This window comes from Balaenoptera ricei, chromosome 2, assembly GCF_028023285.1.
Source record: "Balaenoptera ricei isolate mBalRic1 chromosome 2, mBalRic1.hap2, whole genome shotgun sequence".
Lineage (NCBI taxonomy): Eukaryota > Metazoa > Chordata > Mammalia > Artiodactyla > Balaenopteridae > Balaenoptera > Balaenoptera ricei.
In genome coordinates this window covers 56,605,013-56,856,374 of record NC_082640.1, presented here as the reverse complement: position 1 = coordinate 56,856,374, position 251,362 = coordinate 56,605,013, and the positions used below count along the sequence as shown (strand labels likewise).

Sequence of the window (251,362 nt, the reverse complement as noted above, 5' to 3'; positions counted from 1 at the left end):
ATGCAGTTTCATCGAAATTCCAAAATTATGGGTTTTTTTTCACAATTTGTAAGTACTTATGGGTCATCTTAGGAATTTTTATATCTTTAATTAAGGATTTTTCACCAAATTTGGTGACAGGTTTAATAAAACGTCTCGTGTTTTACAGTTGATCATATTTGCCATTATAATTATTGATTAGGCTAAAAATTGAATTTTTCTAAAAATGAACATTTTACATCCAGTGAATATGTGAACTAAATTTTGTTCATTTTTCTATTATATTCTCCCCTATTATAGTCATTATAGTTTTAATTGCACTTTCTGGAAAGATAATCCTAAACAAAGAGCTTTATTTTGTTCTGTTTTTGTTGGAATTTTATATTTGGTTTATTGGCTCTATCAAAACTGTTTTGAGTATTTTTTTTCATGAAGTAGACTGAAAACAAGAACTACTAGCATTATTTTATTTTTAATTCTATTTTGATATAACCTTATACCTACAAAAATGTAGCAAAAGTAGTACATAGGTTTCTTTTGTTGTTGTTCATCTGGGTTTTTAATATTTCCCAGCTTCTTATGTTAACATCTTACCTATGCAGGATACAATTATCTAAAACAGGAGACTTCTATTGATGTACTACTATTAACTGATTGTTTTATACATCCAAAGTGAGATCCAACATTACATATAGTTGTCAAAGTCTCCTTTTCATGATTTTGACACTCGAAGAATCTGCAAATATCTTAACCATGAATGTCTCTCAGTATAGGTTTGTTTGATTTTTTTCTTTGAGTTTGAGGTTATATACTTTTGGCAAGAATACTACAGAAATGTTGTAGTTCTCAGTTCATCACTAGGGATCACATAATGTTGATAGTACCTTATGACTAGCAATGTTACTTTGCTTACTTAGTGTTCTAATTAATAAATATCTTTTGGGAAAGATACCGCAAGTACTGTTTCTTATGATACTTGCATATGCTAATTTTAGCATTTATTGAGGTTTCCTGTCAAATCATGATTTTAAAAAAATTCTGTCAATCCTACATTTTATTAATTGGAGTTGTCCAATTATTTGGAGCTGTCCATTCTTCTCCATTCAGTTTTTCAGTTATTCATTTCAATGTAGACTCATGGATATTTTCTTTATCCTATGCATAAAGATGGATATCTACTACATTACTCAGTTTTTTAAAAAAATGTTTAAGTTATCCCACATTTGGCCTCTGTGTCTTTTTAAAGTGTCCCTATCCTTTCTCAAGCACTTACTTTCTGGCCATGTAACTGTCCAGGTTCATTTTGTTCTTATCTTGCTCTAGCCATTTCTCCTAGGATCCCTGGTTCCTTATGGGAAATAGTATTTGGAAAGCAAGATATGTATCAAAAGTTCAGTTTTCTCTTTATGGCTGAATAATATTCTATTCTATGTATATACCACATTTTATATGTTGATGAACACTTGGGTGTTTCCAGTTTTTGACTTTGAATAATATGGCTAGTGGCTACCCACATTGAACAGTGACACTATGAACATTGGTGTACAAATGTTTGAGTCTCTATTTTTATATGCTTTGGGTATATACTTAGGAGTAAAATTGCTAGGAGTGATGGTAATTCCATGTTTAGCTTTTTGAGGAACTATCTTAGTTTTTGTTATGAAAAGTTTCAAAGACAAATGAGAGCATAATAAACTTTCATGTATATAGGAACTGGATATTTTGCCATATTTTGAAAATTAGAAATACAGTAATATTTCAGTCCTGAATTTGTACATGTACAGATCACATTTTTAAATAACTACAGTGTTATATCCCTAGTTTTATTAACTAGAATCCCTTAATATGTTTTAAAATAAATCCTTATGTAAATTTGTTAGTCATTCCAAAGATATCTATGATAGTTGAAAGAAATCTGAATCCAAGCTGGGACCATACATTTTTATCTAGGCCACTTTTATCTTAGTTTTATCAAATTTATTAATTTATTATCAATATTCAACCTCATTATTTTAATATAGGACATTTCCCTTGCTTTTTTATGTGTGTGTTAAAAACTTCAGATTTGATCTTTTGTAATTTATTTCATTTGGGAGGAATTTAATTTTCATGTTTGTTATATTCTTAATGATTTTATCCACTATATTTTAGTGTATTGAATGCATTTTGATGAGCTAATTGGTTTAGGTTATTTCTACCTTGAGATTTTCTCTGTCTCTATCTGTCTCTGTCTCTATCTCATATATTCTCTTTCCCACATACATATACTTGTATGTATTTATAGACTATGTAAATACCTTTATAAATTATATATATATGCATTTATATTTATATAGATCATAACAGAAGTACAGCCCATATTTGTAGCTGTGTTAAGGGTGCTAGGAAAGATGCATATTCTCCAGTGTAGAGTTCTATAAGTGATTGTTAGCATGGTTAACTGTAAACTTGTTAGAGATCTGTGTCTCTATCATTCTATTCTGTATCTCTGTCATTCTATTAGAGATCATTTTAGTCTTACTAAATTGACTTGCTATTGATTTCCTGACCTTAATTTTCTTTTTGTTTCCTTTCATGTAGAATATTTGATCATGCTTTCAATCTTCCATGAGCTCTTAGCTCATGGAATGTCTTAAAATATGTCCCAAATAGAATCTGATAATGCATCTTCCATTTTCCCATCTTCTCATTCAAGAAATAACAACTAAGATCTAGTTTTCTTTTATTTCTTCTGAATGTATTTTGTTACCTCAAGATTTGGGGACACCAGTCTTTTTAAGACATACCATCATGCTGCCTCTTGAAAAATATAAAATATAATCATTCCATATACTATATCATAGCAGGATACCTAGTCCCACCTATGAAATATTTCTTGATAAAAATTCTCATTTAAACTTCTGTATGTGTTTTTAAAATAGTTGTAGTGTTCAACTCAGCAGTTGAAGAATTACACATTCCGTCTCCTTTGGTTTGTTAATCTATGGTTCTGCAGCATCCCTTGGTTTTTAATTTTTTTCATGTCATTTCCCTTTGGAGGAAATCAGGCTATTTTCCTTTTAAACTTTTGCATTTCTATATTCTGGACATGGTAGATGGCATGCTACCTATGGTGGTATTTGATATTTTCCTCAATTTTCTATGGTATTTAGATTTTAAATGCCTTATCAGACTGGTTTTATTCATTCTTTAATCATTTATTTTAGGACTGTTTCCAATTGCATCACATCATAATTCATTATAAGGACATTATCACATCATAATGTTTGTATATCTTTCTACGATGTCAAGAATCATTCCGTATTTAATTTTAGCATCAGCTTTTCACTTAAAAAATCATGGCCTTTATTCATTATTTCATTAATACATATTTGCTCTAAATAAGTGATAAGAAATTTCTTAATTTAAATAGGAATTTTCTAAAACTGTTAAGTTCTTAATTCAAATGGAAACACAGGATGAATCCTTGATTCTTTCCATTTAATTATCAGTTATAGGATAATGAATTTGATGTCCTATCAGTCTCCAAAGATGATTAGTATAAATTCATGTACTGTAGTCTACAGACAGAACTGCATAAACTTGAGTATTTAACAGTTGTATTGCTAATATAATAATGTTAGTATGGCAGTTAGGAAACCCATGTGTACATACAGACAAAGGATAATTCTAACTATTCAAATTCGTATTCAATTTTTAGAATTCACTTGTACAGCTTGTAGTTAGGATATTTTTTCTCAGCCTTTATAAAATTCATTTTTATTCTATTCATATATGTATAGCAAATAATGGTTGGTTTTTACTTACCTTTTAAATGCTTTTTATTTACCTTTTTGTGTTCCTTTCTCTATTTTACAAAATGTTTCATTATGTTTCCATTTGGTTACCTTTACTTATTTTCACTATCTCATTTTGGAAAGATGCACAATGTTTTTTTCTTCATCTAGCTCATATACTTTAAAATAGTCTTAAATATATATTTAGCTTTCAAAGAATTTGTGAATGTGTTATTTTTGACATTTTTTGGCTTGAAGGTTGAAGACAGTAACATGTTCTGTCTTACTGTTCATGGGGATAAGGAGGTGATTTGCACTAATCCTGTATACAGACAGAAATGTGAGGTCTCCATGTGTGCCAGAGATACATGAACTTAAAAAAGTTATCAGTAACTCACTTCCAAGTGTATAGTTACGGAGCAAGGACACGCAACTGCAATAAAAACTACATAATGTAAGGTGTTGAATGTAAGATACATAGTAATCACTGTTCCTTAGAAATTTACAAATTGCACTGGGAAGATACTGTGAGCACCCTTGGTCTTGGGAGTGGAGAATATTTAAGTAAGTCTTGAGAGATACTCACTTGTCCTTTGTTCTTCCTGACCCTATCTAGGCCTCTGACACATTGTTCCACTCCTGTTATCCTGCTTAATTATTTCTAAGATAGGCTATGTGAGAAATACCCTCCAGGGCTGCTGCACAGCTTTCTCTACTCTGAGAGAGAAAGCATAACTCACTCTAAAATGTAGCATAAAAAAAAAAAATTAAAATGTAGCATGCCAGTGTTGTTTATGTTCCAAGTGTTTAGATACTTTCCTTGTGTCTTCCTTGATTTCTCATTTGAATCCATTGTCAGAGAACACACTCCGTTTGATTTCAATTATTTTAAATTTGGTTAGATTTGCTTGTTTTGTGGCTTGAGCTGTGGTCTGTCTTGGCAGATGTTCCTTGGGAACATCTGCCACGGTTTCATGGAGCACACTATGGATGTCTACTAGATCCTGTTGGTTGATTATGTTGTTCAGCTTTGTATATCCTTGCTGATTTTCAGGATAGTAGCCTATCAGTTGCTCAGAGTGGGCTGTGGAAGTCTCCAACTATAATTGTGGGTATATACTAGCATTTCTGTACTTGTTTGTAACAAGAATCGGTTCATATTACACACATGCTACATCATGCTCTTCTCACCCAACAATGCCTTGTGAAAATCTCTTCCAGTCAACCATAATAAAACTAATTCACTGTTTAAAAAAATGTAGCATGCCTGAAATGTGTCATGGGCAGAAGACTTTAATAGGTTGCATATGATTCTCCTTCATTTCTTACCTGTGTTGATCATAGAATCAAGTGTTGAAGCAGAGGTGCCACAAAAGCAGAATATCTTGGAACAATAAGCTGTAACATGGAGTAGAGGTCTTTTCATGCATGAAAAGTAATTGTTTTGTTGAGCCAGTGAGACTTTGAAGTTGCTTTGGCTTTGACTAATATAGATGGATAAAATGCAGAGCAGACAAGAATTCAAGGATTGGTGGATGAATGCATAGAATGGAGAGTTGGATTGATGGTTTAAAACTTGGTTGTAGGAGTGGATAGATGGAAGGAAGGATGTAATAAGGAGATTTTCTACATAATCAAGCTTATGTGGATTTAAGAATTAGTGGGTGAAATAATGCAAGGTTGGATATTTGGAAAGAAAGAAGGCTGGGAGAGGTGAATGCTTTACGGAATTTAGGGTACAGTAATGCATGAAAGAATGCAAAATTGGCTGAATGTAAGACCAAATGGAAACTAGAATATATATGAGTGGATCGCTGGATGCAAGAATCAATTAATATTTTGGAAACCACCAGTTGTGAATATGGATTGAGGGACTCAATATTCAGTGAAGGTGTAGATAGATAGATAACCTAGACATCAGAATTTGAGTGGATTCCAGAATGGAATGTTAGATGCATGGATCATATGCGTGTTTAGATTGTCAGATACAAGTATGTCTGGCTAGAATAATGGATGAATGTAGGGATCAATGCATATAGATAGATTGATTGCATGAGTGGATAGAGGTATCATTGATGGTTTCAGGGTGGCCTGCTAAGTGAATTAATGCGTGGATGGATTGATTCAAGTAAGGATGGTACAATAATTTCATCATTGGGAAAACAGACATACAATAATAAAATCACATATTTAAAGTTGAATGAATAGATGGATGTACTGTTGAGGAATATAGGCTAATTTATTGTTACTTTTAATTTAATTTAATTTAATATATTTTTGGCTGCGTTGGGTCTTTGTTGCTGCACGCGGGCTTTTCTTTGGTTGCGGTGAGGCGGTGAGTGGGGGCTACTTTTCGTTGCGGTGCGCGGGCTTCTCATTGTGGTGGCTTCACTTGTTCCGGAGCGTGGGCTCTAGGCACAGGCTTCATTAGTTGTGGCGCACAGGCTTAGTTCCACAGCATGTGGGATCTTCCTGGACCAGGGCTCGAACTCATGTCCCCTGCTTAACCACTGAGCTACCAGGGAAGCCCTGTTATTTTTAAAATTAGAAAAGTTTAGTGATTGTATTCAAACAGTTGTGATAGTGAATAAGAAAAAAAAAAAGAAACCAAAATCCAACTGTAGTGAGTTCACAAGAGTATTTTTATCTAATGATGATTTTTTATATTTTAGTAAGTTGGATACTTTTAGGTAGTTGATCAAAGAGCCAACTTTACCTTCTGTATATTATGTTGGTCATGGTATGTGTCACAATTTTCCCATATTTCCCACCGTTTTAACTGAGGTGTTATCAATTTAAAAAGTGAGACCTTTTCATGGGTCACTACCTGACATTTCTATAATTGATCCAAATATTTGTACTTGTTTATCATTTCTATGGATTTTATTCTTCAAAAGTGCTGGTAAGAATTGGTAATGCCAGTGTACTCTTTGTTCCTTTTTTGATCAGTTTAACGTGAAATCCAATTTATGAATGAATTCCATAAAACATATAATGTTGTCAAATTGTGATGTGATTGCCAATTGGATGCAATAGAAGAGATAAAAAGGCTCTTAAATTTTGATATAGTATTGGTACATAGATCATATAGATTTTGATTTACTACTCTTATCTCCTCTCACCATAGAATTTGATATTATCTAGACAGAGGCTATAATCTCTGTCTGTACATTCAGTAAGTTTTACTTTTATTTAAGTATTAAATGTTTTGGAATAAATGCATTAATGGTAGGTGGATAGAGGGAGACAAGGAAGGACATCAGGCAGGTAGGAAAATGTGAAAGGGGTATAAAAAGACATCAGAAAGCAAAACGATTAGAAAGTAGAATTTTCTGCAGATAATGTGGGTCTTAATGACAGCAAGAGGTTGAATTTTATTCCCAGATGTATGAATTGTGGTATTACTAACATTGTCAATGGGTAGGTAAGGTGGGTGTACAGGAGGAGTTAAGGAATATTCCAATATTAGTGTGATGGAAGGAGGTTCTTAACACCCTTTCACTTGATGAGTGAATGAAGATTCTTCAAATATTTTTAAGCTTTTCTTTTCCCTCTCCCTCCTTTAATCCCTCCCTCCCTTCTTTTCTTTCTTTCTTTTTTTTTTTAAACGGCCAGTAGATGTGTCCATTCACAGGGCAGTTATTTTTTATTTATTTATTTTTAATTAATTAATTAATTAATTTATGGCTGTGTTGTGTCTTCGTTTCCGTGCGAGGGCTTTCTCTAGTTGTGGCAAGCAGGGGCCACGCTTCATCGCGGTGCGCGGGCCTTTTCACTATCGTGGCCTCTCTTGTTGCGGAGCACAGGCTCCAGACGCGCAGGCTCAGTAATTGAGGCTCACGGGCCCAGTTGCTCCGCGGCATGTGGAATCTTACCAGACCAGGGCTCGAACCCGTGTCCCCTGCATTGGCAGGCAGATTCTCAACCACTGCGCCACCAGGGAAGCCCCTTCCTTCTTTTCTTTCCTTCTTCCTTCCCTTTTTTTCTTTCTTTCATAAGCATCTTTCATACGCAAGGGACCAAAGAGATTTGGGCTCTAGGTAAGAGCATTAAGGCCTATATTCTTATGTTTAAGATAGCCTTTTAGTTGTATTGATGATGGATTGATTCTTGTTTGAGTTACTTGACACTATATTTCTTTTTCATCAAATCTGTTATGTGCCCTATCTGATTCTTTGAGTTTAACCCCAGATTTTTGAGTTGTCTCTTGTTAGTGAAAAACACTTAATGAAGTCACGAGTTGAAATACAAAGAGTTTTCATCCAGTTATGACCATCAGAAATTGCACAAGCAGGGAGAATGCGGATATTGTGATAACGGGTTTTGATTTTGGAAAGATTTCCATGAAATTCTATGGAATTTACAGACCACATTATTACCTTCTGCTTGTGCCGTTGTCTTTTTATTTTATTTTTAATCCTGAACTGGTCTATAAATTAGCACTAAAAAGTTACTTAGGAAATGGTGTTTCAAAGAATACGTGTGGTTGAATGGCATGGAAATAATTTTGAATAGAAGATGGGTACTGAGATCACAGTAAATGGGCTGAGGAAGGAAAATTATGGTTTCATCATTTTCGTACATAAACCTGGTTTTCGTAGCCTGGAGATATTTAGCGTCAGGGTCATGGGAGTTGTTTTCTATCGAGTACCAGTAAAATCTTGACTCAAAGATGATATCCATCTGTCACGAGGCATAGCTATGTGATAACCTGTTGTTTATTTTCATTTGCAGTCTCTCCCTCTGTACTCTTCCAGGTGGTGAACATGTGGACAAGAGGATCATAGATATCTTCTGCAGTGGTTCCATCCACAGCATCACCCAAATGCTGTCATTATTTCCCCCTTTCGGAAGCTTATTGCATCTTTGTATCCCAAAGGGCACAACTTTTATATGTGTCCTCAGGAATAGAAGTGACATGCTTTTGAAAAGTAATTGCCTGGAATATTGTTCGTATTTCTCTGTGCTCTGAGTATATCTTGTGTTTTTCTTTATTGTTGTATTTACCTCATTACATTTTTTTATCCATGTTTTACTTTACAAATGTGAGATTTGTGTCTGATAAATGTAATTAATGCAACTCCATGGACACCTTGGTCGTGCCCCAGATAATAATCAGGCTTTCTCACGAGCCCAGTGCCTCCCATGTGCCAGTTCTGGTATCAATTGTAAGATACTTTGTTCCTCATTTGAATCATGAGCCCACAGTTTTTAGAGTGGTTCCAAACAAGATCCTCATAAAACATTTGCAATACCTGCAACAGGCCATCTCCAATTTTCCTTTTTATTGAACCTACTAGTTCTCATTCTAGAACAGGATCTGAGTCTGACTGTAGTTGTCATCTTCCCCATACACGAATTTAAGATCTGGATGCCATCAGAACTCTGGTTGTGTAAAGGAGAGCCAGACCCTTGCATTGACATTTTGAGCCATAATGATGCAATCTTGTAGAAAAATGTTTCCATAATTTTCTTGGCTACACTGGCATTTTCTTCTTTGGGATTGGAGTAAAAAGCTCATGAGGTTTTCCTTTAATCCACATTACTCTGATTTTCACTTGTTTTCTGTTTAACCTAAGTGGGCTTAATATAGATGGCTGTGTTTACTGGAAGTTTTGTCTACTTCTGGAATGTCAGATGCACTGTCATCAGGGAACTACTAACTGCATTGCCCAGCCTGTCTCACTAGACAAGCCTGACACCTAGTGCATTGAAATGGGGCCACCAAGAATGAAGGGTTATTAAACAACCTAAAGCAAATTGTAGTCATTCATCCTTCATCTTCCATTCCTACTTTCTAGGGTTGACAAGAGTTAACTATTTGTGGTATAGTGGTCAATAATTTGTCTAAGCTTATATAAGTTTATGTTGAATTTATTTTACAAATATGCCATCATTATGGTATTTGTTGTTTAGCAACTTTATTTTTTTCTTTAATATTTTGCAGACATTTTCCAAACCAATAAATATAGCTTATCTGCAGACTTTCCATTGGCTGTATAAGTCCATATTACAATGGGTTTATCCATTTCTCTGTTTGGAAATACAGGTTAACTATTTGTTTATGTTGCTGCATATAATACTATAATGTATGTAATTTTATATATATAAAATTGGTCTCCTAATTCTATGATAGATTTTTAGATGTGGCATTGTTGGATCATCAATTCTGCATACTTTAATTTTAGTAGATATTGTGAAATTGCTCCTGAAATGTTTTCTAGGCCAGCACACGTATATGGAGTAATAGCAGTGCTAATTTTCATAAAAACTTGTACATGATGGATGTTATCAGTCCTTTAAGATTTTAGCCAATCTAATAGGTGAAAATGGTATTTTTAACTTAAGTATAAACAGTCAGTGGCCATGGATAAAAAGGCCAAATAGTGATGGATTATTTATTTTTAAAAAAAGCAATAATCCGTGTTTCCTCTAATCACAAGAATTGTCAGAGGTAGAAACCATAGACCTCTTCTAAATGCAGTGCTTCTTGGGGGTTCACAAACTTCCTCAGTATATCTTATACCAGTGTTTATTATTTTTGACTGTTTATTTTTGAAATAATTTTAGATTAAGAGTTGCAAGGATCATATAGAGAACCCCTGTATACTCTTCACCCAGATATTTCTACATTCCTGTGTTCTTTCTCTTACTTTTCCTCCCTTCCTCCCCCGTCTCTCCCTCCCTCTTTCTTTCATTCTCTCCCTGCCCAATTATTGTTCTTATTTGAAGAATTAATTGTAACTTCCAGATATGTGTCTATAAACCAAAATACTTCAGCGTTCACTTTCTAAGAGCCTGAGCATCCTTTTAAATTAACCTTGTTACAGTTCTCAAAATTATGAAATTTATCAATAGTACAAATATATTACACTAATATACAGTCCATAGATGTCACCAGTTCTAGTAATGTTCTTTCTGTAATTTCTCCCCCTTTCGGACCCAGAAAAGGATCCTGTGTTGCATTCAAGTGTCACAATTCTTCAGTCCCATTTAATGTGGAACAGTTTCTCATTCATCTTTTGTCTTTGATGACTTTGGTATTCTTGAAAAATAATATCTCATAGTTTAAAAGATTCCTCAAATTCTTAATTTTCTCTTATTTCCTCATACGTAGGTTTAAGTTAATGTATTTTTGGCAAGAATACTTCAGATTGATGTGTCTCTACCTCAGTGATTCACATCATATGGCAAGTGATATCACTTTGTCCTATTATTGGTGACATAACTGTGATTGCTTGGTTCAATTGGTATTCACTTGGTTTCTCCATTTTAAAGTTAACATTCCTTTGTAATTAATAAATATTCTGTAGGGAAATCATTTGAAAGTATGTAAATACCCTATTTGTCAACAGACTTTTACACCATAGTTTTAGCAGCCACAGGTGATTTTTAGCAGAATCAATGGTGATTTTTCAAAATCTCTGTTACTGGTTTATGTAATGTATATTAGTTGGTGTTCTGCTTTAAGGAGGAGTTTGTATATCATGGCTTGTGAGAAATGGTCAACAAAATATTTTCTAACTGAAAATACTGTGTGAAAGAATGAGATGGTGACCCACAGTTCAAAAAAGGGAAAGGGTTATCTAAAAGGTTTAATGAAGTTTATGCCTAAACTAGGGAGTGGAATGTGAGTGGCATGTAGAACTCTTTAAGAGGTAGTTGGTAGAGGGAGAAGGGTGTGTTTTTGGTAGTAAGTCCCAACTAGGGAATGCAACAATACCATCATTACTGGCAAGATGTTCAACAGTTTTCTTGAACTGTTATTATTTTGTTATTGCTTTATTAGGTTTTCATAATCCTTTATAGTGTCTGAGATTGATGGTGAATGAACTCCAGCCCTCTGTGGTGCTGCGTATAGATGATACAGACTGCTACAGTGGTTATGTTGCCTAAAATCTGTATGTCCCTAAATTTTGTTCTGTGTTCTCTGTAACCAGGGAAACTTAAGCAATCTATAATCATAATCCCAAATTTTATTCTACTTAAATAAGATTTCCAGAATAAAGATATGCTGAGTTTTGAAAAAGTGACCTGGTTGAATTGATGAAGTGTTCTTAATCATCCTGAATATGATGAGTTTCAAATCTGGCTCATTGTTGCTGAGGTGCAGTCTAGGAATGGAAATGTCATATGAGAGTATAAATTATAAACCAATGCAGTATATTTACAGAGGCATGGGGATGACCTCAGGCTTTGGGTCAAAACAGTGATATGAGTATTTCCTGCTCCCTGTTTCTAACTTTGTACTTAGTCTCTGACAGGCTTGTAGTGGAGGCTCAGTAAATATTGTCCTTACGTGCTTGAAGAGGAAAATGGAAGTGAAACCAGAATTACTGATTATAAACAAATGAAGTATGAACTAAATGAACGTGCAAATAAACAGGCAAACGAATTTCCAGTAAAGAAACTTGTCATCTAAAGAAGGCGAAACAATTGAAGACAGTCAGGGACAAAGGGAAGTTTGTCATCATTTTAATATAAATATGGTGCTTTCACATATAATAAGGGTATCTTGGAAAATTTGAAATCAGTCTGGCTAAAACACATCCTCCTCTCTTCCATGAGGCCATATATATATATATATATATAGATAGATTATTGTTTTGGTGTTGATGTTAAGACTTTTTTTTAAACCATATTTGTAGATTCAGCCTCAATCTAGCAAACCCTTAAAATTTCCATGGTATGAAGGAAGTCTTTAAAAAATAAATAGGAAATCACAACAGAAAAGCATGTTACTGTTTAATTATTCTCTGGAATGATAATAAAACTGTGCTGCCAAACACTTTTTAATACAGGAGGAAATGTAGAGTAGTCCCAAAGAGAATTCAATCTCTCTAATTTAAAAATAAATGGAATGCCCTTACCTTGGAGAAAAGGGCAAGAGGACAGCATGGCTGGGTCTTTTTCATGAAGAAAGGTACTTTCAAGGCAGCATCCATGAACATGAAATGAAGATACAAAGGAGAGTAAACACATGGATGACCACAGAACACAGTGACTCCTCATTAAAAAAGAAACCCAGCATTTACTTGGAATCTCTCCAATCAGAATGGAGCCTCTTCCTCCCATATGGAGCAGAATGAGTTAGACCAATGAAAAGTTTAAGGAGAAGATTTTAGCCCTTATTTCTCCCCATATCTCTTGAGTTTTACTACTCTCTGATAAATCATTTGTGCAAAAATCCAGGACTGTGACTTTTCTGGTATTTGGTTTAACTAAGACAGGACACTAAGTTAATTCCAAGGCAAAACTACGCAGTTGGTTAAAAACACTGTCTCCACATTTATTTGAGCAATTTAAATATTCTCTGCTATATTCCACCTAGTTCATCATATGGAATTATAAAACAAATCCTGTTATCTTTATTTTAATTTTTCCATAAAATAAATTCTAAAATTGATGTTTATTTTCAAGGATTATAGACCCTAAAAATGTCTTCCTTCCCATAATGCCTCATTCAGTAGGACTCTGGTGCCTAGAGGGGAAATTGGGGATTGAGGTATTACTTTGGAAAAATCAATAGAAGACTTACTTATGGCCATGGGGAAGGATGAGATGTAGACATGGAATATATGTAGGAATAGGAATATATTCACCTGAAGACAGTGCCTTTTATGTTCTAGCATTTAGATACTGAGTTAATAAGGAGGATCCAATAAAGGAGATTGTCAACAGTGGCTAGAGTCATTGACTGAAAACCAAAAGATTGTGTTGTCCATGGAGAGAAATGAAGACTGAATTTCAAAATGGAATACCAGGGATAGCAGATGGCTTTTGCATGGCACTGAAAGGCACAATTAAGTTTGGAAATGAAGAAAGAGAAGACCATTGATTTTTAGTAAAAGTGGTATATGGAAAGGGATGGTTAAGTAGTACTTTTAATATTGGCAAGGCCAATTCAAAGGATCCTTCTGAGTCAACAGTTTGCCCTGTAATACTGTTACCAGTGTCAGTCTGGTACAGACACATGCTGATAGCTTGTGAATTGATTGCTTGAATCATGAAAAAATGAAGATGCATCTCAGTTGTACAGGTTGAGATCTACTTCAGAATTCCACATTGTATGCATCCTGGGTAGAACTGATTGTCTTTATTACAAGTCATCAGTATTGCCCTGATAACTTTCATGAAACTTTATCTTTTCAGTTCCCATTTATGTCTATCTGTTCCTGCGTCCATTGGCCATGGTAAAATATCTCATTAAGGCAAGATTGCACAATAGTTCCAGAGATTTTGGCTTTTGTGAGATATTAAGCAAAGACTGTTGAAAAAAGGAATGGGTGAGGAGCCAAGTGAAAGAAAAAGTAACAACCTAATCATGAAGAAGTGAAAAAGGATGGTGCTAGGAATCAAGGGAGCAAAGTCAGATGGAATGTACAGTAGGTAGAGTTTTGAAGGAAAAAGCTGCAAGGGCAAGGCCAAGGTGTGCTGAACCTACATTTTAGATAGTAGTTCTAGAGGATAGTAAATGTCAATAACATCACTAATTCAAGGAGAATAGAGGACTGTGGAAAATGATCTTTCCCAATTGAGTCTGGAATATTGCCAGAAATTTATTGTATAACTAGTGGTTTGGAAATGAGCCTGAATTTTTTTTGGTCCAAACTGTCTAAATTGCTACCATTTAATACACAACACGCATTATGTCTCTAACATTTCAGTGGCTAAATTTTGTTTTATTTTTGTGTCTGTTTAAATAGACTAGAAATAATGAGCTCCTTTTTTTGTGTGTCTGTTTAAATAAACTAGAAATAATGAGCTCCTTTTGACAGGGATATTTTCCTATGCATATTTAACTTTCCATTCATTATCTTATAGAGCCTACCATGTAGCAGATGTATAATTTTAACTGTATTGATTAAACTCCTTGTTCAGTGTTTGGATGAGTGAAAGTTTGATGATTTAGCCAATCACTTAAAGGGCAAGGAAAGTAAGAGTTTATAGAGCCCCTGCCTGTGGCAGTTCTTTGAGGATGTTTTTGGGAGTGTTCTGGCCATGAATGAGGAAATTATAGATTTTATGGCTTAAGCTGAGTTGGAATGTGCAAATATAGATTTAGTACTGGGGAATCGAGCATCTGCTGGATTAGACTTTTTATGATGAAAATTACAGGTTGAGTTATAAATCCCTATTAATAGTTGTGGAGTAGTATAATGCAACCCTTCTTTTCTTTCCTGCTTGTAATAGCATATGCCAGAGGTGGCTTTTTTTTTTTTTTCCTGCCATTTTCTTTTAAACAAAACAATCCAGAGAGGAAGGTTTATAGATAGTAGACTTTTTCCTCTGGATCAAATCAACATATTTTACAGTATTGTCCTTTTTATGTACCGTATGTCCCTAAAAATATTCATCTTTTCTGTAATATAAACTTTTCTATTTTTAAAGCTACTTTGAAAGTGAAAAGCTGATTTTGAGGAGAGACTGTGTACATATCAATAATAAGACATTAAATTGTAGAATACAGTCCATTATTAATTGTTTTCAGTCATAAGAAGGAAAAACATAGTACAGTCTGTATGGCTGATTTCAGTGAGAACTTTAAGTGTCCCCATAATACTGTATTTACATGTCTTCGAACTTCCTAACTTTAAAAAATTCTTCCCTTGTGTATCTGTATGCCATCAAGTATTATGGGTTTTTCTTCCAAGTATGATAGTTATATTCACCTTTGTGACCCAGTTCACTTGTTTAGTGTTGAAATTCGAGGAATGCTGAAGAAATGTATACTGTTGATAGGTGGGGAAGGATCTGTGTCTCAAATGGGAGACCAAGAAAGACAATAAGGAAAAGAAGGAGGGGGTTGTATGTGAGCCTTTCACCACATTACTCTTAGGTTCACAAAGTCCAAAAGAGTAGGAATACTCACTTTTATGGAGATTGTGAAGAGGGGGAAAATGTCCTATCAGCAGCAACCTGACCAAGTAGTCAGAGAGTGTTGATTTCTAGAAGGACATTGAAACACTAGGTGAATAGGAGAGGTACCTCCTCCTCTTGCTTTCCTTTTGGCTTTTAATCAGCTATTCTGAGTAAGTTTAAGAATTCTTCTGAGTTTCTTAACTTGAGAAAAAGTACTGCTGTTGATTCACATTGGAGTAGTGATAGTAGTGATAGCTTCAACCAAAACCCCATTAAATTGTCTAGTTGATTCATGGTTATCAACATTCATAATATGAATTCATAATTCATAATTCCCATCCACATCCCCTTCTCTTAGTGGAGAAAATGCTGGTTTGGAGAGAGTATCTGAAAGGATCATGATAAAATGGTAAATTTGGGATGAGAGCATTGTTGAATGGCACTCAGATCTGAAGTATCTCAGGATTGTTCAATATGCCTTAATGTAAATAGCTGTAAGTATTGAGTCCTATTTGCTTTCGCTCCCTACTTTACCCTTAAATGTTGTATTTATATCCTTATCAATACGTGTACCAATTTTGATTTATTTTATGTCTTGTCTCCTTTTCCTAAAATGTATATAATGAGCTCCTACTTGACAGGGATTTTTTTTCTATTGTCTTATGCTGCAATTCCAGAAAATAAGAATTTCGTTGAAGTTTGTTAAATAAACATATTTATGAAGGAGTGAGCGAGAGAGAGGTTATAAATAATGAGAGACTATAACAATAAAGGAACGATAGTGTTATTCAGATAGACATGTGATGTTATTTGAGTAATTTGGGAATCTCTTGTGTTTGACAATGTTGAAAGAAAAGAACAGAATTTAGTGATTTTTTTCTGAGATGGAGGCATGTAGATGTTAACTCTTGGGTTTATTTTAATATAAGTAATAGCAAAAACCATTAAACTATCTGCATTTGGGAAATCAGAAAAGGATCACTCTCTGGGGCCTCCCTCCTATGTTGGTTCCATGTAAATTTATAAATCTCAGTTTGTCATGGCTCCCACTTTGCTAACTCTTTTGAATTTGTCTAGGAAAGGAGAGAAGGGCACCACTGATAGTACTATGAGTCTGTCTTCAGATTTACTGGTGTGCAGGGAAATGAACTCAGTGGATTAGGAAGTGCTCTCTTTTGCCTGTAGAACCACAAGGCTTAGTTGTTGTGGTAGTTGCTACTACTTTGTTTGATACTGTTTAAGAAATCTATATTCCTAAAGTTTTTTTCCCCTCACACTATATTATCCCACCTTCTATGTTTTCTTCTAGGAGTATTATGATTTCAGATATTACATTCAGGTCTTTAATCCATATGGAGTTGATTTTTGTATATGGTGTAAGATAGGAGTCCAAGTTTTATTCTTTCACCTGTGACTGTCCAGTGTTTCCAACACCATTTACTGACACAGCTATCCTTTACACATTGTGTATTCTTGGCTTCTTTGTTGAAAATTAGTTGACCATATGTGCATGAGCTTATTTCTGGTCTCTCTATGATGTTCCACTGATCTACATGTCTGTTTTTATGCCAAAACCATACTGTTTTTATTACTATAGCTTTATAATATAGTTTGAAATCAGGACGTGTGATACCTCTGGCTTTGTTCTTCTTAAGGTGGCTTTGGCTATTGGGTCTTTTTTGGTCCCATACAAATTTCAGTATTGTTTTTTTTTTCTATTTCTGTGAAAAATGCCATTTGAATTTCTATACAGATTGCATTGAATCTGAAGACTGCTTTGGGTAGTATGGACATTTTAACACTATTAATTCTTCCAATCCATGAACACAGCAGAATATCTTTCCATTTATTTGTGTCCTTTTCTATTTATTTTATCAATGTATTATCATTTTCAAAGTATAGATCTTTCACCTCCTTGGTTAAATTTATTCCGAAGTATTTTATTTTTTTCAATGCTATTATAAATGGAATTGTTTACTTAATTTGTCTTTCTGATAGTTTGTTGTTGGTATATAGAAAGAGAATTGACTTTTTGTATTCTGCAACTTGACTGAACTTGTGTATTAGTTCTAACAGTTTCTTGGTGGAGTCTTTGGAGTTTTCTATATGTAATATCATGTCATCTTCAAGTCATGACAGTTTTACTTCTTTTCCATATTGGATTTCTTTTATTTCTTTTTCTGGCCTACATTGGCTAGGGCTTCCAATACCAGGTTGAATAAAAGTGTCAACAGTGGGCATCCTTGTCTTATTCCTCATCTTAGAGGAAAAACTTTTAGCATTTCTCTGTTGAGTATGATGTTTGCTGTGGACTTGTCATTTATGCCCTTTATTATGTTGAGTTATATTCTTTGTGTACCTTGAGGTGTAATGTTAGTTTGTTTGAGATTTTTTTTTCTTAATGTGTTTATCACAATAAATGTCCTTCTTAAAACTGCTTTTGCTATATTCCATATGCTTTGGTATGTTATGTTTCCTTTTTTGTTTATCTCAAGATATTTTTTTGATTTCTCTTTTGATGTCTTTATTGGTTGTTCAGGAGCACATTGTTTCATCTACATATATTTTTGAATTTTTCAGTTTTCTTCTTCAGATTTCTAGTTTAATATCACTGGGGTCAGAAAAGATGCTTGATATGATTTCAGTTTTAGTTTATTAAGACTTATTTTGTGGCCTAACATGATCTATCCTAGATAATGTTCTATGGATTCTTGAAAAGAATGTTTATTCTGGTACTGTTGAATGGAATGTTCTATAAATATCTATTAAGTCCATCTGCTCTAATGTGTAGTATAAGTCTAATGGTTTTTCTTAGTGATTATTTCTGTCTGGATGATCTATACATTGTTGAGAGTGGGGTATTGAAGTTCCTTACTATTACTGTATTGCTGTGTAATTTTCCCTTCAGATTTGTTAGTATTTGCTTTATATACTTAGGTACTCCTATGTTGGGGGTCTAAGTATTTACAATTGTTATATCCTCTTGATGAGTTGATATTGTATATAGTGACCTTGTTTTTCTCTTCTTACAGCCTTTGGCTTAAAGTCTATTTAGTATGATAGGAGAATAGCTATTCTTGCTTTGTTTTGGTTTTTATTTGCATGGAATATCTTTTTCCATCCCTTTGCTTTCATTCTATGGGTGTTCTTAAAGCTTAGGTGAGTCTCATAGGCAATATGTAGTTGAGTCTCTTTTTTTTAATCCATCTAGCCAGTTTTTATGGCAGCCACCTGAGGGACAGGCCCCAATATCACCTAGCTTTTTTTTTTTTTTTTTTTTTTTGGCCAGGCCACGTGGCTTGTAGGATCTTTGTTCCCCAGCCAGGGATCAAACCCATGCCTCCTGCATTGGAAGTGTGGCGTCTTAACCACTGGACAGCCAGGGAAGTCTGCTCACCTAGCTTCTGATTGGAGAATTTAGTCCATTTACATTAAAGTAATTATTGATAAGTATGGACTTATTATTGCCATTTTGTTAATTGTTTTCTGGCTGTTTTGTAATTCCTTTTTTCCTTTCCTCCTCTCTTGCTCTGTTTCTTTGTGATTTGATGATTTTTTGGAGTAGTAGTATGCTTTGATTCCTTTCTCTTTATCTTTTGTGTATTTAGTATAGGCTTTTGCTATGTGGTTACCATGAAGCTTACATAAAACATCTTTTATGTACAGCAGTCTATTTTAAGCTGATAATAACAAATGCATACCAATGCTCCCCCACCCCTACATACTATGTTTTTGATGTCACAATTTGCATCTTTTTACATTGTGTATACAATAACAAATTATTGTTGTTGTAGTTATTTTAATATTTTTGTCTTTTAATCTTTATTCTAGAGTTATAAGTGATTTACCCATCACCATTACAACATTAGAGTATTGTGAATTTAACTGTATATTTACATTTATTGGTGAATTTTTTACTTTCATATGTTTTTCTTCTAATTAACATCCTTTCATTACAGCTTGAAGAACACCCTTTAACATTTCTTAAAAGATTGGTCTAGTAATGATGAACTCTTTTAGCTTTGTTTTCCTGGAAAACTCCTTATTTCTCATTTAATTCTGAGAAACCAGTTTGCTGGGTAGAGTATTCTTGGTGTTTTTTTTATTTCAGCACTTTGAATACATCATTGCACACCCTTCTGGTCTCCAAGGTTTCTGCTGAAATATTTGCTGATAGTGTTATGGGGTTTCCCTTGTACATAACTTGCTTTCTCACGCTGCTTTTAAGATTCTCTCCTAGTCTTTAGCATTTGACAGTTTAATTATAATGTATCTTGGTGTGGGTCTCTTTGGATTCTTTTTTTTTTTTTTTTTTGATATTTTCTGAGATTCCTGGATCTGGATGTGTCTTTTTTTCCCTACATTAGGGAAATTTTCAGCCATTATTTCTTTGAATAAGCCTTCTGCTCCTTTCTCTCGATATTCTATTTCTGGGACCACTATAACACATATATTGGTTTGTTTGCTAGTATCCCATAAGTTCTGAAAGCTATTTGCACTTTTTAATTCTTTCTTTTGACTTACCTGAGAGGATGACTTCCACTGCACTGTGTTCAATTTTGCTGATTCTTTCTTTCACTTGATCTAGTCTACTGTTGAACCCCTCTACTGAATTTTTTAGTTTGGCTATATTCTTTAGCTCTGTGATTTCTGTTTGGTACTTGTAAAATTTTTCCTGTGTCTTGGTTAAAATTCTCATTTTGTTCCTACATTTCTCTCTTGTCTTTGATGAGCATCTTTATGACCATTATTTTGAACACTCTTTCAGGGAAATCACTTATCTTCATTTTAATAAGATCTGTTTCTGGTTGTTTGTTTTGTTGTTTTATTTCAAATATTTTCTTGTGTTTCTTCATTTTTCTTGACTCTCTGTGTTGTTTCTGTGCATTAGGCAAAAGAGCAACCTCTCCCAGTCTTGACAGAATTGTCTCATGTAGGAGATGAACCTTGTTGATCAGCCCAGCCCAAGCTCCCATTTGTCAATCCAGCCTTTGTGATTGTCCACGCCTCCTTTGTTCTTAGTGGCTCCCAGTAGTTTTGGATGTGCCAAGACCTATTTGTGTCCCAAAGGGAGTTCACAGTTAGCACCTAGATGCTGACTGAATAGAAGCTTGTCCCTCAGGCAGCAGCTGGGAAAGTGTGTAATTGACTGTCTTTCAGGAATAAACTGGGAGGTGGACATTTTTGACTACTCTCTCTGTTGTGGACCTGGGTGTATAAACATGAAGTGGGGGTGCTCCTGCATCCATTAAGAACTATTTTTGTGTTTGCTAAAGTCATGTGGGACTTGTGAATGCAAGTCCCCTTCGGTGGTAGAGCTAGGTGATATTGGGGCCTGTCCCTCAGGTGGCTGCCGTAAAAGCTGGGGCACTAGATGTGGGTAGAAGATGCTTCCTGGGCTATTGGAGTGGGCTAGAGGGAGAAGGCAGAGTGTCAGTGTTTTTTTTAAATTGAAGTGAAGTTGAGGTACAATATTATGTACAATATTACAAAAATTACAGGTGTACAATATGGTGATACACAATTTTTAAAGGTTATACTCTATTTATAATGATTATAAAATACTGGCTATATCCCCTTTGTTGTACAATATATCCTTGTAGCTTATTTTATACACAATAGTGTGTATCTCTTAATCCCTTACCTCTCTATTGCCCCTCCCCAGTTTCTTCTCCTCACTGGTAACCACTAGTTTGTTCTTTATATCTGTGAGTCTGCTTCTTTTTTGTTATATTCACTAGTTTGTTGTATTTTTAGATCTTACATATAAGTGATATCATTACAGTATTTGTCTTTCTCTGGCTGACTTATTTCACTTAGCACAATAGCCTCCAAATCCATTGATGTTGTTGCAAATGGCAAAATTTCCTTCTTTTGTACGGCTGAGAAATATTCCACTGTATGTGTATGTGTATGTATATATGTATATACACACCTCTCTATCTATCTCCCTATCTCTCTCTCTATCTATCTATGTATCTCACATCTTCTTTATCCATTCATCTGTTGATGGACATTTAGGTTGCTTTTGTATCTTAACAATTGTAAATAATGCTGCTATGAACATTGGGGTGCATGTATCTTTTTGAATTAGGGTTTTCGGTTTTTTGGATATATACCCAGGAGTGGGATTGCTCGGTTAGATGGTAGTTCTATTGTTAGTGTTTTGAGAAATCTCCATACTGTTTTTCACAGTGGTTGTGCCAAGTTACATTCCCACCAACAGTGTACAAGAGTTCACTTTTCTGCACATCCTCGCCAACATTCGTTATTTGTGTAATTTTTGATGATAGCCATTCTGAAGGTGTGAGGTGATATATCATTGTGGTTTTGATTTACAGTTCCCTGATGATTAGTGTTGTTGAGCATCTTTTAATGTGCCTGTTGGCCATCTGCATGTCCTCTTTGGAAAAATGTCTATTCAGGTCTTCTGACCATTTACTGTTGTTGTTTGCTGTTTAGATGTTGAGTGGTATAAACTGTTCATGTACGTTGGATATTAACCCCTTATTGGTCATATCATTTGCAAATATTTTCTCCCATTATGTAGGTTGTCTTTTCGTTTTGTTAATGGTTTACTTTGCTATGCAAAAGCTTTTAAGTTTGATTAGGTTTCATTTGTTTATTTTTGCTTTTATTTCTTTTGCTTTAGGAGACAGATCCTAAAAATATTGCCCCGATTTATGTCAAAGAGTGTTCTGCCTATGTTTTCCTCTAGTAATTTTGTGGTTGCCAGTCTTACATTTAGGTCTTTAATACATTTTGAGTTTATTTTTGTATATGATGTTAGAGAATGTTTTAATATCATTCTTTTACATGTAGCTGTCCTGTTTTCCCAATACCACTTATTGAAGAGACTGTCATTTCTCCACTGTGTATTCTTGCCTCCTTTGTCATAGATTAATTGACTATAAGTTTTTGGTTTCTTTCTGGGCTCTGTTCTGTTCCATTGATCTATGTGTTTGTTTTTGTGCCAGTACCATGCTGGTTTTTTTTTAATTTTTTTAAATTTATATTTATTTTTGGCTGTGTTGGGTCTTCGTTTCTGTGCGAGGGCTTTCTCTAGTTGCGGCGAGCTGGGGCCACTCTTCATCACGGTGCGCGGGCCTCTCACTGTTGCGTCCTCTCTTGTTGCGGAGCACAAGCTCCAGACACGCAGGCTCAGTAGTTGTGGCTCACAGGCCTAGTTGCTCCATGGCATGTGAGATCTTCCCAGACCAGGGCTCGAACCCGTGTCCCCTGCATTGGCAGGCAGATTCTCAACCACTGCACCACCAGGGAAGCCCTGTTTTGATTATTGTAACTTTGTAGTATAGTCTGAAGTCAGGGAGCATGATTCCTCCAGCTCTGTTCTTCTTCTCCAGATTGTTTCAGCTATTTGGGTTTGTTTGTTTTTCCATGCAAATTTAAAAATTATTTGTTCTAGTTCTGTGAAAAATGCCATTGGTAGTTTGATAGGGATTGCATTGTATCTGCAGATTGCCTTGGGTATTATGGTCATTTTAACAATATTAATTCTTCCAATCCAAGAATAAAGTATATCTTTCCATCTTTTACAGTATACAGGTAAACCTCTTTCAGGGAACGATTGGGAGATGGGTAATTTTGCTTTCTCCTTCTCACTGAGCCTAGGGGATAGCCAGCTAGGAATTGCTCCTTTGTTTTCTATGGTCCTGTGGAACTTGTGAATGGAACCCCCTTTAACTATAAGACTGATGGTCTGGTGACCCATTTCTCAAGCAGAAGCTATAAAATCTTGGGTGTAGGCATGTGTACAAGGCTATTCCAGGGAGATACTAGGAAATTAGAGCCATCTGGAGTGGGGAGGAGTTGCGTCCACTTCCCCGTTCTCTGGGGAGGATCACAGCCAGCCCCTAGTGCCTGCTAAGTTAGAAGACTGGCCTTTAGGTGGCAGCTTTTAAAGTACGCAGATACTCTTTCAGGGGAAAACTGTGAGGTGCACAATTTTGCCTGTTCCCTCTATGCTGATTGCTGGAATGATAGCCTTGGTGAGTGCTTGCATGCTTATTAAGAATTGTTTCTTTTTTTGCTATACTGTTATAAGTCTTGTGGACACAAGCTCCATTGGTTTTTAGAGCAAGGGATTTTGTGAGCTTTTCCCTCTGGTGGGTCTTAGCAGTTGGTGTGCTAGATATGGAGTCCAAGCCCTTTGGTTTTCAGGGAGAAGCTAGAAGTTGGGGCTTCTCTCCTGATTGTAAGGCACTGTGCTGAGGGTGGAGTTGATGCCAAGAGTGTGGAAGGAACAGCCTTTCCTACCTGTTTTGATGTGCTTATTTTCTCATTTGTCCTACTTGTAGGAGTTGCTCAGCTAGTTTCTGGGTCCCTTTCAGAGTAAATTGCTCCATGTGTAGCTGTACATTTGGTGTGTCTGTATGAGGAGGGGAGCTCCTTCGTCACCATCTTGTTGACTCCCAATTCCTAAAGTTTTGTATCTTGTTTTTCAGTCAGAATTTTTCCCTTTCCTCTAATATTGTTTTTTGAAACTTGAAGTACTTTCTTTAATAAGAATTTAATCTTCCAAATTTTCTTAGATTTGGGTAGGGTGCCCCATGTTAATGACAGTAAAAATATATTTTTCTGTCAAACCTCTTCCTGAGGTGTGGGAACAATATTCTAGGGTTGCATTTCAATCTTGTGCTGACTTACTCTTGCAAGTAAGGATTGCTTAACTCTAAAGCTGAACTAAGTTAAGATCATACAATTATGAAAAATCAGAGAAACTTTTATTAGCTACACGAATTTCATTAGCTATACAAATATGTAAGTCCTTCACTGTTTCCTTTTATTCTTCAAAGACATTTTATTGTATGGATTTCTAATTTTCATTATGATCAGTGAATATATTCTACATTAGTTGAGGGATTTTAAAAATTTTAAAGATTTTGGCCTGGTATATGGTTTATCTTGGTGAATATGCCATAGACACTTAAAAAAGTGCGTTCGTTCTAAAGCTGTTTGCTATAGTGTTTTATAAATGTCCATTAGGTTTAAATGGTTGATATATATTGTTCATATCTTCTATGACTGATATTGTGTTTTGGTCTATAAATTACTGAAAGAGTAGAGTTTAAAGTCACCAACTATGATTGTGGATTTGTCTGTTACTCCCCTTATTTCTGTCAGTTTCATTTCATGTAATCTGAAACTTTGTTATTAGTCATACAAATTTTCATGATTATTATGTCTCCCTTATAAATTGACCCTCTTATATTATGAAATGTCTCTATCTTTGGTAATACATTAACTTGAAGTTCACTGTATCAGAAATTAATATAACTACTCTAGGTTTCATATGCTTGCTGTTAGTATGGTGTATCTTTTCATCTTTTCTTCCTTTTAACCTGTATCTTTATGTATAAAATATTGTCATTATTAGATGGCATATAGTTGGGTTATGTTTTAACTGTTAACAGTTGGAGTGTTTATTCAATGTTCACTTAATATAATTATTGAAAAAGTGGATTTAAGTCCACCTCTTTTATTGTTTTTTTCTATGTAAGTGTGTACTCCTTATCAGTGTCTATCTTCTGTTTTTTTGTTCTTCCTTCCCTTCTTCTCTGTCTTGCTTTTGATTGTTTATTTATTTATTTATTTTTAACATCTTTATTGGAGTATAATTGCTTTACAATGGTGTGTTAGTTTCTGCTTTATAACAAAGTGAATCAGTTATACATATACATATGTTCCCATATCTCTTCCCTCTTGCATCTCCCTCCCTCCCGCCCTCCCTACCCCACACCTCTAGGTGGTCACAAAGCACAGAGCTGATCTCCCTGTGCTATGCGGTTGCTTCCCACTAGCTATCTATTTTACGTTTGGTGGTGTATATATGTCCATGCCACTCTCTCTCTTTGTCACATCTTACCCTTCCCCCTCCCCATATCCTCAAGTCCATTCTCTAGTAGGTCTGTGTCTTTATTCCTGTCTTGCCACTAGGTTCTTCATGACCTTTTTTTCCCTTAGATTCCATATATATGTGTTAGCATACTGTATTTGTTTTTCTCTTTCTGACTTACTTCACTCTGTATGACAGACTCTAACTCCATCCACCTCACTACGAATAACTCCATTTCGTTTCTTTTTATGGCTGAGGAATATTCCACTGTATATATGTACCACATCTTCTTTATCCATTCATCCAATGATGAACACTTAGGTTGCTTCCATGTCCTGGCTATTGTAAATAGAGCTGCAATGAACATTTTGGTGCATGACTCTTTTTGAATTATGGTTTTCTCAGAGTATATGCCCAGTAGTGGGATTGCTGGGTCGTATGGTAGTTCTATTTTTAGTTTTTTAAGGAACCTCCATACTGTTCTCCATAGTGGCTGTATCAATTTACATTCCCACCAGATTGTTTAATTTTTTTTTCAGAATTCCATTTTCCTTAACCTTTTTAACTCTGCCTTTTTGTAGTTTTTTAGTGGTTTTCTAGTGATTTCAATATACATGTTTAGTTATTTCAGTGTTTAAGACCATTAAATCACTTCACATAAACAGAAGAATCTTGGAAACATACATACCTATTTACTTGGTCTCTGCCACTTGTTATGCTAGAGATGTCATATATATTATATCTATATCTACTCTAAACCATATAACCAATGGAATAATTGTTTTAAATAGGTATATTTATTTTTAAGAATTTAAGAGGGAAAACATTTCATAATTACCCACATATTAACCAGTTTTAAAGCTTTTCATTCTATCCGGAAGATCCATGTTTCCTTCTGTTATCATTATTAATCTTCCCAAAGAGCTTTCTTTAGCACCAGTAGTGCTGGTGATAATTTTTCTTAGTTTTCTTTTATCTGATAGTGTCTTTTTTTTAAGTCCTCTTTATTGAGGAATATAGTTACTGAATATAGAATTATGATTTAACTTTTTCCCCTAGTACTTTAAAGGTAATATTCCATGGTTTTCTCTGCTTCATTGAAATAAAATCCATTTTTGGGGTAGTTGGTATAGAAAATAGTTGAAGCAAAAGTTTTGGCTAGCAAAGCAGGATGTGATAGATGCTTTAACAAACGGTTGTTATGAAGAGTTCTTAACTAAACAGTTTGTTTTTATGTGTTGCTCTCTGTGTCTCTTGACAGTTTTGAAAAATGAGCTCCCCTTGACAGGGAGTTGGTTTTATTTATATTCTTGTCTTACCCAGAAAATCATACAGAAAATAATCATTCCATATTTTTAAATGGCTAGTTTTGCTTTCATGGTATTTACAATAAAATAATAAGTTAGTTAGAGAGTAAATGGATGACTCTGTTAAAGAGAAAAAGCAAGGTAAAAAGATTGGAGTGAATTGATGTTAGAAATATTTCATTTAATTAATTGATAATATTACCATTTGGTCAAGGCATAGAAATACGGAATATTTTGTGAATTGTGCTGTGATGTAAACATTTGGTATGAGTTCTCTTAACACAGAATTGATCCATCTCTTGAAATAATATCCCTTTATTGAAGATAAGTGGGAAATGGGTACCTCACAACCTCTGAATTTAGGGAGGATGAAACTAACCTTTGAATTGTATGTGTTTGATTTGAATGGCATATTTTTTTGCTTTCACATGATTCCCACATGTGAACTCCTATGACAATCATACAGGAAAGAGGAAGCTGTTGTAGTTTTTGCAATGTACATTGTCACCAAAACATACTACCATCCTTGATCTTATGAGAAATTTAGAAATAACATTCCAATGGACATGTAAGATAAATAAGTTTCTGTGGAAGCAGAAGTGCTCAGTTTTGAGAAGCACTTTGGTGTTGTAATGTCTTATGTTAATGATTCTCACATTCTGCCCCATTCTACTTTATCATCTATCTGTCTGTCTATCTATCACTTTATCTTCTGTATTTATCTGTATATCTCTACCTATCATCTGCCTATTAACTTATTAATAGATAAGTTATCATTCAAGTTCAATCATCCATCTTATAAACGATCTTTTGTGTATCATCGATTTATCTATCTCTCCATCCATGCCTTTATTAGGTATAATAGGCAGAAGAGTATGGCAATAGGAAAACAAGGGGGTTACCTCCCATGTGAAAGGACAGTGATGACAGTGGTCTCTGAAGTGATGATGTATAAGGAGAAAACAAGAAGAGAACATGAGGACTGTGGACCAGTAACTCAGGGACCCATCTAGCAGGAACTCTGGACTTACCACTATGCTCACATTTGAAAAATCAAAATAGAGTTGCCTATATTCTGTGTCAGCTTACGTGAGAAAATTTCGTCTAAATATGAGAGCTCTGCCTTTTCAGTCCACCTATGCTTCCATATTTTAAAACTCAGTTTTAATTACATGGAGTTATCACCTCAGTTTACTTTAGACCATGGATTGGTAAACCTTTTCTGTAAAAGGCCAAATAACAAATGATTTCAGCTTTTTAGGATTTATGAACTCTGTTGCAGCTAATCTACTCTTCTATTGTAGCGTGAAAGCAGCTAAACACAATGTGTAATTGAATGAGTGTGGCTGTGTTCCAGTAATACTTTATTTACAACAGCAGGCTGTGGGCTTGAGTACCACATGCTGAACTAGAGCATTGGTTAAATCAGAACCTGGAAAATAATCGGATTAACCCCACTACATGGTAAAAATATCTGAAAATTATTTCCCTATTTTATTTTCATGAAAATTATTTTAGTTCCTCTGCTAAATCTCACTCATAAGAGAGTGCTATAAATGAATACTACATGCCATCATAACCTAAACAATGTAAAACTGTGTAAATGACTGGAGTGATATGAACCCCTTTCCAGTTGTAACCAATAAATTATATTTTTAAGTTGAGCATATTTCTCCCACATTCCATTTATAAAGTCCGCAAGGATTGTGTCCAAAATCTTGCCTGCCTTCCTTTCTCCTTCAGCACATTTCAAGTCAAAATGTTATCTATCAGTTTCCTTGGTGGTATCCAGTCTCCTTAGGCATTGACATCAGTCTATTTTGACATCATTTGAACAGTTTTTGTAATTGTTTCAACATCTCAGAATAGGATTTGTATCTTCCAAGGCTATTATGTAACCTAGTTTGTAAAAATGTGAAAGATTCAACAGTATAAATAGCTAATGGATACAATCTTTAATACAGTTAAACTGTGTTTTCCAAGTTTTCTTCATGTTATCTGCATTGGAGGGTTTAGAGGAGAGAAAAAGTATCTAAAACGTGCTAACTTAAAATTAAATTTGGGCTATTGCTTATTCTGCAGTCAATTGAAAATGTACCTGTATATTTACATATATGACCAGTTTAGTGTTAATATTCTATGAAAGGCTCACCCAAATCAATTAGAAAAAGACAAGCATTCCAGTACAAAAGTGGGAAAACACATAGATGAGCAATTCATAAAAGGTAAGTATTGTGAATGGCCAAGAACACATAAAAATATACTCAACCATATCTATCTTTATAATGAAATATTAAATATATATTAAATAATTATCAATCATTATACATATATAATGAAATAAATATATGTATGTGTGTTTAAACACAGACAGAAACACGCATATTAAAATAAATCAACAGTTACTTTTTCACCTATTAGATTAACAGGCACATTTGTTAACAAAGTGTGGAGAATTTGGGACTCCTTGTGTGTTACAGTCTTTTCAATAGACAGTGGAAAAATATGTATTAGATGGAAATTAGCACATTTTGACTAACAATTTTATTTTTAGAAATTTACCTATAAGATATAATAAGGAGTGTTCAAATGTGTATATAAACTCAAGGGTACTCAGGAGAGCCTTAGTTATACTTGTAAAATTATAAGTAATCTGTTTATCAAGTCATAATGTTAGGTAAATTAATGATGATTCATTTATCTAACTGAATTGTATTCAGTTATATATGGTAATGTATACTGAAATTAATTGATATGAAAATCCAGGTTTTTCAAAAGTTCATTTGTCCATCAGTTACTGAGTATCAACTATGTTTGAGGCATTAATATTGTATTTCATTCACATAAAATGATATATGTATGTGATTGTTTGGATATGGTCAATAAACGAATTTTACAGGAAGAATGTTCAAAAACTGTTGATGGTGAGTTTGGGTCATTATTTTACTATTATCTGTGTGTGTGTGTGTGTGTGTGTGTGTGTGTGTGTGTGTGGTGTAGTTTCAAATATATATATTTCAATTATATATAGCAATTATTGAATTCTTAGTATGTGTACTACCACATGCTGAGATAAATACTTTTTCATGGATTATCTCATTTAATGCTAATAATAACCATAATAACAGATTAGAATATTCATTCCTTTTTATAAGATAAGAAGATAGAGACTGAGTTTGAAACTAAATTTGATTGTGCAATTCATTCTGTTATTCACAACTTAAAAAAACCCACACACTCAGTGTCACAGCCTTTGGTAGATGATAATTAAAAATACTTATATTTTGCTAAATCTCCCCATGTTTGGGGAAAAGACACACATTTCTGAGGTCATATTTGTTTTCTCTGTGTTGTTAAGGTCAGAGCCATGAGAATTCTCAAGTTTAGTTCTTTAGGCTAAAAAGTGTATGTGTTGAGATATTGCCGGAACAGGAGAAAAAGATGAATAGGACATTGGTTTGTGGGAAATTCTGTGGTATAAATCTACACAGAATGACCTCTAGAAATATGGGGCACCAGTGCTTGGGTGATGGGACAGTGTTCTTCGGCAGAAACCATTTCATAGATAGAGAATGGGGCACAGATCAAAGTCCAAAGAGAAATGGCCAGTAAGAGGAGTATCAGTAAATGGAAGAAATCAACTTTGGATCAGACTTGGTGATAGGCAATAACAAGACAAATACTGTAGATATCAGGGAAAGGACCAATGAGGATCTTGGAGTGAAGAAATAATCCCCAACCGATATGGATTCAAATGCCATAATCTCCTATTGGAATATTTTTCAAATTGTACTTTATGACCATATGGTCTGGATTATAAACTATCTACCTCATATGAATATGTGTTCTATAATCAATTCACTTTTCTCCAGTTATCTGTATCCATTCTAACACTTTTCTAAAGACAACACTGTGTCTTACAAGTGTGGTTCATTAGTAATTCTCAGCTAGTAACTAAAATGTTGGCCAGAATGATAAGCAGAGTGAATTGTGACATAAGTTTTGCCTGACTGTGCCATAACAGTGGCTAAGGTATGTTTAAAAATTTGGGTGGTTTATAGCAAGGTATGTGCTATGCTATTCTAACTTTGCCTTTTTATCTTCTGGTATCTTGAGGGGAAATGGACCTACATAAGATACTCACAGTTGGGGCTCTGTAACGTTGAGAATACTGAAGGAGGAAGATAAGTACAGAAGGAAAAACCAGTCATATATGGGTAAGGCTGCATCTGTCAAAGAGGACTGCTGGACACTGAGCTGTTCAGCCTCTGGTTTTGACTGGTACAATTTGGGGATGTTTGGAGCTGGTAAATCTCTTTAAGGATGATAAAACTGATTAATGATGTTAAGATGTTTATAATATTATTAAACTAATATGTGAATGAATGAATGAATGAATAGGGTAGAAAGTAAAGTTCTTTACTACAAAAGCTGCAAGGAACATTATAGGAATGACAGGATATAAGAACTCAACATTTGGCAATAATCATAATATTCAAAAATTGTTTCAACCAGGAACATCAAAGGATGCTAGAACTTATTGGAGAAAATTTGAAGAGAAACAGGATACTTTTAAAAATATTCTTTTTAAAACATTTATTTAAGTATAGTTGATTTACAGCTATAAGACTTTAAGTCTGAAATTAGGTCAAAATGATAGTATAAAATAATATGTAAAAAGAAGAATATCTTGAAGCGTATGGCTTCAGGTGTACATACATGCTCAGGAAATATGAAAGTGTGGAGTAAGTGTATGAATACTATGATACCAGTGAGTCTTATCTGTATCTGCATTTGAACCATTTCCAATAGAACAAGTCTTTTTACCCACAATTCACTTAGCATAATATTTTCAAGGTTCAGCCACTTTATGACGTGTATCAGAACTCCATTTATTTTTATGGATGAGTAATATTCCATTTATAGATATATCACATTTTGCTTATTCATTCATCAGTTAGTGGCTATTTGGGTTATTTCTACTCTTTGGCTGTTTTGAATAATCTTGCTATAAATACCTGTGTAGAGATTTACTTCTTTTAGGGATGAGAATATGGTAACTCTATGTTTAACATTTTGAGGAGCTGTCTGACCAGGACTTTAAGATCATACTTGTTTCATTTGAAGGTGTACAACTCTGTGCACAGTGAATATCTTGTTGAATATTGGTGGAAAGTCTTACTGTAGAAATAATTAAGTAAATTGAAAAACCAAGATAAACACAGTTGAAGCCCATTGCCTCATACCTGGTTGATTCAATGGGTATATATACTTTTTATTATTGTGCATTTTTGCTTTTATATTTTTTGTTTTAAATGTTATGGAATCAATGTTGGTTTACATACAAAGCATTTCCTTATCTTACAACATTAATTATGATGGAGAAAGGGTCTCGAATAAGTGAATTAAATATTATTCAAGGACAGTAGGATCATTCGGATCAGTAGAATTTTGCCACAGAAATATATTGATTTTACTCATAATGTTCATGAAGAACTGAAATGAAAAACTTTCTCTCATTAGTTTAATAGCTGGTGTAGCCTCCCTTATTCATTGTCATCTTCAATTTTCACGTGTAAATCAAGTGGTTTAGTATGTTTCCAGGGTTATGAATGACTGTTATTTCTTGGGTGTCTTCAGGGTCTATCCTTTCTCACAGGCAGCCAGCAAAATGTGCCCTTTTGTATGAATGTGTCTGGATCATATATTCATACATTGTGACAAATCTGAAGAAAATGAGAGACAAAATCACTGTTGTTGAACAGTACTGTATTTCTATTCTAAGCAAGTGAGGGAAGATGTTAGCTAACTCATTTTAGTGTTAGCTCACAGTTTGGGTAGCTTTGAGTGCTACAAGTTTTGCATGTATTCAACATTTGATATCTGAGTATCTGGTTCCTTATTAAATGGTATTCCTTTGAGTGTGTGCCTGCTAACAAATATATAGGCTCAATACATGAGAGTGTGGAGTGGGTACATGAATACTAGGCCCAGTGTTCAGTCCAGCCTTTCTTCTTTTTTAAAAAAATATTTTTAAATTAATTAATTAATTTGACTGCATCAGGTCTTAGTTGCGGCATGTGGGATCTTTGCTGAGGCACGCGGGATCTTTTGTTGCAATGCGTGGGCTCTTCATTGCAGCGTGCGGGCTTCTCTCTAATCGTGGCGTGCTGGTTTTCTCTTCTCTAGGTGTGGCGTGCGGACTCCAGAGCGTGTGGGCTCTGTAGTTGTGGTGCCCGGGCTCCAGAGAGCATGGGCTCTGTAGTTTGCGGCACGCGGGCTCTCTATTCAAGGCGCGTGAGCTCAGTAGTTGTGGTGCACGAGCTTATTTGCCCCACTGTATGTGGGATCTTAGTTCCCCGACCAGGGCTTGAACCCGTGTCCCCTGCATTGGAAGGTGGATCCTTTACCACTGGACCACCAGGGAAGTCCCTGTCCCAGCCTTTTTTCAATTTTGTATTTGTACCTCTTATATACTTTTTATTTTATGTACAGTAAAACACACCCTTTGTCGTGTACAGTTCTGTGGGTTTTGACAAAGGTATATAATAGTATATCTAGCACCACAATCATGATGTGGAGTGTTTCCATTACCCCTAAAATCCCCTTGTGTTTCTCCTCCTTCTACTCCACAATTTCTTGCAATCACTGTTTCTATAGTTTTGCCTTTTACAAAATGTCATTTAAATGGAATCAAACATTACTTAGCGTCTAGGGTCTAGTTCCTTTTACTTAGCACTCTGAGTTCCCCAGTTTACTTGCAGGCCTTTATCCTTCAGAGACCTCTGTTAGGTTGTAGATGTACTACTCCTAGGATTCTTAATTGCATTTTGTGTGGAGAAAAGACAAGCCAATCTTACTCTATCTTAATTCCACTTATGTCTTACCTCTCTCTAATGTCTTTTTTCATTTGGTTCTTTTTTTATAATTTCCATTTATCTTTTGAACTGTCTCATCTATCGATATTTTTCTGTTCTTGCCATTGCTCCATTCATTTCTATATGTTGCTTGTAATAGATTTTCAGAGTTCTTATCTTACTTCCAGAATATAGGTCTCACAACGCCTTTATCATGTGCTTTTCATTTGACCCATCACAAAGCATTTTCACAAAATCTTTATTTGGTGGAATACAACTTTAGAATTTCTCACTTAAAAAGAAAACTGTTATGCCACTAATTTGCATAGCATTGTAGACAGGATTACTGACTATTTGCAGAGTGAAGAATTCAGAGAGGAAATAAGTGAAGAAATGAAATGACAAAGGTGATAAAGGACCAAGGAACTATGATTTGTGTGACGAGGACTAGACATGTGGGGATGCCTGTACAATAACTAATTACATAGAACCAATTGTTGTACTTGATTTTTAAATGAATTTCATGTATTTTCTAATCTGATTTATATTCTTTGTGATGTTCTGCTGCAGGTCAAAGGCTAGAAAGTTATCATACTTCAGGGAGGAAAGGTGAGCAGCTACTCGGGTGCTATTGAAAGTTTTGGTCTGTGTTCTGGCCAGTGATGTGAGAAATTCAAGTCCTGTCAGCTCATTCTTTCAGGCGCTCAGAGAGCATGCTTTTATGATAGATTTTTCCCTATAGGTATGCCTACTTTGTTAATGGAATCTTCATTATTGTTTCTTTCCTTTATTAAATAAAAATCTCTCTTTGAAGTAAGTTGGTTAACATTTAAGAACCATTGATAGATTTCCTTTTTATACCATTTTATTATGTATGAAAATAATCTTTTAGTGAAATTTAAATGTGCCAAAATATTTATCTTTTTATTACTAGCATTTCAGAACTTAGATTTTTTACTCATATTTCTACGATAATCAAACCTTATTTGCTACCTCATTTACAAATATTACCCCACTACTCCTTGAAATTTTAGTTGACTTAATTTTTTTGTATTTTCTCAATAGATTTTATTTTATTTTATTCGAAAAATCCATGGTTATGTGCCTACTGTGCTGTGTAGTTGAGGGTTCCATTGTTCAACTACTAAACAAAATGTCTACTGTATATGTGCTGTTTTTTATTCATAATGCAGTAGTTAAGCCTGAAGAAAATAAGCCTGGCTATGGAAATGCTTATTTGTTGGGAGGGTGCTTGTCTGGATCGATGATGAGAAAAATTGTCTGAGGATGCTGAGGGACTCATTCCAGATGTCAATCTGAGGTCCAGATGAATGCCCCTCTAATAGGACAAATAAGACCCTCATAGCCTGGCTTTATTTGGTGATCCCTCATTGACGACATAATACTACTGCAAGCATGCCTTTTCTTTCTCCAGGGCAAGGCATTATTAGCATCCTATCTTATGAGGCAATATTCACTGTATATATGCTAAGTGATCCAAGACTTGCTTCATTTTGCTCACTTTGAACAGAGATGTAGATAGAACTTGTTTAAAGGAAATGTTCTTGAGTAATAAATGAGGAAACAAAAGAAATGTTGCATTAATAAGGGGTCAAGCAATTGTGATGGGTACTGAAAGCCTCATTAGTGTTGGGCTAAAAGAAGGGAACCATGCATGCCTATAATAAATATTGACCATGGAGTCAGTATTAGTGCTTTGTTATTTTTAGTGTTGAGTATTTTTTGAGACTATATCTTTCTTTTGTTGTTGTTGTTGTTGTTTATTTATGGTTTTCTGAGGAAGAAGGGCTGAAATGAGGACCTCCACTTCAGAGAATAGGGGTGAGTAACTATACCTGAGTCCTTTAAAATTCATATGTCATGTTCTCTGTGCCACACCCTGAAGTCTCTGTGTTCATCTGTTCAATGGCTTACTCAATTATATCTTCATGATATGTTCTTTTCTTTGGTTATTGCCTCTACCTTCATTTCCAAATTTTAAATTTTATTTTATCAGAGTTTTGGGTGGACTGACAAATGGAGAATCTTGGAAAATTGTTGGTTTCTTAATACATTTTCGTATTGCAGTGAAATATCCTTTGGTGAAATTAAGCTGTGCTTGGGAGTTTCCGTAACAAATTATGGTTTCAGAATGTTGACCCCATGATTGAGATCATCAGAGTTAGAGCATTTTGGTCAGATCCATAAGATCATTATGGGTCATTATTGCTACTCTTCTCAGTGTTGAATTTGACTTTAATTAGGCATTTCTCATTTTTTGATGTGAAAAATTATATATTAAACTTTCTGAGATCTTTCTAAGGCCATGAAGATTTTAAATGATACAAAAGCTGGAAGTACTTCATTTTCCTGAAACACAAAAAAATTCAATTTTCCACAGTACATTAATCTCACAAAAGATATCGGGTTGGGTTAATCAAGTGTAGAGATAGTGAAATTTCATATATTAAATAATTAATCATTATTTGTTGTTAAAATTGAAACATCCATCAATAAGGAAAATGGTCTGTATATTCCTTGGCATGATTACACAGGTTTTATGTTACCTAGGGCCTGGTGTTTAATACTTTAGAAATGGGTAAACTCTGTTTTTCTCTTGACAAAGTTATGGTCGCAAATTCTTTGAAGTAATAATTGTTTTTGTTATTTTTATACTTATTTATTTATTTATGTATAGTAATATATATTTTCACTTCTCCAGAACCTAGCAAAGTAATTCAAATTAATTCAATAATAACTAATAGCCATGAACATTAATAATTGTAATATTAGGGAGGAAAAGAGACCTACCAGATACTGACATGAACTGTAGAAACTCATATCATTAAAAAACATTTGAGTATAATTATGAATGACAGGAACACTAGAACATATTTTGGTCTAATAAATATGATCCTAAAATTACATAATTGTTTATTCATCCATGTTAGTATATAAGTAGATTTGTAGTGCATGTTTGCTGTCTTAATGTGTAGAATTAAATTCATACATAGTATTAATGCTGTAAATGGCAAGTATTAAAAATGTACAACCCAGGGTGTTTTAAAAAGGAAGTACTTTTTCCTAGGATTGGGAACAAGATGCTGTCCTGTCTCATCACTTCTTTTTTTTTTAATTGAAGTATAGTTGAGGTACAATATTACATAAGTTATAGGTATAAATATAGTGATTCACAATTTTCTTGTTTTTTGTTTTTTAAACATCTTTATCGGAGTATAATTGCTTTACAATGGTGTGTTAGTTTCTACTTTATAACAAAGTGAATCAGTTATACATATACATATGTTCCCATATCTCTTCCCTCTTGCATCTCCCTCCCTCCCACCCTCCCTATCCCACCCCTCTAGGTGGTCACAAAGCACCGAGCTAATCTCCCTGTGCTATGCGGTTGCTTCCCACTAGATATCTATTTTATGTTTGGTAGTGTATGTATGTCCATGCCACTCTCTCACTTTGTCCCAGCTTACCCTTCCCCCTCCCCATAGCCTCAAGTCCATTCTCTACTAGGTCTGTGTCTTTATTCCCGTCTTGCCACTAGGTTCTTCATGACCTTTTTTTTTTTTTTCTCCTTAGATTCCATATATGTGTGTTAGCATACTATATTTGTTTTTCTCTTTCTGACTTACATCACTCTGTATGACAGACTCTAGCTCCATCCACCTCACTACAAATAACTCCATTTCGTTTCTTTTTATGGCTGAGTAATATTCCATTGTATATATGTGCCACATCTTCTTTATCCATTCATCCGATGAGGGACAGTTAGGTTGCTTCCATGTCCTGGCTATTGTAAATAGAGCTGCAATGAACATTTTGGTACATGACTCTTTTTGAATTATGGTTTTCTCAGGGTATATGCTCAGTAGTGGGATTGCTGGGTCGTATGGCAGTTCTATTTTTAATTTTTTAAGGAACCTCCATACTGTTCTCCATAGTGGCTGTATCAATTTACATTCCCACCAACAGTGCAAGAGTGTTCCCTTTTCTCCACACCCTCACCAGCATTTAATGTTTCTAGACTTTTTGATGATGGCCATTCTGACCAGTGTGAGATGATATCTCAGTGTAGTTTTGATTTGCATTTCCCTAATGATTAATGATGTTGAGCATCCTTTCATGTGTTTGTTGGCAATCTGTATATCTTCTTTGGAGAAATGTCTAATTATGTCTTCTGCCCATTTTTGGATTGGGTTTTTTGTTTTTTTGTTGTTGAGCTGCATGAGCTGCTTGTAAATTTTGGAGATTAATCCTTTGTCAGCTGCTTCATTTGCAAATATTTTATCCCACTCTGAGGGTTGTCTTTTGGTCTTGTTTATGGTTTCCTTTGCTGTGCAAAAGCTTTTAAGTTTCATTAGGTCCCATTTGTTAATTTGTGTTTTTATTTCCATTTCTCTAGGAGCTGGGTCAAAGAGGATCTTGCTGTGATTTATGTCATAGAGTGTTCTTCCTATGTTTTCCTCTAAGAGTTTGATAGTGTCTGGCCTTACATGTAGGTCTTTAATCCATTTTGAATTTATTTTTATGTATGGTGTTAGGGACTTTTCTAATTTCATACTTTTACATGTACCTGTCCAGTTTTCCCAGCACCACTTATTGAAGAGGCTGTCTTTTCTCCACTGTATACTCTTGCCTCCTTTATCAAAGATAAGGTGACCATATGTGCGTGGGTTTACTTCTGGGCTTTCTATCCTGTTCCTTTGATCCATATTTCTGTTTTTGTGCCAGTACCATACTGTCTTGATTACTGTAGCTTTGTAGTATAGTCTGAAGTCAGGGAGCCTGATTCCTCCAGCTACATTTTTGGTTCTCAAGATTGCTTTGGCTATTCGGGGTCTTTTGTGTTTCCATACAAATTGTGAAAGTTTTTGTTTTAGTTTTGTGAAAAATGCCAGTGGTAGTTTGATAGAGATTGCATTGAATCTGTAGATTGCTTTGGGTAGTAGAGTCATTTTCACAATGTTGATTCTTCCAATCCAAGAACATGGTATATCTCTCCATCTATTTGTATCATCTTTAATTTCTTTCATCAGTGTCTTTTAATTCTCTGCATACAGGTCTTTTGTCTCCTTAGGTAGGTTTATTCCTAGATATTTTATTCTTTTGGTTGTAATGGTAAATGGGAGTGTTTTCTTAATTTCACTTTCATATTTTTCATCATTAGTATATAGGAATGCAAGAGATTTCTGTGCATTAATTTTGTATCCTGCTACTTTACCAAATTCATTGATTAGCTCTAGTAGTTTTCTGGTAACATCTTTAGGATTCTCTATGTATAGTATCATGTCATCTGCGAACAGTGACAGCTTTACTTCTTCTTTTCCAATTTGGATTCCTTTTATTTCTTTTTCTTCTCTGATTGCTGTGGCTAACACTTCCAAAACTATGTTGAATACTAGTGGTGAGAGTGGGCAACCTTGTCTTTTTCCTGATCTTAGTGGAAATGGTGTCAGTTTTTCACCATTGAGGACGATGTTCGCTGTGGGTTTGTCATATATGGCCTTTATTATGTTGAGGAAAGTTCCCTCTATGCCTACTTTCTGCAGGGCTTTTATCATAAATGGGTGTTGAATTTTGTCAAAAGCTTTCTCTGCATCGATTGAGATGATCATATGGTTTTTCTCCTTCAATTTGTTAATATGGTGTATCACGTTGATTGATTTGCATATATTAAAGAATCCTTGCATTCCTGGAATAAACCACACTTAATCATAGCGTATGATCCTTTTAATGTGCTGTTGGATTCTGTTTGCTAGTATTTTGTTGAGGATTTTTGCATCTATGTTCATCAGTGATATTGGCCTGTAGTTTTCTTTCTTTGTGACATCTTTGTCTGGTTTTGGTATCAGGGTGATGGTGGCCTCGTAGAATGAGTTTGGGAGTGTTTCTCTCTCAGCTATATTTTGGAAGAGTTTGAGAAGGATGGGTGTTAGCTCTTCTCCAAATGTTTGATAGAATTCGCCTGTGAAGCCATCTGGTCCTGGGCTTTTGTTTGTTGGAAGATTTTAATTCACAGTCTCAATTTCAGTGCTTGTGATTGGTCTGTTCATATTTTATATTTCTTCCAGGTTCAGTCTCAGAAGGTTGTGCTTTTCTGAGAATTTGTCCATTTCTTCCAGGTTGTCCGTTTTATTAGCATAGAGTTGCTTGTAGTAATCTCGCATGATCGTTTGTATTTCTGCAGTGTCAGTTGTTACTTCCCCTTTTTCATTTCTAATTCTATTGATTTGAGTCTTCTCCCTTCTTTTCTTGATGAGTCTGGCTAATGGTTTATTAATTTTGTTTATCTTCTCAAAGAACCAGCTTTTAATTTTGTTGATCTTTGCTATCATTTCCTTCATTTCTTTTTCATTTATTTCTGATCTGATCTTTATGATTTCTTTCCTTCTGCTAACTTTGGTGTTTTTTTGTTCTTCTTTCTCTAATTGCTTTTGGTGCAAGGTTAGGTTGTTTATTTGAGATGTTTCTGTTTCTTAAGGTAGGATTGTATTGCTATAAACTTCCCTCTTAGAACCGCTTTTGCTGCATCCCATAGGTTTTGGGTCGTCGTGTCTCCATTGTCATTTGTTTCTAGGTATTTTTTTATTTTATTTGTAACGGTTGTACTCCATTTGTAATTATTATAGAATATTGCTTATATTTCCCGTGGTGTACAATATAGCTTGTAGCTTATTTTATACTTAATAGTTTGTACCTGTTAATTCACTACACCTAATTCATCCTCTCCCTTCCCTCTCCCCAGTGGTAACCACTACTTTGTTCTCTATATCTGTGAGTCTACTTCTTTTTGTTACATTCACTAGTTTGTGAGGCCCTTGCGATGTCCTTGTCTGGCTTTGGTATCACTGTTAAGTTGGCCTCATAGTATGAGTTAGGAAGTGTTTCTTCCTCCTCTATTTTTTGAAAGAGTTTGAGAAGTATTGATGTCAATTCTTCCTTAAATGTTTGGTAGAATTCACCAGTGAAGCATATGGTCCTAGGCTTTTCTTTGCTGGTAGTTTTTTTTTTTTTTTTTTTAATTTCTGACTCAGTCACTTTTTTATTAATCTGTCATGGTCCATTTGGGCCGTCATAACAGACACCACTGACCAGGTAGCGTATAAACAATAGAAATTTATTTTTCAGGTTTTGGATGCTGGAATACCAGCATGGTTGAAATCAGGGGGCTGGTATGCTCGGGTTAGGGCCCTCTTCTGAGTTGAAGACTTCTTGTATCTTCACATGGTGAAAGGAATAAAAGAGTTTAGTGGAGGTCTCTTTTATAAGAAAGGAATCTTATTCACCAGGTGTCCACCATTATGGTGCAAACACTTCCCAAGGGACCCACCTACTAATCCGTTAACTTTTGGGGGTTGTGATTTTAAAATATGAATTTTGGGGAGATGCAAAAATTCAGACCATAGCAAGGTCAATTAGGATTTTCAATTTATTCTTGAGTTATTTTTGATAGTTTTTATGTTTTATTTGGAATTAGTCCATTACATCTAGATTGTTTAATTTGTTGGTATACACTTGTTCATAATATTGTTTATAACCCTTTTCATTTCTTTGAAATCAGTAATAATGTGCCTGTGTCCATTTGTGACATTAGTAAGTTGAATCTTCTCTCTTTTCCTCTGGTCAGTTTAGCTAAAACTTCCTGAATTTTATTGAAGTTTTCAAAGAATCAGTTTTTGGTTTCATTGATTTTTTATTCAATTGATTATCTCAATCTTTAATCTTTATTATTTTCTATGCTAATCTTTATTTTCTTCCTTTTCTTGCTTTATGTTTGGGTTTCTTGTCTTCTACTTTCTTAAGGTATAAGGTTATATTATTCACTTGAAATCTTTCTTCATTTTTTAATGTAAGTTTTAACAGCTATAAAATTTTCCCCTCAAGTACTTCTTTTGATATCTCATAAGTTTTGGAATGTTGTATGATAATTTTTATTGATCTCAAATAATTTAATAATTTACCTTGAGAATGAGAGAATCTTATTTGATTCATTGTTTATTAGGAATGTGTTTCTTAATCTCCACTTGTGTGTGAGTCTTCTAAAATTCCTTGTGTTACCGATTTCTAATTTAATTCCATTGTGGTCAGTGAACATACTTCGTATGATTTCAATGTTTTAAAATTTATTTCAACTTATTTTGGGTGTTATTTCTGGTCTATTCTGAAGAATGTTCCTTATGCACTTGAGAAAAGTGTGTAATCTTCTGCTTTTAGGTGGAGTGTTCTGCGTAAGTCCGTTAAGTGTAGTTGATTTATGGTGTTGTTCAAGTGCTCTATTTCCAGAATGATCTTCTCTCTAATTTTTCTATTGGTTATTAAAAGTAGGACATTGAAGTATCCACATATTGTAGAGATGTCTGTTTCTCTCTTCAATTCTGTGCAATTTTGCTTCAAATATTTTGGGACTCTGTTGTTAGGTGTGTAAATGTTTATGATTGCCATATCTTCTTAATCGATTGACTCTTTTATCAATGTTTAATTGACCCATGAAACAATTTTTGTTTGAAAACAAATTTTGTCTGATATTAGTATAGTCACTCTAGCTATCTTTTGGTTACAACTTATATGAAATATTTATTTCATGCTTTAATTTTCAACCAGTTTGTCTCTTTGAATGCAAAGTGTGTCTCTTGCAGATAACATACAGTTGGATCATGTTTTTAAATCCATTTTGCCAATCTCTGCCTTTCACTTATACATTTTATACTATTTCTGTTTAATGTAATTACTGATAAAGGAGGACTACTGCCATTTTGCTGTTCATTTTTTTCTGTGTCTTACATGTTTTTTGGTCTTCACTATTGCTTTTTTTGTGTTAAGTAGATATTGTTGGGTGCACCATTTAAAATTCTTTGTTTCCTTGTTGTTTTTACTATATATATTTTAAGTTATTTTCTTAGTGGTTGCCCTAGGGGTAACAATTAACTTCTTAATTTATAACAAACTAGTTCTAATTAATACCAATTTAATTTCAATAGTATATAAAATCTTTGCTTCCATATTGCTCCATTTCCCTTGTGTGTTGGCATTGTCACAAATTATGTCTCTATACTTACGTACTCATCACCACAGACTGATAATTTTTGTTTTATGCAGTTATTCAAGCATATGATAAGAAAAGAGAGGAGTTACAAAAAACACATTAATATTGGCTTTTATATTCACTTGTGAAGTTACCTTTACTGATATTATTTATTTCTTGATGTGGATTCAAGTTATTGTATATGGTCCATTCATTTCAGCTTGACTTCCTTTGACATTTGTTGTAGGGCAAGGCTGCTGTCAAAGAACATTCTCAGTTTTTATTGTCTGAGAATGTCTTAATTTCTCCTTCATTTTTGTAAGGCATTATTGTCAGATCAAGAATTCCTAGTTGAATGTCTTTTCGTTGCATAACTTTGAAACTATCATCCTACTGCCTTCTGACCCCATGTTGTATGATGAAAAATCACTTGTTATTTTATTGAAGATCACTTCTATGTGATGAGTCCCTTCTCTATTGCTGCTTTCAAGGTTCTCTCTTTGACTTTCTATTTGAACAGTTTCATAATGATGTGTCTCAGTATGAATCTGTTTGAATTTATCCTACATGGAGTTCATTAGACTGCTTGTATAGGTAGTTTATAACTTTTCATCAACTTTGGGCAGTTTTGTCCATTATTACTTGAAATATACTTTCTGTTCCTTTCTTTCTTCTTTTGTGACTCTCATTATGCATAGGTTGGTACACTGGATGGTAGCCTCATAGGACTTTTAGGTTATGTCCATTAAAAAATAAATTTTCTCTTCCTATAACTGGATAATTTCTGTTGACTTATCTTCAAGTTAGTTTTATTTTTTCAGCTCAATTTGTCATGGAGCCCTTTTTGTGAGTTTTTCAACACTTGCTATTGTGCTTTTCAACTCCAGAATTTCTACTTGATTTGTTTGAAAACTTTCTGTCTCTTTATTGATACACCTATTTCATGAGACAGTGCTTGTGGCGTTCATCTAGTTCTTAAATATGTTTTCCATTAGCTCTTTCAACATATTTAAAGTAACTGATTTAAAATATTTGTCTTTGAGTCCAATGTGTTGGCTTTTCAGGGAGAGTTTCTATTGCTCGTTCTTTTTTTTTTTTTTTTTTTTTCCTCTGTGTGTGGGACATACTTCATTGTTTCCTTGAATGCCCAGTACTTTTACGTTGAAAATTGGACATTATGAATATCATAATGTGGCAACTCTGGAAATCAGACCATCTGCCTTCCCTGTTTGTCTGTTGTTGCTTTTTGTTGTTGAAGTTGTTTGTGGTACGTGTTCACTGAAGACTGTTTCATTAGATTTGTGGTCATCTAAAAATTGGACAAAGATTTCCTTAGAAATCTTGAAGACAAAAAATTTCCCTGTCTTTGCAGAAGTCTCTCTGTGTATGTTAGTATATGCCTTTAACACTTAGCCAGGCATTTTAAGCTTTCCCTTAGCCTCAGTTTTTGCTTGTCAAGAGCCTCAAGTTCACTCACAGAGGAGACCTTGGGCCTTCTCAAGTCTTCCCTGAATAGGCACATAACTCTACATCTGTGCTGCCCTTATAGATTATGAGGAACACATGGAATCACCTGATAGCCATTATTTCAAAAACACAAAAAATTCATTCCTGAACTTTCCTCATAAGGTTTTGATTTAATTTATTTTCTGTTACAACTGTAATCCATTGCATTAGGCAGCAGTGAAAAACAATGCAAATTACCACCAATCTAGCTGCTATAGCATTGAGTGACTTCTGAATTAGAAGAAAGAAAAGCAAGTCTTTGAACCAGTGTTTTAGGGAGCCAACATAAATCATAAATTAAAAGAGGAAATTACAATTCTTTGGACATGAGGTCAGTCCGACTCTTTCCACTACAAGAACCAGGAATGTGGAGTGTTATTCTCAATAATATCACTGAGTTGGGGAATAAGATATGGGACTAGAGTCAGTTAAACAGCCCAAAGTTTCTGGATTTTAGAAATTGAACTATGTTTCTTGATTAAGAGATTACCTAGTGACAGCTATTACTTGGTGAATTTGCAGATTTGCAAAAAAGTTGATAGTGCAAGCATTTACCACTTTTTCATTATTGTTTATGAAGGGACAGGTGTTGGAGTTCCTCATGTGTCAGATTTGGTGCTGTCACTTCTCATTTCATTTTTGATTTTACCAATCACTAATGAAGTTCATCATATCTTGAAAGAATTATAATCACTTGTGTATCTTCTCTTGAGAAATGTCTATTCAAATAATTTCAACAATTTTTAATTGAGTTATTTCTTTTCTTCTTCAGTTGAAAGAGTTGATTATATGGTACGTGAGGAAAGAGTTTACCAAAAATATAATTTGAAAATCACCCCCTGTGATTCTGCTGGTTACAGTTTATCTGTAAAATTAAATCCTTATATCACAAAATACAGTAATACTGGTAAAGAAAAATGTATGTAAATTTTTCATTTAACTTTTTGTGAAAAAGATATTTTATTGCTATTGTTCTTTTTGCATTCTGTGAATAGGATAGTTTACCTTTTGTAATAACATGAAATGGAATATAAAATATGTTGCATAACATATGGTGATTCATAATAAAAAACAAATCTATGGATAATCTTTTTAAAACATGCGAAAAAAGAGCACATAATTTTGGAGGTATTTTCCACAAAGGTGTTATGTTCAGGAAAACAGATAATATATTTTTTTATCATCTTTATTGGAGTATAATTGGTTTACAATGGTGTGTTACTTTCTGCTCTATAACAAAGTGAATCAGCTATACATATAACCCCATATCTCCTCCCTCTTGCTTCTCCTTCCCACCCTCCCTAACCCACCCCTCTAGGTGGTCACAAAGCACTGAGCTGATCTCCCTGTGCTATGTGGCTGCTTCCCACAAGCTATCTATTTTACATTTGGTAGTGTATATATGTCCATGCTACTCTTTCACTTTGTCTCAACTTACCATTCCCCCTCCCCCTGTCCTCAAGTACACTGTCTATGTCTGTGTCTTTATTTCTGTCCTGGCCTAGCTTCTTCAGAACCTTTTTTTTTTTTTTAGATTCAACATATATGTATTAGCATATGATATTTGTTTTTCTCTTTCTGACTTACTTCACTCTATATGACACACTCTAGGTCCATCCACCTCACTACAAATAACTCAATTTCATTTCTTTCTATGGCTGAGTAATATTCCATTGTATATATGTGCCACATCTTCTTTATCCATTCATCTGTCAGTGGACACTTAGGTTGCTTCCATGTCCTGGCTATTGTAAATAGAGCTGCAATGAACATTGTGGTACATGACTCTTTTTTTTTTAAATACCTTATTTATTTATTTATTTATTTATTTATTTATTTATTTATTTATGGCTGTGTTGGGTCTTTGTTTCTGTGTGAGGGCTTTCTCTAGTTGTGGCAAGCGGGGGCCACTCTTCATCGTGGTGCACAGGCCTCTCACTATCGCGGCCTCTCTTGTTGCGGAGCACAGCCTCCAGACGCGCAGGCTCAGTAATTGTGGCTCATGGGCCCAGTTGCTCCGCGGCATGTGAGATCTTCCAAGACCAGAGCTCTAACCCGTGTCCCCTGCATTGGCAGGCAGATTCTCAACCACTGCACCACCAGGGAAGCCCCCATGACTCTTTTTGAATTATGGTTTTCTCAGGGTATATGCTCAGTAGTGGGATTGCTGGGTCGTATGGTAGTTCTATTTTTAGTTTTTTAAGGAACCTCCATACTGTTCTCCATAGTGGCTGTATCAATTTACATTCCCACCAACAGTGCAGGAGGGTTCTCTTTTCTCCACACCCTCACTAGCATTTACTGTTTATAAATTTTTTGATGATGGCCATTCTGACTGATGTGAGGTGATACCTCACTGTAGTTTTGATTTGCATTTCTCTAATGATTAGTGATGTTGAGCATCCTTTCATGTGTTTGTTGGCAAAATAAAGATAATATTTTAAAAAAGGAACTCTGTGAGGGACATTGCTTAAGGGTTTTTAAAAGTCCATGAACATATCAGGTGAGAGGTACAAATTATGTGTTGAGAAGGGCAGTGATACCTTTTCATGGGAGAATATAACATAGGATAAAAAGTATGAAAAATGAAAAATAAGAAGGTTTGAAAAAAATGTGAAGATTTTGACTTAGGCTGCAGTTCCTGGCATGAAGCACAAATCATAGTGTGCATGGGAATGCTTTGCATTTCACATAGCACAGGTCACGGTGATGTGTAGAAGGAATGCCACTTCACTACAAACACAAAAACACAAACGAACAAACACATACAGGCAAACGTAAGTGACTAATGTCCTACACTCCTGCCATCAGACACGCATTCAGTCCTCCCTAAGGGAAAGGGTTAGTTGGAAGCAGGTGCAGCGCTTACCCTCAGGTAAACATTGGCATGAATCTTCTTCTGTGAGGACTCGGGTCCAATTCTGAAGCCCACGTGTGATTTCTGTCCTCTTCTCAGGTGGAGTTGCCAGGCAAGGCTGGCCGTCCGCTAACACAAGAACACCTTCGCGTGGTATGATGACTGGAGGTATGAGGGAGACACGAAAGAAGTGGGGCGGGGCCAGGGTGCTGAACCTGGCCATGGATCTCTCAGGGCCGTAGGCATTCCCCCACCCCAAGATGTGCTATTGGATATTAGGGTTTCCTCGGATGGGCCCAGTGACTGTAAGCGTGGATTAACTCTTTCTCTTAATGAGTGGCCTGGGGGCTGTGGATTCCCCAGGCTGTTGGAGTACTCCGGGGTCACTGGATCCTCTGCAGATCCACCTGGCCTCACAGTTGGGTTCTGCAGCGTCCCAGCACATGCTCGGATGGATGATGACTCCCTCGTATGCATTCCTTGGAAAATCTGAACAAAATGAGTGAGAACGCTCTACCGTCTCCTCATCGAAACTGAGGTCCAGCATGTTGCCTCCCTTGGGGGTAGGGGACAGTTAGGAGTGAGGGCCAGCGTTCCCTTGCTGACACGTATGCAAACACCACTCAAGGCGCCAGCATTGGAGGGGATCCTGTCTGAGGGTCGACTATGTCTGCACAGTAGCTGGGTACGCTATGATGCCAGGTCCTTGGTGAAAGGCCGGTGAGAGATTGCGAGATGACAGGCTCTCCTGCTGGTCATAGGAGTTGGAGTGTGTGCTGGTCTAGGCCCAGTGAGCTCGCGGCTTGGAGAGGTGTGTTTTGTCCAGGTTCCCGCTTTGGGCGTGGAACTTCGAGGGTGTATCCACTGTGCCCTGGCAGGCTTCCAGCTCCCCTCGCGTGGCAGAGGTCTTCCACTGGAAGTCTGTCTGTGGTCCTCGGGGACAGTGCCTTTGATCTCTGTGAGGTCCTCAGTAGTGTCACTGTGGCCATGGAGAAGTGCCAGGATGCATGGGCAGGGGTCGGCGTCATCAAAGCAGATATGCTTGTGGTCTGTCTTCCGTGGTGTACAGTGTCCCCGTGTTCACATGATGTCTGTGGCTTCCAGTACGGTCGAGATGCCCTGCGGGCAGGAGGAGGGCACTTAGGACGATGCTGTCAAGCATTTGAGCATTTCCTCCGGGTTCAGGGCCATGAAACCTGCAGGCTGGGAGCTGGCCGAGACGTGGCTGGAAAGGTGGCCTAGTTTCTGCCGTGGGGTTCGAACCTGGGTCATGGTTGCTGAAGACCACCACTTCCCATGGTGGGCATTCCCACTGGTCCACGGAAAGTGACTTGCCCTAGTTGGTGAGAAGTGGCACTTGGGCTGAAGTCCGTTAGCCCCTTGAGAGGTGCCGGGCTGCATCTTGCCTGTAGCCAGCTGTAGGTAGAAATCGGCCCCATCCATGGGAGGTTCCCTTGCTTCCAAAAGCGCTGGGAGTGGCCCCAATTGCACATCAGATGTGCTACTACCTGGCAGGGTCTCCAGGTCCAGGTAGATGTCACACCCACGGCCGGGAGGCAGGTCTCGTCGAGTCTTTGTGCGTTGGTCTGAAGACGTGGCTGTGGGAGAGCAGGAGTCCATGGCCTATTTCAACAGCCCCGGGGGGTCAAAGTTCGCATGCGGCCTCTTGAGGCTGACAGGGGTTTTTCTCCATTCGGGGGGGGGGGTCCAAAGCCAGGGTGCTGTGTATAAACAGTGGCTTTTACTGTTCAACTTCTCTGCAGAGGGCCACAGGGACATAGAGAGACCAAGACGCGGATTCACAGGAACACACAGAAACCAACAAGAGCGTCCTCGTGTGCAGTCACAGTCACACACACGCACACGTGGAAATGCACACATACAACCTCACACACCCCGGGCAACGTACGTGCCTAACTTCCTGCAGTCGTGCTGTCAGACATACATTCAGTTCTTGGTAAGGGATAGAGGTCCTTGTGAACCAGGTTCAGGGCTCGAGCCCAGGCAAATGTTCGCATGAATCGTGTTCTTTGAGGACCCTGGTCCAATTCTGAATCCTGCGTGATTTCTATCCACTTCTCAGGTGCAGTTGCTTGGCAAGGCTGGCCGTCAGCAAAGACAAGAGGACGTTTGCGTGTTCTGATGATTGGAGGTGCTGAGGAGAACTGGAAAAAGTGAGGTGGGCCCATGTTGCCTAGTGTGGACGTGGATAACTCAGGATGGTAGGCATTCAACTACCCCAAGATGTGCCATTGGATATTAGGTTTTCCTTAGACGGGCCCAATGGCTGCAAGATTGTATTGACTGTTGCTATTGCTGAGTGGCCTGAGGGCTATGGATTCCCAAGGCTTTTGGAGTACCCTGGGCTCATGGCTCCTCTGAACAGCACCATGGCCTGCCCAGTTGTGTTCGGCAGAGTCCGAGCATGTGCTTGGATCGATGTTGACACCCTTGTATGCATTCCTTGGAAAATCTGAACAAAATGAGTGAGAACGCTCTACCGTCTCCTCATCGAAACTGAGGTCCAGCACGTTTCCTCTCTCGGGAGTATGGGACAGTTAGGAGAGAGGACCAGCGTCCCCTGCTGACATGCAAGCAAACACCACTAAGGGCTCCAGCACTGGAGGGGCTCCTGTCTGAGGGTCGACTGTGTCTGCCGATAAGCTGGGTTGTCTATTAATCCCAGGTCCCTGCTGAAAGACCGTTGAGGGAATGTGAGGGGGCAGGCTCTCCTCCTGGTCTTCAGTGTCAGAGTGTGTGCTGGTGTAGGCCCAGTGAGCATGCAGCTTGGAGAGGTATGTTTTGGCCAGTATCGTGCTTTGTGCATGCCACTTGTGGGGTTGATTCTGGAAGCCAAAATGAGCAAGCTTCCCTGGTTGGAGCCTGGAGCCTCAGGCCAGGCCTGTGGCCCTCCCTGTTGTTACGTTTGGCGCGGAGAGGTTCTTGAGTGCCCGCTGGGGCTGGAGCAATGGGTGGGTGTGGGCTGGGGTTGGGCGTCGGCGGAAGGGGGCTGATGGATCAGGCCTCAGTGGTGCCCATGTCAGCTCCTCTACTGCAGAACCCGGCACAGTGTTGGTGTTAAGTGTGTCATCAGGGAATGGGGTTAGGACCGAGTGCTGCATTTAAGCCTGCATGGTGGCTGGTGGCCTGGAGAGGAAGGCAAGGCATCATGAAGACAGGTCCTGTGTGGTGTCGTGGGATGGCCTGTAATCACTGGGTTACAGGTGTTGGCCTCGGATTCCCAAGGAGGTGTCCTGTTCATGATGGGCTTACACCAACTGCCTATGAAGGGGATGGCTTTGGGAGTTCATAAGGATGTGGTGAGGTAGGTAACCTGTGTAGAGTTGCGATTCCATTGCCAGAAGAATGACTCGAAAAGGGTGTCTTGCGGGACCTAGAGAAGATGGACATGCTGAGGCATCTGTGCCGGCCTCCTTGGGGGTAGGTGAGTTATGCGAACAAGCCCTTTGGTCGCTTTGTTCCCTCTTTTGGGAATGTTCAAAGCGATAATTTTTCTCCCGGAGGGCATGACACGGCCGGCCCGTGTGGCATGCAGGACGTTCGAATAGCCAGAGCTTTATTCGGAGCAGTCCATTAGTGGGGCAGAGATGGGGGCAATGTTGCCATGCCTGGTGCCCTGCTGTGGCCAGCCACAGTTCCATTTCAGGATTCCAAGTCCCCTCCCATGGCAGAGGTCTTCCGTTGAAAGTCTGTCTGTGGTCGTCTGGGACAGTGCCTTTGATCACTGTTAGTTCCTCGGTAGTGTCGCTGTGGCAGTGGAGAATTGCCAGGATGCATGGGGTGGGGTGAGCATCATCAAAGCAGGCAGGCTTGTGGTCTGTCTTCCCTGGTGTTCAGTGTCCCCATGTTCGCATGATGTCTGTGGCTTCAAGTAGGGTTGAGTTGCCCTGTGGGAAAGAGGAAGGCACTTAGGATAAGGCTGTGTATCGTTTGAGCATTTCCTCAGTGGTCAGGGCCACGAACCCTGCTGGTTGGAAGCTTGCCGATACGTGGCCGGGAAGGTGGCCTAATTTCTGCTGTGGGGTTCCAACCTGTGTCATGGTTGCTGAAGCCCAACATTTCCTGTTGTGGGCATTCCCACGGGGTCTCAGAAAGTGATTTGCTCTAGTTGGCGAGAAGAGGCCCTTGGGCCGAAGTTCCTTAGCCCCTTGAGTGGTTTCAGACTGCATCTTGCCAGTAGACGGCTGCAGGTCATTATCAGACCACACATGGGAGTTCACTTGCTTCTGGACGTACTGGAAGTGACCCCAAGGGCACATCCGATGTCCTGGTAACTGGCAGGGTCTTAAGATGCACGTAGATGTGACACCCATGGCTGGGAGGCAGGTCTCGTCCAGTCTTTGTGCTTTGGTCAGAAGGCGTGGCTGTGGGAGAGCAGGAGTCCGTGGACTATTTCAAGAGCCCCCTGGGGTCAAAATTTGCATGCGGCCTATTGAAGCTGATAGGGGTGTTTCTCTTTTCAGCTGGGGGTCTAACCAGGGTGCTGTGTATAAACTATGGCGTTTACTGTTGGACGCCCCTTCACAGGGCCACAGGGACACACAGAGACCAAGACGCGTAGTCAGCGGCACACAGAGAAACCCACAAGAGCGTCCACGTGCACAGTCACAGTCACACATGCCCACACGCGTGAACACAAACATACAGTGTCTCACACACCAGCCAACGTACGTGCCTAACTTCCTCCAGTCATGCTGTGAGACACGCAATCAGTTTTCGGTAAGGGATAGCAGGTTTCGGGCTCACGCCCATGAAAATCTTCCCAAGAATCATTTTGTCTGAGGACCCTGGTGCAATTCAGAAATCTGTGTGATTTCTGTCGCCTTCTCAGGTGCAGTTGCATGGTAAGGCTGGCCGTCGGCAAAGAAAAGAAGACCTTCGCATTGTCTGATGACTGGATGTGATAAGGAGAACTGGAAAAAGTGGAGCAGGCGCACGTTGCTGAGCGTGGCTGTGGGTAACTCAGGACGGTAGGCATTCACCAATACTAAGATGTGCCATTGGATATTAGGTTTTCATCAGATGAGCCCAATGGCTGAAAGAGTGGATTGATTGTTGGTCTTGCTGAGTGGCCTGAGGACTGTGAATTCCCCAGGCTCTTGGAGTACTTCTGTGTCATGGCTCCTCTGCAGAGCCCCAAGGCCTGCTCGTTTGTGTTCTGCAGCATCCCAGCATGTGCTTGGATCGATGATGACAACCTTGTATGCATTCCTTGGAAAATCTGAACAAAATGAGTGACAACGCCCTACCGTCTCCTCATCGAAACTGAGGTCCAGCACGTTTCCTCTTTCGGAGGTACGGGACAGTTAGGAGTGAGGGCCAACGTCCCCTGCTGACAGGCATGCAAACCCCACTAAGGGCTCCAGCATTGGTGGCGCTCCTGTCTGAGGGTCGACCGTATCTGCCCATAAGCTGGGTCATCTATGAATCCGCGGTCCCTGCCTAAAGGCCATTGAGGGAATGCAAGGGGGCAGGCTCTCCTGCTAGTCTTCAGAGTTGGACTGTGTGCTGGTGTGGGCCCAGTGAGCTTTCAGCTTGGAGAAGTGTGTTTTGCCCAGGATCATGCTTTGTGTATGCCGCTTCGGTGGTTGATTTTGGAAGCCAAAATGAGCAAGGTTTCCTGGTTGGAGCCTGGAGCCTCAGGCCAGGCCTGTGGCCCTCTCTGTTGTTGTGTTTGGTGCGGTGAAGTTCTTGAGTGCCCGGTGGGGCTGGAGCAGTGGGCGGGGGTTGGATGGAGTTTGGTGATGCCGGAAGGGGGCTGACGGATTAGGCCTCGGTGCTGCCCCTGCAGCTGCCAGCACACTGTTGGCGCTAAGTGGATCATCGTGGATTGGGGTGACGATCGAGTGCTGCATTTATGCCTGCGTAGTGGCTGCTGCCCTAGAGAGAAAGGTAAGGTATCATGAGGACAGGTCCTGTGGGATGGGCTGTCATCATTGGGTTGCAGGCGCTGGCCTCGGCTTCCCAAGGATGTGTCTTGTTCGTGATGGCCTGGCATCAGCTGCCTATGGTGGGGATGGCTTTGGCAGTTCATGAGGATGCAGTGAGGTAGGTTACCTGTGAAGAGTTGCAATCCCGTTTCCAGAGGAGTGATTCCCCACGGGTGTCTTGCGGGACATAGAGAAGATGGACATGCTGAAGCATCTGTGCCGGCCTTCTTGGGGGGAGGTGAGTTATGCAAACAAGCCTTTTGGTCGCTCTTTTCCCTCTTTTGGGAATGTGCAAAGCGATAGTGTTTCTGCCGGAGGGCATGACGCGGCCGGCCCGTGTGGCATGCAGGCCTTTCGAATAGCCAGAGCTTTATCCAGAGCAGTCCGTTGGCGGGGCAGAGAAGGGGGCACTGTTGCCATCCCTGGTGCGCTGCCAAGGCCAGCCACTGTTCCCTTTCTGGCTTCCAAGTCCCCTCACATGGCAGAGGTCTTCCGTTGCAAGTCTGTCTGTGGTCCTCGGGGACCATGCCTTTGATCCCTGTGAGTTCCTCGGTGCTGCCACTGTGGCAGTGGAGAATTTCCAGGATGCCTCAGGTGGGATCAGCATCTTCAAAGCAGACAGGCTTGCCGTCTGTCTTCCCTGGTGTTCAGTGTTCCCGTGTTCGGAAGATGTCTGTGTCTTCCAGTAGGGACGCGTCGCCCTGCTGGCTGGAGTAGGGCACGGTAGACGAGGCTGTTGAGCGTTTGAGCGGTTGCTTAGGGGTCAGGGCCGCAAACCTTGCAGGATGGGAGCTGCCTGAGACATGGCCGGGAAGGTGGCCTAGTTTCCGCTGTGGGGTTCCAACATGGGTCATGGCTGCTGAAGCCCACTGCTTCCTGTGGTGGGCATTCCCACGGGTCCAAGGAAAGTGATTAGGCCTAGTTGGCGAGAAGTTGCACTTTGTTCGATGTTCTTTAGCCCCTTGAGTGGTTTCAGGCTACATCATGCCAGTAGAATGCTGTAGGTCGGTGTCGGCTCACCCATGGGAGTTCCCTTGCTTCCGAAAGTGCTGGGAGTGACCCCAAGTGCACATCAGATGTGCTGGTAGCTGGCAGGTTCTCGAGTTGCACGTAGATGTCACACCCACGGCCGGGAGGCAGGTCTCGTCCAGTCTTTGTGCTCTGGTCAGAAGGCGTGGCTGTGGGAGAGTGGGCGTCCGGGGAGTATTTCAACAGCCCCTGGGGGTTAAAGTTTGCATGCGGCCTCTGGAAGCTGACAGGGGGCTTTCTCCTTTCAGTTGGGGGCCTAGCCAGGGTGTTGTGTATAAACTATGGCGTTTACCGTTGGACGCCTCTTCACAGGGCTACAGGGACACACAGAGACCAAGACGCATAGTCAGCGGCACACAGAGAAACCCACAAGAGCGTCTGCGTGCGCAGTCACAGTCACACACGCCCACACGCGTGAACACACAAATACAGCCTCTCACACACCGGCCAATGTATGTGCCTAACTTCCTGCAGTCGTACTATCAGACATGCAGTCAATTCTCGGTAAGGGATAGAGGTCCTTGGGAAGCAGTTTCAGAGCTCAAGCCCAGGTAAATGTTTGTATGGATCATGTCCTCTGAGGACACCAGTCCACTTCCCAGGTGCAGTTGCTGGGCAAGCCTCGCCGTCGGCAACAACAAGAATATCTTCGTGTGCTCTGATGACTGGAGGTGCTAAGAAGAACTGGAAAAAGTGAGGCGGGGCCATGTTCCCGAGCATGGTCGCGGATAACTCAGGACGGTAGGTATTCAACCACCCCAAGATGTGCCATTAGATATTAGGTTTTCCTCAGATGGGCCCAATGGCTGCAAGAGTGGCTTGATTGTTTGTCTTGTTGAGTGGCCTGAGGGCTATGGATTCTCCAGGCTTTTGGGGTACCCCAGGCTCATGGCTCCCCTGCAGAGCCCCACGCACTGCCCAGTTGTGTTCTGCAGCATCTCAGCATGTGCTTGGATCGATGATGACACCCTTGTATGCATTCCTTGGAAACTCTGAACAGAATGGGTGAGAACACTCTACCGTCTCCTTATCGAAACTGAGGTTCAGCACGTTTCCTCTCTCGGGTGTAGGGGACTGTTAGGAGTGAGGGCCAGTGTCCCCTGCCGACATGCACGCAAATACCACCAAGGACTCCAGTATTGGAGGGGCTCCTGTCTGAGGATCGACCGTGTCTGCACATAAGCTGGCTTATCTGTGTATCCCGGGTCCCTGCTGAAAGGCGGTTGAAGGAATGCGAGGGGGCAGGCTCTCTTGCTGGTCTTAAGAGTCGGGGTGTGTGCCGGTCTAGGCCCAGTGTGCTTGCCGTTGGATAGGTGTGTTTTGGCCAGGATCACGCTTCGTGCATGCTGTTTCGTGTGTTTATTTTGGAAGCCAAAATGAGCAAGCGTCCCTGGTTTGTGCCTGGAGCCTGAGGCCAGGCCTGTGGCCCTCCCTGTCCTAGTGTTTTGCACAGTGAGGTTTTTGAGTCCCTAGTGAGGCTGGAGAATTGGGCGGGGTTGGGCTCGGGTTGGGCGTCGGCGGAAAGGGGCTGATGGATTAGGCCACACTGCTGCCCTTGTCTGCTCCTCTACTTTAACACCCAGCACAGTGTTGGTGCCAAGTGGGGCATCGTGGAGTGGGGTGAGGATCGAGTGCTGCATTTAAACCTGCGTGGTCGCTGATGGCCTGGACAGGAAGGTAAGGGATGATGAGGACAGGTCCTTTGTGAGGTCGTGGAATAGGCTGTCATAATTGGGTTGCAGGTGCTGGCCTTGGCTTCCCAAGGATGAGTCGTGTTCGTGATGGGCTGGCATCAGCTGCCTATGGAGGGGGTGGCTTTGGCAGTTCAAGTGCATGAGGTGAGGTAGGTAACCTGTGTAGAGTTGTCGTCCCATTGCTGGAGGAATGACACCCAAAGGGTGTCTTGGGGGACGTAGAGAAGATCGACATTGTGAGGCGTCTGTGCCGGCCTCCTTGGAGGTAGGTGAGTTATGCGAACATCCCTATTGGCTGCTTTCGTCCCTTGTTTGGGAATGTGCAAAGCAAAAGTGTTTCTCCCGGGAGGGCATGACACCGCCAGCCAGTTTGGCATGCAGGCCGTTCGAACAGCCTGAGGTTTATCTGCAGCAGTCCGTGGGTGGGGCAGAGATGGGGGCACTGTTGTGATGCCAGGTGTGCTGTCGTGGACAGCCACTGTGCCCTTTCAAGCTTCCAGGTCCCCTCGTGTGGCAGAGGTCTTCCGTTGAAAGTCTGTCTGTGGTCCTCAGGAACAGTGCATTTGATCGCTGTGAGTTCCTCGGTAGTGTCTCTGTGGCAGTGGAGAATTGCCAGGATGCATGGGGTGGGGTGGGCATCATCAAAGCAGACAGGCTTGCGGTCTGTCTTCCCTGGTGTTCAGTGTCCCCGTGTTCGCATGATGTCTGTGGCTTCCAATAGTGTCGAGTCGCCCGGCATGCAGGAGGAGGGCACTTAGGAAGAGGCTGTGTATCATTTGAGCGTTTTCCCAGTTGTCAGGGCCACGAACCCTGCCAGTTGGAAACTTGCCGATACGTGGGCGAGGTGGTGGCCTAAATTCTGCTCTGGTGTTCCAACCTGTGTCATGGTTGCTGAAGCCCAACACTTCCCATTGTGGGCATTCCCACGGGGTCACGGAAAGTGATTTGGTCTAGTTGGTGAGAAGACGCACTTGGTCCGCAGTTCCTTAGCCCCTTGAGAAGTGCCGTGCTGCATCTTTCCTGTAGGCAACTGCAGGTCGCTATCAGCCCGCCCCTGGGAGGTTCCCTTGCTTCCGGGAGTGCTGGGAGTGACCCCAAGGGCACGTGAGATGTGCTGGTAGGTGGCAGGGTCTCCAGGTCCACATAGATGTGACAGCCACGGCCGGGAGGCAGGTCTCGTCCAGTCTTTGTGCTTTGGTCAGAAGGCGTGGCTGTGAGAGAGCGGGAGTCTGTGCACTATTTCAACAGTCCCTAGGGGTCAAAGTTCGCATGTGGCCTCTTGAAGCTGACAGGGGTCTTTCTCCTTTCAGTTGGGGGTCCAACCAGGATGGTGTGTATAAACTATGGCGTTTACTGTTGGACGTGTCTGAAGAGGGGCACAGGGACACCCAGAGACCAAGACGCGTATTCAGCGGCACACACCGGAACCCACGAGTGCATCTTCTTGCTCAGTCACAGTCACAGACGCCCACACGCGTGAATACACACATACAGCGTCTCACACACCGGCCAACATACATGCCTAACTTCCTCCAGTCGTGCTATGGGACACGCAATCAGTTTTCGGTAAGGGATAGTGGTACTTGGGAAGCAGGTTCCGGGCTGACACGCAGGTAAATTTTCACAAGAATCATGTTCTCTGAGGAGTCTGGTGCAATTCAGAAGCCTGCCTGATTTCTGTCCACTTCTCAGGTGCAGTTGCAGGGTAAGGCTGGCCGTCGGCAAAGACAAGAAGACCTTCGTGTTGTCTGATAACTGGATGTGCTAAGGGGAACTGGAAAAAGTGGAGCAGGCGCACGTTGCTGAGCGTGGCTGGGGATAACTCAGGACAGTAGCATTCACCCATACTAAGATGTGCCATTGGCTATTAGGTTTTCCTCAGATGGGTCCAATGGCTGCAAGAGTGGATTGATTGTTGGTCTTGCTGAGTGGCTTGAGGACTGTGGATTCCCCAGGCTGTTGGAGTACTTCTGGGTCATGGCTCCTCTGCAGAGACCCACGGCCTGCCCGTTTGTGTTCTGCAGCGTCCCAGCATGTGCTTGGATCGATGATGACACCCTTGTATGCATTCCTTGGAAAATCTGAACAAAATGAGTGAGAAAGCTCTACGGTCTCCTCATGGAAACTGAGGTCCAGCAGGTTTCCTCTCGGGGGTAGGGGACAGTTAGCAGTGAGGACCAACATCCCCTGCTGACATGCATGCAAATACCACTAAGGGCTCTCACATTGGAGGGGCTCCTGTCTGAGGGTCGACTGTGTCTGCCCATAAGCTGGGTCATCTATGAATCCGTGGTCCCTGCTAAAAGGCCGTGAGGGAATGCAAGGGGGCAGGGTCTCCTGCTAGTCTTCAGAGTCAGAGTGTGTGCTGGTGTGGGCCCAGTGAGCTTTCAGCTTGGAGAAGTGTGTTTTGACCAGGATCATGCTTTGTGCATGCCGCTTCGGTGGTTGATTTTGGAAGCCAAAATGAGCAAGTTTCCCTGGTTGGAGCCTGCAGCCTCAGGCCAGGCCTGTGGCCCTCTCTGTTGTTGTGTTTGGTGCGGTGAGGTTCTTGAGTGCCAGGTGGGGCTGGAGCAGTGGGCGGGGGTTGGATGGAATTTGGTGATGGCGGAAGGGGGCTGATGGATTAGGCCTCGGTGCTGCCCCTGAAGCTGCCAGCACACTGTTGGCGCTATGTGGATCATCGTGGAGTGGGGTGACGATTGAGTGCTGCATTTAAGCCTGTGTAGTGGCTGCTGCCCTGGAGAGAAAGGTAAGGTATCATGAGGACAGGTCCTGTGTGATGTCGTGGGATGGGCTGTCATCATTGGGTTGCAGGCGCTGGCCTCGGCTTCCCAAGGATGTGTCTTGTTCGTGATGGCCTGGCATCAGCTGCCTATGGTGGGGATGGCTTTGGCAGTTCATGAGGATGCAGTGAGGTAGGTTACCTGTGAAGAGTTGCAATCCCGTTTCCAGAGGAGTGACTCCCCACGGGTGTCTTGCGGGACATAGAGAAGATGGACATGCTGAGCCATCTGTGCCGGCCTTCTCGGGGGGAGGTGAGTTATGCAAACAAGCCCTTTGGTCGCTCTTTTCCCTCTTTTGGGAATGTGCAAAGCGATAATGTTTCTGCCGGAGGGCATGACGCGGCCGGCCCGTGTGGCATGCAGGCCTTTCGAATAGCCAGAGCTTTATCCAGAGCAGTCCGTTGGCGGGGCAGAGAAGGGGGCACTGTTGCCATCCCTGGTGCACTGCCAAGGCCAGCCACTGTTCCCTTTCAGATGGCAGAGGTCTTCCGTTGAAAGTATATCTGTGGTCCTCGGAGACCATGCCTTTGATCACTGTGAGTTCCTCGGTGCTGCCACTGTGGCAGTGGAGAATTTCCAGGATGCCTCAGGTGGGATCAGCATCTTCAAAGCAGACAGGCTTGCTGTCTGTCTTCCCTGGTGTTCAGTGTTCCCGTGTTCGGAAGATGTCTGTGTCTTCCAGTAGGGACGCGTCGCCCTGCTGGCTGGAGTAGGGCACGGTAGACGAGGCTGTTGAGCGTTTGAGCGGTTCCTTAGGGGTCAGGGCCGCAAACCTTGCAGGATGGGAGCTGCCTGAGACATGGCCGGGAAGGTGGCCTAGTTTCCGCTGTGGGGTTCCAACATGGGTCATGGCTGCTGAAGCCCACTGCTTCCTGTGGTGGGCATTCCCACGGGTCCAAGGAAAGTGATTAGGCCTAGTTGGCGAGAAGTTGCACTTTGTTCGATGTTCTTTAGCCCCTTGAGTGGTTTCAGGCTGCATCTTGCCAGTAGAATGCTGTAGGTCGGTGTCGGCTCACCCATGGGAGTTCCCTTGCTTCCGAAAGTGCTGGGAGTGACCCCAAGTGCACATCAGATGTGCTGGTAGCTGGCAGGTTCTCGAGTTGCACGTAGATGTCACACCCACGGCCGGGAGGCAGGTCTCGTCCAGTCTTTGTGCTCTGGTCAGAAGGCGTGGCTGTGCGAGAGTGGGAGTCCGTGGAGTATTTCAACAGCCCCTGGGGGTTAAAGTTTGCATGCGGCCTCTGGAAGCTGACAGGGGGCTTTCTCCTTTCAGTTGGGGGTCTAGCCAGGGTGTTGTGTATAAACTATGGCGTTTACCGTTGGACGCCTCTTCACAGGGCTACAGGGACACACAGAGACCAAGACGCGTAGTCAGCGGCACACAGAGAAACCCACAAGAGCGTCTGCGTGCGCAGTCACAGTCACACACGCCCACACGCGTGAACACACAAATACAGCCTCTCACACACCGGCCAATGTATGTGCCTAACTTCCTGCAGTCGTACTATCAGACATGCAGTCAATTCTCGGTAAGGGATAGAGGTCCTTGGGAAGCAGTTTCAGAGCTCAAGCCCAGGTAAATGTTTGTATGGATCATGTCCTCTGAGGACACCAGTCCACTTCCCAGGTGCAGTTGCTGGGCAAGCCTCGCCGTCGGCAACAACAAGAATATCTTCGTGTGCTCTGATGACTGGAGGTGCTAAGAAGAACTGGAAAAAGTGAGGCGGGGCCATGTTCCCGAGCATGGTCGCGGATAACTCAGGACGGTAGGTATTCAACCACCCCAAGATGTGCCATTAGATATTAGGTTTTCCTCAGATGGGCCCAATGGCTGCAAGAGTGGCTTGATTGTTTGTCTTGTTGAGTGGCCTGAGGGCTATGGATTCTCCAGGCTTTTGGGGTATCCCAGGCTCATGGCTCCCCTGCAGAGCCCCACGCACTGCCCAGTTGTGTTCTGCAGCATCTCAGCATGTGCTTGGATCGATGATGACACCCTTGTATGCATTCCTTGGAAACTCTGAACAGAATGGGTGAGAACACTCTACCGTCTCCTTATCGAAACTGAGGTTCAGCACGTTTCCTCTCTCGGGTGTAGGGGACTGTTAGGAGTGAGGGCCAGTGTCCCCTGCCGACATGTACGCAAATACCACCAAGGACTCCAGTATTGGAGGGGCTCCTGTCTGAGGATCGACCGTGTCTGCACATAAGCTGGCTTATCTGTGTATCTCGGGTCCCTGCTGAAAGGCGGTTGAAGGAATGCGAAGGGGCAGGCTCTCTTGCTGGTCTTAAGAGTCGGGGTGTGTGCCGGTCTAGGCTCAGTGTGCTTGCCATTGGATAGGTGTGTTTTGGCCAGGATCACGCTTCGTGCATGCTGTTTCGTGTGTTTATTTTGGAAGCCAAAATGAGCAAGCGTCCCTGGTTTGTGCCTGGAGCCTGAGGCCAGGCCTGTGGCCCTCCCTGTCCTAGTGTTTTGCACAGTGAGGTTTTTGAGTCCCTAGTGAGGCTGGAGAATTGGGCGGGGTTGGGCTCGGGTTGGGCGTCGGCGGAAAGGGGCTGATGGATTAGGCCACACTGCTGCCCTTGTCTGCTCCTCTACTTTAACACCCAGCACAGTGTTGGTGCCAAGTGGGGCATCGTGGAGTGGGGTGAGGATCGAGTGCTGCATTTAAACCTGCGTGGTCGCTGATGGCCTGGACAGGAAGGTAAGGGATGATGAGGACAGGTCCTTTGTGAGGTCGTGGAATAGGCTGTCATAATTGGGTTGCAGGTGCTGGCCTTGGATTCCCAAGGATGAGTCGTGTTCGTGATGGGCTGGCATCAGCTGCCTATGGAGGGGGTGGCTTTGTCAGTCAAGTGCATGAGGTGAGGTAGGTAACCTGTGTAGAGTTGTCATCCCATTGCCGGAGGAATGACACCCAAATGGTGTCTTGGGAGACGTAGAGAAGATCGACATTGTGAGGCGTCTGTGCCGGCCTCCTTGGAGGTAGGTGAGTTATGCGAACATCCATATTGGCTGCTTTCTTCCCTTGTTTGGGAATGTGCAAAGCAAAAGTGTTTCTCCCGGGAGGGCATGACACCGCCAGCCAGTTTGGCATGCAGGCCGTTCGAACAGCCTGAGGTTTATCTGCAGCAGTCCGTGGGTGGGGCAGAGATGGGGGCACTGTTGTGATGCCAGGTGTACTGTCGTGGACAGCCACTGTGCCCTTTCAAGCTTCCAGGTCCCCTCGTGTGGCAGAGGTCTTCCGTTGAAAGTCTGTCTGTGGTCCTCAGGAACAGTGCATTTGATCGCTGTGAGTTCCTCGGTAGTGTCTCTGTGGCAGTGGAGAATTGACAGGATGCATGGGGTGGGGTGGGCATCATCAAAGCAGACAGGCTTGCGGTCTGTCTTCCCTGGTGTTCAGTGTCCCCGTGTTCGCATGATGTCTGTGGCTTCCAATAGTGTCGAGTCGCCCGGCATGCAGGAGGAGGGCACTTAGGAAGAGGCTGTGTATCATTTGAGCGTTTTCCCAGTTGTCAGGGCCACGAACCCTGCCAGTTGGAAACTTGCCGATACGTGGGCGAGGTGGTGGCCTAAATTCTGCTCTGGTGTTCCAACCTGTGTCATGGTTGCTGAAGCCCAACACTTCCCATTGTGGGCATTCCCACGGGGTCACGGAAAGTGATTTGGTCTAGTTGGTGAGAAGACGCACTTGGTCCGCAGTTCCTTAGCCCCTTGAGAAGTGCCGTGCTGCATCTTTCCTGTAGGCAACTGCAGGTCGCTATCAGCCCGCCCCTGGGAGGTTCCCTTGCTTCCGGGAGTGCTGGGAGTGACCCCAAGGGCACGTGAGATGTGCTGGTAGGTGGCAGGGTCTCCAGGTCCACATAGATGTGACAGCCACGGCCGGGAGGCAGGTCTCGTCCAGTCTTTGTGCTTTGGTCAGAAGGCGTGGCTGTGAGAGAGCGGGAGTCTGTGCACTATTTCAACAGTCCCTAGGGGTCAAAGTTCGCATGTGGCCTCTTGAAGCTGACAGGGGTCTTTCTCCTTTCAGTTGGGGGTCCAACCAGGATGGTGTGTATAAACTATGGCGTTTACTGTTGGACGTGTCTGAAGAGGGGCACAGGGACACCCAGAGACCAAGACGCGTATTCAGCGGCACACACCGGAACCCACGAGTGCATCTTCTTGCTCAGTCACAGTCACAGACGCCCACACGCGTGAATACACACATACAGCGTCTCACACACCGGCCAACATACATGCCTAACTTCCTCCAGTCGTGCTATGGGACACGCAATCAGTTTTCGGTAAGGGATAGTGGTACTTGGGAAGCAGGTTCCGGGCTGACACGCAGGTAAATTTTCACAAGAATCATGTTCTCTGAGGAGTCTGGTGCAATTCAGAAGCCTGCCTGATTTCTGTCCACTTCTCAGGTGCAGTTGCAGGGTAAGGCTGGCCGTCGGCAAAGACAAGAAGACCTTCGTGTTGTCTGATAACTGGATGTGCTAAGGGGAACTGGAAAAAGTGGAGCAGGCGCACGTTGCTGAGCGTGGCTGGGGATAACTCAGGACAGTAGCATTCACCCATACTAAGATGTGCCACTGGCTATTAGGTTTTCCTCAGATGGGTCCAATGGCTGCAAGAGTGGATTGATTGTTGGTCTTGCTGAGTGGCTTGAGGACTGTGGATTCCCCAGGCTGTTGGAGTACTTCTGGGTCATGGCTCCTCTGCAGAGACCCACGGCCTGCCCGTTTGTGTTCTGCAGCGTCCCAGCATGTGCTTGGATCGATGATGACACCCTTGTATGCATTCCTTGGAAAATCTGAACAAAATGAGTGAGAAAGCTCTACGGTCTCCTCATGGAAACTGAGGTCCAGCAGGTTTCCTCTCGGGGGTAGGGGACAGTTAGCAGTGAGGACCAACATCCCCTGCTGACATGCATGCAAATACCACTAAGGGCTCTCACATTGGAGGGGCTCCTGTCTGAGGGTCGACTGTGTCTGCCCATAAGCTGGGTCATCTATGAATCCGTGGTCCCTGCTAAAAGGCCGTGAGGGAATGCAAGGGGGCAGGGTCTCCTGCTAGTCTTCAGAGTCAGAGTGTGTGCTGGTGTGGGCCCAGTGAGCTTTCAGCTTGGAGAAGTGTGTTTTGACCAGGATCATGCTTTGTGCATGCCGCTTCGGTGGTTGATTTTGGAAGCCAAAATGAGCAAGTTTCCCTGGTTGGAGCCTGCAGCCTCAGGCCAGGCCTGTGGCCCTCTCTGTTGTTGTGTTTGGTGCGGTGAGGTTCTTGAGTGCCAGGTGGGGCTGGAGCAGTGGGCGGGGGTTGGATGGAATTTGGTGATGGTGGAAGGGGGCTGATGGATTAGGCCTCGGTGCTGCCCCTGAAGCTGCCAGCACACTGTTGGCGCTATGTGGATCATCGTGGAGTGGGGTGACGATCGAGTGCTGCATTTAAGCCTGTGTAGTGGCTGCTGCCCTGGAGAGAAAGGTAAGGTATCATGAGGACAGGTCCTGTGTGATGTCGTGGGATGGGCTGTCATCATTGGGTTGCAGGCGCTGGCCTCGGCTTCCCAAGGATGTGTCTTGTTCGTGATGGCCTGGCATCAGCTGCCTATGGTGGGGATGGCTTTGGCAGTTCATGAGGATGCAGTGAGGTAGGTTACCTGTGAAGAGTTGCAATCCCGTTTCCAGAGGAGTGACTCCCCACGGGTGTCTTGCGGGACATAGAGAAGATGGACATGCTGAGCCATCTGTGCCGGCCTTCTTGGGGGGAGGTGAGTTATGCAAACAAGCCCTTTGGTCGCTCTTTTCCCTCTTTTGGGAATGTGCAAAGCGATAATGTTTCTGCCGGAGGGCATGACGCGGCCGGCCCGTGTGGCATGCAGGCCTTTCGAATAGCCAGAGCTTTATCCAGAGCAGTCCGTTGGCGGGGCAGAGAAGGGGGCACTGTTGCCATCCCTGGTGCACTGCCAAGGCCAGCCACTGTTCCCTTTCAGATGGCAGAGGTCTTCCGTTGAAAGTATATCTGTGGTCCTCGGAGACCATGCCTTTGATCACTGTGAGTTCCTCGGTGCTGCCACTGTGGCAGTGGAGAATTTCCAGGATGCCTCAGGTGGGATCAGCATCTTCAAAGCAGACAGGCTTGCCGTCTGTCTTCCCTGGTGTTCAGGGTTCCCGTGTTCGGAAGATGTCTGTGTCTTCCAGTAGGGACGCGTCGCCCTGCTGGCTGGAGTAGGGCACGGTAGACGAGGCTGTTGAGCGTTTGAGCGGTTCCTTAGGGGTCAGGGCCGCAAACCTTGCAGGATGGGAGCTGCCTGAGACATGGCCGGGAAGGTGGCCTAGTTTCCGCTGTGGGGTTCCAACATGGGTCATGGCTGCTGAAGCCCACTGCTTCCTGTGGTGGGCATTCCCACGGGTCCAAGGAAAGTGATTAGGCCTAGTTGGCGAGAAGTTGCACTTTGTTCGATGTTCTTTAGCCCCTTGAGTGGTTTCAGGCTGCATCTTGCCAGTAGAATGCTGTAGGTCGGTGTCGGCTCACCCATGGGAGTTCCCTTGCTTCCGAAAGTGCTGGGAGTGACCCCAAGTGCACATCAGATGTGCTGGTAGCTGGCAGGTTCTCGAGTTGCACGTAGATGTCACACCCACGGCCGGGAGGCAGGTCTCATCCAGTCTTTGTGCTCTGGTCAGAAGGCGTGGCTGTGCGAGAGTGGGAGTCCGTGGAGTATTTCAACAGCCCCTGGGGGTTAAAGTTTGCATGCGGCCTCTGGAAGCTGACAGGGGGCTTTCTCCTTTCAGTTGGGGGTCTAGCCAGGGTGTTCTGTATAAACTATGGCGTTTACCGTTGGACGCCTCTTCACAGGGCTACAGGGACACACAGAGACCAAGACGCGTAGTCAGCGGCACACAGAGAAACCCACAAGAGCGTCTGCGTGCGCAGTCACAGTCACACACGCCCACACGCGTGAACACACAAATACAGCCTCTCACACACCGGCCAATGTATGTGCCTAACTTCCTGCAGTCGTACTATCAGACATGCAGTCAATTCTCGGTAAGGGATAGAGGTCCTTGGGAAGCAGTTTCAGAGCTCAAGCCCAGGTAAATGTTTGTATGGATCATGTCCTCTGAGGACACCAGTCCACTTCCCAGGTGCAGTTGCTGGGCAAGCCTCGCCGTCGGCAACAACAAGAATATCTTCGTGTGCTCTGATGACTGGAGGTGCTAAGAAGAACTGGAAAAAGTGAGGCGGGGCCATGTTCCCGAGCATGGTCGCGGATAACTCAGGACGGTAGGTATTCAACCACCCCAAGATGTGCCATTAGATATTAGGTTTTCCTCAGATGGGCCCAATGGCTGCAAGAGTGGCTTGATTGTTCGTCTTGTTGAGTGGCCTGAGGGCTATGGATTCTCCAGGCTTTTGGGGTATCCCAGGCTCATGGCTCCCCTGCAGAGCCCCACGCACTGCCCAGTTGTGTTCTGCAGCATCTCAGCATGTGCTTGGATCGATGATGACACCCTTGTATGCATTCCTTGGAAACTCTGAACAGAATGGGTGAGAACACTCTACCGTCTCCTTATCGAAACTGAGGTTCAGCACGTTTCCTCTCTCGGGTGTAGGGGACTGTTAGGAGTGAGGGCCAGTGTCCCCTGCCGACATGCACGCAAATACCACCAAGGACTCCAGTATTGGAGGGGCTCCTGTCTGAGGATCGACCGTGTCTGCACATAAGCTGGCTTATCTGTGTATCTCGGGTCCCTGCTGAAAGGCGGTTGAAGGAATGCGAAGGGGCAGGCTCTCTTGCTGGTCTTAAGAGTCGGGGTGTGTGCCGGTCTAGGCTCAGTGTGCTTGCCATTGGATAGGTGTGTTTTGGCCAGGATCACGCTTCGTGCATGCTGTTTCGTGTGTTTATTTTGGAAGCCAAAATGAGCAAGCGTCCCTGGTTTGTGCCTGGAGCCTGAGGCCAGGCCTGTGGCCCTCCCTGTCCTAGTGTTTTGCACAGTGAGGTTTTTGAGTCCCTAGTGAGGCTGGAGAATTGGGCGGGGTTGGGCTCGGGTAGGGCGTCGGCGGAAAGGGGCTGATGGATTAGGCCACACTGCTGCCCTTGTCTTCTCCTCTACTTTAACACCCAGCACAGTGTTGGTGCCAAGTGGGGCATCGTGGAGTGGGGTGAGGATCGAGTGCTGCATTTAAACCTGCGTGGTCGCTGATGGCCTGGACAGGAAGGTAAGGGATGATGAGGACAGGTCCTTTGTGAGGTCGTGGAATAGGCTGTCATAATTGGGTTGCAGGTGCTGGCCTTGGATTCCCAAGGATGAGTCGTGTTCGTGATGGGCTGGCATCAGCTGCCTATGGAGGGGGTGGCTTTGTCAGTCAAGTGCATGAGGTGAGGTAGGTAACCTGTGTAGAGTTGTCATCCCATTGCCGGAGGAATGACACCCAAATGGTGTCTTGGGAGACGTAGAGAAGATCGACATTGTGAGGCGTCTGTGCCGGCCTCCTTGGAGGTAGGTGAGTTATGCGAACATCCCTATTGGCTGCTTTCTTCCCTTGTTTGGGAATGTGCAAAGCAAAAGTGTTTCTCCCGGGAGGGCATGACACCGCCAGCCAGTTTGGCATGCAGGCCGTTCGAACAGCCTGAGGTTTATCTGCAGCAGTCCGTGGGTGGGGCAGAGATGGGGGCACTGTTGTGATGCCAGGTGTGCTGTCGTGGACAGCCACTGTGCCCTTTCAAGCTTCCAGGTCCCCTCGTGTGGCAGAGGTCTTCCGTTGAAAGTCTGTCTGTGGTCCTCAGGAACAGTGCATTTGATCGCTGTGAGTTCCTCGGTAGTGTCTCTGTGGCAGTGGAGAATTGCCAGGATGCATGGGGTGGGGTGGGCATCATCAAAGCAGACAGGCTTGCGGTCTGTCTTCCCTGGTGTTCAGTGTCCCCGTGTTCGCATGATGTCTGTGGCTTCCAATAGTGTCGAGTCGCCCGGCATGCAGGAGGAGGGCACTTAGGAAGAGGCTGTGTATCATTTGAGCGTTTTCCCAGTTGTCAGGGCCACGAACCCTGCCAGTTGGAAACTTGCCGATACGTGGGCGAGGTGGTGGCCTAAATTCTGCTCTGGTGTTCCAACCTGTGTCATGGTTGCTGAAGCCCAACACTTCCCATTGTGGGCATTCCCACGGGGTCACGGAAAGTGATTTGGTCTAGTTGGTGAGAAGACGCACTTGGTCCGCAGTTCCTTAGCCCCTTGAGAAGTGCCGTGCTGCATCTTTCCTGTAGGCAACTGCAGGTCGCTATCAGCCCGCCCCTGGGAGGTTCCCTTGCTTCCGGGAGTGCTGGGAGTGACCCCAAGGGCACGTGAGATGTGCTGGTAGGTGGCAGGGTCTCCAGGTCCACATAGATGTGACAGCCACGGCCGGGAGGCAGGTCTCGTCCAGTCTTTGTGCTTTGGTCAGAAGGCGTGGCTGTGAGAGAGCGGGAGTCTGTGCACTATTTCAACAGTCCCTAGGGGTCAAAGTTCGCATGTGGCCTCTTGAAGCTGACAGGGGTCTTTCTCCTTTCAGTTGGGGGTCCAACCAGGATGGTGTGTATAAACTATGGCGTTTACTGTTGGACGTGTCTGAAGAGGGGCACAGGGACACCCAGAGACCAAGACGCGTATTCAGCGGCACACACCGGAACCCATGAGTGCATCTTCTTGCTCAGTCACAGTCACAGACGCCCACACGCGTGAATACACACATACAGCGTCTCACACACCGGCCAACATACATGCCTAACTTCCTCCAGTCGTGCTATGGGACACGCAATCAGTTTTCGGTAAGGGATAGTGGTACTTGGGAAGCAGGTTCCGGGCTGACACGCAGGTAAATTTTCACAAGAATCATGTTCTCTGAGGAGTCTGGTGCAATTCAGAAGCCTGCCTGATTTCTGTCCACTTCTCAGGTGCAGTTGCAGGGTAAGGCTGGCCGTCGGCAAAGACAAGAAGACCTTCGTGTTGTCTGATAACTGGATGTGCTAAGGGGAACTGGAAAAAGTGGAGCAGGCGCACGTTGCTGAGCGTGGCTGGGGATAACTCAGGACAGTAGCATTCACCCATACTAAGATGTGCCACTGGCTATTAGGTTTTCCTCAGATGGGTCCAATGGCTGCAAGAGTGGATTGATTGTTGGTCTTGCTGAGTGGCTTGAGGACTGTGGATTCCCCAGGCTGTTGGAGTACTTCTGGGTCATGGCTCCTCTGCAGAGACCCACGGCCTGCCCGTTTGTGTTCTGCAGCGTCCCAGCATGTGCTTGGATCGATGATGACACCCTTGTATGCATTCCTTGGAAAATCTGAACAAAATGAGTGAGAAAGCTCTACGGTCTCCTCATGGAAACTGAGGTCCAGCAGGTTTCCTCTCGGGGGTAGGGGACAGTTAGCAGTGAGGACCAACATCCCCTGCTGACATGCATGCAAATACCACTAAGGGCTCTCACATTGGAGGGGCTCCTGTCTGAGGGTCGACTGTGTCTGCCCATAAGCTGGGTCATCTATGAATCCGTGGTCCCTGCTAAAAGGCCGTGAGGGAATGCAAGGGGGCAGGGTCTCCTGCTAGTCTTCAGAGTCAGAGTGTGTGCTGGTGTGGGCCCAGTGAGCTTTCAGCTTGGAGAAGTGTGTTTTGACCAGGATCATGCTTTGTGCATGCCGCTTCGGTGGTTGATTTTGGAAGCCAAAATGAGCAAGTTTCCCTGGTTGGAGCCTGCAGCCTCAGGCCAGGCCTGTGGCCCTCTCTGTTGTTGTGTTTGGTGCGGTGAGGTTCTTGAGTGCCAGGTGGGGCTGGAGCAGTGGGCGGGGGTTGGATGGAATTTGGTGATGGTGGAAGGGGGCTGATGGATTAGGCCTCGGTGCTGCCCCTGAAGCTGCCAGCACACTGTTGGCGCTATGTGGATCATCGTGGAGTGGGGTGACGATCGAGTGCTGCATTTAAGCCTGCGTAGTGGCTGCTGCCCTGGAGAGAAAGGTAAGGTATCATGAGGACAGGTCCTGTGTGATGTCGTGGGATGGGCTGTCATCATTGGGTTGCAGGCGCTGGCCTCGGCTTCCCAAGGATGTGTCTTGTTCGTGATGGCCTGGCATCAGCTGCCTATGGTGGGGATGGCTTTGGCAGTTCATGAGGATGCAGTGAGGTGGGTTACCTGTGAAGAGTTGCAATCCCGTTTCCAGAGGAGTGACTCCCCACGGGTGTCTTGCGGGACATAGAGAAGATGGACATGCTGAGGCATCTGTGCCGGCCTTCTTGGGGGGAGGTGAGTTATGCAAACAAGCCCTTTGGTCGCTCTTTTCCCTCTTTTGGGAATGTGCAAAGCGATAATGTTTCTGCCGGAGGGCATGACGCGGCCGGCCCGTGTGGCATGCAGGCCTTTCGAATAGCCAGAGCTTTATCCAGAGCAGTCCGTTGGCGGGGCAGAGAAGGGGGCACTGTTGCCATCCCTGGTGCACTGCCAAGGCCAGCCACTGTTCCCTTTCAGATGGCAGAGGTCTTCCGTTGAAAGTATATCTGTGGTCCTCGGGGACCATGCCTTTGATCACTGTGAGTTCCTCGGTGCTGCCACTGTGGCAGTGGAGAATTTCCAGGATGCCTCAGGTGGGATCAGCATCTTCAAAGCAGACAGGCTTGCTGTCTGTCTTCCCTGGTGTTCAGTGTTCCCGTGTTCGGAAGATGTCTGTGTCTTCCAGTAGGGACGCGTCGCCCTGCTGGCTGGAGTAGGGCACGGTAGACGAGGCTGTTGAGCGTTTGAGCGGTTCCTTAGGGGTCAGGGCCGCAAACCTTGCAGGATGGGAGCTGCCTGAGACATGGCCGGGAAGGTGGCCTAGTTTCCGCTGTGGGGTTCCAACATGGGTCATGGCTGCTGAAGCCCACTGCTTCCTGTGGTGGGCATTCCCACGGGTCCAAGGAAAGTGATTAGGCCTAGTTGGCGAGAAGTTGCACTTTGTTCGATGTTCTTTAGCCCCTTGAGTGGTTTCAGGCTGCATCTTGCCAGTAGAATGCTGTAGGTCGGTGTCGGCTCACCCATGGGAGTTCCCTTGCTTCCGAAAGTGCTGGGAGTGACCCCAAGTGCACATCAGATGTGCTGGTAGCTGGCAGGTTCTCGAGTTGCACGTAGATGTCACACCCACGGCCGGGAGGCAGGTCTCGTCCAGTCTTTGTGCTCTGGTCAGAAGGCGTGGCTGTGGGAGAGTGGGAGTCCGTGGAGTATTTCAACAGCCCCTGGGGGTTAAAGTTTGCATGCGGCCTCTGGAAGCTGACAGGGGGCTTTCTCCTTTCAGTTGGGGGTATAGCCAGGGTGTTGTTATACACAACTATGGCATTTACCGTTGGACGCCTCTTCACAGGGCTACAGGGACACACAGAGACCAAGACGCGTAGTCAGCGGCACACAGAGAAACCCACAAGAGCGTCTGCGTGCGCAGTCACAGTCTCACACGCCCACACGCGTGAACACACAAATACAGCCTCTCACACACCGGCCAATGTATGTGCCTAACTTCCTGCAGTCGTACTATCAGACATGCAGTCAATTCTCGGTAAGGGATAGAGGTCCTTGGGAAGCAGTTTCAGAGCTCAAGCCCAGGTAAATGTTTGTATGGATCATGTCCTCTGAGGACACCAGTCCACTTCCCAGGTGCAGTTGCTGGGCAAGCCTCGCCGTCGGCAACAACAAGAATATCTTCGTGTGCTCTGATGACTGGAGGTGCTAAGAAGAACTGGAAAAAGTGAGGCGGGGCCATGTTCCCGAGCATGGTCGCGGATAACTCAGGACGGTAGGTATTCAACCACCCCAAGATGTGCCATTAGATATTAGGTTTTCCTCAGATGGGCCCAATGGCTGCAAGAGTGGCTTGATTGTTCGTCTTGTTGAGTGGCCTGAGGGCTATGGATTCTCCAGGCTTTTGGGGTATCCCAGGCTCATGGCTCCCCTGCAGAGCCCCACGCACTGCCCAGTTGTGTTCTGCAGCATCTCAGCATGTGCTTGGATCGATGATGACACCCTTGTATGCATTCCTTGGAAACTCTGAACAGAATGGGTGAGAACACTCTACCGTCTCCTTATCGAAACTGAGGTTCAGCACGTTTCCTCTCTCGGGTGTAGGGGACTGTTAGGAGTGAGGGCCAGTGTCCCCTGCCGACAGGCATGCAAATACCACCAAGGACTCCAGTATTGGAGGGGCTCCTGTCTGAGGATCGACCGTGTCTGCACATAAGCTGGCTTATCTGTGTATCTCGGGTCCCTGCTGAAAGGCGGTTGAAGGAATGCGAAGGGGCAGGCTCTCTTGCTGGTCTTAAGAGTCGGGGTGTGTGCCGGTCTAGGCTCAGTGTGCTTGCCATTGGATAGGTGTGTTTTGGCCAGGATCACGCTTCGTGCATGCTGTTTCGTGTGTTTATTTTGGAAGCCAAAATGAGCAAGCGTCCCTGGTTTGTGCCTGGAGCCTGAGGCCAAGCCTGTGGCCCTCCCTGTCCTAGCGTTTTGCACAGTGAGATTTTTGAGTCCCTAGTGAGGCTGGAGAATTGGGCGGGGTTGAGCTCGGGTTGGGCGTCGGCGGAAAGGGGCTGATGGATTAGGCCACACTGCTGCCCTTGTCTTCTCCTCTACTTTAACACCCAGCACAGTGTTGGTGCCAAGTGGGGCATCGTGGAGTGGGGTGAGGATCGAGTGCTGCATTTAAACCTGCGTGGTCGCTGATGGCCTGGACAGGAAGGTAAGGGATGATGAGGACAGGTCCTTTGTGAGGTCGTGGAATAGGCTGTCATAATTGGGTTGCAGGTGCTGGCCTTGGCTTCCCAAGGATGAGTCGTGTTCGTGATGGGCTGGCATCAGCTGCCTATGGAGGGGGTGGCTTTGTCAGTCAAGTGCATGAGGTGAGGTAGGTAACCTGTGTAGAGTTGTCATCCCATTGCCGGAGGAATGACACCCAAATGGTGTCTTGGGAGACGTAGAGAAGATCGACATTGTGAGGCGTCTGTGCCGGCCTCCTTGGAGGTAGGTGAGTTATGCGAACATTCATATTGGCTGCTTTCTTCCCTTGTTTGGGAATGTGCAAAGCAAAAGTGTTTCTCCCGGGAGGGCATGACACCGCCAGCCAGTTTGGCATGCAGGCCGTTCGAACAGCCTGAGGTTTATCTGCAGCAGTCCGTGGGTGGGGCAGAGATGGGGGCACTGTTGTGATGCCAGGTGTGCTGTCGTGGACAGCCACTGTGCCCTTTCAAGCTTCCAGGTCCCCTCGTGTGGCAGAGGTCTTCCGTTGAAAGTCTGTCTGTGGTCCTCAGGAACAGTGCATTTGATCGCTGTGAGTTCCTCGGTAGTGTCTCTGTGGCAGTGGAGAATTGCCAGGATGCATGGGGTGGGGTGGGCATCATCAAAGCAGACAGGCTTGCGGTCTGTCTTCCCTGGTGTTCAGTGTCCCCGTGTTCGCATGATGTCTGTGGCTTCCAATAGTGTCGAGTCGCCCGGCATGCAGGAGGAGGGCACTTAGGAAGAGGCTGTGTATCATTTGAGCGTTTTCCCAGTTGTCAGGGCCACGAACCCTGCCAGTTGGAAACTTGCCGATACGTGGGCGAGGTGGTGGCCTAAATTCTGCTCTGGTGTTCCAACCTGTGTCATGGTTGCTGAAGCCCAACACTTCCCATTGTGGGCATTCCCACGGGGTCACGGAAAGTGATTTGGTCTAGTTGGTGAGAAGACGCACTTGGTCCGCAGTTCCTTAGCCCCTTGAGAAGTGCCGTGCTGCATCTTTCCTGTAGGCAACTGCAGGTCGCTATCAGCCCGCCCCTGGGAGGTTCCCTTGCTTCCGGGAGTGCTGGGAGTGACCCCAAGGGCACATGAGATGTGCTGGTAGGTGGCAGGGTCTCCAGGTCCACATAGATGTGACAGCCACGGCCGGGAGGCAGGTCTCGTCCAGTCTTTGTGCTTTGGTCAGAAGGCGTGGCTGTGAGAGAGCGGGAGTCTGTGCACTATTTCAACAGTCCCTAGGGGTCAAAGTTCGCATGTGGCCTCTTGAAGCTGACAGGGGTCTTTCTCCTTTCAGTTGGGGGTCCAACCAGGATGGTGTGTATAAACTATGGCGTTTACTGTTGGACGTGTCTGAAGAGGGGCACAGGGACACCCAGAGACCAAGACGCGTATTCAGCGGCACACACCGGAACCCACGAGTGCATCTTCTTGCTCAGTCACAGTCACAGACGCCCACACGCGTGAATACACACATACAGCGTCTCACACACCGGCCAACATACATGCCTAACTTCCTCCAGTCGTGCTATGGGACACGCAATCAGTTTTCGGTAAGGGATAGTGGTACTTGGGAAGCAGGTTCCGGGCTGACACGCAGGTAAATTTTCACAAGAATCATGTTCTCTGAGGAGTCTGGTTCAATTCAGAAGCCTGACTGATTTCTGTCCACTTCTCAGGTGCAGTTGCAGGGTAAGGCTGGCCGTCGGCAAAGACAAGAAGACCTTCGTGTTGTCTGATAACTGGATGTGCTAAGGGGAACTGGAAAAAGTGGAGCAGGCGCACGTTGCTGAGCGTGGCTGGGGATAACTCAGGACAGTAGCATTCACCCATACTAAGATGTGCCATTGGCTATTAGGTTTTCCTCAGATGGGTCCAATGGCTGCAAGAGTGGATTGATTGTTGGTCTTGCTGAGTGGCTTGAGGACTGTGGATTCCCCAGGCTGTTGGAGTACTTCTGGGTCATGGCTCCTCTGCAGAGACCCACGGCCTGCCCGTTTGTGTTCTGCAGCGTCCCAGCATGTGCTTGGATCGATGATGACACCCTTGTATGCATTCCTTGGAAAATCTGAACAAAATGAGTGAGAAAGCTCTACGGTCTCCTCATGGAAACTGAGGTCCAGCAGGTTTCCTCTCGGGGGTAGGGGACAGTTAGCAGTGAGGACCAACATCCCCTGCTGACATGCATGCAAATACCACTAAGGGCTCTCACATTGGAGGGGCTCCTGTCTGAGGGTCGACTGTGTCTGCCCATAAGCTGGGTCATCTATGAATCCGTGGTCCCTGCTAAAAGGCCGTGAGGGAATGCAAGGGGGCAGGGTCTCCTGCTAGTCTTCAGAGTCAGAGTGTGTGCTGGTGTGGGCCCAGTGAGCTTTCAGCTTGGAGAAGTGTGTTTTGACCAGGATCATGCTTTGTGCATGCCGCTTCGGTGGTTGATTTTGGAAGCCAAAATGAGCAAGTTTCCCTGGTTGGAGCCTGCAGCCTCAGGCCAGGCCTGTGGCCCTCTCTGTTGTTGTGTTTGGTGCGGTGAGGTTCTTGAGTGCCAGGTGGGGCTGGAGCAGTGGGCGGGGGTTGGATGGAATTTGGTGATGGTGGAAGGGGGCTGATGGATTAGGCCTCGGTGCTGCCCCTGAAGCTGCCAGCACACTGTTGGCGCTATGTGGATCATCGTGGAGTGGGGTGACGATCGAGTGCTGCATTTAAGCCTGCGTAGTGGCTGCTGCCCTGGAGAGAAAGGTAAGGTATCATGAGGACAGGTCCTGTGTGATGTCGTGGGATGGGCTGTCATCATTGGGTTGCAGGCGCTGGCCTCGGCTTCCCAAGGATGTGTCTTGTTCGTGATGGCCTGGCATCAGCTGCCTATGGTGGGGATGGCTTTGGCAGTTCATGAGGATGCAGTGAGGTGGGTTACCTGTGAAGAGTTGCAATCCCGTTTCCAGAGGAGTGACTCCCCACGGGTGTCTTGCGGGACATAGAGAAGATGGACATGCTGAGGCATCTGTGCCGGCCTTCTTGGGGGGAGGTGAGTTATGCAAACAAGCCCTTTGGTCGCTCTTTTCCCTCTTTTGGGAATGTGCAAAGCGATAATGTTTCTGCCGGAGGGCATGACGCGGCCGGCCCGTGTGGCATGCAGGCCTTTCGAATAGCCAGAGCTTTATCCAGAGCAGTCCGTTGGCGGGGCAGAGAAGGGGGCACTGTTGCCATCCCTGGTGCACTGCCAAGGCCAGCCACTGTTCCCTTTCAGATGGCAGAGGTCTTCCGTTGAAAGTATATCTGTGGTCCTCGGGGACCATGCCTTTGATCACTGTGAGTTCCTCGGTGCTGCCACTGTGGCAGTGGAGAATTTCCAGGATGCCTCAGGTGGGATCAGCATCTTCAAAGCAGACAGGCTTGCTGTCTGTCTTCCCTGGTGTTCAGTGTTCCCGTGTTCGGAAGATGTCTGTGTCTTCCAGTAGGGACGCGTCGCCCTGCTGGCTGGAGTAGGGCACGGTAGACGAGGCTGTTGAGCGTTTGAGCGGTTCCTTAGGGGTCAGGGCCGCAAACCTTGCAGGATGGGAGCTGCCTGAGACATGGCCGGGAAGGTGGCCTAGTTTCCGCTGTGGGGTTCCAACATGGGTCATGGCTGCTGAAGCCCACTGCTTCCTGTGGTGGGCATTCCCACGGGTCCAAGGAAAGTGATTAGGCCTAGTTGGCGAGAAGTTGCACTTTGTTCGATGTTCTTTAGCCCCTTGAGTGGTTTCAGGCTGCATCTTGCCAGTAGAATGCTGTAGGTCGGTGTCGGCTCACCCATGGGAGTTCCCTTGCTTCCGAAAGTGCTGGGAGTGACCCCAAGTGCACATCAGATGTGCTGGTAGCTGGCAGGTTCTCGAGTTGCACGTAGATGTCACACCCACGGCCGGGAGGCAGGTCTCGTCCAGTCTTTGTGCTCTGGTCAGAAGGCGTGGCTGTGGGAGAGTGGGAGTCCGTGGAGTATTTCAACAGCCCCTGGGGGTTAAAGTTTGCATGCGGCCTCTGGAAGCTGACAGGGGGCTTTCTCCTTTCAGTTGGGGGTATAGCCAGGGTGTTGTTATACACAACTATGGCGTTTACCGTTGGACGCCTCTTCACAGGGCTACAGGGACACACAGAGACCAAGACGCGTAGTCAGCGGCACACAGAGAAACCCACAAGAGCGTCTGCGTGCGCAGTCACAGTCTCACACGCCCACACGCGTGAACACACAAATACAGCCTCTCACACACCGGCCAATGTATGTGCCTAACTTCCTGCAGTCGTACTATCAGACATGCAGTCAATTCTCGGTAAGGGATAGAGGTCCTTGGGAAGCAGTTTCAGAGCTCAAGCCCAGGTAAATGTTTGTATGGATCATGTCCTCTGAGGACACCAGTCCACTTCCCAGGTGCAGTTGCTGGGCAAGCCTCGCCGTCGGCAACAACAAGAATATCTTCGTGTGCTCTGATGACTGGAGGTGCTAAGAAGAACTGGAAAAAGTGAGGCGGGGCCATGTTCCCGAGCATGGTCGCGGATAACTCAGGACGGTAGGTATTCAACCACCCCAAGATGTGCCATTAGATATTAGGTTTTCCTCAGATGGGCCCAATGGCTGCAAGAGTGGCTTGATTGTTCGTCTTGTTGAGTGGCCTGAGGGCTATGGATTCTCCAGGCTTTTGGGGTATCCCAGGCTCATGGCTCCCCTGCAGAGCCCCACGCACTGCCCAGTTGTGTTCTGCAGCATCTCAGCATGTGCTTGGATCGATGATGACACCCTTGTATGCATTCCTTGGAAACTCTGAACAGAATGGGTGAGAACACTCTACCGTCTCCTTATCGAAACTGAGGTTCAGCACGTTTCCTCTCTCGGGTGTAGGGGACTGTTAGGAGTGAGGGCCAGTGTCCCCTGCCGACAGGCATGCAAATACCACCAAGGACTCCAGTATTGGAGGGGCTCCTGTCTGAGGATCGACCGTGTCTGCACATAAGCTGGCTTATCTGTGTATCTCGGGTCCCTGCTGAAAGGCGGTTGAAGGAATGCGAAGGGGCAGGCTCTCTTGCTGGTCTTAAGAGTCGGGGTGTGTGCCGGTCTAGGCTCAGTGTGCTTGCCATTGGATAGGTGTGTTTTGGCCAGGATCACGCTTCGTGCATGCTGTTTCGTGTGTTTATTTTGGAAGCCAAAATGAGCAAGCGTCCCTGGTTTGTGCCTGGAGCCTGAGGCCAAGCCTGTGGCCCTCCCTGTCCTAGCGTTTTGCACAGTGAGATTTTTGAGTCCCTAGTGAGGCTGGAGAATTGGGCGGGGTTGAGCTCGGGTTGGGCGTCGGCGGAAAGGGGCTGATGGATTAGGCCACACTGCTGCCCTTGTCTTCTCCTCTACTTTAACACCCAGCACAGTGTTGGTGCCAAGTGGGGCATCGTGGAGTGGGGTGAGGATCGAGTGCTGCATTTAAACCTGCGTGGTCACTGATGGCCTGGACAGGAAGGTAAGGGATGATGAGGACAGGTCCTTTGTGAGGTCGTGGAATAGGCTGTCATAATTGGGTTGCAGGTGCTGGCCTTGGCTTCCCAAGGATGAGTCGTGTTCGTGATGGGCTGGCATCAGCTGCCTATGGAGGGGGTGGCTTTGTCAGTCAAGTGCATGAGGTGAGGTAGGTAACCTGTGTAGAGTTGTCATCCCATTGCCGGAGGAATGACACCCAAATGGTGTCTTGGGAGACGTAGAGAAGATCGACATTGTGAGGCGTCTGTGCCGGCCTCCTTGGAGGTAGGTGAGTTATGCGAACATTCATATTGGCTGCTTTCTTCCCTTGTTTGGGAATGTGCAAAGCAAAAGTGTTTCTCCCGGGAGGGCATGACACCGCCAGCCAGTTTGGCATGCAGGCCGTTCGAACAGCCTGAGGTTTATCTGCAGCAGTCCGTGGGTGGGGCAGAGATGGGGGCACTGTTGTGATGCCAGGTGTGGTGTCGTGGACAGCCACTGTGCCCTTTCAAGCTTCCAGGTCCCCTCGTGTGGCAGAGGTCTTCCGTTGAAAGTCTGTCTGTGGTCCTCAGGAACAGTGCATTTGATCGCTGTGAGTTCCTCGGTAGTGTCTCTGTGGGAGTGGAGAATTGCCAGGATGCATGGGGTGGGGTGGGCATCATCAAAGCAGACAGGCTTGCGGTCTGTCTTCCCTGGTGTTCAGTGTCCCCGTGTTCGCATGATGTCTGTGGCTTCCAATAGTGTCGAGTCGCCCGGCATGCAGGAGGAGGGCACTTAGGAAGAGGCTGTGTATCATTTGAGCGTTTTCCCAGTTGTCAGGGCCACGAACCCTGCCAGTTGGAAACTTGCCGATACGTGGGCGAGGTGGTGGCCTAAATTCTGCTCTGGTGTTCCAACCTGTGTCATGGTTGCTGAAGCCCAACACTTCCCATTGTGGGCATTCCCACGGGGTCACGGAAAGTGATTTGGTCTAGTTGGTGAGAAGACGCACTTGGTCCGCAGTTCCTTAGCCCCTTGAGAAGTGCCGTGCTGCATCTTTCCTGTAGGCAACTGCAGGTCGCTATCAGCCCGCCCCTGGGAGGTTCCCTTGCTTCCGGGAGTGCTGGGAGTGACCCCAAGGGCACATGAGATGTGCTGGTAGGTGGCAGGGTCTCCAGGTCCACATAGATGTGACAGCCACGGCCGGGAGGCAGGTCTCGTCCAGTCTTTGTGCTTTGGTCAGAAGGCGTGGCTGTGAGAGAGCGGGAGTCTGTGCACTATTTCAACAGTCCCTAGGGGTCAAAGTTCGCATGTGGCCTCTTGAAGCTGACAGGGGTCTTTCTCCTTTCAGTTGGGGGTCCAACCAGGATGGTGTGTATAAACTATGGCGTTTACTGTTGGACGTGTCTGAAGAGGGGCACAGGGACACCCAGAGACCAAGACGCGTATTCAGCGGCACACACCGGAACCCACGAGTGCATCTTCTTGCTCAGTCACAGTCACAGACGCCCACACGCGTGAATACACACATACAGCATCTCACACACCGGCCAACATACATGCCTAACTTCCTCCAGTCGTGCTATGGGACACGCAATCAGTTTTCGGTAAGGGATAGTGGTACTTGGGAAGCAGGTTCCGGGCTGACACGCAGGTAAATTTTCACAAGAATCATGTTCTCTGAGGAGTCTGGTTCAATTCAGAAGCCTGCCTGATTTCTGTCCACTTCTCAGGTGCAGTTGCAGGGTAAGGCTGGCCGTCGGCAAAGACAAGAAGACCTTCGTGTTGTCTGATAACTGGATGTGCTAAGGGGAACTGGAAAAAGTGGAGCAGGCGCACGTTGCTGAGCGTGGCTGGGGATAACTCAGGACAGTAGCATTCACCCATACTAAGATGTGCCATTGGCTATTAGGTTTTCCTCAGATGGGTCCAATGGCTGCAAGAGTGGATTGATTGTTGGTCTTGCTGAGTGGCTTGAGGACTGTGGATTCCCCAGGCTGTTGGAGTACTTCTGGGTCATGGCTCCTCTGCAGAGACCCACGGCCTGCCCGTTTGTGTTCTGCAGCGTCCCAGCATGTGCTTGGATCGATGATGACACCCTTGTATGCATTCCTTGGAAAATCTGAACAAAATGAGTGAGAAAGCTCTACGGTCTCCTCATGGAAACTGAGGTCCAGCAGGTTTCCTCTCGGGGGTAGGGGACAGTTAGCAGTGAGGACCAACATCCCCTGCTGACATGCATGCAAATACCACTAAGGGCTCTCACATTGGAGGGGCTCCTGTCTGAGGGTCGACTGTGTCTGCCCATAAGCTGGGTCATCTATGAATCCGTGGTCCCTGCTAAAAGGCCGTGAGGGAATGCAAGGGGGCAGGGTCTCCTGCTAGTCTTCAGAGTCAGAGTGTGTGCTGGTGTGGGCCCAGTGAGCTTTCAGCTTGGAGAAGTGTGTTTTGACCAGGATCATGCTTTGTGCATGCCGCTTCGGTGGTTGATTTTGGAAGCCAAAATGAGCAAGTTTCCCTGGTTGGAGCCTGCAGCCTCAGGCCAGGCCTGTGGCCCTCTCTGTTGTTGTGTTTGGTGCGGTGAGGTTCTTGAGTGCCAGGTGGGGCTGGAGCAGTGGGCGGGGGTTGGATGGAATTTGGTGATGGTGGAAGGGGGCTGATGGATTAGGCCTCGGTGCTGCCCCTGAAGCTGCCAGCACACTGTTGGCGCTATGTGGATCATCGTGGAGTGGGGTGACGATCGAGTGCTGCATTTAAGCCTGCGTAGTGGCTGCTGCCCTGGAGAGAAAGGTAAGGTATCATGAGGACAGGTCCTGTGTGATGTCGTGGGATGGGCTGTCATCATTGGGTTGCAGGCGCTGGCCTCGGCTTCCCAAGGATGTGTCTTGTTCGTGATGGCCTGGCATCAGCTGCCTATGGTGGGGATGGCTTTGGCAGTTCATGAGGATGCAGTGAGGTGGGTTACCTGTGAAGAGTTGCAATCCCGTTTCCAGAGGAGTGACTCCCCACGGGTGTCTTGCGGGACATAGAGAAGATGGACATGCTGAGGCATCTGTGCCGGCCTTCTTGGGGGGAGGTGAGTTATGCAAACAAGCCCTTTGGTCGCTCTTTTCCCTCTTTTGGGAATGTGCAAAGCGATAATGTTTCTGCCGGAGGGCATGACGCGGCCGGCCCGTGTGGCATGCAGGCCTTTCGAATAGCCAGAGCTTTATCCAGAGCAGTCCGTTGGCGGGGCAGAGAAGGGGGCACTGTTGCCATCCCTGGTGCACTGCCAAGGCCAGCCACTGTTCCCTTTCAGATGGCAGAGGTCTTCCGTTGAAAGTATATCTGTGGTCCTCGGGGACCATGCCTTTGATCACTGTGAGTTCCTCGGTGCTGCCACTGTGGCAGTGGAGAATTTCCAGGATGCCTCAGGTGGGATCAGCATCTTCAAAGCAGACAGGCTTGCTGTCTGTCTTCCCTGGTGTTCAGTGTTCCCGTGTTCGGAAGATGTCTGTGTCTTCCAGTAGGGACGCGTCGCCCTGCTGGCTGGAGTAGGGCACGGTAGACGAGGCTGTTGAGCGTTTGAGCGGTTCCTTAGGGGTCAGGGCCGCAAACCTTGCAGGATGGGAGCTGCCTGAGACATGGCCGGGAAGGTGGCCTAGTTTCCGCTGTGGGGTTCCAACATGGGTCATGGCTGCTGAAGCCCACTGCTTCCTGTGGTGGGCATTCCCACGGGTCCAAGGAAAGTGATTAGGCCTAGTTGGCGAGAAGTTGCACTTTGTTCGATGTTCTTTAGCCCCTTGAGTGGTTTCAGGCTGCATCTTGCCAGTAGAATGCTGTAGGTCGGTGTCGGCTCACCCATGGGAGTTCCCTTGCTTCCGAAAGTGCTGGGAGTGACCCCAAGTGCACATCAGATGTGCTGGTAGCTGGCAGGTTCTCGAGTTGCACGTAGATGTCACACCCACGGCCGGGAGGCAGGTCTCGTCCAGTCTTTGTGCTCTGGTCAGAAGGCGTGGCTGTGGGAGAGTGGGAGTCCGTGGAGTATTTCAACAGCCCCTGGGGGTTAAAGTTTGCATGCGGCCTCTGGAAGCTGACAGGGGGCTTTCTCCTTTCAGTTGGGGGTATAGCCAGGGTGTTGTTATACACAACTATGGCGTTTACCGTTGGACGCCTCTTCACAGGGCTACAGGGACACACAGAGACCAAGACGCGTAGTCAGCGGCACACAGAGAAACCCACAAGAGCGTCTGCGTGCGCAGTCACAGTCTCACACGCCCACACGCGTGAACACACAAATACAGCCTCTCACACACCGGCCAATGTATGTGCCTAACTTCCTGCAGTCGTACTATCAGACATGCAGTCAATTCTCGGTAAGGGATAGAGGTCCTTGGGAAGCAGTTTCAGAGCTCAAGCCCAGGTAAATGTTTGTATGGATCATGTCCTCTGAGGACACCAGTCCACTTCCCAGGTGCAGTTGCTGGGCAAGCCTCGCCGTCGGCAACAACAAGAATATCTTCGTGTGCTCTGATGACTGGAGGTGCTAAGAAGAACTGGAAAAAGTGAGGCGGGGCCATGTTCCCGAGCATGGTCGCGGATAACTCAGGACGGTAGGTATTCAACCACCCCAAGATGTGCCATTAGATATTAGGTTTTCCTCAGATGGGCCCAATGGCTGCAAGAGTGGCTTGATTGTTCGTCTTGTTGAGTGGCCTGAGGGCTATGGATTCTCCAGGCTTTTGGGGTATCCCAGGCTCATGGCTCCCCTGCAGAGCCCCACGCACTGCCCAGTTGTGTTCTGCAGCATCTCAGCATGTGCTTGGATCGATGATGACACCCTTGTATGCATTCCTTGGAAACTCTGAACAGAATGGGTGAGAACACTCTACCGTCTCCTTATCGAAACTGAGGTTCAGCACGTTTCCTCTCTCGGGTGTAGGGGACTGTTAGGAGTGAGGGCCAGTGTCCCCTGCCGACAGGCATGCAAATACCACCAAGGACTCCAGTATTGGAGGGGCTCCTGTCTGAGGATCGACCGTGTCTGCACATAAGCTGGCTTATCTGTGTATCTCGGGTCCCTGCTGAAAGGCGGTTGAAGGAATGCGAAGGGGCAGGCTCTCTTGCTGGTCTTAAGAGTCGGGGTGTGTGCCGGTCTAGGCTCAGTGTGCTTGCCATTGGATAGGTGTGTTTTGGCCAGGATCACGCTTCGTGCATGCTGTTTCGTGTGTTTATTTTGGAAGCCAAAATGAGCAAGCGTCCCTGGTTTGTGCCTGGAGCCTGAGGCCAGGCCTGTGGCCCTCCCTGTCCTAGCGTTTTGCACAGTGAGATTTTTGAGTCCCTAGTGAGGCTGGAGAATTGGGCGGGGTTGGGCTCGGGTTGGGCGTCGGCGGAAAGGGGCTGATGGATTAGGCCACACTGCTGCCCTTGTCTTCTCCTCTACTTTAACACCCAGCACAGTGTTGGTGCCAAGTGGGGCATCGTGGAGTGGGGTGAGGATCGAGTGCTGCATTTAAACCTGCGTGGTCGCTGATGGCCTGGACAGGAAGGTAAGGGATGATGAGGACAGGTCCTTTGTGAGGTCGTGGAATAGGCTGTCATAATTGGGTTGCAGGTGCTGGCCTTGGCTTCCCAAGGATGAGTCGTGTTCGTGATGGGCTGGCATCAGCTGCCTATGGAGGGGGTGGCTTTGTCAGTCAAGTGCATGAGGTGAGGTAGGTAACCTGTGTAGAGTTGTCATCCCATTGCCGGAGGAATGACACCCAAATGGTGTCTTGGGAGACGTAGAGAAGATCGACATTGTGAGGCGTCTGTGCCGGCCTCCTTGGAGGTAGGTGAGTTATGCGAACATTCATATTGGCTGCTTTCTTCCCTTGTTTGGGAATGTGCAAAGCAAAAGTGTTTCTCCCGGGAGGGCATGACACCGCCAGCCAGTTTGGCATGCAGGCCGTTCGAACAGCCTGAGGTTTATCTGCAGCAGTCCGTGGGTGGGGCAGAGATGGGGGCACTGTTGTGATGCCAGGTGTGCTGTCGTGGACAGCCACTGTGCCCTTTCAAGCTTCCAGGTCCCCTCGTGTGGCAGAGGTCTTCCGTTGAAAGTCTGTCTGTGGTCCTCAGGAACAGTGCATTTGATCGCTGTGAGTTCCTCGGTAGTGTCTCTGTGGCAGTGGAGAATTGCCAGGATGCATGGGGTGGGGTGGGCATCATCAAAGCAGACAGGCTTGCGGTCTGTCTTCCCTGGTGTTCAGTGTCCCCGTGTTCGCATGATGTCTGTGGCTTCCAATAGTGTCGAGTCGCCCGGCATGCAGGAGGAGGGCACTTAGGAAGAGGCTGTGTATCATTTGAGCGTTTTCCCAGTTGTCAGGGCCACGAACCCTGCCAGTTGGAAACTTGCCGATACGTGGGCGAGGTGGTGGCCTAAATTCTGCTCTGGTGTTCCAACCTGTGTCATGGTTGCTGAAGCCCAACACTTCCCATTGTGGGCATTCCCACGGGGTCACGGAAAGTGATTTGGTCTAGTTGGTGAGAAGACGCACTTGGTCCGCAGTTCCTTAGCCCCTTGAGAAGTGCCGTGCTGCATCTTTCCTGTAGGCAACTGCAGGTCGCTATCAGCCCGCCCCTGGGAGGTTCCCTTGCTTCCGGGAGTGCTGGGAGTGACCCCAAGGGCACGTGAGATGTGCTGGTAGGTGGCAGGGTCTCCAGGTCCACATAGATGTGACAGCCATGGCCGGGAGGCAGGTCTCGTCCAGTCTTTGTGCTTTGGTCAGAAGGCGTGGCTGTGAGAGAGCGGGAGTCTGTGCACTATTTCAACAGTCCCTAGGGGTCAAAGTTCGCATGTGGCCTCTTGAAGCTGACAGGGGTCTTTCTCCTTTCAGTTGGGGGTCCAACCAGGATGGTGTGTATAAACTATGGCGTTTACTGTTGGACGTGTCTGAAGAGGGGCACAGGGACACCCAGAGACCAAGACGCGTATTCAGCGGCACACACCGGAACCCACGAGTGCATCTTCTTGCTCAGTCACAGTCACAGACGCCCACACGCGTGAATACACACATACAGCGTCTCACACACCGGCCAACATACATGCCTAACTTCCTCCAGTCGTGCTATGGGACACGCAATCAGTTTTCGGTAAGGGATAGTGGTACTTGGGAAGCAGGTTCCGGGCTGACACGCAGGTAAATTTTCACAAGAATCATGTTCTCTGAGGAGTCTGGTGCAATTCAGAAGCCTGCCTGATTTCTGTCCACTTCTCAGGTGCAGTTGCAGGGTAAGGCTGGCCGTCGGCAAAGACAAGAAGACCTTCGTGTTGTCTGATAACTGGATGTGCTAAGGGGAACTGGAAAAAGTGGAGCAGGCGCACGTTGCTGAGCGTGGCTGGGGATAACTCAGGACAGTAGCATTCACCCATACTAAGATGTGCCATTGGCTATTAGGTTTTCCTCAGATGGGTCCAATGGCTGCAAGAGTGGATTGATTGTTGGTCTTGCTGAGTGGCTTGAGGACTGTGGATTCCCCAGGCTGTTGGAGTACTTCTGGGTCATGGCTCCTCTGCAGAGACCCACGGCCTGCCCGTTTGTGTTCTGCAGCGTCCCAGCATGTGCTTGGATCGATGATGACACCCTTGTATGCATTCCTTGGAAAATCTGAACAAAATGAGTGAGAAAGCTCTACGGTCTCCACATGGAAACTGAGGTCCAGCAGGTTTCCTCTCGGGGGTAGGGGACAGTTAGCAGTGAGGACCAACATCCCCTGCTGACATGCATGCAAATACCACTAAGGGCTCTCGCATTGGAGGGGCTCCTGTCTGAGGGTCGACCGTGTCTGCCCATAAGCTGGGTCATCTATGAATCTGTGGTCCCTGCTAAAAGGCCGTGAGGGAATGCAAGGGGGCAGGGTCTCCTGCTAGTCTTCAGAGTCAGAGTGTGTGCTGGTGTGGGCCCAGTGAGCTTTCAGCTTGGAGAAGTGTGTTTTGACCAGGATCATGCTTTGTGCATGCCGCTTCGGTGGTTGATTTTGGAAGCCAAAATGAGCAAGGTTCCCTGGTTGGAGCCTGCAGCCTCAGGCCAGGCCTGTGGCCCTCTCTGTTGTTGTGTTTGGTGCGGTGAGGTTCTTGAGTGCCAGGTGGGGCTGGAGCAGTGGGCGGGGGTTGGATGGAATTTGGTGATGGTGGAAGGGGGCTGATGGATTAGGCCTCGGTGCTGCCCCTGAAGCTGCCAGCACACTGTTGGCGCTATGTGGATCATCGTGGAGTGGGGTGACGATCGAGTGCTGCATTTAAGCCTGCGTAGTGGCTGCTGCCCTGGAGAGAAAGGTAAGGTATCATGAGGACAGGTCCTGTGTGATGTCGTGGGATGGGCTGTCATCATTGGGTTGCAGGCGCTGGCCTCGGCTTCCCAAGGATGTGTCTTGTTCGTGATGGCCTGGCATCAGCTGCCTATGGTGGGGATGGCTTTGGCAGTTCATGAGGATGCAGTGAGGTGGGTTACCTGTGAAGAGTTGCAATCCCGTTTCCAGAGGAGTGACTCCCCACGGGTGTCTTGCGGGACATAGAGAAGATGGACATGCTGAGGCATCTGTGCCGGCCTTCTCTGGGGGAGGTGAGTTATGCAAACAAGCCCTTTGGTCGCTCTTTTCCCTCTTTTGGGAATGTGCAAAGCGATAGTGTTTCTGCCGGAGGGCATGACGCGGCCGGCCCGTGTGGCATGCAGGCCTTTCGAATAGCCAGAGCTTTATCCAGAGCAGTCCGTTGGCGGGGCAGAGAAGGGGGCACTGTTGCCATCCCTGGTGCACTGCCAAGGCCAGCCACTGTTCCCTTTCAGGCTTCCAAGTCCCCTCACATGGCAGAGGTCTTCCGTTGAAAGTATATCTGTGGTCCTCGGGGACCAAGCCTTTGATCACTGTGAGTTCCTCGGTGCTGCCACTGTGGCAGTGGAGAATTTCCAGGATGCCTCAGGTGGGATCAGCATCTTCAAAGCAGACAGGCTTGCGGTCTGTCTTCCCTGGTGTTCAGTGTTCCCGTGTTCGGAAGATGTCTGTGTCTTCCAGTAGGGACGCGTCGCCCTGCTGGCTGGAGTAGGGCACGGTGGACGAGGCTGTTGAGCGTTTGAGCGGTTCCTTAGGGGTCAGGGCCGCAAACCTTGCAGGATGGGAGCTGCCTGAGACATGGCCGGGAAGGTGGCCTAGTTTCCGCTGTGGGGTTCCAACATGGGTCATGGCTGCTGAAGCCCACTGCTTCCTGTGGTGGGCATTCCCACGGGTCCAAGGAAAGTGGTTAGGCCTAGTTGGCGAGAAGTTGCACTTTGTTCGATGTTCTTTAGCCCCTTGAGTGGACTCAGGCTGCATCTTGCCAGTAGAATGCTGTAGGTCGGTGTCGGCTCACCCATGGGAGTTCCCTTGCTTCCGAAAGTGCTGGGAGTGACCCCAAGTGCACATCAGATGTGCTGGTAGCTGGCAGGTTCTCGAGTTGCACGTAGATGTCACACCCACGGCCGGGAGGCAGGTCTCGTCCAGTCTTTGTGCTCTGGTCAGAAGGCGTGGCTGTGGGAGAGTGGGCGTCCGTGGAGTATTTCAACAGCCCCTGGGGGTTAAAGTTTGCATGCGGCCTCTGGAAGCTGACAGGGGGCTTTCTCCTTTCAGTTGGGGGTCTAGCCAGGGTGTTGTTATACACAACTATGGCGTTTACCGTTGGACGCCTCTTCACAGGGCTACAGGGACACACAGAGACCAAGACGTGTAGTCAGCGGCACACAGAGAAACCCACAAGAGCGTCTGCGTGCGCAGTCACAGTCACACACGCCCACACGCGTGAACACACAAATACAGCCTCTCACACACCGGCCAATGTATGTGCCTAACTTCCTGCAGTCGTACTATCAGACATGCAGTCAATTCTCGGTAAGGGATAGAGGTCCTTGGGAAGCAGTTTCAGAGCTCAAGCCCAGGTAAATGTTTGTATGGATCATGTCCTCTGAGGACACCAGTCCACTTCCCAGGTGCAGTTGCTGGGCAAGCCTCGCCGTCGGCAAAAACAAGAAGATCTTCGTGTGCTCTGATGACTGGAGGTGCTAAGAAGAACTGGAAAAAGTGAGGCGGGACCATGTTCCCGAGCATGGTCGCGGATAACTCAGGACGGTAGGTATTCAACCACCCCAAGATGTGCCATTAGATATTAGGTTTTCCTCAGATGGGCCCAATGGCTGCAAGAGTGGCTTGATTGTTCGTCTTGTCGAGTGGCCTGAGGGCTATGGATTCTCCAGGCTTTTGGGGTACTCCAGGCTCATGGCTCCCCTGCAGAGCCCCACGCACTGCCCGGTTGTGTTCTGCAGCATCCCAGCATGTGCTTGGATCGATGATGACACTCTTGTATGCATTCCTTGGAAACTCTGAACAGAATGGGTGAGAACACTCTACCGTCTCCTTATCGAAACTGAGGTTCAGCACGTTTCCTCTCTCGGGTGTAGGGGACTGTTAGGAGTGAGGGCCAGTGTCCCCTGCCGACATGCACGCAAATACCACCAAGGACTCCAGTATTGGAGGGGCTCCTGTCTGAGGATCGACCGTGTCTGCACATAAGCTGGCTTATCTGTGTATCCCGGGTCCCTGCTGAAAGGCGGTTGAAGGAATGCGAGGGGGCAGGCTCTCTTGCTGGTCTTAAGAGTCGGGGTGTGTGCCGGTCTAGGCCCAGTGTGCTTGCCATTGGATAGGTGTGTTTTGGCCAGGATCACGCTTCGTGCATGCTGTTTCGTGTGTTTATTTTGGAAGCCAAAATGAGCAAGCGTCCCTGGTTTGTGCCTGGAGCCTGAGGCCAGGCCTGTGGCCCTCCCTGTCCTAGTGTTTTGCACAGTGAGGTTTTTGAGTCCCTAGTGAGGCTGGAGAATTGGGCGGGGTTGGGCTCGGGTTGGGCGTCGGCGGAAAGGGGCTGATGGATTAGGCCACACTGCTGCCCTTGTCTGCTCCTCTACTTTAACACCCAGCACAGTGTTGGTGCCAAGTGGGGCATCGTGGAGTGGGGTGAGGATCGAGTGCTGCATTTAAACCTGCGTGGTCGCTGATGGCCTGGACAGGAAGGTAAGGGATGATGAGGACCGGTCCTTTGTGAGGTCGTGGAATAGGCTGTCATAATTGGGTTGCAGGTGCTGGCCTTGGCTTCCCAAGGATGAGTCGTGTTCGTGATGGGCTGGCATCAGCTGCCTATGGAGGGGGTGGCTTTGGCAGTTCAAGTGCATGAGGTGAGGTAGGTAACCTGTGTAGAGTTATCATCTCATTGCCGGAGGAATGACATCCAAAGGGTGTCTTGGGGGACGTAGAGAAGATCGACATTGTGAGGCGTCTGTGCCGGCCTCCTTGGAGGTAGGTGAGTTATGCGAACATCCCTATTGGCTGCTTTCTTCCCTTGTTTGGGAATGTGCAAAGCAAAAGTGTTTCTCCCGGGGGGGCATGACACCGCCAGCCAGTTTGGCATGCAGGCCGTTCGAACAGCCTGAGGTTTATCTGCAGCAGTCCGTGGGTGGGGCAGAGATGGGGGCACTGTTGCGATGCCAGGTGTGCTGTCGTGGACAGCCACTGTGCCCTTTCAAGCTTCCAGGTCCCCTCGTGTGGCAGAGGTCTTCCGTTGAAAGTCTGTCTGTGGTCCTCAGGAACAGTGCATTTGATCGCTGTGAGTTCCTCGGTAGTGTTGCTGTGGGAGTGGAGAATTGCCAGGATGCATGGGGTGGTGTGGGCATCATCAAAGCAGACAGGCTTGCGGTCTGTCTTCCCTGGTGTTCAGTGTCCCCGTGTTCGCATGATGTCTGTGGCTTCCAATAGTGTCGAGTCGCCCTGCATGCAGGAGGAGGGCACTTAGGAAGAGGCTGTGTATCATTTGAGCGTTTTCCCAGTTGTCAGGGCCACGAACCCTGCCAGTTGGAAACTTGCCGATACGTGGGTGAGGAGGTGGCCTAAATTCGGCTCTGGTGTTCCAACCTGTGTCATGGTTGCTGAAGCCCAACACTTCCCATTGTGGGCATTCCCACGGGGTCACGGAGAGTGATTTGGTCTAGTTGGTGAGAAGACGCACTTGGTCCGCAGTTCCTTAGCCCCTTGAGAAGTGCCGTGCTGCATCTTTCCTGTAGGCAACTGCAGGTCGCTATCAGCCCGCCCCTGGGATGTTCCCTTGCTTCCAGGAGTGCTGGGAGTGACCCCAAGGGCACATCAGATGTGCTGGTAGGTGGCAGGGTCTCCAGGTCCACATAGATGTGACAGCCACGGCCGGGAGGCAGGTCTCGTCCAGTCTTTGTGCTTTGGTCAGAAGGCGTGGCTGTGAGAGAGCGGGAGTCTGTGGACTAATTCAACAGTCCCTGGGGGTCAAAGTTCGCATGTGGCCTCTTGAAGCTGACAGGGGTCTTTCTCCTTTCAGTTGGGGGTCCAACCAGGATGGTGTGTATAAACTATGGCGTTTACTGTTGGAGGCGTCTGCAGAGGGCCACAGGGACACCCAGAGACCAAGACGCGTATTCAGCGGCACACACCGGAACCCACGAGTGCATCTTCGTGCGCAGTCACAGTCACACACGCCCACACGCGTGAATACACACATACAGCGTCTCACACACCGGCCAACGTACATGCCTAACTTCCTCCAGTCGTGCTGTGAGACACGCAATCAGTTTTCGGTAAGGGATAGTGGTACTTGGGTAGCAGGTTCCGGGCTGACACGTAGGTAAGTTTTCACAAGAATCATGTTCTCTGAGGACTCTGGTGCAATTCAGAAGCCTGCCTGATTTCTGTCCACTTCTCAGGTGCAGTTGCAGGGTAAGGCTGGCCGTCGGCAAAGACAAGAAGACCTTCGTGTTGTCTGATAACTGGATGTGCTAAGGGGAACTGGAAAAAGTGGAGCAGGCGCACGTTGCTGAGCGTGGCTGGGGATAACTCAGGACAGTAGCATTCACCCATACTAAGATGTGCCACTGGCTATTAGGTTTTCCTCAGATGGGTCCAATGGCTGCAAGAGTGGATTGATTGTTGGTCTTGCTGAGTGGCTTGAGGACTGTGGATTCCCCAGGCTGTTGGAGTACTTCTGGGTCATGGCTCCTCTGCAGAGCCCCACGGCCTGCCCGTTTGTGTTCTGCAGCGTCCCAGAATGTGCTTGAATCGATGATGACACCCTTGTATGCATTCCTTGGAAAATCTGAACAAAATGAGTGAGAAAGCTCTACGGTCTCCACATGGAAACTGAGGTCCAGCAGGTTTCCTCTCGGGGGTAGGGGACAGTTAGCAGTGAGGACCAACATCCCCTGCTGACATGCATGCAAATACCACTAAGGGCTCTCGCATTGGAGGGGCTCCTGTCTGAGGGTCGACCGTGTCTGCCCATAAGCTGGGTCATCTATGAATCCGTGGTCCCTGCTAAAAGGCCGTGAGGGAATGCAAGGGGGCAGGGTCTCCTGCTAGTCTTCAGAGTCAGAGTGTGTGCTGGTGTGGGCCCAGTGAGCTTTCAGCTTGGAGAAGTGTGTTTTGACCAGGATCATGCTTTGTGCATGCCGCTTCGGTGGTTGATTTTGGAAGCCAAAATGAGCAAGGTTCCCTGGTTGGAGCCTGCAGCCTCAGGCCAGGCCTGTGGCCCTCTCTGTTGTTGTGTTTGGTGCGGTGAGGTTCTTGAGTGCCAGGTGGGGCTGGAGCAGTGGGCGGGGGTTGGATGGAATTTGGTGATGGTGGAAGGGGGCTGATGGATTAGGCCTCGGTGCTGCCCCTGAAGCTGCCAGCACACTGTTGGCGCTATGTGGATCATCGTGGAGTGGGGTGACGATCGAGTGCTGCATTTAAGCCTGCGTAGTGGCTGCTGCCCTGGAGAGAAAGGTAAGGTATCATGAGGACAGGTCCTGTGTGATGTCGTGGGATGGGCTGTCATCATTGGGTTGCAGGCGCTGGCCTCGGCTTCCCAAGGATGTGTCTTGTTCGTGATGGCCTGGCATCAGCTGCCTATGGTGGGGATGGCTTTGGCAGTTCATGAGGATGCAGTGAGGTGGGTTACCTGTGAAGAGTTGCAATCCCGTTTCCAGAGGAGTGACTCCCCACGGGTGTCTTGCGGGACATAGAGAAGATGGACATGCTGAGGCATCTGTGCCGGCCTTCTCTGGGGGAGGTGAGTTATGCAAACAAGCCCTTTGGTCGCTCTTTTCCCTCTTTTGGGAATGTGCAAAGCGATAGTGTTTCTGCCGGAGGGCATGACGCGGCCGGCCCGTGTGGCATGCAGGCCTTTCGAATAGCCAGAGCTTTATCCAGAGCAGTCCGTTGGCGGGGCAGAGAAGGGGGCACTGTTGCCATCCCTGGTGCACTGCCAAGGCCAGCCACTGTTCCCTTTCAGGCTTCCAAGTCCCCTCACATGGCAGAGGTCTTCCGTTGAAAGTATATCTGTGGTCCTCGGGGACCATGCCTTTGATCACTGTGAGTTCCTCGGTGCTGCCACTGTGGCAGTGGAGAATTTCCAGGATGCCTCAGGTGGGATCAGCATCTTCAAAGCAGACAGGCTTGCGGTCTGTCTTCCCTGGTGTTCAGTGTTCCCGTGTTCGGAAGATGTCTGTGTCTTCCAGTAGGGACGCGTCGCCCTGCTGGCTGGAGTAGGGCACGGTGGACGAGGCTGTTGAGCGTTTGAGCGGTTCCTTAGGGGTCAGGGCCGCAAACCTTGCAGGATGGGAGCTGCCTGAGACATGGCCGGGAAGGTGGCCTAGTTTCCGCTGTGGGGTTCCAACATGGGTCATGGCTGCTGAAGCCCACTGCTTCCTGTGGTGGGCATTCCCACGGGTCCAAGGAAAGTGGTTAGGCCTAGTTGGCGAGAAGTTGCACTTTGTTCGATGTTCTTTAGCCCCTTGAGTGGATTCAGGCTGCATCTTGCCAGTAGAATGCTGTAGGTCGGTGTCGGCTCACCCATGGGAGTTCCCTTGCTTCCGAAAGTGCTGGGAGTGACCCCAAGTGCACATCAGATGTGCTGGTAGCTGGCAGGTTCTCGAGTTGCACGTAGATGTCACACCCACGGCCGGGAGGCAGGTCTCGTCCAGTCTTTGTGCTCTGGTCAGAAGGCGTGGCTGTGGGAGAGTGGGCGTCCGTGGAGTATTTCAACAGCCCCTGGGGGTTAAAGTTTGCATGCGGCCTCTGGAAGCTGACAGGGGGCTTTCTCCTTTCAGTTGGGGGTCTAGCCAGGGTGTTGTTATACACAACTATGGCGTTTACCGTTGGACGCCTCTTCACAGGGCTACAGGGACACACAGAGACCAAGACGTGTAGTCAGCGGCACACAGAGAAACCCACAAGAGCGTCTGCGTGCGCAGTCACAGTCACACACGCCCACACGCGTGAACACACAAATACAGCCTCTCACACACCGGCCAATGTATGTGCCTAACTTCCTGCAGTCGTACTATCAGACATGCAGTCAATTCTCGGTAAGGGATAGAGGTCCTTGGGAAGCAGTTTCAGAGCTCAAGCCCAGGTAAATGTTTGTATGGATCATGTCCTCTGAGGACACCAGTCCACTTCCCAGGTGCAGTTGCTGGGCAAGCCTCGCCGTCGGCAAAAACAAGAAGATCTTCGTGTGCTCTGATGACTGGAGGTGCTAAGAAGAACTGGAAAAAGTGAGGCGGGACCATGTTCCCGAGCATGGTCGCGGATAACTCAGGACGGTAGGTATTCAACCACCCCAAGATGTGCCATTAGATATTAGGTTTTCCTCAGATGGGCCCAATGGCTGCAAGAGTGGCTTGATTGTTCGTCTTGTCGAGTGGCCTGAGGGCTATGGATTCTCCAGGCTTTTGGGGTACTCCAGGCTCATGGCTCCCCTGCAGAGCCCCACGCACTGCCCGGTTGTGTTCTGCAGCATCCCAGCATGTGCTTGGATCGATGATGACACTCTTGTATGCATTCCTTGGAAACTCTGAACAGAATGGGTGAGAACACTCTACCGTCTCCTTATCGAAACTGAGGTTCAGCACGTTTCCTCTCTCGGGTGTAGGGGACTGTTAGGAGTGAGGGCCAGTGTCCCCTGCCGACATGCACGCAAATACCACCAAGGACTCCAGTATTGGAGGGGCTCCTGTCTGAGGATCGACCGTGTCTGCACATAAGCTGGCTTATCTGTGTATCCCGGGTCCCTGCTGAAAGGCGGTTGAAGGAATGCGAGGGGGCAGGCTCTCTTGCTGGTCTTAAGAGTCGGGGTGTGTGCCGGTCTAGGCCCAGTGTGCTTGCCATTGGATAGGTGTGTTTTGGCCAGGATCACGCTTCGTGCATGCTGTTTCGTGTGTTTATTTTGGAAGCCAAAATGAGCAAGCGTCCCTGGTTTGTGCCTGGAGCCTGAGGCCAGGCCTGTGGCCCTCCCTGTCCTAGTGTTTTGCACAGTGAGGTTTTTGAGTCCCTAGTGAGGCTGGAGAATTGGGCGGGGTTGGGCTCGGGTTGGGCGTCGGCGGAAAGGGGCTGATGGATTAGGCCACACTGCTGCCCTTGTCTGCTCCTCTACTTTAACACCCAGCACAGTGTTGGTGCCAAGTGGGGCATCGTGGAGTGGGGTGAGGATCGAGTGCTGCATTTAAACCTGCGTGGTCGCTGATGGCCTGGACAGGAAGGTAAGGGATGATGAGGACCGGTCCTTTGTGAGGTCGTGGAATAGGCTGTCATAATTGGGTTGCAGGTGCTGGCCTTGGCTTCCCAAGGATGAGTCGTGTTCGTGATGGGCTGGCATCAGCTGCCTATGGAGGGGGTGGCTTTGGCAGTTCAAGTGCATGAGGTGAGGTAGGTAACCTGTGTAGAGTTATCATCTCATTGCCGGAGGAATGACATCCAAAGGGTGTCTTGGGGGACGTAGAGAAGATCGACATTGTGAGGCGTCTGTGCCGGCCTCCTTGGAGGTAGGTGAGTTATGTGAACATCCCTATTGGCTGCTTTCTTCCCTTGTTTGGGAATGTGCAAAGCAAAAGTGTTTCTCCCGGGGGGGCATGACACCGCCAGCCAGTTTGGCATGCAGGCCGTTCGAACAGCCTGAGGTTTATCTGCAGCAGTCCGTGGGTGGGGCAGAGATGGGGGCACTGTTGCGATGCCAGGTGTGCTGTCGTGGACAGCCACTGTGCCCTTTCAAGCTTCCAGGTCCCCTCGTGTGGCAGAGGTCTTCCGTTGAAAGTCTGTCTGTGGTCCTCAGGAACAGTGCATTTGATCGCTGTGAGTTCCTCGGTAGTGTTGCTGTGGGAGTGGAGAATTGCCAGGATGCATGGGGTGGTGTGGGCATCATCAAAGCAGACAGGCTTGCGGTCTGTCTTCCCTGGTGTTCAGTGTCCCCGTGTTCGCATGATGTCTGTGGCTTCCAATAGTGTCGAGTCGCCCTGCATGCAGGAGGAGGGCACTTAGGAAGAGGCTGTGTATCATTTGAGCGTTTTCCCAGTTGTCAGGGCCACGAACCCTGCCAGTTGGAAACTTGCCGATACGTGGGTGAGGAGGTGGCCTAAATTCGGCTCTGGTGTTCCAACCTGTGTCATGGTTGCTGAAGCCCAACACTTCCCATTGTGGGCATTCCCACGGGGTCACGGAGAGTGATTTGGTCTAGTTGGTGAGAAGACGCACTTGGTCCGCAGTTCCTTAGCCCCTTGAGAAGTGCCGTGCTGCATCTTTCCTGTAGGCAACTGCAGGTCGCTATCAGCCCGCCCCTGGGATGTTCCCTTGCTTCCAGGAGTGCTGGGAGTGACCCCAAGGGCACATCAGATGTGCTGGTAGGTGGCAGGGTCTCCAGGTCCACATAGATGTGACAGCCACGGCCGGGAGGCAGGTCTCGTCCAGTCTTTGTGCTTTGGTCAGAAGGCGTGGCTGTGAGAGAGCGGGAGTCTGTGGACTAATTCAACAGTCCCTGGGGGTCAAAGTTCGCATGTGGCCTCTTGAAGCTGACAGGGGTCTTTCTCCTTTCAGTTGGGGGTCCAACCAGGATGGTGTGTATAAACTATGGCGTTTACTGTTGGAGGCGTCTGCAGAGGGCCACAGGGACACCCAGAGACCAAGACGCGTATTCAGCGGCACACACCGGAACCCACGAGTGCATCTTCGTGCGCAGTCACAGTCACACACGCCCACACGCGTGAATACACACATACAGCGTCTCACACACCGGCCAACGTACATGCCTAACTTCCTCCAGTCGTGCTGTGAGACACGCAATCAGTTTTCGGTAAGGGATAGTGGTACTTGGGTAGCAGGTTCCGGGCTGACACGTAGGTAAGTTTTCACAAGAATCATGTTCTCTGAGGACTCTGGTGCAATTCAGAAGCCTGCCTGATTTCTGTCCACTTCTCAGGTGCAGTTGCAGGGTAAGGCTGGCCGTCGGCAAAGACAAGAAGACCTTCGTGTTGTCTGATAACTGGATGTGCTAAGGGGAACTGGAAAAAGTGGAGCAGGCGCACGTTGCTGAGCGTGGCTGGGGATAACTCAGGACAGTAGCATTCACCCATACTAAGATGTGCCACTGGCTATTAGGTTTTCCTCAGATGGGTCCAATGGCTGCAAGAGTGGATTGATTGTTGGTCTTGCTGAGTGGCTTGAGGACTGTGGATTCCCCAGGCTGTTGGAGTACTTCTGGGTCATGGCTCCTCTGCAGAGCCCCACGGCCTGCCCGTTTGTGTTCTGCAGCGTCCCAGAATGTGCTTGAATCGATGATGACACCCTTGTATGCATTCCTTGGAAAATCTGAACAAAATGAGTGAGAAAGCTCTACGGTCTCCACATGGAAACTGAGGTCCAGCAGGTTTCCTCTCGGGGGTAGGGGACAGTTAGCAGTGAGGACCAACATCCCCTGCTGACATGCATGCAAATACCACTAAGGGCTCTCGCATTGGAGGGGCTCCTGTCTGAGGGTCGACCGTGTCTGCCCATAAGCTGGGTCATCTATGAATCCGTGGTCCCTGCTAAAAGGCCGTGAGGGAATGCAAGGGGGCAGGGTCTCCTGCTAGTCTTCAGAGTCAGAGTGTGTGCTGGTGTGGGCCCAGTGAGCTTTCAGCTTGGAGAAGTGTGTTTTGACCAGGATCATGCTTTGTGCATGCCGCTTCGGTGGTTGATTTTGGAAGCCAAAATGAGCAAGGTTCCCTGGTTGGAGCCTGCAGCCTCAGGCCAGGCCTGTGGCCCTCTCTGTTGTTGTGTTTGGTGCGGTGAGGTTCTTGAGTGCCAGGTGGGGCTGGAGCAGTGGGCGGGGGTTGGATGGAATTTGGTGATGGTGGAAGGGGGCTGATGGATTAGGCCTCGGTGCTGCCCCTGAAGCTGCCAGCACACTGTTGGCGCTATGTGGATCATCGTGGAGTGGGGTGACGATCGAGTGCTGCATTTAAGCCTGCGTAGTGGCTGCTGCCCTGGAGAGAAAGGTAAGGTATCATGAGGACAGGTCCTGTGTGATGTCGTGGGATGGGCTGTCATCATTGGGTTGCAGGCGCTGGCCTCGGCTTCCCAAGGATGTGTCTTGTTCGTGATGGCCTGGCATCAGCTGCCTATGGTGGGGATGGCTTTGGCAGTTCATGAGGATGCAGTGAGGTGGGTTACCTGTGAAGAGTTGCAATCCCGTTTCCAGAGGAGTGACTCCCCACGGGTGTCTTGCGGGACATAGAGAAGATGGACATGCTGAGGCATCTGTGCCGGCCTTCTCTGGGGGAGGTGAGTTATGCAAACAAGCCCTTTGGTCGCTCTTTTCCCTCTTTTGGGAATGTGCAAAGCGATAGTGTTTCTGCCGGAGGGCATGACGCGGCCGGCCCGTGTGGCATGCAGGCCTTTCGAATAGCCAGAGCTTTATCCAGAGCAGTCCGTTGGCGGGGCAGAGAAGGGGGCACTGTTGCCATCCCTGGTGCACTGCCAAGGCCAGCCACTGTTCCCTTTCAGGCTTCCAAGTCCCCTCACATGGCAGAGGTCTTCCGTTGAAAGTATATCTGTGGTCCTCGGGGACCATGCCTTTGATCACTGTGAGTTCCTCGGTGCTGCCACTGTGGCAGTGGAGAATTTCCAGGATGCCTCAGGTGGGATCAGCATCTTCAAAGCAGACAGGCTTGCGGTCTGTCTTCCCTGGTGTTCAGTGTTCCCGTGTTCGGAAGATGTCTGTGTCTTCCAGTAGGGACGCGTCGCCCTGCTGGCTGGAGTAGGGCACGGTGGACGAGGCTGTTGAGCGTTTGAGCGGTTCCTTAGGGGTCAGGGCCGCAAACCTTGCAGGATGGGAGCTGCCTGAGACATGGCCGGGAAGGTGGCCTAGTTTCCGCTGTGGGGTTCCAACATGGGTCATGGCTGCTGAAGCCCACTGCTTCCTGTGGTGGGCATTCCCACGGGTCCAAGGAAAGTGGTTAGGCCTAGTTGGCGAGAAGTTGCACTTTGTTCGATGTTCTTTAGCCCCTTGAGTGGATTCAGGCTGCATCTTGCCAGTAGAATGCTGTAGGTCGGTGTCGGCTCACCCATGGGAGTTCCCTTGCTTCCGAAAGTGCTGGGAGTGACCCCAAGTGCACATCAGATGTGCTGGTAGCTGGCAGGTTCTCGAGTTGCACGTAGATGTCACACCCACGGCCGGGAGGCAGGTCTCGTCCAGTCTTTGTGCTCTGGTCAGAAGGCGTGGCTGTGGGAGAGTGGGCGTCCGTGGAGTATTTCAACAGCCCCTGGGGGTTAAAGTTTGCATGCGGCCTCTGGAAGCTGACAGGGGGCTTTCTCCTTTCAGTTGGGGGTCTAGCCAGGGTGTTGTTATACACAACTATGGCGTTTACCGTTGGACGCCTCTTCACAGGGCTACAGGGACACACAGAGACCAAGACGTGTAGTCAGCGGCACACAGAGAAACCCACAAGAGCGTCTGCGTGCGCAGTCACAGTCACACACGCCCACACGCGTGAACACACAAATACAGCCTCTCACACACCGGCCAATGTATGTGCCTAACTTCCTGCAGTCGTACTATCAGACATGCAGTCAATTCTCGGTAAGGGATAGAGGTCCTTGGGAAGCAGTTTCAGAGCTCAAGCCCAGGTAAATGTTTGTATGGATCATGTCCTCTGAGGACACCAGTCCACTTCCCAGGTGCAGTTGCTGGGCAAGCCTCGCCGTCGGCAAAAACAAGAAGATCTTCGTGTGCTCTGATGACTGGAGGTGCTAAGAAGAACTGGAAAAAGTGAGGCGGGACCATGTTCCCGAGCATGGTCGCGGATAACTCAGGACGGTAGGTATTCAACCACCCCAAGATGTGCCATTAGATATTAGGTTTTCCTCAGATGGGCCCAATGGCTGCAAGAGTGGCTTGATTGTTCGTCTTGTCGAGTGGCCTGAGGGCTATGGATTCTCCAGGCTTTTGGGGTACTCCAGGCTCATGGCTCCCCTGCAGAGCCCCACGCACTGCCCGGTTGTGTTCTGCAGCATCCCAGCATGTGCTTGGATCGATGATGACACTCTTGTATGCATTCCTTGGAAACTCTGAACAGAATGGGTGAGAACACTCTACCGTCTCCTTATCGAAACTGAGGTTCAGCACGTTTCCTCTCTCGGGTGTAGGGGACTGTTAGGAGTGAGGGCCAGTGTCCCCTGCCGACATGCACGCAAATACCACCAAGGACTCCAGTATTGGAGGGGCTCCTGTCTGAGGATCGACCGTGTCTGCACATAAGCTGGCTTATCTGTGTATCCCGGGTCCCTGCTGAAAGGCGGTTGAAGGAATGCGAGGGGGCAGGCTCTCTTGCTGGTCTTAAGAGTCGGGGTGTGTGCCGGTCTAGGCCCAGTGTGCTTGCCATTGGATAGGTGTGTTTTGGCCAGGATCACGCTTCGTGCATGCTGTTTCGTGTGTTTATTTTGGAAGCCAAAATGAGCAAGCGTCCCTGGTTTGTGCCTGGAGCCTGAGGCCAGGCCTGTGGCCCTCCCTGTCCTAGTGTTTTGCACAGTGAGGTTTTTGAGTCCCTAGTGAGGCTGGAGAATTGGGCGGGGTTGGGCTCGGGTTGGGCGTCGGCGGAAAGGGGCTGATGGATTAGGCCACACTGCTGCCCTTGTCTGCTCCTCTACTTTAACACCCAGCACAGTGTTGGTGCCAAGTGGGGCATCGTGGAGTGGGGTGAGGATCGAGTGCTGCATTTAAACCTGCGTGGTCGCTGATGGCCTGGACAGGAAGGTAAGGGATGATGAGGACCGGTCCTTTGTGAGGTCGTGGAATAGGCTGTCATAATTGGGTTGCAGGTGCTGGCCTTGGCTTCCCAAGGATGAGTCGTGTTCGTGATGGGCTGGCATCAGCTGCCTATGGAGGGGGTGGCTTTGGCAGTTCAAGTGCATGAGGTGAGGTAGGTAACCTGTGTAGAGTTATCATCTCATTGCCGGAGGAATGACATCCAAAGGGTGTCTTGGGGGACGTAGAGAAGATCGACATTGTGAGGCGTCTGTGCCGGCCTCCTTGGAGGTAGGTGAGTTATGCGAACATCCCTATTGGCTGCTTTCTTCCCTTGTTTGGGAATGTGCAAAGCAAAAGTGTTTCTCCCGGGGGGGCATGACACCGCCAGCCAGTTTGGCATGCAGGCCGTTCGAACAGCCTGAGGTTTATCTGCAGCAGTCCGTGGGTGGGGCAGAGATGGGGGCACTGTTGCGATGCCAGGTGTGCTGTCGTGGACAGCCACTGTGCCCTTTCAAGCTTCCAGGTCCCCTCGTGTGGCAGAGGTCTTCCGTTGAAAGTCTGTCTGTGGTCCTCAGGAACAGTGCATTTGATCGCTGTGAGTTCCTCGGTAGTGTTGCTGTGGGAGTGGAGAATTGCCAGGATGCATGGGGTGGTGTGGGCATCATCAAAGCAGACAGGCTTGCGGTCTGTCTTCCCTGGTGTTCAGTGTCCCCGTGTTCGCATGATGTCTGTGGCTTCCAATAGTGTCGAGTCGCCCTGCATGCAGGAGGAGGGCACTTAGGAAGAGGCTGTGTATCATTTGAGCGTTTTCCCAGTTGTCAGGGCCACGAACCCTGCCAGTTGGAAACTTGCCGATACGTGGGTGAGGAGGTGGCCTAAATTCGGCTCTGGTGTTCCAACCTGTGTCATGGTTGCTGAAGCCCAACACTTCCCATTGTGGGCATTCCCACGGGGTCACGGAGAGTGATTTGGTCTAGTTGGTGAGAAGACGCACTTGGTCCGCAGTTCCTTAGCCCCTTGAGAAGTGCCGTGCTGCATCTTTCCTGTAGGCAACTGCAGGTCGCTATCAGCCCGCCCCTGGGATGTTCCCTTGCTTCCAGGAGTGCTGGGAGTGACCCCAAGGGCACATCAGATGTGCTGGTAGGTGGCAGGGTCTCCAGGTCCACATAGATGTGACAGCCACGGCCGGGAGGCAGGTCTCGTCCAGTCTTTGTGCTTTGGTCAGAAGGCGTGGCTGTGAGAGAGCGGGAGTCTGTGGACTAATTCAACAGTCCCTGGGGGTCAAAGTTCGCATGTGGCCTCTTGAAGCTGACAGGGGTCTTTCTCCTTTCAGTTGGGGGTCCAACCAGGATGGTGTGTATAAACTATGGCGTTTACTGTTGGAGGCGTCTGCAGAGGGCCACAGGGACACCCAGAGACCAAGACGCGTATTCAGCGGCACACACCGGAACCCACGAGTGCATCTTCGTGCGCAGTCACAGTCACACACGCCCACACGCGTGAATACACACATACAGCGTCTCACACACCGGCCAACGTACATGCCTAACTTCCTCCAGTCGTGCTGTGAGACACGCAATCAGTTTTCGGTAAGGGATAGTGGTACTTGGGTAGCAGGTTCCGGGCTGACACGTAGGTAAGTTTTCACAAGAATCATGTTCTCTGAGGACTCTGGTGCAATTCAGAAGCCTGCCTGATTTCTGTCCACTTCTCAGGTGCAGTTGCAGGGTAAGGCTGGCCGTCGGCAAAGACAAGAAGACCTTCGTGTTGTCTGATAACTGGATGTGCTAAGGGGAACTGGAAAAAGTGGAGCAGGCGCACGTTGCTGAGCGTGGCTGGGGATAACTCAGGACAGTAGCATTCACCCATACTAAGATGTGCCACTGGCTATTAGGTTTTCCTCAGATGGGTCCAATGGCTGCAAGAGTGGATTGATTGTTGGTCTTGCTGAGTGGCTTGAGGACTGTGGATTCCCCAGGCTGTTGGAGTACTTCTGGGTCATGGCTCCTCTGCAGAGCCCCACGGCCTGCCCGTTTGTGTTCTGCAGCGTCCCAGAATGTGCTTGAATCGATGATGACACCCTTGTATGCATTCCTTGGAAAATCTGAACAAAATGAGTGAGAAAGCTCTACGGTCTCCACATGGAAACTGAGGTCCAGCAGGTTTCCTCTCGGGGGTAGGGGACAGTTAGCAGTGAGGACCAACATCCCCTGCTGACATGCATGCAAATACCACTAAGGGCTCTCGCATTGGAGGGGCTCCTGTCTGAGGGTCGACCGTGTCTGCCCATAAGCTGGGTCATCTATGAATCCGTGGTCCCTGCTAAAAGGCCGTGAGGGAATGCAAGGGGGCAGGGTCTCCTGCTAGTCTTCAGAGTCAGAGTGTGTGCTGGTGTGGGCCCAGTGAGCTTTCAGCTTGGAGAAGTGTGTTTTGACCAGGATCATGCTTTGTGCATGCCGCTTCGGTGGTTGATTTTGGAAGCCAAAATGAGCAAGGTTCCCTGGTTGGAGCCTGCAGCCTCAGGCCAGGCCTGTGGCCCTCTCTGTTGTTGTGTTTGGTGCGGTGAGGTTCTTGAGTGCCAGGTGGGGCTGGAGCAGTGGGCGGGGGTTGGATGGAATTTGGTGATGGTGGAAGGGGGCTGATGGATTAGGCCTCGGTGCTGCCCCTGAAGCTGCCAGCACACTGTTGGCGCTATGTGGATCATCGTGGAGTGGGGTGACGATCGAGTGCTGCATTTAAGCCTGCGTAGTGGCTGCTGCCCTGGAGAGAAAGGTAAGGTATCATGAGGACAGGTCCTGTGTGATGTCGTGGGATGGGCTGTCATCATTGGGTTGCAGGCGCTGGCCTCGGCTTCCCAAGGATGTGTCTTGTTCGTGATGGCCTGGCATCAGCTGCCTATGGTGGGGATGGCTTTGGCAGTTCATGAGGATGCAGTGAGGTGGGTTACCTGTGAAGAGTTGCAATCCCGTTTCCAGAGGAGTGACTCCCCACGGGTGTCTTGCGGGACATAGAGAAGATGGACATGCTGAGGCATCTGTGCCGGCCTTCTCTGGGGGAGGTGAGTTATGCAAACAAGCCCTTTGGTCGCTCTTTTCCCTCTTTTGGGAATGTGCAAAGCGATAGTGTTTCTGCCGGAGGGCATGACGCGGCCGGCCCGTGTGGCATGCAGGCCTTTCGAATAGCCAGAGCTTTATCCAGAGCAGTCCGTTGGCGGGGCAGAGAAGGGGGCACTGTTGCCATCCCTGGTGCACTGCCAAGGCCAGCCACTGTTCCCTTTCAGGCTTCCAAGTCCCCTCACATGGCAGAGGTCTTCCGTTGAAAGTATATCTGTGGTCCTCGGGGACCATGCCTTTGATCACTGTGAGTTCCTCGGTGCTGCCACTGTGGCAGTGGAGAATTTCCAGGATGCCTCAGGTGGGATCAGCATCTTCAAAGCAGACAGGCTTGCGGTCTGTCTTCCCTGGTGTTCAGTGTTCCCGTGTTCGGAAGATGTCTGTGTCTTCCAGTAGGGACGCGTCGCCCTGCTGGCTGGAGTAGGGCACGGTGGACGAGGCTGTTGAGCGTTTGAGCGGTTCCTTAGGGGTCAGGGCCGCAAACCTTGCAGGATGGGAGCTGCCTGAGACATGGCCGGGAAGGTGGCCTAGTTTCCGCTGTGGGGTTCCAACATGGGTCATGGCTGCTGAAGCCCACTGCTTCCTGTGGTGGGCATTCCCACGGGTCCAAGGAAAGTGGTTAGGCCTAGTTGGCGAGAAGTTGCACTTTGTTCGATGTTCTTTAGCCCCTTGAGTGGATTCAGGCTGCATCTTGCCAGTAGAATGCTGTAGGTCGGTGTCGGCTCACCCATGGGAGTTCCCTTGCTTCCGAAAGTGCTGGGAGTGACCCCAAGTGCACATCAGATGTGCTGGTAGCTGGCAGGTTCTCGAGTTGCACGTAGATGTCACACCCACGGCCGGGAGGCAGGTCTCGTCCAGTCTTTGTGCTCTGGTCAGAAGGCGTGGCTGTGGGAGAGTGGGCGTCCGTGGAGTATTTCAACAGCCCCTGGGGGTTAAAGTTTGCATGCGGCCTCTGGAAGCTGACAGGGGGCTTTCTCCTTTCAGTTGGGGGTCTAGCCAGGGTGTTGTTATACACAACTATGGCGTTTACCGTTGGACGCCTCTTCACAGGGCTACAGGGACACACAGAGACCAAGACGTGTAGTCAGCGGCACACAGAGAAACCCACAAGAGCGTCTGCGTGCGCAGTCACAGTCACACACGCCCACACGCGTGAACACACAAATACAGCCTCTCACACACCGGCCAATGTATGTGCCTAACTTCCTGCAGTCGTACTATCAGACATGCAGTCAATTCTCGGTAAGGGATAGAGGTCCTTGGGAAGCAGTTTCAGAGCTCAAGCCCAGGTAAATGTTTGTATGGATCATGTCCTCTGAGGACACCAGTCCACTTCCCAGGTGCAGTTGCTGGGCAAGCCTCGCCGTCGGCAAAAACAAGAAGATCTTCGTGTGCTCTGATGACTGGAGGTGCTAAGAAGAACTGGAAAAAGTGAGGCGGGACCATGTTCCCGAGCATGGTCGCGGATAACTCAGGACGGTAGGTATTCAACCACCCCAAGATGTGCCATTAGATATTAGGTTTTCCTCAGATGGGCCCAATGGCTGCAAGAGTGGCTTGATTGTTCGTCTTGTCGAGTGGCCTGAGGGCTATGGATTCTCCAGGCTTTTGGGGTACTCCAGGCTCATGGCTCCCCTGCAGAGCCCCACGCACTGCCCGGTTGTGTTCTGCAGCATCCCAGCATGTGCTTGGATCGATGATGACACTCTTGTATGCATTCCTTGGAAACTCTGAACAGAATGGGTGAGAACACTCTACCGTCTCCTTATCGAAACTGAGGTTCAGCACGTTTCCTCTCTCGGGTGTAGGGGACTGTTAGGAGTGAGGGCCAGTGTCCCCTGCCGACATGCACGCAAATACCACCAAGGACTCCAGTATTGGAGGGGCTCCTGTCTGAGGATCGACCGTGTCTGCACATAAGCTGGCTTATCTGTGTATCCCGGGTCCCTGCTGAAAGGCGGTTGAAGGAATGCGAGGGGGCAGGCTCTCTTGCTGGTCTTAAGAGTCGGGGTGTGTGCCGGTCTAGGCCCAGTGTGCTTGCCATTGGATAGGTGTGTTTTGGCCAGGATCACGCTTCGTGCATGCTGTTTCGTGTGTTTATTTTGGAAGCCAAAATGAGCAAGCGTCCCTGGTTTGTGCCTGGAGCCTGAGGCCAGGCCTGTGGCCCTCCCTGTCCTAGTGTTTTGCACAGTGAGGTTTTTGAGTCCCTAGTGAGGCTGGAGAATTGGGCGGGGTTGGGCTCGGGTTGGGCGTCGGCGGAAAGGGGCTGATGGATTAGGCCACACTGCTGCCCTTGTCTGCTCCTCTACTTTAACACCCAGCACAGTGTTGGTGCCAAGTGGGGCATCGTGGAGTGGGGTGAGGATCGAGTGCTGCATTTAAACCTGCGTGGTCGCTGATGGCCTGGACAGGAAGGTAAGGGATGATGAGGACCGGTCCTTTGTGAGGTCGTGGAATAGGCTGTCATAATTGGGTTGCAGGTGCTGGCCTTGGCTTCCCAAGGATGAGTCGTGTTCGTGATGGGCTGGCATCAGCTGCCTATGGAGGGGGTGGCTTTGGCAGTTCAAGTGCATGAGGTGAGGTAGGTAACCTGTGTAGAGTTATCATCTCATTGCCGGAGGAATGACATCCAAAGGGTGTCTTGGGGGACGTAGAGAAGATCGACATTGTGAGGCGTCTGTGCCGGCCTCCTTGGAGGTAGGTGAGTTATGCGAACATCCCTATTGGCTGCTTTCTTCCCTTGTTTGGGAATGTGCAAAGCAAAAGTGTTTCTCCCGGGGGGCCATGACACCGCCAGCCAGTTTGGCATGCAGGCCGTTCGAACAGCCTGAGGTTTATCTGCAGCAGTCCGTGGGTGGGGCAGAGATGGGGGCACTGTTGCGATGCCAGGTGTGCTGTCGTGGACAGCCACTGTGCCCTTTCAAGCTTCCAGGTCCCCTCGTGTGGCAGAGGTCTTCCGTTGAAAGTCTGTCTGTGGTCCTCAGGAACAGTGCATTTGATCGCTGTGAGTTCCTCGGTAGTGTTGCTGTGGGAGTGGAGAATTGCCAGGATGCATGGGGTGGTGTGGGCATCATCAAAGCAGACAGGCTTGCGGTCTGTCTTCCCTGGTGTTCAGTGTCCCCGTGTTCGCATGATGTCTGTGGCTTCCAATAGTGTCGAGTCGCCCTGCATGCAGGAGGAGGGCACTTAGGAAGAGGCTGTGTATCATTTGAGCGTTTTCCCAGTTGTCAGGGCCACGAACCCTGCCAGTTGGAAACTTGCCGATACGTGGGTGAGGAGGTGGCCTAAATTCGGCTCTGGTGTTCCAACCTGTGTCATGGTTGCTGAAGCCCAACACTTCCCATTGTGGGCATTCCCACGGGGTCACGGAGAGTGATTTGGTCTAGTTGGTGAGAAGACGCACTTGGTCCGCAGTTCCTTAGCCCCTTGAGAAGTGCCGTGCTGCATCTTTCCTGTAGGCAACTGCAGGTCGCTATCAGCCCGCCCCTGGGATGTTCCCTTGCTTCCAGGAGTGCTGGGAGTGACCCCAAGGGCACATCAGATGTGCTGGTAGGTGGCAGGGTCTCCAGGTCCACATAGATGTGACAGCCACGGCCGGGAGGCAGGTCTCGTCCAGTCTTTGTGCTTTGGTCAGAAGGCGTGGCTGTGAGAGAGCGGGAGTCTGTGGACTAATTCAACAGTCCCTGGGGGTCAAAGTTCGCATGTGGCCTCTTGAAGCTGACAGGGGTCTTTCTCCTTTCAGTTGGGGGTCCAACCAGGATGGTGTGTATAAACTATGGCGTTTACTGTTGGAGGCGTCTGCAGAGGGCCACAGGGACACCCAGAGACCAAGACGCGTATTCAGCGGCACACACCGGAACCCACGAGTGCATCTTCGTGCGCAGTCACAGTCACACACGCCCACACGCGTGAATACACACATACAGCGTCTCACACACCGGCCAACGTACATGCCTAACTTCCTCCAGTCGTGCTGTGAGACACGCAATCAGTTTTCGGTAAGGGATAGTGGTACTTGGGTAGCAGGTTCCGGGCTGACACGTAGGTAAGTTTTCACAAGAATCATGTTCTCTGAGGACTCTGGTGCAATTCAGAAGCCTGCCTGATTTCTGTCCACTTCTCAGGTGCAGTTGCAGGGTAAGGCTGGCCGTCGGCAAAGACAAGAAGACCTTCGTGTTGTCTGATAACTGGATGTGCTAAGGGGAACTGGAAAAAGTGGAGCAGGCGCACGTTGCTGAGCGTGGCTGGGGATAACTCAGGACAGTAGCATTCACCCATACTAAGATGTGCCACTGGCTATTAGGTTTTCCTCAGATGGGTCCAATGGCTGCAAGAGTGGATTGATTGTTGGTCTTGCTGAGTGGCTTGAGGACTGTGGATTCCCCAGGCTGTTGGAGTACTTCTGGGTCATGGCTCCTCTGCAGAGCCCCACGGCCTGCCCGTTTGTGTTCTGCAGCGTCCCAGAATGTGCTTGAATCGATGATGACACCCTTGTATGCATTCCTTGGAAAATCTGAACAAAATGAGTGAGAAAGCTCTACGGTCTCCACATGGAAACTGAGGTCCAGCAGGTTTCCTCTCGGGGGTAGGGGACAGTTAGCAGTGAGGACCAACATCCCCTGCTGACATGCATGCAAATACCACTAAGGGCTCTCGCATTGGAGGGGCTCCTGTCTGAGGGTCGACTGTGTCTGCCCATAAGCTGGGTCATCTATGAATCCGTGGTCCCTGCTAAAAGGCCGTGAGGGAATGCAAGGGGGCAGGGTCTCCTGCTAGTCTTCAGAGTCAGAGTGTGTGCTGGTGTGGGCCCAGTGAGCTTTCAGCTTGGAGAAGTGTGTTTTGACCAGGATCATGCTTTGTGCATGCCGCTTCGGTGGTTGATTTTGGAAGCCAAAATGAGCAAGGTTCCCTGGTTGGAGCCTGCAGCCTCAGGCCAGGCCTGTGGCCCTCTCTGTTGTTGTGTTTGGTGCGGTGAGGTTCTTGAGTGCCAGGTGGGGCTGGAGCAGTGGGCGGGGGTTGGATGGAATTTGGTGATGGTGGAAGGGGGCTGATGGATTAGGCCTCGGTGCTGCCCCTGAAGCTGCCAGCACACTGTTGGCGCTATGTGGATCATCGTGGAGTGGGGTGACGATCGAGTGCTGCATTTAAGCCTGCGTAGTGGCTGCTGCCCTGGAGAGAAAGGTAAGGTATCATGAGGACAGGTCCTGTGTGATGTCGTGGGATGGGCTGTCATCATTGGGTTGCAGGCGCTGGCCTCGGCTTCCCAAGGATGTGTCTTGTTCGTGATGGCCTGGCATCAGCTGCCTATGGTGGGGATGGCTTTGGCAGTTCATGAGGATGCAGTGAGGTGGGTTACCTGTGAAGAGTTGCAATCCCGTTTCCAGAGGAGTGACTCCCCACGGGTGTCTTGCGGGACATAGAGAAGATGGACATGCTGAGGCATCTGTGCCGGCCTTCTCTGGGGGAGGTGAGTTATGCAAACAAGCCCTTTGGTCGCTCTTTTCCCTCTTTTGGGAATGTGCAAAGCGATAGTGTTTCTGCCGGAGGGCATGACGCGGCCGGCCCGTGTGGCATGCAGGCCTTTCGAATAGCCAGAGCTTTATCCAGAGCAGTCCGTTGGCGGGGCAGAGAAGGGGGCACTGTTGCCATCCCTGGTGCACTGCCAAGGCCAGCCACTGTTCCCTTTCAGGCTTCCAAGTCCCCTCACATGGCAGAGGTCTTCCGTTGAAAGTATATCTGTGGTCCTCGGGGACCATGCCTTTGATCACTGTGAGTTCCTCGGTGCTGCCACTGTGGCAGTGGAGAATTTCCAGGATGCCTCAGGTGGGATCAGCATCTTCAAAGCAGACAGGCTTGCGGTCTGTCTTCCCTGGTGTTCAGTGTTCCCGTGTTCGGAAGATGTCTGTGTCTTCCAGTAGGGACGCGTCGCCCTGCTGGCTGGAGTAGGGCACGGTGGACGAGGCTGTTGAGCGTTTGAGCGGTTCCTTAGGGGTCAGGGCCGCAAACCTTGCAGGATGGGAGCTGCCTGAGACATGGCCGGGAAGGTGGCCTAGTTTCCGCTGTGGGGTTCCAACATGGGTCATGGCTGCTGAAGCCCACTGCTTCCTGTGGTGGGCATTCCCACGGGTCCAAGGAAAGTGGTTAGGCCTAGTTGGCGAGAAGTTGCACTTTGTTCGATGTTCTTTAGCCCCTTGAGTGGATTCAGGCTGCATCTTGCCAGTAGAATGCTGTAGGTCGGTGTCGGCTCACCCATGGGAGTTCCCTTGCTTCCGAAAGTGCTGGGAGTGACCCCAAGTGCACATCAGATGTGCTGGTAGCTGGCAGGTTCTCGAGTTGCACGTAGATGTCACACCCACGGCCGGGAGGCAGGTCTCGTCCAGTCTTTGTGCTCTGGTCAGAAGGCGTGGCTGTGGGAGAGTGGGCGTCCGTGGAGTATTTCAACAGCCCCTGGGGGTTAAAGTTTGCATGCGGCCTCTGGAAGCTGACAGGGGGCTTTCTCCTTTCAGTTGGGGGTCTAGCCAGGGTGTTGTTATACACAACTATGGCGTTTACCGTTGGACGCCTCTTCACAGGGCTACAGGGACACACAGAGACCAAGACGTGTAGTCAGCGGCACACAGAGAAACCCACAAGAGCGTCTGCGTGCGCAGTCACAGTCACACACGCCCACACGCGTGAACACACAAATACAGCCTCTCACACACCGGCCAATGTATGTGCCTAACTTCCTGCAGTCGTACTATCAGACATGCAGTCAATTCTCGGTAAGGGATAGAGGTCCTTGGGAAGCAGTTTCAGAGCTCAAGCCCAGGTAAATGTTTGTATGGATCATGTCCTCTGAGGACACCAGTCCACTTCCCAGGTGCAGTTGCTGGGCAAGCCTCGCCGTCGGCAAAAACAAGAAGATCTTCGTGTGCTCTGATGACTGGAGGTGCTAAGAAGAACTGGAAAAAGTGAGGCGGGACCATGTTCCCGAGCATGGTCGCGGATAACTCAGGACGGTAGGTATTCAACCACCCCAAGATGTGCCATTAGATATTAGGTTTTCCTCAGATGGGCCCAATGGCTGCAAGAGTGGCTTGATTGTTCGTCTTGTCGAGTGGCCTGAGGGCTATGGATTCTCCAGGCTTTTGGGGTACTCCAGGCTCATGGCTCCCCTGCAGAGCCCCACGCACTGCCCGGTTGTGTTCTGCAGCATCCCAGCATGTGCTTGGATCGATGATGACACTCTTGTATGCATTCCTTGGAAACTCTGAACAGAATGGGTGAGAACACTCTACCGTCTCCTTATCGAAACTGAGGTTCAGCACGTTTCCTCTCTCGGGTGTAGGGGACTGTTAGGAGTGAGGGCCAGTGTCCCCTGCCGACATGCACGCAAATACCACCAAGGACTCCAGTATTGGAGGGGCTCCTGTCTGAGGATCGACCGTGTCTGCACATAAGCTGGCTTATCTGTGTATCCCGGGTCCCTGCTGAAAGGCGGTTGAAGGAATGCGAGGGGGCAGGCTCTCTTGCTGGTCTTAAGAGTCGGGGTGTGTGCCGGTCTAGGCCCAGTGTGCTTGCCATTGGATAGGTGTGTTTTGGCCAGGATCACGCTTCGTGCATGCTGTTTCGTGTGTTTATTTTGGAAGCCAAAATGAGCAAGCGTCCCTGGTTTGTGCCTGGAGCCTGAGGCCAGGCCTGTGGCCCTCCCTGTCCTAGTGTTTTGCACAGTGAGGTTTTTGAGTCCCTAGTGAGGCTGGAGAATTGGGCGGGGTTGGGCTCGGGTTGGGCGTCGGCGGAAAGGGGCTGATGGATTAGGCCACACTGCTGCCCTTGTCTGCTCCTCTACTTTAACACCCAGCACAGTGTTGGTGCCAAGTGGGGCATCGTGGAGTGGGGTGAGGATCGAGTGCTGCATTTAAACCTGCGTGGTCGCTGATGGCCTGGACAGGAAGGTAAGGGATGATGAGGACCGGTCCTTTGTGAGGTCGTGGAATAGGCTGTCATAATTGGGTTGCAGGTGCTGGCCTTGGCTTCCCAAGGATGAGTCGTGTTCGTGATGGGCTGGCATCAGCTGCCTATGGAGGGGGTGGCTTTGGCAGTTCAAGTGCATGAGGTGAGGTAGGTAACCTGTGTAGAGTTATCATCTCATTGCCGGAGGAATGACATCCAAAGGGTGTCTTGGGGGACGTAGAGAAGATCGACATTGTGAGGCGTCTGTGCCGGCCTCCTTGGAGGTAGGTGAGTTATGCGAACATCCCTATTGGCTGCTTTCTTCCCTTGTTTGGGAATGTGCAAAGCAAAAGTGTTTCTCCCGGGGGGGCATGACACCGCCAGCCAGTTTGGCATGCAGGCCGTTCGAACAGCCTGAGGTTTATCTGCAGCAGTCCGTGGGTGGGGCAGAGATGGGGGCACTGTTGCGATGCCAGGTGTGCTGTCGTGGACAGCCACTGTGCCCTTTCAAGCTTCCAGGTCCCCTCGTGTGGCAGAGGTCTTCCGTTGAAAGTCTGTCTGTGGTCCTCAGGAACAGTGCATTTGATCGCTGTGAGTTCCTCGGTAGTGTTGCTGTGGGAGTGGAGAATTGCCAGGATGCATGGGGTGGTGTGGGCATCATCAAAGCAGACAGGCTTGCGGTCTGTCTTCCCTGGTGTTCAGTGTCCCCGTGTTCGCATGATGTCTGTGGCTTCCAATAGTGTCGAGTCGCCCTGCATGCAGGAGGAGGGCACTTAGGAAGAGGCTGTGTATCATTTGAGCGTTTTCCCAGTTGTCAGGGCCACGAACCCTGCCAGTTGGAAACTTGCCGATACGTGGGTGAGGAGGTGGCCTAAATTCGGCTCTGGTGTTCCAACCTGTGTCATGGTTGCTGAAGCCCAACACTTCCCATTGTGGGCATTCCCACGGGGTCACGGAGAGTGATTTGGTCTAGTTGGTGAGAAGACGCACTTGGTCTGCAGTTCCTTAGCCCCTTGAGAAGTGCCGTGCTGCATCTTTCCTGTAGGCAACTGCAGGTCGCTATCAGCCCGCCCCTGGGATGTTCCCTTGCTTCCAGGAGTGCTGGGAGTGACCCCAAGGGCACATCAGATGTGCTGGTAGGTGGCAGGGTCTCCAGGTCCACATAGATGTGACAGCCACGGCCGGGAGGCAGGTCTCGTCCAGTCTTTGTGCTTTGGTCAGAAGGCGTGGCTGTGAGAGAGCGGGAGTCTGTGGACTAATTCAACAGTCCCTGGGGGTCAAAGTTCGCATGTGGCCTCTTGAAGCTGACAGGGGTCTTTCTCCTTTCAGTTGGGGGTCCAACCAGGATGGTGTGTATAAACTATGGCGTTTACTGTTGGAGGCGTCTGCAGAGGGCCACAGGGACACCCAGAGACCAAGACGCGTATTCAGCGGCACACACCGGAACCCACGAGTGCATCTTCGTGCGCAGTCACAGTCACACACGCCCACACGCGTGAATACACACATACAGCGTCTCACACACCGGCCAACGTACATGCCTAACTTCCTCCAGTCGTGCTGTGAGACACGCAATCAGTTTTCGGTAAGGGATAGTGGTACTTGGGTAGCAGGTTCCGGGCTGACACGTAGGTAAGTTTTCACAAGAATCATGTTCTCTGAGGACTCTGGTGCAATTCAGAAGCCTGCCTGATTTCTGTCCACTTCTCAGGTGCAGTTGCAGGGTAAGGCTGGCCGTCGGCAAAGACAAGAAGACCTTCGTGTTGTCTGATAACTGGATGTGCTAAGGGGAACTGGAAAAAGTGGAGCAGGCGCACGTTGCTGAGCGTGGCTGGGGATAACTCAGGACAGTAGCATTCACCCATACTAAGATGTGCCACTGGCTATTAGGTTTTCCTCAGATGGGTCCAATGGCTGCAAGAGTGGATTGATTGTTGGTCTTGCTGAGTGGCTTGAGGACTGTGGATTCCCCAGGCTGTTGGAGTACTTCTGGGTCATGGCTCCTCTGCAGAGACCCACGGCCTGCCCGTTTGTGTTCTGCAGCGTCCCAGAATGTGCTTGGATCGATGATGACACCCTTGTATGCATTCCTTGGAAAATCTGAACAAAATGAGTGAGAAAGCTCTACGGTCTCCACATGGAAACTGAGGTCCAGCAGGTTTCCTCTCGGGGGTAGGGGACAGTTAGCAGTGAGGACCAACATCCCCTGCTGACATGCATGCAAATACCACTAAGGGCTCTCGCATTGGAGGGGCTCCTGTCTGAGGGTCGACTGTGTCTGCCCATAAGCTGGGTCATCTATGAATCCGTGGTCCCTGCTAAAAGGCCGTGAGGGAATGCAAGGGGGCAGGGTCTCCTGCTAGTCTTCAGAGTCAGAGTGTGTGCTGGTGTGGGCCCAGTGAGCTTTCAGCTTGGAGAAGTGTGTTTTGACCAGGATCATGCTTTGTGCATGCCGCTTCGGTGGTTGATTTTGGAAGCCAAAATGAGCAAGGTTCCCTGGTTGGAGCCTGCAGCCTCAGGCCAGGCCTGTGGCCCTCTCTGTTGTTGTGTTTGGTGCGGTGAGGTTCTTGAGTGCCAGGTGGGGCTGGAGCAGTGGGCGGGGGTTGGATGGAATTTGGTGATGGTGGAAGGGGGCTGATGGATTAGGCCTCGGTGCTGCCCCTGAAGCTGCCAGCACACTGTTGGCGCTATGTGGATCATCGTGGAGTGGGGTGACGATCGAGTGCTGCATTTAAGCCTGCGTAGTGGCTGCTGCCCTGGAGAGAAAGGTAAGGTATCATGAGGACAGGTCCTGTGTGATGTCGTGGGATGGGCTGTCATCATTGGGTTGCAGGCGCTGGCCTCGGCTTCCCAAGGATGTGTCTTGTTCGTGATGGCCTGGCATCAGCTGCCTATGGTGGGGATGGCTTTGGCAGTTCATGAGGATGCAGTGAGGTGGGTTACCTGTGAAGAGTTGCAATCCCGTTTCCAGAGGAGTGACTCCCCACGGGTGTCTTGCGGGACATAGAGAAGATGGACATGCTGAGGCATCTGTGCCGGCCTTCTCTGGGGGAGGTGAGTTATGCAAACAAGCCCTTTGGTCGCTCTTTTCCCTCTTTTGGGAATGTGCAAAGCGATAGTGTTTCTGCCGGAGGGCATGACGCGGCCGGCCCGTGTGGCATGCAGGCCTTTCGAATAGCCAGAGCTTTATCCAGAGCAGTCCGTTGGCGGGGCAGAGAAGGGGGCACTGTTGCCATCCCTGGTGCACTGCCAAGGCCAGCCACTGTTCCCTTTCAGGCTTCCAAGTCCCCTCACATGGCAGAGGTCTTCCGTTGAAAGTATATCTGTGGTCCTCGGGGACCATGCCTTTGATCACTGTGAGTTCCTCGGTGCTGCCACTGTGGCAGTGGAGAATTTCCAGGATGCCTCAGGTGGGATCAGCATCTTCAAAGCAGACAGGCTTGCGGTCTGTCTTCCCTGGTGTTCAGTGTTCCCGTGTTCGGAAGATGTCTGTGTCTTCCAGTAGGGACGCGTCGCCCTGCTGGCTGGAGTAGGGCACGGTGGACGAGGCTGTTGAGCGTTTGAGCGGTTCCTTAGGGGTCAGGGCCGCAAACCTTGCAGGGTGGGAGCTGCCTGAGACATGGCCGGGAAGGTGACCTAGTTTCCGCTGTGGGGTTCCAACATGGGTCATGGCTGCTGAAGCCCACTGCTTCCTGTGGTGGGCATTCCCACGGGTCCAAGGAAAGTGGTTAGGCCTAGTTGGCGAGAAGTTGCACTTTGTTCGATGTTCTTTAGCCCCTTGAGTGGATTCAGGCTGCATCTTGCCAGTAGAATGCTGTAGGTCGGTGTCGGCTCACCCATGGGAGTTCCCTTGCTTCCGAAAGTGCTGGGAGTGACCCCAAGTGCACATCAGATGTGCTGGTAGCTGGCAGGTTCTCGAGTTGCACGTAGATGTCACACCCACGGCCGGGAGGCAGGTCTCGTCCAGTCTTTGTGCTCTGGTCAGAAGGCGTGGCTGTGGGAGAGTGGGCGTCCGTGGAGTATTTCAACAGCCCCTGGGGGTTAAAGTTTGCATGCGGCCTCTGGAAGCTGACAGGGGGCTTTCTCCTTTCAGTTGGGGGTCTAGCCAGGGTGTTGTTATACACAACTATGGCGTTTACCGTTGGACGCCTCTTCACAGGGCTACAGGGACACACAGAGACCAAGACGTGTAGTCAGCGGCACACAGAGAAACCCACAAGAGCGTCTGCGTGCGCAGTCACAGTCACACACGCCCACACGCGTGAACACACAAATACAGCCTCTCACACACCGGCCAATGTATGTGCCTAACTTCCTGCAGTCGTACTATCAGACATGCAGTCAATTCTCGGTAAGGGATAGAGGTCCTTGGGAAGCAGTTTCAGAGCTCAAGCCCAGGTAAATGTTTGTATGGATCATGTCCTCTGAGGACACCAGTCCACTTCCCAGGTGCAGTTGCTGGGCAAGCCTCGCCGTCGGCAAAAACAAGAAGATCTTCGTGTGCTCTGATGACTGGAGGTGCTAAGAAGAACTGGAAAAAGTGAGGCGGGACCATGTTCCCGAGCATGGTCGCGGATAACTCAGGACGGTAGGTATTCAACCACCCCAAGATGTGCCATTAGATATTAGGTTTTCCTCAGATGGGCCCAATGGCTGCAAGAGTGGCTTGATTGTTCGTCTTGTCGAGTGGCCTGAGGGCTATGGATTCTCCAGGCTTTTGGGGTACTCCAGGCTCATGGCTCCCCTGCAGAGCCCCACGCACTGCCCGGTTGTGTTCTGCAGCATCCCAGCATGTGCTTGGATCGATGATGACACTCTTGTATGCATTCCTTGGAAACTCTGAACAGAATGGGTGAGAACACTCTACCGTCTCCTTATCGAAACTGAGGTTCAGCACGTTTCCTCTCTCGGGTGTAGGGGACTGTTAGGAGTGAGGGCCAGTGTCCCCTGCCGACATGCACGCAAATACCACCAAGGACTCCAGTATTGGAGGGGCTCCTGTCTGAGGATCGACCGTGTCTGCACATAAGCTGGCTTATCTGTGTATCCCGGGTCCCTGCTGAAAGGCGGTTGAAGGAATGCGAGGGGGCAGGCTCTCTTGCTGGTCTTAAGAGTCGGGGTGTGTGCCGGTCTAGGCCCAGTGTGCTTGCCATTGGATAGGTGTGTTTTGGCCAGGATCACGCTTCGTGCATGCTGTTTCGTGTGTTTATTTTGGAAGCCAAAATGAGCAAGCGTCCCTGGTTTGTGCCTGGAGCCTGAGGCCAGGCCTGTGGCCCTCCCTGTCCTAGTGTTTTGCACAGTGAGGTTTTTGAGTCCCTAGTGAGGCTGGAGAATTGGGCGGGGTTGGGCTCGGGTTGGGCGTCGGCGGAAAGGGGCTGATGGATTAGGCCACACTGCTGCCCTTGTCTGCTCCTCTACTTTAACACCCAGCACAGTGTTGGTGCCAAGTGGGGCATCGTGGAGTGGGGTGAGGATCGAGTGCTGCATTTAAACCTGCGTGGTCGCTGATGGCCTGGACAGGAAGGTAAGGGATGATGAGGACCGGTCCTTTGTGAGGTCGTGGAATAGGCTGTCATAATTGGGTTGCAGGTGCTGGCCTTGGCTTCCCAAGGATGAGTCGTGTTCGTGATGGGCTGGCATCAGCTGCCTATGGAGGGGGTGGCTTTGGCAGTTCAAGTGCATGAGGTGAGGTAGGTAACCTGTGTAGAGTTATCATCTCATTGCCGGAGGAATGACATCCAAAGGGTGTCTTGGGGGACGTAGAGAAGATCGACATTGTGAGGCGTCTGTGCCGGCCTCCTTGGAGGTAGGTGAGTTATGCGAACATCCCTATTGGCTGCTTTCTTCCCTTGTTTGGGAATGTGCAAAGCAAAAGTGTTTCTCCCGGGGGGGCATGACACCGCCAGCCAGTTTGGCATGCAGGCCGTTCGAACAGCCTGAGGTTTATCTGCAGCAGTCCGTGGGTGGGGCAGAGATGGGGGCACTGTTGCGATGCCAGGTGTGCTGTCGTGGACAGCCACTGTGCCCTTTCAAGCTTCCAGGTCCCCTCGTGTGGCAGAGGTCTTCCGTTGAAAGTCTGTCTGTGGTCCTCAGGAACAGTGCATTTGATCGCTGTGAGTTCCTCGGTAGTGTTGCTGTGGGAGTGGAGAATTGCCAGGATGCATGGGGTGGTGTGGGCATCATCAAAGCAGACAGGCTTGCGGTCTGTCTTCCCTGGTGTTCAGTGTCCCCGTGTTCGCATGATGTCTGTGGCTTCCAATAGTGTCGAGTCGCCCTGCATGCAGGAGGAGGGCACTTAGGAAGAGGCTGTGTATCATTTGAGCGTTTTCCCAGTTGTCAGGGCCACGAACCCTGCCAGTTGGAAACTTGCCGATACGTGGGTGAGGAGGTGGCCTAAATTCGGCTCTGGTGTTCCAACCTGTGTCATGGTTGCTGAAGCCCAACACTTCCCATTGTGGGCATTCCCACGGGGTCACGGAGAGTGATTTGGTCTAGTTGGTGAGAAGACGCACTTGGTCCGCAGTTCCTTAGCCCCTTGAGAAGTGCCGTGCTGCATCTTTCCTGTAGGCAACTGCAGGTCGCTATCAGCCCGCCCCTGGGATGTTCCCTTGCTTCCAGGAGTGCTGGGAGTGACCCCAAGGGCACATCAGATGTGCTGGTAGGTGGCAGGGTCTCCAGGTCCACATAGATGTGACAGCCACGGCCGGGAGGCAGGTCTCGTCCAGTCTTTGTGCTTTGGTCAGAAGGCGTGGCTGTGAGAGAGCGGGAGTCTGTGGACTAATTCAACAGTCCCTGGGGGTCAAAGTTCGCATGTGGCCTCTTGAAGCTGACAGGGGTCTTTCTCCTTTCAGTTGGGGGTCCAACCAGGATGGTGTGTATAAACTATGGCGTTTACTGTTGGAGGCGTCTGCAGAGGGCCACAGGGACACCCAGAGACCAAGACGCGTATTCAGCGGCACACACCGGAACCCACGAGTGCATCTTCGTGCGCAGTCACAGTCACACACGCCCACACGCGTGAATACACACATACAGCGTCTCACACACCGGCCAACGTACATGCCTAACTTCCTCCAGTCGTGCTGTGAGACACGCAATCAGTTTTCGGTAAGGGATAGTGGTACTTGGGTAGCAGGTTCCGGGCTGACACGTAGGTAAGTTTTCACAAGAATCATGTTCTCTGAGGACTCTGGTGCAATTCAGAAGCCTGCCTGATTTCTGTCCACTTCTCAGGTGCAGTTGCAGGGTAAGGCTGGCCGTCGGCAAAGACAAGAAGACCTTCGTGTTGTCTGATAACTGGATGTGCTAAGGGGAACTGGAAAAAGTGGAGCAGGCGCACGTTGCTGAGCGTGGCTGGGGATAACTCAGGACAGTAGCATTCACCCATACTAAGATGTGCCACTGGCTATTAGGTTTTCCTCAGATGGGTCCAATGGCTGCAAGAGTGGATTGATTGTTGGTCTTGCTGAGTGGCTTGAGGACTGTGGATTCCCCAGGCTGTTGGAGTACTTCTGGGTCATGGCTCCTCTGCAGAGCCCCACGGCCTGCCCGTTTGTGTTCTGCAGCGTCCCAGAATGTGCTTGGATCGATGATGACACCCTTGTATGCATTCCTTGGAAAATCTGAACAAAATGAGTGAGAAAGCTCTACGGTCTCCACATGGAAACTGAGGTCCAGCAGGTTTCCTCTCGGGGGTAGGGGACAGTTAGCAGTGAGGACCAACATCCCCTGCTGACATGCATGCAAATACCACTAAGGGCTCTCGCATTGGAGGGGCTCCTGTCTGAGGGTCGACCGTGTCTGCCCATAAGCTGGGTCATCTATGAATCCGTGGTCCCTGCTAAAAGGCCGTGAGGGAATGCAAGGGGGCAGGGTCTCCTGCTAGTCTTCAGAGTCAGAGTGTGTGCTGGTGTGGGCCCAGTGAGCTTTCAGCTTGGAGAAGTGTGTTTTGACCAGGATCATGCTTTGTGCATGCCGCTTCGGTGGTTGATTTTGGAAGCCAAAATGAGCAAGGTTCCCTGGTTGGAGCCTGCAGCCTCAGGCCAGGCCTGTGGCCCTCTCTGTTGTTGTGTTTGGTGCGGTGAGGTTCTTGAGTGCCAGGTGGGGCTGGAGCAGTGGGCGGGGGTTGGATGGAATTTGGTGATGGTGGAAGGGGGCTGATGGATTAGGCCTCGGTGCTGCCCCTGAAGCTGCCAGCACACTGTTGGCGCTATGTGGATCATCGTGGAGTGGGGTGACGATCGAGTGCTGCATTTAAGCCTGCGTAGTGGCTGCTGCCCTGGAGAGAAAGGTAAGGTATCATGAGGACAGGTCCTGTGTGATGTCGTGGGATGGGCTGTCATCATTGGGTTGCAGGCGCTGGCCTCGGCTTCCCAAGGATGTGTCTTGTTCGTGATGGCCTGGCATCAGCTGCCTATGGTGGGGATGGCTTTGGCAGTTCATGAGGATGCAGTGAGGTGGGTTACCTGTGAAGAGTTGCAATCCCGTTTCCAGAGGAGTGACTCCCCACGGGTGTCTTGCGGGACATAGAGAAGATGGACATGCTGAGGCATCTGTGCCGGCCTTCTCTGGGGGAGGTGAGTTATGCAAACAAGCCCTTTGGTCGCTCTTTTCCCTCTTTTGGGAATGTGCAAAGCGATAGTGTTTCTGCCGGAGGGCATGACGCGGCCGGCCCGTGTGGCATGCAGGCCTTTCGAATAGCCAGAGCTTTATCCAGAGCAGTCCGTTGGCGGGGCAGAGAAGGGGGCACTGTTGCCATCCCTGGTGCACTGCCAAGGCCAGCCACTGTTCCCTTTCAGGCTTCCAAGTCCCCTCACATGGCAGAGGTCTTCCGTTGAAAGTATATCTGTGGTCCTCGGGGACCATGCCTTTGATCACTGTGAGTTCCTCGGTGCTGCCACTGTGGCAGTGGAGAATTTCCAGGATGCCTCAGGTGGGATCAGCATCTTCAAAGCAGACAGGCTTGCGGTCTGTCTTCCCTGGTGTTCAGTGTTCCCGTGTTCGGAAGATGTCTGTGTCTTCCAGTAGGGATGCGTCGCCCTGCTGGCTGGAGTAGGGCACGGTGGACGAGGCTGTTGAGCGTTTGAGCGGTTCCTTAGGGGTCAGGGCCGCAAACCTTGCAGGGTGGGAGCTGCCTGAGACATGGCCGGGAAGGTGACCTAGTTTCCGCTGTGGGGTTCCAACATGGGTCATGGCTGCTGAAGCCCACTGCTTCCTGTGGTGGGCATTCCCACGGGTCCAAGGAAAGTGGTTAGGCCTAGTTGGCGAGAAGTTGCACTTTGTTCGATGTTCTTTAGCCCCTTGAGTGGATTCAGGCTGCATCTTGCCAGTAGAATGCTGTAGGTCGGTGTCGGCTCACCCATGGGAGTTCCCTTGCTTCCGAAAGTGCTGGGAGTGACCCCAAGTGCACATCAGATGTGCTGGTAGCTGGCAGGTTCTCGAGTTGCACGTAGATGTCACACCCACGGCCGGGAGGCAGGTCTCGTCCAGTCTTTGTGCTCTGGTCAGAAGGCGTGGCTGTGGGAGAGTGGGCGTCCGTGGAGTATTTCAACAGCCCCTGGGGGTTAAAGTTTGCATGCGGCCTCTGGAAGCTGACAGGGGGCTTTCTCCTTTCAGTTGGGGGTCTAGCCAGGGTGTTGTTATACACAACTATGGCGTTTACCGTTGGACGCCTCTTCACAGGGCTACAGGGACACACAGAGACCAAGACGTGTAGTCAGCGGCACACAGAGAAACCCACAAGAGCGTCTGCGTGCGCAGTCACAGTCACACACGCCCACACGCGTGAACACACAAATACAGCCTCTCACACACCGGCCAATGTATGTGCCTAACTTCCTGCAGTCGTACTATCAGACATGCAGTCAATTCTCGGTAAGGGATAGAGGTCCTTGGGAAGCAGTTTCAGAGCTCAAGCCCAGGTAAATGTTTGTATGGATCATGTCCTCTGAGGACACCAGTCCACTTCCCAGGTGCAGTTGCTGGGCAAGCCTCGCCGTCGGCAAAAACAAGAAGATCTTCGTGTGCTCTGATGACTGGAGGTGCTAAGAAGAACTGGAAAAAGTGAGGCGGGACCATGTTCCCGAGCATGGTCGCGGATAACTCAGGACGGTAGGTATTCAACCACCCCAAGATGTGCCATTAGATATTAGGTTTTCCTCAGATGGGCCCAATGGCTGCAAGAGTGGCTTGATTGTTCGTCTTGTCGAGTGGCCTGAGGGCTATGGATTCTCCAGGCTTTTGGGGTACTCCAGGCTCATGGCTCCCCTGCAGAGCCCCACGCACTGCCCGGTTGTGTTCTGCAGCATCCCAGCATGTGCTTGGATCGATGATGACACTCTTGTATGCATTCCTTGGAAACTCTGAACAGAATGGGTGAGAACACTCTACCGTCTCCTTATCGAAACTGAGGTTCAGCACGTTTCCTCTCTCGGGTGTAGGGGACTGTTAGGAGTGAGGGCCAGTGTCCCCTGCCGACATGCACGCAAATACCACCAAGGACTCCAGTATTGGAGGGGCTCCTGTCTGAGGATCGACCGTGTCTGCACATAAGCTGGCTTATCTGTGTATCCCGGGTCCCTGCTGAAAGGCGGTTGAAGGAATGCGAGGGGGCAGGCTCTCTTGCTGGTCTTAAGAGTCGGGGTGTGTGCCGGTCTAGGCCCAGTGTGCTTGCCATTGGATAGGTGTGTTTTGGCCAGGATCACGCTTCGTGCATGCTGTTTCGTGTGTTTATTTTGGAAGCCAAAATGAGCAAGCGTCCCTGGTTTGTGCCTGGAGCCTGAGGCCAGGCCTGTGGCCCTCCCTGTCCTAGTGTTTTGCACAGTGAGGTTTTTGAGTCCCTAGTGAGGCTGGAGAATTGGGCGGGGTTGGGCTCGGGTTGGGCGTCGGCGGAAAGGGGCTGATGGATTAGGCCACACTGCTGCCCTTGTCTGCTCCTCTACTTTAACACCCAGCACAGTGTTGGTGCCAAGTGGGGCATCGTGGAGTGGGGTGAGGATCGAGTGCTGCATTTAAACCTGCGTGGTCGCTGATGGCCTGGACAGGAAGGTAAGGGATGATGAGGACCGGTCCTTTGTGAGGTCGTGGAATAGGCTGTCATAATTGGGTTGCAGGTGCTGGCCTTGGCTTCCCAAGGATGAGTCGTGTTCGTGATGGGCTGGCATCAGCTGCCTATGGAGGGGGTGGCTTTGGCAGTTCAAGTGCATGAGGTGAGGTAGGTAACCTGTGTAGAGTTATCATCTCATTGCCGGAGGAATGACATCCAAAGGGTGTCTTGGGGGACGTAGAGAAGATCGACATTGTGAGGCGTCTGTGCCGGCCTCCTTGGAGGTAGGTGAGTTATGCGAACATCCCTATTGGCTGCTTTCTTCCCTTGTTTGGGAATGTGCAAAGCAAAAGTGTTTCTCCCGGGGGGGCATGACACCGCCAGCCAGTTTGGCATGCAGGCCGTTCGAACAGCCTGAGGTTTATCTGCAGCAGTCCGTGGGTGGGGCAGAGATGGGGGCACTGTTGCGATGCCAGGTGTGCTGTCGTGGACAGCCACTGTGCCCTTTCAAGCTTCCAGGTCCCCTCGTGTGGCAGAGGTCTTCCGTTGAAAGTCTGTCTGTGGTCCTCAGGAACAGTGCATTTGATCGCTGTGAGTTCCTCGGTAGTGTTGCTGTGGGAGTGGAGAATTGCCAGGATGCATGGGGTGGTGTGGGCATCATCAAAGCAGACAGGCTTGCGGTCTGTCTTCCCTGGTGTTCAGTGTCCCCGTGTTCGCATGATGTCTGTGGCTTCCAATAGTGTCGAGTCGCCCTGCATGCAGGAGGAGGGCACTTAGGAAGAGGCTGTGTATCATTTGAGCGTTTTCCCAGTTGTCAGGGCCACGAACCCTGCCAGTTGGAAACTTGCCGATACGTGGGTGAGGAGGTGGCCTAAATTCGGCTCTGGTGTTCCAACCTGTGTCATGGTTGCTGAAGCCCAACACTTCCCATTGTGGGCATTCCCACGGGGTCACGGAGAGTGATTTGGTCTAGTTGGTGAGAAGACGCACTTGGTCCGCAGTTCCTTAGCCCCTTGAGAAGTGCCGTGCTGCATCTTTCCTGTAGGCAACTGCAGGTCGCTATCAGCCCGCCCCTGGGATGTTCCCTTGCTTCCAGGAGTGCTGGGAGTGACCCCAAGGGCACATCAGATGTGCTGGTAGGTGGCAGGGTCTCCAGGTCCACATAGATGTGACAGCCACGGCCGGGAGGCAGGTCTCGTCCAGTCTTTGTGCTTTGGTCAGAAGGCGTGGCTGTGAGAGAGCGGGAGTCTGTGGACTATTTCAACAGTCCCTGGGGGTCAAAGTTCGCATGTGGCCTCTTGAAGCTGACAGGGGTCTTTCTCCTTTCAGTTGGGGGTCCAACCAGGATGGTGTGTATAAACTATGGCGTTTACTGTTGGAGGCGTCTGCAGAGGGCCACAGGGACACCCAGAGACCAAGACGCGTATTCAGCGGCACACACCGGAACCCACGAGTGCATCTTCGTGCGCAGTCACAGTCACACACGCCCACACGCGTGAATACACACATACAGCGTCTCACACACCGGCCAACGTACATGCCTAACTTCCTCCAGTCGTGCTGTGAGACACGCAATCAGTTTTCGGTAAGGGATAGTGGTACTTGGGTAGCAGGTTCCGGGCTGACACGTAGGTAAGTTTTCACAAGAATCATGTTCTCTGAGGACTCTGGTGCAATTCAGAAGCCTGCCTGATTTCTGTCCACTTCTCAGGTGCAGTTGCAGGGTAAGGCTGGCCGTCGGCAAAGACAAGAAGACCTTCGTGTTGTCTGATAACTGGATGTGCTAAGGGGAACTGGAAAAAGTGGAGCAGGCGCACGTTGCTGAGCGTGGCTGGGGATAACTCAGGACAGTAGCATTCACCCATACTAAGATGTGCCATTGGCTATTAGGTTTTCCTCAGATGGGTCCAATGGCTGCAAGAGTGGATTGATTGTTGGTCTTGCTGAGTGGCTTGAGGACTGTGGATTCCCCAGGCTGTTGGAGTACTTCTGGGTCATGGCTCCTCTGCAGAGCCCCACGGCCTGCCCGTTTGTGTTCTGCAGCGTCCCAGAATGTGCTTGGATCGATGATGACACCCTTGTATGCATTCCTTGGAAAATCTGAACAAAATGAGTGAGAAAGCTCTACGGTCTCCACATGGAAACTGAGGTCCAGCAGGTTTCCTCTCGGGGGTAGGGGACAGTTAGCAGTGAGGACCAACATCCCCTGCTGACATGCATGCAAATACCACTAAGGGCTCTCGCATTGGAGGGGCTCCTGTCTGAGGGTCGACCGTGTCTGCCCATAAGCTGGGTCATCTATGAATCCGTGGTCCCTGCTAAAAGGCCGTGAGGGAATGCAAGGGGGCAGGGTCTCCTGCTAGTCTTCAGAGTCAGAGTGTGTGCTGGTGTGGGCCCAGTGAGCTTTCAGCTTGGAGAAGTGTGTTTTGACCAGGATCATGCTTTGTGCATGCCGCTTCGGTGGTTGATTTTGGAAGCCAAAATGAGCAAGGTTCCCTGGTTGGAGCCTGCAGCCTCAGGCCAGGCCTGTGGCCCTCTCTGTTGTTGTGTTTGGTGCGGTGAGGTTCTTGAGTGCCAGGTGGGGCTGGAGCAGTGGGCGGGGGTTGGATGGAATTTGGTGATGGTGGAAGGGGGCTGATGGATTAGGCCTCGGTGCTGCCCCTGAAGCTGCCAGCACACTGTTGGCGCTATGTGGATCATCGTGGAGTGGGGTGACGATCGAGTGCTGCATTTAAGCCTGCGTAGTGGCTGCTGCCCTGGAGAGAAAGGTAAGGTATCATGAGGACAGGTCCTGTGTGATGTCGTGGGATGGGCTGTCATCATTGGGTTGCAGGCGCTGGCCTCGGCTTCCCAAGGATGTGTCTTGTTCGTGATGGCCTGGCATCAGCTGCCTATGGTGGGGATGGCTTTGGCAGTTCATGAGGATGCAGTGAGGTGGGTTACCTGTGAAGAGTTGCAATCCCGTTTCCAGAGGAGTGACTCCCCACGGGTGTCTTGCGGGACATAGAGAAGATGGACATGCTGAGGCATCTGTGCCGGCCTTCTCTGGGGGAGGTGAGTTATGCAAACAAGCCCTTTGGTCGCTCTTTTCCCTCTTTTGGGAATGTGCAAAGCGATAGTGTTTCTGCCGGAGGGCATGACGCGGCCGGCCCGTGTGGCATGCAGGCCTTTCGAATAGCCAGAGCTTTATCCAGAGCAGTCCGTTGGCGGGGCAGAGAAGGGGGCACTGTTGCCATCCCTGGTGCACTGCCAAGGCCAGCCACTGTTCCCTTTCAGGCTTCCAAGTCCCCTCACATGGCAGAGGTCTTCCGTTGAAAGTATATCTGTGGTCCTCGGGGACCATGCCTTTGATCACTGTGAGTTCCTCGGTGCTGCCACTGTGGCAGTGGAGAATTTCCAGGATGCCTCAGGTGGGATCAGCATCTTCAAAGCAGACAGGCTTGCGGTCTGTCTTCCCTGGTGTTCAGTGTTCCCGTGTTCGGAAGATGTCTGTGTCTTCCAGTAGGGACGCGTCGCCCTGCTGGCTGGAGTAGGGCACGGTGGACGAGGCTGTTGAGCGTTTGAGCGGTTCCTTAGGGGTCAGGGCCGCAAACCTTGCAGGGTGGGAGCTGCCTGAGACATGGCCGGGAAGGTGACCTAGTTTCCGCTGTGGGGTTCCAACATGGGTCATGGCTGCTGAAGCCCACTGCTTCCTGTGGTGGGCATTCCCACGGGTCCAAGGAAAGTGGTTAGGCCTAGTTGGCGAGAAGTTGCACTTTGTTCGATGTTCTTTAGCCCCTTGAGTGGATTCAGGCTGCATCTTGCCAGTAGAATGCTGTAGGTCGGTGTCGGCTCACCCATGGGAGTTCCCTTGCTTCCGAAAGTGCTGGGAGTGACCCCAAGTGCACATCAGATGTGCTGGTAGCTGGCAGGTTCTCGAGTTGCACGTAGATGTCACACCCACGGCCGGGAGGCAGGTCTCGTCCAGTCTTTGTGCTCTGGTCAGAAGGCGTGGCTGTGGGAGAGTGGGCGTCCGTGGAGTATTTCAACAGCCCCTGGGGGTTAAAGTTTGCATGCGGCCTCTGGAAGCTGACAGGGGGCTTTCTCCTTTCAGTTGGGGGTCTAGCCAGGGTGTTGTTATACACAACTATGGCGTTTACCGTTGGACGCCTCTTCACAGGGCTACAGGGACACACAGAGACCAAGACGTGTAGTCAGCGGCACACAGAGAAACCCACAAGAGCGTCTGCGTGCGCAGTCACAGTCACACACGCCCACACGCGTGAACACACAAATACAGCCTCTCACACACCGGCCAATGTATGTGCCTAACTTCCTGCAGTCGTACTATCAGACATGCAGTCAATTCTCGGTAAGGGATAGAGGTCCTTGGGAAGCAGTTTCAGAGCTCAAGCCCAGGTAAATGTTTGTATGGATCATGTCCTCTGAGGACACCAGTCCACTTCCCAGGTGCAGTTGCTGGGCAAGCCTCGCCGTCGGCAAAAACAAGAAGATCTTCGTGTGCTCTGATGACTGGAGGTGCTAAGAAGAACTGGAAAAAGTGAGGCGGGACCATGTTCCCGAGCATGGTCGCGGATAACTCAGGACGGTAGGTATTCAACCACCCCAAGATGTGCCATTAGATATTAGGTTTTCCTCAGATGGGCCCAATGGCTGCAAGAGTGGCTTGATTGTTCGTCTTGTCGAGTGGCCTGAGGGCTATGGATTCTCCAGGCTTTTGGGGTACTCCAGGCTCATGGCTCCCCTGCAGAGCCCCACGCACTGCCCGGTTGTGTTCTGCAGCATCCCAGCATGTGCTTGGATCGATGATGACACTCTTGTATGCATTCCTTGGAAACTCTGAACAGAATGGGTGAGAACACTCTACCGTCTCCTTATCGAAACTGAGGTTCAGCACGTTTCCTCTCTCGGGTGTAGGGGACTGTTAGGAGTGAGGGCCAGTGTCCCCTGCCGACATGCACGCAAATACCACCAAGGACTCCAGTATTGGAGGGGCTCCTGTCTGAGGATCGACCGTGTCTGCACATAAGCTGGCTTATCTGTGTATCCCGGGTCCCTGCTGAAAGGCGGTTGAAGGAATGCGAGGGGGCAGGCTCTCTTGCTGGTCTTAAGAGTCGGGGTGTGTGCCAGTCTAGGCCCAGTGTGCTTGCCATTGGATAGGTGTGTTTTGGCCAGGATCACGCTTCGTGCATGCTGTTTCGTGTGTTTATTTTGGAAGCCAAAATGAGCAAGCGTCCCTGGTTTGTGCCTGGAGCCTGAGGCCAGGCCTGTGGCCCTCCCTGTCCTAGTGTTTTGCACAGTGAGGTTTTTGAGTCCCTAGTGAGGCTGGAGAATTGGGCGGGGTTGGGCTCGGGTTGGGCGTCGGCGGAAAGGGGCTGATGGATTAGGCCACACTGCTGCCCTTGTCTGCTCCTCTACTTTAACACCCAGCACAGTGTTGGTGCCAAGTGGGGCATCGTGGAGTGGGGTGAGGATCGAGTGCTGCATTTAAACCTGCGTGGTCGCTGATGGCCTGGACAGGAAGGTAAGGGATGATGAGGACCGGTCCTTTGTGAGGTCGTGGAATAGGCTGTCATAATTGGGTTGCAGGTGCTGGCCTTGGCTTCCCAAGGATGAGTCGTGTTCGTGATGGGCTGGCATCAGCTGCCTATGGAGGGGGTGGCTTTGGCAGTTCAAGTGCATGAGGTGAGGTAGGTAACCTGTGTAGAGTTATCATCTCATTGCCGGAGGAATGACATCCAAAGGGTGTCTTGGGGGACGTAGAGAAGATCGACATTGTGAGGCGTCTGTGCCGGCCTCCTTGGAGGTAGGTGAGTTATGCGAACATCCCTATTGGCTGCTTTCTTCCCTTGTTTGGGAATGTGCAAAGCAAAAGTGTTTCTCCCGGGGGGGCATGACACCGCCAGCCAGTTTGGCATGCAGGCCGTTCGAACAGCCTGAGGTTTATCTGCAGCAGTCCGTGGGTGGGGCAGAGATGGGGGCACTGTTGCGATGCCAGGTGTGCTGTCGTGGACAGCCACTGTGCCCTTTCAAGCTTCCAGGTCCCCTCGTGTGGCAGAGGTCTTCCGTTGAAAGTCTGTCTGTGGTCCTCAGGAACAGTGCATTTGATCGCTGTGAGTTCCTCGGTAGTGTTGCTGTGGGAGTGGAGAATTGCCAGGATGCATGGGGTGGTGTGGGCATCATCAAAGCAGACAGGCTTGCGGTCTGTCTTCCCTGGTGTTCAGTGTCCCCGTGTTCGCATGATGTCTGTGGCTTCCAATAGTGTCGAGTCGCCCTGCATGCAGGAGGAGGGCACTTAGGAAGAGGCTGTGTATCATTTGAGCGTTTTCCCAGTTGTCAGGGCCACGAACCCTGCCAGTTGGAAACTTGCCGATACGTGGGTGAGGAGGTGGCCTAAATTCGGCTCTGGTGTTCCAACCTGTGTCATGGTTGCTGAAGCCCAACACTTCCCATTGTGGGCATTCCCACGGGGTCACGGAGAGTGATTTGGTCTAGTTGGTGAGAAGACGCACTTGGTCCGCAGTTCCTTAGCCCCTTGAGAAGTGCCGTGCTGCATCTTTCCTGTAGGCAACTGCAGGTCGCTATCAGCCCGCCCCTGGGATGTTCCCTTGCTTCCAGGAGTGCTGGGAGTGACCCCAAGGGCACATCAGATGTGCTGGTAGGTGGCAGGGTCTCCAGGTCCACATAGATGTGACAGCCACGGCCGGGAGGCAGGTCTCGTCCAGTCTTTGTGCTTTGGTCAGAAGGCGTGGCTGTGAGAGAGCGGGAGTCTGTGGACTATTTCAACAGTCCCTGGGGGTCAAAGTTCGCATGTGGCCTCTTGAAGCTGACAGGGGTCTTTCTCCTTTCAGTTGGGGGTCCAACCAGGATGGTGTGTATAAACTATGGCGTTTACTGTTGGAGGCGTCTGCAGAGGGCCACAGGGACACCCAGAGACCAAGACGCGTATTCAGCGGCACACACCGGAACCCACGAGTGCATCTTCGTGCGCAGTCACAGTCACACACGCCCACACGCGTGAATACACACATACAGCGTCTCACACACCGGCCAACATACATGCGTAACTTCCTCCAGTCGTGCTGTGAGACACGCAATCAGTTTTCGGTAAGGGATAGTGGTACTTGGGTAGCAGGTTCCGGGCTGACACGTAGGTAAGTTTTCACAAGAATCATGTTCTCTGAGGACTCTGGTGCAATTCAGAAGCCTGCCTGATTTCTGTCCACTTCTCAGGTGCAGTTGCAGGGTAAGGCTGGCCGTCGGCAAAGACAAGAAGACCTTCGTGTTGTCTGATAACTGGATGTGCTAAGGGGAACTGGAAAAAGTGGAGCAGGCGCACGTTGCTGAGCGTGGCTGGGGATAACTCAGGACAGTAGCATTCACCCATACTAAGATGTGCCATTGGATATTAGGTTTTCCTCAGATGGGTCCAATGGCTGCAAGAGTGGATTGATTGTTGGTCTTGCTGAGTGGCTTGAGGACTGTGGATTCCCCAGGCTGTTGGAGTACTTCTGGGTCATGGCTCCTCTGCAGAGACCCACGGCCTGCCCGTTTGTGTTCTGCAGCGTCCCAGCATGTGCTTGGATCGATGATGACACCCTTGTATGCATTCCTTGGAAAATCTGAACAAAATGAGTGAGAAAGCTCTACGGTCTCCTCATGGAAACTGAGGTCCAGCAGGTTTCCTCTCGGGGGTAGGGGACAGTTAGCAGTGAGGACCAACATCCCCTGCTGACATGCATGCAAATACCACTAAGGGCTCTCGCATTGGAGGGGCTCCTGTCTGAGGGTCGACCGTGTCTGCCCATAAGCTGGGTCATCTATGAATCCGTGGTCCCTGCTAAAAGGCCGTGAGGGAATGCAAGGGGGCAGGGTCTCCTGCTAGTCTTCAGAGTCAGAGTGTGTGCTGGTGTGGGCCCAGTGAGCTTTCAGCTTGGAGAAGTGTGTTTTGACCAGGATCATGCTTTGTGCATGCCGCTTCGGTGGTTGATTTTGGAAGCCAAAATGAGCAAGGTTCCCTGGTTGGAGCCTGCAGCCTCAGGCCAGGCCTGTGGCCCTCTCTGTTGTTGTGTTTGGTGCGGTGAGGTTCTTGAGTGCCAGGTGGGGCTGGAGCAGTGGGCGGGGGTTGGATGGAATTTGGTGATGGTGGAAGGGGGCTGATGGATTAGGCCTCGGTGCTGCCCCTGAAGCTGCCAGCACACTGTTGGCGCTATGTGGATCATCGTGGAGTGGGGTGACGATCGAGTGCTGCATTTAAGCCTGCGTAGTGGCTGCTGCCCTGGAGAGAAAGGTAAGGTATCATGAGGACAGGTCCTGTGTGATGTCGTGGGATGGGCTGTCATCATTGGGTTGCAGGCGCTGGCCTCGGCTTCCCAAGGATGTGTCTTGTTCGTGATGGCCTGGCATCAGCTGCCTATGGTGGGGATGGCTTTGGCAGTTCATGAGGATGCAGTGAGGTAGGTTACCTGTGAAGAGTTGCAATCCCGTTTCCAGAGGAGTGACTCCCCACGGGTGTCTTGCGGGACATAGAGAAGATGGACATGCTGAGGCATCTGTGCCGGCCTTCTCTGGGGGAGGTGAGTTATGCAAACAAGCCCTTTGGTCGCTCTTTTCCCTCTTTTGGGAATGTGCAAAGCGATAGTGTTTCTGCCGGAGGGCATGACGCGGCCGGCCCGTGTGGCATGCAGGCCTTTCGAATAGCCAGAGCTTTATCCAGAGCAGTCCATTGGCGGGGCAGAGAAGGGGGCACTGTTGCCATCCCTGGTGCACTGCCAAGGCCAGCCACTGTTCCCTTTCAGGCTTCCAAGTCCCCTCACATGGCAGAGGTCTTCCGTTGAAAGTATATCTGTGGTCCTCGGGGACCATGCCTTTGATCACTGTGAGTTCCTCGGTGCTGCCACTGTGGCAGTGGAGAATTTCCAGGATGCCTCAGGTGGGATCAGCATCTTCAAAGCAGACAGGCTTGCGGTCTGTCTTCCCTGGTGTTCAGTGTTCCCGTGTTCGGAAGATGTCTGTGTCTTCCAGTAGGGACGCGTCGCCCTGCTGGCTGGAGTAGGGCACGGTGGACGAGGCTGTTGAGCGTTTGAGCGGTTCCTTAGGGGTCAGGGCCGCAAACCTTGCAGGGTGGGAGCTGCCTGAGACATGGCCGGGAAGGTGGCCTAGTTTCCGCTGTGGGGTTCCAACATGGGTCATGGCTGCTGAAGCCCACTGCTTCCTGTGGTGGGCATTCCCACGGGTCCAAGGAAAGTGGTTAGGCCTAGTTGGCGAGAAGTTGCACTTTGTTCGATGTTCTTTAGCCCCTTGAGTGGATTCAGGCTGCATCTTGCCAGTAGAATGCTGTAGGTCGGTGTCGGCTCACCCATGGGAGTTCCCTTGCTTCCGAAAGTGCTGGGAGTGACCCCAAGTGCACATCAGATGTGCTGGTAGCTGGCAGGTTCTCGAGTTGCACGTAGATGTCACACCCACGGCCGGGAGGCAGGTCTCGTCCAGTCTTTGTGCTCTGGTCAGAAGGCGTGGCTGTGGGAGAGTGGGCGTCCGTGGAGTATTTCAACAGCCCCTGGGGGTTAAAGTTTGCATGCGGCCTCTGGAAGCTGACAGGGGGCTTTCTCCTTTCAGTTGGGGGTCTAGCCAGGGTGTTGTTATACACAACTATGGCGTTTACCGTTGGACGCCTCTTCACAGGGCTACAGGGACACACAGAGACCAAGACGCGTAGTCAGCGGCACACAGAGAAACCCACAAGAGCGTCTGCGTGCGCAGTCACAGTCACACACGCCCACACGCGTGAACACACAAATACAGCCTCTCACACACCGGCCAATGTATGTGCCTAACTTCCTGCAGTCGTACTATCAGACATGCAGTCAATTCTCGGTAAGGGATAGAGGTCCTTGGGAAGCAGTTTCAGAGCTCAAGCCCAGGTAAATGTTTGTATGGATCATGTCCTCTGAGGACACCAGTCCACTTCCCAGGTGCAGTTGCTGGGCAAGCCTCGCCGTCGGCAAAAACAAGAAGATCTTCGTGTGCTCTGATGACTGGAGGTGCTAAGAAGAACTGGAAAAAGTGAGGCGGGACCATGTTCCCGAGCATGGTCGCGGATAACTCAGGACGGTAGGTATTCAACCACCCCAAGATGTGCCATTAGATATTAGGTTTTCCTCAGATGGGCCCAATGGCTGCAAGAGTGGCTTGATTGTTCGTCTTGTTGAGTGGCCTGAGGGCTATGGATTCTCCAGGCTTTTGGGGTACTCCAGGCTCATGGCTCCCCTGCAGAGCCCCACGCACTGCCCGGTTGTGTTCTGCAGCATCCCAGCATGTGCTTGGATCGATGATGACACTCTTGTATGCATTCCTTGGAAACTCTGAACAGAATGGGTGAGAACACTCTACCGTCTCCTTATCGAAACTGAGGTTCAGCACGTTTCCTCTCTCGGGTGTAGGGGACTGTTAGGAGTGAGGGCCAGTGTCCCCTGCCGACATGCACGCAAATACCACCAAGGACTCCAGTATTGGAGGGGCTCCTGTCTGAGGATCGACCGTGTCTGCACATAAGCTGGCTTATCTGTGTATCCCGGGTCCCTGCTGAAAGGCGGTTGAAGGAATGCGAGGGGGCAGGCTCTCTTGCTGGTCTTAAGAGTCCGGGTGTGTGCCGGTCTAGGCCCAGTGTGCTTGCCATTGGATAGGTGTGTTTTGGCCAGGATCACGCTTCGTGCATGCTGTTTCGTGTGTTTATTTTGGAAGCCAAAATGAGCAAGCGTCCCTGGTTTGTGCCTGGAGCCTGAGGCCAGGCCTGTGGCCCTCCCTGTCCTAGTGTTTTGCACAGTGAGGTTTTTGAGTCCCTAGTGAGGCTGGAGAATTGGGCGGGGTTGGGCTCGGGTTGGGCGTCGGCGGAAAGGGGCTGATGGATTAGGCCACACTGCTGCCCTTGTCTGCTCCTCTACTTTAACACCCAGCACAGTGTTGGTGCCAAGTGGGGCATCGTGGAGTGGGGTGAGGATCGAGTGCTGCATTTAAACCTGCGTGGTCGCTGATGGCCTGGACAGGAAGGTAAGGGATGATGAGGACCGGACCTTTGTGAGGTCGTGGAATAGGCTGTCATAATTGGGTTGCAGGTGCTGGCCTTGGCTTCCCAAGGATGAGTCGTGTTCGTGATGGGCTGGCATCAGCTGCCTATGGAGGGGGTGGCACTGGCAGTTCAAGTGCATGAGGTGAGGTAGGTAACCTGTGTAGAGTTATCATCCCATTGCCGGAGGAATGACACCCAAATGGTGTCTTGGGGGACGTAGAGAAGATCGACATTGTGAGGCGTCTGTGCCGGCCTCCTTGGAGGTAGGTGAGTTATGCGAACATCCATATTGGCTGCTTTCTTCCCTTGTTTGGGAATGTGCAAAGCAAAAGTGTTTCTCCCGGGGGGGCATGACACCGCCAGCCAGTTTGGCATGCAGGCCGTTCGAACAGCCTGAGGTTTATCTGCAGCAGTCCGTGGGTGGGGCAGAGATGGGGGCACTGTTGCGATGCCAGGTGTGCTGTCGTGGACAGCCACTGTGCCCTTTCAAGCTTCCAGGTCCCCTCGTGTGGCAGAGGTCTTCCGTTGAAAGTCTGTCTGTGGTCCTCAGGAACAGTGCATTTGCTCGCTGTGAGTTCCTCGGTAGTGTTGCTGTGGGAGTGGAGAATTGCCAGGATGCATGGGGTGGTGTGGGCATCATCAAAGCAGACAGGCTTGCGGTCTGTCTTCCCTGGTGTTCAGTGTCCCCGTGTTCGCATGATGTCTGTGGCTTCCAATAGTGTCGAGTCGCCCTGCATGCAGGAGGAGGGCACTTAGGAAGAGGCTGTGTATCATTTGAGCGTTTTCCCAGTTGTCAGGGCCACGAACCCTGCCAGTTGGAAACTTGCCGATACGTGGGTGAGGAGGTGGCCTAAATTCGGCTCTGGTGTTCCAACCTGTGTCATGGTTGCTGAAGCCCAACACTTCCCATTGTGGGCATTCCCACGGGGTCACGGAGAGTGATTTGGTCTAGTTGGTGAGAAGACGCACTTGGTCCGCAGTTCCTTAGCCCCTTGAGAAGTGCCGTGCTGCATCTTTCCTGTAGGCAACTGCAGGTCGCTATCAGCCCGCCCCTGGGATGTTCCCTTGCTTCCAGGAGTGCTGGGAGTGACCCCAAGGGCACATCAGATGTGCTGGTAGGTGGCAGGGTCTCCAGGTCCACATAGATGTGACAGCCACGGCCGGGAGGCAGGTCTCGTCCAGTCTTTGTGCTTTGGTCAGAAGGCGTGGCTGTGAGAGAGCGGGAGTCTGTGGACTATTTCAACAGTCCCTGGGGGTCAAAGTTCGCATGTGGCCTCTTGAAGCTGACAGGGGTCTTTCTCCTTTCAGTTGGGGGTCCAACCAGGATGGTGTGTATAAACTATGGCGTTTACTGTTGGAGGCGTCTGCAGAGGGCCACAGGGACACCCAGAGACCAAGACGCGTATTCAGCGGCACACACCGGAACCCACGAGTGCATCTTCGTGCGCAGTCACAGTCACACACGCCCACACGCGTGAATACACACATACAGCGTCTCACACACCGGCCAACGTACATGCCTAACTTCCTCCAGTCGTGCTGTGAGACACGCAATCAGTTTTCGGTAAGGGATAGTGGTACTTGGGTAGCAGGTTCCGGGCTGACACGTAGGTAAGTTTTCACAAGAATCATGTTCTCTGAGGACTCTGGTGCAATTCAGAAGCCTGCCTGATTTCTGTCCACTTCTCAGGTGCAGTTGCAGGGTAAGGCTGGCCGTCGGCAAAGACAAGAAGACCTTCGTGTTGTCTGATAACTGGATGTGCTAAGGGGAACTGGAAAAAGTGGAGCAGGCGCACGTTGCTGAGCGTGGCTGGGGATAACTCAGGACAGTAGCATTCACCCATACTAAGATGTGCCATTGGCTATTAGGTTTTCCTCAGATGGGTCCAATGGCTGCAAGAGTGGATTGATTGTTGGTCTTGCTGAGTGGCTTGAGGACTGTGGATTCCCCAGGCTGTTGGAGTACTTCTGGGTCATGGCTCCTCTGCAGAGCCCCACGGCCTGCCCGTTTGTGTTCTGCAGCGTCCCAGAATGTGCTTGGATCGATGATGACACCCTTGTATGCATTCCTTGGAAAATCTGAACAAAATGAGTGAGAAAGCTCTACGGTCTCCACATGGAAACTGAGGTCCAGCAGGTTTCCTCTCGGGGGTAGGGGACAGTTAGCAGTGAGGACCAACATCCCCTGCTGACATGCATGCAAATACCACTAAGGGCTCTCACATTGGAGGGGCTCCTGTCTGAGGGTCGACCGTGTCTGCCCATAAGCTGGGTCATCTATGAATCCGTGGTCCCTGCTAAAAGGCCGTGAGGGAATGCAAGGGGGCAGGGTCTCCTGCTAGTCTTCAGAGTCAGAGTGTGTGCTGGTGTGGGCCCAGTGAGCTTTCAGCTTGGAGAAGTGTGTTTTGACCAGGATCATGCTTTGTGCATGCCGCTTCGGTGGTTGATTTTGGAAGCCAAAATGAGCAAGGTTCCCTGGTTGGAGCCTGCAGCCTCAGGCCAGGCCTGTGGCCCTCTCTGTTGTTGTGTTTGGTGCGGTGAGGTTCTTGAGTGCCAGGTGGGGCTGGAGCAGTGGGCGGGGGTTGGATGGAATTTGGTGATGGTGGAAGGGGGCTGATGGATTAGGCCTCGGTGCTGCCCCTGAAGCTGCCAGCACACTGTTGGCGCTATGTGGATCATCGTGGAGTGGGGTGACGATCGAGTGCTGCATTTAAGCCTGCGTAGTGGCTGCTGCCCTGGAGAGAAAGGTAAGGTATCATGAGGACAGGTCCTGTGTGATGTCGTGGGATGGGCTGTCATCATTGGGTTGCAGGCGCTGGCCTCGGCTTCCCAAGGATGTGTCTTGTTCGTGATGGCCTGGCATCAGCTGCCTATGGTGGGGATGGCTTTGGCAGTTCATGAGGATGCAGTGAGGTAGGTTACCTGTGAAGAGTTGCAATCCCGTTTCCAGAGGAGTGACTCCCCACGGGTGTCTTGCGGGACATAGAGAAGATGGACATGCTGAGGCATCTGTGCCGGCCTTCTCTGGGGGAGGTGAGTTATGCAAACAAGCCCTTTGGTCGCTCTTTTCCCTCTTTTGGGAATGTGCAAAGCGATAGTGTTTCTGCCGGAGGGCATGACGCGGCCGGCCCGTGTGGCATGCAGGCCTTTCGAATAGCCAGAGCTTTATCCAGAGCAGTCCATTGGCGGGGCAGAGAAGGGGGCACTGTTGCCATCCCTGGTGCACTGCCAAGGCCAGCCACTGTTCCCTTTCAGGCTTCCAAGTCCCCTCACATGGCAGAGGTCTTCCGTTGAAAGTATATCTGTGGTCCTCGGGGACCATGCCTTTGATCACTGTGAGTTCCTCGGTGCTGCCACTGTGGCAGTGGAGAATTTCCAGGATGCCTCAGGTGGGATCAGCATCTTCAAAGCAGACAGGCTTGCGGTCTGTCTTCCCTGGTGTTCAGTGTTCCCGTGTTCGGAAGATGTCTGTGTCTTCCAGTAGGGACGCGTCGCCCTGCTGGCTGGAGTAGGGCACGGTGGACGAGGCTGTTGAGCGTTTGAGCGGTTCCTTAGGGGTCAGGGCCGCAAACCTTGCAGGATGGGAGCTGCCTGAGACATGGCCGGGAAGGTGGCCTAGTTTCCGCTGTGGGGTTCCAACATGGGTCATGGCTGCTGAAGCCCACTGCTTCCTGTGGTGGGCATTCCCACGGGTCCAAGGAAAGTGGTTAGGCCTAGTTGGCGAGAAGTTGCACTTTGTTCGATGTTCTTTAGCCCCTTGAGTGGATTCAGGCTGCATCTTGCCAGTAGAATGCTGTAGGTCGGTGTCAGCTCACCCATGGGAGTTCCCTTGCTTCCGAAAGTGCTGGGAGTGGCCCCAAGTGCACATCAGATGTGCTGGTAGCTGGCAGGTTCTCGAGTTGCACGTAGATGTCACACCCACGGCCGGGAGGCAGGTCTCGTCCAGTCTTTGTGCTCTGGTCAGAAGGCGTGGCTGTGGGAGAGTGGGCGTCCGTGGAGTATTTCAACAGCCCCTGGGGGTTAAAGTTTGCATGCGGCCTCTGGAAGCTGACAGGGGGCTTTCTCCTTTCAGTTGGGGGTCTAGCCAGGGTGTTGTTATACACAACTATGGCGTTTACCGTTGGACGCCTCTTCACAGGGCTACAGGGACACACAGAGACCAAGACGCGTAGTCAGCGGCACACAGAGAAACCCACAAGAGCGTCTGCGTGCGCAGTCACAGTCACACACGCCCACACGCGTGAACACACAAATACAGCCTCTCACACACCGGCCAATGTATGTGCCTAACTTCCTGCAGTCGTACTATCAGACATGCAGTCAATTCTCGGTAAGGGATAGAGGTCCTTGGGAAGCAGTTTCAGAGCTCAAGCCCAGGTAAATGTTTGTATGGATCATGTCCTCTGAGGACACCAGTCCACTTCCCAGGTGCAGTTGCTGGGCAAGCCTCGCCGTCGGCAAAAACAAGAAGATCTTCGTGTGCTCTGATGACTGGAGGTGCTAAGAAGAACTGGAAAAAGTGAGGCGGGACCATGTTCCCGAGCATGGTCGCGGATAACTCAGGACGGTAGGTATTCAACCACCCCAAGATGTGCCATTAGATATTAGGTTTTCCTCAGATGGGCCCAATGGCTGCAAGAGTGGCTTGATTGTTCGTCTTGTTGAGTGGCCTGAGGGCTATGGATTCTCCAGGCTTTTGGGGTACTCCAGGCTCATGGCTCCCCTGCAGAGCCCCACGCACTGCCCGGTTGTGTTCTGCAGCATCCCAGCATGTGCTTGGATCGATGATGACACTCTTGTATGCATTCCTTGGAAACTCTGAACAGAATGGGTGAGAACACTCTACCGTCTCCTTATCGAAACTGAGGTTCAGCACGTTTCCTCTCTCGGGTGTAGGGGACTGTTAGGAGTGAGGGCCAGTGTCCCCTGCCGACATGCACGCAAATACCACCAAGGACTCCAGTATTGGAGGGGCTCCTGTCTGAGGATCGACCGTGTCTGCACATAAGCTGGCTTATCTGTGTATCCCGGGTCCCTGCTGAAAGGCGGTTGAAGGAATGCGAGGGGGCAGGCTCTCTTGCTGGTCTTAAGAGTCGGGGTGTGTGCCGGTCTAGGCCCAGTGTGCTTGCCATTGGATAGGTGTGTTTTGGCCAGGATCACGCTTCGTGCATGCTGTTTCGTGTGTTTATTTTGGAAGCCAAAATGAGCAAGCGTCCCTGGTTTGTGCCTGGAGCCTGAGGCCAGGCCTGTGGCCCTCCCTGTCCTAGTGTTTTGCACAGTGAGGTTTTTGAGTCCCTAGTGAGGCTGGAGAATTGGGCGGGGTTGGGCTCGGGTTGGGCGTCGGCGGAAAGGGGCTGATGGATTAGGCCACACTGCTGCCCTTGTCTGCTCCTCTACTTTAACACCCAGCACAGTGTTGGTGCCAAGTGGGGCATCGTGGAGTGGGGTGAGGATCGAGTGCTGCATTTAAACCTGCGTGGTCGCTGATGGCCTGGACAGGAAGGTAAGGGATGATGAGGACCGGTCCTTTGTGAGGTCGTGGAATAGGCTGTCATAATTGGGTTGCAGGTGCTGGCCTTGGCTTCCCAAGGATGAGTCGTGTTCGTGATGGGCTGGCATCAGCTGCCTATGGAGGGGGTGGCTCTGGCAGTTCAAGTGCATGAGGTGAGGTAGGTAACCTGTGTAGAGTTATCATCCCATTGCCGGAGGAATGACACCCAAATGGTGTCTTGGGGGACGTAGAGAAGATCGACATTGTGAGGCGTCTGTGCCGGCCTCCTTGGAGGTAGGTGAGTTATGCGAACATCCATATTGGCTGCTTTCTTCCCTTGTTTGGGAATGTGCAAAGCAAAAGTGTTTCTCCCGGGGGGGCATGACACCGCCAGCCAGTTTGGCATGCAGGCCGTTCGAACAGCCTGAGGTTTATCTGCAGCAGTCCGTGGGTGGGGCAGAGATGGGGGCACTGTTGCGATGCCAGGTGTGCTGTCGTGGACAGCCACTGTGCCCTTTCAAGCTTCCAGGTCCCCTCGTGTGGCAGAGGTCTTCCGTTGAAAGTCTGTCTGTGGTCCTCAGGAACAGTGCATTTGATCGCTGTGAGTTCCTCGGTAGTGTTGCTGTGGGAGTGGAGAATTGCCAGGATGCATGGGGTGGTGTGGGCATCATCAAAGCAGACAGGCTTGCGGTCTGTCTTCCCTGGTGTTCAGTGTCCCCGTGTTCGCATGATGTCTGTGGCTTCCAATAGTGTCGAGTCGCCCTGCATGCAGGAGGAGGGCACTTAGGAAGAGGCTGTGTATCATTTGAGCGTTTTCCCAGTTGTCAGGGCCACGAACCCTGCCAGTTGGAAACTTGCCGATACGTGGGTGAGGAGGTGGCCTAAATTCGGCTCTGGTGTTCCAACCTGTGTCATGGTTGCTGAAGCCCAACACTTCCCATTGTGGGCATTCCCACGGGGTCACGGAGAGTGATTTGGTCTAGTTGGTGAGAAGACGCACTTGGTCCGCAGTTCCTTAGCCCCTTGAGAAGTGCCGTGCTGCATCTTTCCTGTAGGCAACTGCAGGTCGCTATCAGCCCGCCCCTGGGATGTTCCCTTGCTTCCAGGAGTGCTGGGAGTGACCCCAAGGGCACATCAGATGTGCTGGTAGGTGGCAGGGTCTCCAGGTCCACATAGATGTGACAGCCACGGCCGGGAGGCAGGTCTCGTCCAGTCTTTGTGCTTTGGTCAGAAGGCGTGGCTGTGAGAGAGCGGGAGTCTGTGGACTATTTCAACAGTCCCTGGGGGTCAAAGTTCGCATGTGGCCTCTTGAAGCTGACAGGGGTCTTTCTCCTTTCAGTTGGGGGTCCAACCAGGATGGTGTGTATAAACTATGGCGTTTACTGTTGGAGGCGTCTGCAGAGGGCCACAGGGACACCCAGAGACCAAGACGCGTATTCAGCGGCACACACCGGAACCCACGAGTGCATCTTCGTGCGCAGTCACAGTCACACACGCCCACACGCGTGAATACACACATACAGCGTCTCACACACCGGCCAACGTACATGCCTAACTTCCTCCAGTCGTGCTGTGAGACACGCAATCAGTTTTCGGTAAGGGATAGTGGTACTTGGGTAGCAGGTTCCGGGCTGACACGTAGGTAAGTTTTCACAAGAATCATGTTCTCTGAGGACTCTGGTGCAATTCAGAAGCCTGCCTGATTTCTGTCCACTTCTCAGGTGCAGTTGCAGGGTAAGGCTGGCCGTCGGCAAAGACAAGAAGACCTTCGTGTTGTCTGATAACTGGATGTGCTAAGGGGAACTGGAAAAAGTGGAGCAGGCGCACGTTGCTGAGCGTGGCTGGGGATAACTCAGGACAGTAGCATTCACCCATACTAAGATGTGCCATTGGCTATTAGGTTTTCCTCAGATGGGTCCAATGGCTGCAAGAGTGGATTGATTGTTGGTCTTGCTGAGTGGCTTGAGGACTGTGGATTCCCCAGGCTGTTGGAGTACTTCTGGGTCATGGCTCCTCTGCAGAGCCCCACGGCCTGCCCGTTTGTGTTCTGCAGCGTCCCAGAATGTGCTTGGATCGATGATGACACCCTTGTATGCATTCCTTGGAAAATCTGAACAAAATGAGTGAGAAAGCTCTACGGTCTCCACATGGAAACTGAGGTCCAGCAGGTTTCCTCTCGGGGGTAGGGGACAGTTAGCAGTGAGGACCAACATCCCCTGCTGACATGCATGCAAATACCACTAAGGGCTCTCACATTGGAGGGGCTCCTGTCTGAGGGTCGACCGTGTCTGCCCATAAGCTGGGTCATCTATGAATCCGTGGTCCCTGCTAAAAGGCCGTGAGGGAATGCAAGGGGGCAGGGTCTCCTGCTAGTCTTCAGAGTCAGAGTGTGTGCTGGTGTGGGCCCAGTGAGCTTTCAGCTTGGAGAAGTGTGTTTTGACCAGGATCATGCTTTGTGCATGCCGCTTCGGTGGTTGATTTTGGAAGCCAAAATGAGCAAGGTTCCCTGGTTGGAGCCTGCAGCCTCAGGCCAGGCCTGTGGCCCTCTCTGTTGTTGTGTTTGGTGCGGTGAGGTTCTTGAGTGCCAGGTGGGGCTGGAGCAGTGGGCGGGGGTTGGATGGAATTTGGTGATGGTGGAAGGGGGCTGATGGATTAGGCCTCGGTGCTGCCCCTGAAGCTGCCAGCACACTGTTGGCGCTATGTGGATCATCGTGGAGTGGGGTGACGATCGAGTGCTGCATTTAAGCCTGCGTAGTGGCTGCTGCCCTGGAGAGAAAGGTAAGGTATCATGAGGACAGGTCCTGTGTGATGTCGTGGGATGGGCTGTCATCATTGGGTTGCAGGCGCTGGCCTCGGCTTCCCAAGGATGTGTCTTGTTCGTGATGGCCTGGCATCAGCTGCCTATGGTGGGGATGGCTTTGGCAGTTCATGAGGATGCAGTGAGGTAGGTTACCTGTGAAGAGTTGCAATCCCGTTTCCAGAGGAGTGACTCCCCACGGGTGTCTTGCGGGACATAGAGAAGATGGACATGCTGAGGCATCTGTGCCGGCCTTCTCTGGGGGAGGTGAGTTATGCAAACAAGCCCTTTGGTCGCTCTTTTCCCTCTTTTGGGAATGTGCAAAGCGATAGTGTTTCTGCCGGAGGGCATGACGCGGCCGGCCCGTGTGGCATGCAGGCCTTTCGAATAGCCAGAGCTTTATCCAGAGCAGTCCATTGGCGGGGCAGAGAAGGGGGCACTGTTGCCATCCCTGGTGCACTGCCAAGGCCAGCCACTGTTCCCTTTCAGGCTTCCAAGTCCCCTCACATGGCAGAGGTCTTCCGTTGAAAGTATATCTGTGGTCCTCGGGGACCATGCCTTTGATCACTGTGAGTTCCTCGGTGCTGCCACTGTGGCAGTGGAGAATTTCCAGGATGCCTCAGGTGGGATCAGCATCTTCAAAGCAGACAGGCTTGCGGTCTGTCTTCCCTGGTGTTCAGTGTTCCCGTGTTCGGAAGATGTCTGTGTCTTCCAGTAGGGACGCGTCGCCCTGCTGGCTGGAGTAGGGCACGGTGGACGAGGCTGTTGAGCGTTTGAGCGGTTCCTTAGGGGTCAGGGCCGCAAACCTTGCAGGATGGGAGCTGCCTGAGACATGGCCGGGAAGGTGGCCTAGTTTCCGCTGTGGGGTTCCAACATGGGTCATGGCTGCTGAAGCCCACTGCTTCCTGTGGTGGGCATTCCCACGGGTCCAAGGAAAGTGGTTAGGCCTAGTTGGCGAGAAGTTGCACTTTGTTCGATGTTCTTTAGCCCCTTGAGTGGATTCAGGCTGCATCTTGCCAGTAGAATGCTGTAGGTCGGTGTCAGCTCACCCATGGGAGTTCCCTTGCTTCCGAAAGTGCTGGGAGTGACCCCAAGTGCACATCAGATGTGCTGGTAGCTGGCAGGTTCTCGAGTTGCACGTAGATGTCACACCCACGGCCGGGAGGCAGGTCTCGTCCAGTCTTTGTGCTCTGGTCAGAAGGCGTGGCTGTGGGAGAGTGGGCGTCCGTGGAGTATTTCAACAGCCCCTGGGGGTTAAAGTTTGCATGCGGCCTCTGGAAGCTGACAGGGGGCTTTCTCCTTTCAGTTGGGGGTCTAGCCAGGGTGTTGTTATACACAACTATGGCGTTTACCATTGGACGCCTCTTCACAGGGCTACAGGGACACACAGAGACCAAGACGCGTAGTCAGCGGCACACAGAGAAACCCACAAGAGCGTCTGCGTGCGCAGTCACAGTCACACACGCCCACACGCGTGAACACACAAATACAGCCTCTCACACACCGGCCAATGTATGTGCCTAACTTCCTGCAGTCGTACTATCAGACATGCAGTCAATTCTCGGTAAGGGATAGAGGTCCTTGGGAAGCAGTTTCAGAGCTCAAGCCCAGGTAAATGTTTGTATGGATCATGTCCTCTGAGGACACCAGTCCACTTCCCAGGTGCAGTTGCTGGGCAAGCCTCGCCGTCGGCAAAAACAAGAAGATCTTCGTGTGCTCTGATGACTGGAGGTGCTAAGAAGAACTGGAAAAAGTGAGGCGGGACCATGTTCCCGAGCATGGTCGCGGATAACTCAGGACGGTAGGTATTCAACCACCCCAAGATGTGCCATTAGATATTAGGTTTTCCTCAGATGGGCCCAATGGCTGCAAGAGTGGCTTGATTGTTCGTCTTGTTGAGTGGCCTGAGGGCTATGGATTCTCCAGGCTTTTGGGGTACTCCAGGCTCATGGCTCCCCTGCAGAGCCCCACGCACTGCCCGGTTGTGTTCTGCAGCATCCCAGCATGTGCTTGGATCGATGATGACACTCTTGTATGCATTCCTTGGAAACTCTGAACAGAATGGGTGAGAACACTCTACCGTCTCCTTATCGAAACTGAGGTTCAGCACGTTTCCTCTCTCGGGTGTAGGGGACTGTTAGGAGTGAGGGCCAGTGTCCCCTGCCGACATGCACGCAAATACCACCAAGGACTCCAGTATTGGAGGGGCTCCTGTCTGAGGATCGACCGTGTCTGCACATAAGCTGGCTTATCTGTGTATCCCGGGTCCCTGCTGAAAGGCGGTTGAAGGAATGCGAGGGGGCAGGCTCTCTTGCTGGTCTTAAGAGTCCGGGTGTGTGCCGGTCTAGGCCCAGTGTGCTTGCCATTGGATAGGTGTGTTTTGGCCAGGATCACGCTTCGTGCATGCTGTTTCGTGTGTTTATTTTGGAAGCCAAAATGAGCAAGCGTCCCTGGTTTGTGCCTGGAGCCTGAGGCCAGGCCTGTGGCCCTCCCTGTCCTAGTGTTTTGCACAGTGAGGTTTTTGAGTCCCTAGTGAGGCTGGAGAATTGGGCGGGGTTGGGCTCGGGTTGGGCGTCGGCGGAAAGGGGCTGATGGATTAGGCCACACTGCTGCCCTTGTCTGCTCCTCTACTTTAACACCCAGCACAGTGTTGGTGCCAAGTGGGGCATCGTGGAGTGGGGTGAGGATCGAGTGCTGCATTTAAACCTGCGTGGTCGCTGATGGCCTGGACAGGAAGGTAAGGGATGATGAGGACCGGACCTTTGTGAGGTCGTGGAATAGGCTGTCATAATTGGGTTGCAGGTGCTGGCCTTGGCTTCCCAAGGATGAGTCGTGTTCGTGATGGGCTGGCATCAGCTGCCTATGGAGGGGGTGGCACTGGCAGTTCAAGTGCATGAGGTGAGGTAGGTAACCTGTGTAGAGTTATCATCCCATTGCCGGAGGAATGACACCCAAATGGTGTCTTGGGGGACGTAGAGAAGATCGACATTGTGAGGCGTCTGTGCCGGCCTCCTTGGAGGTAGGTGAGTTATGCGAACATCCATATTGGCTGCTTTCTTCCCTTGTTTGGGAATGTGCAAAGCAAAAGTGTTTCTCCCGGGGGGGCATGACACCGCCAGCCAGTTTGGCATGCAGGCCGTTCGAACAGCCTGAGGTTTATCTGCAGCAGTCCGTGGGTGGGGCAGAGATGGGGGCACTGTTGCGATGCCAGGTGTGCTGTCGTGGACAGCCACTGTGCCCTTTCAAGCTTCCAGGTCCCCTCGTGTGGCAGAGGTCTTCCGTTGAAAGTCTGTCTGTGGTCCTCAGGAACAGTGCATTTGCTCGCTGTGAGTTCCTCGGTAGTGTTGCTGTGGGAGTGGAGAATTGCCAGGATGCATGGGGTGGTGTGGGCATCATCAAAGCAGACAGGCTTGCGGTCTGTCTTCCCTGGTGTTCAGTGTCCCCGTGTTCGCATGATGTCTGTGGCTTCCAATAGTGTCGAGTCGCCCTGCATGCAGGAGGAGGGCACTTAGGAAGAGGCTGTGTATCATTTGAGCGTTTTCCCAGTTGTCAGGGCCACGAACCCTGCCAGTTGGAAACTTGCCGATACGTGGGTGAGGAGGTGGCCTAAATTCGGCTCTGGTGTTCCAACCTGTGTCATGGTTGCTGAAGCCCAACACTTCCCATTGTGGGCATTCCCACGGGGTCACGGAGAGTGATTTGGTCTAGTTGGTGAGAAGACGCACTTGGTCCGCAGTTCCTTAGCCCCTTGAGAAGTGCCGTGCTGCATCTTTCCTGTAGGCAACTGCAGGTCGCTATCAGCCCGCCCCTGGGATGTTCCCTTGCTTCCAGGAGTGCTGGGAGTGACCCCAAGGGCACATCAGATGTGCTGGTAGGTGGCAGGGTCTCCAGGTCCACATAGATGTGACAGCCACGGCCGGGAGGCAGGTCTCGTCCAGTCTTTGTGCTTTGGTCAGAAGGCGTGGCTGTGAGAGAGCGGGAGTCTGTGGACTATTTCAACAGTCCCTGGGGGTCAAAGTTCGCATGTGGCCTCTTGAAGCTGACAGGGGTCTTTCTCCTTTCAGTTGGGGGTCCAACCAGGATGGTGTGTATAAACTATGGCGTTTACTGTTGGAGGCGTCTGCAGAGGGCCACAGGGACACCCAGAGACCAAGACGCGTATTCAGCGGCACACACCGGAACCCACGAGTGCATCTTCGTGCGCAGTCACAGTCACACACGCCCACACGCGTGAATACACACATACAGCGTCTCACACACCGGCCAACGTACATGCCTAACTTCCTCCAGTCGTGCTGTGAGACACGCAATCAGTTTTCGGTAAGGGATAGTGGTACTTGGGTAGCAGGTTCCGGGCTGACACGTAGGTAAGTTTTCACAAGAATCATGTTCTCTGAGGACTCTGGTGCAATTCAGAAGCCTGCCTGATTTCTGTCCACTTCTCAGGTGCAGTTGCAGGGTAAGGCTGGCCGTCGGCAAAGACAAGAAGACCTTCGTGTTGTCTGATAACTGGATGTGCTAAGGGGAACTGGAAAAAGTGGAGCAGGCGCACGTTGCTGAGCGTGGCTGGGGATAACTCAGGACAGTAGCATTCACCCATACTAAGATGTGCCATTGGCTATTAGGTTTTCCTCAGATGGGTCCAATGGCTGCAAGAGTGGATTGATTGTTGGTCTTGCTGAGTGGCTTGAGGACTGTGGATTCCCCAGGCTGTTGGAGTACTTCTGGGTCATGGCTCCTCTGCAGAGCCCCACGGCCTGCCCGTTTGTGTTCTGCAGCGTCCCAGAATGTGCTTGGATCGATGATGACACCCTTGTATGCATTCCTTGGAAAATCTGAACAAAATGAGTGAGAAAGCTCTACGGTCTCCACATGGAAACTGAGGTCCAGCAGGTTTCCTCTCGGGGGTAGGGGACAGTTAGCAGTGAGGACCAACATCCCCTGCTGACATGCATGCAAATACCACTAAGGGCTCTCACATTGGAGGGGCTCCTGTCTGAGGGTCGACCGTGTCTGCCCATAAGCTGGGTCATCTATGAATCCGTGGTCCCTGCTAAAAGGCCGTGAGGGAATGCAAGGGGGCAGGGTCTCCTGCTAGTCTTCAGAGTCAGAGTGTGTGCTGGTGTGGGCCCAGTGAGCTTTCAGCTTGGAGAAGTGTGTTTTGACCAGGATCATGCTTTGTGCATGCCGCTTCGGTGGTTGATTTTGGAAGCCAAAATGAGCAAGGTTCCCTGGTTGGAGCCTGCAGCCTCAGGCCAGGCCTGTGGCCCTCTCTGTTGTTGTGTTTGGTGCGGTGAGGTTCTTGAGTGCCAGGTGGGGCTGGAGCAGTGGGCGGGGGTTGGATGGAATTTGGTGATGGTGGAAGGGGGCTGATGGATTAGGCCTCGGTGCTGCCCCTGAAGCTGCCAGCACACTGTTGGCGCTATGTGGATCATCGTAGAGTGGGGTGACGATCGAGTGCTGCATTTAAGCCTGCGTAGTGGCTGCTGCCCTGGAGAGAAAGGTAAGGTATCATGAGGACAGGTCCTGTGTGATGTCGTGGGATGGGCTGTCATCATTGGGTTGCAGGCGCTGGCCTCGGCTTCCCAAGGATGTGTCTTGTTCGTGATGGCCTGGCATCAGCTGCCTATGGTGGGGATGGCTTTGGCAGTTCATGAGGATGCAGTGAGGTAGGTTACCTGTGAAGAGTTGCAATCCCGTTTCCAGAGGAGTGACTCCCCACGGGTGTCTTGCGGGACATAGAGAAGATGGACATGCTGAGGCATCTGTGCCGGCCTTCTCTGGGGGAGGTGAGTTATGCAAACAAGCCCTTTGGTCGCTCTTTTCCCTCTTTTGGGAATGTGCAAAGCGATAGTGTTTCTGCCGGAGGGCATGACGCGGCCGGCCCGTGTGGCATGCAGGCCTTTCGAATAGCCAGAGCTTTATCCAGAGCAGTCCATTGGCGGGGCAGAGAAGGGGGCACTGTTGCCATCCCTGGTGCACTGCCAAGGCCAGCCACTGTTCCCTTTCAGGCTTCCAAGTCCCCTCACATGGCAGAGGTCTTCCGTTGAAAGTATATCTGTGGTCCTCGGGGACCATGCCTTTGATCACTGTGAGTTCCTCGGTGCTGCCACTGTGGCAGTGGAGAATTTCCAGGATGCCTCAGGTGGGATCAGCATCTTCAAAGCAGACAGGCTTGCGGTCTGTCTTCCCTGGTGTTCAGTGTTCCCGTGTTCGGAAGATGTCTGTGTCTTCCAGTAGGGACGCGTCGCCCTGCTGGCTGGAGTAGGGCACGGTGGACGAGGCTGTTGAGCGTTTGAGCGGTTCCTTAGGGGTCAGGGCCGCAAACCTTGCAGGATGGGAGCTGCCTGAGACATGGCCGGGAAGGTGGCCTAGTTTCCGCTGTGGGGTTCCAACATGGGTCATGGCTGCTGAAGCCCACTGCTTCCTGTGGTGGGCATTCCCACGGGTCCAAGGAAAGTGGTTAGGCCTAGTTGGCGAGAAGTTGCACTTTGTTCGATGTTCTTTAGCCCCTTGAGTGGATTCAGGCTGCATCTTGCCAGTAGAATGCTGTAGGTCGGTGTCAGCTCACCCATGGGAGTTCCCTTGCTTCCGAAAGTGCTGGGAGTGGCCCCAAGTGCACATCAGATGTGCTGGTAGCTGGCAGGTTCTCGAGTTGCACGTAGATGTCACACCCACGGCCGGGAGGCAGGTCTCGTCCAGTCTTTGTGCTCTGGTCAGAAGGCGTGGCTGTGGGAGAGTGGGCGTCCGTGGAGTATTTCAACAGCCCCTGGGGGTTAAAGTTTGCATGCGGCCTCTGGAAGCTGACAGGGGGCTTTCTCCTTTCAGTTGGGGGTCTAGCCAGGGTGTTGTTATACACTACTATGGCGTTTACCGTTGGACGCCTCTTCACAGGGCTACAGGGACACACAGAGACCAAGACGCGTAGTCAGCGGCACACAGAGAAACCCACAAGAGCGTCTGCGTGCGCAGTCACAGTCACACACGCCCACACGCGTGAACACACAAATACAGCCTCTCACACACCGGCCAATGTATGTGCCTAACTTCCTGCAGTCGTACTATCAGACATGCAGTCAATTCTCGGTAAGGGATAGAGGTCCTTGGGAAGCAGTTTCAGAGCTCAAGCCCAGGTAAATGTTTGTATGGATCATGTCCTCTGAGGACACCAGTCCACTTCCCAGGTGCAGTTGCTGGGCAAGCCTCGCCGTCGGCAAAAACAAGAAGATCTTCGTGTGCTCTGATGACTGGAGGTGCTAAGAAGAACTGGAAAAAGTGAGGCGGGACCATGTTCCCGAGCATGGTCGCGGATAACTCAGGACGGTAGGTATTCAACCACCCCAAGATGTGCCATTAGATATTAGGTTTTCCTCAGATGGGCCCAATGGCTGCAAGAGTGGCTTGATTGTTCGTCTTGTTGAGTGGCCTGAGGGCTATGGATTCTCCAGGCTTTTGGGGTACTCCAGGCTCATGGCTCCCCTGCAGAGCCCCACGCACTGCCCGGTTGTGTTCTGCAGCATCCCAGCATGTGCTTGGATCGATGATGACACTCTTGTATGCATTCCTTGGAAACTCTGAACAGAATGGGTGAGAACACTCTACCGTCTCCTTATCGAAACTGAGGTTCAGCACGTTTCCTCTCTCGGGTGTAGGGGACTGTTAGGAGTGAGGGCCAGTGTCCCCTGCCGACATGCACGCAAATACCACCAAGGACTCCAGTATTGGAGGGGCTCCTGTCTGAGGATCGACCGTGTCTGCACATAAGCTGGCTTATCTGTGTATCCCGGGTCCCTGCTGAAAGGCGGTTGAAGGAATGCGAGGGGGCAGGCTCTCTTGCTGGTCTTAAGAGTCGGGGTGTGTGCCGGTCTAGGCCCAGTGTGCTTGCCATTGGATAGGTGTGTTTTGGCCAGGATCACGCTTCGTGCATGCTGTTTCGTGTGTTTATTTTGGAAGCCAAAATGAGCAAGCGTCCCTGGTTTGTGCCTGGAGCCTGAGGCCAGGCCTGTGGCCCTCCCTGTCCTAGTGTTTTGCACAGTGAGGTTTTTGAGTCCCTAGTGAGGCTGGAGAATTGGGCGGGGTTGGGCTCGGGTTGGGCATCGGCGGAAAGGGGCTGATGGATTAGGCCACACTGCTGCCCTTGTCTGCTCCTCTACTTTAACACCCAGCACAGTGTTGGTGCCAAGTGGGGCATCGTGGAGTGGGGTGAGGATCGAGTGCTGCATTTAAACCTGCGTGGTCGCTGATGGCCTGGACAGGAAGGTAAGGGATGATGAGGACCGGTCCTTTGTGAGGTCGTGGAATAGGCTGTCATAATTGGGTTGCAGGTGCTGGCCTTGGCTTCCCAAGGATGAGTCGTGTTCGTGATGGGCTGGCATCAGCTGCCTATGGAGGGGGTGGCTCTGGCAGTTCAAGTGCATGAGGTGAGGTAGGTAACCTGTGTAGAGTTATCATCCCATTGCCGGAGGAATGACACCCAAATGGTGTCTTGGGGGACGTAGAGAAGATCGACATTGTGAGGCGTCTGTGCCGGCCTCCTTGGAGGTAGGTGAGTTATGCGAACATCCATATTGGCTGCTTTCTTCCCTTGTTTGGGAATGTGCAAAGCAAAAGTGTTTCTCCCGGGGGGGCATGACACCGCCAGCCAGTTTGGCATGCAGGCCGTTCGAACAGCCTGAGGTTTATCTGCAGCAGTCCGTGGGTGGGGCAGAGATGGGGGCACTGTTGCGATGCCAGGTGTGCTGTCGTGGACAGCCACTGTGCCCTTTCAAGCTTCCAGGTCCCCTCGTGTGGCAGAGGTCTTCCGTTGAAAGTCTGTCTGTGGTCCTCAGGAACAGTGCATTTGATCGCTGTGAGTTCCTCGGTAGTGTTGCTGTGGGAGTGGAGAATTGCCAGGATGCATGGGGTGGTGTGGGCATCATCAAAGCAGACAGGCTTGCGGTCTGTCTTCCCTGGTGTTCAGTGTCCCCGTGTTCGCATGATGTCTGTGGCTTCCAATAGTGTCGAGTCGCCCTGCATGCAGGAGGAGGGCACTTAGGAAGAGGCTGTGTATCATTTGAGCGTTTTCCCAGTTGTCAGGGCCACGAACCCTGCCAGTTGGAAACTTGCCGATACGTGGGTGAGGAGGTGGCCTAAATTCGGCTCTGGTGTTCCAACCTGTGTCATGGTTGCTGAAGCCCAACACTTCCCATTGTGGGCATTCCCACGGGGTCACGGAGAGTGATTTGGTCTAGTTGGTGAGAAGACGCACTTGGTCCGCAGTTCCTTAGCCCCTTGAGAAGTGCCGTGCTGCATCTTTCCTGTAGGCAACTGCAGGTCGCTATCAGCCCGCCCCTGGGATGTTCCCTTGCTTCCAGGAGTGCTGGGAGTGACCCCAAGGGCACATCAGATGTGCTGGTAGGTGGCAGGGTCTCCAGGTCCACATAGATGTGACAGCCACGGCCGGGAGGCAGGTCTCGTCCAGTCTTTGTGCTTTGGTCAGAAGGCGTGGCTGTGAGAGAGCGGGAGTCTGTGGACTATTTCAACAGTCCCTGGGGGTCAAAGTTCGCATGTGGCCTCTTGAAGCTGACAGGGGTCTTTCTCCTTTCAGTTGGGGGTCCAACCAGGATGGTGTGTATAAACTATGGCGTTTACTGTTGGAGGCGTCTGCAGAGGGCCACAGGGACACCCAGAGACCAAGACGCGTATTCAGCGGCACACACCGGAACCCACGAGTGCATCTTCGTGCGCAGTCACAGTCACACACGCCCACACGCGTGAATACACACATACAGCGTCTCACACACCGGCCAACGTACATGCCTAACTTCCTCCAGTCGTGCTGTGAGACACGCAATCAGTTTTCGGTAAGGGATAGTGGTACTTGGGTAGCAGGTTCCGGGCTGACACGTAGGTAAGTTTTCACAAGAATCATGTTCTCTGAGGACTCTGGTGCAATTCAGAAGCCTGCCTGATTTCTGTCCACTTCTCAGGTGCAGTTGCAGGGTAAGGCTGGCCGTCGGCAAAGACAAGAAGACCTTCGTGTTGTCTGATAACTGGATGTGCTAAGGGGAACTGGAAAAAGTGGAGCAGGCGCACGTTGCTGAGCGTGGCTGGGGATAACTCAGGACAGTAGCATTCACCCATACTAAGATGTGCCATTGGCTATTAGGTTTTCCTCAGATGGGTCCAATGGCTGCAAGAGTGGATTGATTGTTGGTCTTGCTGAGTGGCTTGAGGACTGTGGATTCCCCAGGCTGTTGGAGTACTTCTGGGTCATGGCTCCTCTGCAGAGCCCCACGGCCTGCCCGTTTGTGTTCTGCAGCGTCCCAGAATGTGCTTGGATCGATGATGACACCCTTGTATGCATTCCTTGGAAAATCTGAACAAAATGAGTGAGAAAGCTCTACGGTCTCCACATGGAAACTGAGGTCCAGCAGGTTTCCTCTCGGGGGTAGGGGACAGTTAGCAGTGAGGACCAACATCCCCTGCTGACATGCATGCAAATACCACTAAGGGCTCTCACATTGGAGGGGCTCCTGTCTGAGGGTCGACCGTGTCTGCCCATAAGCTGGGTCATCTATGAATCCGTGGTCCCTGCTAAAAGGCCGTGAGGGAATGCAAGGGGGCAGGGTCTCCTGCTAGTCTTCAGAGTCAGAGTGTGTGCTGGTGTGGGCCCAGTGAGCTTTCAGCTTGGAGAAGTGTGTTTTGACCAGGATCATGCTTTGTGCATGCCGCTTCGGTGGTTGATTTTGGAAGCCAAAATGAGCAAGGTTCCCTGGTTGGAGCCTGCAGCCTCAGGCCAGGCCTGTGGCCCTCTCTGTTGTTGTGTTTGGTGCGGTGAGGTTCTTGAGTGCCAGGTGGGGCTGGAGCAGTGGGCGGGGGTTGGATGGAATTTGGTGATGGTGGAAGGGGGCTGATGGATTAGGCCTCGGTGCTGCCCCTGAAGCTGCCAGCACACTGTTGGCGCTATGTGGATCATCGTGGAGTGGGGTGACGATCGAGTGCTGCATTTAAGCCTGCGTAGTGGCTGCTGCCCTGGAGAGAAAGGTAAGGTATCATGAGGACAGGTCCTGTGTGATGTCGTGGGATGGGCTGTCATCATTGGGTTGCAGGCGCTGGCCTCGGCTTCCCAAGGATGTGTCTTGTTCGTGATGGCCTGGCATCAGCTGCCTATGGTGGGGATGGCTTTGGCAGTTCATGAGGATGCAGTGAGGTAGGTTACCTGTGAAGAGTTGCAATCCCGTTTCCAGAGGAGTGACTCCCCACGGGTGTCTTGCGGGACATAGAGAAGATGGACATGCTGAGGCATCTGTGCCGGCCTTCTCTGGGGGAGGTGAGTTATGCAAACAAGCCCTTTGGTCGCTCTTTTCCCTCTTTTGGGAATGTGCAAAGCGATAGTGTTTCTGCCGGAGGGCATGACGCGGCCGGCCCGTGTGGCATGCAGGCCTTTCGAATAGCCAGAGCTTTATCCAGAGCAGTCCATTGGCGGGGCAGAGAAGGGGGCACTGTTGCCATCCCTGGTGCACTGCCAAGGCCAGCCACTGTTCCCTTTCAGGCTTCCAAGTCCCCTCACATGGCAGAGGTCTTCCGTTGAAAGTATATCTGTGGTCCTCGGGGACCATGCCTTTGATCACTGTGAGTTCCTCGGTGCTGCCACTGTGGCAGTGGAGAATTTCCAGGATGCCTCAGGTGGGATCAGCATCTTCAAAGCAGACAGGCTTGCGGTCTGTCTTCCCTGGTGTTCAGTGTTCCCGTGTTCGGAAGATGTCTGTGTCTTCCAGTAGGGACGCGTCGCCCTGCTGGCTGGAGTAGGGCACGGTGGACGAGGCTGTTGAGCGTTTGAGCGGTTCCTTAGGGGTCAGGGCCGCAAACCTTGCAGGATGGGAGCTGCCTGAGACATGGCCGGGAAGGTGGCCTAGTTTCCGCTGTGGGGTTCCAACATGGGTCATGGCTGCTGAAGCCCACTGCTTCCTGTGGTGGGCATTCCCACGGGTCCAAGGAAAGTGGTTAGGCCTAGTTGGCGAGAAGTTGCACTTTGTTCGATGTTCTTTAGCCCCTTGAGTGGATTCAGGCTGCATCTTGCCAGTAGAATGCTGTAGGTCGGTGTCAGCTCACCCATGGGAGTTCCCTTGCTTCCGAAAGTGCTGGGAGTGACCCCAAGTGCACATCAGATGTGCTGGTAGCTGGCAGGTTCTCGAGTTGCACGTAGATGTCACACCCACGGCCGGGAGGCAGGTCTCGTCCAGTCTTTGTGCTCTGGTCAGAAGGCGTGGCTGTGGGAGAGTGGGCGTCCGTGGAGTATTTCAACAGCCCCTGGGGGTTAAAGTTTGCATGCGGCCTCTGGAAGCTGACAGGGGGCTTTCTCCTTTCAGTTGGGGGTCTAGCCAGGGTGTTGTTATACACAACTATGGCGTTTACCGTTGGACGCCTCTTCACAGGGCTACAGGGACACACAGAGACCAAGACGCGTAGTCAGCGGCACACAGAGAAACCCACAAGAGCGTCTGCGTGCGCAGTCACAGTCACACACGCCCACACGCGTGAACACACAAATACAGCCTCTCACACACCGGCCAATGTATGTGCCTAACTTCCTGCAGTCGTACTATCAGACATGCAGTCAATTCTCGGTAAGGGATAGAGGTCCTTGGGAAGCAGTTTCAGAGCTCAAGCCCAGGTAAATGTTTGTATGGATCATGTCCTCTGAGGACACCAGTCCACTTCCCAGGTGCAGTTGCTGGGCAAGCCTCGCCGTCGGCAAAAACAAGAAGATCTTCGTGTGCTCTGATGACTGGAGGTGCTAAGAAGAACTGGAAAAAGTGAGGCGGGACCATGTTCCCGAGCATGGTCGCGGATAACTCAGGACGGTAGGTATTCAACCACCCCAAGATGTGCCATTAGATATTAGGTTTTCCTCAGATGGGCCCAATGGCTGCAAGAGTGGCTTGATTGTTCGTCTTGTTGAGTGGCCTGAGGGCTATGGATTCTCCAGGCTTTTGGGGTACTCCAGGCTCATGGCTCCCCTGCAGAGCCCCACGCACTGCCCGGTTGTGTTCTGCAGCATCCCAGCATGTGCTTGGATCGATGATGACACTCTTGTATGCATTCCTTGGAAACTCTGAACAGAATGGGTGAGAACACTCTACCGTCTCCTTATCGAAACTGAGGTTCAGCACGTTTCCTCTCTCGGGTGTAGGGGACTGTTAGGAGTGAGGGCCAGTGTCCCCTGCCGACATGCACGCAAATACCACCAAGGACTCCAGTATTGGAGGGGCTCCTGTCTGAGGATCGACCGTGTCTGCACATAAGCTGGCTTATCTGTGTATCCCGGGTCCCTGCTGAAAGGCGGTTGAAGGAATGCGAGGGGGCAGGCTCTCTTGCTGGTCTTAAGAGTCCGGGTGTGTGCCGGTCTAGGCCCAGTGTGCTTGCCATTGGATAGGTGTGTTTTGGCCAGGATCACGCTTCGTGCATGCTGTTTCGTGTGTTTATTTTGGAAGCCAAAATGAGCAAGCGTCCCTGGTTTGTGCCTGGAGCCTGAGGCCAGGCCTGTGGCCCTCCCTGTCCTAGTGTTTTGCACAGTGAGGTTTTTGAGTCCCTAGTGAGGCTGGAGAATTGGGCGGGGTTGGGCTCGGGTTGGGCGTCGGCGGAAAGGGGCTGATGGATTAGGCCACACTGCTGCCCTTGTCTGCTCCTCTACTTTAACACCCAGCACAGTGTTGGTGCCAAGTGGGGCATCGTGGAGTGGGGTGAGGATCGAGTGCTGCATTTAAACCTGCGTGGTCGCTGATGGCCTGGACAGGAAGGTAAGGGATGATGAGGACCGGACCTTTGTGAGGTCGTGGAATAGGCTGTCATAATTGGGTTGCAGGTGCTGGCCTTGGCTTCCCAAGGATGAGTCGTGTTCGTGATGGGCTGGCATCAGCTGCCTATGGAGGGGGTGGCACTGGCAGTTCAAGTGCATGAGGTGAGGTAGGTAACCTGTGTAGAGTTATCATCCCATTGCCGGAGGAATGACACCCAAATGGTGTCTTGGGGGACGTAGAGAAGATCGACATTGTGAGGCGTCTGTGCCGGCCTCCTTGGAGGTAGGTGAGTTATGCGAACATCCATATTGGCTGCTTTCTTCCCTTGTTTGGGAATGTGCAAAGCAAAAGTGTTTCTCCCGGGGGGGCATGACACCGCCAGCCAGTTTGGCATGCAGGCCGTTCGAACAGCCTGAGGTTTATCTGCAGCAGTCCGTGGGTGGGGCAGAGATGGGGGCACTGTTGCGATGCCAGGTGTGCTGTCGTGGACAGCCACTGTGCCCTTTCAAGCTTCCAGGTCCCCTCGTGTGGCAGAGGTCTTCCGTTGAAAGTCTGTCTGTGGTCCTCAGGAACAGTGCATTTGCTCGCTGTGAGTTCCTCGGTAGTGTTGCTGTGGGAGTGGAGAATTGCCAGGATGCATGGGGTGGTGTGGGCATCATCAAAGCAGACAGGCTTGCGGTCTGTCTTCCCTGGTGTTCAGTGTCCCCGTGTTCGCATGATGTCTGTGGCTTCCAATAGTGTCGAGTCGCCCTGCATGCAGGAGGAGGGCACTTAGGAAGAGGCTGTGTATCATTTGAGCGTTTTCCCAGTTGTCAGGGCCACGAACCCTGCCAGTTGGAAACTTGCCGATACGTGGGTGAGGAGGTGGCCTAAATTCGGCTCTGGTGTTCCAACCTGTGTCATGGTTGCTGAAGCCCAACACTTCCCATTGTGGGCATTCCCACGGGGTCACGGAGAGTGATTTGGTCTAGTTGGTGAGAAGACGCACTTGGTCCGCAGTTCCTTAGCCCCTTGAGAAGTGCCGTGCTGCATCTTTCCTGTAGGCAACTGCAGGTCGCTATCAGCCCGCCCCTGGGATGTTCCCTTGCTTCCAGGAGTGCTGGGAGTGACCCCAAGGGCACATCAGATGTGCTGGTAGGTGGCAGGGTCTCCAGGTCCACATAGATGTGACAGCCACGGCCGGGAGGCAGGTCTCGTCCAGTCTTTGTGCTTTGGTCAGAAGGCGTGGCTGTGAGAGAGCGGGAGTCTGTGGACTATTTCAACAGTCCCTGGGGGTCAAAGTTCGCATGTGGCCTCTTGAAGCTGACAGGGGTCTTTCTCCTTTCAGTTGGGGGTCCAACCAGGATGGTGTGTATAAACTATGGCGTTTACTGTTGGAGGCGTCTGCAGAGGGCCACAGGGACACCCAGAGACCAAGACGCATATTCAGCGGCACACACCGGAACCCACGAGTGCATCTTCGTGCGCAGTCACAGTCACACACGCCCACACGCGTGAATACACACATACAGCGTCTCACACACCGGCCAACGTACATGCCTAACTTCCTCCAGTCGTGCTGTGAGACACGCAATCAGTTTTCGGTAAGGGATAGTGGTACTTGGGTAGCAGGTTCCGGGCTGACACGTAGGTAAGTTTTCACAAGAATCATGTTCTCTGAGGACTCTGGTGCAATTCAGAAGCCTGCCTGATTTCTGTCCACTTCTCAGGTGCAGTTGCAGGGTAAGGCTGGCCGTCGGCAAAGACAAGAAGACCTTCGTGTTGTCTGATAACTGGATGTGCTAAGGGGAACTGGAAAAAGTGGAGCAGGCGCACGTTGCTGAGCGTGGCTGGGGATAACTCAGGACAGTAGCATTCACCCATACTAAGATGTGCCATTGGCTATTAGGTTTTCCTCAGATGGGTCCAATGGCTGCAAGAGTGGATTGATTGTTGGTCTTGCTGAGTGGCTTGAGGACTGTGGATTCCCCAGGCTGTTGGAGTACTTCTGGGTCATGGCTCCTCTGCAGAGCCCCACGGCCTGCCCGTTTGTGTTCTGCAGCGTCCCAGAATGTGCTTGGATCGATGATGACACCCTTGTATGCATTCCTTGGAAAATCTGAACAAAATGAGTGAGAAAGCTCTACGGTCTCCACATGGAAACTGAGGTCCAGCAGGTTTCCTCTCGGGGGTAGGGGACAGTTAGCAGTGAGGACCAACATCCCCTGCTGACATGCATGCAAATACCACTAAGGGCTCTCACATTGGAGGGGCTCCTGTCTGAGGGTCGACCGTGTCTGCCCATAAGCTGGGTCATCTATGAATCCGTGGTCCCAGCTAAAAGGCCGTGAGGGAATGCAAGGGGGCAGGGTCTCCTGCTAGTCTTCAGAGTCAGAGTGTGTGCTGGTGTGGGCCCAGTGAGCTTTCAGCTTGGAGAAGTGTGTTTTGACCAGGATCATGCTTTGTGCATGCCGCTTCGGTGGTTGATTTTGGAAGCCAAAATGAGCAAGGTTCCCTGGTTGGAGCCTGCAGCCTCAGGCCAGGCCTGTGGCCCTCTCTGTTGTTGTGTTTGGTGCGGTGAGGTTCTTGAGTGCCAGGTGGGGCTGGAGCAGTGGGCGGGGGTTGGATGGAATTTGGTGATGGTGGAAGGGGGCTGATGGATTAGGCCTCGGTGCTGCCCCTGAAGCTGCCAGCACACTGTTGGCGCTATGTGGATCATCGTGGAGTGGGGTGACGATCGAGTGCTGCATTTAAGCCTGCGTAGTGGCTGCTGCCCTGGAGAGAAAGGTAAGGTATCATGAGGACAGGTCCTGTGTGATGTCGTGGGATGGGCTGTCATCATTGGGTTGCAGGCGCTGGCCTCGGCTTCCCAAGGATGTGTCTTGTTCGTGATGGCCTGGCATCAGCTGCCTATGGTGGGGATGGCTTTGGCAGTTCATGAGGATGCAGTGAGGTAGGTTACCTGTGAAGAGTTGCAATCCCGTTTCCAGAGGAGTGACTCCCCACGGGTGTCTTGCGGGACATAGAGAAGATGGACATGCTGAGGCATCTGTGCCGGCCTTCTCTGGGGGAGGTGAGTTATGCAAACAAGCCCTTTGGTCGCTCTTTTCCCTCTTTTGGGAATGTGCAAAGCGATAGTGTTTCTGCCGGAGGGCATGACGCGGCCGGCCCGTGTGGCATGCAGGCCTTTCGAATAGCCAGAGCTTTATCCAGAGCAGTCCATTGGCGGGGCAGAGAAGGGGGCACTGTTGCCATCCCTGGTGCACTGCCAAGGCCAGCCACTGTTCCCTTTCAGGCTTCCAAGTCCCCTCACATGGCAGAGGTCTTCCGTTGAAAGTATATCTGTGGTCCTCGGGGACCATGCCTTTGATCACTGTGAGTTCCTCGGTGCTGCCACTGTGGCAGTGGAGAATTTCCAGGATGCCTCAGGTGGGATCAGCATCTTCAAAGCAGACAGGCTTGCGGTCTGTCTTCCCTGGTGTTCAGTGTTCCCGTGTTCGGAAGATGTCTGTGTCTTCCAGTAGGGACGCGTCGCCCTGCTGGCTGGAGTAGGGCACGGTGGACGAGGCTGTTGAGCGTTTGAGCGGTTCCTTAGGGGTCAGGGCCGCAAACCTTGCAGGGTGGGAGCTGCCTGAGACATGGCCGGGAAGGTGGCCTAGTTTCCGCTGTGGGGTTCCAACATGGGTCATGGCTGCTGAAGCCCACTGCTTCCTGTGGTGGGCATTCCCACGGGTCCAAGGAAAGTGGTTAGGCCTAGTTGGCGAGAAGTTGCACTTTGTTCGATGTTCTTTAGCCCCTTGAGTGGATTCAGGCTGCATCTTGCCAGTAGAATGCTGTAGGTCGGTGTCAGCTCACCCATGGGAGTTCCCTTGCTTCCGAAAGTGCTGGGAGTGGCCCCAAGTGCACATCAGATGTGCTGGTAGCTGGCAGGTTCTCGAGTTGCACGTAGATGTCACACCCACGGCCGGGAGGCAGGTCTCGTCCAGTCTTTGTGCTCTGGTCAGAAGGCGTGGCTGTGGGAGAGTGGGCGTCCGTGGAGTATTTCAACAGCCCCTGGGGGTTAAAGTTTGCATGCGGCCTCTGGAAGCTGACAGGGGGCTTTCTCCTTTCAGTTGGGGGTCTAGCCAGGGTGTTGTTATACACAACTATGGCGTTTACCGTTGGACGCCTCTTCACAGGGCTACAGGGACACACAGAGACCAAGACGCGTAGTCAGCGGCACACAGAGAAACCCACAAGAGCGTCTGCGTGCGCAGTCACAGTCACACACGCCCACACGCGTGAACACACAAATACAGCCTCTCACACACCGGCCAATGTATGTGCCTAACTTCCTGCAGTCGTACTATCAGACATGCAGTCAATTCTCGGTAAGGGATAGAGGTCCTTGGGAAGCAGTTTCAGAGCTCAAGCCCAGGTAAATGTTTGTATGGATCATGTCCTCTGAGGACACCAGTCCACTTCCCAGGTGCAGTTGCTGGGCAAGCCTCGCCGTCGGCAAAAACAAGAAGATCTTCGTGTGCTCTGATGACTGGAGGTGCTAAGAAGAACTGGAAAAAGTGAGGCGGGACTATGTTCCCGAGCATGGTCGCGGATAACTCAGGACGGTAGGTATTCAACCACCCCAAGATGTGCCATTAGATATTAGGTTTTCCTCAGATGGGCCCAATGGCTGCAAGAGTGGCTTGATTGTTCGTCTTGTTGAGTGGCCTGAGGGCTATGGATTCTCCAGGCTTTTGGGGTACTCCAGGCTCATGGCTCCCCTGCAGAGCCCCACGCACTGCCCGGTTGTGTTCTGCAGCATCCCAGCATGTGCTTGGATCGATGATGACACTCTTGTATGCATTCCTTGGAAACTCTGAACAGAATGGGTGAGAACACTCTACCGTCTCCTTATCGAAACTGAGGTTCAGCACGTTTCCTCTCTCGGGTGTAGGGGACTGTTAGGAGTGAGGGCCAGTGTCCCCTGCCGACATGCACGCAAATACCACCAAGGACTCCAGTATTGGAGGGGCTCCTGTCTGAGGATCGACCGTGTCTGCACATAAGCTGGCTTATCTGTGTATCCCGGGTCCCTGCTGAAAGGCGGTTGAAGGAATGCGAGGGGGCAGGCTCTCTTGCTGGTCTTAAGAGTCCGGGTGTGTGCCGGTCTAGGCCCAGTGTGCTTGCCATTGGATAGGTGTGTTTTGGCCAGGATCACGCTTCGTGCATGCTGTTTCGTGTGTTTATTTTGGAAGCCAAAATGAGCAAGCGTCCCTGGTTTGTGCCTGGAGCCTGAGGCCAGGCCTGTGGCCCTCCCTGTCCTAGTGTTTTGCACAGTGAGGTTTTTGAGTCCCTAGTGAGGCTGGAGAATTGGGCGGGGTTGGGCTCGGGTTGGGCGTCGGCGGAAAGGGGCTGATGGATTAGGCCACACTGCTGCCCTTGTCTGCTCCTCTACTTTAACACCCAGCACAGTGTTGGTGCCAAGTGGGGCATCGTGGAGTGGGGTGAGGATCGAGTGCTGCATTTAAACCTGCGTGGTCGCTGATGGCCTGGACAGGAAGGTAAGGGATGATGAGGACCGGACCTTTGTGAGGTCGTGGAATAGGCTGTCATAATTGGGTTGCAGGTGCTGGCCTTGGCTTCCCAAGGATGAGTCGTGTTCGTGATGGGCTGGCATCAGCTGCCTATGGAGGGGGTGGCACTGGCAGTTCAAGTGCATGAGGTGAGGTAGGTAACCTGTGTAGAGTTATCATCCCATTGCCGGAGGAATGACACCCAAATGGTGTCTTGGGGGACGTAGAGAAGATCGACATTGTGAGGCGTCTGTGCCGGCCTCCTTGGAGGTAGGTGAGTTATGCGAACATCCATATTGGCTGCTTTCTTCCCTTGTTTGGGAATGTGCAAAGCAAAAGTGTTTCTCCCGGGGGGGCATGACACCGCCAGCCAGTTTGGCATGCAGGCCGTTCGAACAGCCTGAGGTTTATCTGCAGCAGTCCGTGGGTGGGGCAGAGATGGGGGCACTGTTGCGATGCCAGGTGTGCTGTCGTGGACAGCCACTGTGCCCTTTCAAGCTTCCAGGTCCCCTCGTGTGGCAGAGGTCTTCCGTTGAAAGTCTGTCTGTGGTCCTCAGGAACAGTGCATTTGCTCGCTGTGAGTTCCTCGGTAGTGTTGCTGTGGGAGTGGAGAATTGCCAGGATGCATGGGGTGGTGTGGGCATCATCAAAGCAGACAGGCTTGCGGTCTGTCTTCCCTGGTGTTCAGTGTCCCCGTGTTCGCATGATGTCTGTGGCTTCCAATAGTGTCGAGTCGCCCTGCATGCAGGAGGAGGGCACTTAGGAAGAGGCTGTGTATCATTTGAGCGTTTTCCCAGTTGTCAGGGCCACGAACCCTGCCAGTTGGAAACTTGCCGATACGTGGGTGAGGAGGTGGCCTAAATTCGGCTCTGGTGTTCCAACCTGTGTCATGGTTGCTGAAGCCCAACACTTCCCATTGTGGGCATTCCCACGGGGTCACGGAGAGTGATTTGGTCTAGTTGGTGAGAAGACGCACTTGGTCCGCAGTTCCTTAGCCCCTTGAGAAGTGCCGTGCTGCATCTTTCCTGTAGGCAACTGCAGGTCGCTATCAGCCCGCCCCTGGGATGTTCCCTTGCTTCCAGGAGTGCTGGGAGTGACCCCAAGGGCACATCAGATGTGCTGGTAGGTGGCAGGGTCTCCAGGTCCACATAGATGTGACAGCCACGGCCGGGAGGCAGGTCTCGTCCAGTCTTTGTGCTTTGGTCAGAAGGCGTGGCTGTGAGAGAGCGGGAGTCTGTGGACTATTTCAACAGTCCCTGGGGGTCAAAGTTCGCATGTGGCCTCTTGAAGCTGACAGGGGTCTTTCTCCTTTCAGTTGGGGGTCCAACCAGGATGGTGTGTATAAACTATGGCGTTTACTGTTGGAGGCGTCTGCAGAGGGCCACAGGGACACCCAGAGACCAAGACGCATATTCAGCGGCACACACCGGAACCCACGAGTGCATCTTCGTGCGCAGTCACAGTCACACACGCCCACACGCGTGAATACACACATACAGCGTCTCACACACCGGCCAACGTACATGCCTAACTTCCTCCAGTCGTGCTGTGAGACACGCAATCAGTTTTCGGTAAGGGATAGTGGTACTTGGGTAGCAGGTTCCAGGCTGACACGTAGGTAAGTTTTCACAAGAATCATGTTCTCTGAGGACTCTGGTGCAATTCAGAAGCCTGCCTGATTTCTGTCCACTTCTCAGGTGCAGTTGCAGGGTAAGGCTGGCCGTCGGCAAAGACAAGAAGACCTTCGTGTTGTCTGATAACTGGATGTGCTAAGGGGAACTGGAAAAAGTGGAGCAGGCGCACGTTGCTGAGTGTGGCTGGGGATAACTCAGGACAGTAGCATTCACCCATACTAAGATGTGCCATTGGATATTAGGTTTTCCTCAGATGGGTCCAATGGCTGCAAGAGTGGATTGATTGTTGGTCTTGCTGAGTGGCTTGAGGACTGTGGATTCCCCAGGCTGTTGGAGTACTTCTGGGTCATGGCTCCTCTGCAGAGCCCCACGGCCTGCCCGTTTGTGTTCTGCAGCGTCCCAGAATGTGCTTGGATCGATGATGACACCCTTGTATGCATTCCTTGGAAAATCTGAACAAAATGAGTGAGAAAGCTCTACGGTCTCCACATGGAAACTGAGGTCCAGCAGGTTTCCTCTCGGGGGTAGGGGACAGTTAGCAGTGAGGACCAACATCCCCTGCTGACATGCATGCAAATACCACTAAGGGCTCTCACATTGGAGGGGCTCCTGTCTGAGGGTCGACCGTGTCTGCCCATAAGCTGGGTCATCTATGAATCCGTGGTCCCAGCTAAAAGGCCGTGAGGGAATGCAAGGGGGCAGGGTCTCCTGCTAGTCTTCAGAGTCAGAGTGTGTGCTGGTGTGGGCCCAGTGAGCTTTCAGCTTGGAGAAGTGTGTTTTGACCAGGATCATGCTTTGTGCATGCCGCTTCGGTGGTTGATTTTGGAAGCCAAAATGAGCAAGGTTCCCTGGTTGGAGCCTGCAGCCTCAGGCCAGGCCTGTGGCCCTCTCTGTTGTTGTGTTTGGTGCGGTGAGGTTCTTGAGTGCCAGGTGGGGCTGGAGCAGTGGGCGGGGGTTGGATGGAATTTGGTGATGGTGGAAGGGGGCTGATGGATTAGGCCTCGGTGCTGCCCCTGAAGCTGCCAGCACACTGTTGGCGCTATGTGGATCATCGTGGAGTGGGGTGACGATCGAGTGCTGCATTTAAGCCTGCGTAGTGGCTGCTGCCCTGGAGAGAAAGGTAAGGTATCATGAGGACAGGTCCTGTGTGATGTCGTGGGATGGGCTGTCATCATTGGGTTGCAGGCGCTGGCCTCGGCTTCCCAAGGATGTGTCTTGTTCGTGATGGCCTGGCATCAGCTGCCTATGGTGGGGATGGCTTTGGCAGTTCATGAGGATGCAGTGAGGTAGGTTACCTGTGAAGAGTTGCAATCCCGTTTCCAGAGGAGTGACTCCCCACGGGTGTCTTGCGGGACATAGAGAAGATGGACATGCTGAGGCATCTGTGCCGGCCTTCTCTGGGGGAGGTGAGTTATGCAAACAAGCCCTTTGGTCGCTCTTTTCCCTCTTTTGGGAATGTGCAAAGCGATAGTGTTTCTGCCGGAGGGCATGACGCGGCCGGCCCGTGTGGCATGCAGGCCTTTCGAATAGCCAGAGCTTTATCCAGAGCAGTCCATTGGCGGGGCAGAGAAGGGGGCACTGTTGCCATCCCTGGTGCACTGCCAAGGCCAGCCACTGTTCCCTTTCAGGCTTCCAAGTCCCCTCACATGGCAGAGGTCTTCCGTTGAAAGTATATCTGTGGTCCTCGGGGACCATGCCTTTGATCACTGTGAGTTCCTCGGTGCTGCCACTGTGGCAGTGGAGAATTTCCAGGATGCCTCAGGTGGGATCAGCATCTTCAAAGCAGACAGGCTTGCGGTCTGTCTTCCCTGGTGTTCAGTGTTCCCGTGTTCGGAAGATGTCTGTGTCTTCCAGTAGGGACGCGTCGCCCTGCTGGCTGGAGTAGGGCACGGTGGACGAGGCTGTTGAGCGTTTGAGCGGTTCCTTAGGGGTCAGGGCCGCAAACCTTGCAGGGTGGGAGCTGCCTGAGACATGGCCGGGAAGGTGGCCTAGTTTCCGCTGTGGGGTTCCAACATGGGTCATGGCTGCTGAAGCCCACTGCTTCCTGTGGTGGGCATTCCCACGGGTCCAAGGAAAGTGGTTAGGCCTAGTTGGCGAGAAGTTGCACTTTGTTCGATGTTCTTTAGCCCCTTGAGTGGATTCAGGCTGCATCTTGCCAGTAGAATGCTGTAGGTCGGTGTCAGCTCACCCATGGGAGTTCCCTTGCTTCCGAAAGTGCTGGGAGTGACCCCAAGTGCACATCAGATGTGCTGGTAGCTGGCAGGTTCTCGAGTTGCATGTAGATGTCACACCCACGGCCGGGAGGCAGGTCTCGTCCAGTCTTTGTGCTCTGGTCAGAAGGCGTGGCTGTGGGAGAGTGGGCGTCCGTGGAGTATTTCAACAGCCCCTGGGGGTTAAAGTTTGCATGCGGCCTCTGGAAGCTGACAGGGGGCTTTCTCCTTTCAGTTGGGGGTCTAGCCAGGGTGTTGTTATACACAACTATGGCGTTTACCGTTGGACGCCTCTTCACAGGGCTACAGGGACACACAGAGACCAAGACGCGTAGTCAGCGGCACACAGAGAAACCCACAAGAGCGTCTGCGTGCGCAGTCACAGTCACACACGCCCACACGCGTGAACACACAAATACAGCCTCTCACACACCGGCCAATGTATGTGCCTAACTTCCTGCAGTCGTACTATCAGACATGCAGTCAATTCTCGGTAAGGGATAGAGGTCCTTGGGAAGCAGTTTCAGAGCTCAAGCCCAGGTAAATGTTTGTATGGATCATGTCCTCTGAGGACACCAGTCCACTTCCCAGGTGCAGTTGCTGGGCAAGCCTCGCCGTCGGCAAAAACAAGAAGATCTTCGTGTGCTCTGATGACTGGAGGTGCTAAGAAGAACTGGAAAAAGTGAGGCGGGACCATGTTCCCGAGCATGGTCGCGGATAACTCAGGACGGTAGGTATTCAACCACCCCAAGATGTGCCATTAGATATTAGGTTTTCCTCAGATGGGCCCAATGGCTGCAAGAGTGGCTTGATTGTTCGTCTTGTTGAGTGGCCTGAGGGCTATGGATTCTCCAGGCTTTTGGGGTACTCCAGGCTCATGGCTCCCCTGCAGAGCCCCACGCACTGCCCGGTTGTGTTCTGCAGCATCCCAGCATGTGCTTGGATCGATGATGACACTCTTGTATGCATTCCTTGGAAACTCTGAACAGAATGGGTGAGAACACTCTACCGTCTCCTTATCGAAACTGAGGTTCAGCACGTTTCCTCTCTCGGGTGTAGGGGACTGTTAGGAGTGAGGGCCAGTGTCCCCTGCCGACATGCACGCAAATACCACCAAGGACTCCAGTATTGGAGGGGCTCCTGTCTGAGGATCGACCGTGTCTGCACATAAGCTGGCTTATCTGTGTATCCCGGGTCCCTGCTGAAAGGCGGTTGAAGGAATGCGAGGGGGCAGGCTCTCTTGCTGGTCTTAAGAGTCCGGGTGTGTGCCGGTCTAGGCCCAGTGTGCTTGCCATTGGATAGGTGTGTTTTGGCCAGGATCACGCTTCGTGCATGCTGTTTCGTGTGTTTATTTTGGAAGCCAAAATGAGCAAGCGTCCCTGGTTTGTGCCTGGAGCCTGAGGCCAGGCCTGTGGCCCTCCCTGTCCTAGTGTTTTGCACAGTGAGGTTTTTGAGTCCCTAGTGAGGCTGGAGAATTGGGCGGGGTTGGGCTCGGGTTGGGCGTCGGCGGAAAGGGGCTGATGGATTAGGCCACACTGCTGCCCTTGTCTGCTCCTCTACTTTAACACCCAGCACAGTGTTGGTGCCAAGTGGGGCATCGTGGAGTGGGGTGAGGATCGAGTGCTGCATTTAAACCTGCGTGGTCGCTGATGGCCTGGACAGGAAGGTAAGGGATGATGAGGACCGGTCCTTTGTGAGGTCGTGGAATAGGCTGTCATAATTGGGTTGCAGGTGCTGGCCTTGGCTTCCCAAGGATGAGTCGTGTTCGTGATGGGCTGGCATCAGCTGCCTATGGAGGGGGTGGCACTGGCAGTTCAAGTGCATGAGGTGAGGTAGGTAACCTGTGTAGAGTTATCATCCCATTGCCGGAGGAATGACACCCAAATGGTGTCTTGGGGGACGTAGAGAAGATCGACATTGTGAGGCGTCTGTGCCGGCCTCCTTGGAGGTAGGTGAGTTATGCGAACATCCATATTGGCTGCTTTCTTCCCTTGTTTGGGAATGTGCAAAGCAAAAGTGTTTCTCCCGGGGGGGCATGACACCGCCAGCCAGTTTGGCATGCAGGCCGTTCGAACAGCCTGAGGTTTATCTGCAGCAGTCCGTGGGTGGGGCAGAGATGGGGGCACTGTTGCGATGCCAGGTGTGCTGTCATGGACAGCCACTGTGCCCTTTCAAGCTTCCAGGTCCCCTCGTGTGGCAGAGGTCTTCCGTTGAAAGTCTGTCTGTGGTCCTCAGGAACAGTGCATTTGCTCGCTGTGAGTTCCTCGGTAGTGTTGCTGTGGGAGTGGAGAATTGCCAGGATGCATGGGGTGGTGTGGGCATCATCAAAGCAGACAGGCTTGCGGTCTGTCTTCCCTGGTGTTCAGTGTCCCCGTGTTCGCATGATGTCTGTGGCTTCCAATAGTGTCGAGTCGCCCTGCATGCAGGAGGAGGGCACTTAGGAAGAGGCTGTGTATCATTTGAGCGTTTTCCCAGTTGTCAGGGCCACGAACCCTGCCAGTTGGAAACTTGCCGATACGTGGGTGAGGAGGTGGCCTAAATTCGGCTCTGGTGTTCCAACCTGTGTCATGGTTGCTGAAGCCCAACACTTCCCATTGTGGGCATTCCCACGGGGTCACGGAGAGTGATTTGGTCTAGTTGGTGAGAAGACGCACTTGGTCCGCAGTTCCTTAGCCCCTTGAGAAGTGCCGTGCTGCATCTTTCCTGTAGGCAACTGCAGGTCGCTATCAGCCCGCCCCTGGGATGTTCCCTTGCTTCCAGGAGTGCTGGGAGTGACCCCAAGGGCACATCAGATGTGCTGGTAGGTGGCAGGGTCTCCAGGTCCACATAGATGTGACAGCCACGGCCGGGAGGCAGGTCTCGTCCAGTCTTTGTGCTTTGGTCAGAAGGCGTGGCTGTGAGAGAGCGGGAGTCTGTGGACTATTTCAACAGTCCCTGGGGGTCAAAGTTCGCATGTGGCCTCTTGAAGCTGACAGGGGTCTTTCTCCTTTCAGTTGGGGGTCCAACCAGGATGGTGTGTATAAACTATGGCGTTTACTGTTGGAGGCGTCTGCAGAGGGCCACAGGGACACCCAGAGACCAAGACGCGTATTCAGCGGCACACACCGGAACCCACGAGTGCATCTTCGTGCGCAGTCACAGTCACACACGCCCACACGCGTGAATACACACATACAGCGTCTCACACACCGGCCAACGTACATGCCTAACTTCCTCCAGTCGTGCTGTGAGACACGCAATCAGTTTTCGGTAAGGGATAGTGGTACTTGGGTAGCAGGTTCCGGGCTGACACGTAGGTAAGTTTTCACAAGAATCATGTTCTCTGAGGACTCTGGTGCAATTCAGAAGCCTGCCTGATTTCTGTCCACTTCTCAGGTGCAGTTGCAGGGTAAGGCTGGCCGTCGGCAAAGACAAGAAGACCTTCGTGTTGTCTGATAACTGGATGTGCTAAGGGGAACTGGAAAAAGTGGAGCAGGCGCACGTTGCTGAGCGTGGCTGGGGATAACTCAGGACAGTAGCATTCACCCATACTAAGATGTGCCATTGGCTATTAGGTTTTCCTCAGATGGGTCCAATGGCTGCAAGAGTGGATTGATTGTTGGTCTTGCTGAGTGGCTTGAGGACTGTGGATTCCCCAGGCTGTTGGAGTACTTCTGGGTCATGGCTCCTCTGCAGAGCCCCACGGCCTGCCCGTTTGTGTTCTGCAGCGTCCCAGAATGTGCTTGGATCGATGATGACACCCTTGTATGCATTCCTTGGAAAATCTGAACAAAATGAGTGAGAAAGCTCTACGGTCTCCACATGGAAACTGAGGTCCAGCAGGTTTCCTCTCGGGGGTAGGGGACAGTTAGCAGTGAGGACCAACATCCCCTGCTGACATGCATGCAAATACCACTAAGGGCTCTCACATTGGAGGGGCTCCTGTCTGAGGGTCGACCGTGTCTGCCCATAAGCTGGGTCATCTATGAATCCGTGGTCCCTGCTAAAAGGCCGTGAGGGAATGCAAGGGGGCAGGGTCTCCTGCTAGTCTTCAGAGTCAGAGTGTGTGCTGGTGTGGGCCCAGTGAGCTTTCAGCTTGGAGAAGTGTGTTTTGACCAGGATCATGCTTTGTGCATGCCGCTTCGGTGGTTGATTTTGGAAGCCAAAATGAGCAAGGTTCCCTGGTTGGAGCCTGCAGCCTCAGGCCAGGCCTGTGGCCCTCTCTGTTGTTGTGTTTGGTGCGGTGAGGTTCTTGAGTGCCAGGTGGGGCTGGAGCAGTGGGCGGGGGTTGGATGGAATTTGGTGATGGTGGAAGGGGGCTGATGGATTAGGCCTCGGTGCTGCCCCTGAAGCTGCCAGCACACTGTTGGCGCTATGTGGATCATCGTGGAGTGGGGTGACGATCGAGTGCTGCATTTAAGCCTGCGTAGTGGCTGCTGCCCTGGAGAGAAAGGTAAGGTATCATGAGGACAGGTCCTGTGTGATGTCGTGGGATGGGCTGTCATCATTGGGTTGCAGGCGCTGGCCTCGGCTTCCCAAGGATGTGTCTTGTTCGTGATGGCCTGGCATCAGCTGCCTATGGTGGGGATGGCTTTGGCAGTTCATGAGGATGCAGTGAGGTAGGTTACCTGTGAAGAGTTGCAATCCCGTTTCCAGAGGAGTGACTCCCCACGGGTGTCTTGCGGGACATAGAGAAGATGGACATGCTGAGGCATCTGTGCCGGCCTTCTCTGGGGGAGGTGAGTTATGCAAACAAGCCCTTTGGTCGCTCTTTTCCCTCTTTTGGGAATGTGCAAAGCGATAGTGTTTCTGCCGGAGGGCATGACGCGGCCGGCCCGTGTGGCATGCAGGCCTTTCGAATAGCCAGAGCTTTATCCAGAGCAGTCCATTGGCGGGGCAGAGAAGGGGGCACTGTTGCCATCCCTGGTGCACTGCCAAGGCCAGCCACTGTTCCCTTTCAGGCTTCCAAGTCCCCTCACATGGCAGAGGTCTTCCGTTGAAAGTATATCTGTGGTCCTCGGGGACCATGCCTTTGATCACTGTGAGTTCCTCGGTGCTGCCACTGTGGCAGTGGAGAATTTCCAGGATGCCTCAGGTGGGATCAGCATCTTCAAAGCAGACAGGCTTGCGGTCTGTCTTCCCTGGTGTTCAGTGTTCCCGTGTTCGGAAGATGTCTGTGTCTTCCAGTAGGGACGCGTCGCCCTGCTGGCTGGAGTAGGGCACGGTGGACGAGGCTGTTGAGCGTTTGAGCGGTTCCTTAGGGGTCAGGGCCGCAAACCTTGCAGGATGGGAGCTGCCTGAGACATGGCCGGGAAGGTGGCCTAGTTTCCGCTGTGGGGTTCCAACATGGGTCATGGCTGCTGAAGCCCACTGCTTCCTGTGGTGGGCATTCCCACGGGTCCAAGGAAAGTGGTTAGGCCTAGTTGGCGAGAAGTTGCACTTTGTTCGATGTTCTTTAGCCCCTTGAGTGGATTCAGGCTGCATCTTGCCAGTAGAATGCTGTAGGTCGGTGTCAGCTCACCCATGGGAGTTCCCTTGCTTCCGAAAGTGCTGGGAGTGACCCCAAGTGCACATCAGATGTGCTGGTAGCTGGCAGGTTCTCGAGTTGCACGTAGATGTCACACCCACGGCCGGGAGGCAGGTCTCGTCCAGTCTTTGTGCTCTGGTCAGAAGGCGTGGCTGTGGGAGAGTGGGCGTCCGTGGAGTATTTCAACAGCCCCTGGGGGTTAAAGTTTGCATGCGGCCTCTGGAAGCTGACAGGGGGCTTTCTCCTTTCAGTTGGGGGTCTAGCCAGGGTGTTGTTATACACAACTATGGCGTTTACCGTTGGACGCCTCTTCACAGGGCTACAGGGACACACAGAGACCAAGACGCGTAGTCAGCGGCACACAGAGAAACCCACAAGAGCGTCTGCGTGCGCAGTCACAGTCACACACGCCCACACGCGTGAACACACAAATACAGCCTCTCACACACCGGCCAATGTATGTGCCTAACTTCCTGCAGTCGTACTATCAGACATGCAGTCAATTCTCGGTAAGGGATAGAGGTCCTTGGGAAGCAGTTTCAGAGCTCAAGCCCAGGTAAATGTTTGTATGGATCATGTCCTCTGAGGACACCAGTCCACTTCCCAGGTGCAGTTGCTGGGCAAGCCTCGCCGTCGGCAAAAACAAGAAGATCTTCGTGTGCTCTGATGACTGGAGGTGCTAAGAAGAACTGGAAAAAGTGAGGCGGGACCATGTTCCCGAGCATGGTCGCGGATAACTCAGGACGGTAGGTATTCAACCACCCCAAGATGTGCCATTAGATATTAGGTTTTCCTCAGATGGGCCCAATGGCTGCAAGAGTGGCTTGATTGTTCGTCTTGTTGAGTGGCCTGAGGGCTATGGATTCTCCAGGCTTTTGGGGTACTCCAGGCTCATGGCTCCCCTGCAGAGCCCCACGCACTGCCCGGTTGTGTTCTGCAGCATCCCAGCATGTGCTTGGATCGATGATGACACTCTTGTATGCATTCCTTGGAAACTCTGAACAGAATGGGTGAGAACACTCTACCGTCTCCTTATCGAAACTGAGGTTCAGCACGTTTCCTCTCTCGGGTGTAGGGGACTGTTAGGAGTGAGGGCCAGTGTCCCCTGCCGACATGCACGCAAATACCACCAAGGACTCCAGTATTGGAGGGGCTCCTGTCTGAGGATCGACCGTGTCTGCACATAAGCTGGCTTATCTGTGTATCCCGGGTCCCTGCTGAAAGGCGGTTGAAGGAATGCGAGGGGGCAGGCTCTCTTGCTGGTCTTAAGAGTCCGGGTGTGTGCCGGTCTAGGCCCAGTGTGCTTGCCATTGGATAGGTGTGTTTTGGCCAGGATCACGCTTCGTGCATGCTGTTTCGTGTGTTTATTTTGGAAGCCAAAATGAGCAAGCGTCCCTGGTTTGTGCCTGGAGCCTGAGGCCAGGCCTGTGGCCCTCCCTGTCCTAGTGTTTTGCACAGTGAGGTTTTTGAGTCCCTAGTGAGGCTGGAGAATTGGGCGGGGTTGGGCTCGGGTTGGGCGTCGGCGGAAAGGGGCTGATGGATTAGGCCACACTGCTGCCCTTGTCTGCTCCTCTACTTTAACACCCAGCACAGTGTTGGTGCCAAGTGGGGCATCGTGGAGTGGGGTGAGGATCGAGTGCTGCATTTAAACCTGCGTGGTCGCTGATGGCCTGGACAGGAAGGTAAGGGATGATGAGGACCGGACCTTTGTGAGGTCGTGGAATAGGCTGTCATAATTGGGTTGCAGGTGCTGGCCTTGGCTTCCCAAGGATGAGTCGTGTTCGTGATGGGCTGGCATCAGCTGCCTATGGAGGGGGTGGCACTGGCAGTTCAAGTGCATGAGGTGAGGTAGGTAACCTGTGTAGAGTTATCATCCCATTGCCGGAGGAATGACACCCAAATGGTGTCTTGGGGGACGTAGAGAAGATCGACATTGTGAGGCGTCTGTGCCGGCCTCCTTGGAGGTAGGTGAGTTATGCGAACATCCATATTGGCTGCTTTCTTCCCTTGTTTGGGAATGTGCAAAGCAAAAGTGTTTCTCCCGGGGGGGCATGACACCGCCAGCCAGTTTGGCATGCAGGCCGTTCGAACAGCCTGAGGTTTATCTGCAGCAGTCCGTGGGTGGGGCAGAGATGGGGGCACTGTTGCGATGCCAGGTGTGCTGTCGTGGACAGCCACTGTGCCCTTTCAAGCTTCCAGGTCCCCTCGTGTGGCAGAGGTCTTCCGTTGAAAGTCTGTCTGTGGTCCTCAGGAACAGTGCATTTGCTCGCTGTGAGTTCCTCGGTAGTGTTGCTGTGGGAGTGGAGAATTGCCAGGATGCATGGGGTGGTGTGGGCATCATCAAAGCAGACAGGCTTGCGGTCTGTCTTCCCTGGTGTTCAGTGTCCCCGTGTTCGCATGATGTCTGTGGCTTCCAATAGTGTCGAGTCGCCCTGCATGCAGGAGGAGGGCACTTAGGAAGAGGCTGTGTATCATTTGAGCGTTTTCCCAGTTGTCAGGGCCACGAACCCTGCCAGTTGGAAACTTGCCGATACGTGGGTGAGGAGGTGGCCTAAATTCGGCTCTGGTGTTCCAACCTGTGTCATGGTTGCTGAAGCCCAACACTTCCCATTGTGGGCATTCCCACGGGGTCACGGAGAGTGATTTGGTCTAGTTGGTGAGAAGACGCACTTGGTCCGCAGTTCCTTAGCCCCTTGAGAAGTGCCGTGCTGCATCTTTCCTGTAGGCAACTGCAGGTCGCTATCAGCCCGCCCCTGGGATGTTCCCTTGCTTCCAGGAGTGCTGGGAGTGACCCCAAGGGCACATCAGATGTGCTGGTAGGTGGCAGGGTCTCCAGGTCCACATAGATGTGACAGCCACGGCCGGGAGGCAGGTCTCGTCCAGTCTTTGTGCTTTGGTCAGAAGGCGTGGCTGTGAGAGAGCGGGAGTCTGTGGACTATTTCAACAGTCCCTGGGGGTCAAAGTTCGCATGTGGCCTCTTGAAGCTGACAGGGGTCTTTCTCCTTTCAGTTGGGGGTCCAACCAGGATGGTGTGTATAAACTATGGCGTTTACTGTTGGAGGCGTCTGCAGAGGGCCACAGGGACACCCAGAGACCAAGACGCATATTCAGCGGCACACACCGGAACCCACGAGTGCATCTTCGTGCGCAGTCACAGTCACACACGCCCACACGCGTGAATACACACATACAGCGTCTCACACACCGGCCAACGTACATGCCTAACTTCCTCCAGTCGTGCTGTGAGACACGCAATCAGTTTTCGGTAAGGGATAGTGGTACTTGGGTAGCAGGTTCCGGGCTGACACGTAGGTAAGTTTTCACAAGAATCATGTTCTCTGAGGACTCTGGTGCAATTCAGAAGCCTGCCTGATTTCTGTCCACTTCTCAGGTGCAGTTGCAGGGTAAGGCTGGCCGTCGGCAAAGACAAGAAGACCTTCGTGTTGTCTGATAACTGGATGTGCTAAGGGGAACTGGAAAAAGTGGAGCAGGCGCACGTTGCTGAGCGTGGCTGGGGATAACTCAGGACAGTAGCATTCACCCATACTAAGATGTGCCATTGGCTATTAGGTTTTCCTCAGATGGGTCCAATGGCTGCAAGAGTGGATTGATTGTTGGTCTTGCTGAGTGGCTTGAGGACTGTGGATTCCCCAGGCTGTTGGAGTACTTCTGGGTCATGGCTCCTCTGCAGAGCCCCACGGCCTGCCCGTTTGTGTTCTGCAGCGTCCCAGAATGTGCTTGGATCGATGATGACACCCTTGTATGCATTCCTTGGAAAATCTGAACAAAATGAGTGAGAAAGCTCTACGGTCTCCACATGGAAACTGAGGTCCAGCAGGTTTCCTCTCGGGGGTAGGGGACAGTTAGCAGTGAGGACCAACATCCCCTGCTGACATGCATGCAAATACCACTAAGGGCTCTCACATTGGAGGGGCTCCTGTCTGAGGGTCGACCGTGTCTGCCCATAAGCTGGGTCATCTATGAATCCGTGGTCCCAGCTAAAAGGCCGTGAGGGAATGCAAGGGGGCAGGGTCTCCTGCTAGTCTTCAGAGTCAGAGTGTGTGCTGGTGTGGGCCCAGTGAGCTTTCAGCTTGGAGAAGTGTGTTTTGACCAGGATCATGCTTTGTGCATGCCGCTTCGGTGGTTGATTTTGGAAGCCAAAATGAGCAAGGTTCCCTGGTTGGAGCCTGCAGCCTCAGGCCAGGCCTGTGGCCCTCTCTGTTGTTGTGTTTGGTGCGGTGAGGTTCTTGAGTGCCAGGTGGGGCTGGAGCAGTGGGCGGGGGTTGGATGGAATTTGGTGATGGTGGAAGGGGGCTGATGGATTAGGCCTCGGTGCTGCCCCTGAAGCTGCCAGCACACTGTTGGCGCTATGTGGATCATCGTGGAGTGGGGTGACGATCGAGTGCTGCATTTAAGCCTGCGTAGTGGCTGCTGCCCTGGAGAGAAAGGTAAGGTATCATGAGGACAGGTCCTGTGTGATGTCGTGGGATGGGCTGTCATCATTGGGTTGCAGGCGCTGGCCTCGGCTTCCCAAGGATGTGTCTTGTTCGTGATGGCCTGGCATCAGCTGCCTATGGTGGGGATGGCTTTGGCAGTTCATGAGGATGCAGTGAGGTAGGTTACCTGTGAAGAGTTGCAATCCCGTTTCCAGAGGAGTGACTCCCCACGGGTGTCTTGCGGGACATAGAGAAGATGGACATGCTGAGGCATCTGTGCCGGCCTTCTCTGGGGGAGGTGAGTTATGCAAACAAGCCCTTTGGTCGCTCTTTTCCCTCTTTTGGGAATGTGCAAAGCGATAGTGTTTCTGCCGGAGGGCATGACGCGGCCGGCCCGTGTGGCATGCAGGCCTTTCGAATAGCCAGAGCTTTATCCAGAGCAGTCCATTGGCGGGGCAGAGAAGGGGGCACTGTTGCCATCCCTGGTGCACTGCCAAGGCCAGCCACTGTTCCCTTTCAGGCTTCCAAGTCCCCTCACATGGCAGAGGTCTTCCGTTGAAAGTATATCTGTGGTCCTCGGGGACCATGCCTTTGATCACTGTGAGTTCCTCGGTGCTGCCACTGTGGCAGTGGAGAATTTCCAGGATGCCTCAGGTGGGATCAGCATCTTCAAAGCAGACAGGCTTGCGGTCTGTCTTCCCTGGTGTTCAGTGTTCCCGTGTTCGGAAGATGTCTGTGTCTTCCAGTAGGGACGCGTCGCCCTGCTGGCTGGAGTAGGGCACGGTGGACGAGGCTGTTGAGCGTTTGAGCGGTTCCTTAGGGGTCAGGGCCGCAAACCTTGCAGGGTGGGAGCTGCCTGAGACATGGCCGGGAAGGTGGCCTAGTTTCCGCTGTGGGGTTCCAACATGGGTCATGGCTGCTGAAGCCCACTGCTTCCTGTGGTGGGCATTCCCACGGGTCCAAGGAAAGTGGTTAGGCCTAGTTGGCGAGAAGTTGCACTTTGTTCGATGTTCTTTAGCCCCTTGAGTGGATTCAGGCTGCATCTTGCCAGTAGAATGCTGTAGGTCGGTGTCAGCTCACCCATGGGAGTTCCCTTGCTTCCGAAAGTGCTGGGAGTGGCCCCAAGTGCACATCAGATGTGCTGGTAGCTGGCAGGTTCTCGAGTTGCACGTAGATGTCACACCCACGGCCGGGAGGCAGGTCTCGTCCAGTCTTTGTGCTCTGGTCAGAAGGCGTGGCTGTGGGAGAGTGGGCGTCCGTGGAGTATTTCAACAGCCCCTGGGGGTTAAAGTTTGCATGCGGCCTCTGGAAGCTGACAGGGGGCTTTCTCCTTTCAGTTGGGGGTCTAGCCAGGGTGTTGTTATACACAACTATGGCGTTTACCGTTGGACGCCTCTTCACAGGGCTACAGGGACACACAGAGACCAAGACGCGTAGTCAGCGGCACACAGAGAAACCCACAAGAGCGTCTGCGTGCGCAGTCACAGTCACACACGCCCACACGCGTGAACACACAAATACAGCCTCTCACACACCGGCCAATGTATGTGCCTAACTTCCTGCAGTCGTACTATCAGACATGCAGTCAATTCTCGGTAAGGGATAGAGGTCCTTGGGAAGCAGTTTCAGAGCTCAAGCCCAGGTAAATGTTTGTATGGATCATGTCCTCTGAGGACACCAGTCCACTTCCCAGGTGCAGTTGCTGGGCAAGCCTCGCCGTCGGCAAAAACAAGAAGATCTTCGTGTGCTCTGATGACTGGAGGTGCTAAGAAGAACTGGAAAAAGTGAGGCGGGACTATGTTCCCGAGCATGGTCGCGGATAACTCAGGACGGTAGGTATTCAACCACCCCAAGATGTGCCATTAGATATTAGGTTTTCCTCAGATGGGCCCAATGGCTGCAAGAGTGGCTTGATTGTTCGTCTTGTTGAGTGGCCTGAGGGCTATGGATTCTCCAGGCTTTTGGGGTACTCCAGGCTCATGGCTCCCCTGCAGAGCCCCACGCACTGCCCGGTTGTGTTCTGCAGCATCCCAGCATGTGCTTGGATCGATGATGACACTCTTGTATGCATTCCTTGGAAACTCTGAACAGAATGGGTGAGAACACTCTACCGTCTCCTTATCGAAACTGAGGTTCAGCACGTTTCCTCTCTCGGGTGTAGGGGACTGTTAGGAGTGAGGGCCAGTGTCCCCTGCCGACATGCACGCAAATACCACCAAGGACTCCAGTATTGGAGGGGCTCCTGTCTGAGGATCGACCGTGTCTGCACATAAGCTGGCTTATCTGTGTATCCCGGGTCCCTGCTGAAAGGCGGTTGAAGGAATGCGAGGGGGCAGGCTCTCTTGCTGGTCTTAAGAGTCCGGGTGTGTGCCGGTCTAGGCCCAGTGTGCTTGCCATTGGATAGGTGTGTTTTGGCCAGGATCACGCTTCGTGCATGCTGTTTCGTGTGTTTATTTTGGAAGCCAAAATGAGCAAGCGTCCCTGGTTTGTGCCTGGAGCCTGAGGCCAGGCCTGTGGCCCTCCCTGTCCTAGTGTTTTGCACAGTGAGGTTTTTGAGTCCCTAGTGAGGCTGGAGAATTGGGCGGGGTTGGGCTCGGGTTGGGCGTCGGCGGAAAGGGGCTGATGGATTAGGCCACACTGCTGCCCTTGTCTGCTCCTCTACTTTAACACCCAGCACAGTGTTGGTGCCAAGTGGGGCATCGTGGAGTGGGGTGAGGATCGAGTGCTGCATTTAAACCTGCGTCGTCGCTGATGGCCTGGACAGGAAGGTAAGGGATGATGAGGACCGGACCTTTGTGAGGTCGTGGAATAGGCTGTCATAATTGGGTTGCAGGTGCTGGCCTTGGCTTCCCAAGGATGAGTCGTGTTCGTGATGGGCTGGCATCAGCTGCCTATGGAGGGGGTGGCACTGGCAGTTCAAGTGCATGAGGTGAGGTAGGTAACCTGTGTAGAGTTATCATCCCATTGCCGGAGGAATGACACCCAAATGGTGTCTTGGGGGACGTAGAGAAGATCGACATTGTGAGGCGTCTGTGCCGGCCTCCTTGGAGGTAGGTGAGTTATGCGAACATCCATATTGGCTGCTTTCTTCCCTTGTTTGGGAATGTGCAAAGCAAAAGTGTTTCTCCCGGGGGGGCATGACACCGCCAGCCAGTTTGGCATGCAGGCCGTTCGAACAGCCTGAGGTTTATCTGCAGCAGTCCGTGGGTGGGGCAGAGATGGGGGCACTGTTGCGATGCCAGGTGTGCTGTCGTGGACAGCCACTGTGCCCTTTCAAGCTTCCAGGTCCCCTCGTGTGGCAGAGGTCTTCCGTTGAAAGTCTGTGGTCCTCAGGAACAGTGCATTTGCTCGCTGTGAGTTCCTCGGTAGTGTTGCTGTGGGAGTGGAGAATTGCCAGGATGCATGGGGTGGTGTGGGCATCATCAAAGCAGACAGGCTTGCGGTCTGTCTTCCCTGGTGTTCAGTGTCCCCGTGTTCGCATGATGTCTGTGGCTTCCAATAGTGTCGAGTCGCCCTGCATGCAGGAGGAGGGCACTTAGGAAGAGGCTGTGTATCATTTGAGCGTTTTCCCAGTTGTCAGGGCCACGAACCCTGCCAGTTGGAAACTTGCCGATACGTGGGTGAGGAGGTGGCCTAAATTCGGCTCTGGTGTTCCAACCTGTGTCATGGTTGCTGAAGCCCAACACTTCCCATTGTGGGCATTCCCACGGGGTCACGGAGAGTGATTTGGTCTAGTTGGTGAGAAGACGCACTTGGTCCGCAGTTCCTTAGCCCCTTGAGAAGTGCCGTGCTGCATCTTTCCTGTAGGCAACTGCAGGTCGCTATCAGCCCGCCCCTGGGATGTTCCCTTGCTTCCAGGAGTGCTGGGAGTGACCCCAAGGGCACATCAGATGTGCTGGTAGGTGGCAGGGTCTCCAGGTCCACATAGATGTGACAGCCACGGCCGGGAGGCAGGTCTCGTCCAGTCTTTGTGCTTTGGTCAGAAGGCGTGGCTGTGAGAGAGCGGGAGTCTGTGGACTATTTCAACAGTCCCTGGGGGTCAAAGTTCGCATGTGGCCTCTTGAAGCTGACAGGGGTCTTTCTCCTTTCAGTTGGGGGTCCAACCAGGATGGTGTGTATAAACTATGGCGTTTACTGTTGGAGGCGTCTGCAGAGGGCCACAGGGACACCCAGAGACCAAGACGCGTATTCAGCGGCACACACCGGAACCCACGAGTGCATCTTCGTGCGCAGTCACAGTCACACACGCCCACACGCGTGAATACACACATACAGCGTCTCACACACCGGCCAACGTACATGCCTAACTTCCTCCAGTCGTGCTGTGAGACACGCAATCAGTTTTCGGTAAGGGATAGTGGTACTTGGGTAGCAGGTTCCGGGCTGACACGTAGGTAAGTTTTCACAAGAATCATGTTCTCTGAGGACTCTGGTGCAATTCAGAAGCCTGCCTGATTTCTGTCCACTTCTCAGGTGCAGTTGCAGGGTAAGGCTGGCCGTCGGCAAAGACAAGAAGACCTTCGTGTTGTCTGATAACTGGATGTGCTAAGGGGAACTGGAAAAAGTGGAGCAGGCGCACGTTGCTGAGCGTGGCTGGGGATAACTCAGGACAGTAGCATTCACCCATACTAAGATGTGCCATTGGCTATTAGGTTTTCCTCAGATGGGTCCAATGGCTGCAAGAGTGGATTGATTGTTGGTCTTGCTGAGTGGCTTGAGGACTGTGGATTCCCCAGGCTGTTGGAGTACTTCTGGGTCATGGCTCCTCTGCAGAGCCCCACGGCCTGCCCGTTTGTGTTCTGCAGCGTCCCAGAATGTGCTTGGATCGATGATGACACCCTTGTATGCATTCCTTGGAAAATCTGAACAAAATGAGTGAGAAAGCTCTACGGTCTCCACATGGAAACTGAGGTCCAGCAGGTTTCCTCTCGGGGGTAGGGGACAGTTAGCAGTGAGGACCAACATCCCCTGCTGACATGCATGCAAATACCACTAAGGGCTCTCACATTGGAGGGGCTCCTGTCTGAGGGTCGACCGTGTCTGCCCATAAGCTGGGTCATCTATGAATCCGTGGTCCCTGCTAAAAGGCCGTGAGGGAATGCAAGGGGGCAGGGTCTCCTGCTAGTCTTCAGAGTCAGAGTGTGTGCTGGTGTGGGCCCAGTGAGCTTTCAGCTTGGAGAAGTGTGTTTTGACCAGGATCATGCTTTGTGCATGCCGCTTCGGTGGTTGATTTTGGAAGCCAAAATGAGCAAGGTTCCCTGGTTGGAGCCTGCAGCCTCAGGCCAGGCCTGTGGCCCTCTCTGTTGTTGTGTTTGGTGCGGTGAGGTTCTTGAGTGCCAGGTGGGGCTGGAGCAGTGGGCGGGGGTTGGATGGAATTTGGTGATGGTGGAAGGGGGCTGATGGATTAGGCCTCGGTGCTGCCCCTGAAGCTGCCAGCACACTGTTGGCGCTATGTGGATCATCGTGGAGTGGGGTGACGATCGAGTGCTGCATTTAAGCCTGCGTAGTGGCTGCTGCCCTGGAGAGAAAGGTAAGGTATCATGAGGACAGGTCCTGTGTGATGTCGTGGGATGGGCTGTCATCATTGGGTTGCAGGCGCTGGCCTCGGCTTCCCAAGGATGTGTCTTGTTCGTGATGGCCTGGCATCAGCTGCCTATGGTGGGGATGGCTTTGGCAGTTCATGAGGATGCAGTGAGGTAGGTTACCTGTGAAGAGTTGCAATCCCGTTTCCAGAGGAGTGACTCCCCACGGGTGTCTTGCGGGACATAGAGAAGATGGACATGCTGAGGCATCTGTGCCGGCCTTCTCTGGGGGAGGTGAGTTATGCAAACAAGCCCTTTGGTCGCTCTTTTCCCTCTTTTGGGAATGTGCAAAGCGATAGTGTTTCTGCCGGAGGGCATGACGCGGCCGGCCCGTGTGGCATGCAGGCCTTTCGAATAGCCAGAGCTTTATCCAGAGCAGTCCATTGGCGGGGCAGAGAAGGGGGCACTGTTGCCATCCCTGGTGCACTGCCAAGGCCAGCCACTGTTCCCTTTCAGGCTTCCAAGTCCCCTCACATGGCAGAGGTCTTCCGTTGAAAGTATATCTGTGGTCCTCGGGGACCATGCCTTTGATCACTGTGAGTTCCTCGGTGCTGCCACTGTGGCAGTGGAGAATTTCCAGGATGCCTCAGGTGGGATCAGCATCTTCAAAGCAGACAGGCTTGCGGTCTGTCTTCCCTGGTGTTCAGTGTTCCCGTGTTCGGAAGATGTCTGTGTCTTCCAGTAGGGACGCGTCGCCCTGCTGGCTGGAGTAGGGCACGGTGGACGAGGCTGTTGAGCGTTTGAGCGGTTCCTTAGGGGTCAGGGCCGCAAACCTTGCAGGATGGGAGCTGCCTGAGACATGGCCGGGAAGGTGGCCTAGTTTCCGCTGTGGGGTTCCAACATGGGTCATGGCTGCTGAAGCCCACTGCTTCCTGTGGTGGGCATTCCCACGGGTCCAAGGAAAGTGGTTAGGCCTAGTTGGCGAGAAGTTGCACTTTGTTCGATGTTCTTTAGCCCCTTGAGTGGATTCAGGCTGCATCTTGCCAGTAGAATGCTGTAGGTCGGTGTCAGCTCACCCATGGGAGTTCCCTTGCTTCCGAAAGTGCTGGGAGTGGCCCCAAGTGCACATCAGATGTGCTGGTAGCTGGCAGGTTCTCGAGTTGCACGTAGATGTCACACCCACGGCCGGGAGGCAGGTCTCGTCCAGTCTTTGTGCTCTGGTCAGAAGGCGTGGCTGTGGGAGAGTGGGCGTCCGTGGAGTATTTCAACAGCCCCTGGGGGTTAAAGTTTGCATGCGGCCTCTGGAAGCTGACAGGGGGCTTTCTCCTTTCAGTTGGGGGTCTAGCCAGGGTGTTGTTATACACAACTATGGCGTTTACCGTTGGACGCCTCTTCACAGGGCTACAGGGACACACAGAGACCAAGACGCGTAGTCAGCGGCACACAGAGAAACCCACAAGAGCGTCTGCGTGCGCAGTCACAGTCACACACGCCCACACGCGTGAACACACAAATACAGCCTCTCACACACCGGCCAATGTATGTGCCTAACTTCCTGCAGTCGTACTATCAGACATGCAGTCAATTCTCGGTAAGGGATAGAGGTCCTTGGGAAGCAGTTTCAGAGCTCAAGCCCAGGTAAATGTTTGTATGGATCATGTCCTCTGAGGACACCAGTCCACTTCCCAGGTGCAGTTGCTGGGCAAGCCTCGCCGTCGGCAAAAACAAGAAGATCTTCGTGTGCTCTGATGACTGGAGGTGCTAAGAAGAACTGGAAAAAGTGAGGCGGGACCATGTTCCCGAGCATGGTCGCGGATAACTCAGGACGGTAGGTATTCAACCACCCCAAGATGTGCCATTAGATATTAGGTTTTCCTCAGATGGGCCCAATGGCTGCAAGAGTGGCTTGATTGTTCGTCTTGTTGAGTGGCCTGAGGGCTATGGATTCTCCAGGCTTTTGGGGTACTCCAGGCTCATGGCTCCCCTGCAGAGCCCCACGCACTGCCCGGTTGTGTTCTGCAGCATCCCAGCATGTGCTTGGATCGATGATGACACTCTTGTATGCATTCCTTGGAAACTCTGAACAGAATGGGTGAGAACACTCTACCGTCTCCTTATCGAAACTGAGGTTCAGCACGTTTCCTCTCTCGGGTGTAGGGGACTGTTAGGAGTGAGGGCCAGTGTCCCCTGCCGACATGCACGCAAATACCACCAAGGACTCCAGTATTGGAGGGGCTCCTGTCTGAGGATCGACCGTGTCTGCACATAAGCTGGCTTATCTGTGTATCCCGGGTCCCTGCTGAAAGGCGGTTGAAGGAATGCGAGGGGGCAGGCTCTCTTGCTGGTCTTAAGAGTCCGGGTGTGTGCCGGTCTAGGCCCAGTGTGCTTGCCATTGGATAGGTGTGTTTTGGCCAGGATCACGCTTCGTGCATGCTGTTTCGTGTGTTTATTTTGGAAGCCAAAATGAGCAAGCGTCCCTGGTTTGTGCCTGGAGCCTGAGGCCAGGCCTGTGGCCCTCCCTGTCCTAGTGTTTTGCACAGTGAGGTTTTTGAGTCCCTAGTGAGGCTGGAGAATTGGGCGGGGTTGGGCTCGGGTTGGGCGTCGGCGGAAAGGGGCTGATGGATTAGGCCACACTGCTGCCCTTGTCTGCTCCTCTACTTTAACACCCAGCACAGTGTTGGTGCCAAGTGGGGCATCGTGGAGTGGGGTGAGGATCGAGTGCTGCATTTAAACCTGCGTGGTCGCTGATGGCCTGGACAGGAAGGTAAGGGATGATGAGGACCGGACCTTTGTGAGGTCGTGGAATAGGCTGTCATAATTGGGTTGCAGGTGCTGGCCTTGGCTTCCCAAGGATGAGTCGTGTTCGTGATGGGCTGGCATCAGCTGCCTATGGAGGGGGTGGCACTGGCAGTTCAAGTGCATGAGGTGAGGTAGGTAACCTGTGTAGAGTTATCATCCCATTGCCGGAGGAATGACACCCAAATGGTGTCTTGGGGGACGTAGAGAAGATCGACATTGTGAGGCGTCTGTGCCGGCCTCCTTGGAGGTAGGTGAGTTATGCGAACATCCATATTGGCTGCTTTCTTCCCTTGTTTGGGAATGTGCAAAGCAAAAGTGTTTCTCCCGGGGGGGCATGACACCGCCAGCCAGTTTGGCATGCAGGCCGTTCGAACAGCCTGAGGTTTATCTGCAGCAGTCCGTGGGTGGGGCAGAGATGGGGGCACTGTTGCGATGCCAGGTGTGCTGTCGTGGACAGCCACTGTGCCCTTTCAAGCTTCCAGGTCCCCTCGTGTGGCAGAGGTCTTCCGTTGAAAGTCTGTCTGTGGTCCTCAGGAACAGTGCATTTGCTCGCTGTGAGTTCCTCGGTAGTGTTGCTGTGGGAGTGGAGAATTGCCAGGATGCATGGGGTGGTGTGGGCATCATCAAAGCAGACAGGCTTGCGGTCTGTCTTCCCTGGTGTTCAGTGTCCCCGTGTTCGCATGATGTCTGTGGCTTCCAATAGTGTCGAGTCGCCCTGCATGCAGGAGGAGGGCACTTAGGAAGAGGCTGTGTATCATTTGAGCGTTTTCCCAGTTGTCAGGGCCACGAACCCTGCCAGTTGGAAACTTGCCGATACGTGGGTGAGGAGGTGGCCTAAATTCGGCTCTGGTGTTCCAACCTGTGTCATGGTTGCTGAAGCCCAACACTTCCCATTGTGGGCATTCCCACGGGGTCACGGAGAGTGATTTGGTCTAGTTGGTGAGAAGACGCACTTGGTCCGCAGTTCCTTAGCCCCTTGAGAAGTGCCGTGCTGCATCTTTCCTGTAGGCAACTGCAGGTCGCTATCAGCCCGCCCCTGGGATGTTCCCTTGCTTCCAGGAGTGCTGGGAGTGACCCCAAGGGCACATCAGATGTGCTGGTAGGTGGCAGGGTCTCCAGGTCCACATAGATGTGACAGCCACGGCCGGGAGGCAGGTCTCGTCCAGTCTTTGTGCTTTGGTCAGAAGGCGTGGCTGTGAGAGAGCGGGAGTCTGTGGACTATTTCAACAGTCCCTGGGGGTCAAAGTTCGCATGTGGCCTCTTGAAGCTGACAGGGGTCTTTCTCCTTTCAGTTGGGGGTCCAACCAGGATGGTGTGTATAAACTATGGCGTTTACTGTTGGAGGCGTCTGCAGAGGGCCACAGGGACACCCAGAGACCAAGACGCGTATTCAGCGGCACACACCGGAACCCACGAGTGCATCTTCGTGCGCAGTCACAGTCACACACGCCCACACGCGTGAATACACACATACAGCGTCTCACACACCGGCCAACGTACATGCCTAACTTCCTCCAGTCGTGCTGTGAGACACGCAATCAGTTTTCGGTAAGGGATAGTGGTACTTGGGTAGCAGGTTCCGGGCTGACACGTAGGTAAGTTTTCACAAGAATCATGTTCTCTGAGGACTCTGGTGCAATTCAGAAGCCTGCCTGATTTCTGTCCACTTCTCAGGTGCAGTTGCAGGGTAAGGCTGGCCGTCGGCAAAGACAAGAAGACCTTCGTGTTGTCTGATAACTGGATGTGCTAAGGGGAACTGGAAAAAGTGGAGCAGGCGCACGTTGCTGAGCGTGGCTGGGGATAACTCAGGACAGTAGCATTCACCCATACTAAGATGTGCCATTGGATATTAGGTTTTCCTCAGATGGGTCCAATGGCTGCAAGAGTGGATTGATTGTTGGTCTTGCTGAGTGGCTTGAGGACTGTGGATTCCCCAGGCTGTTGGAGTACTTCTGGGTCATGGCTCCTCTGCAGAGCCCCACGGCCTGCCCGTTTGTGTTCTGCAGCGTCCCAGAATGTGCTTGGATCGATGATGACACCCTTGTATGCATTCCTTGGAAAATCTGAACAAAATGAGTGAGAAAGCTCTACGGTCTCCACATGGAAACTGAGGTCCAGCAGGTTTCCTCTCGGGGGTAGGGGACAGTTAGCAGTGAGGACCAACATCCCCTGCTGACATGCATGCAAATACCACTAAGGGCTCTCACATTGGAGGGGCTCCTGTCTGAGGGTCGACCGTGTCTGCCCATAAGCTGGGTCATCTATGAATCCGTGGTCCCTGCTAAAAGGCCGTGAGGGAATGCAAGGGGGCAGGGTCTCCTGCTAGTCTTCAGAGTCAGAGTGTGTGCTGGTGTGGGCCCAGTGAGCTTTCAGCTTGGAGAAGTGTGTTTTGACCAGGATCATGCTTTGTGCATGCCGCTTCGGTGGTTGATTTTGGAAGCCAAAATGAGCAAGGTTCCCTGGTTGGAGCCTGCAGCCTCAGGCCAGGCCTGTGGCCCTCTCTGTTGTTGTGTTTGGTGCGGTGAGGTTCTTGAGTGCCAGGTGGGGCTGGAGCAGTGGGCGGGGGTTGGATGGAATTTGGTGATGGTGGAAGGGGGCTGATGGATTAGGCCTCGGTGCTGCCCCTGAAGCTGCCAGCACACTGTTGGCGCTATGTGGATCATCGTGGAGTGGGGTGACGATCGAGTGCTGCATTTAAGCCTGCGTAGTGGCTGCTGCCCTGGAGAGAAAGGTAAGGTATCATGAGGACAGGTCCTGTGTGATGTCGTGGGATGGGCTGTCATCATTGGGTTGCAGGCGCTGGCCTCGGCTTCCCAAGGATGTGTCTTGTTCGTGATGGCCTGGCATCAGCTGCCTATGGTGGGGATGGCTTTGGCAGTTCATGAGGATGCAGTGAGGTAGGTTACCTGTGAAGAGTTGCAATCCCGTTTCCAGAGGAGTGACTCCCCACGGGTGTCTTGCGGGACATAGAGAAGATGGACATGCTGAGGCATCTGTGCCGGCCTTCTCTGGGGGAGGTGAGTTATGCAAACAAGCCCTTTGGTCGCTCTTTTCCCTCTTTTGGGAATGTGCAAAGCGATAGTGTTTCTGCCGGAGGGCATGACGCGGCCGGCCCGTGTGGCATGCAGGCCTTTCGAATAGCCAGAGCTTTATCCAGAGCAGTCCATTGGCGGGGCAGAGAAGGGGGCACTGTTGCCATCCCTGGTGCACTGCCAAGGCCAGCCACTGTTCCCTTTCAGGCTTCCAAGTCCCCTCACATGGCAGAGGTCTTCCGTTGAAAGTATATCTGTGGTCCTCGGGGACCATGCCTTTGATCACTGTGAGTTCCTCGGTGCTGCCACTGTGGCAGTGGAGAATTTCCAGGATGCCTCAGGTGGGATCAGCATCTTCAAAGCAGACAGGCTTGCGGTCTGTCTTCCCTGGTGTTCAGTGTTCCCGTGTTCGGAAGATGTCTGTGTCTTCCAGTAGGGACGCGTCGCCCTGCTGGCTGGAGTAGGGCACGGTGGACGAGGCTGTTGAGCGTTTGAGCGGTTCCTTAGGGGTCAGGGCCGCAAACCTTGCAGGGTGGGAGCTGCCTGAGACATGGCCGGGAAGGTGGCCTAGTTTCCGCTGTGGGGTTCCAACATGGGTCATGGCTGCTGAAGCCCACTGCTTCCTGTGGTGGGCATTCCCACGGGTCCAAGGAAAGTGGTTAGGCCTAGTTGGCGAGAAGTTGCACTTTGTTCGATGTTCTTTAGCCCCTTGAGTGGATTCAGGCTGCATCTTGCCAGTAGAATGCTGTAGGTCGGTGTCGGCTCACCCATGGGAGTTCCCTTGCTTCCGAAAGTGCTGGGAGTGACCCCAAGTGCCCATCAGATGTGCTGGTAGCTGGCAGGTTCTCGAGTTGCACGTAGATGTCACACCCACGGCCGGGAGGCAGGTCTCGTCCAGTCTTTGTGCTCTGGTCAGAAGGCGTGGCTGTGGGAGAGTGGGCGTCCGTGGAGTATTTCAACAGCCCCTGGGGGTTAAAGTTTGCATGCGGCCTCTGGAAGCTGACAGGGGGCTTTCTCCTTTCAGTTGGGGGTCTAGCCAGGGTGTTGTTATACACAACTATGGCGTTTACCGTTGGACGCCTCTTCACAGGGCTACAGGGACACACAGAGACCAAGACGCGTAGTCAGCGGCACACAGAGAAACCCACAAGAGCGTCTGCGTGCGCAGTCACAGTCACACACGCCCACACGCGTGAACACACAAATACAGCCTCTCACACACCGGCCAATGTATGTGCCTAACTTCCTGCAGTCGTACTATCAGACATGCAGTCAATTCTCGGTAAGGGATAGAGGTCCTTGGGAAGCAGTTTCAGAGCTCAAGCCCAGGTAAATGTTTGTATGGATCATGTCCTCTGAGGACACCAGTCCACTTCCCAGGTGCAGTTGCTGGGCAAGCCTCGCCGTCGGCAAAAACAAGAAGATCTTCGTGTGCTCTGATGACTGGAGGTGCTAAGAAGAACTGGAAAAAGTGAGGCGGGACTATGTTCCCGAGCATGGTCGCGGATAACTCAGGACGGTAGGTATTCAACCACCCCAAGATGTGCCATTAGATATTAGGTTTTCCTCAGATGGGCCCAATGGCTGCAAGAGTGGCTTGATTGTTCGTCTTGTTGAGTGGCCTGAGGGCTATGGATTCTCCAGGCTTTTGGGGTACTCCAGGCTCATGGCTCCCCTGCAGAGCCCCACGCACTGCCCGGTTGTGTTCTGCAGCATCCCAGCATGTGCTTGGATCGATGATGACACTCTTGTATGCATTCCTTGGAAACTCTGAACAGAATGGGTGAGAACACTCTACCGTCTCCTTATCGAAACTGAGGTTCAGCACGTTTCCTCTCTCGGGTGTAGGGGACTGTTAGGAGTGAGGGCCAGTGTCCCCTGCCGACATGCACGCAAATACCACCAAGGACTCCAGTATTGGAGGGGCTCCTGTCTGAGGATCGACCGTGTCTGCACATAAGCTGGCTTATCTGTGTATCCCGGGTCCCTGCTGAAAGGCGGTTGAAGGAATGCGAGGGGGCAGGCTCTCTTGCTGGTCTTAAGAGTCCGGGTGTGTGCCGGTCTAGGCCCAGTGTGCTTGCCATTGGATAGGTGTGTTTTGGCCAGGATCACGCTTCGTGCATGCTGTTTCGTGTGTTTATTTTGGAAGCCAAAATGAGCAAGCGTCCCTGGTTTGTGCCTGGAGCCTGAGGCCAGGCCTGTGGCCCTCCCTGTCCTAGTGTTTTGCACAGTGAGGTTTTTGAGTCCCTAGTGAGGCTGGAGAATTGGGCGGGGTTGGGCTCGGGTTGGGCGTCGGCGGAAAGGGGCTGATGGATTAGGCCACACTGCTGCCCTTGTCTGCTCCTCTACTTTAACACCCAGCACAGTGTTGGTGCCAAGTGGGGCATCGTGGAGTGGGGTGAGGATCGAGTGCTGCATTTAAACCTGCGTGGTCGCTGATGGCCTGGACAGGAAGGTAAGGGATGATGAGGACCGGACCTTTGTGAGGTCGTGGAATAGGCTGTCATAATTGGGTTGCAGGTGCTGGCCTTGGCTTCCCAAGGATGAGTCGTGTTCGTGATGGGCTGGCATCAGCTGCCTATGGAGGGGGTGGCACTGGCAGTTCAAGTGCATGAGGTGAGGTAGGTAACCTGTGTAGAGTTATCATCCCATTGCCGGAGGAATGACACCCAAATGGTGTCTTGGGGGACGTAGAGAAGATCGACATTGTGAGGCGTCTGTGCCGGCCTCCTTGGAGGTAGGTGAGTTATGCGAACATCCATATTGGCTGCTTTCTTCCCTTGTTTGGGAATGTGCAAAGCAAAAGTGTTTCTCCCGGGGGGGCATGACACCGCCAGCCAGTTTGGCATGCAGGCCGTTCGAACAGCCTGAGGTTTATCTGCAGCAGTCCGTGGGTGGGGCAGAGATGGGGGCACTGTTGCGATGCCAGGTGTGCTGTCGTGGACAGCCACTGTGCCCTTTCAAGCTTCCAGGTCCCCTCGTGTGGCAGAGGTCTTCCGTTGAAAGTCTGTCTGTGGTCCTCAGGAACAGTGCATTTGCTCGCTGTGAGTTCCTCGGTAGTGTTGCTGTGGGAGTGGAGAATTGCCAGGATGCATGGGGTGGTGTGGGCATCATCAAAGCAGACAGGCTTGCGGTCTGTCTTCCCTGGTGTTCAGTGTCCCCGTGTTCGCATGATGTCTGTGGCTTCCAATAGTGTCGAGTCGCCCTGCATGCAGGAGGAGGGCACTTAGGAAGAGGCTGTGTATCATTTGAGCGTTTTCCCAGTTGTCAGGGCCACGAACCCTGCCAGTTGGAAACTTGCCGATACGTGGGTGAGGAGGTGGCCTAAATTCGGCTCTGGTGTTCCAACCTGTGTCATGGTTGCTGAAGCCCAACACTTCCCATTGTGGGCATTCCCACGGGGTCACGGAGAGTGATTTGGTCTAGTTGGTGAGAAGACGCACTTGGTCCGCAGTTCCTTAGCCCCTTGAGAAGTGCCGTGCTGCATCTTTCCTGTAGGCAACTGCAGGTCGCTATCAGCCCGCCCCTGGGATGTTCCCTTGCTTCCAGGAGTGCTGGGAGTGACCCCAAGGGCACATCAGATGTGCTGGTAGGTGGCAGGGTCTCCAGGTCCACATAGATGTGACAGCCACGGCCGGGAGGCAGGTCTCGTCCAGTCTTTGTGCTTTGGTCAGAAGGCGTGGCTGTGAGAGAGCGGGAGTCTGTGGACTATTTCAACAGTCCCTGGGGGTCAAAGTTCGCATGTGGCCTCTTGAAGCTGACAGGGGTCTTTCTCCTTTCAGTTGGGGGTCCAACCAGGATGGTGTGTATAAACTATGGCGTTTACTGTTGGAGGCGTCTGCAGAGGGCCACAGGGACACCCAGAGACCAAGACGCATATTCAGCGGCACACACCGGAACCCACGAGTGCATCTTCGTGCGCAGTCACAGTCACACACGCCCACACGCGTGAATACACACATACAGCGTCTCACACACCGGCCAACGTACATGCCTAACTTCCTCCAGTCGTGCTGTGAGACACGCAATCAGTTTTCGGTAAGGGATAGTGGTACTTGGGTAGCAGGTTCCGGGCTGACACGTAGGTAAGTTTTCACAAGAATCATGTTCTCTGAGGACTCTGGTGCAATTCAGAAGCCTGCCTGATTTCTGTCCACTTCTCAGGTGCAGTTGCAGGGTAAGGCTGGCCGTCGGCAAAGACAAGAAGACCTTCGTGTTGTCTGATAACTGGATGTGCTAAGGGGAACTGGAAAAAGTGGAGCAGGCGCACGTTGCTGAGTGTGGCTGGGGATAACTCAGGACAGTAGCATTCACCCATACTAAGATGTGCCATTGGATATTAGGTTTTCCTCAGATGGGTCCAATGGCTGCAAGAGTGGATTGATTGTTGGTCTTGCTGAGTGGCTTGAGGACTGTGGATTCCCCAGGCTGTTGGAGTACTTCTGGGTCATGGCTCCTCTGCAGAGCCCCACGGCCTGCCCGTTTGTGTTCTGCAGCGTCCCAGAATGTGCTTGGATCGATGATGACACCCTTGTATGCATTCCTTGGAAAATCTGAACAAAATGAGTGAGAAAGCTCTACGGTCTCCACATGGAAACTGAGGTCCAGCAGGTTTCCTCTCGGGGGTAGGGGACAGTTAGCAGTGAGGACCAACATCCCCTGCTGACATGCATGCAAATACCACTAAGGGCTCTCACATTGGAGGGGCTCCTGTCTGAGGGTCGACCGTGTCTGCCCATAAGCTGGGTCATCTATGAATCCGTGGTCCCAGCTAAAAGGCCGTGAGGGAATGCAAGGGGGCAGGGTCTCCTGCTAGTCTTCAGAGTCAGAGTGTGTGCTGGTGTGGGCCCAGTGAGCTTTCAGCTTGGAGAAGTGTGTTTTGACCAGGATCATGCTTTGTGCATGCCGCTTCGGTGGTTGATTTTGGAAGCCAAAATGAGCAAGGTTCCCTGGTTGGAGCCTGCAGCCTCAGGCCAGGCCTGTGGCCCTCTCTGTTGTTGTGTTTGGTGCGGTGAGGTTCTTGAGTGCCAGGTGGGGCTGGAGCAGTGGGCGGGGGTTGGATGGAATTTGGTGATGGTGGAAGGGGGCTGATGGATTAGGCCTCGGTGCTGCCCCTGAAGCTGCCAGCACACTGTTGGCGCTATGTGGATCATCGTGGAGTGGGGTGACGATCGAGTGCTGCATTTAAGCCTGCGTAGTGGCTGCTGCCCTGGAGAGAAAGGTAAGGTATCATGAGGACAGGTCCTGTGTGATGTCGTGGGATGGGCTGTCATCATTGGGTTGCAGGCGCTGGCCTCGGCTTCCCAAGGATGTGTCTTGTTCGTGATGGCCTGGCATCAGCTGCCTATGGTGGGGATGGCTTTGGCAGTTCATGAGGATGCAGTGAGGTAGGTTACCTGTGAAGAGTTGCAATCCCGTTTCCAGAGGAGTGACTCCCCACGGGTGTCTTGCGGGACATAGAGAAGATGGACATGCTGAGGCATCTGTGCCGGCCTTCTCTGGGGGAGGTGAGTTATGCAAACAAGCCCTTTGGTCGCTCTTTTCCCTCTTTTGGGAATGTGCAAAGCGATAGTGTTTCTGCCGGAGGGCATGACGCGGCCGGCCCGTGTGGCATGCAGGCCTTTCGAATAGCCAGAGCTTTATCCAGAGCAGTCCATTGGCGGGGCAGAGAAGGGGGCACTGTTGCCATCCCTGGTGCACTGCCAAGGCCAGCCACTGTTCCCTTTCAGGCTTCCAAGTCCCCTCACATGGCAGAGGTCTTCCGTTGAAAGTATATCTGTGGTCCTCGGGGACCATGCCTTTGATCACTGTGAGTTCCTCGGTGCTGCCACTGTGGCAGTGGAGAATTTCCAGGATGCCTCAGGTGGGATCAGCATCTTCAAAGCAGACAGGCTTGCGGTCTGTCTTCCCTGGTGTTCAGTGTTCCCGTGTTCGGAAGATGTCTGTGTCTTCCAGTAGGGACGCGTCGCCCTGCTGGCTGGAGTAGGGCACGGTGGACGAGGCTGTTGAGCGTTTGAGCGGTTCCTTAGGGGTCAGGGCCGCAAACCTTGCAGGGTGGGAGCTGCCTGAGACATGGCCGGGAAGGTGGCCTAGTTTCCGCTGTGGGGTTCCAACATGGGTCATGGCTGCTGAAGCCCACTGCTTCCTGTGGTGGGCATTCCCACGGGTCCAAGGAAAGTGGTTAGGCCTAGTTGGCGAGAAGTTGCACTTTGTTCGATGTTCTTTAGCCCCTTGAGTGGATTCAGGCTGCATCTTGCCAGTAGAATGCTGTAGGTCGGTGTCAGCTCACCCATGGGAGTTCCCTTGCTTCCGAAAGTGCTGGGAGTGACCCCAAGTGCACATCAGATGTGCTGGTAGCTGGCAGGTTCTCGAGTTGCACGTAGATGTCACACCCACGGCCGGGAGGCAGGTCTCGTCCAGTCTTTGTGCTCTGGTCAGAAGGCGTGGCTGTGGGAGAGTGGGCGTCCGTGGAGTATTTCAACAGCCCCTGGGGGTTAAAGTTTGCATGCGGCCTCTGGAAGCTGACAGGGGGCTTTCTCCTTTCAGTTGGGGGTCTAGCCAGGGTGTTGTTATACACAACTATGGCGTTTACCGTTGGACGCCTCTTCACAGGGCTACAGGGACACACAGAGACCAAGACGCGTAGTCAGCGGCACACAGAGAAACCCACAAGAGCGTCTGCGTGCGCAGTCACAGTCACACACGCCCACACGCGTGAACACACAAATACAGCCTCTCACACACCGGCCAATGTATGTGCCTAACTTCCTGCAGTCGTACTATCAGACATGCAGTCAATTCTCGGTAAGGGATAGAGGTCCTTGGGAAGCAGTTTCAGAGCTCAAGCCCAGGTAAATGTTTGTATGGATCATGTCCTCTGAGGACACCAGTCCACTTCCCAGGTGCAGTTGCTGGGCAAGCCTCGCCGTCGGCAAAAACAAGAAGATCTTCGTGTGCTCTGATGACTGGAGGTGCTAAGAAGAACTGGAAAAAGTGAGGCGGGACCATGTTCCCGAGCATGGTCGCGGATAACTCAGGACGGTAGGTATTCAACCACCCCAAGATGTGCCATTAGATATTAGGTTTTCCTCAGATGGGCCCAATGGCTGCAAGAGTGGCTTGATTGTTCGTCTTGTTGAGTGGCCTGAGGGCTATGGATTCTCCAGGCTTTTGGGGTACTCCAGGCTCATGGCTCCCCTGCAGAGCCCCACGCACTGCCCGGTTGTGTTCTGCAGCATCCCAGCATGTGCTTGGATCGATGATGACACTCTTGTATGCATTCCTTGGAAACTCTGAACAGAATGGGTGAGAACACTCTACTGTCTCCTTATCGAAACTGAGGTTCAGCACGTTTCCTCTCTCGGGTGTAGGGGACTGTTAGGAGTGAGGGCCAGTGTCCCCTGCCGACATGCACGCAAATACCACCAAGGACTCCAGTATTGGAGGGGCTCCTGTCTGAGGATCGACCGTGTCTGCACATAAGCTGGCTTATCTGTGTATCCCGGGTCCCTGCTGAAAGGCGGTTGAAGGAATGCGAGGGGGCAGGCTCTCTTGCTGGTCTTAAGAGTCCGGGTGTGTGCCGGTCTAGGCCCAGTGTGCTTGCCATTGGATAGGTGTGTTTTGGCCAGGATCACGCTTCGTGCATGCTGTTTCGTGTGTTTATTTTGGAAGCCAAAATGAGCAAGCGTCCCTGGTTTGTGCCTGGAGCCTGAGGCCAGGCCTGTGGCCCTCCCTGTCCTAGTGTTTTGCACAGTGAGGTTTTTGAGTCCCTAGTGAGGCTGGAGAATTGGGCGGGGTTGGGCTCGGGTTGGGCGTCGGCGGAAAGGGGCTGATGGATTAGGCCACACTGCTGCCCTTGTCTGCTCCTCTACTTTAACACCCAGCACAGTGTTGGTGCCAAGTGGGGCATCGTGGAGTGGGGTGAGGATCGAGTGCTGCATTTAAACCTGCGTGGTCGCTGATGGCCTGGACAGGAAGGTAAGGGATGATGAGGACCGGTCCTTTGTGAGGTCGTGGAATAGGCTGTCATAATTGGGTTGCAGGTGCTGGCCTTGGCTTCCCAAGGATGAGTCGTGTTCGTGATGGGCTGGCATCAGCTGCCTATGGAGGGGGTGGCACTGGCAGTTCAAGTGCATGAGGTGAGGTAGGTAACCTGTGTAGAGTTATCATCCCATTGCCGGAGGAATGACACCCAAATGGTGTCTTGGGGGACGTAGAGAAGATCGACATTGTGAGGCGTCTGTGCCGGCCTCCTTGGAGGTAGGTGAGTTATGCGAACATCCATATTGGCTGCTTTCTTCCCTTGTTTGGGAATGTGCAAAGCAAAAGTGTTTCTCCCGGGGGGGCATGACACCGCCAGCCAGTTTGGCATGCAGGCCGTTCGAACAGCCTGAGGTTTATCTGCAGCAGTCCGTGGGTGGGGCAGAGATGGGGGCACTGTTGCGATGCCAGGTGTGCTGTCATGGACAGCCACTGTGCCCTTTCAAGCTTCCAGGTCCCCTCGTGTGGCAGAGGTCTTCCGTTGAAAGTCTGTCTGTGGTCCTCAGGAACAGTGCATTTGATCGCTGTGAGTTCCTCGGTAGTGTTGCTGTGGGAGTGGAGAATTGCCAGGATGCATGGGGTGGTGTGGGCATCATCAAAGCAGACAGGCTTGCGGTCTGTCTTCCCTGGTGTTCAGTGTCCCCGTGTTCGCATGATGTCTGTGGCTTCCAATAGTGTCGAGTCGCCCTGCATGCAGGAGGAGGGCACTTAGGAAGAGGCTGTGTATCATTTGAGCGTTTTCCCAGTTGTCAGGGCCACGAACCCTGCCAGTTGGAAACTTGCCGATACGTGGGTGAGGAGGTGGCCTAAATTCGGCTCTGGTGTTCCAACCTGTGTCATGGTTGCTGAAGCCCAACACTTCCCATTGTGGGCATTCCCACGGGGTCACGGAGAGTGATTTGGTCTAGTTGGTGAGAAGACGCACTTGGTCCGCAGTTCCTTAGCCCCTTGAGAAGTGCCGTGCTGCATCTTTCCTGTAGGCAACTGCAGGTCGCTATCAGCCCGCCCCTGGGATGTTCCCTTGCTTCCAGGAGTGCTGGGAGTGACCCCAAGGGCACATCAGATGTGCTGGTAGGTGGCAGGGTCTCCAGGTCCACATAGATGTGACAGCCACGGCCGGGAGGCAGGTCTCGTCCAGTCTTTGTGCTTTGGTCAGAAGGCGTGGCTGTGAGAGAGCGGGAGTCTGTGGACTATTTCAACAGTCCCTGGGGGTCAAAGTTCGCATGTGGCCTCTTGAAGCTGACAGGGGTCTTTCTCCTTTCAGTTGGGGGTCCAACCAGGATGGTGTGTATAAACTATGGCGTTTACTGTTGGAGGCGTCTGCAGAGGGCCACAGGGACACCCAGAGACCAAGACGCGTATTCAGCGGCACACACCGGAACCCACGAGTGCATCTTCGTGCGCAGTCACAGTCACACACGCCCACACGCGTGAATACACACATACAGCGTCTCACACACCGGCCAACGTACATGCCTAACTTCCTCCAGTCGTGCTGTGAGACACGCAATCAGTTTTCGGTAAGGGATAGTGGTACTTGGGTAGCAGGTTCCGGGCTGACACGTAGGTAAGTTTTCACAAGAATCATGTTCTCTGAGGACTCTGGTGCAATTCAGAAGCCTGCCTGATTTCTGTCCACTTCTCAGGTGCAGTTGCAGGGTAAGGCTGGCCGTCGGCAAAGACAAGAAGACCTTCGTGTTGTCTGATAACTGGATGTGCTAAGGGGAACTGGAAAAAGTGGAGCAGGCGCACGTTGCTGAGTGTGGCTGGGGATAACTCAGGACAGTAGCATTCACCCATACTAAGATGTGCCATTGGATATTAGGTTTTCCTCAGATGGGTCCAATGGCTGCAAGAGTGGATTGATTGTTGGTCTTGCTGAGTGGCTTGAGGACTGTGGATTCCCCAGGCTGTTGGAGTACTTCTGGGTCATGGCTCCTCTGCAGAGCCCCACGGCCTGCCCGTTTGTGTTCTGCAGCGTCCCAGAATGTGCTTGGATCGATGATGACACCCTTGTATGCATTCCTTGGAAAATCTGAACAAAATGAGTGAGAAAGCTCTACGGTCTCCACATGGAAACTGAGGTCCAGCAGGTTTCCTCTCGGGGGTAGGGGACAGTTAGCAGTGAGGACCAACATCCCCTGCTGACATGCATGCAAATACCACTAAGGGCTCTCACATTGGAGGGGCTCCTGTCTGAGGGTCGACCGTGTCTGCCCATAAGCTGGGTCATCTATGAATCCGTGGTCCCAGCTAAAAGGCCGTGAGGGAATGCAAGGGGGCAGGGTCTCCTGCTAGTCTTCAGAGTCAGAGTGTGTGCTGGTGTGGGCCCAGTGAGCTTTCAGCTTGGAGAAGTGTGTTTTGACCAGGATCATGCTTTGTGCATGCCGCTTCGGTGGTTGATTTTGGAAGCCAAAATGAGCAAGGTTCCCTGGTTGGAGCCTGCAGCCTCAGGCCAGGCCTGTGGCCCTCTCTGTTGTTGTGTTTGGTGCGGTGAGGTTCTTGAGTGCCAGGTGGGGCTGGAGCAGTGGGCGGGGGTTGGATGGAATTTGGTGATGGTGGAAGGGGGCTGATGGATTAGGCCTCGGTGCTGCCCCTGAAGCTGCCAGCACACTGTTGGCGCTATGTGGATCATCGTGGAGTGGGGTGACGATCGAGTGCTGCATTTAAGCCTGCGTAGTGGCTGCTGCCCTGGAGAGAAAGGTAAGGTATCATGAGGACAGGTCCTGTGTGATGTCGTGGGATGGGCTGTCATCATTGGGTTGCAGGCGCTGGCCTCGGCTTCCCAAGGATGTGTCTTGTTCGTGATGGCCTGGCATCAGCTGCCTATGGTGGGGATGGCTTTGGCAGTTCATGAGGATGCAGTGAGGTAGGTTACCTGTGAAGAGTTGCAATCCCGTTTCCAGAGGAGTGACTCCCCACGGGTGTCTTGCGGGACATAGAGAAGATGGACATGCTGAGGCATCTGTGCCGGCCTTCTCTGGGGGAGGTGAGTTATGCAAACAAGCCCTTTGGTCGCTCTTTTCCCTCTTTTGGGAATGTGCAAAGCGATAGTGTTTCTGCCGGAGGGCATGACGCGGCCGGCCCGTGTGGCATGCAGGCCTTTCGAATAGCCAGAGCTTTATCCAGAGCAGTCCATTGGCGGGGCAGAGAAGGGGGCACTGTTGCCATCCCTGGTGCACTGCCAAGGCCAGCCACTGTTCCCTTTCAGGCTTCCAAGTCCCCTCACATGGCAGAGGTCTTCCGTTGAAAGTATATCTGTGGTCCTCGGGGACCATGCCTTTGATCACTGTGAGTTCCTCGGTGCTGCCACTGTGGCAGTGGAGAATTTCCAGGATGCCTCAGGTGGGATCAGCATCTTCAAAGCAGACAGGCTTGCGGTCTGTCTTCCCTGGTGTTCAGTGTTCCCGTGTTCGGAAGATGTCTGTGTCTTCCAGTAGGGACGCGTCGCCCTGCTGGCTGGAGTAGGGCACGGTGGACGAGGCTGTTGAGCGTTTGAGCGGTTCCTTAGGGGTCAGGGCCGCAAACCTTGCAGGGTGGGAGCTGCCTGAGACATGGCCGGGAAGGTGGCCTAGTTTCCGCTGTGGGGTTCCAACATGGGTCATGGCTGCTGAAGCCCACTGCTTCCTGTGGTGGGCATTCCCACGGGTCCAAGGAAAGTGGTTAGGCCTAGTTGGCGAGAAGTTGCACTTTGTTCGATGTTCTTTAGCCCCTTGAGTGGATTCAGGCTGCATCTTGCCAGTAGAATGCTGTAGGTCGGTGTCGGCTCACCCATGGGAGTTCCCTTGCTTCCGAAAGTGCTGGGAGTGACCCCAAGTGCCCATCAGATGTGCTGGTAGCTGGCAGGTTCTCGAGTTGCACGTAGATGTCACACCCACGGCCGGGAGGCAGGTCTCGTCCAGTCTTTGTGCTCTGGTCAGAAGGCGTGGCTGTGGGAGAGTGGGCGTCCGTGGAGTATTTCAACAGCCCCTGGGGGTTAAAGTTTGCATGCGGCCTCTGGAAGCTGACAGGGGGCTTTCTTCTTTCAGTTGGGGGTCTAGCCAGGGTGTTGTTATACACAACTATGGCGTTTACCGTTGGACGCCTCTTCACAGGGCTACAGGGACACACAGAGACCAAGACGCGTAGTCAGCGGCACACAGAGAAACCCACAAGAGCGTCTGCGTGCGCAGTCACAGTCACACACGCCCACACGCGTGAACACACAAATACAGCCTCTCACACACCGGCCAATGTATGTGCCTAACTTCCTGCAGTCGTACTATCAGACATGCAGTCAATTCTCGGTAAGGGATAGAGGTCCTTGGGAAGCAGTTTCAGAGCTCAAGCCCAGGTAAATGTTTGTATGGATCATGTCCTCTGAGGACACCAGTCCACTTCCCAGGTGCAGTTGCTGGGCAAGCCTCGCCGTCGGCAAAAACAAGAAGATCTTCGTGTGCTCTGATGACTGGAGGTGCTAAGAAGAACTGGAAAAAGTGAGGCGGGACCATGTTCCCGAGCATGGTCGCGGATAACTCAGGACGGTAGGTATTCAACCACCCCAAGATGTGCCATTAGATATTAGGTTTTCCTCAGATGGGCCCAATGGCTGCAAGAGTGGCTTGATTGTTCGTCTTGTTGAGTGGCCTGAGGGCTATGGATTCTCCAGGCTTTTGGGGTACTCCAGGCTCATGGCTCCCCTGCAGAGCCCCACGCACTGCCCGGTTGTGTTCTGCAGCATCCCAGCATGTGCTTGGATCGATGATGACACTCTTGTATGCATTCCTTGGAAACTCTGAACAGAATGGGTGAGAACACTCTACCGTCTCCTTATCGAAACTGAGGTTCAGCACGTTTCCTCTCTCGGGTGTAGGGGACTGTTAGGAGTGAGGGCCAGTGTCCCCTGCCGACATGCACGCAAATACCACCAAGGACTCCAGTATTGGAGGGGCTCCTGTCTGAGGATCGACCGTGTCTGCACATAAGCTGGCTTATCTGTGTATCCCGGGTCCCTGCTGAAAGGCGGTTGAAGGAATGCGAGGGGGCAGGCTCTCTTGCTGGTCTTAAGAGTCCGGGTGTGTGCCGGTCTAGGCCCAGTGTGCTTGCCATTGGATAGGTGTGTTTTGGCCAGGATCACGCTTCGTGCATGCTGTTTCGTGTGTTTATTTTGGAAGCCAAAATGAGCAAGCGTCCCTGGTTTGTGCCTGGAGCCTGAGGCCAGGCCTGTGGCCCTCCCTGTCCTAGTGTTTTGCACAGTGAGGTTTTTGAGTCCCTAGTGAGGCTGGAGAATTGGGCGGGGTTGGGCTCGGGTTGGGCGTCGGCGGAAAGGGGCTGATGGATTAGGCCACACTGCTGCCCTTGTCTGCTCCTCTACTTTAACACCCAGCACAGTGTTGGTGCCAAGTGGGGCATCGTGGAGTGGGGTGAGGATCGAGTGCTGCATTTAAACCTGCGTGGTCGCTGATGGCCTGGACAGGAAGGTAAGGGATGATGAGGACCGGTCCTTTGTGAGGTCGTGGAATAGGCTGTCATAATTGGGTTGCAGGTGCTGGCCTTGGCTTCCCAAGGATGAGTCGTGTTCGTGATGGGCTGGCATCAGCTGCCTATGGAGGGGGTGGCTTTGGCAGTTCAAGTGCATGAGGTGAGGTAGGTAACCTGTGTAGAGTTATCATCTCATTGCCGGAGGAATGACATCCAAAGGGTGTCTTGGGGGACGTAGAGAAGATCGACATTGTGAGGCGTCTGTGCCGGCCTCCTTGGAGGTAGGTGAGTTATGCGAACATCCCTATTGGCTGCTTTCTTCCCTTGTTTGGGAATGTGCAAAGCAAAAGTGTTTCTCCCGGGGGGGCATGACACCGCCAGCCAGTTTGGCATGCAGGCCGTTCGAACAGCCTGAGGTTTATCTGCAGCAGTCCGTGGGTGGGGCAGAGATGGGGGCACTGTTGCGATGCCAGGTGTGCTGTCGTGGACAGCCACTGTGCCCTTTCAAGCTTCCAGGTCCCCTCGTGTGGCAGAGGTCTTCCGTTGAAAGTCTGTCTGTGGTCCTCAGGAACAGTGCATTTGATCGCTGTGAGTTCCTCGGTAGTGTTGCTGTGGGAGTGGAGAATTGCCAGGATGCATGGGGTGGTGTGGGCATCATCAAAGCAGACAGGCTTGCGGTCTGTCTTCCCTGGTGTTCAGTGTCCCCGTGTTCGCATGATGTCTGTGGCTTCCAATAGTGTCGAGTCGCCCTGCATGCAGGAGGAGGGCACTTAGGAAGAGGCTGTGTATCATTTGAGCGTTTTCCCAGTTGTCAGGGCCACGAACCCTGCCAGTTGGAAACTTGCCGATACGTGGGTGAGGAGGTGGCCTAAATTCGGCTCTGGTGTTCCAACCTGTGTCATGGTTGCTGAAGCCCAACACTTCCCATTGTGGGCATTCCCACGGGGTCGCGGAGAGTGATTTGGTCTAGTTGGTGAGAAGACGCACTTGGTCCGCAGTTCCTTAGCCCCTTGAGAAGTGCCGTGCTGCATCTTTCCTGTAGGCAACTGCAGGTCGCTATCAGCCCGCCCCTGGGATGTTCCCTTGCTTCCAGGAGTGCTGGGAGTGACCCCAAGGGCACATCAGATGTGCTGGTAGGTGGCAGGGTCTCCAGGTCCACATAGATGTGACAGCCACGGCCGGGAGGCAGGTCTCGTCCAGTCTTTGTGCTTTGGTCAGAAGGCGTGGCTGTGAGAGAGCGGGAGTCTGTGGACTAATTCAACAGTCCCTGGGGGTCAAAGTTCGCATGTGGCCTCTTGAAGCTGACAGGGGTCTTTCTCCTTTCAGTTGGGGGTCCAACCAGGATGGTGTGTATAAACTATGGCGTTTACTGTTGGAGGCGTCTGCAGAGGGCCACAAGGACACCCAGAGACCAAGACGCGTATTCAGCGGCACACACCGGAACCCACGAGTGCATCTTCGTGCGCAGTCACAGTCACACACGCCCACACGCGTGAATACACACATACAGCGTCTCACACACCGGCCAACGTACATGCCTAACTTCCTCCAGTCGTGCTGTGAGACACGCAATCAGTTTTCGGTAAGGGATAGTGGTACTTGGGTAGCAGGTTCCGGGCTGACACGTAGGTAAGTTTTCACAAGAATCATGTTCTCTGAGGACTCTGGTGCAATTCAGAAGCCTGCCTGATTTCTGTCCACTTCTCAGGTGCAGTTGCAGGGTAAGGCTGGCCGTCGGCAAAGACAAGAAGACCTTCGTGTTGTCTGATAACTGGATGTGCTAAGGGGAACTGGAAAAAGTGGAGCAGGCGCACGTTGCTGAGCGTGGCTGGGGATAACTCAGGACAGTAGCATTCACCCATACTAAGATGTGCCATTGGATATTAGGTTTTCCTCAGATGGGTCCAATGGCTGCAAGAGTGGATTGATTGTTGGTCTTGCTGAGTGGCTTGAGGACTGTGGATTCCCCAGGCTGTTGGAGTACTTCTGGGTCATGGCTCCTCTGCAGAGCCCCACGGCCTGCCCGTTTGTGTTCTGCAGCGTCCCAGAATGTGCTTGGATCGATGATGACACCCTTGTATGCATTCCTTGGAAAATCTGAACAAAATGAGTGAGAAAGCTCTACGGTCTCCACATGGAAACTGAGGTCCAGCAGGTTTCCTCTCGGGGGTAGGGGACAGTTAGCAGTGAGGACCAACATCCCCTGCTGACATGCATGCAAATACCACTAAGGGCTCTCGCATTGGAGGGGCTCCTGTCTGAGGGTCGACCGTGTCTGCCCATAAGCTGGGTCATCTATGAATCCGTGGTCCCTGCTAAAAGGCCGTGAGGGAATGCAAGGGGGCAGGGTCTCCTGCTAGTCTTCAGAGTCAGAGTGTGTGCTGGTGTGGGCCCAGTGAGCTTTCAGCTTGGAGAAGTGTGTTTTGACCAGGATCATGCTTTGTGCATGCCGCTTCGGTGGTTGATTTTGGAAGCCAAAATGAGCAAGGTTCCCTGGTTGGAGCCTGCAGCCTCAGGCCAGGCCTGTGGCCCTCTCTGTTGTTGTGTTTGGTGCGGTGAGGTTCTTGAGTGCCAGGTGGGGCTGGAGCAGTGGGCGGGGGTTGGATGGAATTTGGTGATGGTGGAAGGGGGCTGATGGATTAGGCCTCGGTGCTGCCCCTGAAGCTGCCAGCACACTGTTGGCGCTATGTGGATCATCGTGGAGTGGGGTGACGATCGAGTGCTGCATTTAAGCCTGCGTAGTGGCTGCTGCCCTGGAGAGAAAGGTAAGGTATCATGAGGACAGGTCCTGTGTGATGTCGTGGGATGGGCTGTCATCATTGGGTTGCAGGCGCTGGCCTCGGCTTCCCAAGGATGTGTCTTGTTCGTGATGGCCTGGCATCAGCTGCCTATGGTGGGGATGGCTTTGGCAGTTCATGAGGATGCAGTGAGGTAGGTTACCTGTGAAGAGTTGCAATCCCGTTTCCAGAGGAGTGACTCCCCACGGGTGTCTTGCGGGACATAGAGAAGATGGACATGCTGAGGCATCTGTGCCGGCCTTCTCTGGGGGAGGTGAGTTATGCAAACAAGCCCTTTGGTCGCTCTTTTCCCTCTTTTGGGAATGTGCAAAGCGATAGTGTTTCTGCCGGAGGGCATGACGCGGCCGGCCCGTGTGGCATGCAGGCCTTTCAAATAGCCAGAGCTTTATCCAGAGCAGTCCGTTGGCGGGGCAGAGAAGGGGGCACTGTTGCCATCCCTGGTGCACTGCCAAGGCCAGCCACTGTTCCCTTTCAGGCTTCCAAGTCCCCTCACATGGCAGAGGTCTTCCGTTGAAAGTATATCTGTGGTCCTCGGGGACCATGCCTTTGATCACTGTGAGTTCCTCGGTGCTGCCACTGTGGCAGTGGAGAATTTCCAGGATGCCTCAGGTGGGATCAGCATCTTCAAAGCAGACAGGCTTGCCGTCTGTCTTCCCTGGTGTTCAGTGTTCCCGTGTTCGGAAGATGTCTGTGTCTTCCAGTAGGGACGCGTCGCCCTGCTGGCTGGAGTAGGACACGGTGGACGAGGCTGTTGAGCGGTTGAGCGGTTCCTTAGGGGTCAGGGCCGCAAACCTTGCAGGATGGGAGCTGCCTGAGACATGGCCGGGAAGGTGGCCTAGTTTCCGCTGTGGGGTTCCAACATGGGTCATGGCTGCTGAAGCCCACTGCTTCCTGTGGTGGGCATTCCCACGGGTCCAAGGAAAGTGGTTAGGCCTAGTTGGCGAGAAGTTGCACTTTGTTCGATGTTCTTTAGCCCCTTGAGTGGATTCAGGCTGCATCTTGCCAGTAGAATGCTGTAGGTCGGTGTCAGCTCACCCATGGGAGTTCCCTTGCTTCCGAAAGTGCTGGGAGTGACCCCAAGTGCACATCAGATGTGCTGGTAGCTGGCAGGTTCTCGAGTTGCACGTAGATGTCACACCCACGGCCGGGAGGCAGGTCTCGTCCAGTCTTTGTGCTCTGGTCAGAAGGCGTGGCTGTGGGAGAGTGGGCGTCCGTGGAGTATTTCAACAGCCCCTGGGGGTTAAAGTTTGCATGCGGCCTCTGGAAGCTGACAGGGGGCTTTCTCCTTTCAGTTGGGGGTCTAGCCAGGGTGTTGTTATACACAACTATGGCGTTTACCGTTGGACGCCTCTTCACAGGGCTACAGGGACACACAGAGACCAAGACGCGTAGTCAGCGGCACACAGAGAAACCCACAAGAGCGTCTGCGTGCGCAGTCACAGTCACACACGCCCACACGCGTGAACACACAAATACAGCCTCTCACACACCGGCCAATGTATGTGCCTAACTTCCTGCAGTCGTACTATCAGACATGCAGTCAATTCTCGGTAAGGGATAGAGGTCCTTGGGAAGCAGTTTCAGAGCTCAAGCCCAGGTAAATGTTTGTATGGATCATGTCCTCTGAGGACACCAGTCCACTTCCCAGGTGCAGTTGCTGGGCAAGCCTCGCCGTCGGCAAAAACAAGAAGATCTTCGTGTGCTCTGATGACTGGAGGTGCTAAGAAGAACTGGAAAAAGTGAGGCGGGACCATGTTCCCGAGCATGGTCGCGGATAACTCAGGACGGTAGGTATTCAACCACCCCAAGATGTGCCATTAGATATTAGGTTTTCCTCAGATGGGCCCAATGGCTGCAAGAGTGGCTTGATTGTTCGTCTTGTTGAGTGGCCTGAGGGCTATGGATTCTCCAGGCTTTTGGGGTACTCCAGGCTCATGGCTCCCCTGCAGAGCCCCACGCACTGCCCGGTTGTGTTCTGCAGCATCCCAGCATGTGCTTGGATCGATGATGACACTCTTGTATGCATTCCTTGGAAACTCTGAACAGAATGGGTGAGAACACTCTACCGTCTCCTTATCGAAACTGAGGTTCAGCACGTTTCCTCTCTCAGGTGTAGGGGACTGTTAGGAGTGAGGGCCAGTGTCCCCTGCCGACATGCACGCAAATACCACCAAGGACTCCAGTATTGGAGGGGCTCCTGTCTGAGGATCGACCGTGTCTGCACATAAGCTGGCTTATCTGTGTATCCCGGGTCCCTGCTGAAAGGCGGTTGAAGGAATGCGAGGGGGCAGGCTCTCTTGCTGGTCTTAAGAGTCGGGGTGTGTGCCGGTCTAGGCCCAGTGTGCTTGCCATTGGATAGGTGTGTTTTGGCCAGGATCACGCTTCGTGCATGCTGTTTCGTGTGTTTATTTTGGAAGCCAAAATGAGCAAGCGTCCCTGGTTTGTGCCTGGAGCCTGAGGCCAGGCCTGTGGCCCTCCCTGTCCTAGTGTTTTGCACAGTGAGGTTTTTGAGTCCCTAGTGAGGCTGGAGAATTGGGCGGGGTTGGGCTCGGGTTGGGCGTCGGCGGAAAGGGGCTGATGGATTAGGCCACACTGCTGCCCTTGTCTGCTCCTCTACTTTAACACCCAGCACAGTGTTGGTGCCAAGTGGGGCATCGTGGAGTGGGGTGAGGATCGAGTGCTGCATTTAAACCTGCGTGGTCGCTGATGGCCTGGACAGGAAGGTAAGGGATGATGAGGACCGGTCCTTTGTGAGGTCGTGGAATAGGCTGTCATAATTGGGTTGCAGGTGCTGGCCTTGGCTTCCCAAGGATGAGTCGTGTTCGTGATAGGCTGGCATCAGCTGCCTATGGAGGGGGTGGCTTTGGCAGTTCAAGTGCATGAGGTGAGGTAGGTAACCTGTGTAGAGTTATCATCTCATTGCCGGAGGAATGACATCCAAAGGGTGTCTTGGGGGACGTAGAGAAGATCGACATTGTGAGGCGTCTGTGCCGGCCTCCTTGGAGGTAGGTGAGTTATGCGAACATCCCTATTGGCTGCTTTCTTCCCTTGTTTGGGAATGTGCAAAGCAAAAGTGTTTCTCCCGGGGGGGCATGACACCGCCAGCCAGTTTGGCATGCAGGCCGTTCGAACAGCCTGAGGTTTATCTGCAGCAGTCCGTGGGTGGGGCAGAGATGGGGGCACTGTTGCGATGCCAGGTGTGCTGTCGTGGACAGCCACTGTGCCCTTTCAAGCTTCCAGGTCCCCTCGTGTGGCAGAGGTCTTCCGTTGAAAGTCTGTCTGTGGTCCTCAGGAACAGTGCATTTGATCGCTGTGAGTTCCTCGGTAGTGTTGCTGTGGGAGTGGAGAATTGCCAGGATGCATGGGGTGGTGTGGGCATCATCAAAGCAGACAGGCTTGCGGTCTGTCTTCCCTGGTGTTCAGTGTCCCCGTGTTCGCATGATGTCTGTGGCTTCCAATAGTGTCGAGTCGCCCTGCATGCAGGAGGAGGGCACTTAGGAAGAGGCTGTGTATCATTTGAGCGTTTTCCCAGTTGTCAGGGCCACGAACCCTGCCAGTTGGAAACTTGCCGATACGTGGGTGAGGAGGTGGCCTAAATTCGGCTCTGGTGTTCCAACCTGTGTCATGGTTGCTGAAGCCCAACACTTCCCATTGTGGGCATTCCCACGGGGTCACGGAGAGTGATTTGGTCTAGTTGGTGAGAAGACGCACTTGGTCCGCAGTTCCTTAGCCCCTTGAGAAGTGCCGTGCTGCATCTTTCCTGTAGGCAACTGCAGGTCGCTATCAGCCCGCCCCTGGGATGTTCCCTTGCTTCCAGGAGTGCTGGGAGTGACCCCAAGGGCACATCAGATGTGCTGGTAGGTGGCAGGGTCTCCAGGTCCACATAGATGTGACAGCCACGGCCGGGAGGCAGGTCTCGTCCAGTCTTTGTGCTTTGGTCAGAAGGCGTGGCTGTGAGAGAGCGGGAGTCTGTGGACTAATTCAACAGTCCCTGGGGGTCAAAGTTCGCATGTGGCCTCTTGAAGCTGACAGGGGTCTTTCTCCTTTCAGTTGGGGGTCCAACCAGGATGGTGTGTATAAACTATGGCGTTTACTGTTGGAGGCGTCTGCAGAGGGCCACAGGGACACCCAGAGACCAAGACGCGTATTCAGCGGCACACACCGGAACCCACGAGTGCATCTTCGTGCGCAGTCACAGTCACACACGCCCACACGCGTGAATACACACATACAGCGTCTCACACACCGGCCAACGTACATGCCTAACTTCCTCCAGTCGTGCTGTGAGACACGCAATCAGTTTTCGGTAAGGGATAGTGGTACTTGGGTAGCAGGTTCCGGGCTGACACGTAGGTAAGTTTTCACAAGAATCATGTTCTCTGAGGACTCTGGTGCAATTCAGAAGCCTGCCTGATTTCTGTCCACTTCTCAGGTGCAGTTGCAGGGTAAGGCTGGCCGTCGGCAAAGACAAGAAGACCTTCGTGTTGTCTGATAACTGGATGTGCTAAGGGGAACTGGAAAAAGTGGAGCAGGCGCACGTTGCTGAGCGTGGCTGGGGATAACTCAGGACAGTAGCATTCACCCATACTAAGATGTGCCATTGGATATTAGGTTTTCCTCAGATGGGTCCAATGGCTGCAAGAGTGGATTGATTGTTGGTCTTGCTGAGTGGCTTGAGGACTGTGGATTCCCCAGGCTGTTGGAGTACTTCTGGGTCATGGCTCCTCTGCAGAGACCCACGGCCTGCCCGTTTGTGTTCTGCAGCGTCCCAGCATGTGCTTGGATCGATGATGACACCCTTGTATGCATTCCTTGGAAAATCTGAACAAAATGAGTGAGAAAGCTCTACGGTCTCCACATGGAAACTGAGGTCCAGCAGGTTTCCTCTCGGGGGTAGGGGACAGTTAGCAGTGAGGACCAACATCCCCTGCTGACATGCATGCAAATACCACTAAGGGCTCTCGCATTGGAGGGGCTCCTGTCTGAGGGTCGACCGTGTCTGCCCATAAGCTGGGTCATCTATGAATCCGTGGTCCCTGCTAAAAGGCCATGAGGGAATGCAAGGGGGCAGGGTCTCCTGCTAGTCTTCAGAGTCAGAGTGTGTGCTGGTGTGGGCCCAGTGAGCTTTCAGCTTGGAGAAGTGTGTTTTGACCAGGATCATGCTTTGTGCATGCCGCTTCTGTGGTTGATTTTGGAAGCCAAAATGAGCAAGGTTCCCTGGTTGGAGCCTGCAGCCTCAGGCCAGGCCTGTGGCCCTCTCTGTTGTTGTGTTTGGTGCGGTGAGGTTCTTGAGTGCCAGGTGGGGCTGGAGCAGTGGGCGGGGGTTGGATGGAATTTGGTGATGGTGGAAGGGGGCTGATGGATTAGGCCTCGGTGCTGCCCCTGAAGCTGCCAGCACACTGTTGGCACTATGTGGATCATCGTGGAGTGGGGTGACGATCGAGTGCTGCATTTAAGCCTGCGTAGTGGCTGCTGCCCTGGAGAGAAAGGAAAGGTATCATGAGGACAGGTCCTGTGTGATGTCGTGGGATGGGCTGTCATCATTGGGTTGCAGGCGCTGGCCTCGGCTTCCCAAGGATGTGTCTTGTTCGTGATGGCCTGGCATCAGCTGACTATGGTGGGGATGGCTTTGGCAGTTCATGAGGATGCAGTGAGGTGGGTTACCTGTGAAGAGTTGCAATCCCGTTTCCAGAGGAGTGACTCCCCACGGGTGTCTTGCGGGACATAGAGAAGATGGACATGCTGAGGCATCTGTGCCGGCCTTCTCTGGGGGAGGTGAGTTATGCAAACAAGCCCTTTGGTCGCTCTTTTCCCTCTTTTGGGAATGTGCAAAGTGATAGTGTTTCTGCCGGAGGGCATGACGCGGCCGGCCCGTGTGGCATGCAGGCCTTTCGAATAGCCAGAGCTTTATCCAGAGCAGTCCGTTGGCGGGGCAGAGAAGGGGGCACTGTTGCCATCCCTGGTGCACTGCCAAGGCCAGCCACTGTTCCCTTTCAGGCTTCCAAGTCCCCTCACATGGCAGAGGTCTTCCGTTGAAAGTATATCTGTGGTCCTCGGGGACCATGCCTTTGATCACTGTGAGTTCCTCGGTGCTGCCACTGTGGCAGTGGAGAATTTCCAGGATGCCTCAGGTGGGATCAGCATCTTCAAAGCAGACAGGCTTGCCGTCTGTCTTCCCTGGTGTTCAGTGTTCCCGTGTTCGGAAGATGTCTGTGTCTTCCAGTAGGGACGCGTCGCCCTGCTGGCTGGAGTAGGACACGGTGGACGAGGCTGTTGAGCGGTTGAGCGGTTCCTTAGGGGTCAGGGCCGCAAACCTTGCAGGATGGGAGCTGCCTGAGACATGGCCGGGAAGGTGGCCTAGTTTCCGCTGTGGGGTTCCAACATGGGTCATGGCTGCTGAAGCCCACTGCTTCCTGTGGTGGGCATTCCCACGGGTCCAAGGAAAGTGGTTAGGCCTAGTTGGCGAGAAGTTGCACTTTGTTCGATGTTCTTTAGCCCCTTGAGTGGATTCAGGCTGCATCTTGCCAGTAGAATGCTGTAGGTCGGTGTCAGCTCACCCATGGGAGTTCCCTTGCTTCCGAAAGTGCTGGGAGTGACCCCAAGTGCACATCAGATGTGCTGGTAGCTGGCAGGTTCTCGAGTTGCACGTAGATGTCACACCCACGGCCGGGAGGCAGGTCTCGTCCAGTCTTTGTGCTCTGGTCAGAAGGCGTGGCTGTGGGAGAGTGGGAGTCCGTGGAGTATTTCAACAGCCCCTGGGGGTTAAAGTTTGCATGCGGCCTCTGGAAGCTGACAGGGGGCTTTCTCCTTTCAGTTGGGGGTCTAGCCAGGGTGTTGTTATACACAACTATGGCGTTTACCGTTGGACGCCTCTTCACAGGGCTACAGGGACACACAGAGACCAAGACGCGTAGTCAGCGGCACACAGAGAAACCCACAAGAGCGTCTGTGTGCGCAGTCACAGTCACACACGCCCACACGCGTGAACACACAAATACAGCCTCTCACACACCGGCCAATGTATGTGCCTAACTTCCTGCAGTCGTACTATCAGACATGCAGTCAATTCTCGGTAAGGGATAGAGGTCCTTGGGAAGCAGTTTCAGAGCTCAAGCCCAGGTAAATGTTTGTATGGATCATGTCCTCTGAGGACACCAGTCCACTTCCCAGGTGCAGTTGCTGGGCAAGCCTCGCCGTCGGCAAAAACAAGAAGATCTTCGTGTGCTCTGATGACTGGAGGTGCTAAGAAGAACTGGAAAAAGTGAGGCGGGACCATGTTCCCGAGCATGGTCGCGGATAACTCAGGACGGTAGGTATTCAACCACCCCAAGATGTGCCATTAGATATTAGGTTTTCCTCAGATGGGCCCAATGGCTGCAAGAGTGGCTTGATTGTTCGTCTTGTTGAGTGGCCTGAGGGCTATGGATTCTCCAGGCTTTTGGGGTACTCCAGGCTCATGGCTCCCCTGCAGAGCCCCACGCACTGCCCGGTTGTGTTCTGCAGCATCCCAGCATGTGCTTGGATCGATGATGACACTCTTGTATGCATTCCTTGGAAACTCTGAACAGAATGGGTGAGAACACTCTACCATCTCCTTATCGAAACTGAGGTTCAGCACGTTTCCTCTCTCGGGTGTAGGGGACTGTTAGGAGTGAGGGCCAGTGTCCCCTGCCGACATGCACGCAAATACCACCAAGGACTCCAGTATTGGAGGGGCTCCTGTCTGAGGATCGACCGTGTCTGCACATAAGCTGGCTTATCTGTGTATCCCGGGTCCCTGCTGAAAGGCAGTTGAAGGAATGCGAGGGGGCAGGCTCTCTTGCTGGTCTTAAGAGTCGGGGTGTGTGCCGGTCTAGGCCCAGTGTGCTTGCCATTGGATAGGTGTGTTTTGGCCAGGATCACGCTTCGTGCATGCTGTTTCGTGTGTTTATTTTGGAAGCCAAAATGAGCAAGCGTCCCTGGTTTGTGCCTGGAGCCTGAGGCCAGGCCTGTGGCCCTCCCTGTCCTAGTGTTTTGCACAGTGAGGTTTTTGAGTCCCTAGTGAGGCTGGAGAATTGGGCGGGGTTGGGCTCGGGTTGGGCGTCGGCGGAAAGGGGCTGATGGATTAGGCCACACTGCTGCCCTTGTCTGCTCCTCTACTTTAACACCCAGCACAGTGTTGGTGCCAAGTGGGGCATCGTGGAGTGGGGTGAGGATCGAGTGCTGCATTTAAACCTGCGTGGTCGCTGATGGCCTGGACAGGAAGGTAAGGGATGATGAGGACCGGTCCTTTGTGAGGTCGTGGAATAGGCTGTCATAATTGGGTTGCAGGTGCTGGCCTTGGCTTCCCAAGGATGAGTCGTGTTCGTGATAGGCTGGCATCAGCTGCCTATGGAGGGGGTGGCTTTGGCAGTTCAAGTGCATGAGGTGAGGTAGGTAACCTGTGTAGAGTTATCATCTCATTGCCGGAGGAATGACATCCAAAGGATGTCTTGGGGGACGTAGAGAAGATCGACATTGTGAGGCGTCTGTGCCGGCCTCCTTGGAGGTAGGTGAGTTATGCGAACATCCCTATTGGCTGCTTTCTTCCCTTGTTTGGGAATGTGCAAAGCAAAAGTGTTTCTCCCAGGGGGGCATGACACCGCCAGCCAGTTTGGCATGCAGGCCGTTCGAACAGCCTGAGGTTTATCTGCAGCAGTCCGTGGGTGGGGCAGAGATGGGGGCACTGTTGCGATGCCAGGTGTGCTGTCGTGGACAGCCACTGTGCCCTTTCAAGCTTCCAGGTCCCCTCGTGTGGCAGAGGTCTTCCGTTGAAAGTCTGTCTGTGGTCCTCAGGAACAGTGCATTTGATCGCTGTGAGTTCCTCGGTAGTGTTGCTGTGGGAGTGGAGAATTGCCAGGATGCATGGGGTGGTGTGGGCATCATCAAAGCAGACAGGCTTGCGGTCTGTCTTCCCTGGTGTTCAGTGTCCCCGTGTTCGCATGATGTCTGTGGCTTCCAATAGTGTCGAGTCGCCCTGCATGCAGGAGGAGGGCACTTAGGAAGAGGCTGTGTATCATTTGAGCGTTTTCCCAGTTGTCAGGGCCACGAACCCTGCCAGTTGGAAACTTGCCGATACGTGGGTGAGGAGGTGGCCTAAATTCGGCTCTGGTGTTCCAACCTGTGTCATGGTTGCTGAAGCCCAACACTTCCCATTGTGGGCATTCCCACGGGGTCACGGAGAGTGATTTGGTCTAGTTGGTGAGAAGACGCACTTGGTCCGCAGTTCCTTAGCCCCTTGAGAAGTGCCGTGCTGCATCTTTCCTGTAGGCAACTGCAGGTCGCTATCAGCCCGCCCCTGGGATGTTCCCTTGCTTCCAGGAGTGCTGGGAGTGACCCCAAGGGCACATCAGATGTGCTGGTAGGTGGCAGGGTCTCCAGGTCCACATAGATGTGACAGCCACGGCCGGGAGGCAGGTCTCGTCCAGTCTTTGTGCTTTGGTCAGAAGGCGTGGCTGTGAGAGAGCGGGAGTCTGTGGACTATTTCAACAGTCCCTGGGGGTCAAAGTTCGCATGTGGCCTCTTGAAGCTGACAGGGGTCTTTCTCCTTTCAGTTGGGGGTCCAACCAGGATGGTGTGTATAAACTATGGCGTTTACTGTTGGAGGCGTCTGCAGAGGGCCACAGGGACACCCAGAGACCAAGACGCGTATTCAGCGGCACACACCGGAACCCACGAGTGCATCTTCGTGCGCAGTCACAGTCACACACGCCCACACGCGTGAATACACACATACAGCGTCTCACACACTGGCCAACATACATGCCTAACTTCCTCCAGTCGTGCTGTGAGACACGCAATCAGTTTTCGGTAAGGGATAGTGGTACTTGGGTAGCAGGTTCCGGGCTGACACGTAGGTAAGTTTTCACAAGAATCATGTTCTCTGAGGACTCTGGTGCAATTCAGAAGCCTGCCTGATTTCTGTCCACTTCTCAGGTGCAGTTGCAGGGTAAGGCTGGCCGTCGGCAAAGACAAGAAGACCTTCGTGTTGTCTGATAACTGGATGTGCTAAGGGGAACTGGAAAAAGTGGAGCAGGCGCACGTTGCTGAGCGTGGCTGGGGATAACTCAGGACAGTAGCATTCACCCATACTAAGATGTGCCATTGGATATTAGGTTTTCCTCAGATGGGTCCAATGGCTGCAAGAGTGGATTGATTGTTGGTCTTGCTGAGTGGCTTGAGGACTGTGGATTCCCCAGGCTGTTGGAGTACTTCTGGGTCATGGCTCCTCTGCAGAGCCCCACGGCCTGCCCGTTTGTGTTCTGCAGCGTCCCAGCATGTGCTTGGATCGATGATGACACCCTTTTATGCATTCCTTGGAAAATCTGAACAAAATGAGTGAGAAAGCTCTACGGTCTCCACATGGAAACTGAGGTCCAGCAGGTTTCCTCTCGGGGGTAGGGGACAGTTAGGAGTGAGGGCCAACATCCCCTGCTGACATGCATGCAAACACCACTAAGGGCTCTAGCATTGGAGGGGCTCCTGTCTGAGGGTCCACCGTGTCTGCCCATAAGCTAGGTTATCTATGAATCCGTGGTCCCTGCTAAAAGGCCGTGAGGGAATGCAAGGGGGCAGGCTCTCCTCCTAGTCTTCAGAGTCAGAGTGTGTGCTGGTGTGGGCCCAGTGAGCTTTCAGCTTGGAGAAGTGTGTTTTGACCAGGATCATGCTTTGTGCATGCCGCTTCGGTGGTTGATTTTGGAAGCCAAAATGAGCAAGGTTCCCTGGTTGGAGCCTGGAGCCTCAGGCCAGGCCTGTGGCCCTCTCTGTTGTTGTGTTTGGTGCAGTGAGGTTCTTGAGTGCCCGGTGGGGCTGGAGCAGTGGGCGGGGGTTGGATGGAGTTTGGTGATGGCGGAAGGGGGCTGATGGATTAGGCCTCGGTGCTGCCCTTGAAGCTGCCAGCACACTGTTGGTTCTAAGTGGATCATCGTGGAGTGGTGTGACGATCGAGTGCTGCATTTAAGCCTGCGTAGTGGCTGCTGCCCTGGAGAGAAAGGTAAGGTATCATGAGGACAGGTCCTGTGTGATGTCGTGGGATGGGCTGTCATCATTGGGTTGCAGGCGCTGGCCTCGGCTTCCCAAGGATGTGTCTTGTTCGTGATGGCCTGGCATCAGCTGCCTATGGTGGGGATGGCTTTGGCAGTTCATGAGGATGCAGTGAGGTAGGTTACCTGTGAAGAGTTGCAATCCCGTTTCCAGAGGAGTGACTCCCCACGGGTGTCTTGCGGGACATAGAGAAGATGGACATGCTGAGGCATCTGTGCCGGACTTCTCGGGGGGAGGTGAGTTATGCAAACAAGCCCTTTGGTCGCTCTTTTCCCTCTTTTGGGAATGTGCAAAGCGATAGTATTTCTGCCGGAGGGCATGACGCGGCCGGTCCGTGTGGCATGCAAGCCTTTCGAATAGCCAGAGCTTTATCCAGAGCAGTCCATTGGCGGGGCAGAGAAGGGGGCACTGTTGCCATCCCTGGTGTGCTGCCAAGGCCAGCCACTGTTCCCTTTCAGGCTTCCAAGTCCCCTCACATGGCAGAGGTCTTCCGTTGCAAGTCTGTCTGTGGTTCTCGGGGACCATGCCTTTGATCACTGTGAGTTCCTCGGTGCTGCCACTGTGGCAGTGGAGAATTTCCAGGACGCATCAGGTGGGATCAGCATCTTCAAAGCAGACAAGCTTGCGGTCTGTCTTTCCTGGTGTTCAGTGTTCCCGTGTTCGGAAGATGTCTGTGGCTTCCAGTAGGGGCGCATCGCCCTGCTGGCTGGAGTAGGGCACGGTGGACGAGGCTGTTGAGCGTTTGAGCGGTTCCTTAGGGGTCAGGGCCGCAAACCTTGCAGGATGGGAGCTGCCTGAGACATGGCCGGGAAGGTGGCCTAGTTTCCGCTGTGGGGTTCCAACATGGGTCATGGCTGCTGAAGCCCACTGCTTCCTGTGGTGGGCATTCCCACGGGTCCAAGGAAAGTGGTTAGGCCTAGTTGGCGAGAAGTTGCACTTTGTTCGATGTTCTTTAGCCCCTTGAGTGGATTCAGGCTGCATCTTGCCAGTAGAATGCTGTCGGTCGGTGTCAGCTCACCCATGGGAGTTCCCTTGCTTCCGAAAGTGCTGGGAGTGACCCCAAGTGCACATCAGATGTGCTGGTAGCTGGCAGGTTCTCGAGTTGCACATAGATGTCACACCCACGGCCGGGAGGCAGGTCTCGTCCTGTCTTTGTGCTCTGGTCAGAAGGCGTGGCTGTGGGAGAGTGGGAGTCCGTGGAGTATTTCAGCAGCCCCTGGGGGTTAAAGTTTGCATGCGTCCTCTGGAAGCTGACAGGGGTCTTTCTCCTTTCAGTTGGGGGTCTAGCCAGGGTGTTGTGTATAAACTATGGCATTTACCGTTGGACGCCTCTTCACAGGGCTGCAGGAACACACAGAGACCAAGACGCGTAGTCAGCGGCACACAGAGAAACCCACAAGAGCGTCTGCGTGCGCAGTCACAGTCACACGAGCCCACACGCGTGAACACACAAATACAGCCTCTCACACACCGGCCAATATATGTGCCTAACTTCCTGCAGTCGTACTATCAGACATGCAGTCAATTCTCGGTAAGGGATAGAGGTCCTTGGGAAGCAGTTTCAGAGCTCAAGCCCAGGTAAATGTTTGTATGGATCATGTCCTCTGAGGACACCAGTCCACTTCCCAGGTGCAGTTGCTGGGCAAGCCTCGCCGTCGGCAACACAAAGAATATCTTCGTGTGCTCTGATGACTGGAGGTGCTAAGAAGAACTGGAAAAAGTGAGGCGGGGCCATGTTCCCGAGCATGGTCGCGGATAACGCAGGACGGTAGGTATTCAACCACCCCAGGATGTGCCATTAGATATTAGGTTTTCCTCAGATGGGCCCAATGGCTGCAAGAGTGGCTTGATTGTTCGTCTTGTTGAGTGGCCTGAGGGCTATGGATTCTCCAGGCTTTTGGGGTACCCCAGGCTCATGGCTCCCCTGCAGAGCCCCACGCACTGCCCGGTTGTGTTCTGCAGCATCTCAGCATGTGCTTGGATCGATCATGACACCCTTGTATGCATTCCTTGGAAACTCTGAACAGAATGGGTGAGAACACTCTACCGTCTCCTTATCGAAACTGAGGTTCAGCACGTTTCCTCTCTCGGGTGTAAGGGACTGTTAGGAGTGAGGGCCAGTGTCCCCTGCCGACATGCACGCAAATACCACCAAGGACTCCAGTATTGGAGGGGCTCCTGTCTGAGGATCGACCGTGTCTGCACATAAGCTGGCTTATCTGTGTATCCCGGGTCCCTGCTGAAAGGCGGTTGAAGGAATGCGAGGGGGCAGGCTCTCTTGCTGGTCTTAAGAGTCGGGGTGTGTGCCGGTCTAGGCCCAGTGTGCTTGCCATTGGATAGGTGTGTTTTGGCCAGGATCACGCTTCGTGCATGCTGTTTCGTGTGTTTATTTTGGAAGCCAAAATGAGCAAGCGTCCCTGGTTTGTGCCTGGAGCCTGAGGCCAGGCCTGTGGCCCTCCCTGTCCTAGTGTTTTGCACAGTGAGGTTTTTGAGTCCCTAGTGAGGCTGGAGAATTGGGCGGGGTTGGGCTCGGGTTGGGCGTCGGCGGAAAGGGGCTGATGGATTAGGCCACACTGCTGCCCTTGTCTGCTCCTCTACTTTAACACCCAGCACAGTGTTGGTGCCAAGTGGGGCATCGTGGAGTGGGGTGAGGATCGAGTGCTGCATTTAAACCTGCGTGGTCGCTGATGGCCTGGACAGGAAGGTAAGGGATGATGAGGACCGGACCTTTGTGAGGTCGTGGAATAGGCTGGCATAACTGGGTTGCAGGTGCTGGCCTTGGCTTCCCAAGGATGAGTCGTGTTCGTGATGGGCTGGCATCAGCTGCCTATGGAGGGGGTGGCTCTGGCAGTTCAAGTGCATGAGGTGAGGTAGGTAACCTGTGTAGAGTTATCATCCCATTGCCGGAGGAATGACACCCAAATCGTGTCTTGGGGGACGTAGAGAAGATCGACATTGTGAGGCGTCTGTGCCGGCCTCCTTGGAGGTAGGTGAGTTATGCGATCAACCCTATGGGCTGCTTTCTTCCCTTGTTTGGGAATGTGCAAAGTAAAAGTGTTTCTCCCGGGGGGGCATGACACTGCCAGCCAGTTTGGCATGCAGGCCGTTCGAACAGCCTGAGGTTTATCTGCAGCAGTCCGTGGGTGGGGCAGAGATGGGGGCACTGTTGCGATGCCAGGTGTGCTGTCGTGGACAGCCACTGTGCCCTTTCAAGTTTCCAGGTCCCCTCGTGTGGCAGAGGTCTTCCGTTGAAAGTCTGTCTGTGGTCCTCAGGAACAGTGCATTTGATCGCTGTGAGTTCCTCGGTAGTGTCGCTGTGGCAGTGGAGAATTGCCAGAATGCATGGGGTGGTGTGGGCATCATCAAAGCAGACAGGCTTGCGGTCTGCCTTCCCTGGTGTTCAGTGTCCCCGTGTTCGCATGATGTCTGTGGCTTCCAATAGTGTCGAGTCGCCCTGCATGCAGGAGGAGGGCACTTAGGAAGAGGCTGTGTAACATTTGAGCGTTTTCCCAGTTGTCAGGGCCACGAACCCTGCCAGTTGGAAACTTGCCGATACGTGGGTGAGGAGGTGGCCTAAATTCGGCTCTGGTGTTCCAACCTGTGTCATGGTTGCTGAAACCCAACACTTCCCATTGTGGGCTTTCCCACGGGGTCACGGAGAGTGATTTGGTCTAGTTGGTGAGAAGACGCACTTGGTCCGCAGTTCCTTAGCCCCTTGAGAAGTGCCGTGCTGCATCTTTCCTGTAGGCAACTGCAGGTCGCTATCAGCCCGCCCCTGGGATGTTCCCTTGCTTCCGGGAGTGCTGGGAGTGACCCCAAGGGCACATCAGATGTGCTGGTAGGTGGCAGGGTCTCCAGGTCCACATAGATGTGACAGCCATGGCCGGGAGGCAGGTCTCGTCCAGTCTTTGTGCTTTGGTCAGAAGGCGTGGCTGTGAGAGAGCGGGAGTCTGTGGACTATTTCAACAGTCCCTAGGGGTCAAAGTTCGCATGTGGCCTCTTGAAGCTGACAGGGTTCTTTCTCCTTTCAGTTGGGGGTCCAACCAGGATGGTGTGTATAAACTATGGTGTTTACTGTTGGAGGAGTCTGCAGAGGGCCACAGGGACACCCAGAGACCAAGACGCGTATTCAGCGGCACACACCGGAACCCACGAGTGCATCTTCGTGCGCAGTCACAGTCACACACGCCCACACTCGTGAATACACACATACAGCGTCTCACACACCGGCCAACATACATGCCTAACTTCCTCCAGTCGTGCTGTGAGACACGCAGTCAGTTTTCGGTAAGGGATAGTGGTACTTGGGAAGCAGGTTCCGGGCTGACACGCAGGTAAGTTTTCACAAGAATCATGTTCTCTGAGGACTCTGGTGCAATTCAGAAGCCTGCATGATTTCTGTCCACTTCTCAGGTGCAGTTGCAGGGTAAGTCTGGCCGTCGGCAAAGACAAGAATACCTTCGTGTTGCCTGATAACTGGATGTGCTAAGGGGAACTGGAAAAAGTGGAGCAGGCGCACGTTGCTGAGCATGGCTGGGGATAACTCAGGACAGTAGCATTCACCCATACTAAGATGTGCCATTGGATATTAGGTTTTCCTCAGATGGGTCCAATGGCTGCAAGAGTGGATTGATTGTTGGTCTTGCTGAGTGGCTTGAGGACTGTGGATTCCCCAGGCTGTTGGAGTACTTCTGGGTCATGGCTCCTCTGCAGAGCCCCACGGCCTGCCCGTTTGTGTTCTGCAGCGTCCCAGCCTGTGCTTGGATCGATGATGACACCCTTGTATGCATTCCTTGGAAAATCTGAACAAAATGAGTGAGAAAGCTCTACGGTCCCCTCATCGAAACTGAGGTCCAGCAGGTTTCCTCTCGGGGGTAGGGGACAGTTAGGAGTGAGGGCCAACATCCCCTGCTGACATGCATTCAAACACCACTAAGGGCTCTAGCATTGGCGGGGCTCCTGTCTGATGGTCGACCGTGTCTGCCCATAAGCTGGGTCATCTATGAATCCGTGGTCCCTGCTAAAAGGCCGTGAGGGAATGCAAGGGGGCAGGCTCTCCTGTTAGTCTTCAGAGTCAGAGTGTGTGCTGGTGTGGGCCCAGTGAGCTTTCAGCTTGGAGAAGTGTGTTTTGACCAGGATCATGCTTTGTGCATGCCGCTTCGGTGGTTGATTTTGGAAGCCAAAATGAGCAAGGTTGCCTGTTTGGAGCCTGGAGCCTCAGGCCAGGCCTGTGGCCCTCTCTGTTGTTGTGTTTGGTGCGGTGAGGTTCTTGAGTGCCCGGTGGGGCTGGAGCAGTGGGCGGGGGTTGGATGGAGTTTGGTGATGGTGGAAGGGGGCTGATGGATTAGGCCTCGGTGCTGCCCCTGAAGCTGCCAGCACACTGTTGGCGCTAAGTGGATCATCGTGGAGTGGGGTGACGATCGAGTGCTGCATTTAAGCCTGCGTAGTGGCTGCTGCCCTGGAGAGAAAGGTAAGGTATCATGAGGACAGGTCCTGTGTGATGGCGTGGGATGGGCTGTCATCATTGGGTTGCAGGCGCTGGCCTCGGCTTCCCAAGGATGTGTCTTGTTCGTGATGGCCTGGCATCAGCTGCCTATGGTGGGGATGGCTTTGGCAGTTCATGAGGATGCAGTGAGGTAGGTTACCTGTGAAGAGTTGCAAACCCGTTTCCAGAGGAGTGACTCCCCACGGGTGTCTTGTGGGACATAGAGAAGATGGACATGCTGAGGCATCTGTGCCGGCCTTCTTGGGGGGAGGTGAGTTATGCAAACAAGCCCTTTGGTCGCTCTTTTCCCTCTTTTGGGAATGTGCAAAGCGATAGTGTTTCTGCCGGAGGGCATGACGCGGCCGGCCCGTGTGGCATGCAGGCCTTTCGAATAGCCAGAGCTTTATCCAGAGCAGTCCGTTGGCGGGGCAGAGAAGGGGCCACTGTTGCCATCCCTGGTGCGCTGCCAAGGCCAGCCACTCTTCCCTTTCAGGCTTCCAAGTCCCCTCACATGGCAGAGGTCTTCCGTTGCAAGTCTGTCTGTGGTCCTCGGGGACCATGCCTTTGATCACTGTGAGCTCCTCGGTGTTGCCACTGTGGCAGTGGAGAATTTCCAGGATGCCTCATGTGGGATCAGCATCTTCAAAGCAGACAGGCTTGCGGTCTGTCTTCCCTGGTGTTCAGTGTTCCTGTGTTCGGAAGATGTCTGTGGCTTCCAGTAGGGACGCGTCACCCTGCTGGCTGGAGTAGGGCACGGTGGACGAGGTTGTTGAGCGTTTGAGCAGTTCCTTAGGGGTCAGGGTCGCAAACCTTGCAGGATGGGTGCTGCCTGAGACATGGCCGGGAAGGTGGCCTAGTTTCCGCTGTGGGGTTCCAACATGGATCATGGCTGCTGAAGCCCACTGCTTCCTGTGGTGGGCATTCCCACGGGTGCAAGGAAAGTGATTAGGCCTAGTTGGCGAGAAGTTGCACTTTGTTCGATGTTCTTTAGCCCCTTGAGTGGTTTCAGGCTGCATCTTGCCAGTAGAATGCTGTAGGTCGGTGTCGGCTCACCCATGGGAGTTCCCTTGCTTCCGAAAGTGCTGGGAGTGACCCCAAGTGCACATCAGATGTGCTGGTAGCTGGCAGGTTCTCGAGTTGCACGTAGATGTCACACCCACGGCCGGGAGGCAGGTCTCGTCCAGTCTTTGTGCTCTGGTCAGAAGGCGTGGCTGTGGGAGAGTGGGAGTCCGTGGAGTATTTCAACAGCCCCTGGGGGTTAAAGTTTGCATGCGGCCTCTGGAAGCTGACAGGGGGCTTTCTCCTTTCAGTTGGGGGTCTAGCCAGGGTGTTGTGTATAAACTATGGCGTTTACCGTTGGACGCCTCTTCACAGGGCTACAGGGACACACAGAGACCAAGACGCATAGTCAGCGGCACACAGAGAAACCCACAAGAGCGTCTGCATGCGCAGTCACAGTCACACACGCCCACACGCGTGAACACACAAATACAGCCTCTCACACACCGGCCAATGTATGTGCCTAACTTCCTGCAGTCGTAGTATCAGACATGCAGTCAATTCTCGGTAAGGGATAGAGGTCCTTGGGAAGCAGTTTCAGAGCTCAAGCCCAGGTAAATGTTTGTATGGATCATGTCCTCTGAGGACACCAGTCCACTTCCCAGGTGCAGTTGCTGGGCAAGCCTTGCCGTCGGCAACAACAAGAAGATCTTCGTGTTCTCTGATGACTGGAGGTGCTAAGAAGAACTGGAAAAAGTGAGGCGGGGCCATGTTCCTGAGCATGGTCGCGGATAACTCAGGACGGTAGGTATTCAACCACCCCAAGATGTGCCATTAGATATTAGGTTTTCCTCAGATGGGCCCAATGGCTGCAAGTGTGGCTTGATTGTTCATCTTGTTGAGTGGCCTGAGGGCTATGGATTCTCCAGGCTTTTGGGGTACCCCAGGCTCATGGCTCCCCTGCAGAGCCCCACGCACTGCCCGGTTGTGTTCTGCAGCATCCCAGCATGTGCTTGGATCGATGATGACACCCTTGTATGCATTCCTTGGAAACTCTGAACAGAATGGGTGAGAACACTCTACCATCTCTTTATCGAAACTGAGGTTCAGCACGTTTCCTCTCTCGGGTGTAGGGGAATGTTAGGAGTGAGGGCCAGTGTCCCCTGCCGACATGCACGCAAACACCACCAAGGACTCCAGTATTGGAGGGGCTCCTGTCTGAGGGTCGACCGTGTCTGCACATAAGCTGGCTTATCTGTGTATCCCGGGTCCCTGCTGAAAGGCAGTTGAAGGAATGCGAGTGGGCAGGCTCTCTTGCTGGTCTTAAGAGTCGGGGTGTGTGCCGGTCTAGGCCCAGTGTGCTTGCTGTTGGATAGGTGTGTTTTGGCCAGGATCACGCTTCGTGCATGCTGTTTCGTGTGTTTATTTTGGAAGCCAAAATGAGCAAGCGTCCCTGGTTTGTGCCTGGAGCCTGAGGCCAGGCCTGTGGCCCTCCCTGTCCTAGTGTTTTGCACAGTGAGGTTTTTGAGTCCCTAGTGAGGCTGGAGAATTGGGCGGGGTTGGGCTCGGGTTGGGCGTCGGCGGAAAGGGGCTGATGGATTAGGCCACACTGCTGCCCTTGTCTTCTCCTCTACTTTAACACCCAGCACAGTGTTGGTGCCAAGTGGTGCATCGTGGAGTGGGGTGAGGATCGAGTGCTGCATTTAAAACTGCGTGGTTGCTGATGGCCTGGACAGGAAGGTAAGGGATGATGAGGACAGGTCCTTTGTGAGGTCGTGGAATAGGCTGGCATAAGTGGGTTGCAGGTGCTGGCCTCGGCTTCCCAAGAATGAGTCGTGTTCGTGATGGGCTGGCATCAGCTGCCTATGGAGGGGATGGCTTTGGCAGTTCAAGTGCATGAGGTGAGGTAGGTAACCTGTGTAGAGTTGTGATCCCATTGCCAGAGGAATGACACACAAAGGGTGTCTTGCGGGACGTAGAGAAGATCGACATTGTGAGGAGTCTGTGCCGGCCTCCTTGGAAGTAGGTGAGTTATGCAAACATCCCTATTGGCTGCTTTCTTCCCTTGTTTGGGAATGTGCAAAGCAAAAGTGTTTCTCCCGGGGGGGCATGACACCGCCAGCCAGTTTGGCATGCAGGCCGTTCGAACAGCCTGAGGTTTATCTGCAGCAGTCCGTGGGCGGGGCAGAGATGGGGACACTGTTGCGATGCCAGGTGTGCTGTCGTGGACAGCCACTGTGCCCTTTCAAGCTTCCAGGTCCCCTCGTGTGGCAGAGGTCTTCCATTGAAAGTCTGTCTGTGGTCCTCAGGAACAGTGCATTTGATTGCTGTGAGTTCCTCGGTAGTGTCGCTGTGGCAGTGGAGAATTGCCAGGATGCATGGGGTGGTGTGGGCATCATCAAAGCAGACAGGCTTGCGGTCTGTCTTCCCTGGTGTTCAGTGTCCCCATGTTCGCATGATGTCTTTGGCTTCCAATAGGGTCGAGTCGCCCTGCATGCAGGAGGAGGACACATAGGAAGAGGCTGTGTATCGTTTGAGCGTTTTCTCAGTGGTCAGGGCCACGAACCCTGCCAGTTGGAAACTTGCCGATACGTGGGCGAGGAGGTGGCCTAAATCCTGCTCTGGTGTTCCAACCTGTGTCATGGTTGCTGAAGCCCAAGTCTTCCCATTGTGGGCATTCCCACGGGGTCACGGAAAGTGATTTGGTCTAGTTGGTGAGAAGACGCACTTGGTCCGCAGTTCCTTAGCCCCTTGAGAAGTGCCGTGCTGCATCTTTCCTGTAGGCAACTGCAGGTCGCTATCAGCCCGCCCCTGGGATGTTCCCTTGCTTCCGGGAGTGCTGGGAGTGACCCCAAGGGCACATCAGATGTGCTGGTAGGTGGCAGGGTCTCCAGGTCCACATAGATGTGACAGCCATGGCCGGGAGGCAGGTCTCGTCCAGTCTTTGTGCTTTGGTCAGAAGGCGTGGCTGTGAGAGAGCGGGAGTCTGTGCACTATTTCAACAGTCCCTAGGGGTCAAAGTTCGCATGTGGCCTCTTGAAGCTGACAGGGTTCTTTCTCCTTTCAGTTGGGCGTCCAACCAGGATGGTGTGTATAAACTATGGTGTTTACTGTTGGAGGCGTCTGCAGAGGGCCACAGGGACACCCAGAGACCAAGACGCGTATTCAGCGGCACACACCGGAACCCACGAGTGCATCTTCGTGCGCAGTCACAGTCACACACGCCCACACTCGTGAATACACACATACAGCGTCTCACACACCGGCCAACATACATGCCTAACTTCCTCCAGTCGTGCTGTGAGACACGCAGTCAGTTTTCGGTAAGGGGTAGTGGTACTTGGGAAGCAGGTTCCGGGCTGACACGCAGGTAAGTTTTCACAAGAATCATGTTCTCTGAGGACTCTGGTGCAATTCAGAAGCCTGCATGACTTCTGTCCACTTCTCAGGTGCAGTTGCAGGGTAAGTCTGGCCGTCGGCAAAGACAAGAATACCTTCGTGTTGCCTGATAACTGGATGTGCTAAGGGGAACTGGAAAAAGTGGAGCAGGCGCACGTTGCTGAGCGTGGCTGGGGATAACTCAGGACAGTAGCATTCACCCATACTAAGATGTGCCATTGGATATTAGGTTTTCCTCAGATGGGTCCAATGGCTGCAAGAGTGGATTGATTGTTGGTCTTGCTGAGAGGCCTGAGGACTGTGGATTCCCCAGGCTGTTGGAGTACTTCTGGGTCATGGCTCCTCTGCAGAGCCCCACGGCCTGCCCGTTTGTGTTCTGCAGCGTCCCAGCATGTGCTTGGATCGATGATGACACCCTTGTATGCATTCCTTGGAAAATCTGAACAAAATGAGTGAGAAAGCTCTACGGTCTCCTCATCGAACCTGAGGTCCAGCAGGTTTCCTCTCGGGGGTAGGGGACAGTTAGGAGTGAGGGCCAACATCCCCTGCTGACATGCATTCAAACACCACTAAGGGCTCTAGCATTGGAGGGGCTCCTGTCTGATGGTCGACCGTGTCTGCCCATAAGCTGGGTCATCTATGAATCCGTGGTCCCTGCTAAAAGGCCGTGAGGGAATGCAAGGGGGCAGGCTCTCCTGTTAGTCTTCAGAGTCAGAGTGTGTGCTGGTGTGGGCCCAGTGAGCTTTCAGCTTGGAGAAGTGTGTTTTGACCAGGATCATGCTTTGTGCATGCCGCTTCGGTGGTTGATTTTGGAAGCCAAAATGAGCAAGGTTGCCTGTTTGGAGCCTGGAGATTCAGGCCAGGCCTGTGGCCCTCTCTGTTGTTTTGTTTGGTGCGGTGAGGTTCTTGAGTGCCCGGTGGGGCTGGAGCAGTGGGCGGGGGTTGGATGGAGTTTGGTGATGGTGGAAGGGGGCTGATGGATTAGGCCTCGGTGCTGCCCCTGAAGCTGCCAGCACACTGTTGGCGCTAAGTGGATCATCGTGGAGTGGGGTGACGATCGAGTGCTGCATTTAAGCCTGCGTAGTGGCTGCTGCCCTGGAGAGAAAGGTAAGGTATCATGAGGACAGGTCCTGTGTGATGGCGTGGGATGGGCTGTCATCATTGGGTTGCAGGCGCTGGCCTCGGCTTCCCAAGGATGTGTCTTGTTCGTGATGGCCTGGCATCAGCTGCCTATGGTGGGGATGGCTTTGGCAGTTCATGAGGATGCAGTGAGGTAGGTTACCTGTGAAGAGTTGCAAACCCGTTTCCAGAGGAGTGACTCCCCACGGGTGTCTTGTGGGACATAGAGAAGATGGACATGCTGAGGCATCTGTGCCGGCCTTCTTGAGGGGAGGTGAGTTATGCAAACAAGCCCTTTGGTCGCTCTTTTCCCTCTTTTGGGAATGTGCAAAGCGATAGTGTTTCTGCCGGAGGGCATGACGCGGCCGGCCCGTGTGGCATGCAGGCCTTTCGAATAGCCAGAGCTTTATCCAGAGCAGTCCGTTGGCGGGGCAGAGAAGGGGCCACTGTTGCCATCCCTGGTGCGCTGCCAAGGCCAGCCACTCTTCCCTTTCAGGCTTCCAAGTCCCCTCACATGGCAGAGGTCTTCCGTTGCAAGTCTGTCTGTGGTCCTCGGGGACCATGCCTTTGATCACTGTGAGCTCCTCGGTGCTGCCAATGTGGCAGTGGAGAATTTCCAGGATGCCTCATGTGGGATCAGCATCTTCAAAGCAGACAGGCTTGCGGTCTGTCTTCCCTGGTGTTCAGTGTTCCTGTGTTCGGAAGATGTCTGTGGCTTCCAGTAGGGACGCGTCACCCTGCTGGCTGGAGTAGGGCACGGTGGACGAGGCTGTTGAGCGTTTGAGCAGTTCCTTAGGGGTCAGGGTCGCAAACCTTGCAGGATGGGTGCTGCCTGAGACATGGCCGGGAAGGTGGCCTAGTTTCCGCTGTGGGGTTCCAACATGGGTCATGGCTGCTGAAGCCCACTGCTTCCTGTGGTGGGCATTCCCACGGGTGCAAGGAAAGTGATTAGGCCTAGTTGGCGAGAAGTTGCACTTTGTTCGATGTTCTTTAGCCCCTTGAGTGGTTTCAGGCTGCATCTTGCCAGTAGAATGCTGTAGGTCGGTGTCGGCTCACCCATGGGAGTTCCCTTGCTTCCGAAAGTGCTGGGAGTGACCCCAAGTGCACATCAGATGTGCTGGTAGCTGGCAGGTTCTCGAGTTGCACGTAGATGTCACACCCACGGCCGGGAGGCAGGTCTCGTCCAGTCTTTGTGCTCTGGTCAGAAGGCGTGGCTGTGGGAGAGTGGGAGTCCGTGGAGTATTTCAACAGCCCCTGGGGGTTAAAGTTTGCATGCGGCCTCTGGAAGCTGACAGGGGGCTTTCTCCTTTCAGTTGGGGGTCTAGCCAGGGTGTTGTGTATAAACTATGGCGTTTACCGTTGGACGCCTCTTCACAGGGCTACAGGGACACACAGAGACCAAGACGCATAGTCAGCGGCACACAGAGAAACCCACAAGAGCGTCTGCATGCGCAGTCACAGTCACACACGCCCACACGCGTGAACACACAAATACAGCCTCTCACACACCGGCCAATGTATGTGCCTAACTTCCTGCAGTCGTAGTATCAGACATGCAGTCAATTCTCGGTAAGGGATAGAGGTCCTTGGGAAGCAGTTTCAGAGCTCAAGCCCAGGTAAATGTTTGTATGGATCATGTCCTCTGAGGACACCAGTCCACTTCCCAGGTGCAGTTGCTGGGCAAGCCTTGCCGTCGGCAACAACAAGAAGATCTTCGTGTTCTCTGATGACTGGAGGTGCTAAGAAGAACTGGAAAAAGTGAGGCGGGGCCATGTTCCTGAGCATGGTCGCGGATAACTCAGGACGGTAGGTATTCAACCACCCCAAGATGTGCCATTAGATATTAGGTTTTCCTCAGATGGGCCCAATGGCTGCAAGTGTGGCTTGATTGTTCATCTTGTTGAGTGGCCTGAGGGCTATGGATTCTCCAGGCTTTTGGGGTACCCCAGGCTCATGGCTCCCCTGCAGAGCCCCACGCACTGCCCGGTTGTGTTCTGCAGCATCCCAGCATGTGCTTGGATCGATGATGACACCCTTGTATGCATTCCTTGGAAACTCTGAACAGAATGGGTGAGAACACTCTACCATCTCTTTATCGAAACTGAGGTTCAGCACGTTTCCTCTCTCGGGTGTAGGGGACTGTTAGGAGTGAGGGCCAGTGTCCCCTGCCGACATGCACGCAAACACCACCAAGGACTCCAGTATTGGAGGGGCTCCTGTCTGAGGGTCGACCGTGTCTGCACATAAGCTGGCTTATCTGTGTATCCCGGGTCCCTGCTGAAAGGCAGTTGAAGGAATGCGAGTGGGCAGGCTCTCTTGCTGGTCTTAAGAGTCGGGGTGTGTGCCGGTCTAGGCCCAGTGTGCTTGCCGTTGGATAGGTGTGTTTTGGCCAGGATCACGCTTCGTGCATGCTGTTTCGTGTGTTTATTTTGGAAGCCAAAATGAGCAAGCGTCCCTGGTTTGTGCCTGGAGCCTGAGGCCAGGCCTGTGGCCCTCCCTGTCCTAGTGTTTTGCACAGTGAGGTTTTTGAGTCCCTAGTGAGGCTGGAGAATTGGGCGGGGTTGGGCTCGGGTTGGGCGTCGGCGGAAAGGGGCTGATGGATTAGGCCACACTGCTGCCCTTGTCTTCTCCTCTACTTTAACACCCAGCACAGTGTTGGTGCCAAGTGGTGCATCGTGGAGTGGGGTGAGGATCGAGTGCTGCATTTAAAACTGCGTGGTCGCTGATGGCCTGGACAGGAAGGTAAGGGATGATGAGGACAGGTCCTTTGTGAGGTCGTGGAATAGGCTGGCATAAGTGGGTTGCAGGTGCTGGCCTCGGCTTCCCAAGAATGAGTCGTGTTCGTGATGGGCTGGCATCAGCTGCCTATGGAGGGGATGGCTTTGGCAGTTCAAGTGCATGAGGTGAGGTAGGTAACCTGTGTAGAGTTGTGATCCCATTGCCAGAGGAATGACACACAAAGGGTGTCTTGCGGGACGTAGAGAAGATCGACATTGTGAGGAGTCTGTGCCGGCCTCCTTGGAAGTAGGTGAGTTATGCAAACATCCCTATTGGCTGCTTTCTTCCCTTGTTTGGGAATGTGCAAAGCAAAAGTGTTTCTCCCGGGGGGGCATGACACCGCCAGCCAGTTTGGCATGCAGGCCGTTCGAACAGCCTGAGGTTTATCTGCAGCAGTCCGTGGGCGGGGCAGAGATGGGGACACTGTTGCGATGCCAGGTGTGCTGTCGTGGACAGCCACTGTGCCCTTTCAAGCTTCCAGGTCCCCTCGTGTGGCAGAGGTCTTCCATTGAAAGTCTGTCTGTGGTCCTCAGGAACAGTGCATTTGATTGCTGTGAGTTCCTCGGTAGTGTCGCTGTGGCAGTGGAGAATTGCCAGGATGCATGGGGTGGTGTGGGCATCATCAAAGCAGACAGGCTTGCGGTCTGTCTTCCCTGGTGTTCAGTGTCCCCATGTTCGCATGATGTCTTTGGCTTCCAATAGGGTCGAGTCGCCCTGCATGCAGGAGGAGGACACTTAGGAAGAGGCTGTGTATCGTTTGAGCGTTTTCTCAGTGGTCAGGGCCACGAACCCTGCCAGTTGGAAACTTGCCGATACGTGGGCGAGGAGGTGGCCTAAATCCTGCTCTGGTGTTCCAACCTGTGTCATGGTTGCTGAAGCCCAAGACTTCCCATTGTGGGCATTCCCACGGGGTCACGGAAAGTGATTTGGTCTAGTTGGCGAGAAGACACACTTGGTCCGCAGTTCCTTAGCCCCTTGAGAAGTGCCGTGCTGCATCTTTCCTGTAGGCAACTGCAGGTCGCTATCAGCCCGCCCCTGGGATGTTCCCTTGCTTCCGGGAGTGCTGGGAGTGACCCCAAGGGCACATCAGATGTGCTGGTAGGTGGCAGGGTCTCCAGGTCCACATAGATGTGACAGCCATGGCCGGGAGGCAGGTCTCGTCCAGTCTTTGTGCTTTGGTCAGAAGGCGTGGCTGTGAGAGAGCGGGAGTCTGTGCACTATTTCAACAGTCCCTAGGAGTCAAAGTTCGCATGTGGCCTCTTGAAGCTGACAGGGTTCTTTCTCCTTTCAGTTGGGGGTCCAACCAGGATGGTGTGTATAAACTATGGTGTTTACTGTTGGAGGCGTCTGCAGAGGGCCACAGGGACACCCAGAGACCAAGACGCGTATTCAGCGGCACACACCGGAACCCACGAGTGCATCTTCGTGCGCAGTCACAGTCACACACGCCCACACTCGTGAATACACACATACAGCGTCTCACACACCGGTCAACATACATGCCTAACTTCCTCCAGTCGTGCTGTGAGACACGCAGTCAGTTTTCGGTAAGGGGTAGTGGTACTTGGGAAGCAGGTTCCGGGCTGACACGCAGGTAAGTTTTCACAAGAATCATGTTCTCTGAGGACTCTGGTGCAATTCAGAAGCCTGCATGACTTCTGTCCACTTCTCAGGTGCAGTTGCAGGGTAAGTCTGGCCGTCGGCAAAGACAAGAATACCTTCGTGTTGCCTGATAACTGGATGTGCTAAGGGGAACTGGAAAAAGTGGAGCAGGCGCACGTTGCTGAGCGTGGCTGGGGATAACTCAGGACAGTAGCATTCACCCATACTAAGATGTGCCATTGGATATTAGGTTTTCCTCAGATGGGTCCAATGGCTGCAAGAGTGGATTGATTGTTGGTCTTGCTGAGAGGCCTGAGGACTGTGGATTCCCCAGGCTGTTGGAGTACTTCTGGGTCATGGCTCCTCTGCAGAGCCCCACGGCCTGCCCGTTTGTGTTCTGCAGCGTCCCAGCATGTGCTTGGATCGATGATGACACCCTTGTATGCATTCCTTGGAAAATCTGAACAAAATGAGTGAGAAAGCTCTACGGTCTCCTCATCGAAACTGAGGTCCAGCAGGTTTCCTCTCGGGGGTAGGGGACAGTTAGGAGTGAGGGCCAACATCCCCTGCTGACATGCATTCAAACACCACTAAGGGCTCTAGCATTGGAGGGGCTCCTGTCTGATGGTCGACCGTGTCTGCCCATAAGCTGGGTCATCTATGAATCCGTGGTCCCTGCTAAAAGGCCGTGAGGGAATGCAAGGGGGCAGGCTCTCCTGTTAGTCTTCAGAGTCAGAGTGTGTGCTGGTGTGGGCCCAGTGAGCTTTCAGCTTGGAGAAGTGTGTTTTGACCAGGATCATGCTTTGTGCATGCCGCTTCGGTGGTTGATTTTGGAAGCCAAAATGAGCAAGTTTCCCTGGTTGGAGCCTGCAGCCTCAGGCCAGGCCTGTGGCCCTCTCTGTTGTTGTGTTTGGTGCGGTGAGGTTCTTGAGTGCCCGGTGGGGCTGGAGCAGTGGGCGGGGGTTGGATGGAGTTTGGTGATGGTGGAAGGGGGCTGATGGATTAGGCCTCGGTGCTGCCCCTGAAGCTGCCAGCACACTGTTGGCGCTAAGTGGATCATCGTGGAGTGGGGTGACGATCGAGTGCTGCATTTAAGCCTGCGTAGTGGCTGCTGCCCTGGAGAGAAAGGTAAGGTATCATGAGGACAGGTCCTGTGTGATGGCGTGGGATGGGCTGTCATCATTGGGTTGCAGGCGCTGGCCTCGGCTTCCCAAGGATGTGTCTTGTTCGTGATGGCCTGGCATCAGCTGCCTATGGTGGGGATGGCTTTGGCAGTTCATGAGGATGCAGTGAGGTAGGTTACCTGTGAAGAGTTGCAAACCCGTTTCCAGAGGAGTGACTCCCCACGGGTGTCTTGTGGGACATAGAGAAGATGGACATGCTGAGGCATCTGTGCCGGCCTTCTCTGGGGGAGGTGAGTTATGCAAACAAGCCCTTTGGTCGCTCTTTTCCCTCTTTTGGGAATGTGCAAAGCGATAGTGTTTCTGCCGGAGGGCATGACGCGGCCGGCCCGTGTGGCATGCAGGCCTTTCGAATAGCCAGAGCTTTATCCAGAGCAGTCCGTTGGCGGGGCAGAGAAGGGGGCACTGTTGCCATCCCTGGTGCACTGCCAAGGCCAGCCACTGTTCCCTTTCAGGCTTCCAAGTCCCCTCACATGGCAGAGGTCTTCCGTTGCAAGTCTGTCTGTGGTCCTCGGGGACCATGCCTTTGATCACTGTGAGCTCCTCGGTGCTGCCACTGTGGCAGTGGAGAATTTCCAGGATGCCTCATGTGGGATCAGCATCTTCAAAGCAGACAGGCTTGCAGTCTGTCTTCCCTGGTGTTCAGTGTTCCTGTGTTCGGAAGATGTCTGTGGCTTCCAGTAGGGACGCGTCACCCTGCTGGCTGGAGTAGGGCACGGTGGATGAGGCTGTTGAGCGTTTGAGCAGTTCCTTAGGGGTCAGGGTCGCAAACCTTGCAGGATGGGTGCTGCCTGAGACATGGCCGGGAAGGTGGCCTAGTTTCCGCTGTGGGGTTCCAACATGGGTCATGGCTGCTGAAGCCCACTGCTTCCTGTGGTGGGCATTCCCACGGGTGCAAGGAAAGTGATTAGGCCTAGTTGGCGAGAAGTTGCACTTTGTTCGATGTTCTTTAGCCCCTTGAGTGGTTTCAGGCTGCATCTTGCCAGTAGAATGCTGTAGGTCGGTGTCGGCTCACCCATGGGAGTTCCCTTGCTTCCGAAAGTGCTGGGAGTGACCCCAAGTGCACATCAGATGTGCTGGTAGCTGGCAGGTTCTCGAGTTGCACGTAGATGTCACACCCACGGCCGGGAGGCAGGTCTCGTCCAGTCTTTGTGCTCTGGTCAGAAGGCGTGGCTGTGGGAGAGTGGGAGTCCGTGGAGTATTTCAACAGCCCCTGGGGGTTAAAGTTTGCATGCGGCCTCTGGAAGCGACAGGGGGCTTTCTCCTTTCAGTTGGGGGTCTAGCCAGGGTGTTCTGTATAAACTATGGCGTTTACCGTTGGACGCCTCTTCACAGGGCTACAGGGACACACAGAGACCAAGACGCATAGTCAGCGGCACACAGAGAAACCCACAAGAGCGTCTGCATGCGCAGTCACAGTCACACACGCCCACACGCGTGAACACACAAATACAGCCTCTCACACACCGGCCAATGTATGTGCCTAACTTCCTGCAGTCGTAGTATCAGACATGCAGTCAATTCTCGGTAAGGGATAGAGGTCCTTGGGAAGCAGTTTCAGAGCTCAAGCCCAGGTAAATGTTTGTATGGATCATGTCCTCTGAGGACACCAGTCCACTTCCCAGGTGCAGTTGCTGGGCAAGCCTTGCCGTCGGCAACAACAAGAAGATCTTCGTGTTCTCTGATGACTGGAGGTGCTAAGAAGAACTGGAAAAAGTGAGGCGGGGCCATGTTCCTGAGCATGGTCGCGGATAACTCAGGACGGTAGGTATTCAACCACCCCAAGATGTGCCATTAGATATTAGGTTTTCCTCAGATGGGCCCAATGGCTGCAAGTGTGGCTTGATTGTTCATCTTGTTGAGTGGCCTGAGGGCTATGGATTCTCCAGGCTTTTGGGGTACCCCAGGCTCATGGCTCCCCTGCAGAGCCCCACGCACTGCCCGGTTGTGTTCTGCAGCATCCCAGCATGTGCTTGGATCGATGATGACACTCTTGTATGCATTCCTTGGAAACTCTGAACAGAATGGGTGAGAACACTCTACCATCTCTTTATCGAAACTGAGGTTCAGCACGTTTCCTCTCTCGGGTGTAGGGGACTGTTAGGAGTGAGGGCCAGTGTCCCCTGCCGACATGCACGCAAACACCACCAAGGACTCCAGTATTGGAGGGGCTCCTGTCTGAGGGTCGACCGTGTCTGCACATAAGCTGGCTTATCTGTGTATCCCGGGTCCCTGCTGAAAGGCAGTTGAAGGAATGCGAGTGGGCAGGCTCTCTTGCTGGTCTTAAGAGTCGGGGTGTGTGCCGGTCTAGGCCCAGTGTGCTTGCTGTTGGATAGGTGTGTTTTGGCCAGGATCACGCTTCGTGCATGCTGTTTCGTGTGTTTATTTTGGAAGCCAAAATGAGCAAGCGTCCCTGGTTTGTGCCTGGAGCCTGAGGCCAGGCCTGTGGCCCTCCCTGTCCTAGTGTTTTGCACAGTGAGGTTTTTGAGTCCCTAGTGAGGCTGGAGAATTGGGCGGGGTTGGGCTCGGGTTGGGCGTCGGCGGAAAGGGGCTGATGGATTAGGCCACACTGCTGCCCTTGTCTTCTCCTCTACTTTAACACCCAGCACAGTGTTGGTGCCAAGTGGTGCATCGTGGAGAGGGGTGAGGATCGAGTGCTGCATTTAAAACTGCGTGGTCGCTGATGGCCTGGACAGGAAGGTAAGGGATGATGAGGACAGGTCCTTTGTGAGGTCGTGGAATAGGCTGTCATAAGTGGGTTGCAGGTGCTGGCCTCGGCTTCCCAAGAATGAGTCGTGTTCGTGATGGGCTGGCATCAGTTGCCTATGGAGGGGATGGCTTTGGCAGTTCAAGTGCATGAGGTGAGGTAGGTAACCTGTGTAGAGTTGTGATCCCATTGCCAGAGGAATGACACACAAAGGGTGTCTTGCGGGACGTAGAGAAGATCGACATTGTGAGGAGTCTGTGCCAGCCTCCTTGGAAGTAGGTGAGTTATGCAAACATCCCTATTGGCTGCTTTCTTCCCTTGTTTGGGAATGTGCAAAGCAAAAGTGTTTCTCCCGGGGGGGCATGACACCGCCAGCCAGTTTGGCATGCAGGCCGTTTGAACAGCCTGAGGTTTATCTGCAGCAGTCCATGGGCGGGGCAGAGATGGGGACACTGTTGCGATGCCAGGTGTGCTGTCGTGGACAGCCACTGTGCCCTTTCAAGCTTCCAGGTCCCCTCGTGTGGCAGAGGTCTTCCGTTGAAAGTCTGTCTGTGGTCCTCAGGAACAGTGCATTTGATCGCTGTGAGTTCCTTGGTAGTGTCGTTGTGGCAGTGGAGAATTGCCAGGATTCATGGGGTGGGGTGGGCATCATCAAAGCAGACAGGCTTGCGGTCTGTCTTCCCTGGTGTTCAGTGTCCCCATGTTCGCATGATGTCTGTGGCTTCCAATAGGGTCGAGTCGCCCTGCATGCAGGAGGAGGGCACTTAGGAAGAGGCTGTGTATCGTTTGAGCGTTTTCTCAGTGGTCAGGGCCACGAACCCTGCCAGTTGGAAACTTGCCGATACGTGGGCGAGGAGGTGGCCTAATTTCTGCTCTGGTGTTCCAACCTGTGTCATGGTTGCTGAAGCCCAACACTTCCCATTGTGGGCATTCCCATGGGGTCACGGAAAGTGATTTGGTCTAGTTGGTGAGAAGACGCACTTGGTCCGCCGTTCCTTAGCCCCTTGAGAAGTGCCGGGCTGCATCTTGCCTGTAGGCAACTGCAGTTCGCTGTCAGCCCGCCCATGGTAGGTTCCCTTGCTTCCGGGAGTGCTGGGAGTGACCCCAAGGGCACATCAGGTGTGCTGGTAGGTGGCAGGGTCTCCAGGTCCACATAGATGTGACAGCCACGGCTGGGAGGCAGGTCTCGTCCAGTCTTTGTGCTTTGGTCAGAAGGCGTGGCTGTGAGAGAGCGGGAGTCTTTGGACTATTTCAACAGTCCCTGGGGGTCAAAGTTCGCATGTGGCCTCTTGAAGCTGACAGGGGTCTTTCTCCTTTCAGTTGGGGATCCAACCAGGATGGTGTGTATAAACTATGGCATTTAGTTTTGGAGGCATCTGCAGAGGGTCGCAGGGACACGGAGAGACCAAGACGCGTATTCAGCGGCACACACCGGAATCCACGAGCGCATCTTCGTGCGCAGTCACAGTCACACACGACCACACGCGTGAATACACACATACAGCGTCTCACACACCGGGCAACATACATGCCTACCTTCCTCCAGTCGTGCTGTGAGACACGCAATTGGTTTTCGGTAAGGGATAGTGGTACTTGGGAAGCCGGTTCCGGGCTCACACGCAGGTAAGTTTTCACAAGAATCATGTTCTCTGAGGACTCTGGTGCAATTCAGAAGCTTGCCTGATTTCTGTCCACTTCTCAGGTTCAGTTGCAGGGTAAGTCTGGCCGTCGGCAAAGACAAGAGGACCTTCGTGTTGTCTGATGACTGGATGTGCTAAGGGGAACTGGAAAAAGTGGAGCAGGCGCACGTTGCTGAGCGTGGCTGGGGATAATTCAGGACAGTAGCATTCACCCATACTAAGATGTGCCATTGGCTATTAGGTTTTCCTCAGATGGGTCCAATGGCTGCAAGAGTGGATTGATTGTTGGTCTTGCTGAGAGGCCTGAGGACTGAGGATTCCCCAGGCTGTTGGAGTACTTCTGGGTCATGGCTCCTCTGCAGAGCCCCACGGCCTGCCCGTTTGTGTTCTGCAGCGTCCCAGCATGTGCTTGGATCGATGATGACACCCTTGTATGCATTCCTTGGAAAATCTGAAGAAAATGAGTGAGAACGCTCTACCGTCTCCTCATCGAAAGTAAGGTCCAGCACGTTTCCTCTCTCGGGAGTATGGGACAGTTAGGAGTGAGGGCCAACGTCCCCTGCTGACAGGCATGCAAACCCCACTAAGGGCTCCAGAATTGGAGGGGCTTCTGTCTGAGGGTCGACCATGTCTGCCCATAAGCTGGGTCATCTATGAATCCCCGGTCCCTGCTAAAAGGCCGTTGAGGGAATGCAAGAGGGCAGGCTTTCCTGCTAGTCTTCAGGGTCGGAATGTGCTCTGGTATACACCCAGTAAGCTTGCAGCTTGGAGAGGTGATTTTTGGACAGGATCACACTTTGTGCATGCCGCTTCCGAGGTTGATTATGGAAGCCAACATGAGCAAGCTTCCCTGGTTGGAGCCTGGAGCCTCAGGCCAGGCCTGTGGCCCTCTCTGTTGTGTTTCGTGCAGTGAGGTTCTTGACTGCCCCGTGTGGCTGGAGCAGTGGGCGGGCGTGGGCTGGAGTTGGGCAATGCCGGAAGGGGGCTGATGGTTTAGGCCTCAGTGCTGCCCCTGTCAGCTCCTCTGCTGAAGTTGCCGGCACACTGTTGGCGCTAAGTGGATCTTCGTGGAGTGGGGTGTGGATCGAGTGAAGCATTTCAGCCTGGGTGGTGGCTGCTGGCCTGGAGAGAAAGGTAAGGTATCATGAGGAAAGGTCCTGTGTGATGTCGTGGGATGGGTTGTCATCATTGGGTTGCAGGCGCTGGCCTCGGCTTCCCACGAATGTGTCTTGTTCGTGATGGGCTGGCATAAGCTGCCTATGGAGTGGATGGCTTTGTCAGTTCAAGTGGGTGAGTTGAGGTAGGTAAGCTGTGTAGAGTTGCGATCCCGTTGCCCGAGGAATGACACCCAAAGGGTGTCTTGCGGGAAGTAGAGAAGATCGACATGGTGAGGCGTCTGTGCCGGCCTCCTTGCAGGTAGTTGAGTTATGCGAACATCCCCTTTGGCCGCTTTGTTCCCTTGTTTGGCAATGTGTAAAGCGAAAGTGTTTCTCCCGTGGGGGAATGACGCGACCGGCCGGTGTAGCACGCAGGCCTTTCGAACAGCCAGAGGTTTATCTGGAGCCGTCCATTGGTGGGGCAGAAATGGGGGCCCCATTGCCATGCCTGCTGTGCCGCCGTGGCCAGCCACTGTTCCCTTTCAGGCTTCCAAGTTCCCTCACATGGCAGAGGTCTTCCATTGAAAGTCTGTCTGTGGTCCTCGGGGACCACGCCTTTGATCACTGTGAGTTACTCGGTAGTGTCACTGTGGCAGTGGAGAATTTCCAGGGTGCATGGTGTGGGATCAGCATTCAATGAAGGAGACAGGCTTGCGGTCTGTCTTCCCTGGTGTTCAGTGTTCCCGTGTTCTGAAGATGTTTGTGGTTTCCAGTAGGGTCGTGTGGCCCTGTGGGCTGGAGGAGGGCATGTAGGACGAGGCTTTCAAGGGTTTGAGCGTTTCCTTAGGGGTCAGGGCCGCGAACATTCAAGATGGGAGCTGCCTGAGACGTGGCTGCGAATGTGGACTAGTTTCCCCCGTGGGGATCCGACATGGGTCATGGTGGCTGAAGCCCACCACTTCCTGTGGTGGGCATTCCCACGGGTCAATGGAAAGTGATTAGGCCTAGTTGGCGAGAAGTGGCACGTGGGCCCACGTTCGTTAGCCCCTTGAGTGTTTTCAGACTGCATCTTGGCAGCAGACAGCTGCCGGTCGGTGTCGGCCCGACCATGGGAGTTCCCTTGCTTCCGGAAGTGCTGCGAGTGACCCCAAATGCCCATCAGATATACTGGTAGCTGACAGAGTCTCGAGGTGCATGTAGATGTTACAGCCAAGGCCCGGAGGCAGGTCTCGTCGACGCTTTGCGTTTTGGTCAGAAGGCGTGTCTGTAGGAGAGCGGGAGTCTGTGGACTATTTCAACAGCCCCTGGGGGTCAAAGTGTGCCTGCGTCCTCTTAAAGCTGACAGGGTTCTTTCTCCTTTCAGTTAGGGGTCTAACCAGGGTGCTGTGTATAAACTATTTCTTTTATTGTAGGACTCCTCTTCACAGGGCCATAGGGACACACAGATACCAAGACGCGTACGCAGCGGCACACGGAGAAACCCACAAGCACGTCCGCATGCGCAGTCACAGTCACACATGCCCACACGCGTGAACACACACATACAGCCTCTCAGACACCGGCCAACATATGTGCCTAACTTCCTGCAGTCGTACTATCAAAGATGCAGTCAATTCTCGGTAAGGGTTAGAGGTCCTTGGGAAGCAGTTTCAGAGCTCAAGGCCAGGTAACTGTTTTTATGGATCATGTCCTGTGAGGACACCGGTCCACTTATGAAGCCTCGGTGATTTCTGTCCACTTCTCAGGTGCAGTTGCTGGGAAAGGCTGGCCGTCGGCACAAACAAGAAGACCTTCGTGTGCTCTGATGACTGGAGGTGCTAAGAAGAACTGGAAAAAGTGAGGCGGGCCCATGTCCCCGAGCGTGGTCGTGGATAACTCAGGATGGTAGGTATTCAAGCACCCCAAGATGTGCCGTTAGATATTAGGTTTTCCTCAGATGGGCCCAATGGCTGCAAGAGTGGATTGATTGTTCCCCTTGCTGAGTGGCCTGAGGGCTGTGGATTCTCCAGGCTTTTGGGGTAGCCCAGGCTCATGGCTCCTGTACAGAGTCCCGCGCAGACTCCGGTTGTGTTCTGCAGCGTCCCAGCATGTGCTTGGATTGATGATGACACCCTTGCATGCATTCCTTGGAAAATCTGAGCCAAATGAGTGAGAACACTCTACCGTCTCGTCATCGAAACTGAGGTTCAGCACGTTTCCTCTCTCAGGGGGAGAGGACAGTTAGGAATGAGGGCCAGCGTCTTCCACTGACATGCATGCAAACACCACCAAGGACTCCAGTATTGGAGGGGCTCCTGTCTGAGGGTTGACCGTGTCTGCACATAAGCTGTGTTATCTGTGAATCCCGGGTCCCTGCTGAATGGCTGTTGAGGGAATGCGAGGGGGCAGGCTCTCCTGCTGGTCTTAAGAGTCAGAGTGTGTGCTGGTCTAGGCCCAGTTAGCTTGCAGTTGGGAGGTGAGTTTTGGCCAGGATCACGCTTCGTGCATGCCATTTTGGGGGTTGATTCTGGAAGCCAAAATGAGCAAGCGTCCCTGGTTGATGCCTGGAACCTCAGGCCAGGCCTGTGGCCCTCCCTGTTCTTGCGTTTTTCACGGTGAGCTTCTTGAGTGCCTAGTGAGGCTGGAGCAATGGGCGGGGGTGAGCTCGGATGGGCATCGGCGGAAAGGGGCTGATGGATTAGGCCTCGCTGCTGCCCTTGTTTGCTTCTCTACTTTAACTCCCGGCACAGTGTTGATGCCAAGTGGGTCATCGTGGAGTGGGGAGAGGAATGAGTGCTGAATTTAAACCTGCGTGGATCACTGATGGCCCGTACAGGAAGGGAAGGGAAGATGAGGACATGTCCTTTGTGATGTCGTGGAATAGGCTATCATAATTGGGTTGCAGGTGCTGGCCTCGGCTTCCCAAGGATGTGTCATGTTCGTGATGGGCTGGCATCAGCTGCCTATGGACGGGATGGCTTTGGCAGTTCAAGTGGATGAGGTGAGGTAGGTAACCTGTGTAGAGTTGGAATCCCATTGCCATGGGAAAGACACCCAAAGGGTGTCTTGCGAGACGTAAAGAAAATTAACATGGTGACGCGTCTCTGCTGGCCTCCTTGGAGGATGTTTAGTTATGCGAACATCCCCTTTGGCCTAATCGTCCCATTGTTTGGGAATGTGCAAAGCGAAAGTGCTTCTCCCGGGGGGGCATGACTCGGCTTGCGAACAGCCAGAGGTTTACCTGGAGCAGTCCGTTGGGGGGACAGAGGTGGGGGCACTGTTGCGACGCCAGGCGCACTGTCGTGGACAGCCACTGTGCCCTTTCAAGTTTCCAGGTCCCCTCGTGTGGCAAAGGTTTTCCGTTGAAAGTCTGTCTGTGGTCGTCGGGGACAGTGCCTTTGATCACTGTGAGTGCCTCGGTAGTGTCGCCGTGGCAGTGGAGGAATTGCCAGGATGCGTGGGGTGGGGTGGGCATCATCAAAGCAGACAGGCTTGTGGTGTGTCTTCCCTGCTGTTCAGTGTCTCCGTGTTCACATGATGTCTGTGGCTTCAAGTAGAGTCGAGTCGCCCTGCAGGCAGGAGGAGGGCACTTAGGACGAGGCTGTGTAGCGTTTGAGCGTTTCCTCAGTGGTCAGGGCCGCAAAGCCTACCAGTTGGAAGCTTGCCTATACGTGGCCAGGAAGGTGGCCTAATTTCCGCTGTGGGGTTCCAACCTGTGTCATGGTTGCTGAAGCCCAACACTTCCCATTGAGGGCATTCCCACGGGTTCATGGAAAGTGATTTGGTCTAGTTGGCGAGATGAGGCACTTGGGCCGAAGTCTGTTAACCCCTTGAGAAGTGCCAGGCTGCATCTTGCCTGTCGGCAACTGCAGGTCGGTGTCAGCCTGCCTATGGGAGGTTACCTTGCTTCCGGGAGCACTGGGAGTGACCCCAAGGGCACATCAGATGTGGTGGTAGGTGGCAGGATCTCCAGGTCCACATAGGTGTGACACCCACGGCCGGGAGGGAGGTCTCGTCCAGTCTTTGTGCTTTGGTCAGAAGGCGTGGCTGTGGGAGAGCGGGAGTCTGTGGCCTATTTTGACAGCCTGGGGTTCAAAGTTCGCATGCGGCCTCATGAAGCTGACAGGGGTCTTTCTCCTTTCAGTTGGGGGTCCAACCAGGGTGCTGTGTATAAACTATGACGTTTACTGTTAGAGGCGTCTGCAGAGGGCCACAGGGACACCCAGAGACCAAGACGCGTGTTTAGCGGCACACATAGGTATCCACAAACGCATCCTCGTGCACAGTCACAGTCACACTCGCCCACACGTGTGAATACACATATACAGCGTCTCACACACCGAGCAATGTACGTGCGTAACTTCCTTCAGTCGTGCTGTGAGACACACAGTCAGTTTTCGGTAAGGGATAGTGGTACTTGGGAAGCAGGTTCCAGGCTCACGCCCAGGTTAAGTGTTCCCAAAAATCATGTTCTCTGAGGACCCTTGTGCAATTCAGAAACCTGCCTGACTTCTGTCCACTTCTCAGGTGCAGTTGCAGAGTAAGGCTGGCTGTCGGCAAAGAGAAGAAGACCTTCGCGTTGTCTGATGACTGGATGTGCTAAGGAGAACTGGACAAAGTGGGGCGGGTGCACGTTGCCGAGCAAGCCTGTGGATATCTCAGGATGGTAGGCATTCACCCATACTAAGATGTGCCATTGGATATTAGGATTTCCACAGATGGGCCCAATGGTTGCAAGAGTGGATTGATTGTTGGTCTTGCTGAGTGGCGTGAGGACTGTGGATTCCCCAGGCAGTTGGAGTACTTCCAGGTCATGGCTCCTCTGCAGAGACCCACGGCCTTCCCTTTTGTGTTCTGCAGCCTCCCAGCATGTGCTTGGATCGATGATGACACCCTTGTATGCATTCCTTGGAAAATCTGAACAAAATGAGTGAGAACGCTCTACCGTCTCCTCATCGAAACTGAGGTCCAGCACGTTTCCTGTCTCGGGAGTATGGGACAGTTAGGAGTGAGGGCCAACGTCCCCTGCTGACAGGCATGCAAACCCCACTAAGGGCTCCAGCATTGGAGGGGCTCCTGTCTGAGGGTCGACCATGTCTGCCCATAAGCTGGGTCATCTATGAATCCCCGGTCCCTGCTAAAAGGCCGTTGAGGGAATGCAAGAGGGCAGGCTTTCCTGCTAGTCTTCAGGGTCGGAATGTGCTCTGGTATACACCCAGTAAGCTTGCAGCTTGGAGAGGTGATTTTTGGACAGGATCACACTTTGTGCATGCCGCTTCCGAGGTCGATTATGGAAGCCAACATGAGCAAGCTTCCCTGGTTGGAGCCTGGAGCCTCAGGCCAGGCCTGTGGCCCTCTCTGCTGTGTTTCGTGCAGTGAGGTTCTTGACTGCCCCGTGTGGCTGGAGCAGTGGGCGGGCGTGGGCTGGAGTTGGGCGATGGCGGAAGGGGGCTGATGGTTTAGGCCTCAGTGCTGCCCCTGTCAGCTCCTCTGCTGAAGTTGCCGGCACACTGTTGGCGCTAAGTGGATCTTCGTGGAGTGGGGTGTGGATCGAGTGAAGCATTTCAGCCTGGGTGGTGGCTGCTGGCCTGGAGAGAAAGGTAAGGTATCATGAGGAAAGGTCCTGTGTGACGTCGTGGGATGGGTTGTCATCATTGGGTTGCAGGCGCTGGCCTCGGCTTCCCACGAATGTGTCTTGTTCGTGATGGGCTGGCATAAGCTGCCTATGGAGTGGATGGCTTTGTCAGTTCAAGTGGGTGAGTTGAGGTAGGTAAGCTGTGTAGAGTTGCGATCCCGTTGCCCGAGGAATGACACCCAAAGGGTGTCTTGCGGGAAGTAGACAAGATCGACATGGTGAGGCGTCTGTGCCGGCCTCCTTGCAGGTAGTTGAGTTATGCGAACATCCCCTTTGGCCGCTTTGTTCCCTTGTTTGGCAATGTGTAAAGCGAAAGTGTTTCTCCCGTGGGGGAATGACGCGACCGGCCGGTGTAGCACGCAGGCCTTTCGAACAGCCAGAGGTTTATCTGGAGCCGTCCATTGGTGGGGCAGAAATGGGGGCCCCATTGCCATGCCTGCTGTGCCGCCGTGGCCAGCCACTGTTCCCTTTCAGGCTTCCAAGTTCCCTCACATGGCAGAGGTCTTCCATTGAAAGTCTGTCTGTGGTCCTCGGGGACCACGCCTTTGATCACTGTGAGTTACTCGGTAGTGTCACTGTGGCAGTGGAGAATTTCCAGGGTGCATGGTGTGGGATCAGCATTCAATGAAGGAGACAGGCTTGCGGTCTGTCTTCCCTGGTGTTCAGTGTTCCCGTGTTCTGAAGATGTTTGTGGTTTCCAGTAGGGTCGTGTGGCCCTGTGGGCTGGAGGAGGGCATGTAGGACGAGGCTTTCAAGGGTTTGAGCGTTTCCTTAGGGGTCAGGGCCGCGAACATTCAAGATGGGAGCTGCCTGAGACGTGGCTGCGAATGTGGACTAGTTTCCGCCGTGGGCATCCGACATGGGTCATGGTGGCTGAAGCCCACCACTTCCTGTGGTGGGCATTCCCACGGGTCAATGGAAAGTGATTAGGCCTAGTTGGCGAGAAGTGGCACGTGGGCCCACGTTCGTTAGCCCCTTGAGTGTTTTCAGACTGCATCTTGGCAGCAGACAGCTGCCGGTCGGTGTCGGCCCGACCATGGGAGTTCCCTTGCTTCCGGAAGTGCTGCGAGTGACCCCAAATGCCCATCAGATATACTGGTAGCTGACAGAGTCTCGAGGTGCATGTCGATGTCACAGCCAAGGCCCGGAGGCAGGTCTCGTCGACGCTTTGCGTTTTGGTCAGAAGGCGTGTCTGTAGGAGAGCGGGAGTCCGTGGACTATTTCAACAGCCCCTGGGGGTCAAAGTGTGCCTGCGTCCTCTTAAAGCTGACAGGGTTCTTTCTCCTTTCAGTTAGGGGTCTAACCAGGGTGCTGTGTATAAACTATTTCTTTTATTGTAGGACTCCTCTTCACAGGGCCATAGGGACACACAGAGACCAAGACGCGTACGCAGCGGCACACGGAGAAACCCACAAGCACGTCCGCATGCGCAGTCACAGTCACACATGCCCACACGCGTGAACACACACATACAGCCTCTCAGACACCGGCCAACATATGTGCCTAACTTCCTGCAGTCGTACTATCAAAGATGCAGTCAATTCTCGGTAAGGGTTAGAGGTCCTTGGGAAGCAGTTTCAGAGCTCAAGGCCAGGTAACTGTTTTTATGGATCATGTCCTGTGAGGACACCGGTCCACTTATGAAGCCTCGGTGATTTCTGTCCACTTCTCAGGTGCAGTTGCTGGGAAAGGCTGGCCGTCGGCACAAACAAGAAGACCTTCGTGTGCTCTGATGACTGGAGGTGCTAAGAAGAACTGGAAAAAGTGAGGCGGGCCCATGTCCCCGAGCGTGGTCGTGGATAACTCAGGATGGTAGGTATTCAAGCACCCCAAGATGTGCCGTTAGATATTAGGTTTTCCTCAGATGGGCCCAATGGCTGCAAGAGTGGATTGATTGTTCCCCTTGCTGAGTGGCCTGAGGGCTGTGGATTCTCCAGGCTTTTGGGGTAGCCCAGGCTCATGGCTCCTGTACAGAGTCCCGCGCAGACTCCGGTTGTGTTCTGCAGCGTCCCAGCATGTGCTTGGATTGATGATGACACCCTTGCATGCATTCCTTGGAAAATCTGAGCCAAATGAGTGAGAACACTCTACCGTCTCGTCATCGAAACTGAGGTTCAGCACGTTTCCTCTCTCAGGGGGAGAGGACAGTTAGGAATGAGGGCCAGCGTCTTCCACTGACATGCATGCAAACACCACCAAGGACTCCAGTATTGGAGGGGCTCCTGTCTGAGGGTTGACCGTGTCTGCACATAAGCTGTGTTATCTGTGAATCCCGGGTCCCTGCTGAATGGCTGTTGAGGGAATGCGAGGGGGCAGGCTCTCCTGCTGGTCTTAAGAGTCAGAGTGTGTGCTGGTCTAGGCCCAGTTAGCTTGCAGTTGGGAGGTGAGTTTTGGCCAGGATCACGCTTCGTGCATGCCATTTTGGGGGTTGATTCTGGAAGCCAAAATGAGCAAGCGTCCCTGGTTGATGCCTGGAACCTCAGGCCAGGCCTGTGGCCCTCCCTGTTCTTGCGTTTTTCACGGTGAGCTTCTTGAGTGCCTAGTGAGGCTGGAGCAATGGGCGGGGGTGAGCTCGGTTGGGCATCGGCGGAAAGGGGCTGATGGATTAGGCCTCGCTGCTGCCCTTGTTTGCTTCTCTACTTTAACTCCCGGCACAGTGTTGATGCCAAGTGGGTCATCGTGGAGTGGGGAGAGGAATGAGTGCTGAATTTAAACCTGCGTGGATCACTGATGGCCCGTACAGGAAGGGAAGGGAAGATGAGGACATGTCCTTTGTGATGTCGTGGAATAGGCTATCATAATTGGGTTGCAGGTGCTGGCCTCGGCTTCCCAAGGATGTGTCATGTTCGTGATGGGCTGGCATCAGCTGCCTATGGACGGGATGGCTTTGGCAGTTCAAGTGGATGAGGTGAGGTAGGTAACCTGTGTAGAGTTGGAATCCCATTGCCATGGGAAAGACACCCAAAGGGTGTCTTGCGAGACGTAAAGAAAATTAACATGGTGACGCGTCTCTGCTGGCCTCCTTGGAGGATGTTTAGTTATGCGAACATCCCCTTTGGCCTAATCGTCCCATTGTTTGGGAATGTGCAAAGCGAAAGTGCTTCTCCCGGGGGGGCATGACTCGGCTTGCGAACAGCCAGAGGTTTACCTGGAGCAGTCCGTTGGGGGGACAGAGGTGGGGGCACTGTTGCGACGCCAGGCGCACTGTCGTGGACAGCCACTGTGCCCTTTCAAGTTTCCAGGTCCCCTCGTGTGGCAAAGGTTTTCCGTTGAAAGTCTGTCTGTGGTCGTCGGGGACAGTGCCTTTGATCACTGTGAGTGCCTCGGTAGTGTCGCCGTGGCAGTGGAGGAATTGCCAGGATGCGTGGGGTGGGGTGGGCATCATCAAAGCAGACAGGCTTGTGGTGTGTCTTCCCTGCTGTTCAGTGTCTCCGTGTTCACATGATGTCTGTGGCTTCAAGTAGAGTCGAGTCGCCCTGCAGGCAGGAGGAGGGCACTTAGGACGAGGCTGTGTAGCGTTTGAGCGTTTCCTCAGTGGTCAGGGCCGCAAAGCCTACCAGTTGGAAGCTTGCCTATACGTGGCCAGGAAGGTGGCCTAATTTCCGCTGTGGGGTTCCAACCTGTGTCATGGTTGCTGAAGCCCAACACTTCCCATTGAGGGCATTCCCACGGGTTCATGGAAAGTGATTTGGTCTAGTTGGCGAGATGAGGCACTTGGGCCGAAGTCTGTTAACCCCTTGAGAAGTGCCAGGCTGCATCTTGCCTGTCGGCAACTGCAGGTCGGTGTCAGCCTGCCTATGGGAGGTTACCTTGCTTCCGGGAGCACTGGGAGTGACCCCAAGGGCACATCAGATGTGGTGGTAGGTGGCAGGATCTCCAGGTCCACATAGGTGTGACACCCACGGCCGGGAGGGAGGTCTCGTCCAGTCTTTGTGCTTTGGTCAGAAGGCGTGGCTGTGGGAGAGCGGGAGTCTGTGGCCTATTTTGACAGCCTGGGGTTCAAAGTTCGCATGCGGCCTCATGAAGCTGACAGGGGTCTTTCTCCTTTCAGTTGGGGGTCCAACCAGGGTGCTGTGTATAAACTATGACGTTTACTGTTAGAGGCGTCTGCAGAGGGCCACAGGGACACCCAGAGACCAAGACGCGTGTTTAGCGGCACACATAGGTATCCACAAACGCATCCTCGTGCACAGTCACAGTCACACTCGCCCACACGTGTGAATACACATATACAGCGTCTCACACACCGAGCAATGTACGTGCGTAACTTCCTTCAGTCGTGCTGTGAGACACACAGTCAGTTTTCGGTAAGGGATAGTGGTACTTGGGAAGCAGGTTCCAGGCTCACGCCCAGGTTAAGTGTTCCCAAAAATCATGTTCTCTGAGGACCCTTGTGCAATTCAGAAACCTGCCTGACTTCTGTCCACTTCTCAGGTGCAGTTGCAGAGTAAGGCTGGCTGTCGGCAAAGAGAAGAAGACCTTCGCGTTGTCTGATGACTGGATGTGCTAAGGAGAACTGGACAAAGTGGGGCGGGTGCACGTTGCCGAGCAAGCCTGTGGATATCTCAGGATGGTAGGCATTCACCCATACTAAGATGTGCCATTGGATATTAGGATTTCCACAGATGGGCCCAATGGTTGCAAGAGTGGATTGATTGTTGGTCTTGCTGAGTGGCGTGAGGACTGTGGATTCCCCAGGCAGTTGGAGTACTTCCAGGTCATGGCTCCTCTGCAGAGACCCACGGCCTTCCCTTTTGTGTTCTGCAGCCTCCCAGCATGTGCTTGGATCGATGATGACACCCTTGTATGCATTCCTTGGAAAATCTGAACAAAATGAGTGAGAACGCTCTACCGTCTCCTCATCGAAACTGAGGTCCAGCACGTTTCCTGTCTCGGGAGTATGGGACAGTTAGGAGTGAGGGCCAACGTCCCCTGCTGACAGGCATGCAAACCCCACTAAGGGCTCCAGCATTGGAGGGGCTCCTGTCTGAGGGTCGACCATGTCTGCCCATAAGCTGGGTCATCTATGAATCCCCGGTCCCTGCTAAAAGGCCGTTGAGGGAATGCAAGAGGGCAGGCTTTCCTGCTAGTCTTCAGGGTCGGAATGTGCTCTGGTATACACCCAGTAAGCTTGCAGGTTGGAGAGGTGATTTTTGGACAGGATCACACTTTGTGCATGCCGCTTCCGAGGTCGATTATGGAAGCCAACATGAGCAAGCTTCCCTGGTTGGAGCCTGGAGCCTCAGGCCAGGCCTGTGGCCCTCTCTGCTGTGTTTCGTGCAGTGAGGTTCTTGACTGCCCCGTGTGGCTGGAGCAGTGGGCGGGCGTGGGCTGGAGTTGGGCGATGGCGGAAGGGGGCTGATGGTTTAGGCCTCAGTGCTGCCCCTGTCAGCTCCTCTGCTGAAGTTGCCGGCACACTGTTGGCGCTAAGTGGATCTTCGTGGAGTGGGGTGTGGATCGAGTGAAGCATTTCAGCCTGGGTGGTGGCTGCTGGCCTGGAGAGAAAGGTAAGGTATCATGAGGAAAGGTCCTGTGTGACGTCGTGGGATGGGTTGTCATCATTGGGTTGCAGGCGCTGGCCTCGGCTTCCCACGAATGTGTCTTGTTCGTGATGGGCTGGCATAAGCTGCCTATGGAGTGGATGGCTTTGTCAGTTCAAGTGGGTGAGTTGAGGTAGGTAAGCTGTGTAGAGTTGCGATCCCGTTGCCCGAGGAATGACACCCAAAGGGTGTCTTGCGGGAAGTAGACAAGATCGACATGGTGAGGCGTCTGTGCCGGCCTCCTTGCAGGTAGTTGAGTTATGCGAACATCCCCTTTGGCCGCTTTGTTCCCTTGTTTGGCAATGTGTAAAGCGAAAGTGTTTCTCCCGTGGGGGAATGACGCGACCGGCCGGTGTAGCACGCAGGCCTTTCGAACAGCCAGAGGTTTATCTGGAGCCGTCCATTGGTGGGGCAGAAATGGGGGCCCCATTGCCATGCCTGCTGTGCCGCCGTTGCCAGCCACTGTTCCCTTTCAGGCTTCCAAGTTCCCTCACATGGCAGAGGTCTTCCATTGAAAGTCTGTCTGTGGTCCTCGGGGACCACGCCTTTGATCACTGTGAGTTACTCGGTAGTGTCACTGTGGCAGTGGAGAATTTCCAGGGTGCATGGTGTGGGATCAGCATTCAATGAAGGAGACAGGCTTGCGGTCTGTCTTCCCTGGTGTTCAGTGTTCCCGTGTTCTGAAGATGTTTGTGGTTTCCAGTAGGGTCGTGTCGCCCTGTGGGCTGGAGGAGGGCATGTAGGACGAGGCTTTCAAGGGTTTGAGCGTTTCCTTAGGGGTCAGGGCCGCGAACATTCAAGATGGGAGCTGCCTGAGACGTGGCTGCGAATGTGGACTAGTTTCCGCCGTGGGCATCCGACATGGGTCATGGTGGCTGAAGCCCACCACTTCCTGTGGTGGGCATTCCCACGGGTCAATGGAAAGTGATTAGGCCTAGTTGGCGAGAAGTGGCACGTGGGCCCACGTTCGTTAGCCCCTTGAGTGTTTTCAGACTGCATCTTGGCAGCAGACAGCTGCCGGTCGGTGTCGGCCCGACCATGGGAGTTCCCTTGCTTCCGGAAGTGCTGGGAGTGACCCCAAATGCCCATCAGATATACTGGTAGCTGACAGAGTCTCGAGGTGCATGTAGATGTTACAGCCAAGGCCCGGAGGCAGGTCTCGTCGACGCTTTGCGTTTTGGTCAGAAGGCGTGTCTGTAGGAGAGCGGGAGTCCGTGGACTATTTCAACAGCCCCTGGGGGTCAAAGTGTGCCTGCGTCCTCTTAAAGCTGACAGGGTTCTTTCTCCTTTCAGTTAGGGGTCTAACCAGGGTGCTGTGTATAAACTATTTCTTTTATTGTAGGACTCCTCTTCACAGGGCCATAGGGACACACAGATACCAAGACGCGTACGCAGCGGCACACGGAGAAACCCACAAGCACGTCCGCATGCGCAGTCACAGTCACACATGCCCACACGCGTGAACACACACATACAGCCTCTCAGACACCGGCCAACATATGTGCCTAACTTCCTGCAGTCGTACTATCAAAGATGCAGTCAATTCTCGGTAAGGGTTAGAGGTCCTTGGGAAGCAGTTTCAGAGCTCAAGGCCAGGTAACTGTTTTTATGGATCATGTCCTGTGAGGACACCGGTCCACTTATGAAGCCTCGGTGATTTCTGTCCACTTCTCAGGTGCAGTTGCTGGGAAAGGCTGGCCGTCGGCACAAACAAGAAGACCTTCGTGTGCTCTGATGACTGGAGGTGCTAAGAAGAACTGGAAAAAGTGAGGCGGGCCCATGTCCCCGAGCGTGGTCGTGGATAACTCAGGATGGTAGGTATTCAAGCACCCCAAGATGTCCCGTTAGATATTAGGTTTTCCTCAGACGGGCCCAATGGCTGCAAGAGTGGATTGATTGTTCCCCTTGCTGAGTGGCCTGAGGGCTGTGGATTCTCCAGGCTTTTGGGGTAGCCCAGGCTCATGGCTCCTGTACAGTGTCCCGCGCAGACCCCGGTTGTGTTCTGCAGCGTCCCAGCATGTGCTTGGATTGATGATGACACCCTTGCATGCATTCCTTGGAAAATCTGAGCCAAATGAGTGAGAACACTCTACCGTCTCGTCATCGAAACTGAGGTTCAGCACGTTTCCTCTCTCAGGGGGAGAGGACAGTTAGGAATGAGGGCCAGCGTCTTCCGCTGACATGCATGCAAACACCACCAAGGACTCCAGTATTGGAGGGGCTCCTGTCTGAGGGTTGACCGTGTCTGCACATAAGCTGTGTTATCTGTGAATCCCGGGTCCCTGCTGAATGGCTGTTGAGGGAATGCGAGGGGGCAGGCTCTCCTGCTGGTCTTAAGAGTCAGAGTGTGTGCTGGTCTAGGCCCAGTTAGCTTGCAGTTGGGAGGTGAGTTTTGGCCAGGATCATGCTTCGTGCATGCCATTTTGGGGGTTGATTCTGGAAGCCAAAATGAGCAAGCGTCCCTGGTTGGTGCCTGGAACCTCAGGCCAGGCCTGTGGCCCTCCCTGTTCTTGCGTTTTTCACGGTGAGCTTCTTGAGTGCCTAGTGAGGCTGGAGCAATGGGCGGGGGTGAGCTCGGTTGGCCATCGGCGGAAAGGGGCTGATGGATTAGGCCTCGCTGCTGCCCTTGTTTGCTTCTCTACTTTAACTCCCGGCACAGTGTTGATGCCAAGTGGGTCATCGTGGAGTGGGGAGAGGAATGAGTGCTGAATTTAAACCTGCGTGGATCACTGATGGCCCGTACAGGAAGGGAAGGGAAGATGAGGACATGTCCTTTGTGATGTCGTGGAATAGGCTATCATAATTGGGTTGCAGGTGCTGGCCTCGGCTTCCCAAGGATGTGTCATGTTCGTGATGGGCTGGCATCAGCTGCCTATGGACGGGATGGCCTTGGCAGTTCAAGTGGATGAGGTGAGGTAGGTAACCTGTGTAGAGTTGGAATCCCATTGCCAGAGGAAAGACACCCAAAGGGTGTCTTGCGAGACGTAAAGAAGATTGGCATGGTGACGCGTCTCTGCTGGCCTCCTTGGAGGATGTTTAGTTATGCGAACATCCCCTTTGGCCTAATCGTCCCATTGTTTGGGAATGTGCAAAGCGAAAGTGCTTCTCCCGGGGGGGCATGACTCGGCTTGCGAACAGCCAGAGGTTTACCTGGAGCAGTCCGTTGGGGGGACAGAGGTGGGGGCACTGTTGCGACGCCAGGCGCACTGTCGTGGACAGCCACTGTGCCCTTTCAAGTTTCCAGGTCCCCTCGTGTGGCAAAGGTTTTCCGTTGAAAGTCTGTCTGTGGTCGTCGGGGACAGTGCCTTTGATCACTGTGAGTGCCTCGGTAGTGTCGCCGTGGCAGTGGAGGAATTGCCAGGATGCGTGGGGTGGGGTGGGCATCATCAAAGCAGACAGGCTTGCGGTGTGTCTTCCCTGCTGTTCAGTGTCTCCGTGTTCACATGATGTCTGTGGCTTCAAGTAGAGTCGAGTCGCCCTGCAGGCAGGAGGAGGGCACTTAGGACGAGGCTGTGTAGCGTTTGAGCGTTTCCTCAGTGGTCAGGGCCGCAAAGCCTACCAGTTGGAAGCTTGCCTATACGTGGCCAGGAAGGTGGCCTAATTTCCGCTGTGGGGTTCCAACCTGTGTCATGGTTGCTGAAGCCCAACACTTCCCATTGAGGGCATTCCCACGGGGTCATGGAAAGTGATTTGGTCTAGTTGGCGAGATGAGGCACTTGGGCCGAAGTCTGTTAACCCCTTGAGAAGTGCCAGGCTGCATCTTGCCTGTCGGCAACTGCAGGTCGGTGTCAGCCTGCCTATGGGAGGTTACCTTGCTTCCGGGAGCACTGGGAGTGACCCCAAGGGCACATCAGATGTGGTGGTAGGTGGCAGGATCTCCAGGTCCACATAGGTGTGACACCCACGGCCGGGAGGGAGGTCTCGTCCAGTCTTTGTGCTTTGGTCAGAAGGCGTGGCTGTGGGAGAGCGGGAGTCTGTGGCCTATTTTGACAGCCTGGGGTTCAAAGTTCGCATGCGGCCTCATGAAGCTGACAGGGGTCTTTCTCCTTTCAGTTGGGGGTCCAACCAGGGTGCTGTGTATAAACTATGACGTTTACTGTTAGAGGCGTCTGCAGAGGGCCACAGGGACACCCAGAGACCAAGACGCGTGTTTAGCGGCACACATAGGTATCCACAAACGCATCCTCGTGCACAGTCACAGTCACACTCGCCCACACGTGTGAATACACATATACAGCGTCTCACACACCGAGCAATGTACGTGCGTAACTTCCTTCAGTCGTGCTGTGAGACACACAGTCAGTTTTCGGTAAGGGATAGTGGTACTTGGGAAGCAGGTTCCAGGCTCACGCCCAGGTTAAGTGTTCCCAAAAATCATGTTCTCTGAGGACCCTTGTGCAATTCAGAAACCTGCCTGACTTCTGTCCACTTCTCAGGTGCAGTTGCAGAGTAAGGCTGGCTGTCGGCAAAGAGAAGAAGACCTTCGCGTTGTCTGATGACTGGATGTGCTAAGGAGAACTGGACAAAGTGGGGCGGGTGCACGTTGCCGAGCAAGGCTGTGGATATCTCAGGATGGTAGGCATTCACCCATACTAAGATGTGCCATTGGATATTAGGATTTCCACAGATGGGCCCAATGGTTGCAAGAGTGGATTGATTGTTGGTCTTGCTGAGTGGCGTGAGGACTGTGGATTCCCCAGGCAGTTGGAGTACTTCCAGGTCATGGCTCCTCTGCAGAGACCCACGGCCTTCCCTTTTGTGTTCTGCAGCGTCCCAGCATGTGCTTGGATCGATGATGACACCCTTGTATGCATTCCTTGGAAAATCTGAACAAAATGAGTGAGAACGCTCTACCGTCTCCTCATCGAAACTGAGGTCCAGCACGTTTCCTGTCTCGGGAGTATGGGACAGTTAGGAGTGAGGGCCAACGTCCCCTGCTGACAGGCATGCAAACCCCACTAAGGGCTCCAGCATTGGAGGGGCTCCTGTCTGAGGGTCGACCATGTCTGCCCATAAGCTGGGTCATCTATGAATCCCCGGTCCCTGCTAAAAGGCCGTTGAGGGAATGCAAGAGGGCAGGCTTTCCTGCTAGTCTTCAGGGTCGGAGTGTGTTCTGGTATAGACCCAGTAAGCTTGCAGCTTGGAGAGGTGATTTTTGGACAGGATCACACTTTGTGC

General features: G+C 51.5%; 76 non-coding genes across 76 annotated transcripts; all 76 read left to right on the top strand.

The window, feature by feature from the left end:
- Positions 1–34,895: 34,895 nt before the first annotated feature.
- On the top strand, positions 34,896–34,962 carry LOC132361482 (small nucleolar RNA SNORD109A). Its single transcript, XR_009501768.1, has one exon. It is a non-coding gene; the product is annotated as a small nucleolar RNA SNORD109A (small nucleolar RNA).
- A 12,524-nt stretch (positions 34,963–47,486) lies between these two features.
- Positions 47,487–47,579, top strand: LOC132361833 (small nucleolar RNA SNORD116). The gene has a single exon (XR_009502099.1). It is a non-coding gene; the product is annotated as a small nucleolar RNA SNORD116 (small nucleolar RNA).
- A 1,891-nt stretch (positions 47,580–49,470) lies between these two features.
- On the top strand, positions 49,471–49,563 carry LOC132361745 (small nucleolar RNA SNORD116). The gene has a single exon (XR_009502014.1). It is a non-coding gene; the product is annotated as a small nucleolar RNA SNORD116 (small nucleolar RNA).
- Positions 49,564–52,239: 2,676 nt separating this feature from the next.
- LOC132361755 (small nucleolar RNA SNORD116) lies at positions 52,240–52,332 on the top strand. Its single transcript, XR_009502024.1, has one exon. It is a non-coding gene; the product is annotated as a small nucleolar RNA SNORD116 (small nucleolar RNA).
- Positions 52,333–54,969: 2,637 nt separating this feature from the next.
- Positions 54,970–55,062, top strand: LOC132360913 (small nucleolar RNA SNORD116). The gene has a single exon (XR_009501232.1). It is a non-coding gene; the product is annotated as a small nucleolar RNA SNORD116 (small nucleolar RNA).
- A 2,690-nt stretch (positions 55,063–57,752) lies between these two features.
- On the top strand, positions 57,753–57,845 carry LOC132361840 (small nucleolar RNA SNORD116). The gene has a single exon (XR_009502106.1). It is a non-coding gene; the product is annotated as a small nucleolar RNA SNORD116 (small nucleolar RNA).
- Positions 57,846–60,471: 2,626 nt separating this feature from the next.
- LOC132360912 (small nucleolar RNA SNORD116) lies at positions 60,472–60,564 on the top strand. Its single transcript, XR_009501231.1, has one exon. It is a non-coding gene; the product is annotated as a small nucleolar RNA SNORD116 (small nucleolar RNA).
- Positions 60,565–63,253: 2,689 nt separating this feature from the next.
- On the top strand, positions 63,254–63,346 carry LOC132361839 (small nucleolar RNA SNORD116). Its single transcript, XR_009502105.1, has one exon. It is a non-coding gene; the product is annotated as a small nucleolar RNA SNORD116 (small nucleolar RNA).
- Positions 63,347–65,972: 2,626 nt separating this feature from the next.
- On the top strand, positions 65,973–66,065 carry LOC132360910 (small nucleolar RNA SNORD116). Its single transcript, XR_009501229.1, has one exon. It is a non-coding gene; the product is annotated as a small nucleolar RNA SNORD116 (small nucleolar RNA).
- A 2,689-nt stretch (positions 66,066–68,754) lies between these two features.
- Positions 68,755–68,847, top strand: LOC132361838 (small nucleolar RNA SNORD116). The gene has a single exon (XR_009502104.1). It is a non-coding gene; the product is annotated as a small nucleolar RNA SNORD116 (small nucleolar RNA).
- Positions 68,848–71,475: 2,628 nt separating this feature from the next.
- LOC132360909 (small nucleolar RNA SNORD116) lies at positions 71,476–71,568 on the top strand. Its single transcript, XR_009501228.1, has one exon. It is a non-coding gene; the product is annotated as a small nucleolar RNA SNORD116 (small nucleolar RNA).
- Positions 71,569–74,257: 2,689 nt separating this feature from the next.
- LOC132361837 (small nucleolar RNA SNORD116) lies at positions 74,258–74,350 on the top strand. The gene has a single exon (XR_009502103.1). It is a non-coding gene; the product is annotated as a small nucleolar RNA SNORD116 (small nucleolar RNA).
- A 2,628-nt stretch (positions 74,351–76,978) lies between these two features.
- LOC132360908 (small nucleolar RNA SNORD116) lies at positions 76,979–77,071 on the top strand. The gene has a single exon (XR_009501227.1). It is a non-coding gene; the product is annotated as a small nucleolar RNA SNORD116 (small nucleolar RNA).
- Positions 77,072–79,760: 2,689 nt separating this feature from the next.
- LOC132361836 (small nucleolar RNA SNORD116) lies at positions 79,761–79,853 on the top strand. Its single transcript, XR_009502102.1, has one exon. It is a non-coding gene; the product is annotated as a small nucleolar RNA SNORD116 (small nucleolar RNA).
- Positions 79,854–82,481: 2,628 nt separating this feature from the next.
- Positions 82,482–82,574, top strand: LOC132360907 (small nucleolar RNA SNORD116). Its single transcript, XR_009501226.1, has one exon. It is a non-coding gene; the product is annotated as a small nucleolar RNA SNORD116 (small nucleolar RNA).
- A 2,689-nt stretch (positions 82,575–85,263) lies between these two features.
- LOC132361904 (small nucleolar RNA SNORD116) lies at positions 85,264–85,356 on the top strand. Its single transcript, XR_009502168.1, has one exon. It is a non-coding gene; the product is annotated as a small nucleolar RNA SNORD116 (small nucleolar RNA).
- Positions 85,357–88,002: 2,646 nt separating this feature from the next.
- LOC132360941 (small nucleolar RNA SNORD116) lies at positions 88,003–88,095 on the top strand. The gene has a single exon (XR_009501258.1). It is a non-coding gene; the product is annotated as a small nucleolar RNA SNORD116 (small nucleolar RNA).
- Positions 88,096–90,785: 2,690 nt separating this feature from the next.
- Positions 90,786–90,878, top strand: LOC132360945 (small nucleolar RNA SNORD116). Its single transcript, XR_009501262.1, has one exon. It is a non-coding gene; the product is annotated as a small nucleolar RNA SNORD116 (small nucleolar RNA).
- Positions 90,879–93,524: 2,646 nt separating this feature from the next.
- Positions 93,525–93,617, top strand: LOC132360940 (small nucleolar RNA SNORD116). The gene has a single exon (XR_009501257.1). It is a non-coding gene; the product is annotated as a small nucleolar RNA SNORD116 (small nucleolar RNA).
- Positions 93,618–96,307: 2,690 nt separating this feature from the next.
- On the top strand, positions 96,308–96,400 carry LOC132360944 (small nucleolar RNA SNORD116). Its single transcript, XR_009501261.1, has one exon. It is a non-coding gene; the product is annotated as a small nucleolar RNA SNORD116 (small nucleolar RNA).
- A 2,646-nt stretch (positions 96,401–99,046) lies between these two features.
- LOC132360939 (small nucleolar RNA SNORD116) lies at positions 99,047–99,139 on the top strand. Its single transcript, XR_009501256.1, has one exon. It is a non-coding gene; the product is annotated as a small nucleolar RNA SNORD116 (small nucleolar RNA).
- Positions 99,140–101,829: 2,690 nt separating this feature from the next.
- Positions 101,830–101,922, top strand: LOC132360943 (small nucleolar RNA SNORD116). The gene has a single exon (XR_009501260.1). It is a non-coding gene; the product is annotated as a small nucleolar RNA SNORD116 (small nucleolar RNA).
- Positions 101,923–104,568: 2,646 nt separating this feature from the next.
- LOC132360938 (small nucleolar RNA SNORD116) lies at positions 104,569–104,661 on the top strand. Its single transcript, XR_009501255.1, has one exon. It is a non-coding gene; the product is annotated as a small nucleolar RNA SNORD116 (small nucleolar RNA).
- Positions 104,662–107,351: 2,690 nt separating this feature from the next.
- On the top strand, positions 107,352–107,444 carry LOC132360942 (small nucleolar RNA SNORD116). Its single transcript, XR_009501259.1, has one exon. It is a non-coding gene; the product is annotated as a small nucleolar RNA SNORD116 (small nucleolar RNA).
- A 2,646-nt stretch (positions 107,445–110,090) lies between these two features.
- On the top strand, positions 110,091–110,183 carry LOC132360937 (small nucleolar RNA SNORD116). Its single transcript, XR_009501254.1, has one exon. It is a non-coding gene; the product is annotated as a small nucleolar RNA SNORD116 (small nucleolar RNA).
- A 2,690-nt stretch (positions 110,184–112,873) lies between these two features.
- On the top strand, positions 112,874–112,966 carry LOC132361903 (small nucleolar RNA SNORD116). Its single transcript, XR_009502167.1, has one exon. It is a non-coding gene; the product is annotated as a small nucleolar RNA SNORD116 (small nucleolar RNA).
- A 2,646-nt stretch (positions 112,967–115,612) lies between these two features.
- On the top strand, positions 115,613–115,705 carry LOC132360936 (small nucleolar RNA SNORD116). Its single transcript, XR_009501253.1, has one exon. It is a non-coding gene; the product is annotated as a small nucleolar RNA SNORD116 (small nucleolar RNA).
- Positions 115,706–118,395: 2,690 nt separating this feature from the next.
- LOC132361902 (small nucleolar RNA SNORD116) lies at positions 118,396–118,488 on the top strand. Its single transcript, XR_009502166.1, has one exon. It is a non-coding gene; the product is annotated as a small nucleolar RNA SNORD116 (small nucleolar RNA).
- Positions 118,489–121,134: 2,646 nt separating this feature from the next.
- LOC132360933 (small nucleolar RNA SNORD116) lies at positions 121,135–121,227 on the top strand. The gene has a single exon (XR_009501251.1). It is a non-coding gene; the product is annotated as a small nucleolar RNA SNORD116 (small nucleolar RNA).
- A 2,690-nt stretch (positions 121,228–123,917) lies between these two features.
- LOC132361901 (small nucleolar RNA SNORD116) lies at positions 123,918–124,010 on the top strand. Its single transcript, XR_009502165.1, has one exon. It is a non-coding gene; the product is annotated as a small nucleolar RNA SNORD116 (small nucleolar RNA).
- A 2,646-nt stretch (positions 124,011–126,656) lies between these two features.
- LOC132360932 (small nucleolar RNA SNORD116) lies at positions 126,657–126,749 on the top strand. The gene has a single exon (XR_009501250.1). It is a non-coding gene; the product is annotated as a small nucleolar RNA SNORD116 (small nucleolar RNA).
- A 2,690-nt stretch (positions 126,750–129,439) lies between these two features.
- LOC132361835 (small nucleolar RNA SNORD116) lies at positions 129,440–129,532 on the top strand. The gene has a single exon (XR_009502101.1). It is a non-coding gene; the product is annotated as a small nucleolar RNA SNORD116 (small nucleolar RNA).
- A 2,646-nt stretch (positions 129,533–132,178) lies between these two features.
- On the top strand, positions 132,179–132,271 carry LOC132360931 (small nucleolar RNA SNORD116). Its single transcript, XR_009501249.1, has one exon. It is a non-coding gene; the product is annotated as a small nucleolar RNA SNORD116 (small nucleolar RNA).
- A 2,690-nt stretch (positions 132,272–134,961) lies between these two features.
- On the top strand, positions 134,962–135,054 carry LOC132361900 (small nucleolar RNA SNORD116). The gene has a single exon (XR_009502164.1). It is a non-coding gene; the product is annotated as a small nucleolar RNA SNORD116 (small nucleolar RNA).
- Positions 135,055–137,700: 2,646 nt separating this feature from the next.
- LOC132360930 (small nucleolar RNA SNORD116) lies at positions 137,701–137,793 on the top strand. The gene has a single exon (XR_009501248.1). It is a non-coding gene; the product is annotated as a small nucleolar RNA SNORD116 (small nucleolar RNA).
- A 2,690-nt stretch (positions 137,794–140,483) lies between these two features.
- LOC132361898 (small nucleolar RNA SNORD116) lies at positions 140,484–140,576 on the top strand. The gene has a single exon (XR_009502162.1). It is a non-coding gene; the product is annotated as a small nucleolar RNA SNORD116 (small nucleolar RNA).
- Positions 140,577–143,222: 2,646 nt separating this feature from the next.
- LOC132360929 (small nucleolar RNA SNORD116) lies at positions 143,223–143,315 on the top strand. Its single transcript, XR_009501247.1, has one exon. It is a non-coding gene; the product is annotated as a small nucleolar RNA SNORD116 (small nucleolar RNA).
- Positions 143,316–146,005: 2,690 nt separating this feature from the next.
- On the top strand, positions 146,006–146,098 carry LOC132361897 (small nucleolar RNA SNORD116). The gene has a single exon (XR_009502161.1). It is a non-coding gene; the product is annotated as a small nucleolar RNA SNORD116 (small nucleolar RNA).
- A 2,646-nt stretch (positions 146,099–148,744) lies between these two features.
- On the top strand, positions 148,745–148,837 carry LOC132360928 (small nucleolar RNA SNORD116). Its single transcript, XR_009501246.1, has one exon. It is a non-coding gene; the product is annotated as a small nucleolar RNA SNORD116 (small nucleolar RNA).
- Positions 148,838–151,527: 2,690 nt separating this feature from the next.
- On the top strand, positions 151,528–151,620 carry LOC132361896 (small nucleolar RNA SNORD116). Its single transcript, XR_009502160.1, has one exon. It is a non-coding gene; the product is annotated as a small nucleolar RNA SNORD116 (small nucleolar RNA).
- Positions 151,621–154,266: 2,646 nt separating this feature from the next.
- On the top strand, positions 154,267–154,359 carry LOC132360927 (small nucleolar RNA SNORD116). Its single transcript, XR_009501245.1, has one exon. It is a non-coding gene; the product is annotated as a small nucleolar RNA SNORD116 (small nucleolar RNA).
- A 2,690-nt stretch (positions 154,360–157,049) lies between these two features.
- LOC132361895 (small nucleolar RNA SNORD116) lies at positions 157,050–157,142 on the top strand. Its single transcript, XR_009502159.1, has one exon. It is a non-coding gene; the product is annotated as a small nucleolar RNA SNORD116 (small nucleolar RNA).
- Positions 157,143–159,788: 2,646 nt separating this feature from the next.
- Positions 159,789–159,881, top strand: LOC132360926 (small nucleolar RNA SNORD116). The gene has a single exon (XR_009501244.1). It is a non-coding gene; the product is annotated as a small nucleolar RNA SNORD116 (small nucleolar RNA).
- A 2,690-nt stretch (positions 159,882–162,571) lies between these two features.
- Positions 162,572–162,664, top strand: LOC132361894 (small nucleolar RNA SNORD116). Its single transcript, XR_009502158.1, has one exon. It is a non-coding gene; the product is annotated as a small nucleolar RNA SNORD116 (small nucleolar RNA).
- Positions 162,665–165,310: 2,646 nt separating this feature from the next.
- On the top strand, positions 165,311–165,403 carry LOC132360925 (small nucleolar RNA SNORD116). The gene has a single exon (XR_009501243.1). It is a non-coding gene; the product is annotated as a small nucleolar RNA SNORD116 (small nucleolar RNA).
- Positions 165,404–168,093: 2,690 nt separating this feature from the next.
- LOC132361893 (small nucleolar RNA SNORD116) lies at positions 168,094–168,186 on the top strand. The gene has a single exon (XR_009502157.1). It is a non-coding gene; the product is annotated as a small nucleolar RNA SNORD116 (small nucleolar RNA).
- Positions 168,187–170,832: 2,646 nt separating this feature from the next.
- On the top strand, positions 170,833–170,925 carry LOC132360924 (small nucleolar RNA SNORD116). Its single transcript, XR_009501242.1, has one exon. It is a non-coding gene; the product is annotated as a small nucleolar RNA SNORD116 (small nucleolar RNA).
- A 2,690-nt stretch (positions 170,926–173,615) lies between these two features.
- On the top strand, positions 173,616–173,708 carry LOC132361892 (small nucleolar RNA SNORD116). The gene has a single exon (XR_009502156.1). It is a non-coding gene; the product is annotated as a small nucleolar RNA SNORD116 (small nucleolar RNA).
- Positions 173,709–176,354: 2,646 nt separating this feature from the next.
- Positions 176,355–176,447, top strand: LOC132360922 (small nucleolar RNA SNORD116). The gene has a single exon (XR_009501240.1). It is a non-coding gene; the product is annotated as a small nucleolar RNA SNORD116 (small nucleolar RNA).
- Positions 176,448–179,133: 2,686 nt separating this feature from the next.
- On the top strand, positions 179,134–179,226 carry LOC132361891 (small nucleolar RNA SNORD116). The gene has a single exon (XR_009502155.1). It is a non-coding gene; the product is annotated as a small nucleolar RNA SNORD116 (small nucleolar RNA).
- A 2,646-nt stretch (positions 179,227–181,872) lies between these two features.
- On the top strand, positions 181,873–181,965 carry LOC132360921 (small nucleolar RNA SNORD116). The gene has a single exon (XR_009501239.1). It is a non-coding gene; the product is annotated as a small nucleolar RNA SNORD116 (small nucleolar RNA).
- Positions 181,966–184,655: 2,690 nt separating this feature from the next.
- LOC132361890 (small nucleolar RNA SNORD116) lies at positions 184,656–184,748 on the top strand. The gene has a single exon (XR_009502154.1). It is a non-coding gene; the product is annotated as a small nucleolar RNA SNORD116 (small nucleolar RNA).
- Positions 184,749–187,394: 2,646 nt separating this feature from the next.
- Positions 187,395–187,487, top strand: LOC132360920 (small nucleolar RNA SNORD116). The gene has a single exon (XR_009501238.1). It is a non-coding gene; the product is annotated as a small nucleolar RNA SNORD116 (small nucleolar RNA).
- Positions 187,488–190,177: 2,690 nt separating this feature from the next.
- Positions 190,178–190,270, top strand: LOC132361889 (small nucleolar RNA SNORD116). The gene has a single exon (XR_009502153.1). It is a non-coding gene; the product is annotated as a small nucleolar RNA SNORD116 (small nucleolar RNA).
- Positions 190,271–192,916: 2,646 nt separating this feature from the next.
- LOC132360994 (small nucleolar RNA SNORD116) lies at positions 192,917–193,009 on the top strand. The gene has a single exon (XR_009501311.1). It is a non-coding gene; the product is annotated as a small nucleolar RNA SNORD116 (small nucleolar RNA).
- A 2,690-nt stretch (positions 193,010–195,699) lies between these two features.
- Positions 195,700–195,792, top strand: LOC132361886 (small nucleolar RNA SNORD116). Its single transcript, XR_009502151.1, has one exon. It is a non-coding gene; the product is annotated as a small nucleolar RNA SNORD116 (small nucleolar RNA).
- Positions 195,793–198,438: 2,646 nt separating this feature from the next.
- On the top strand, positions 198,439–198,531 carry LOC132360918 (small nucleolar RNA SNORD116). The gene has a single exon (XR_009501237.1). It is a non-coding gene; the product is annotated as a small nucleolar RNA SNORD116 (small nucleolar RNA).
- A 2,690-nt stretch (positions 198,532–201,221) lies between these two features.
- LOC132361885 (small nucleolar RNA SNORD116) lies at positions 201,222–201,314 on the top strand. Its single transcript, XR_009502150.1, has one exon. It is a non-coding gene; the product is annotated as a small nucleolar RNA SNORD116 (small nucleolar RNA).
- Positions 201,315–203,960: 2,646 nt separating this feature from the next.
- Positions 203,961–204,053, top strand: LOC132360917 (small nucleolar RNA SNORD116). Its single transcript, XR_009501236.1, has one exon. It is a non-coding gene; the product is annotated as a small nucleolar RNA SNORD116 (small nucleolar RNA).
- Positions 204,054–206,743: 2,690 nt separating this feature from the next.
- On the top strand, positions 206,744–206,836 carry LOC132361884 (small nucleolar RNA SNORD116). Its single transcript, XR_009502149.1, has one exon. It is a non-coding gene; the product is annotated as a small nucleolar RNA SNORD116 (small nucleolar RNA).
- A 2,646-nt stretch (positions 206,837–209,482) lies between these two features.
- Positions 209,483–209,575, top strand: LOC132360999 (small nucleolar RNA SNORD116). The gene has a single exon (XR_009501316.1). It is a non-coding gene; the product is annotated as a small nucleolar RNA SNORD116 (small nucleolar RNA).
- Positions 209,576–212,265: 2,690 nt separating this feature from the next.
- Positions 212,266–212,358, top strand: LOC132361880 (small nucleolar RNA SNORD116). The gene has a single exon (XR_009502145.1). It is a non-coding gene; the product is annotated as a small nucleolar RNA SNORD116 (small nucleolar RNA).
- Positions 212,359–215,002: 2,644 nt separating this feature from the next.
- On the top strand, positions 215,003–215,095 carry LOC132360996 (small nucleolar RNA SNORD116). Its single transcript, XR_009501313.1, has one exon. It is a non-coding gene; the product is annotated as a small nucleolar RNA SNORD116 (small nucleolar RNA).
- A 2,690-nt stretch (positions 215,096–217,785) lies between these two features.
- On the top strand, positions 217,786–217,878 carry LOC132361832 (small nucleolar RNA SNORD116). Its single transcript, XR_009502098.1, has one exon. It is a non-coding gene; the product is annotated as a small nucleolar RNA SNORD116 (small nucleolar RNA).
- Positions 217,879–220,522: 2,644 nt separating this feature from the next.
- On the top strand, positions 220,523–220,615 carry LOC132360955 (small nucleolar RNA SNORD116). Its single transcript, XR_009501272.1, has one exon. It is a non-coding gene; the product is annotated as a small nucleolar RNA SNORD116 (small nucleolar RNA).
- Positions 220,616–223,305: 2,690 nt separating this feature from the next.
- Positions 223,306–223,398, top strand: LOC132361834 (small nucleolar RNA SNORD116). The gene has a single exon (XR_009502100.1). It is a non-coding gene; the product is annotated as a small nucleolar RNA SNORD116 (small nucleolar RNA).
- A 2,644-nt stretch (positions 223,399–226,042) lies between these two features.
- LOC132360954 (small nucleolar RNA SNORD116) lies at positions 226,043–226,135 on the top strand. Its single transcript, XR_009501271.1, has one exon. It is a non-coding gene; the product is annotated as a small nucleolar RNA SNORD116 (small nucleolar RNA).
- Positions 226,136–228,825: 2,690 nt separating this feature from the next.
- On the top strand, positions 228,826–228,918 carry LOC132361828 (small nucleolar RNA SNORD116). Its single transcript, XR_009502095.1, has one exon. It is a non-coding gene; the product is annotated as a small nucleolar RNA SNORD116 (small nucleolar RNA).
- A 2,643-nt stretch (positions 228,919–231,561) lies between these two features.
- LOC132361000 (small nucleolar RNA SNORD116) lies at positions 231,562–231,654 on the top strand. Its single transcript, XR_009501317.1, has one exon. It is a non-coding gene; the product is annotated as a small nucleolar RNA SNORD116 (small nucleolar RNA).
- Positions 231,655–234,344: 2,690 nt separating this feature from the next.
- Positions 234,345–234,437, top strand: LOC132360953 (small nucleolar RNA SNORD116). Its single transcript, XR_009501270.1, has one exon. It is a non-coding gene; the product is annotated as a small nucleolar RNA SNORD116 (small nucleolar RNA).
- A 2,688-nt stretch (positions 234,438–237,125) lies between these two features.
- Positions 237,126–237,218, top strand: LOC132361146 (small nucleolar RNA SNORD116). Its single transcript, XR_009501457.1, has one exon. It is a non-coding gene; the product is annotated as a small nucleolar RNA SNORD116 (small nucleolar RNA).
- Positions 237,219–239,886: 2,668 nt separating this feature from the next.
- LOC132361729 (small nucleolar RNA SNORD116) lies at positions 239,887–239,979 on the top strand. The gene has a single exon (XR_009501999.1). It is a non-coding gene; the product is annotated as a small nucleolar RNA SNORD116 (small nucleolar RNA).
- A 2,688-nt stretch (positions 239,980–242,667) lies between these two features.
- Positions 242,668–242,760, top strand: LOC132361144 (small nucleolar RNA SNORD116). Its single transcript, XR_009501455.1, has one exon. It is a non-coding gene; the product is annotated as a small nucleolar RNA SNORD116 (small nucleolar RNA).
- A 2,668-nt stretch (positions 242,761–245,428) lies between these two features.
- On the top strand, positions 245,429–245,521 carry LOC132361727 (small nucleolar RNA SNORD116). The gene has a single exon (XR_009501997.1). It is a non-coding gene; the product is annotated as a small nucleolar RNA SNORD116 (small nucleolar RNA).
- Positions 245,522–248,209: 2,688 nt separating this feature from the next.
- Positions 248,210–248,302, top strand: LOC132361143 (small nucleolar RNA SNORD116). The gene has a single exon (XR_009501454.1). It is a non-coding gene; the product is annotated as a small nucleolar RNA SNORD116 (small nucleolar RNA).
- A 2,668-nt stretch (positions 248,303–250,970) lies between these two features.
- Positions 250,971–251,063, top strand: LOC132361726 (small nucleolar RNA SNORD116). The gene has a single exon (XR_009501996.1). It is a non-coding gene; the product is annotated as a small nucleolar RNA SNORD116 (small nucleolar RNA).
- Positions 251,064–251,362: the final 299 nt, after the last annotated feature.